This window comes from Haematobia irritans, chromosome 2 (assembly GCF_050003625.1).
Source record: "Haematobia irritans isolate KBUSLIRL chromosome 2, ASM5000362v1, whole genome shotgun sequence".
NCBI classification, from domain to species: domain Eukaryota; kingdom Metazoa; phylum Arthropoda; class Insecta; order Diptera; family Muscidae; genus Haematobia; species Haematobia irritans.
In genome coordinates this window covers 122,849,012-123,137,369 of record NC_134398.1, presented here as the reverse complement: position 1 = coordinate 123,137,369, position 288,358 = coordinate 122,849,012, and the positions used below count along the sequence as shown (strand labels likewise).

Below are 288,358 nucleotides of genomic sequence, written 5' to 3'. Positions count from 1 at the left end.
GTGTTGAAAAACATGTCCTATTTTTGAACGATTTTTTGCTTTGTAGTCAAGTTGCAAAAAGACAACAAATTTAAAGACAATTTCATTAATTTTAAAGAATCTTTCTAAATTATTAAAGTCAAGTTGACCTTACCCTAAACAAATTTTCTTTCATGTTATGATACCCATTTTTAAGTAAAATCACTTAATTATAAGGACAATACGACTTCATTGAAAAGTTTATCGACTTTTGGACAAGGAAAAAAACTTTATATTAGAGAAATGCGTCTTCTATGCTTAGCAAAGTTTGTATTCGTATTTTAAGGACATGAGATCTTTGGCCTCACGACAATATTTTTTCAGTGTACCTTTTTACTAATAACCATTTGTACTCCTACACTGTAATTATAACATTGAACTCTTGTTGTGTTGGATAATTATAAATAAATAAATATTTTTCGTTAAATGTAAAAAAAAATACAAAACAAAAATGGTTCTATGTGCTTTATTATCTTAAAACATATAAAACTGCAACGTATATTACGTAAAAATAAATTTATATTACTACCAACTCTGGCACCACGGTAGAATTCTATCACAACTAGTAAATTATTTTTCTGTTTGGTAGATTGGCAGAATTCTTGATGTTTTGGGAGATTCAATCTCTATAGAAATAAAATTTTTCAAAAAGTTTCTATAAAAAAATTTCAATTCACTTTCAAATATTTATAAATCCAATATTTCTACATATAATCGAGTTAAGAAATGTATACATCACAGTTTGAGTTTTATCAATTAGTAGTTTTGTATTACTACAGACTTTTGTGTTTTTCGATGTATGTGCATAATTCATTTTAAGACAAAAAGGATAACAAAACCCGTATTTGATAGCTCAAGCTTACGCTAAAGCTAAAACATATTTTCTGTATTACAATATTTTTTGTTTTATGAGAATACGGTTCTTCTTAAGGGCTATCTTTCATAAGGGCTATCTGTCAGTTTTTGAAAGTAATTTTCATTGAGCTTACTGATGAAGGGAAATTTTTGAGACATTTTTGGATTCCGAGCCGAGATGTGTGTGTGTGTGTGTTTTCTTTAAATAATGACATCTATAGACTTAAAATTTTAGTCGCTTACGCCCTCAAAAAAAATTGCCTCTCCCAAACATACTCCCAAACATATTCTTCTTCAAGCATATATATGTATTTTCATATTTTTGCATACAAAAAATTGTTTGTACTATGCAAACATATTATGTTTCGCCCTAAGCATTTCTTTTTTAAGACCCCAAATAGGTAATTCCTTTGGTTTTTTATACCCTTCACCACTACTGTGGTACAGGGTATAATAAGTTTGTGCATTTGTATGTAACGCCAACAAGGAAAAGTCTGATACCCATCGTTTAGTATACCGATCGTCTTAGAATTAAATTCTGAGTCGATTTAGCGATGTCCGTCTGTCTATCTGTCTGTCTGTCCGTCTGTCTGTCTGTTGATGTATTTTTGTGTGCAAAGTACAGCTCGCAGTTTTAGTCCGATTGTCCTAAAATTTGGTATAGGGTCCTGTTTCGGCTCAGAGACGATCCCTATTGATTCAATGTGTATTCCTCTTGTGGTTGACATTTTCCAACTAGGAAAATGGTAATAAAATATACGCTATTAGCATTTATGAAAAGATTTATTTAAAAACAAGTAAGGAAAGTCTAAAGTCGGGCGGGGCCGGTTCAGATTTAGATATAGCTGCCATATATATTTTTCACCGATCTGGTCATAATTGGCGTGTATATCAACCGATATTCCTCAAGTTCCGTACATTCGAATATTTTAAGAGTCTCGAAAAACCTTCAAAATATAAGCCAAATCGGTTCAGATTTAGATATAGCTCCCATATATAGCTTTCGCCCGATATGCACTCATTTGCCCACAGAGGCCAATTTTTTGCTCCGATTTAGTTGAAATTTTGCACAGGGAGTAGAATTAGCATTATAGCAATGCGTGTCAAATTTGGTTGAAATCGGTTCAGATTTAGATATAGCTCCCATATATAGCTTTCGCCCGATTTACACTCAAATGACCACAGAGGCCAACTTTTTGCTCCGAATTAGTTGAAATTTTGCACAGGAAGTAGAATTAGCATTGTAGCTATGTGTGCCAAATTTGGTTGAAAACGGTTCAGATTTAGATATATCTCCCATATATAGCTTTCGCCCGATTTACACTCATATGACCACAGAGGCAAATTTTTAACTCTGATTTAGTTGAAATTTTGCACAGGGAGTAGAAGTAGCATTGTAGCTATGCGTGCCAAATTTGGTTGACATCGGTTCAGATTTAGATATAGCTCCCATATATATGTTTTTCTGATTTCGACAAAAATGGTCAAAATACCAAAATTTTCCTTGTTAAATCGGTACTGCTTAGTCGAAAAACTGTAAAAAGGACTCTAATTTTCCTAAATTTCTAATACAAATATATCGAGCGATAAATCATAAATAAACTTTTGCGAAGTTTCCTTAAAATTGCTTCAGATTTAAATGTTTCCAATATTTTTTTTTTACTAAAATTGTGTTCCACCCTAGTGCATTAGCCAACTTAAATTTTGAGTCTATAGATTTTGTAAAAGTCTATCAAATTCTGTCCAAATCGAGTGATATTTAAATGTATGTATTTGGGACAAACCTTTATATATAGCCCCCAACACATTTGACGGATGTGATATTGTATCGAAAATTTAGATCTACAAAGTGGTGCAGGGTATAATATAGTCGGCACCGCCCGACTTTAGACTTTCCTTACTTGTTTTTAAATAAATCTTTTCATAAATGCTAATAGCGTATATTTTATTACCATTTTCCTAGTTGGAAAATGTCAACCACAAGAGGAATACACATTGAATTTGAAAATTCAATAACGTTTAGACTTAAACATTTCAAATGTTTGGGGTGCCTGCTTCATTCATGTGCCAGACACATACCAAAGTGAATGCTAGCACATTTATCAACAACTAATATGTCTCTCAAGTAGACCACAATTTGCTCATTTAATTCTCTCGTTATGCTATGTTGTAGTCATTCGTTATCTATCTCCATCTCCACGCATATATATTTTTTTTTCTATTATCTCTAGTTCTCTCTCTGACGTTTCTAAACATATATATGCTTACACGAAATTACTATATCTTTACATAGAGAAACATTATAATTAAGAAAATATAATGTCCCAAACATAATATCCCAGCAAAAAAAGAGCTTCCAAAAAAGTAGTTTGGATACCAAATTTGTGATCCGGATGTAGTGCAAACTTGTATCATCTCCAATGCACGTAAAATTCATTGTCATAGGATGGAAGTACTCCATTTTTGGATCCTTTGCATTGCTTTAGATGTTGTGCCTTGGAAGCTCATTTGGATGAAGAAATATAAAAAACAATTTTTTTTTCCAATTTCAGTATTTTTTGTTACACTTTTATTTTCTTATTATCTAATTTTTACAAATTGAAAAACTTCTTCGCTTGCGTCGGGGGTCGGCTAATAATAAAGCTACATAGCTCAGTCGATAGTGTGTTGGCTTACAAATTGCATGGTCCGCGGTTTAAAAAGTTATAAAATCGTATAATTTCTTCTACATTGTTTGTATTACAGAAAAAGGTGCTAAGAACTAAAAAACTTCGTGGAAGTGAGAAAGATGTGAGGGAAAATGCAATTAGCCAGAAAAAAAATTGTTGGAGTTAGTCTTTATGAAATTGTTTTTACATCCTGGAAAAGAATAAACGTTTATCACAAAAAGTATATACTTTTCTTCCAAATACACTTCCTTTCAACGAAAAGCAAATGAGAAACGAACTTTGTTTGTCTAAAATTTCGTTTGGGAGGAAAGAATTATTTTTTTGCGTGCACTGGGCAAATATGGGACAGAAATTAAAAAATAATTCGTTGTCACAGTCAAACCAGCAAAAAATTTTTAGCTCATATTGGATATATTACATCACGATAAGATAAGATTTACCAAAGACGTTATCCAAATATTCCCAAAGTGTTCCTACAAAAATATTTGACATTACCCTAAGATATATAATATAGCGTTTCATATAATTTAAAGCATACTAATTTACATCACTTCCTTTTTACAGCTACCAAAGCCTAGCCGAACTCTGGATATAGAAGCAAATGGAATGGGTCACGTTTTATTGCAAGTTTCATATCGATACCATAAAATTGATGAGGATAATATCTCTCCTAATTTTCATATACAACCGAAGGCGGAGATGAAAAACATTGACGTATTGCAATTGGAAGTATGCTTCAGCTATGAGTCTTTCAATACTGAAGAGAACTTGAAAGAAAATCTAATAAAGACATATCCAAGTATGATTATAATGGAAGTTAACTTTCCAAGTGGTTTTATGGCTAGCCATGGGAATAAATACAATATCTCCAAACATATATTGGTGAAAAAGATTGAGTCCAAAAACCATGAAGGGTCTTTGATCATCTATATTCAACGATATGAGAAGGGGGCTAGTGGCTGCTTTCATTTCGAAGCTCACCGAAGGCATCATGTAAAACAAATCAAGAGAGCTGCGATTGTTATTTATGACAGTTACAATCTCTCCAGGCATGATACTGTCTTTTATGATTGTCCTTTGGATAAAGTGGAAACCGTTTTTCGGTTTTCTTCACAAACAGAGGATAATCAGCACACTTCCAACAATCCGGGAATAGAGAAAACATCAGAGTATAGGCAGACTTATTTAGGCCGATCTGTCAATGATAACACCGATGGTGGTACGCTTATGGATAACCCGCATGAGAATAATGCTTCTCATACCACCTTGCTTCATCGAGCATCTGAAAACATGTTTCCTCTAAAATTTTCTAGAAGCCCAAAGTCTTTTAAAATTAATGGATCTAATTTTATGGGAACAACAAACGGAGAAGTAAGTACGAATAAATCATTGGCCCTCAACCATGGTAAATTTATATCGTTTTCCAACAACAGGTGTTACTTTGAATAACGCACAGTTACGTGCCATACAAGCAACGAACATTTTTCTGAACCGAATTATTTTTCGAATATAATCACAATTGGCCTCGGAGAATTTGTAATTCAACACCTTAGAAGTGCTTATTTTAGGGCCATATGAAAGATACGCACTACCCCAAAATTCGATTCATTATATCAAAAATAGAATTTGTAGCATACACAGAGATTAGTAAAAATATGTCCAGACAGGTCCTTTATGAAGGCAACAATCTCATGTAAAACAATGTTAGGAAAAGGACGATAGGAGCCATTGATTGGGCTAGCAAACAGTCGAGTGGGGAGGTTCGTGTCCTCTCCTTGACAAGTCCGACATACGTACGACATAATCGAAATTTTATAGACTCCTATATATTTGTGGTATCTGAAAACTACAAGTAAACTAAATGGACCGGATCATCAGGAATTACAAAAACAAATTAACAATCCCCAGATTCCTGTGATATTCAATCTAATTGAGCAAAAATATCCATCAATAGGTTTTTATTGATTCTCTGGATGTTGTGAGAATCCGTCGCCTCATTACCCACCCTACCTATGGTTCTACCAGCGAATACATTTTTATAGAACCCCAAAAATAAAGTTAAATAGAAAGCAATTTAATCCATCCTTATCCTACAATCCTTTTGAAAAGAAACACTCATAAAGATTTCTACTCCATAAACATATTCATTATTATTAAAGTCAATTCATGAACTATAAGGAAATCCTATTTTCAACAGACATATGTAAAATCTTAACTTATGGGAATTTTATATGTATCGATCGAAAAAAAAGTTACATTGATATTAATTAACAAAAACAACTTTTTGTTCGCGAAAATAATTCGTATTCGTATGAGATAAAAAGACCTCTTTCATAATATTTAATTCTCTTTTTTTAGATATATATATACGATTTAGATTTATGTTATAATTAAACCTAATCAAATAGACGAATACAAAAATTTATCATTCCAAAATTATATTGCAACAACTTTTCATATTGAACTGGTTATGATATACAATGCAAAAATATATCATGAGATACTTTTTTTTCCAAAATTGATATGTGTAAAAAGCAAATATTTAATGACAACTCTCATCACAAAATATACATTCAATCTCTACGCTCTTTCTCTCTTTGATCGTAGTAAAACATTTGTTGTTATTTTTTTTAGTTTTGTTTCATTATCATACTTTGATGAATGGATGGAATTTCATTGATTGTTACTTTTTACGCCTTACGAAAAGTTAGGGCAAAACTTTCATTGAAAAAGAATTTACAACAACAATAAAAAATATGATTTATGATTTACCACTCACCAAATTAATGTCCATCGACGGTAGAAGAGGGCCCTTTTCCGGTTCGATGCTGTGGAGGTATTTAGTGAAATATAAATTGTGTTTGCCTTAACCCCTGATTTCATACATGATGTAACTTATAATAATTTTTATAATTACCTAATTAGAGTAAAATTTAATTATTAGAAAAAATTCGAATAATTTAGAATATTTCAATTATAAGAAATCAATTCAATTATAAGTTTTTAATTCATTATTTTTGTTGGAAAAAGAAAATCTATTAATATTTTAAAGATTTGAATGATATTTTTGATACATTTACACAATTTACCACGTCATTTTCTCATACGGAATTTTCTATGCGGACCATAATCCAGAGTTTCATCTAAGGCTATTTATTTGGATGATTTGAACTTCTAGCCCAAATGTCACTGAATAATCTCGCCTGGGTAATTTAGAATTTCATGGACTGCTACGTCTTCGTTCACATGGGGATGACTATGATATATTCTTCGGCTTTTGATGAATATTTACCAAATTATCAGGCATCATTGGAAGATATTACGACTTGTCATTTATACCAAAGGGGAGTTGTAAAATTGCAAAATGTTGAAGAACACCAGGTTTTCGTTCTCTCAAGAAAAAAAAAATAGTGTTGGCAGGTGTGAAACTCGCACGAAGTATCTTCATTGGAGTTTCGACCAAACTTTCTCCATAATTATTAGCGACTGGTGGACATCAAAAGTTGCTCCATTTATTTTTGGGTATGCTTTCTTAGCGTGGAAGTGCCCCAAGACTGTTCTGAATGCTTTCGCTTACGGAGCCCATATAGGCTTAGCTCAAAATTTTGGAAATCATTCCAAAATATATACTTTTTCTTTCGAAAATAATTCTTGCACGTTGCGAAGTTATAGCAAACAAGTAAGGAAAGTCTAAAGTCGGGCGGAGCCGACTATATTATACCCTGCACCACTTTGTAGATCTAAATTTTCGATACCATATCACATCCGTCAAATGTGTTGGGGGCTATATATAAAGGTTTGTCCCAAATACATACATTTAAATATCACTCGATTTGGACAGAATTTGATAGACTTCTACAAAATCTATAGACTCAAAATTTAAGTCGTCTAATGCACTAGGGTGGAACACAATGTTAGTAAAGAAATATGGGAAACGTTTAAATCTGAAGCAATTTTAAGGAAACTTTGAAAAAGTTTATTTATGATTTATCGCCGATATATATGTATTAGAAGTTTAGGGAAATTAGAGTCATTGAGGAAGATCGGTTGATATACACGCCAATTATGACCAGATCGGTGAAAAATATATATGGGAGCTATATCTAAATCTGAACCGATTTTTTCCAAAATCAATAGGGATCGTCTTTGAGCCGAAACAGGACCCTATACCAAATTTTAGGACAATCGGACTAAAACTGCGAGCTGTACTTTGCACACAAAAATACATCAACAGACAGACAGACGGACATCGTTAAATCGACTCAGAATTTAATTCTAAGCCGATCCCTATACTAAAAGGTTGGTCTATGATTACTCCTTCTTGGCGTTACATACAAATGCACAAACTTATTATACCCTGTACCACAGTAGTGGTGAAGGGTATAAATATGGGAAACATTTAAATCTGAAGCAATTTTAAGGAAACTTCGCAAAAGTTTATTTATGATTTATCGCTCGATATATATGTATTAGAAGTTTAGGGAAATTAGAGTCATTTTTACAACTTTTCGACTAAGCAGTGGCAATTTTACAAGGAAAATGTTGGTATTTTGGCCATTTTTGTCGAAATCAGAAAAACTTATATATGGGAACTATATCTAAATCTGAACCGATGTCAACCAAATTTGGCACGCATAGCTACAATGCTAATTCTACTCCCTGTGCAAAATTTCAACTAAATCGGAGTTAAAAATTGGCCTCTGTGGTCATATGAGTGTAAATTCGGCGAAAGCTATATATGGGAGATATATCCAAATCTGAACCGATTTCAACCAAATTTGGCACGCATAGTTACAATGCTAATTCTACTCCCTATGCAAAATTTCAACCAAATCGGAGCAAAAAATTGGCCTCTGTGGGCAATTGAGTGTAAATCGGGCGAAAGCTATATATGAGAGCTATATCTAAATCTGAACGGATTTGGCTGATATTTTGCAAGTTCTTCGAGACTCATAAAATATTCGGATGTACGGAATTTGAGGAAGATGGGTTGATATACACGCCAATTATGACCAGATCGGTGAAAAATATATTTGGCAGCTATATCTAAATCTGAACCGATTTTTTCCAAAATCAATAGGGATCGTCTTTGAGCCGAAACAGGACTCTATACCAAATTTTAGGACAATCGGACTAAAACTGCGAGCTGTACTTTGCACACAAAAATACATCAACAGACAGACAGACAGACGGACAGACAGACGGACAGACAGACAGACGGACATCGTTAAATCGACTCAGAATTTAATTCTAAGCCGATCCGTATACTAACAAACGCTACATACAAATGCACAAACTTATTATACCCTGTACCACAGTAGTGGTGAAGGGTATAAAAAGTATGTATTGCAAGAAATTTCGCAAATTTAGTGCTCAGATGAAAAAGCAAATTTTTGATTTTGTTTCACACTTGAAACTTGATGTTGCTCATTTGACGATTAGCAGAAGAAGGAAGTTGGCAAATTCTCTATAGACAAAAGAAGTTCTCCTCTCTTACCCGATGTCAAAGTTGACACGTCGATATTCATATCGATCATTTCATCAATTACTTTAAATTTCGATATCAACTCATATCGAATGACGGGGTACTGTATACTAAATTTTTCTTTCTGGTAAAGGTAAATAAATTCATAATTAATTATGAATTTATAAAAATCATTTACTTCGAATTTTGCAAAATCTATTCAAATACATTTTGAATCTTATCTGATAAGAAGGCTATTGATGGGACTATTTAGGACTGAGAAAAAATATACAAAAAAAATCTAATAGACTTTGGTATGCAAAAAAAAATTAATATTAACGCCCCTGGGAAATTAATGAATCGACCATTACAAATTCGCGATCAATGACATAAGGCAAACACTTGATTTGATTACGCGAAATTTCATATGGACATGGTCATGATGTGGACAATATATCCCATATATACCATGTTGAAATGATGAAATCGATTCACTTTCATATTGCTTTACAACCTAATTTTATTTGAGTATTTAGATGTAAATTGTAGTTCATAAATTATGTTGAATACCCATTTCCATTTAACGATAGGGGTTTTTCTCGGTCTTTTCCATTTCCGGGAAAGTGGTAATTTTTTTCGCTTTCGGTCAAAGGGAAACCTACTTTGATATGGCACACATTTAGACATTTGAATAAATTAGAAATCACCTAAAGCTATGGTTATAAGCAGGGCGTAAGAGTCGGAGTCTGAAGATTTTGCTGGAGTCGGAGTCGTAAAAATTTTACTCGACTCCGGGTAAACCAAAATTTTTAAAAATACTTCATATTTACATCACTTTATATATTCATCACTTCATATTTTCAATAGGTAAACGGTATAACTGCAAATTCCATTTATGGAAATTATGCTATGCTTTCTAGAAGGTTAGACTAGACGATAGACTGAATAGATCCATGGGCATTAAGCCACAACCATAAAATTTTATTTGAACAATTTCGAAATATTGGTTTTTATTTAAATTATTTTTGTTTTTTCGATTTTATTTTAAGACTATACGTATATACTCGTACCTATGTCAGTAGATTTCTCTCCAAATTTGGCAAAGGGTCTTTCATCGGCTCAAACACAATCCCTATGGAACGGTTCAGACTTCGATATAACTGTCATATATTTATCACTGATTTGGTTAACATTTACGTGTTTATGAACAGATCTTCTGAAACTTTCTTACATCTGAATGTTTTGTGAATCTCGTAATACCTGTGAATTATCAGCTAAATCGGTTAAAATTTAGATATAGCTCCCACGTATATATCTATCGAATTTATAATACCTCCGAAGACCATAGTTTCGTATTGTTTTGTTTCGAATTGTGTACAAGGAGTACATTTGATAGCGTCGTATAGGGGGCCAAAGTTTTTTGAAATCGTTCAGATTTATTATACCCACCACCATAGAATGGTGACGGGGGTATAATAAGTTTGTCATTCCGTTTGTAACGCATCGAAATATCGATTTCCGACTATATAAAGTATATATATTCTTGATCAGGGAGAAATTCTAAGACGATATAACGATGTCCGTCTGTCCGTCTGTCTGTCTGTTGTAATCACGCTACAGTCTTCAATAATGAAGCAATCCTGCTGAAATTGTGTACAAACTCGTTTTTTGTTTGCAGGCAGGTCAAGTTCGAAGATGGACTATATCGGTCCAGGTTTTGATATAGTCCCCATATAAACCGACCTCCCGATTTGGGGTCTTGGGCTTATAGAAATCGTAGTTTTTATCCAATTTGCCTGAATTTTGCCTGATATAATACCTCCGAAGACCATAGTTTCGTATTGTTTTGTTTCGAATTATGTACAAGTACATTTGATAGCGTCGTATAGTGGGCCAAAGTTTTTTGAAATCGTTCAGATTTATTATACCCACCACCATAGAATGGTGACGGGGGTATAATAAGTTTGTCATTCCGTTTGTAACGCATCGAAATATCGATTTCCGACTATATAAAGTATATATATTCTTGATCAGGGAGAAATTCTAAGACGATATAACGATGTCCGTCTGTCCGTCTGTCTGTCTGTCTGTCTGTCTGTCTGTCTGTCTGTTGTAATCACGCTACAGTCTTCAATAATGAAGCAATTGTGCTGAAATTTTGCACAAACTCGTCTTTTGTCTGCAGGCAGGTCAAGTTCGAAGATGGGCTGTATCGGTCCAGGTTTTGATATAGTCCCCATATAAACCGACCTCCCGATTTGGGGTCTTGGGCTTATAGAAACCGTAGTTTTTATCCAATTTGCCTGAAATTTGAAATCTGGAGGTATTTTGTGACCGTAAAGAGGTGTGCCAAAAATGGTGAGTATCGGTCCACGTTTTGGCATAGCCCCCATATAGACCGATCTCCCGATTTTACTTCTTGGGCTTATAGAAGCCGCAGTTTTTATTCAATTTACCTGAAATTGGAAATCTATAGGTATTGTCGGACCACAAATACGTGTGCCGAAAATTGTGAGTATTGGTCCATATTTTGGTATAGCCCCCATATAGACCCATCTCCCGATTTTACTTCTTTGGCTTATAGAAATCGCAGTTTTTATTCAATTTACCGGAAATTGGAAATCTAGAGGTATTGTAGGACCACAAATACGTGTGCCAAAAATTGTGAGTATCGGTCCATATTTTGGTATAGCCCCCATAAAGACCCATCTCCCGATTTTACTTCTTTGGCTTATAGAAATCGCAGTTTTTATTCAATTTACCGGAAATTGGAAATCTAGAGGTATTGTAGGACCACAAATACATGTGCCAAAAATTGTGAGTATCGGTCCATGTTTTGGTATGTTCCCCATATAAAACGACCTCCCGATTTGGGGTCTTGGGCTTATAGAAACCTTATTTTTTATCCAATTTGTCTGAAATTGGAAATCTAGAGGTATTTTAATACCATAAAGAGGTGTGTCGAAAATGGTGAGTATCGGTCCATATTTTGGTATAGCCCCCATATAGACCAATTTCCCGATTTTACTTCTTGGGCTTCTAGAATCCGAAGTTTTTATCCTATTTGCCTGAAATTGGAAATCTAGAGGTATTTTCGGGTCATAAAGAGGTGTGCCGAAAACGGTGAGTATCGGTCCATATTTCAGTATAGCCCCCATAAGAACGATCTCCCGATTAAACTCCTTGGGTTTCTAGAAACCGTAGTTTTTATCTGATTTGCCTGAAATTGTAAATATTCTGGTATTTTAGGCTCACAAAAACGTGTATCGGATTAGGTTTTTATAGGTCCATTTGGTAATGCCTCCATATAGACCGACTTCACTTCTTGAGGGTGTAGAAGGCGCACTGATGATGAAAATTGCTTGAAACTCAATGTAAAATTTCCAGATTTTACTTCTACAGATTTAAGATTTCAAATCAAGACGTTATTTTATAATTTTTTTGCATGCTTACAAGAGATGTTAATGATTCCTCTAAAACTCAAACAAAAATGGTTCTTATAAATCCAGAATCTGATATAGTCCTCATGGATGAAATCTTTAAATTTATCTTCGGGAAGTGTCCTCAAGTCCTCAAGCCCTCCTGAAATTTCAAAGGAAACCCTAATATTTGGTTCATGGTGGTGGGTATTTAAGATTCGGCCCGGCCGAACTTACTGCTGTATATACTTGTTTTTATTTATATTTGGTTTTATATTTTAACTAGCGTAACCCGGCCCGCTTCGCTGCGCCTTCCGAAGCGTATTTGTAGGAACATTTTGCGTTAACTTAGTCAACCATATACTTCGTGCTGAAAACAACTCGGACTACTTGCTTTTTCGTTTATAGGTACAAATACGGCGGATAAAGGGTGATACGGTCAAAATTTGGTCAAGGGAAAACGCGTGTAAATCGGTGAAATCGTTTATTTAAAAAATCAAATTAAATTTCTTTTTCAAGTTCAATTAGTATAAAATTCAGGAAAAATATTCAGTTAGGCTTTCGAATTTTCCAAATCCGAATTGGCGGGCCTCACCCTTGACACCTGCCATCAGATTTTGTACAGCCACCTTATCCACCTTCTTCGCCGCAGAAAGTCAGTTTGCCTTGAACTGCTGCTCGTCCTTAGCAGTTTTTTGGTCTTCTTTAGGTTCCGCTTGACAATAGCCCAGTATTTCTCAATTGGGCGGAGCTCTGGCGTGTTGGGAGGGTTCTTGTCCTTGGGAACCACCTGCACGTTGTTGGCGGCGTACCACTCCATGGCCTTTTTACCGTAATGGCAAGATGCCAAATCCGGCCAAAACAGTACGGAACAACCGTCTTTCTTCAGGAAAGGCAGCAGACGTTTATTCAAACACTCTTTCACGTAAATTTCTTGGTTGACAGTCCCGGAAGCTATGAAAATGCTGCTTTTCAAGCCACAGGTACAGATGGCTTGCCACACCAGATATTTCTTTGCGAACTTTGACAGTTTTATGTGCTTGAAAATATCTGCTGCCTTTCCCCTTCCTTTTGCCGTATAAAACTCCTGTCCCGTCAGCATCGTCGTGTACAGCATCCGGGATCGCGCTTTGGCCGTCGTATTTTGTTTATCATCGCGATTTGGAGTCACTACCTTCTTGTATGTCGATAGTCCGGCTCGTTTTTTGGCTCGAAGCACGGTTGTAGACGATACACCCAGCCTATTTGCGGCATCTCGGAGAGAGAGGTTAGGGTTTCGATTGAAACTACCGGCAACTCTCTTTGTCGTCTCATCGGCTTCCGGTTTTCGATTTCCCCCCGATCCAGACTTCCTGGCTGTCGACAAACGTTCCCCAAACACTTTAATTACATTTGTAACGGTTGATTTGGCAACTTTTAGCGATTTTGCCAGCTTTGCGTGCGAGTAGCTCGGATTTTCGCGATGCGCGAGCAAAATTTTTATACGCTGCTCTTCTTGCTTGGACGGCATTTTGACAACTGAAGAGTGAATTCCAAAATCAAAATAGGAGCAACATTCTACACACACACCTTCAAAATGAGGGGTGTTCAGGTTTTTTAAATGCAAAATTGAAAGAAATACGTCGAGTTTATATTGATCAAATTTTGACCGTATCACCCTTTATGCAAATGTAAAACGGTTCGTCTTAAAAAATGTCGGGGAGAGGGTGTACCCTTTTCTCCAATTTTTTTAAATAATGTTTTGTATTCTAGTAGTTGGACAATATTCTATATTTCTTGTGAATTTTAAGTGTGGTTTGTCAAGGAAAGGTATCCTTCTCCTCAACATACCGGAAAATTAAGCACTATAATAACATACAAAGAATTACTGTTTCCCATCCGATAAAACGGAAAAAGCAAAAGTAGTAGAAAATTTTACCACATTAACATTTGTTAAAATGTTGGAAAATGATGCACCCTCTACGTTGGCTGCCAATTTCATGTACATTTAAGTTCTTTACTAAAAAAAAGTCTGGCAGAAACCTGTGCAAAAACCGTAAAAAAACGACAACCACCTTCGCCCCACTCCGACCTGATATCGGACTATCACGTACGCTATATTAATTTTACAACTACTCAATGGTCCCTATAAATTCTATCGAAGTAAATAGACAAAGTTTATTACAATTTTCCCCTTCCCCAACCAGATATCTAAAAATCTAATTTAAAATCATGTATAAATTTAATCACCTCCTCCCACGTTTCCTGTAAATTTCAAGTAAGTCGATACAATATCGAGAAACACCATTGTGAATAGCACCCCTAACCTTCCCTGAAAATTCTTGAAACTTTCCTTCAAGTGTAGGGCAAGGAAGGTTGCCTCTTCGTTCATAACCTTCCCCCACTGCCTTTGTAAAGTTCAAAAAAAAATTAAGAATTTTTGTTTTTGTTTTTTGCAGTTTTAGATGAGGACCTCCTCTCCGACCAAATATCGAAAAGTGATGTAGGGTATCTTTTGTAAACGTCTCAGAAAATGTCAAGCAAATTATAAGCCTAAAGGGGCGGCCTCTCTTCCGTCCAAATATCACAAAATCAGGTATCAACTATTAATATCGAAACCTCTCCCCAGTCCTCTGTAAATTTCAAGTAACTCGGTAAAGTTTAATTGTTTCTCTGTATGTACTTAACAGAAGCGGATGTCTCCCTATGTCCTTTTATTTTTATTAAAAAATCAGGAACCTGATATAAATTTCATAACCTCACCCATTTTTCCATAAAATTTCAGTCGGGGGAGTTTAGTTTTGTTTTCTCTGTACTTTAAAAAAAAAGTCGTGCAAAGGGGTGGTCCCCCTCCTTGACCAAATATCGAAAAATAATGTAGCGGATTTTTGTCTAGATGCCAACCCCAACATTCAATGAAAATTTCAAGCAAATCGATCAACTTTGGTCCAATTTTCCAAAAGTCCGACAAAGGGGAGGTCCCCCTCCGTGACCAGGTGTCCAAAAATGAGGTACCCTATTTTTACCACATGAACGCCCCCTACGATCTCCGAAAGTTTCAAGTAAATCGGTTCAGCCGTTTCGGAGCCAACTCGGAACATACAAACAAACAATGAAACAAACAAACATAGATTAAATTTTATATATAGATAGATTTGGTTTGTAACTGCATTAAGAATCTTGATCATTTTTTATTTTAGACAAAATTTTGTTCTTTCAATATTTAAATTACAAAAAATTAAAACAAGGCACATGAACTATTTTTTGTTTTATTTGTAGCTATATACCCCCACACTTCCATCAACACTGTACCAAATTTCATCAAAATCGGTTAATAATAGTAGTACTGCGAACAACAAATACATGGTCAGGCGGACGGACACCAAGGGCTATCTAACTCAGGAGGTGGTTCTGAGTCGATCAGTATATATTTTATGGAGCTTAAAATCAATATATCTGGTAGACACATTTTTTCGCAGATACCCTGGCCACTATGTGGTTTAGGGTTCTGTGCCAATACTTATGTGGGGCACTGTATATATTTAGCCCTATTTACACTTTTATGACCACAGCGGCCAAAGTTTTACTCTTATTTAAGTGAAATTTTGCAGAGATAGTAAAACTAGGATCCTATGTGAGCCAAATTTAGTCAAAATCAGTTCAGATTTAGATATAGCTCCGATACATGTATTTCGCCCGATGCTCTTAAATAGCCCCAGAGGTTGGGATTTCATCTTGATTTGCCTCTAATGCATATGTATCGCTCGATAAATCATAAATACACTTTTGCGCGTTTGCATAAAAATGGATCTAACTCAGAGATGATCTGTAACAAACTTTTTTAGGTTTGCGACTGTCGCAGACCCCAGCAAAAAATAATTCAGTATACAATTAAGTAGACAGTTTATCCACAGTGCAGTTTATGATCATTCGTTTACGTTATTGCAACCAATTCATGCGCTATGTAGAAGCTGCTCTTAAACGGGACATCGCCAATCAGCGCGATTCGGTTGTCTCTCTCCCTTACAATCCTGCTGAAATAGTGCTCCATTTTGTGCTGGGACGCGTCGTAAACAAACAAACGTCGCAAACTCAAAATACTACAGTTGTGTCAGCGAATTTTATGATATTCAAGATGATGCCGCTACAATATTATACACAAGATCTCAAATTGATGTTTATATAGAAACATAAGCGTAGGAAGGCCTCTGGGGAGGGGCTTAGACCCCCCAGAAAAATTTAAAAAAGAATACAAAAATATGAAAAAAAATGAAAAAAACTTCCTGTGTAGTTAAAATAATTAACTTCTTTGTGAGGACATTTGAACTTCTTTTAGTTGCTTTATTAAAAATTATTTGGCGAGTTATTTTAAATTCATTTTTATGAAATAAAACATTAATTAAACCTACAAGTTCAGTCTATAAATTTTTAGGTTGGGGGACTACAGCCCCCCTAGGAAAATTGTCTAGCTACGCTAATGTGTAGAAATGCTGCTACATTAGCGTTAGTGCACCCAGAGAAGGAATATGATCACCTCAAACATGTTTCAAGAGCAAAATGTTATTTTTGGATGGTGACCATGTAACGTGTTCGCCGCAACCATGTTATTGTCTCAGAAATTATGTATATGTTTTCGGAAAGCATGTTATGTTTGCCGAGAAAATAACATTTTTGCGACAAACATGTTACATGGTCACCATCCAAAAATAACATTTTGCTCTTGAAACATGTTTGAGGTGATCATATTCCTTCTCTGGGTGTGGACGCAGAAAAATGTCGGAAAGAATATATTGTGGCAAGTACGGATTCATTAAGCAAAAATAACGTTCCCTAACCAATGTATCGAATCATGAGGAAATATCTGGAGGTCCAACTTTCAATAAAACTTTCTACCAACTTCCTATAAAACAACCGTCATGGAAATGACACGACGTTTTTATTTGGACAATTTGCCAAAGGTAATCGACCAGGCCTCGGCTGGATGTCGTGAGATACAAGCAATTACGGAGACAGCAGTTCGAAAACATTTAATGCAAATGGGATCGTGGATAGTGATTGTGGCAATGTTGCCAAATAAAAAACGGGGAAAAGTATATGTGTTACAACCCTCCACCACTTTGTCATTCCGTTTGTAACACATCGAAATATTGCTCTAAGACCCCATAAAGTATATATGTATATTCTGGGTCGTGGTGAAATTCTGAGTCGATCTAAACATGTCCGTCCGTCTGTTGAAATCACGCTAACTTCCGAACGAAACAAGCTATCGACTTGAAACTTGGCACAAGTAGTTGTTATTGATGTAGGTCGGATGGTATTGCAAATGGACCATATCGGACCACTTTTACGTATAGCCCCTATATAAACCGACGCTCAGATTTGGCTTGCGGATCCTCTTGGAGGCGCAAAATTCATCCGATCCGGTTGAAATTTGGTACATGGTGTTAGTCTCTCATGCAAAAATTGGTCCACATCGGTCCATAATTATATATAGCCCCCATATAAACCGATCCCCAGATTTGGATTACGGAGCCTCTAAGAGAAGGAAATTTCATCCGATCCGGCTGAAATTTGGTACATGGTGTTAGTATATGGTCTCCAACAACCATGCAATCTTTGGTTCACATCGGTCCATAATTATACACAGCCCTCATATAAACCGATCCCCAGATTTGACCTCCGGAGCCTCTAAGAGAAGCAAATTTCATCCGATCCGGCTGAAATTTGGTACATGGTGTTGGTATATGGTCTCTAACAACTATTCAAACATTGGTCCACATCGGTCAATAATTATATATAGCCCCCATATAAACCGATCACCAGATTTGACTTCCGGATCCTCTTGGAAGACCAAAATTCATCTGATTCAGTTGAAATTTGGTACGTGGTGTTAATATATGGCCCCAAATACCAATGCAAAAATTGGTCGAAATCGGTCCATAATTATATATAGCCCCCATATAAACCGATCCCTAGATTTGACCTCCGGAGCCTCATGGATGAGCAAAATTCATCCGATTCGGTTGAAATTTGGTACGTGGTGTTAGTATATGGTCTCTGACAACCATGCAGGAATTGGTCCATATCGGTCCATAATTATATGTAGCCCCCATACATGATACGTGGTGAAATTTGGTACATTGCGCTAGTATATGGCCGCTAACAACCATGCCAAAATTGGTCCATATCGGTCTACAGTTATATAGTATAGCCGATCCCCAAAAAAGAATCTACCAAAATTTTATTTCTTTAGAAAATTTTGTCAACATTTTATTACTATAGAAAATTTTGTCAAAATGTTATTACTATAGAAAATTTTTTCAAAATTTTATTACTATAGAAAATTTTGTCAAAATTTTATTTCTATAAAAAAGTTGGTCAAAATTTTATTACTGTACAAAATTTTGTTAAGATTTTATTTCTATAGAAAATTTTGTCAAAATTTTATTTCTGTAGAAAATTTTGTCAAACTGAATTATTTACGTATTTAATCGGCCTTTTTATACCCTCCACCATAGGATGGGGGTATATTAACTTTGTCATTCCGTTTGTAACACATCGAAATATTGCTCTAAGACCCCATAAAGTATATATATTCTGGGTCGTGGTGAAATTCTGAGTCGATCTAAACATGTCCGTCCGTCTGTCCGTCTGTCCGTCCGTCTGTGGAAATCACGCTAACTTCCGAACGCAACAAGCTATCGACTTGAAACTTGGCACAAGTAGTTGTTATTGATGTAGGTCGGATGGTATTGAAAATCGGCCATATCGGACCACGTTTACGTATAGCCCCCATATAAACCGATCCCCAAATTTGGCTAGGGGAGCCTCCCGGAGCAGCAAAATTCATCCGATCCGGTTGAAATTTGGTACCTGATGTTAGTATACGGCCTCTAACAACCATGCAAAAATTGGTCCATATCGGTCCATAATTGTATATAGCCCCCATATAAACCGATCCCCAGATTTGACCTCCGGAGCCTCTTGGAGGGGAAAAATTTATCCGATCCGGTTGAAATGCGGTACCTGATGTTAGTATACGGTCTCTAACAACCATGCAAAAATTGGTCCATATCGGTCCATAATTATATATAGCCCCCATATAAACCGATCCCCAGATTTGACCTCCGGAGCCTCTTGGAGGGGCAAAATTCATCCGATCCTGTTGAAATTTGGTACCTGATGTTAGTATACGGTCTCTAACAACCATGCAAAAATTGGTCCATATCGGTCCATAATTATATATAGCCCCCATATAAACCGATCCCCAGATTTGACCTCCGGAGCCTCTTGGAGGGGCAAAATTCATCCGATCCTGTTGAAATTTGGTACCTGATGTTAGTATACGGCCTCTAACAACCATGCAAAAATTGGTCCATATCGGTTCATAATTATATATAGCTCCCATATAAACCGATCCCCAGATTTGACCTCAGGAGCCTCTTGGAGGAGCGAAATTCATCCGATCCAGTTGAAATTTGGTACATGGTGTTTGGTATATGGTATCTAACAACCATGCAAAAATTGGTCCATATCGGTCCATAATTATATATAGCAAAAGTCATCCGATGCGGTTGAAATTTGGTACATTTTGTCATTATATGGCCTCTAACAGCCATGTAAAAATTGGTCAATATCGGTCTTTAGTTATATATAGCCGATGACTTATTACACAAAAATTGGTCCATATCGCCAAAAATAATCTACCAAAACTTTATTTCCATAGAAAATTTTGTCAAATTTTATTACTATAGAAAGTTGTGTCAAAATTTCATTTCTATAGAAAGTTCTGTCAAACGTTTATTTCTATAGAAAATTTTGTCAAGTTTTTATTTCTATAGAAAATTTTGTCAAAAATTTTTTTTTGTCAAACTATATTATATACGTATTTAATCGGCCTTTTTTTGTTTAATATATACCCCGTATGGGCTAACTTACAATTTAGAAGACAGTGTTAAAAAGTTTTACGATAACTTGCCATCGGTAAGTGTTATCGCAACCCAAGTAATTCGATTGTGGATGACAGCCTTTAGTAGAAGTTCCTACGCAATCCATGGTGGAGGGTACATAAGATTCGGCCTGGCCGAACTTACGGCCGTATATACTTGTTTTGTTTAATATATACCCCGTATGGACTAACTTACAATTGAGAACACGGTTTTAAGATACCTTGCCATCGGCAAGTTTTACCGCAACCCTAGTAATTCGATTGTGGATGACAGTCTTTAGTACAAGTTTCTATGAAACCCATGGTGGATTCGGCCTGGCCGAACTTACGGCCGTATATACTTGTTATATTTTCGTTTCCTCAAGAGTCTTCCAATTTTCCACTAGTTCAGCAAGTTTCTTCTTGCTGATTTCAAAAGCAACCTTCTACATGAGGTTACGCAAATGCTCTCTACCTCGTAGAAATTATTTAACCCTGGAAAGTCATCCTTATTTTTTGTACACTAACGTCATCCTTCGTCATTTTGACTACGGCCTATTTCAAGACGCTATATTTTACATCATGAGCAAAAATGAGAACCAAAATTGATTTTATTTTCTTATTGAATTAGTTTTCAATTAGTATAAAACAAAAATGCATAAAATAGTTGAATTAATATAACTTAAATTTATAATTTTCCAATCGACTAAAATGCATTTCAAATGGAAAAATTAAATTAGCGTCGTCATTTTGACGAAGGATGACTGTCTGGGGTTAAGCTTGTGGAATGTATTACCCTGAATGCGAATAACTGTAATTCTGCTTTGAACAAAATCATAGCTGCGATTGTTGTCCTTTCTATACAAATTTCTTTGTAGGAGCTTCTGATGACTCCAATTGGATTTGTTCCAATTTGTCTTATTATTGATTATTGACCTTTTTGACTGTTTGTAGTGCTCACGTGTTGGATACCAGCTCCGCTCGCCCTTTTTGTTTCTATCTTTAGATCCTTATCGGCTATAACAACATTTATATCGACTGGACTTGGTTTCTTCATTAATTAACTGTCACATTTCTTCATCTTTTTCGGCTCCTATATCCTCTTACGAAGCCATGTTTCCTTTAAGAGCTCTATGATGTTCCAACATTTTTACAATGTCTTATATTTGCATCATTTATCCACTTGTCACACATACAATTTAAATTTTAGACTTTCATTACAACAACAAAATGTTAACAAACGTCAAAATATCAACAATATTTTTTGAAGTTTTGACGATCCGGCGAAAGTCACCTGATGAATTAAGGCTACCTTATAAATAATTCTACCATGTTCAAATGTACGTTTATCTCCTGTCAAATTATTTTGCTGGTTTTGCATACGTCTGCTAGTGCAAACTATAGATGTATCATAGCTTTTAGCCTCAATTTCTCTATCTTAGCTTCGTCTTTTAGATTTCTTTACTTTGTCCCCGCTATTCTGTTTTTAATTAATATACATACATATATAAAATATTCTTATTTAATATATTTTCAGCCATACAGTTTCGATAATCTGACGCTACAACTTGTTAATCTATATCCTTTAGTCTATAAAGGCGGATCTCAGTATTTCCAAATAAATGAGGGCTACAAACTACTGAATTCCAGTCAAATGCTTATGGATATCTGTTTTCAATATAAAAACAAATATTTCGAAAAAGATGAATTCAACAGTAGTTATATAATTATGCAGGTTTATCTTCCAAAAGAATTCAAGATCAAGAAAGTACAACCAAGAGATGACATTTGGCAAATGGGTAAAAAAAGCTATAGCCTACATAATTTCGAAAGTGAAGTTATAATTCATTTTGGAAATTTAGCGACAAATGAAAGTCGGTGCATTAATATAACATCAGATATATTGGCTTACGGACAATTTTCTCAATATGGAAAAATATTTATTTATGATATTCATAATTTGACACGATATGGTATTACAAATATAACAAATATTTCCGAAAAACTGTATGGACCTCATGAGAAAGTACCTACTTTGGTCCTATTGCATGATTTCAAAGACCAGATGGCCAATTTTGAAAGTATTGGTAAAAATGATACGAATGAAACAACGTTCTATAACTCCAATCGACTTCGGGTTATAGAGGAGAAGATATCACATCTCAACGATGAAATTAATAAACTTACAATGGAAATATCGTATTTGAAAGAATCTACAATAAAAGACTCTAAGCCAATCAATGGCAAATATAGAAACCCATCGATGTCGACCATCGAAGAAGCTGATTCCAAACTAGAATTCAAATTGAATTCAATATCAAATGATATAGTCGTGATAAAAAATGAAATCCAAAAGATCTTTAATCGAATAGATATTATTTTGGAAGAAAAGGTGAATATTGATTTGCCTTCTGCTGACCAGGAAATTTTTAGAACAAATGAAGATCCCATCTATTTGAAAAGAAGATCGGTGGAAGTAGAAGACCTAAATCATGCTATTACCAATATCTCACAGAAACTAAGGAAATCCATGGGCAATATGCCCATCGAAATCAATGAATTGAAAAACGTTAACCAACAAAATTCGGATGAAGTCACAAAACTCGTAGCAGTGATATCCAAAATTAAACAAGACCTTATTTCACTTAAAGATGATAATCAAAAAATGAGGAATGAAATTTCAGTTCTAAATCAAAAAATCCTGGAAGTAAGAGAACAAACAATAACTTTTTAGAAGAAGATCTCAACATCGTCACTGCGGAAACTTAATATAAAATTTTCTTCAATTTATACCATCCAAATACTCAAGCCAATAGAATTTGGATACTAAACTGAAACGTTATAACATGTACACTACTGTGGTACACGGTATAATAAGTTTGTGCATTTGTCTGTAACGCCAGGAAGGAGCAGTGCGAGACCCATCGTTTAGTATACAGTGCATACATTTGAAACCACATTCTCTATTGAAAATAAACCGTATTTATAATGAAAATAAAAATATTAAAAAAAAAAACTTTTAATTCAATGTTGTTGCTTATTATGCCAATTTTAAAGTTTTAAGGGAATAATGGAACTAACGACGAAGGCTATTTGATAATTTATAAAATTATTTACAAATAAGAGTATTCACCTGTTAAAAACATTTGCAACTGAAAATGTGCCTCATATATTTAAAAATAATTAAAGTTTTTGTAACTTTTAACGTGTTAAGTGTTAATAATTGATACTATAGACATGCCGTTTGATCACTTCTGCGTAACTTTTTGCCATTTGTTAGGATTAAATGGTCAATGATATCCTATGGTTCAGGTTGAAATAGATACCATAAGCCTTTTGCAAAAATTAATACCAATTTTTCGCTTTACAACTTTCTAAAAGTTATTTTATGACTTTTACAGTTGACGGCTGAGCAGGCCGCATTTTTTCATCCGAAATCCATTATTTTACCACCTTACACGTATATTATAAATCAGGTCAATAACTTGTCCAGAAAAACACCCCATACCATAATATTGTCCCCACCCTGTTTGACGGAAATTTTTGTTTTTCTTCGATTAACTCCTTTCAAATTTCTACCATCCGAGCCATGAAAGTTAAACTTTGATACGATTCAGTATAGATGCATGAAAGATAGTGCTGTTTTGTTTCACGCAAACAATGCTATACTCAAGATTATATATCACTTCTGAGCAATTATATCAGCGCTATATAGAAGCTGCTTTAAATCGGGACATCGTCCACAAAAATCTGCGCTGATTCGGTTGTTTTGTAAGCAGTTGGTAATGCCTATCTCCCTTATATATATATATATATATATATATATATATATATATATATATATATATATATATATATATATATATATATATATATATATATATATATATATATATATATATATATATATATATATATATATATATATATATATATATATATATATATATATATATATATATATATATATATATATATATATATATATATATATATATATATATATATATATATATATATATATATATATATATATATATATATATATATATATATATATATGATAAATTTTTTTACAACGTGTTTTCTTAGTAAAAGAACAAAAAGGACAATTTGGAAAAAATTGGATCAAAGTTAGATATACCTCCCATATATATGTATCGCCCGATTTTCCAAAATTTGACTATAAAAACCTTATTTATTAATCTTACTCAAATTTGGCAGAATGTAATCTTCTGTAGTACTAACTATACCTGCAAAAAATCATCGAATTCGGTTCAGATTTAGATATAACTTCCATATACACGTATTGCTCAATTTTCCCAATTTTGGCCACAGGACCCTTATTTTGGTTATCTTGTAGCTTTCACACTTCCTTTTGATGTACTTATATGTGTTTTAATTAATTTGTTTAATGCTTCGTCGATTTTATGTGGTATTTTACTTTTCCAGAAAGAAAAGATAGCATTTTCATCTTTTTTGTTTTTCAGACAAAATGAGAATAATTCGATATTTATACCCTTCACCACTACTGTGGTACAGGGTATAATAAGTTTGTGCATTTGTATGTAACGCCAAGAAGGAAAAGTCTGAGACCCATCGTTTAGTATACCGATCGTCTTATAATTAAATTCTGAGTCGATTTAGCGATGTCCGTCTGTCTGTCTGTCTGTCTGTCCGTCTGTCTGTCTGTTCATGTATTTTTGTGCGCAAAGTACAGGTCGCAGTTTAAGTCCGATCGTCCTCAAAATTGGCATAGGGTCGTTTTTTGCTACAAAGACAATCGCTATTGATTTTGGAAAAAATCGGTTCAGATTGAGATATAGCTGCCATATATATTTATCCCCGATCTGGTCATAATTGGCGTGTTTATCAACCGATGTTCTTCAAATTCAGCACATCCGAATATTTTATGAGTCTCAAAAAACTTGCATAATATCAGCTAAATCGGTTCAGATTTCGATATATCTCCCATATATATCTTTCGTCCGATATAGACTCATATGACCACACAGGCCAAAGTTTACTACCGATTTTCGTGAAATTTTGCATAAAGAGTAGAATTGACATTCTACCAATGTTTGGTAAATTTGATTGAAATCGGTTCAGATTTAGATATAGCTCCCATATATATCTTTCGTCCGATATGGACTAATACGGTCCCAGAAGCCAGAGTATTACCCCAATTTGGTTGAAATTTTGTGCTAGGAGTACAATTAGTAGTGTAGTCAAGTGTGCCAAATTTTATTGAAATCGGTTTAGATTTAGATATAGCTCCCATATATATAGTTCGCCCGATTTACACTCATATGACCACAGTGGCCAATCTTTTACTCCGATTTAATTGAAATTTTGCACAGGGAGTAGAATTAGCGTTGTAGCTATGCGTGCTAAATTTGGATGAAATCGGTTCAGACTTAGATATATCTCCCATATATAGCTTTCGCCCAATTTACACTCATATGACCACAGAGGCCAATTTTTAACTCCGATTTAGTTAAAATTTTGACAGAGAGTAGAAATAGCATTGTAGCTATGCGTGCTAAATTTGGTTGAAATCGGTTCAGATATAGCTTTTGTTAGAGTTTTTGAACTTCTTCGAAACATTTTTTTGTTACAAAATACTTATTTTTGCGATAAAAAATTATATTTTATCCAAAAGCTCGGTCCATATATCAAGTACTGTTCTTTTCTGACTGTAAATCTTTAATAACCCACATTTCGAAGTTTCATAGTAAAAAATAAATGTAAAAAAAAATTGGTGTTCGGTCGGAACAGGGATTGAACCCCCGACCCCTTGCATGTAAGGCGGACATGCTAACTAACATATTGCTCCACGTGGCCAACAAATGTATGGTTCTGTTCAATAATGTTTTTTTTTTACATCGGCTCGTGGGCGGCGCAAACTATGCTATATAATTTTAACTTATAATCATTAGCGTAGCTAGACAATTTTCCTAGGGGCTGAAAATGTATATACTGAACTTATAGGTTCAATTAATGTTTTATTTCATAAAAATGAATAACAATATAGGCATCAAAATAACTCGACAATTAATTTATAATAAAGCAACTGAAAGTAGTTCCACACTTTTCCCAGCAAAAAAATTGGGAGTTGTTCTAATGTCACAACTTTAAAAGCACTTCCAAAAATGTCCTCACAAAGAAGTTAATTATTTTAACTGCACAGGAAGTTTTTTACTTCATTTTTTCATATTTTAATGCGTAATTTTTCTTTTAAAAAAGGTAAGAATAAATAAAATGGTACAAATTATTCAAATTTTGCCACAAAAATGCTAAATTCATTATAGAAATTTTTATAGAATTTTTGAAAATATTCGAGGGAAAACGTTTCAAACAAGCGTTAGAATGCATTAAAAATCAAAAAATATATAAAAATTAATTATTTGGGAAAATAAAACAAAATTTTTTAATTCACATTCAAAACACTGAATTTGGATCACAACTTAAGAAGTGATGCAAATTCATTGCAACGGCTTTTGAAACGGTGGACATTCGTTCTATGACAATTTCATATTACATTCATCGCTTCTCCGCCAATTTTGCACCACTTCCGGACCCAAAAAGAAGATTTTCACTTCTTTTTGGCTATGCTTTTTTGCAGCATTATTAAGATATTAATTTATGAAAGAATAGTATCAATTACTATTTTTTAATTAAATTGACTAAACCAGACTAAACAAAATAATAAAGGAGCTTTAGTTATTCAACTAAATCAAAAGTTCAACCACAGATTTATTTTATAAATATCAGATTTCAAACATTGCCATCGGCAACTGCTACCGCAACCAAGCGGAAACTTTGTGCGGTTGTATATACTTGTTTAATTTTTAGAAAAATGTAAAATCGTAAATAGGTTTTCAAATTCTGGGGGGGGCTAAAATTTTTCTGGGGGGGTCTAAGCCCCCTCCCCAGAGGCCTTCCTACGCTTATGCTTATAATGATAATTGTCTTTTGATGACAATAACAGCTACGTAGCCCAGTGGATAGTGTGTTGGCTTACAAACTGTATAGTCATCGGTTCGATTCTCCATGCTGGCGAAAGGTAAAATTTTACAAATTTATAAAATTTGATAATTTCTTCAACATTGTTTGTATTACAGAAAAAGGCGTGAAGAACTAAAAAATCTCGTGGAAGTGAGAAAGGCAAAAATAAATTTTTTGAGCACAATCTTCTTTGGGAGAAAATTCTTCCAAGCATATAATATTTTTGGGCTCAAACTGCTTCCAAACATATAATACGTTCACATAAAACAAACATAATAATGTTTTTGGCAATATCCAATAATATATGTGCTTCCTGCAAAATATGTTTGGAACATATATATGTTAGAGAAGCGAGTTTTTTGAGAGTGCAGAGTCTAAGTCGAGAAAAATTGGCCGCAGCCCTGCTTGATAATGAGACACAAATTTGTATTGATTCATTCATGTGCTATCAGAGTCTTTTAGAAAGAGATGGTTCACAAAATATAATATAAAAATTCCGAAGGATTTGATTTCATCTAAATAGTATGGCCTCCTTTTTCACCCCATGGTTTGCCCACAGTTGTTCTTTATATTCCAAAAAAACGAACAACTTCCTTTTTCGTTTTTTAGGGATGCGGGATGTAAATGCTCCGTTTTAATAAATGTGAAACGCCGTTCAAAGGAGGTCCCTTCACCCTAAAAAAATCGCTTATGTAACCTATACTCCAAAAACACATTCTGCTTCAAGCATATATATTTTCAGGATTGGTTCAAATAAAATATTATTTGTATTGTTCAGACGTATTATGTTTCACCTTAGGCATACACTGGTAGAAAAAAATAATGAAATTTTCTTTGATTATATTTATTTTTAAGGCGCCAATTGGTCACTTTCATTCTTTTACTTACAGCATACTCTCTAGGTCTCTCTTTCTAAACACATATATGTTTATTGGCTATTTCTAAATTAATATATGCTTGCATCCAAGCATATTGTATTTACATACATTTTATGTCCCAAACATGTTACGCTAGATTATGAACATTGTATGCTTGCACTTAAAAATAATGTGTTAAAAAAATTGAGATCTAAACATATAAAAAGAGAATTTAAAAATGTATATTGTAATAAAACCAGGGATCCGGAGCGGTCCATTTTTTTCGCTCCGCTCCGCTCCCGCTCCGGAGAAAAAAAAAACCGCTCCGCTCCACGCTCCGCTCCGCTCCTCTTCGAGAAAATTATAGTACAAACATTGCATTATTTGTTCAATTTTATTTTATTTAGAAAAATCGGGCGGTACATATATGGGAGCTATAGCTAAATCTGAACCGATTTCGATGATTTTTTGCACATATAGTTAGTGCTATAGAAGATTACATTTCGCCAACTTTGAGTAAGATCGGTTGATAAATAAGGGTTTTATGACCTAATTTGGCAAAATCGGGCGATACATATATATGGGACCTATATCTAAATCTGAACCGATTTCGATGAAATTTTCAGACTTAAAGGGTGATACAGAAGATTATTTTGTGCTAAATTTGACGACGATCGGTTAGTAAAAAAGTGCAACGTGACCCCATTTGTCGAAATCGGGCAATACATATATATGGGAGCTATATCTAAATTTGATCCGATTTCTTCCAAATTCAATAACGTTCGTCCTTGTGCCCAAAAAAACTCCCTGTACCAAATTTCATCAAAATCGGTTAATAATTGCGACCGAAATCCTGTGAACAACAAATACATGGACAGACGGACGGATGGACGGACGGACACCAAGCGCTAGATCGACTCAGGAGGTGATTCTGAGTCGATCGGTATATATTTTATGGGGTCTAAAATCAATATTTCTTGTAGGCACATTTTTTTCAGATCAAACTTATTATACCCTAACCACTATGTGGTTTAGGGTATAATGACTTTAAAACAATGTGTTGAAACATTTTATTAATTTTGAAGATTTTTTCAGAAATATTAAATCCATTTTGACTTCATTAAAACGAAATTTGCATTCATGTTAGGATACACATTTTTATGTCGAATCACTTAGCTATAAGGATAAACAGACTTCATTGAAAAGTTTAGAGACTTTTGGACAAGGAAAAACTTTTTTCAGAGAAATACGTCTTCTATTCTAAGCAAAATTCGTATTTTAAGCAGGTGAAATATTTGGCCTCCCGACAATATTCTTTGCGGTGCACCATCTACTATTTAATATGTGATAGAAACCAAATTTATGAAAATGGACCAAAATGGACCAAATTCTGTTTGATCTGACCATCGGAACAAATTTAAAAATTAGAAATCTTTTGGACCAATTTTGGTCCGATCGGACCAAAACGGCAACGCTGATTGGAATTGAAAGTCTATACACAGAGTAGAAGTAACTACTCTCCGAAAGTTTTTATACCCTTCACCACTACTGTGGTACAGGGAATAATAAGTTTGTGCAATTGTATGTAACGCCAAGAAGGAAAAGTCTGAGACCCATCGCTTAGTATACCGATCGTCTTAGAATTAAATTCTGAGTCGATTTAGTGATGTCCGTCTGTGTGTCTGTCTGTCTGTCTGTCCGTCTGTCTGTCTGTTGATGCATTTTTGTGTGCAAAGTACAGCTCGCAGTTTTAGTCCGATTGTCCTAAAATTTGGTATAGGGTCCTGTTTCAGCTCAAAGACGATCCCTATTGATTTTGGAAAAAATCGGTTCAGATTTAGATATAGCTTCCATATATATTTTTCACCGATTTGGTCATAATTGGCGTGTATATCAACCGATCTTCCCCAAATTCCGTACATCCGAATATTTTATGAGTCTCGAATAACTTGCAAAATATCAGCCAAATCGGTTCAGATTTAGATATAGCTCCCATATATAGCTTTCGCCCGATTTACACTCATTTGCCCACAGAGGCCAACATTTTCCTTGCAAAATCGCCACTGCTTAGTCGAAAAGTTGTAAAAATGACTCTAATTTTCCTAAACTTCTAATACATGTATATCGAGCGATAAATCATAAATAAACTTTTGCGAAGTTTCCTTAAAATTGCTTCAGATTTAAATGTTTCCCATATTTTTATACCCTTCACCACTACTGTGGTACAGGGTATAATAAGTTTGTGCATTTGTATGTAACGCCAAGAAGGAAAAGTCTGAGACCCATCGTTTAGTATACCGATCGTCTTAGAATTAAATTCTGAGTCGATTTAGCGATGTCCGTCGGTCTGTCTGTCTGTCTGTCTGTCTGTCCGTCTGTCTGTCTGTTGATGTATTTTTGTGTGCAAAGTACAGCTCGCAGTTTTAGTCCGATTGTCCTAAAATTTGGTATAGGGTCCTGTTTCGGCTCAAAGACGATCCCTATTGATTTTGGAAAAAATCGGTTCAGATTTAGATATAGCTGCCATATATATTTTTCACCGATCTGGTCATAATTGGCGTGTATATAAACCGATCTTCCTCAAATTCCGTACATCCGAATATTTTATGAGTCTCGAAAAACTTGCAAAATATCAGCCAAATCGGTTCAGATTTAGATATAGCTCCCATATATAGCTTTCACCCGATTTACACTCATTTGCCCACAGAGGCCAATTTTTTGCTCCGATTTAGTTGAAATTTTGCACAGGGAGTAGAATTAGCATTGTAGCTATGCGTGTCAAATTTGGTTGAAATCGGTTCAGATTTAGATATAGCTCCCATATATAGCTTTCGCCCGATTTACACTCATATGACCACAGAGGCCAAGTTTTTGCTCCGATTTAGTTGAAATTTTGCACAGGGAGTAGAATTAGCATTGCAGCTATGCGTGCCAAATTTGGTTGAAATCGGTTCAGATTTAGATATAGCTCCCATATATAGCTTTCGCCCGATTTACACTCATATGACCACAGAGGCCAACTTTTTGCTCCGATTTAGTTGAAATTTTGCACAGGGAGTAGAATTAGCATTGTAGCTATGCGTGCTAAATTTGGTTGAAATCGGTTCAGATTTAGATATAGCACCCATATATAGCTTTCGCCCGATTTACACTCATATGACCATAGAGGCCAATTTTTAACTCCGGTTTAGTTGAAATTTTGCACAAGGGGTTGAATTAGCATTGTTGCTATGCGTGCCAAATTTGGTTGAAATCGGTTCAGATTTAGATATAGCTCCCATATATATGTTTTTCTGATTTCGACAAAAATGGTCAAAATACCAACATTTTCCATGTAAAATCGCCACTGTTTAGTCGAAAAGTTGTAAAAATTACTCTATTTTTCCTTAACTTCTAATGCATATATATCGAGCGATAAATCATAAATAAACTTTTGCGAAGTTTTCTTAAAATTGCTCCAGATTTAAATGTTTCCCATATTTATACCCTTCACCACTACTGTGGTACAGGGTATAATAAGTTTGTGCATTTGTATGTAACGCCAAGAAGGAAAAGTCTGAGACCCATCGTTTAGTATACCGATCGTCTTAGAATTAAATTCTGAGTCGATTTAGCGATGTCCGTCTGTCTGTCTGTCTGTCTGTCTGTCTGTCTTTCCGTCTGTCTGTCTGTCTGTTGATGTATTTTTGTGTGCAAAGTACAGCTCGCAGTTTTAGTCCGATTGTCCTAAAATTTGGTATAGGGTCCTGTTTCGGCTCAAAGACGATCCCTATTGATTTTGGAAAAAATCGGTTCAGATTTAGATATAGCTGCCATATATATTTTTCACCGATCTGGTCATAATTGGCGTGTATATACACCGATCTTCCTCAAATTCCGTACATCCGAATATTTTATGAGTCTCGAAAAACTTGCAAAATATCAGCCAAATCGGTTCAGATTTAGATATAGCTCCCATATATAGCTTTCACCCGATTTACACTCATTTGCCCACAGAGGCCAATTTTTTGCTCCGATTTAGTTGAAATTTTGCACAGGGAGTAGAATTAGCATTGTAGCTATGCGTGTCAAATTTGGTTGAAATCGGTTCAGATTTAGATATAGCTCCCATATATAGCTTTCGCCCGATTTACACTCATATGACCACAGAGGCCAAGTTTTTGCTCCGATTTAGTTGAAATTTTGCACAGGGAGTAGAATTAGCATTGCAGCTATGCGTGCCAAATTTGGTTGAAATCGGTTCAGATTTAGATATAGCTCCCATATATAGCTTTCGCCCGATTTACACTCATATGACCACAGAGGCCAATTTTTTGCTCCGATTTAGTTGAAATTTTGCACAGGGAGTAGAATTAGCATTGTAGCTATGCGTGCTAAATTTGGTTGAAATCGGTTCAGATTTAGATATAGCACCCATATATAGCTTTCGCCCGATTTACACTCATATGACCATAGAGGCCAATTTTTAACTCCGGTTTAGTTGAAATTTTGCACAAGGGGTTGAATTAGCATTGTTGCTATGCGTGCCAAATTTGGTTGAAATCGGTTCAGATTTAGATATAGCTCCCATATATATGTTTTTCTGATTTCGACAAAAATGGTCAAAATACCAACATTTTCCATGTAAAATCGCCACTGTTTAGTCGAAAAGTTGTAAAAATTACTCTATTTTTCCTTAACTTCTAATGCATATATATCGAGCGATAAATCATAAATAAACTTTTGCGAAGTTTTCTTAAAATTGCTCCAGATTTAAATGTTTCCCATATTTTTTTACTAACATTGTGTTCCACCCTAGTGCATTAGCCGACTTAAATTTTGAGTCTATAGATTTTGTAGAAGTCTATCAAATTCTGTCCAGATCGAGTGATATTTAAATGTATGTATTTGGGACAAACCTTTTTATATAGCCCCAACACATTTGACGGATGTGATATGGTATCGAAAATTTAGATCTACAAAGTGGTGCAGGGTATAATATAGTCGGCCCCGCCCGACTTTAGACTTTCCTTACTGGTTTTTTACTAACATTGTGTTCCACCCTAGTGCATTATTTTTACTAACATTGTGTTCCACCCTAGTGCATTAGACGACTTAAATTTTGAGTCTATAGATTTTGTAGAAGTCTATCAAATTCTGTCCAAATCGAGTGATATTTAAATGTATGTATTTGGGACAAACCTTTATATATAGCCCCCAACACATTTGACGGATGTGATATGGTATCGAAAATTTAGATCTACAAAGTGGTGCAGGGTATAATATAGTCGGTCCCGCCCGACTTTAGACTTTCCTTACTTGTTTTTGTTTTGCAACAGACGTAGAGAAGAGGTTTTGTTATATTTGTAATGTGTGTGTGTATGTTTATGTTTGTAACAACCTCCATCGACATCAGTCCGTGGTATACCTACGAATATTCTTACTCAGATCTAGTGTTACCTAATTTCGCTTTTTCCCCTTTATTGTATAATAAATGTATATGCGCACATTTTTCAACCAAAATTTAAACTATCCATAATTTTAATAAAATTTTCGAGAACTAATATCAGAAACAAGAGAATGCTAGGATATAGTACAATAGTAAAGCAATATGAATGTCCTTACACTGAAAAAAAGCATGCCCGGTTCCAAAGATTTTGTCTTTACTTTAACAGTAAGGATACTTTAAAGACGTAATTCTCTTTTAAATTTGGGGGTTATGTACTTGCTTCTAGGAAGCAAATGTTAATTTTTCATTTTTTTAGATTTTTTTCGTCAGTTGTTATCAAAATCCTTTAAAAACGAGTTAACGAGTTATTTTTTTCCATATTAAGACTCGACTTCCAGTAGAAATTATGCTATGTTTCAAGTAAAAAGCGTCTTTAAAATAAAGTGTTGAAAAACATGTCTTATTTTTAACGATTTTTTGCTTTGTAGGCAAGATGCAAAAAGGAAACAAATTTAAAGACAATTTTATTAATTTTAAAGAATTTTTCTTAATTATTAAAGTCACGTTGACCTTACTTCAAAAATTTTATCTTTCATGTTATGATACACATTTTTAAGTAAAATCACTTAATTATAAGGACATTACAACTTCATTCAAAAGTTTATTGCCTTTTGGACAAGAAAAAAACGTTATTTTAGAGAAATGCGTCTTCCATGTTAAACAAAATTTACATTCTTATTCTAAGGACATGGAATCTTTGACTTCACGACAATATTTTTTTTAGTGTAGAAAACTGAAAAAATAAATATAAATAAGATCGTTTAATTGCATTTATTTGACGTTCATTACAAACATCTTTGTAGTAATACGGGATGAAATTGGTCGAAAGTACTGTTGTTACTTTTACAACACATACTAGAGATATATTTTGACATTTGCCGTTTTTGAAAACAATTACTAAAAAAACACGTTGTGTTTTCCCCAATGTACGTACGTACAAAAATACATATCGTACATTTTAAACGTTTGCTCACACTACGCTAAGTACTAGCTAAATTTGAAATTACCTACACAGTGTAATTTCAAAGTTACACATTTCATTCAAGTACTATTTTATTCGGAGCGGAGCGGTTTTTCATTTGGAAACCGCTCCGCTCCCGCTCCGCTCCGGATTTTAGAAATGCCGCTCCCGCTCCGGCTAAAAAAGGGCTTGCTCCGCTCCGCTCCGGATCCCTGAATAAAACAAACATTTATTCATATAAAAACAAGTAAGGAAAGTCTAAAGTTAGGCGGGGCCGACTATATTATACCCTGCACCACTTTGTAGATCTAAATTTTCGATACCATATCACATCTGTCAAATGTGTTGCGGGCTATATATAAAGGTTTGTCCCAAATACATACATTTAAATATCACTCGATCTGGACAGAATTTGAGACTTCTACAAAATCTATAGACTCAAAATTTAAGTCGGCTAATGCACTAGGGTGGAACACAATGTTAGTAAAAAACAAGTAAGGAAAGTCTAAAGTCGGGCGGGGCCGACTATATTATACCCTGCACCACTTTGTAGATCTAAATTTTCGATGCCATACGTTTAAATATCACTCGATCTGGACAGAATTTGATAGACTTCTACAAAATCTATAGACTCAAAATTTAAGTCGGCTAATTCACTAGGGTGGAACACAATATTAGTAAAAAAATATGTGAAACATTTAAATCTGAAGCAATTTTGAGGAAACTTCGCAAAAGTTTATTTATGATTTATCGCTCGATATATATGTATTAGAAGTTTAGGAAAATTAGAGTAATTTTTACAACTGTTCGACTAAGCAGTGGCGATTTTACAGGGAAAATGTTGGTATTTTGACCATTTTTGGCGAAATCAGAAAAAATATATATGGGAGCTATATCTAAATCTGAACCGATTTCAACCAAATTTGGCACGCATAGCTACAATGCTAATTCTACTCCCTGTGCAAAATTTCAACTAAATCGGAGCAAAAAATTGGCCTCTGTGGTCATATGAGTGTAAATCGGGCGAAAGCTATATATGGGAGCTATATCTAAATCTGAACCGATTTCAACCAAATTTGGCACGCATAGCTACAATGCTAATTCTACTCCCTGTGTAAAATTTCAACTAAATCGGAGTTAAAAATTGGCCTCTACGGTCATATGAGTGTAAATCGGGCGAAAGCTATATATGGGAGCTATATCTAAATCTGAACCGATTTCAACCAAATTTGACACGCATAGCTACAATGCTAATTCTACTCCCTGTGCAAAATTTCAACTAAATCGGAGCAAAAAATTGGCCTCTGTGGGCAAATGAGTGTAAATCGGGCGAAAGCTATATATGGGAGCTATATCTAAATCTGAACCGATTGGGCTGATATTTTGCAAGTTTTTCGAGACTCATAAAATATTCGGATGTACCGAATTTGAGGAAGATCGGTTTATATACACGCCAATTATGACCAGATCGGTGAAAAATATATATGGCAGCTATATCTAAATCTGAACCGATTTTTTCCAAAATCAATAGGGATCGTCTTTGAGCCGAAACAGGACCCTATACCAAATTTTAGTACAATCGGACTAAAACTGCGAGCTGTACTTTGCACACAAAAATACATCAACAGACAGACAGACGGACAGACAGACAGACAGACGGACATCGCTAAATCGACTCAGAATTTAATTCTAAGACGATCGGTATACTAAACGATGGGTCTCAGACTTTTCTTTCTTGGCGTTACATACAAATGCACAAACTTATTATACCCTGTACCACAGTAGTGGTGAAGGGTATAAATATGGGAAACATTTAAATCTGGAGCAATTTTAAGAAAACTTCGCAAAAGTTTATTTATGATTTATCGCTCGATATATATGCATTAGAAGTTTAGGATTAGATTCATTATTAGAGTCATTTTTACAACTTTTCGACTAAGCAGTGGCGATTTTACAAGGAAAATGTTGGTATTTTGACAATTTTTGTCGAAATCAGAAAAACATATATATGGGAGCTATATCTAAATCTGAACCGATTTCAACCAAATTTGGCACGCATAGCTACAATGCTAATTCTACTCCCTGTGTAAAATTTCAACTAAATCGGAGTTAAAAATTGGCCTCTACGGTCATATGAGTGTAAATCGGGCGAAAGCTATATATGGGAGATATATCTAAATCTGAACCGATTTCAACCAAATTTGGCACGCATAGCTACAATGCTAATTCTACTCCCTGTGCAAAATTTCAACTAAATCGGAGCAAAAAATTGGCCTCTGTGGTCATATGAGTGTAAATCGGGCGAAAGCTATATATGGGAGCTATATCTAAATCTGAACCGATTTCAACCAAATTTGGCACGCATAGCTACAATGCTAATTCTACTCTCTGTGCAAAATTTCAACTAAATCGGAGCACAAAATTGGCCTCTGTGGACAAATGAGTGTAAATCGGGCGAAAGCTATATATGGGAGCTATATCTAAATCTGAACCGATTTGGCTGATATTTTGCAAGTTTTTCGAGACTCATAAAATATTCGGATGTACGGCATTTGAGGAAGATCGGTTGATATACACGCCAATTATGACCAGATCGGTGAAAAATATATATGGCAGCTATATCTAAATCTGAACCGATTTTTTCCAAAATCAATAGGGATCGTCTTTGAGCCGAAACAAGACCCTATACCAAATTTTAGGACAATCGGACTAAAACTGCGAGCTGTACTTTGCACACAAAAATACATCAACAGACAGACAGACAGACGGACAGACAGACGGACATCGCTAAATCGACTCAGAATTTAATTCTAAGACGATCGGTATACTAAACGATGGGTCTCAGACTTTTCCTTCTTGGCGTTACATACAAATGCACAAACTTATTATACCCTGTACCACAGTAGTGGTGAAGGGTATAAATATGGGAAACATTTAAATCTGGAGCAATTTTAAGAAAACTTCGCAAAAGTTTATTTATGATTTATCGCTCGATATATATGCATTAGAAGTTTAGGATTAGATTCATTATTAGAGTCATTTTTACAACTTTTCGACTAAGCAGTGGCGATTTTACAAGGAAAATGTTGGTATTTTGACCATTTTTGTCGAAATCAGAAAAACATATATATGGGAGCTATATCTAAATCTGAACCGATTTCAACCAAATTTGGCACGCATAGCTACAATGCTAATTCTACTCCCTGTGTAAAATTTCAACTAAATCTGAGTTAAAAATTGGCCTCTACGGTCATATGAGTGTAAATCGGGCGAAAGCTATATATGGGAGATATATCTAAATCTGAACCGATTTCAACCAAATTTGGCACGCATAGCTACAATGCTAACTGTACTCCCTGTGCAAAATTTCAACTAAATCGGAGCAAAAAATTGGCCTCTGTGGTCATATGAGTGTAAATCGGGCGAAGCTATATATGGGAGCTACATCTAAATCTGAACCGATTTCAACCACGCATAGCTATAATGCTAATTCTACTCCCTGGGCAAAATTTCAACTAAATCGGAGCAAAAACTTGGCCTCTGTAGGCAAATGAGTGTAAATCGGGCGAAAGCTATATATGGGAGCTATATCTAAATCTGAACCGATTTGGCTGATATTTTGCAAGTTTTTCGAGACTTATAAAATATTCGGATGTACGGAATTTGAGGAAGATCGGTTGATATACACGCCAATTATGACCAGATCGGTGAAAAATATATATGGCAGCTATATCTAAATCTGAACCAAAATCAATAGGGATCGTCTTTGAGCCGAAACAGGACCCTATACCAAATTTTAGGACAATCGGACTAAAACTGCGAGCTGTACTTTGCACACAAAAATACATCAACAGACAGACAGACAGACGGACATCGCTAAATCGACTCAGAATTTAATTCTAAGGCGATCGGTATACTAAACGATGGGTCTCCGACTTTTCCTTCTTGGCGTTACATACAAATGCACAAACTTATTATACCCTGTACCACAGTAGTGGTGAAGGGTATAAAAATATGGAAAACATTTAAATCTGAAACAATTTTAAGGAAACGTCGCAAAAGTATATTAGAAGTTTTGGAAAATTAGAGTCATTTTTACAACTTTTCGACTAAGCAGTGGCGATTTTACAAGGAAAATGTTGGTATTTTGACAATTTTTGTCGAAATCAGAAAAACATATATATGGGAGCTATATCTAAATCTGAACCGATTCAACCAAATTTGGCACGCATAGCTACAATGGTAATTCTACTCCCTGTTCAAAATTTCTACTAAATCGGAGCAAAAAATTGGCCTCTGTGGTCGTATGAGTGTAAATCGGGCGAAAGCTATATATGGGAGCTATATCTAAATCTGAACCGATTTCAACCAAATTTGGCATACTTAACTACACTACTAATTGTACTCCAAGTGCAAAATTTCAACCAAATTGGGATAAAACTCTAGCTTCTGGGACCGTATTAGTCCATATCGGGCCAAATATATATATATGGGAGCTATATCTAAATCTGAACCGATTTCTTCCAAAATCAATAGGGATCTATTCTGAGCCAAAACACATACTTGTGTCAAATTTGAAGTCGATTGGAGTAAAACTGCGACCTAGACTTTGATTACAAAAATGTGTTCACGGACAGACAGACTTCGCTATATCGACTCAAGAGCCCACCCTGAGCATTTTTGCCAAAGACACCATGTGTCTATCTCGTCTCCTTCTGGGTGTTGCAAACATATGCACTAACTTATAATACCCTGTTCCACAGTGTGGCGCAGGGTATAATTAATGAAATTTCCAACAACCACGCACAATAATTATACCCTAAACCACATAGTGGTCAGGGTATAATAAGTTTGATCGGCCAAAAAATGTGCCTACCAGAAATATTGATTTTAGACCCCATAAAATATATACCGATCGACTCAGAATCACCTCCTGAGTCGATCTAGCGCTTGGTGTCCGTCCGTCCGTCCGTCTGTCCATGTATTTGTTGTTCACAGGATTCCGGTCGCAATTATTAACCGATTTTGATGAAATTTGGTACAGGGAGTTTTTTGGGCACAAGGACGAACGCTGTTGAATTTGGAAGAAATCGGATCACATTTAGATATAGCTCCCATATATATGTATCGCCCGATTTCGACAAATGGGGTCACGTTGCGCGTTATTTCAAACGGATCGTCACCAAATTTGGCAAAAGGTAATATTTTCCATCGCCCTTCAAGTCTGCAAAATTTCATCCAAATCGGTTCAGATTTATATATAGCTCTCATATATATGTATCGCCCGATTTTGCCAAATTTGGCCACAAAACCTTTATTTATCAACCGATCTTACTCAAAGTTGGCTAAATATAATCTTCTATAGCACTAACTATATGTGCAAAAAATCATCGAAATCGGTTCAGATTTAGCTATAGCTCCCATATATATGTACCGCCCGATTTTTCTAAATTTGGCCATAAAACCCTTATTTATCAACCGATCTTACCCAAATTTGGCTAAATGTAGTCTTCTATAGCACTAACTATATGTGCAAAAAATCGGTTCAGATTTAGATATAGCTCCCATATATATATATATATATATATATATATATATATATATATATATATATATATATATATATATATATATATATATATATATATATATATATATATATATATATATATATATATATATATATATATATATATATATATATATATATATATATATATATATATATATATATATATATATATATATATATATATATATATATATATATATATATATATATATATATATATATATATATATATATATATATATATATATAGCCCAGGCCTCATTTCCTAACTGATCTTACTCAAATCTTGCACAAGGTAACCTTTTGTGGTATTAATCAAACCCGCAAAATATTATGCAAATTGGTTCAGATTTAGATATAGCTTCCATATATATGCATCGCTCGATTTTCCCAAACTTGGCCATAGTACTCTTATTTACTAACCAATGTTAGTCAAATTTCAAATTTTGATGTACTAGCCGATCGTACTTATACGTACTTGTAGCTCTTACATAAGAATATTGCTCGATTTTTACAAATTTGTATTTATTACCCACACTAATTTAACGATTTTCTCTATGGGCGATTTTAATAATGGGCTCAATATTAGTGGCATACTAGCTCCGTAGGCGCAATATCAACACAGCCAGTGTTGCTAGAAGTAGGGGAAATTCCCTATATGTATGGTTTTTCTAATATTTAGCGTCTTGTAGGGACGTAGGGCCACAATGTAGGACATTTTCACTCAACATAATTTGTAATAATTTTTACATTTTGGTGCTTGATCTTTAACAATGTGTGGTAAACTTTATTCCTGTAGAAAATTTTGTCAACATTTTATTTGTATAGAACATTTTGTCAAAATTGTATTTCTATAGACATTTTTTTCAAAATATTATTTCTATAAAAATTTTTCTCAAAATTTTATTTCTGTGGAATTTTTTCTCAAATTTTTTTTTTCTATAGAATTTATTGTCAAAATTTTATTTCTATAGAAAAATTTCTCACAAAAATTTGTTTATAGAAACTTTTTCCAAAATTTTATTTTTATAGAGATTTAACAAAAAAGATTACTAATTTGGGTAGAATTCTACCAACTGTGGCAACCGTGGTGGTAATACAAATTTATATTCTAAGTTATATACGTTGCATATTCATGTTTTAAGATAATAAAGTACTTAGAACCATTTTTGTTTTGTAAATTTTTTAAATTTAACGAAAAATATAGTAGAGAAAATTGTTTGGGAATGTATGGGAAAGTAGGGAACTTTTTTTGTCCTTGTAGGGTAAACCGAACATTTTCCCTGACAATATGGACTATGAGCTATAGTCAGATTGACACAAAGCACCCATAGACATGTATGCCTTAATCTTCTTAAATATGCAACTGCGGTTTATCTCTCAGACCTATATGCTACCCCACAAATGCTTATGATTACTAATTCTGTAATGGTGGTTTAGGGTATGATATAGTCGGCCCCGCCCGACTTTCTACTTTACTTACTTGTTTTAAATATATTTTTGTTATTAAAACACTTTATGCTTTTTAGTAATTCTTTATTTTAAGAAACAATTTTTCAACGAACGCGGTATTGTTTTTTTTTTCTAATGAGTTTACAAAAAAACGATGCTGTCTGCAATCGGAAGGCATCGGTTGCCGTTAGCCAAGTGTTGTATACACTTTTGTAGTGTTGTATACACTTTTTAATGTAATTTCTGCACAGTGCTGCCGCTAGTGAAAAATTGAGTGAAGTAGATTTTGGAAAAAAGTGGAGTAGATAGATACATTTTTGAAAACAATAGAATTCATTTTATTATACCCTCCACCATAAGATGGGGATATATTAACTTTGTCATTCCGTTTGTAACACATCGAAATATTGCTCTAAGGCCCCATAAAGTATATAAAGGGTGATTTGTTAAGAGCTTGATAACTTTTTTTAAAAAAAAAACGCATAAAATTTGCAAAATCTCATCGGTTCTTTATTTGAAACGTTAGATTGGTCCATGACATTTACTTTTTGAAGATAATTTCATTTAAATGTTGACCGCGGCTGCGTCTTAGGTGGTCCATTCGGAAAGTCCAATTTTGGGCAACTTTTTCGAGCATTTCGGCCGGAATAGCCCGAATTTCTTCGGAAATGTTGTCTTCCAAAGCTGGAATAGTTGCTGGCTTATTTCTGTAGACTTTAGACTTGACGTAGCCCCACAAAAAATAGTCTAAAGGCGTCAAATCGCATGATCTTGGTGGTCAACTTACCGGTCCATTTCTTGAGATGAATTGTTCTCAAAATGGCCATAGAATCGCGAGCTGTGTGGCATGTAGCGCCATCTTGTTGAAACCACATGTCAACCAAGTTCAGTTCTTCCATTTTTGGCAACAAAAAGTTTGTTAGCATCGAACGATAGCGATCGCCATTCACCGTAACGTTGCGTCCAACAGCATCTTTGAAAAAATACGGTCCAATGATTCCACCAGCGTACAAACCACACCAAACAGTGCATTTTTCGGGATGCATGGGCAGTTCTTGAACGGCTTCTGGTTGCTCTTCACTCCAAATGCGGCAATTTTGCTTATTTACGTAGCCATTCAACCAGAAATGAGCCTCATCGCTGAACAAAATTTGTCGATAAAAAAGCGGATTTTCTGCCAACTTTTCTAGGGCCCATTCACTGAAAATTCGACGTTGTGGCTCGTTAGTAAGTCTATTCATGATGAAATGTCAAAGCATACTGAGCATCTTTCTCTTTGACACCATGTCTGAAATCCCACGTGATCTGTCAAATACTAATGCATGAAAATCCTAACCTCAAAAGAATCACCCTTTATATTCTGGGTCGTGGTAAAATTCTGTGTCGATCTGGGCATGTCCGTCCGTCTGTTGAAATCACGCTAACTTCCGAACGAAAGAAGCTATCATCTTGAAACTTGGCACAAGTACTTGTTATTGATGTAGGTCGGATGGTATTGCAAATGGGCCATATCGGTCCACTTTTACGTATAGCCCCCATATAAACGAGAAACAAATTTCATCCGATCCAGCTGAAATTTGGTACATGGTGTAAGTATATGATCTCTAACAACTATGCAAAAATTGGTCCACATCGGTTAATAATTCAATGATTATAACCGCTATGTTCATCGTAATTAAAGGAATTGGAAAAACAATTATGTAATATGGGGAAAAATTTTAAAATATGAAGCAGAACAAAAAGTGAAGCAGATTTTTGGAAGAAGGAGTGACGAAGTAAATTTTGTGAAAATGAAGCAAAATACTTCGATTGAAGTAGTAGCGGCAGCACTGTTTCTGCATTGCATAATAGTTAGCTTATACTTAAAGTTAGTGTTTTTGGTAGTCAGCTACTCATTTGACGGCAGGGTAGCTTTGGCGTTAGTCTTCATTCAGCCTTCATTAAGATACACGTCGACAGCGTTGCCAGAATTGTTTCACCAAAAACCGCTAGATTTGTCCAAAAAACTAGCCAAAAAAAGCTAAAAAATTGTAAAAAATAGCTAGAAAAAAAGCTAAATTTTTTTGTATCAAAAGTCACATTTTTGATTGAAATTTAACAAACTTAAATGCTTTATTTTACTTAAAATGCATATTATTTTAATTGTATTAAATTTAATTCCATTTCTGTGAGACTGTAAGAAAATATAAGTCATATTAGCTCTGTTGGCGTACTCGATACATTTTGATTGCTATCACAAATTTTTACTGGAAGTCCTTCGTTTATATTTCCTTGTAAAAACATTTTTCCCAGTGAACTTGTAATTGTCAGCTGGTTAATCATGTCACATAGAACTGCATTAGAAAATATCTATATATTTCGTTTTAACTGAATTAATGATAAATTCGCAAACGTGTACACTTCTCCTAATTTTACCCAAGAGAATAAAACCCATTCTAACTGTCTTGCAAGTTTATAATGAATAACTTTTATTCGAAAATTTCCCAAACCTATTGTTGTCCAATTTTCGTAAATGTAAATCCATCCCATTAATAAATAGCAGATTTGAATTTTTTATTGCATTTTTTGGTGTTAGACTCGACTTTAAGTAGAAATTATTTTATGTATACGTTTTTAAAATAAAATGTTTAAAAACCTCTTCTATTTTTGAACGTTATTTTGGTTTGTGGTCAAGATACAAAATCTCCACAAATTTAAAGACTATTAATTTAAAGAATTTTTTAGAATTGACCCTAGCCTTCTTTCATGAAAAGATACCCATTTTTAAGTTGAATCACTTAACTATAAGGACAAAACGACTTTATGGGCTTTTGGACAAGGAAAACAGTTTATATAAGACAAATTCACAAATGCTATTATAACCAAAATTCGCGTTCGTATTTTAAGGACATGAAATCTTTGGCCTCACGACAATATTTTTTCAGTGTACAAAGCAATTCATATCTACTATTTTAATTTAGTAATATCATAATAACTTTAGAATATTAAAATAACATAAAAAGGATAAACGAGTCAAATGCTAATATTCCTAATAATTTACTGACAGTTTATATAAGGAATTTGCATGGTAATAGTAGATTTAAAGTTTACGATAACTTTTATGAATACGAGGCAAGAACTTTACAATAAGGTGTATTTGCTACAAAAATGCCCGAATAATGGCTGAAATAATTATTAATGTTTCAATTGAGATTTGAAACATGTGAAAAACCTTATTCTGGCAGCAAGGCTTAGATAAAAACGAAGTTTTATCCATATTTCAATAGGAACATGTCGAAAATAAAAAAAGCCAAAAATAGCTAAAAGGGTCATGAAAAAAGCCAGAAAAAAAGCTAAAAGCTAAATGCATTTTTTTTCCCGCTAAACGTCTTCAAAAAAGCCAAATCTAGCGGGAAAAAAGCTAAATTGGCAACGCTGCACGTCGATTAAGTATTTATTATATATGGGGATTTTTCGAGATAAAACTAATTCAAATTCGTTAAAATTGTGATTTTTTAGCATTATTTATTAATAAATTGGAGTCTTTATTTATGGTACACGTCGAGTACATTTCATCAAAAATCGAAATAAGAGATAAGGTCCTCAAGCAATGATAAAAGTGCGTCGACAATATGACAAGATCGAGTTTATCTGATAAAAATTTAAGGTGTGATGCGAACTCAGTGTTTTTGATGTGAATTAAAAAAATATGTGATATTTTGACAAATAAATTAATATTATATTACATGTTAGCCTGATACCGAAACAGGCAATTGACGTCCAAATGCATTATATCTAATTATACAATTATTATTCGAGCTTTATGGACAGATATAGATTAAGGAACATGGTTAATAGAGCCATTGAAAAGAAAACGCCAGATACAAATCCGAAACATGTACAGTCCAGGCGTGTATAGATTTGTATCTGGCGTTTTCTTTTCAATGGCTCTATTAACCATGTTCCTTAATCTATATCTGTCCATAAAGCTCGAATAATAATTGTATAATTACAAATAAATTAATTTTAATTTTTTTATGATTTTTAATGCATTCTAACGCTTGTCTGGAATGTTCGACATCAAATATTTTCAAAAACTCGCAATATTTCTGGAAAGGATCTTACATTTTTTCGGCAAAATTTAAACAATTTGTGTCATATTATTAATCTGTTTTTAACCTAAAACAAAAGAATTTCAAATTTTCCATTAAATGAAAAAAATTGACTGAAATGAACTTTCTGTGCAGTTAAAATAAAGAACATCTTTGGGACAACAGTTTTGGAAGTGCTTTTGAAGTTGTGCCTTTAGAACAAATTCCAATTTTTTTTTCTGCACTCATAGAAAAAAGTCTGTTGCTAATAGCAAACGCTATCTGCTGTTTTTCAGCAAACAAAGTGCTGCTGTTTTAGCAGTTTTTTGCTAAAACAGCAAACAATCTGTTATTTTGGAACAGCAGACATACTGCAGAAAAGTCAGTAGTTTGCTGAAATTTTCTGCTGATACGAATAAAATTATAAAGTCTCTCCAGTCAAATGGCCAATAGTAAAACGGTACACATTATAAAACTTCAAACGTTAAAAACAATTAGTATTTTTTTATTATGCAATAATATTTTTGAACAAGCAACCCTTTTAGTAATTTATATTTTAAGGTGGGTATTAAGTTCGAGTTTAGCCGCTAAAATCGCCATTTTTCACGATTACGTTTTTCTCTAGTTACTGGATTGCATTCGCGTACTTTTCAGCAATTTTAAGCAAAGAGAGTAAAATTCACTTTTACTCTCTTGCCAGTTTTTACTGGATAAGATAGAAAAGTACGCGAACAGACCTATTGTTGGTGAAGTCAGTTTTGGCAAATGTCAACGTCGATATGTCAAATGCCAACGCCATCAAAGCATCACTTTTAAATTTGTTGTTTTGGAATATATTTTCCAATATTTCTTTTATTGGTAAGTATTGTATTTGTCATTTAATAAATTTGGCATTCCTTTTATAGTCCTTTTGTTTTTAATCATTTTTAGATTGGAAAATTACTATTATACATTCATATGTGGGAGCAATGGTTCATGCCCGCTTTGCATACAAATGGTTATGGATTCAATCCCAGTTTCAACCAATCCCAGTTTCAACCATAAAGTTTTGCAACGGGGGATTGGTGAATTACTTCCTCTGTTATGCTGGTGGCATTTCTGAAATTTTCATCGCAATGGGAAATGATGTTCAATCTCGGCTATAAAAAGGAGATTCCGTGTCTTTGAGCTAAACATGGAATCAGGCAGCACTCTGTGACAAGAGAGAAGTTCAACACTGCGGTATCATAATGCACTAAAGTGAGCCTGAAATAACGGGCCGCCACTATAGCTAAGCTACACTGTACACAATTGGCAAAGTTCACCTGAAATGTGAGTATTAAAACCAGGATAACATTACAACCTTGTTCTTTTAGCGAAATAATGTCAACTTAATACGGCCTTAAGAGAATAATGTATGCTTTTAGAATAATGTATGCTTTTAGTTTGTATCAATTTGTTTTTTTGCTAAAAGTACCTATCAATACAATACCTATACATAAAAATAGTAAAATAAATAAAATAAAACAAATTAAATTGTTGTTATGTATATTTGATGAGAGGTGATTTCTTATGTATTTTCATCTCCTGAATTCGAAAATAGAGGTTAAATTTTTATGTGGAACACGTTTTAAGATATACTTATATGTTTAGTTTTTTTACTAGACTCGAGAATCATATCTCAAGTTAGAAGTGTCCGGTTATATCGTTAGATCTGTGATAAGTTAAGTGGTTCTAAATATATCGATGAAAATTGGGCACATTTTTAATATGTTTTACAGTGATTCTGTGCCGGTGGAAAAGTGCCAACCGTTGAAATAACGTCCGGTTCACTTTATTCTCGTAAAGGTGATACTTTAGCGTAAGAGTAATGCGCTTTACAGATTATCAGTTATTCCGGACGGAATGTCGGTGTTTGTAAAGAATCTTACAGTGTGTCGGATCGATACGACATGTCGGCGATGACTAAATAGTCGGTAAATGTGACCTTTTTTAATATAATTTGAACCACTTAACTTATCACAGATCCACATTTGTTCGTCATCTCAATACCTTGCGTTTAAGTACCAATATCGATATAATCATACATTTTTAGCTCGAGAAATGATTTTTCTAATGAAAAAATGTACGAAAAACTAAAAATATAAGGATATCTCAAAAACTGTTTCATTAAAAAATTTCTAACTTCTATTTTCGAATTCAGTGGATGAAAATACCTAAAAAGCAACCTCTAATGAAATGTAAATTTTAGTGTAAACTAGCGTAATTACTAATTGCTTTTTTCACTTCTTTCCATTACAGATTGTTATGTTTTATCCGCGTGTATAAGACCAAAGAAGAAAAATAAACGAAAATAAATTCTGTACAACACTTCAACTCAACTTCCAGTGCTTCAATGGAATTCAATTTATTTCACACATTTAATAAATGTAGAAGTTATTGTATTAAATGATTTACGGTTGTCATTTCGTTAAAAACGACAAGTTTTGTTGCTGGGACAACAAACATTTGTAGTTGTTATAGCAGTAAAAATGTTAGCTATTTCAACTAACGCAGTTTGCAGCGATGTTTGTCAAAAACTTTTAGCAAACACGTCCCTGCCAACATTTTTTGAATTTGGGGGCGCTTCTGAGAATCCCCACTACGTCGAAAACAGTCATATACGATATCCAAAACTCCTCGGAAAAGCGCCGTCACTATTGAGAAGTTGTACCACGCCAAGTTACTACAAAAAAGTATCGCATGAGTGCAATTATTAGGTGCCCTTCTGGATACATTTAGAAGGACGCCAATAAGAGCCCCTTCAAACAATCAGACAAAGTGCATTTTAAGATAGTTGTAAAAGAAACATTGTGGTCAAGTAAAACACGATTGTTTAGATGTTTATTGATTTTATTAAACATTTATAAATTCTCATAAATATAACATTTATACGACTATCACATCACATTTAACATATTTTTATGCATTAATAAAAGATTGGTGTTGAGTTACAAGTTGCAAGTTACATGTTGTAGCGTCTATCAGCCAGTGCTTTTATTTCCAATGGAGGCAGCGTGTCTGGAAAAATATTTGAAAAACTATCACTTTATTCCATTTGGAAAGTCAAAAATTGTTCACCAATATACCTTTCACAATTTTAAGCGAAATAACGATCTTTTCAGCACTTCATTATCATTTTTATTTAAATAAATTATAAGAAGCTAGATGTGCTTGTTGTTTCACAAAATATAAAATGGCTCTTGTAACAATAGTGATGACAAAGTACTTTCATGCGAATAGTGATGGCAAAATACTATCACAGTTGGCGATTGTTGCAGTGTCACTTACGAGTCTGTGGTAGCGATGAGGATGAAATAGAACTTTGAAATGCTGGCAGGGGTTTGCTAATTCAGCAGCATTTGGTTGCTTTTGTAGCTGTGAAAAATGTTTGCTATTTCAACTAACGAATGTTTGCTGAAACAACTACATGCTACTGCTCTCCCATTTTCAGCAAACAAAATCTGCTGTTTTAGCAAACATTTTTGCTATTATGAGTAACAACATTTTTTGGGTTTGGGTAATCAAAGTCCTTAAAATTTTTTACTGAATAAGATAGCGATATGAAATTGCTTTTTGTCATAATTTTTTGGTTTTCTTTTCTTGTTGTGTTGTGTTGGACTAGGAGTTCGTTAAGTATTATAGCAATTTGAAATTTCTTTTTAATTTAGTCTTAGGTTCTTTTATTAATAAAATTGGATTAAACTAAATTGATTTGATGTACAACAATTTTTGGCGCTGTAGATTGTTATTGCTTAAACTATTTAAAAAATCCCGAATCCCGGGATTTATAAAAATCGATCCCGAATGACAGCCCTTGTGTGAACGCCATATTATGGAACGTTCCAAAGCACGACCGGCCGCCTTATGTTGTTCAAATGTTGCTACCTTTATTGTTGGATTCATTTTTTTTCTCATCACTGATAGAACGAGTTTTCGGTGTTTGGCAACCCGGCGGTTAGTTTTCATTATTGGCAATTCAGTTTTTCAAGATTAGCGAACCAAAAGCAAGTTAACTTTACCACTTTTGTTAATATTTTTCCAAAACGTCGCGTTTAGTAAGAGGTTTTGTTGGTGATATTTATAAAATATCACAACGTCATATACATTCTACAGCAATAACACGCACGACAAGCGTTAAACTTCAATCGGACAAAACAATGGTCGTACAACACAACGTTAAAGGTTATGATGAATTCATTAATTTAGTGGGTGAATTGGAGAAGGAGAAAAATCAACCCATTCATGTCCTTTTTTCTGGCGGAAAAGACGAGAAAGGCGAAAGTTGGTGTCCTTATTGTGTCAAGGGTAAATACTTGATGGTACAAATTTTCTTTACCACAAATTGTTAAGAGATTCAAGAGACAACCTATAGTAGAGTTTTGTCGGAAACTTATTGTTTTCGAGATATCGGCTTTCTGGTATGGACAAAGCCCAAAAAGCGCTGACACGAACCCAATGAGTTACCTCCAAATAGTCTTTCAAAACTTTGCTTTTTAATTGTTATTAAAATAAGATGCTAATAATATTTGTGTTATTTTCAGCTGAACCGGTGATACACGATGCATTGGCAAAAGCCCCAGAAAAGTCTCATTTCATTCATGTGGACGTTGGCGAAAGAGCTTAGTAAGTATATCTGATATTCTTATTAATATATTCAATAACAAGGTTATTACCCGCTAACACATATATGTATGTTTAATAATCTCGTACGGCAGTATCTTTATGATTCCTATGAATAGTCGTCATCAGATAACATGCTAAATAAATCCAGCTATAAAAAGTAAGGATTGCTTTTTCTTCGAATGTTGTGGTTTTTGACCACAATTTAATAGTTATTCCAGGAATTAGTTCAATCTGCAACAATGTATTAAAAAATTTAGAACATAATACTTCTTGGATCCGTCATTTTGAGAGTTTTACCATATACTTGAGCCTTTAAAAAATAAAGCAAATATAGTTCTGAGGGTTTACCTTCATGTATAGCAACGTTACTGTTGATGTAAACTGAATAAACTACAAAGCGAAAAAATCCTATTCATTCGAACCTGTAATTTGTAATTGAAGAAATTCGGAGTGGTTTATTGCAATATTTTATTGAACAATGACAAAACACAACGAAGATAAAAGATAATTCAGTCGAAGACTTGCAGTATTCTTCTGTAAGAACTTACAGACCTTTCGGTATTCAAAATTCAGTAGTTTTATATTATAACAAAAAAGATTTTTTGTACATATTTTCCACCCAAACTCGATCTTCTTTCGGAATAAAGACGTCCCGCTACACTGAACAATTATTCGCTGGCCACGTTTTTCGGTGGAGCGCTTAAATATTTTTTATTGCCGGTGCTCTTAAATGTTGAAAAGAAGAATTCTTCCAATATTAAAATATGTAACCGTTGAGTGCCATAGCAGGCTTCGTAAAACGTATATGAATTGATTTCATGTTTTACTATTCTCAATTTTATTGATCATAGAGTAATGTTTTTGTACCCTCCACCATAGGATGGGGGTATATTAACTTTGTCATTCCGTTTGTAACACATCGAAATATTGCCCTAAGACCCCATAAAGTATATATATTCTGGATCGTGGTGAAATTCTGAGTCGATCTAAGCATGTCCGTCCGTCCGCCTGTTGAAATCACGCTAACTACCGAACGAAACAAGCTATCGACTGAAACTTGGCGCAAGTAGTTGTTATTGATATAGGTCGGATGGTATTGCAAATGGGCCATATCGGTCCATAATTATATATAGTCCCCATATAAACCGATCCCCAGATTTGGCTTGCGGAGTCTCTAAGAGAAGCAAATTTCATCCTATCCGAATGATGATGATGGTACATGGCCCTCAGCCCATAATTATATATAGCCCCATATAAACCGATCCCCAGATTTGATCTCCGGAGCCTCTTGGAAGACCAAAATTCATCTGATTCAGTTGAAATTTGGTACTTGGTGTTAATATATGGCCTCAAACACCCATGCAAAAATTTGTCGAAATCGGTTCATAATTATATATAACCCCACATAAAACGATCCCCAGATTTGACCTCCGGAGCCCCTTGGAAGAGCAAAATTCATCCGATTCTATTGAAATTTGGTACGTGATGTTAGTATATGATATCCAACAACCATGCCAAAAGTGATCCATATCACCGATCCCAAGATTTGATTTTGGAGCCTCTTGGAGGAGCAAATTTCATCCGAGTAAGTTGAAATTTGGTACATTGTGCTAGTATATGGCCGTTAACAACCATGCCTAACTAGGTCCATATCGGTCTATAGTTATATATAGCCCTCAGATAAATCGATCCCCAATCACACAAAAATTGCTCCATATCAAGTTCATAATTGTATATAGTCCCCATATAAGCGACCCACATATATCAATTCTGGCTCTCTACGTACCGTGCAAAAGTCCATATCGATTCGTAATTATTTGTAGTTTTACCTATACATACCTTTTTTGTCTAATATATACCACGTATGGACTAACTCACAATTTAGAAAACGATGTTAAGAAGTTTTAAGATACTTTGCCATCGGTAAGTATTACCACAACCCAAGTTAGGTTAGGTTATGTGGCAGCCCGATGTATCAGACTCACTTAGACTATTCAGTCCATTGTGATAAACCACAACCCAAGTAATTCGATTGTGGATGACAGTCTTTCGTAGAAGTTTCTACGCAATCCATGGTGGAGGGTACATAAGATTCGGCCTGGCCGAACTTATGACTGTATATACTTGTTTTCATATGGAGAACTTTGAGCAAAATTAAAAAATGCTTCGGCTTCGATTATCGATTTTTGTGCGACTGACGAAGTCGGGCTTCTCTATGCCTCAACATCGACGGCAAAGCCGAATATCCATGGAAGGAACCTAATGCTATGTATTTGGTGAGGCCAGCTTGTTGTTGTGTACTATGAGCTGCTGCAACAGATTTAAACAAATAAACGGCCACAATATTTTAAAGGGTAAGGTGATTTTGAAGCATGATGGTTAGGTTAGGTTATAGATGATGACACCAAATCCGTAGAAAGCAAAAATGGTGTCCATTTAGACCATGTTGGCCCATTGTGATGACAACTTTCGGCCACGTGTTGCAAAACCCGTGAATACTTATTTCGAAAGATTCAATTCAATCATTTGAAAAAATGTCGCAGTTCTAATATGCGTTCATAATAGTTTTCTCTGTTTATCTACAATATTGTAATATTGATTGTTCTTACGATAACAAGATGTTACAGACGTTACATGGGGTGCTTCAGAGATAAAGGGTGATTTGTTAAGAGCTTGATAACTTTTTTTTTTAAAAAAACGCATAAAATTTGCAAAATCTCATCGGTTCTTTATTTGAAACGTTAGATTGGTCCATGACATTTACTTTTTGAAGATAATTTCATTTAAATGTTGACCGCGGCTGCGTCTTAGGTGGTCCATTCGGAAAGTCCAATTTTGGGCAACTTTTTCGAGCATTTCGGCCGGAATAGTCCGAATTTCTTCGGAAATGTTGTCTTCCAAAGCTGGAATAGTTGCTGGCTTATTTCTGTAGACTTTAGACTTGACGTAGCCCCACAAAAAATAGTCTAAAGGCGTCAAATCGCATGATCTTGGTGGCCAACTTACCGGTCCATTTCTTGAGATGAATTGTTCTCCGAAGTTTTCCCTCAAAATGGCCATAGAATCGCGAGCTGTGTGGCATGTAGCGCCATCTTGTTGAAACCACATGTCAACCAAGTTCAGTTCTTCCATTTTTGGCAACAAAAAGTTTGTTAGCATCGAACGATAGCGATCGCCATTCACCGTAACGTTGCGTCCAACAGCATCTTTGAAAAAATACGGTCCAATGATTCCACCAGCGTACAAACCACACCAAACAGTGCATTTTTCGGGATGCATGGGCAGTTCTTGAACGGCTTCTGGTTGCTCTTCACTCCAAATGCGGCAATTTTGCTTATTTACGTAGCCATTCAACCAGAAATGAGCCTCATCGCTGAACAAAATTTGTCGATAAAAAAGCGGATTTTCTGCCAACTTTTCTAGGGCCCATTCACTGAAAATTCGACGTTGTGGCAGATCGTAAGTCTATTCATGATGAAATGTCAAAGCATACTGAGCATCTTTCTCTTTGACACCATGTCTGAAATCCCACGTGATCTGTCAAATACTAATGCATGAAAATCCTAACCTCAAAAGAATCACCCTTTACTATCGTATCTGTGATGGCAGCATTATGTTAATTCGATTGACTGTGGAGTCCGTACTATCGTTGTATATTTCACCACTGACCAGCCAATTGCCTATTAATTACTCAACAAGATTTCTTTGTCCGTACGTGTAAGTTTTCTTCGATTATACCAAATGCACTCCCTTTCCGTAACCACCGCGTGGGTTAGCGGAGTTGAAACAGAGGACTGAAACCAGACAAAGAGAAAAGAACTTAGCAACCTGCAAGTGATTTGAGGAACTTTTACCTACTTCACCAATAGCAGTAGCGTAACTAGAGATCTTGAAAAGGTTTTCGCATGTGATCCCGGGAATCTAACATGTAACCGTCCGCCTACTGTTTACTTCTGTCCCTGTAGTGAATTTTGTGCTTAACCCTTTCGACCCTAAAGTTGCCTGTGGGCAACTTTTTGTGTTTTGAGACTCACTGTCAGCGTTGTTTTTGTTTTTGTAACGGTATCGAAAGCTACAAGTGTTTTCTTCAAGTTGAATGAAAAATCAGCTAATTTGGTTGTCAATTAGCAAAAAAAATTTTCATTAATACGAACGTACCTCAAGAAAAAAATATTTGCGAATTTAAAAAGAGATTTTTATGCATGTGACTTTTTTCAAAAATTACAACTAAAATGTTGAAAGTTTTTATTAAATCTATTGTAGTACATGTCAAATAAAATATTTCTGGAAGTCAAATCTTAGAATTGCAAAAAAACAACAGATTGGAAATGTTTAAAATTGAAAAGTTGCCTGTGGGCAACTTTTTTTTTTTTTTACACCGCCAGTTAAATTGACATGGGCTAAAAAAAAAACAAAACATTTTCGTGAGTCACGCGAGATTCACGCGAAGCCGTGAATGAAATTTAAACGAAATCTCGTGAATGAAATTTAAACGAAACCTCGTGAATGTGCGTGAACGGGATTAAAGAAAAATGTGTGGCGCGTGAGCGTGAGTAAAAATCAAATTGTGTTCGTGATTGTGAGTGAGTAAACTTTCTCCGAAATCACGCTCCCGATAAAAATTTACTTTCACTATGCAACCCACGCTCACGATCCAACTCACGCTCAAGATAAAATTCACGTTAACAATAAAATTCATATTCACGATAAAATTCGCACTCACGGTAAAACAGACACAAAAAGTCACATCACGAACAAATTCACGTTCACGATTAAATTCAAGCTCACCGATTTTAATCACCATTACATATTTAATCACGCTTAAGATTTCAATAGCGTGAGTCACGAGAAATTTCGTTAATTACCAGAATTTTATTGAGCCACGAAAATTGTCGTGTTCCGAAAATATTCGTGACTTACGAGATTTGTCGTGAATTACGAAAATTGTCGTGAATCGTGCAAAAGCGTGAGACATAAACATTGTTCATGTGTGAGCGTGTGCGAGTATGACTTTTCATTTCGTGACCCTGAATTCCTACCCACATGGCATGCGTGAGTACAAATATTTCTTCGTGAATGTGTTTGAGCGTGATTGAAATTCCACTCACGCGCGCATCTAAGTATATATTTACTGTAAAATAACAAAAAACTTAACAAAAATCCAATAAAACGTAATACGTCTATCATTACAAAACAAAATAGTTTGTAGTCACAATTGCCCAAAGTTGCCCACAGGCAACATTCTCTACCGCCTAAACGAATGGGCGTGGCGACCCAAAATTAAATGCATTCAACATGATTAAAAGTAAAAAAAAATTTTAGCGATACCTATAAAAATTCGGGGTCGAAAGGGTTAAGGATTTAGTGGTAAAAAATTTCAAATTTCCCCCCCCCCCCCCCCCCCCCCAGGGTAATGAATAAAGACATCATTGCTAGATATTTTTTGGTACTCGTGCAGACATCATTGAAGGATAATACCTCAATTTAGTTAATCAATGGGTTGGATCTTCTCCACATAAGTTTTTAGAATAATTTTTTAAAATATATATGTTTTCTTCATTTGCATTAATGAACTTTTAAAATGAAAACCCCAATTGTAACCAGTTTTACCGCTGTTCCACATTTTTAAATCGTGATATTTCCGTGTCATCTTTTTCTTGTGCCACTAAATGTGAAACTTTTTACATTTTTTGCGTCACTTTTTTTTGTCATACTGCGCCACTATTTAATTACATTAATTTATACTGAAAAAATTTTACTCATTTCAATCGTAAATAGCGTTAAGATTACAGATATGATTGGATTCTTAACAAATAATTGAGTTCACCAATCGAATATTATATTTGTGAGCAAGTTTTCTTTGTTTTTACCATAATATTATCAGTGTATACTTTGCTAAATTTCAAAAATTTTCAAATAAATGGAGATAAAATTAATGTTAGATTAGTTAAGATCTAACATAGAAAAAGTTATTTCATTACGCTATATAATACGCTAATATAAAATCGTTTAGATGTTGAACTTTATGAAAAAATGTGCCACATCTTGTGGCTTGTGACACTTTCTAGAAATTCTCAACGGTAACGCTGATTTTAACCACCTCAAGACACTGGAATAATTTTTATATATAAACCCGCCGACTCTTTGGCAGTCTATTGAAATCTTTGGCCATACATTAACAATTTACTTTTTTTCTACTTTTAGTTGGAAAGATCTTAACTGTCCCTTCCGCAAGGATCCCAACACCCATTTGATTTTCCTACCCACTTTACTTCGTTGGAAATCACCTCAGCGTTTGGATGGCGAACGTTGTTCAAATAAAGAATTGGTTGAAATGATGTTCGAAGATGAAGACTAAACGAAACAATGGCAATATTCGTAATGACATAAATTATAAATATACGTCTTAATAAATTTATTGTTTTGTATAATTGTACATAATATTCGTAATCGATTTTCGGTTTTTCCATTTAAAAATAAATTAAGAAAATGGGGGGCTCATACACATAATTTAATCTAAAAACTAATGGAATGGATAAAGCAAAATAAAACAAACGTGTGTGCTTAATAATTACACTTATACTTCTTCATCTCTACCATCACCACATGGATATTGGTTAATTGAGCCCTAGCATTGGGGGTCAACAATTTATGGAATCTATGATAATATTGCACGAGACTGGCTAAAGCCAATTGTAAAAGTTGTGAACCAGTTAACAGAGATGGGAAAGACAACAACACTTCACGATTTAATTCCTCTAGAGATTTTTTCCAACTTGTCGAGAAACTAGCAACCAAGGAAAGACTTCTACGTTCCTGTTTGCGCACTTCATCGAGTTGTTCCTTTTCGTATAGAGGTTCACATTCCTTGACAAATTGTATAATACCACCAAAATGAGGAGCCAAGATCTCTTCAACATACTCAGCACTTCGGGCATTAAGTTGTTCACGGAATGCTTCAGCTTCTTTGGAATTATCACGCGTATGCTCCATGAGAACACCCAAAACCAAATCATAATTATTTATCAGATAAATCAATTGTTCTTTGCGATTGGGAAATATAGCAGCCATACGTAAAATGAAACATTCAACTTCGTTTTGTAATTCCAGCAATAAACGGCTAACCAATTCATTGGGGAAATGTTCAGAAATACCAACAATGGCAGCAGAAAATTCAGCATAGCGACGGGTGATCTACGAAGAAATAACATATTAAAAACAAAAACCAATACTTTCTATTAGTTCTGGAGCTTACATAATGCGGACCCATTTCTTTGCTAAATTTGGTAGGATCACAATCTCTTATACTTTGTATGTTCAAGCGGAAAACGTGTTCAAATCTAGGCCAAAATACACCTTGCAATGAGTCCCAATATCTATATCAAAATTGATGTTAATTATATCTAACGCTGTATATTTTAATGTACGACGGACTCTTTACTTACTTATCCAATGCTGGTACACATCTTTTGTGGCACATCAGTTGATATCTGAAGATTAATTGAATACACAAAAACATAGCAATTGTATCGAAGCAATCCTGGATACTGGTTTCAAGATTTTTCTACAATTCGAATGTATAAATTAGATCAAAATAAAAGGGTTATTTTATTTGGAACTTACAATCATTAGGCTCAATGTTTTTCCCATTATTTGATTGAAAAGATCTTGTGCTTGAGCTCCTCGCACCATAAAGAATTCTGTCACAAAAAGATATTCACGACAAGCATTATCCACCAGGGCATACTGTTCGGACCGGAACAAAGCCTCAAATGTATACTGAAAAGAAAAAGAAGTCACATGGATTTTAAAGAAACATTTCTTAGTTCTTGGTTGTTTGTCAACATTTTTGAATATGGTATTCCTTTACGAAAAAATAGAATTTATAGACTAGTTTAGAAACGTATAACCACGATTTTTTTTACATATACAGTGGCGTGCAGAAATGAGTACATAATTATTTTTTTTTTTTTTTTCAATTCTAAACGAATAAAAAAGCAGCAATAAAGAAACTCAAGATAATTTTATTTTTCCTTTATTCCTTCTTCAATTCTAAATAAAACAACAAAAACTCAAAACAAAAAGTAAAGAATTCAGAGAGAAAAATAAACATAACAAAAAACACGCATGTACCGTTAGTTTTGTATTTTTGTCCTTCTTTATGATCAGTAATACAACTTTGTGTTTAGAAACGTGATTGCTAGTAAGAGTTAAAGCTTTATTCGATGTGTACTGCAATAATATCAAGCAAAAATTACAATGAAAAAATTATCTCGCGATGTGGAGGACAATATAGTTTCCTTAACTAATAATGGGTCCTCTTTGCGGAAAATAGCCAAGGAACTAAATATAAGTCAGTCTGTGGTCATTTGCGTCCAAAAAAGACGAAATACAACTCCCAAAGAACAAACCAGAGGCCGCCGAAAACTGTTGACCGAAGCGGACGCTCGCCTTATGAGGCAGAACATGTCCGTAACGCCGAAAAATACTACTGTTGCCAGCAAGCAAGTTAGTGAATGGACAGCAAGATGAACACTCCACAGCATTGGTTATGTTTCAGCTGTAAAAAAAATTTGTCCGAAAAGAATCAAAAGGCGCGAATGAAGTTTGCAAGAGAGCATAAAAATTGGACGGCAGATTAGTGGAAACGTGTTATCTAGTCATATGAATCAAAATTTAGCCGTTTCCGATCGGATGATAAACAATATTTCTGGCGTCGTCCTGGTGATACCATTCAACGCCACCATGTTAAGCAAACTGTGAAGCATGGTGGTGGAAGCATCATGGTTTGGGGCTGCTTCACTTGGTGGTACATTGGGCCATTGCAGAAAATTGATGGTATAATGAAGAAGGAAGACTACCTCGCCATTTTGCAGACTCATCTTCCCGAGTTTGTTGACAAGAATGCCTATCCTGAAGATGAAGTCGTATTTCAACAGGGTGGTGATCCGAAGCATAGTGCAAAAATAGTAAAAAATGGCTTAGTGAGCAAAAATATAAAGTGATGAATTGGCCAGCGCAAAGCCCCGACCTCAACCCGATTGAGAATTTATGGTCAATCGTGGGAAGACGGCTGGGATTGTACAAATCAGCTCCATCAAAATTAGAAGACCTGTGGGAACGAGTACAGTTTGAGTGGCAGAATATACCATATAAAGGAATTGGTTGAAAGTATGCCAAAACGTACAAATATGGTATTAAAAAATAAGGGTTATGGATCAAGTACTAGAAATGATACCGGTATAGAAAAGTGAAAAATTGAGTACACGCGAGTTTTTTATGTTTATTTATCTCTCTAAATTCTTTACTTTTTGTTTTGAGTTTTTTGTTGTTTTATTTAGAATTGAAGAAGGAATAAAGGAAAAATAAAGTTATTTTGAGTTTCTTTCTTACGGCTTATTTTATTCGTTTTGAAATGAAAAAAAAAAATAATTATGTACTGATTTCTGCACGCCACTGTATAATTATTTATTTTGAAAATAAAATTGGTAAGCTACTAAATAGCAAGGCGAAGACCAATTTTCCAACATTGGACGAAGTCGTTTGTTCGTTGGAGATCTATTATATAGGCTTCCTGTGGAATCACAGTGAGCCTACATAGCATAAGGATCCGGGGTCCAACTATACCTAAGCGAAGACTACTAGAATTAAAAACATTCGATTTATAGTTAGTCTTAACTATCAAAAGATTATTAGTTAAAGTATTTAAGTATTTGAGTCTGACGAATAAATAGCAGGTGGTCACTAACTTGTGGCATTATAATTTTTTTTTTTGTGAAACAGTTTCTTAAAATCGTTTTTCAAGGAGTTTGCGCTTGAAAGGATCACTGATTTTTATGAGTGTAGCACGCCTACATTAATACTTCTTACTATTGCTCTAGATCAAGGCCGTAGCCAGGATTTTAATTCGGGGGGGGGGGGGGGGGGGGGGTTCAACTTAAAAAAAATATTCATATAATCTCATGTGTAGAAAATTTTATTTATGCATAGGTATGCATACAATATTTTTATACCCACCACCATAGAATGGTGACGGGGGTATAATAAGTTTGTCATGTGTTACAAACACATCGAAATATCGATTTCCGACTATATAAAGTATATATATTATTGATCAGGGAGAAATTCTAAGACGATATAACGATGTCCGTCTGTCTGTTGTAATCACGCTACAGTATTCACTAATGAAGCAATCGTGCTGAAATTTAGCACAAACTCGTCTTTTGTCTGCAGGCAGGTCAAGTTCGAAGATGGGCTATATCGGTCCAGGTTTTGATATAGTCCCCATATAAACCGACCTCCCGATTTGGGGTCTTGGGCTTATAGAAATCGTAGTTTTTATCCAATTTGCCTGAAATTTGAAATCTAGAGGTATTTTATGACCATAAAGAGGTGTGTATCGGTCCATGTTTTGGTATAGCCCCCATATAGACCGATCTTCCGATTTTACTTCTTGGGCTTATAGAAACCGCAGTTTTTATTGTAGGACCAAAAATACGTGTGCCAAAAATTGTGAATATCGGTCCATGTTTTGGTATGGTCCCCATATAAAACGACCTCCCGATTTGGGGTCTTGGGCTTATAGAAACCGTAGTTTTTATCCAATTTGTCTGAAATGGGAAATCTAGAGGTATTTTAGGACTATAAAGAGGTGCGCCAAAAATGGTGAGTATAGGTCCATGTTTTGGTATAGCCCCCATATAGACCGATCTCCCGATTTTACTTCTTGGGCTTATAGAAACCGCAGTTTTTATTAAATTTACCGGAAATTGGAAATCTAGAGGTATTGTAAGACCACAAATACGTGTGCCAAAAATTGTGAGTATCGGTCCATGTTTTGGTATGGTCCCCATATTAAACGACCTCCCGATTTGGGGGCTTATAGAAACCGTAGTTTTTATCTAATTTGTTTGAAATTGGAAATCTAGAGGTATTTTCGGGTCATAAAGAGGTGTGCCGAAAACGGTGAGTATCGGTCCATATTTTAGTATAGCCCCCATAAGAACGATCTCCCGATTTAACTCCTTGGGTTTCTAGAAACCGTAGTTTTTATCTGATTTGCCTGAAATTGTAAATATTATGGTATTTTAGGCTCACAAAAAGTGTATCGGATTAAGTTTTTATCGGTCCATTTGGTAATGCCTCCATATAAACAGACTTCACTTCTTCATGGTGTAGAAGGCGCACTGATCATGAAAATTGGTTGAATCTCAATGTAAAATTTCCAGATTTTACTTCTACAGATTTAAGATTTCAAATCAAGACGTTATTTTATAATTTTCTTGCACACTTACAAGAGATGTTAATGATTCCTCTAAAACTCAAACAAAAATGGTTCTTATAAATCCAGAATCTGATATAGTCCTCATAGGTGAAATCTTTAAATTTATCTTCGGGATGTGTCCTCAAGTCCTCAAGCCCTCCTGAAATTTCAAAGGAAACCCTAATATTTGGTTCATGGTGGTGGGTATTTAAGATTCGGCCCGGCCGAACTTACTGCTGTATATACTTGTTATAATATTAAATTGAGCCGACGGGCTTTTTGGGCAGCAAATAAATGAATGACTTCTTCAGTCGGCACATTTATTCGGCGATGAACCGACATTAATGCCAATCCTTTGAGTCTACTCTCGCTAGTCGAATTTCTAAGATACGTCTTTAATCTCTTCATTGTTGAAAATGAACGTTCGGATGAGCACGTAGTAACTGCAGGGATGGAAAATGCAGTTCTATAGTACTTTTTTCAAACCTTTTTCACCCCGGTCAGTACCATAGTACCCCCGCGAATGATTTAGTACCTTTTGTGTAGACATTTTTGAGTCGATATCAGATTTATGGTACAATAGCTTTGACAAAATATTTTAATATTTTGAGAAATTACAAATTACAAATATGGCAAAACAGACCATGTGGGAAAAAAATCTATTTCGTAAAAGACATAGCCAAAAACCGGATTTTATTGAACTTCAAAAATGTTTTAGTCGAAAAACGAATGCGATTCTACATTATCGATTTTTTATTTCGGTAGAAAATGTTGTCAAAATTTTATTTCTATATAGAATTTTTGCAAAATTTTATTTTTATAGAAAATTTTGTCAAAATTTAGTTCAATTGAAAATTTTGTAAAAGATTTATTTCTATAGGAAATTTTTGCAAAATGTTATTTCTATAGAAAAAATTTTGAAAATTTTTTTTTTCTATAGAATTTTTTTTTGCAAAATTTTATTTCTTTAGAAAATTTTTGCAAAATTTTATTTATATAAAAAATTTTGTCAAAATTTTATTTATATAAAAAATTTTGTCAAAATTTTATTTATATAAAAAATTGTCAAAATTTTATTTTCTTTAAAATTCAGTCTCGACAATAATATTCCAGTGAAATTTTTGTTGAAATTTAGTAAAAAGTACCTTTCCGATCAAAAACTACCTTTTTTGTACTTTCCTAAAAATTGTATTTTCCATCCCTGAGTAACTGGCAAAGTGACCAAAATTTTTAAAAGCATATGCACGTTTGGAAATATCTCTTTATTGCTTCCATCGCTAAATGAGGCAGGTTCTTTTCGCAGGTTTTGCGCCATTTCATTTACACATGTGTGTTTGGCTGTTTCGTTGTTGTTCTATGGTCAAACAAAGCGAGTCATGTTCACAAAAAGAACAACAAACACACATAAAAAGCAGATATACATTTTCCAAAAATGAAATTTGTGGTGCGAAAACAAAAACAATTTGTTATTTTCGACCGTCGTTTGACGGACTTTTCAACTAGTATTCTATGATTTGTGCAAGTTTTATAGGTAAGCGTTTTTCAAAATAAAACCTCCAGCTTTTCTTCAACATCTTCGAAAAGATTTTTCTATGCAGCTAAAAATATATATTTATTTATATAAAAATATTCATTCATTTCGGGTGGGGTTTGATCCCCCTCATCCCCCCCTGAATACGGCCTTGCTCTAGATAGTCGGGTATGTTCTGGGTTTCACGTGAAAGACTTGCGGGGAATTTTTCGCGTAGGGGTTATTCTGTGAGCTATTTTTCCCCTCACAGACGGGAAAACTTTTCACGGAGTTTTTTAATGGAATCTTTCTTATTTCAAAAAGAAGGATTTGAAACTGAAGTAAATTTTTTATTTTCAATTTTTCATATGTTTTCTGCATCCTTGATAAGTATTGAGTGATAAAATAGCATGAAAGCCCTTTAAAAACCAGATTTAAAAATATACCACAAATTGACCAAGATTCCCCTTTCACTTGTTGCAAAAAAATTGCGATTGCTTAAAAGCAGCTGATTTTATGTACGTTGGAAAGAGAGTGTTGCAAGATTTTGAGAAAACGCATTGAAACTTTTGTAATTGAAAATATGTGTGTTAATGCTTTTTAGATTACAGCGAAGTATGTATGAATATGATTATTATTAAATTTTAAATAAAAACAAACACATTTTCGACCCAGATAAGACAAATTAAAACAATATTTTTGATCACAAAATTGTTATAAACGATTGGTCAACTTAACTTCTGCAAAGCGTCTCACGCAAGTCAGTCAATTATAATAAACTGTGTTAAGAGTCATCGCCGTCGGGAGACAAAAAATGTATGCTTCACAAAATTATTTGTTTTTATTTATTCATAGAAGCATGAAATACAAAATAATCCGCAATTTTGGATTTAAAGACGATGAACATTCATAAATTACTTTTGCAATATATTTTAGTTTTTTTTAGTATTTTTTCTAAAGGCGTTAAATGTTTTGCGTGCAGTCCTAGTTCCTCAAATTTGTAGCTTGGCTCTGAACTCTTACAGTAGTAAACAAAAGATAATTGGCCAAAAAGAACGATTTCATGGTTATTACAAGTATATTACAATTCGGTAGTTTTCCTTTAGATTGCCACAAACTTAGAAATAAAAGAATTATGCCGCATAAGTGACTATATGTTTACATTTTCCTCTACAAATCACATGATTTGCAGATTTTCATTTTTCGGCAAGCGATTTCAAATTGAAAGGGGAAATCTATTTGAAGGGAAATCCAAAGCATACCCGAGTGTTTATCACACACTTCATTTCCCTCGCCTTTCCGCTTATACTAAAAATGAAGATTGCAAATATTTCGCTGAGAATTTTGGTCTAAATTTGTCACCACGGCTGGAAATCGAAAACTGCACTCTAGACCAGGTTCACTACCGTAGTACCCCCGCGAATGATTTAGTACCTTTTGTGTAGACATTTTTGAGTCGATATCAGATTTATGGTACAATAGCTTTGACAAAATATTTTAATATTTCGAGAAAGCCTTTATCAACCTTATTTGCTAATAGTCTTTTACAAATATGGCAAAACAGACATGTTCATGTGGGCAGAAAATCTCGATTTTGTAAAAGACATAGCCAAAAACAGGATTTTATTGAACTTCAAGAATGTTTTAGTCGAAAAAAGAATGCGATTCTATATTATCGATTTTTTATTTCGGTAGAAAATGTTGTCAAAATTTTATTTCTATATAGAATTTTTGCAAAATTTTATTTTTATAGAAAATTTTGTCAAAATTTTATTTCAATTGAAAATTTTGTACAAATTTTATTTCTATAGGAAATTTTTGCAAAATTTTATTTCTATAAAAAAAATTTTGCAACATTTTTTTTCTACGGATTTTTTTTTGCAAAATTTTATTTCTATAGAAAATTTTTGCAAAATTATATTTATTTTCTTTAAAATTTAGTCTCTTGACAATAATTTTCCAGTGAAATTGTTGTTGAAATTTAGTAAAAAGTACCTTTCCGCTCAAAAAATACCTTTTTTGTACTTTCTTAAAAATTGTATTTTCCATCCCTGCTCTAGACTAACATTGCTACGGAAGGGCATTTTTGTCTCTCTCTCTCTTCGATTTACTATTTTCTCTAGATCTATTTTCGTAGGAGTAAATCATTCACATATTTGAATACCATAACGGTCACTCTGAGGACATACCAGAGGCCATGAGTTAGATCTTCAAAATGGAGATCCTCTTATTGCACACTAATATTATGTTAATAGTAAACAGCTCAGCTATTTCTATGGATTTGTGTCCGCTGTCTATCTACACTACCATCGGGGACCATTTTTCGTTTGGGTTTCTATTGGATTCACAATCTTCTCTAAATTTATTATCTTTGGAGTACTACATTCACCATTTGAATATATCTGTTTCTAATTGCTCTTTTCAATGAGTCATTAAAAAATATGTTAATCAACTAACTTACATCTTAGCATGAGGAGGTTTCAAAAACAGGATGGATACGACAATATCGTTTACTGTCAAAATTTCAAATGAGAGCTACTTACCCTATTTTTCATTTGGGCATGGGGTACAATTATTGGAGCCTCCAATTGTTGGTTTAGAATTTCACCCCTTTTGCCAATAGTGAAGATGGTACTTTTATGCTTCAAACTTGTGGTCTTGGCAAAAAGACCCTTTGAAACATTATCCTCAATACCCATTAGATCATCTTTAGTGCATGACTCCTCAAAGCGCAAGCTAGCTAAACGAGAAGAGTAACTCTAGAAGGGAAACACAATAACTATAACATTTACCATTATAATCTGGAAATTACTCTACCTTAAAGTAACTGTAATAGATTTTACTCATTGTGTCAATGTATTCATTACATATTTCCTGGGCCACTTGACGCTCATTCGACAAAATAAATTCAAAGAAAAACTTATGTTTTAACATAGCATTTTGTGGTATTTGATAATTTGTCATTGGTCTTCGAAATTTGTAGATTTGCTCCAACATGTATTGGCGAATTTTTGACATGGCCTTCAAACGAAGTTTATGCAATACATCGGCCACATCGGTGGTTGCTTTAGATTCTTTAAAACTTAACTCCTTTACTAAGGACAATTTGTGATTAAGGATATTTAGTTGTTTTTCAAATTCTTTTTCTGTAACTGGTGTCTCCATAATGGACATTATCATTTCTTCTGAGACAGCCATATCTTCTATGAATTGGGAGAGTTGAGCCTTTACCGATTGACGATTGGTCAACTGAACTGACATGGCCACAGATTTCTTTTGGAGCTGAGTAATTTCTGTACTAATGTTGCTGAGAACACTTTGGAAACTCATTAGCATATTTTCCATTCGTTCCAATACATCATCACATTCGCCGATTTGATTGTGCAATGCAGCAATATTTTGTGATTCTTTAATATAATCCTCAATACTTTTATTCTCCACTTCTTTGAATTCCTTTTCAATTTGTCGTGAATATTGACGCAAGTCCGTGGTATTTTTCAATATCTCTCTGACTTCATCATTGTTTAGTTGTTCGGTAAGGCTCGATTCTGGTTGTGACATTTCGCTAATTCCAATGGCTTCTTTTGGTTTACAACTAAATCCTAAGGAAGGCTTTGGTTACCCTTTACAAGAAAAAAGAATTATTTGGCCAGCAGTAAATAGTATTTACTTGGAAAAATTGTTTACGCAAAATAAAATTGTATATATTTACGATGTGTCAATAACAGCTGATTGTATTGGATGACGTTGCCAACAAATTCAAATGCGTTCGAAAGCCTATCTTTCAGATGTTAATGGAGCCTTCACATTCTAAAACGGTATTCACGATACCCTTCCAAAATCAACTTTACGAGATTTTAACTGTCGCTTGCCTTGCAAAAACAGATTTCAATTCTCGTAGTGTGTAGAGCTTATGATGTTAATTTGAATTTGCGGTGAAAGGTTACTAATTCATTAAAACATTGAATTTCCAAATTTGACAACGTCGACATTTGTAAAAATTTTAAATTAACATTTCCAAAATATAAAAACAGAATTTTCAAACATTGAAAAAAAAACAGAGTATATTGATCCTGGCACTTTTGCGAATAGTTATGGATATCGTATACGACTGTTTTCGACGTGGTGGGGATTCTCTGAAGGGCCGTCAAATTCAAAAAATGTTGGCAGGGGTTTTCCATTTTGAACAATTATGTTTGCCCATAAGGTGGGTATTAAGTTCGTGTTTAAAGATTGATATTAAGTTTGAGTTTAGCCGCTAAAGTGAAAACTAAATCAGTAAAAAGCAAATTTTCACAAAGCTTGTATTCCTTAATGCGCTTTACAGACGATCCGGACGACAGTGCTCGTGTCGAACATATTCCATATATTGTGCATATTATAAGTTAAGTCCGAAGGCATAATCGATACTGCTGCATGTTTATGGGATCGATAACACATTTACCGATTATTTAGTCATCGCCGACAAGTCGTATCGATCCGACTCACTGTAAAAGGCACCTTATACGGTCGGATAAACCTGCGACACAACACACAAATCCGCCATGTTCGTGTGTTACGGGGACTTGTTGGCATAAAATCAAAACAACTTTGATTTTTTCCGGTTGTGAGGCACAAATCTTCACGTGTAAGGGGTTGTTCGCCAACCATTAGCAAAAACAAATTTATTTTCATAATTAAAACAAGCATTTCTGCAATGAAATTAATGAGGGATCGCTTGGAGTTTGTATTGTTTCTTCAATTTTTTTTTATTAAAAAATGGTTTTACATCGTCCATCTTCATTGTTTGTATTTATGCTTCTTCTTATTTCTCCATGTTGTTATCTTAATTGTTCGTGCAGTGTGAGGGTAAAACTTGAACGAACACACAACAAATGGCGAACCTCTGTCGTAGTGTTTATCCGACCGTCTAAGGTCCGCTTTAGTGGCGACAGAGTAAAAGCCGCTAAAATCTTCATTTTTTCACGATTACTTTTCTTAACATAAATAATCCAAAAAAATCGTTTACTTCTATTTTTGATGAAATTGTTCTTTTTACAGTATACTTTTAATAAATTCTTACTCAAGGTGTACCATAAATGTTTATTAACTCAATTTGTCGGGTATAAAATCTAAGGGACGTTTGCACTGAACAAAGACACCAATTTATAATAAATAATGCTAAAAAGCCACAAATTAACAAAATGGAATAATTTTTTGGGATCCCGAAAAATCCCGGGATTCAAAATAAAAAAAAATTCCCGGGTGGTCACCCTGGATAAATCCCATCCAGAAATATAATAGATGGAGTTCATATAATAGGTGAGTACATCAACGTTTATTTTTTTTATTTGCCTACGCTTTCATCTTTTATTGTTGGGTTCTAAATCAGTAAAAGCAGAATAGAATTATATTTATACCCTGCGCCACACTGTGGAACAGGGTATTATAAGTTAGTGCATATGTTTGTAACATCCAGAAGGAGACGAGATAGATACATGGTATCTTTGGCAATAATGCTCAGGGTGGGTCCCTGAGTCGATATAACCATGTCAGTATGTCCGTCCGTCCGTCCCTCCGTCTGTGAACACATTTTTGTGATCAAATTTAAGTCCAATCGCCTTCAAATTTGGCGCATGTTCCTAATTTGGGTCAGAATAGAACCCTATTACCCTATGGACCCAGCAGCCAGAGTTTTATACCGATTTGCTTGCAATTTTGTACAAACATAACACTTAGTCGTATAGTCAGGTGTGCACAATTTGATTGAAATCCGTTCAGATTTAGATATAGCTCCCATATATATCTTTCGCCCGATATGGATTAATATGGTCCTAAAAGCCAGAGTTTTGGCCCAATTTGGTTGAAACTTTGCACAGGGAGTAGATTTAGCATTGTAGCTATGCGTGTCAAATTTGGTTGAAATCGATTCAGATTTAGATATAGCTCGCATATATATCTTTCGCCCGATATGCACTTATATGGACCCAGAAGCCAGCGTTTTATCCCGATTAGCAAGGAGTACAATTGGTAGTATAGTCATGTGTGCCAAATTTGATTGAAATCGGTTCAGATTTAGATATAGCTTCCATATATATTTTTCGCCCGATATGGATTTATATGGCCTCAGAAGCCAGAGTTTTGGCCCAATTAGGTTGAAATTTTGCACTACGAGTACAATTAGTAATATAGTCATGTGTGCCAAATTTGATTGAAATCGGTTCAGATTTAGAAATAGCTCCCATATATATGTTTTTCTGATTTCGACAAAAATGGTCAAAATACCAACATTTTCCTTGTTAAATCGCCACTGCTTAATCGAAAAGTTGTAAATGACTCTAATTTTCCTAAACTTCTAATACATATATATCGAGCGATAAATCATAAATAAACTTTTGCGAAGTTTCCTTAAAATTGCTTCAGATTTAAATGTTTCCCATATTTCTTTTACTAAAATTGTGTTCCACCCTAGTGCATTAGCCAACTTAAATTTTGAGTCTATAGATTTTGTAAAAGTCTATCAAATTCTGTCCAATTCGAGTGATATTTAAATGTATGTGTTTGGGACAAACCTTTATATTGTTACGTTTTTATTTTTAGGCGTTTTTAATTACCCGACAATTAAAACACAGTTCTTTTAAATAACGACAATCTACAATTTATTTACTATGACTTCACACTTTACAATTCGTTCACACTGAAGTTATTCGTTTGACGCTTTAATTAAGACTGACTCGTAAGCAGCATGCGAGCGCTTTTATATATGACGGTGTGGCAATACGAGAACATTCTGGTAGCACTACAATATTCTGGCAACGCCAGAACATTCTTAGACAATGCTAGAAGGATCTACGACCATTAAGTAATTCGTCTGGTGGCTGCCAAACACATACACACTCACATAGATATATGCTCGCATTACTACAACAACAATGACAATAGACAATGATATGAAATGAGAAAGCAAAATAACAAAGCAAAGGGGTTATTATTCTATGAGAGAGTAAGAACTAACATTTCGGTAAGCAAACAAAAGAACATAAAAGAAATTCAGGAAAATACTAGAAAATGAATAGATGATTCCAACAAGTGATAGCGAAATTTTATCGTTACAATTTTAAATTTTAAATTAACGGAAACTAATTTAAATAAACTTATATCTATAATTATCAAATTCGTAACACTGCCTCCCGCTTAAGCCTGTTCGTCCCGAACAGGCACAGAACCTGTTCCGTAAGGAGCCAATCGTTCCAGATGTACAACTTTCATCTTTGATCTAGGGCTGTCGTCCTTCTGAATCCGGTATACAACATCATTGATCTTCTTGATGACTTTGTATGGGCCTTCCCACTGTGTTTGCAGTTTAGGACACAATCCTTTCTTTCGTTGCGGGTTAAATAGCAGAACCAATTCTTCTTCTTGGAAGCCCTCAGTATTTACAGCACGATCGTATCTCGCCTTCATTCTGTTGCTGACCATTTTTATTTTGTTGCGCACTGATTCGTGAACTTCACCGAAAGTGTTTGGGATGTCGTTTCTGTTTTCTTCCATGGCGAGCTCATTAGGTTTAGCACTGAATATCAGATCTCCAGGCAACTTCAACTCAGTTCCGAATAGAACATTGGCCGGTGTTCGAGAGGTGGAATCATGAATGGCAGATCTATACGACAGCAAAAACTTTGGTATATGCTCGTCCCAGTCCCTCTGGCCGTTGTCCACTACTTTTCGAAGATGTTCCTCCAGAGTGCGATTAAACCTTTCTACCATGCCGTCGGATTGTGGATGTAATGGCGTAGTCCTCGTTTTCTTGATACCAAGGGATTCACACATCTCTTTGAATATGGCCGATTCAAAATTTCTTCCCTGGTCTGAGTGAATCTCGGACGGCACACCGTAGCGACATATCCAGTTTTTGTTGACCACATCCACAATCGTTTTTGCCTCTTGGTTTGGAATTGCATACACCTCCGGCCATTTGCTGAAGTAGTCCATGACCACAAGGACATAACGGTTTCCAGAATCACTTACTGGGAAAGGGCCTGCCACGTCCATTGCTATTCTTTCAAACGGGGCTCCTGGTCTATACTCTTGCATAGGACCTCGACTTTTCCTTGTTGGACCTTTCGCCTTCATGCACTTCTCGCAATTGGCTACTCATTCAGCAATTGATTTCTGGCATCCAACCCAGTAGAATCGTTGCTTCACTTTCTCGGCGGTTTTGGTTATTCCCAGATGACCTCCACTGGGACCATTATGGAACTCCGCCAAAACGTCTCTTATTTTGGAATCTGGAACGATGATCAAATTTCGGCTGCTCTAGCCATCTTCGCTTTCCCATTTACGTTGCAGGGATCCATTGACTAGAACTAAACTATCCCATTGAGCCCAGTATGATTTCATAAGTGGACTTTCGGCTGCTATGTCTTTCTTACTGGGCTTCTTGTTCTCTTCCTTTGCCGAAATAATTTTGTTCAAAATGGGATCTTTACGCTGTTCTGTTGGCCAGTCCACTCCAGATTCGATGTGTAACAGCCGAATATCAACAATCTCCTCCTTATGTTCAGCTTTCGAGCAGTGCTTGCATTCTATACTGCAAGGTCGACGTGACAAGGCGTCAGCGTTACCGTGTTTTCCACCTTTTCTATGCTCGATACTGAAATCATAGCTTTGGAGCCTCTCGATCCAACGTGCCAGTTGAGCTTCCGGATTCTTGAATTGGAGCAACCATCGTAGAGCTGAGTGATCAGTCCTGAGCAAGAAGTGTTGTCCATACAAATATTTATGATAATGTTTTACACTCTCTATGACGGCTAGCAGCTCTCGTCGCGTTACACAGTAGTTCTTTTCGGGCTTGGACAACGTTCGGCTGAAATATCCGATGACCTTCTCCTTGCCGTCTATCTGTTGGGATAGCACACCTCCAATACCATGCGCGCTAGCATCTGTATCCAAAACAAATTTTTCGCCCGGAATAGGATGCGCTAGAACAGGAGCTGAACATAAAAGTTCTTTTAAATGTTGGAATGAATCCTCCTGTTCGTCGCTCCACTGGAACTTCTGACCTTTTTGCGTCAATTTATGGAGACTAGCGGCGATGCTGGCGAAGTTTGGGACGAATCGTCGGTAATATGTACATAACCCAAGGAAACTTCTTAATTCGTGGAGATTTCGGGGTCGTGGCCAATCTCTGACAGCTTGGATTTTGTCTTCATCGGTGGATATGCCCTCTGCAGTCACATGATGACCCAGGTATTTAACTTCCCGCTGGAAAAGGGAGCATTTCTTTGCGTTAAGGCGTAGACCAGCGACTGACAATTGCTGGATAACGTCTTTCAAGTTCTTAAGGTGCTCGTCAAATGTTTTGCCTATCACTATGATGTCGTCCAAGTATATCAAGCACGACTTCCAGTGCAACCCCTTCAGTACCCGCTCCATCAATCTTTCGAAGGTAGCCGGAGCGTTGCAGAGCCCGAAAGGCATTACATTGAATTGCCAGAGACCGCCATTAACGCCAAAAGCCGTCTTTTCCTTGTCTTTCTCGGCGATCTCTACTTGCCAATATCCACTCTGCAAATCAAGCGTAGAAAACCATGTTGTTCCGGCTAGTGTGTCCAACGTGTCATCAATGCGTGGAAGCGGATAACTGTCCTTTTTGGTGACATCATTCAGTTTTCTGTAGTCCACGCAGAATCGGGTACTTCCATCTTTCTTTTTGACCAGCACAACTGGGGAACACCAAGGACTTGATGATGGCTCGATCACTCCACTCTCCGCCATTTCCTTTATGAGCTCTTGAACTTCGTCTCTTTTTGCCAGGGGAACACTTCGTGGAGCCTGTTTTATGGGCCTTTCTTCTGCGGTTTTAATTTCATGTTTCACTACAGATGTTCTTCCTTGATTTCCCTTTTCAGAAGCAAAAGCACAGGCGTTTTTCCACAATAATTGCTTGGCTTTATTTCTCTCTGACGGCGATAGATGACGTGTCCAATCCTCGACATACGCTTCTAGATGTTTTCTCACTGCTCCATGTGTCTTTGATGAGTTGCCTTCCAAATTGACTATTGCCTCGGCTGGTGTACATTTGCCAATGTCAGAAAATTTTACAATTTGCTCGTGATTGTCAGACAAGTTCAAGACACGAACTGGTATTAGTCTCTCTTCGTTCGTTGTTACCAGGGCATTTGCTATCAAGATGTTGTTGCTTTTGTTTTCTGCTGGTTCAACAACCCACAATTGGCCGACTTCACAATCTCCATTCATAGGAACCCATATAATTGCTTCGGCATTCGGTGGTATAGACTCTGACTGGCTCGTTGTCAAACGTCTGACGGGTGTATTCTCACTATAGCCCACGTTTACCGTTATTTCGGCATCGCACCATGTCATTACACGACGCTTCATATCCAGATTGATACCAAAAGCAATCATGAAATCCGCTCCAATTATAACTTCGTCTATTATATCGGCCACAATGAAATCATAAGTAACGGATTTGTTAGCAATAGTTAATTTTACGGCGACCTTTCCATATACGGTTGCGGGTTCCCCTGTAGCCGTGCGTAGCTTGACTCCAATCAGTGGTGTAACTTTTCCTTTTACTAAATCAGATCTAATGATAGACTTTGATGCACCAGTATCCAACGTCAAAGTACGCTTGTCGCCATTAATAACACCCGCAATAGTTAAATTGTTATTTTTCTGTTGAACTATTGCTATGGAGATGGTGGGGCCATCGTCTGTGGGAGCCAGCTCTTGCCCCGCTGAACTAGCTCGATTTAGTTTAAAGGTGACTCACTTGACTGTGGGGTCACCTTCTTATGGTTATTGTTTAATGGAGATGGTGATGTGGATCTTGGCCGTTTGCGTCGTGCTTTGCATTCTCGAGCTAGATGTCCCGTCTTATCACAGTTATAGCATTTGATTCGGGATTTAGTTGCATCCTGTTTCAATTCTTGCATTACCTGCTTCATTGCCTCTTTCATCGAGTCAATGATAGATTTCGATTCTTCACACTCGGTCTCTACTCTGCGTACTTTGTGAATTTGAGGCCGTGCCAGCAATCTCGCAGTTTCTTGCGCAAGTGCAAATGTTACTGTTTCTGCGAATGTAGCCTTTTGTGACGCATATGTTGCACATTTTATGTCTGGGTCTCGAATGCCATTCACAAAGGTCTCAATTTTGATGCGGTCCACAAGTGGGTGACTCTCTCCTGGGTATGTCAGTAGCACCAACCGCTCAACTTCTGTTGCAAAGTCTTGTAGAGTCTCGTTTGATTTCTGGACTCTACCTCTTAATTCCATTCTAAAGATGTCTTGCTTGTGCTCTCCACCATACTTGCGTTGAAGCGCCGCTATTACTTCATTATAGTTATTTCTAGAAGCAGCGGGAATGCTTTGTATCACATCAGCAGCATTGCCCTTTAATTAATGCCAATAGAAGTTCAATTGCTTTATCATCGTCGTTCCACAAATTTCTAGAAGCAACCATTTCGAATTGGAATTTGAAGACATCAAATGACGTTGAGCCATCGAAAACAGGAGTTTTGATTTTTGAGCCCTCAATGACGCGCACTGGACCACCTTTAATTTCCAGCTCTGACATTTTTTTCTCGATGTGCAGAAACTTCTCATCATGAACCATAATTTTCTCATCCACAGAAAGAACTTTCTTATCCAATTCCACAATTTGATTTTCTATATGGTCCACACGTTTTTCCATGCCTTCAGAAGTTTGTTGTAGTTTTTCATTGAGAATTCTAGAATTTTCGTCGAATTTTTCTTCCAATTTTCTTGAACTTGCTTCCATTTGTAGGGCATTTTCTTTCTGCAATTTTCTAGAATTTTCTTCCATTTTTCTAGAATTTTCGTCGAATTTTTCTTCCATTTTTCTAGAATTTGCTTCCATCATTTTGCTCAAAACATTGAGCATTGATGTGTAATCCACAACACTCGAAGCCACAGATGGAGTTTCTACACTGCTTGTATTGACGAGTATTGATTCATCAATGTCTTCCTTATAATCAAACTCATGCGTCGCAATGTCCATATTACGCCGTTCAAACTCTTCCAGTAGACCCTTTTGAAGCTGGGCCTTATTGCCTGTTGTGGGCAGCTCCAGTTTGCTCAATTCCTTTTTTAAGTCTTCCACACGAAGCTCATTAAACTTCATTGTAGATTTTTTTTTCGTTACTTCACTTCCGACACCAATTGTTACGTTTTTATTTTTAGGCGTTTTTAATTACCCGACAATTAAAACACAGTTCTTTTAAATAACGACAATCTACAATTTATTTACTATGACTTCACACTTTACAATTCGTTCACACTGAAGTTATTCGTTTGACGCTTTAATTAAGACTGACTCGTAAGCAGCATGCGAGCGCTTTTATATATGACGGTGTGGCAATACGAGAACATTCTGGTAGCACTACAATATTCTGGCAACGCCAGAACATTCTTAGACAATGCTATAAGGATCTACGACCATTAAGTAATTCGTCTGGTGGCTGCCAAACACATACACACTCACATAGATATATGCTCGCATTACTACAACAACAATGACAATAGACAATGAGATGAAATGAGAAAGCAAAATAACAAAGCAAAGGGGTTATTATTCTATGAGAGAGTAAGAACTAACATTTCGGTAAGCAAACAAAAGAACATAAAAGAAATTCAGGAAAATACTAGAAAATGAATAGATGATTCCAACAAGTGATAGCGAAATTTTATCGTTACAATTTTAAATTTTAAATTAACGGAAACTAATTTAAATAAACTTATATCTATAATTATCAAATTCGTAACAATATATAGCACCCAACACATTTGACGGATGTGATATGGTATCGAAAATTTAGATCTACAAAGTGGTGCAGGGTATAATATAGTCGACCCCGCCCGACTTTAGACTTCCCTTACTTGTTTTTTATACCCTAAACCACATAGTGGTCAGGGTATAATAAGTTTGATCGGCCAAAAAATGTGCCTACCAGAAATATTGATTTTAGACCCCATAAAATATATACCGATCGACACAGAATCACCTCCTGAGTCGATCTAGCGCTTGGTGTCCGTCCGTCCGTCTGTCCATGTATTTGTTGTTGACAGGATTCCGGTCGCAATTATTAGCCGATTTTGATGAAATTTGGTACAGGGAGTTTTTTTTGGCACAAGGACGAACGCTATTGAATTTGGAAGAAATCGGATCAAATTTAGATATAGCTTCCATATATATGTATCGCCTGATTTCGACAAATGGGGTCACGTTGCGCTTTTTTTCAAACGGATCGTCACCAAATTTGGCAAGAGGTAATCTTTTCCATCGCCCTTCAAGTCTGCAAAATTTCATCCAAATCGCTTCAGATTTAGATATAGCTCTCATATATATGTATCGCCCGATTTTCCCAAATTTGGCCACAAAACCTTTATTTATCAACCGATCTTACTCAAAGTTGGCTAAATATAATCTTCTATAGCACTAACTATATGTTCAAAAAATCATCGAAATCGGTTCAGATTTAGCTATAGCTCCCATATATATGTTCCGCCCGATTTTTGTAAATTTGGCCATAAAACCCTTATTTATCAACCCATCTTACTCAAATTTGGCTAAATGTAGTCTTCTATAGCACTATCTATATGTGCAAAAAACCATCAAAATCCGTTCAGATTTAGATAAAGCTCCCATATATATGTATAGCCCGATTTTCCCAAATTTGGCCATAGAACCCTTATTTATTAACCGATCTTACTAAAAGTTGGCTGGATACAGTCCTCTATAGTACTAACTATATGTGCAAAATGTCATCGAAATCGGTTCAGATGTAGATATAGCTCTCATATATATGTATCGCCCGATTTTCCCAAATTTGGTCACAAAATCTTTATTTATAAACCGATCTAACTCAAAGTTGGCTACATGTAATCTTCTATAGCACTAACTATATGTGCAAAAAAATCATCAAAATCGGTTTAGATTTAGATATAGCTCCCATATATACATAGCCCGATTTTCCCAAATTTATCCATAGAACCCTTATTTATTAACCGATCTTACTCAAAGTTGGATAGATCCAGTCCTCTATAGTACTAACTATATGTACAAAATTTCATCGAAATCGGTTCAGATGTAGATATAGCTCCCATATATGTATCGCCCGATTTTGAAAAATTCGCCCCTAATAACCTTTGACCATACAGGCCTCATTTCTTAACTGATCTTACTCAAATCTTGCACAAGATAACCTTTTGTGGTATTAATCAAACCCGCAAAATATTATGCAAATTGGTTCAGATTTAGATATAGCTTCTATATATATGCATCGCTCGATTCTCCCAAATTTGCGCCCATAGTACTCTTATTTATTAACCAATGTTACTCAAATTTCAAATTTTGATGTACTAGCCGATCGTACTTATACGTACTTGTAGCTCTTACATAAGAATATTGCTCGATTTTTACAAATATGTATTTATTACCCACACTAATTGGGCGATTTTCTCTTTTTTAATAATGGACTCAATATTAGTGGCATACTAACCTCGTAGTTACAATATCAACACAGCCAGTGTTGCTAGAAGTAGGGGAAATTCCCTATATGCAGGGTTTTTCTAATATTTAGCTTCTTGTAGGGACCTAAGGCCACAATGTAGGACATTTTCACTCGACACAATTTGTAATAATTTTTACATTTTGGTGGCTCTAGAGGAGGAAATTAGAAGCCGGCAAGGCTTGATCTTTAACAATGTGTGGTAAACTTTATTCCTGTAGAAAATTTTGTCAACATTTTATTTCTATAGAACATTTTGTCAAAATTGTATTTCTATAGAATTTTTTTTCAAAATATTATTTCTATAAAAAATTTTCTCAAAATTTTGTTTCTGTGGAATTTTTTCTCAAAATTTTATTTCTATAGAATTTATTGTCAAAATTTTATTTCTATAGAAAAATTTCTCACAAAAATTTGTTTATAGAAACTTTTTCCAAAATTTTATTTTTATAGAGATTTAACAAAAAAGATTACTAATTTGGGTAGAATTCTACCAACTGTGGCAACCGTGGTGGTAATACAAATTTATATTCTAAGTTATATACGTTGCATATTCATGTTTTAAGGTAATAAAGTACTTAGAACCATTTTTGTTTTGTAAAATTTTTTAAATTTAACGAAAAATATAGTAGGGAAAATTGTTTGGGAAAGTAGGGAACTTTTTTTGTCCTTGTAGGGTAAACCGAACATTTTCCGTGGCAACATTGACTATGAGCTATAGTCAGGTTGACGCAAAGCACCCATAGACATTTACCCCTTAATTTTCTTAAATATGCAACTGCGGTTTATCTCCCAGACCTATATGTTACCCCACAAATGCTTATGATTACTAATTCTGTAATGGTGGTTTAGGGTATGATATAGTCGGTCTCGCCCGACTTTCTACTTTACTTACTTGTTTTCTTTTTTTAATTTCATTAAAACTTGAAAGGGCATGATTCAAAGCAACAATTGAAAGTTAATTTTTTTTATTGTAAATTATAACTTAATATCGGGAGCCACCGTGGTGCTATGGTCAGCATGCCTGCCCTGTATACAAAGGGCCGTGGGCTCAATCCCAGTTTCGACCGAACAATAATTCTATTTATATCACCAATTCTCAGTAAAGCTAGTGACATTTCTGAATGTTTCAAAGATTTCACTGCAATGTGGAATGCCGCTCGTATTCGGCCATATAATGTAGGCCCCTTGTCATAGAACAAAACATACATAGAATCGGATAGCACTCATTACTAGGAAGAAGTTCTCCACTTATGGTACTTCAAATGACTGACTAATACCCTGTTTCTGTATATCAATATAAAAGCAGACACTCAATTTTGAATCAATATGGGTTTCTGTATTTTTTAAAGTTCGTATCGTTTGTAGACCAGTATTTTATATGTTCGTTTGTATATTTCGACAAATCAATATTTTTCCGATTGAAATACGAAAGAAAGGGGAGTAGTGTCCGTAAAGGGAGCAATATCGATCGGTGATTGGATCCTGGTTTTGGAAGGTGAATTGCACACCTAAATAAATCAGCGATTGAATGTTGTTTACGGTGACTATTATTCTTCGACTCGAATGCCGAAGCCCTATTATAAGGTATCACAATGAACTGCACATTCTAAGTGAAACAAAACCAAAAGGGCTGCTAATATACTTAACCTGACCCTAATATAACTATTCGCTCCGGACAAGCGTAGTTTCGAGACAGTTGGTGAAGCTTGGATCCATTGCGACCCAATGTCTGTTCTATTTATCGGATTTCCCTGATTTTCTCATGCGCGGCTTATTTTTGTTTTAAAATTGGAAAAATTCACATATAGGATACAAACACCTGTCAAGTGAAAAGGTTGTCGCTGCTATGAAGGCTTTTTGCAGACTTCCAGAAAATCGATTGTTCATAAGGATCAGAAAAGTTGATGCATCGCTGGAGCAAGTGCATTGATTTCAATATAGACTATGTTATAAATCGCCACACCCTCAAAAAATCGCTTCTGTAACATATACCCCAAACACATTTTGCTTCAAGCATATATATTTTCAGGATTGGTCCAAACAAAATATTGTTTGTATTGTTCAAACATATTATGTTTCACCTTAGGGCATACACTGGTAGAAAAAAATTTTCTTTGTGTGGACATATTTTTAAGGCGCCAATTGGTTACTTCCATTATTTTACTTGCAGCATACTCTCTAGGTCTCTCTTTCTAAACACATTATGTTTATATGCTATTTCTAAATTAGTATATGTTTGCATCCAAGCATATTATATTTGCAAATATTTTATTTCCTAAACATAATATGTTGTAACATATTAACATATATGTCCCAAACATGTTATGCTAGTTTATGAACATTATATGCTAGCACTTAAAAATATTGTGTTAAAAAAATTGAGTTCCAAATATATAAATTTTACACCCAAACATATGTGTTATAACCGTGTCCAATGAATAATACAACTGTTGTCTTCGGTTGGTTCATAACAATTGACTTTTATTATCCCACATAAGAATATATATATATATATATATATATATATATATATATATATATATATATATATATATATATATATATATATATATATATATATATATATATATATATATATATATATATATATATATATATATATATATATATATATATATATATATATATATATATATAATAACATTCCAGCAAAAAAATTGGAAGTTGTTCCACAAACATTTCTTTTAAAGCCCATCCCAGAATCCCCCATCGAGTTTTTTCACCTTCCGATGCAGTCCTTTTGGACAAGTCCACAAACATTTCTTCTAAAGCGCATCGTGGGATCCCCCAATGAGTTTTTCCACTTCCGATGCAGTCCTTTTGGACAAGTGCACAAACATTTCTTCTAAAGCGCATCTTGGGATCCTCCTCATTGGAGGACAAGTCCTTGTCCTTGTGGACAAGTATTACAAAGAACGCAATCAGGCTATTTTAAGTGCAAATTTTGGACAATTAAATTTTACAAAAAAAAAATAGAAAACTAATAAAAAACTAAATAAAATATAAAATTAATAAAAAAGCAAAAAAAAATAAATTTCATCCCCGCTGGGATTTGAACCTTTGCCGTTTGACTTTCTCGCTTCCATGGAAGTTCTTTTGAGAAGGTTTTGCAAATTACGAGAATTTTTATTTTTTTTTATTTTTAATGGAAAAAATATATTTATACGAAAATATATGCCGAAAATAAAAAATAAAAACGATGCATGACATAAAAAATAATTTTTTAGAAAAATATTTTATAACAAAAATTGCCGCTGGTGAGATTTGAACCTGTGTTTCTTATTTTTTTTTTGTTCATACTAATAAAGAACATCTCGAGAAGCAATTAGAAAGTTATTCCTTGGTGCGTATTACGATCATATCACAAACATTTGAATTGGCCTTTCGACGCTTTATGTTCAATGGCGTTTGTGGCTGAGTGTGCTAAGGCGTTCTGTTATGGTGCCAGCAAACCCAGGTTCAACCCCTAGTCGGAGCGAAAAAGTTTTTCAAATTGTAAAAATTAGATAACAGGAAAATAATTGTGTAATAAAAAATATGGTTGAAAAAAAGTGAAATTGGTTGAAAAAAAAAAATTTTTTTTTCGGTTTTTAAATTTCTTCATTCAAATTAACTTCCAGGGCACAACTTCTAAAGCAATGCAAAGTATCCAAAAAGGGAGTATTTCCGTCCTATGACAAGCCCATGTAAAATTCATTGGAGATGATCCAAGTTTGAACTATTTCCGGATCACAGATTGGGGATCCAAACTACTTTTTTTGGAAGCTCTTTTTTTGCTGGGATAGTAGCCTGACCGTTACTCAATACGTATCGTATACAACAATAGCCGTGCAGTTTTCTTCTTCTAACATAACATGCAGAAGGTTCACAGAGAACTGAAGCGCTTGCAATTCTAAAGCACCGCAGGGCATGCTAATCTTGAAGTAACTAAGTCACACTCCCTTGATTGGAGACTTTTCTAAATTTTTATCGTTTCAATCGCATTTTATTTCGAATAAATTATTTAACTTAACACTAACGAAATAAATAAATTGGCAAAGTATGAAATTCTAAGGAAAGTAGAGTAACAATAAGTTCAGAAGAATCTCTTAACTTTAGGAACATTTCGATGGCAAGGTACACATAGTAGATTTGGGACAGAATAGCAACCCCTTGGAACAGGTCATCTTGTGACCCTTCATTTGTCCTTGGGCATTTTTGTAGCAGACAAAATAACTGCTTATGGATGTCTGATCGGCTATCTTATCGCCCTCTTTGCAGTAATACTTTCTCTTCTTGGAAGACTGGTGGGACACATGGGGTCGAGATGTTGTGCTGGTGCCCATGGATGCCAAGGAGGCAGCCTGTTGCATATATGGTTGCAGCATATTAGTTTCGCCACTGTCTCCCAAAGATGATGAGGACATCGAGGGCTGGGATGAATATTGTTGTAGAATGTTGGCCACTTGCTGGGCCTGTTGTTGTTGCAGAGCTTGCTTTCTTTTGGCCTCTTGCAAAGCTTTTAGCGTTTCCATTTGTAAGCGTTTATTATCTGCCACGGAATATGAGGGGACCATATTACTAGTGGCCTCAGGACCGCATAGGGCATAAGTGCGGGCATCACATATACGAGTGTCACTATTGAAGGCTGTGTACGGAGGACATGAGTAGGAGAGAACTTTGCCGTCTTTTTTACTGCAGACATAATAGCGGGTACAGTCTGTGGTATTGGGTTGTCTTACTCCGGCGGCACAAGTTATAACCTCGACACTAGGATCCTGAACACCATTTCCCCCTAACAATGGAAGTATGGAATTTCGAAAGACATCAATGCTTATAAAATTTCCACCGAAATTTACCAACTGTGATCCCTCACTATAGCCCGATGAAGAATGGGTGAATTTAGTTTTACTGGAAGAGGAGGTTGAGGAGCCATACGATGACGAGGGCATAGTGTTAAAGGAATTGGAAGATGTAGGATTATATGAGGTAACCGAGATAGAAGGTCTTTTCATATAGGGATTTTTACCCGTACTAAAAACAGAGCTCTCTGCCTGATCGGATGAGTACTGCAGATGTAGATTTCCATCCACCTGCACTGGTTTCTTGTGGCCATAAGTGTATGTGATAACATCGGAATCATCGTCATCTATGCTATCTGGATATTGGGGTTGATGTTGTTGGATATGATCTTCGGAGTATATGGCTTGAGGATTCGAATGTTGATAGACTTTGTTCGGGCCACTGTGGATTGATGGTGATCCATAATCATCCGTATCTGTAGAATCACCATGATAAGAGCTAGAGATTTGTGAAGACGAAGGCCTTCGATTGTTCATAGCATTTCCATAATTATCCGTGGTCTGGAAGATATTGTTGGCATTTTGATTATTCAAGTGTTCACTGGGTGTGAAATATTTGTTGAAGTTAGCCGAGGTGGGACGGAAATCATAAGGTCGCACTGTATTGCCATAACTGGGCATATGTGTGGTAGAAGGTCGACGAGTAGTGTGAGTGGAATATTTATTAGCCTCATAAGAAGTTGGAGTATTATCTAAGTGGTAGGTATCTGGTCTCTCACCCTGGTCATCAACCGGAGGGTATAGACCTAGATTCTGACCATAGCTATCCAAAACATGCTTATCCCCAGATCCCGACCCCGATGTCAGATGGAGCGGTATAACATTATTGTGGATAATAGTTGCGCCTTTATCGTACGAACTCTTTGGGGGCTTCTTCTTGTAGTGATGGTAATCACTACTGAAGACACTGGGATATCCTCCAGAGTGATCTTCATGGTCATGATCATAATGGCCGCCATAATAATCACTCGAAAATGGACTCTGGGTCAACAGAATAGGTTGCATAATAGAAGGAGGATAGTAAGCTGGGTTTTGTATAACATTCGGCATATTTTGTGATGCAATCATTTGCTTGGATAGTTCCAGAACTGTCTTCAATGTATCTTGGGATATTTTGGGCGAATTGTCCGAGTAGTGTTCAGGATGTTCAGCGAAATGATGATCCCCTCCTGGTAGAGCAAATAGCACTGCTCCCTCTGGTCTATTTACAACTATCTGTGAATTGGAATACCCTCCAGCATTGGCAGAACCATGTTGGCTCCCATATCGTTTTGGTATAATGTTGGTCAATACCACTTTGGTTTCGGGATTCAATTTCTTAGTTATTTCATTTCTAACCAACTTGGTAGTCTTATTTGTGGTAGCTTCAGTGGACGCCGTTGATGTTTCATACTCTCCATTGGGATCAAGACTGTCGAATTTATTCTTTATATTGAAATGAGCCAGGAAGGCATTCAATTGATCTGGTCTCATTTCCTGTGTGGGCTCCTTCTCATTTTGGGCCTGATAGGTTTGCTTTAGACCATCCACCAATTGTGAGAGTCTTTGTAAATGGGCCGTTAAATTTGGATCTATGTTGGAAGATGGTTGGCCAATTTCCGATTTTGTTTTAATGGTTTGCAACACCTCCACCAGTTCCTCCTTTTTCTCCATATCGAGATCTGTGTTTTTCTGTGGAGATTCTCCTCCTTCTTTGATCATTACCACATCATCGGTTTCGCGGTTTTCAGCAGTCATAAGATCATCCAACTCCACCAATTCATTACCATTACCACTGCCATCGTAGCGATCATTTTCATTTTGTTCTTCATTCGCCTCCTCATCTTCCTCTCGGCTTACACCAGTGCTGATTATTATTTCTACTTTGCCATCGTCATATTTATCGTTGATGATGTTATCTTCTATGTCGTCGTTTCCATTTGCCACTACATAATAATCGGCTTCTCTACTGGAATTCTGATTCCGATTTGTTGCTGATTTAGTGTTTTTTTCGCTACGATCTTTATGGCCACATTCCCAATCATCTGCTGGCAATACACAAACTTCTAGGCTATGTTCGTATATGAGGCCTTCTTCACAAAGAGTAGGAACCCAGACATGTTTATCTGCATTTATTTCCGTACACTTGTAATAGGCATTGCATCGCGTTTTATGGGGTCGTGTTCGTTCGGGACAGGCTTTACCTGAAACGAAAGAATGGATGATGGTAGTATAAGAGTTTGAATTTTATCGTTTTTTTTTTCATTCAATTGGTTCAATCTGTGTTGGTACGGGATTTGGAGACGAATTTCTTCTGGAAGTTTCGGTAACGCAATCTACTTGTCTACATCTATCCGAAATTACATACTTGTGATTTTTTCATATTCTCAGGGCCTGCTTATCACAGCACAGTATACCACACTCAAACCAACAGTTTACTTGAATCCAAAGACTTTGACCTTCCCTTAAGAATTTTGGTATTGATTATGAGCCAAAGATGGGGTTTTCTTAAAATAAATACATATTTTTACGACCTATCTAGCTTAGAAAAAAGGATCAATAAAATGAACATTAGGATACAGATCGAATTTTTATTCTCTTTTTGAATATTCACGTACTGAAAAAAATATTGACCCAATATGGAAGATTATGCAACCTAAATTTTAGGAAATTTACACAATATTACAACAAATTTCTTTAAAATAATGAAATTTTATTTAAGAGAAGGTTTATAATCGTTGCTTCAACATATTTCTCATTACATTTACGATGGACATCTTGGAAATTTGCGTACGTTCTTTAAAGTCGTAGATCTTTAAAGTAAGTCAATTTGCGTTAAAATAAAGGAAAACATTTTAATTTAAAGAAATCGTTTTTGAATTAACTGATATATTGAACCTTTATATGTAAGATAAAACACTTCAAATATATCCTGAGATTTATTTTGAGGATTTTGCATCTTTGTTTTATTATTATTATTATTTTTTGTTTTTTTGAAAAAGAATACATTTTTTACTTTGAAGCATTGGTTATAATTGGGATTTCTAAACTGGCCTTTGTTTGTACGGGAATAGTTTTATTAAAAAGAGATTGAAAATTCGATAAACGAGATCTATATCCTACATATTTATACCTTCCACCATAGGATGGGGGTATGTTAAATTTGTCATTCCGTTTATAACTCATCGAAATGTTGGTCTCAGACCCCATAAAGTGTATATCCATATCGGTATAGCCCCATATAAACCGACCCCCAAAAATGGCTTGGGGAGCCCTTGGAGGAGCAAATTTCATCGGATTCGGTTGAAAATTGCTATGTGGTGTTATTATATGCTCTCTAATAACCATTCAAAAAATTTACCATATTGGTCATAATTACATATAGCCTCCATATAAACCAATCCCTAGATTACATTGTCCACATTTCATTCGATATATTGGCTGTCAATACGAGGGCAGTTCGGAAACTTCTTAGCCTAGCACAAAAAGCGCGGTATAAATAGAAAAAAGTTAAGTGTTTTGGAAACTTCCATCTCTGTTATGAACACATGTTAAATTTTGTTTAAATGTTAAATTTTGGCAACTTCTTCATATAGAAACAGGTGTTCAAAAAAGACGCTCCGCAATTTTTTTACAATGGAAAAATTAGAAATGCGTGCTGTCATTAAATATTTACATAAAAAAGGTTGATCGGGACAAGAAATTCATAATGATATGGTGAATGTGTTAGGTGAAAGTGCTCCTCCATATGCAACTGTAAAAAATTGGGTTGCTGAATAATAAAAATGAATTAAATAAAATTGATTTTAAGCGTCGTTTCATAACTGTTGATGAGACATGGACCCACCACTATACTCCAGAGACAAAAGAACAATCCAAACAATAGACTGAAGCTGGAAGAAGTGCCCCAAAGAAGGCAAAAACAATTCAATCGGCTGGTAAGGTTATGGCAACGGTTTTTTGGGACTTCAAAGGTATTTTATTGATTGACTATCTGCAAAAGGGTAAAACAATAAATTCAGAGTACTATTGCAACCCTTTGAATCAATTAAATTCGAGAAAAATGTCCTGGCTTACAACACAAAAAAATAATTTTTCATCAAGACAATGCACCAGCGCACAAGAGTGTTTTAACAATGGCTAAAATCAACGAATTAAAGTACGAGTTGCTTGACCACCCACCTTATTCTCCTGATTTAGCTCCCAGTGACTCTTACTTGTTCCCAAATCTAAAAAAATTCCTTGCTGGCAAGCGTTTTACCTCAAATTAAGATGGAATTACAGTTGTAAACCACTATTTTGAAGACCTTGAGGAAAACTATTTTAACCCTGGACAGTCATCCTTCGTCAAAATGACGACGCGTAATTTCATTTCGATTTAAAATACATTTTGGCCGATTAGGAAATGGTAAATTTAAGTTATACTAATTCAACCGTTTTATGAATTATTGTCTTATACTAATTAAAAACAAATTGAATAAGGAAATAAACTCAATTTTGGTTCTTATTTTTGCTCACGATGCAAATTATAGCGTCGTGAAATAAGCCGTAGTCAAAATGACGAAGGATGACGTTAGTGTACAAAAAATAAGGATGACTTTCCAGGGTTAATCAACGGATAGAATTGCTAGAAAAGCGTGGACTACACTTATTTGAGGTTTCAGGAGATTATATTGAAAAATAAAAATATTTTTGAAAAACTAACTATTCTCTTTCATTGATAGGCTAAGAAGTTTCCGAACCGCCCTCGTATATGTCTTCTAACTAAAAAATTGGTCTATATCGGTCCATAATTATATAAAGGGTGATACGGTCAAAATTTGGTCAATATAAACTTGACGTATTTCTTTCAATTTTGCATTTAAAAAACCTGAACACCCCTCATTTTGAAGGTGTGTGTGTAGAATGTTGCTCCTATTTTGATTTTGGAATTCACTCTTCAGTTGTCAAAATGCCGTCCAAGCAAGAAGAGCAGCGTATCAAAATTTTGCTCGCGCATCGCGAAAATCCGACCTACTCGCACGCAAAGCTGGCAAAATCGCTAAAAGTTGCCAAATCAACCGTTACAAATGTAATTAAAGTGTTTGGGGAACGTTTGTCGACAGCCAGGAAGTCTGAACGGGGGGAAATCGAAAACCGGAAGCCGCTAAGACGACAAAGAGAGTTGCCGGTAGTTTCAAGCGAAACCCTAAACTCTCTCTCCGAGATGCCGCAAATAAGCTGGGTGTATCGTCTACAACCGTGCATCGAGCCAAAAAACGAGCCGGACTAACGACTTACAAGAAGGTAGTGACTCCAAATCACGATGATAAACAAAATACGACGACCAAAGCGCGATACCGGAGGCTGTGCACGACGATGCTGACGAAGTTTGACTGCGTGGTAATGGACGACGAAACCTACGTCAAAGCCGACTACAAGCAGCTTCCGGGACAGGAGTTTTATACGGCAAAAGGAAGGGGAAAGGTAGCAGATATTTTCAAGCACATAAAACTGTGAAAGTTCGCAAAGAAATATCTGGTTTGGGAAGCCATCTGTACATGTGGCTTGAAAAGCAGCATTTTCATAGCTTCCGGGACTGTCAACCAAGAAATTTACGTGAAAGAGTGTTTGAATAAACGTCTGCTGCCTTTCCTGAAGAAACACGGTTGTTCCGTACTGTTTTGGCCGGATTTGGCATCTTGCCATTACGGTAAAAAGGCCATGTAGTGGTACGCCGCCAACAACGTGCAGGTGGTTCCCAAGGACAAGAACCCTGCCAACACGCCAGAGCTCCGCCCAATTGAGAAATACTGGGCTATTGTCAAGCGGAACCTAAAGAAGACCAAAAAAACTGCTAAGGACGAGCAGCAGTTCAAGGCAAACTGTCTTTCTGCGGCGAAGAAGGTGGACAAGGTGGCTGTACAAAATCTGATGGCAGGTGTCAAGCGTGAGGGCCGGCAATTCGGATTTGGAAAAGCGAAAGCCTAACTGAATATTTTTCCTGAATTTTATACTAATTGAACTTGAAAAAGAAATTTAATTTGATTTTTTAAATAAACGATTTCACCGATTTACACGCGTTTTCCCTTGACCAAATATTGACCGTATCACCCTTTATAGCCTGCATATAAACCAAAACCCATATTCTACTTCTTGAGCTTCCAGGAAAAGCTAATTTCATCCGATCAGGTTGAAATTTAGAACGTTATGCCCGTATATGTTTTCTGCTAATCATGCAAAAATTGGTCCATATCGATTCATAATTATATAGCCCCCATATAAACTGGCCCCAAATTTGCCTAAAATATGTCTTTATTTTAAAGGATCCGCTGGAATTAATACCAAACAATTGTTAGTCTAAAAATCCGAATTATGACACATACTTCAAAGTGAAAACTGTATTTCCTAATTCCAAAAAAAAAAATTAAATCAAAAATATTTGTTTTAAATCTTAAGATTCCATATCAATTATTTTTTCTTTACTTTAACGTTGGTATTAAGTTCGTGTTTAGCCGCTAAAATCAAACCTATATCAGCGAAAACTGTATAAAATTTTACCTTTTTTGTTTTAAATTTTATTACACCTTGATGTCGAATACCTCTAAGCAACTTTTCACAAAGTTTATATTCTTTAAAATTTATTATCAGAGAGATTTTAGCGACTAAAATTAATACTAATCTTTTAAATTTAAAATTTTCCTTAGGTCGAAGACATGCGACTTTAACGGAAGGACGTAAATTTCCAAAATCACCATTTCATTATATATATATATATATATATATATATATATATATATAGCCTACTCAACATAAAATTTGACTTAGCACGTGCACAGGTGCTGACTTAGCACTTTTACACATCATTACTAAACGGAGATGAAAACAGATATTTAATATATATTTTTTTGTAAACTATGTATTTTTGATTTATCTGCCGATCTGCATCTTAATCCATTTTTTTGTAAAAGGTTGACTTAGCACCTTTACACATTAAGCTAACGACATATGCATATTATAACAATCATACCAAATCATATTATTTCATATTATTGTCATTGCTTGCATTCATTCCTTTATATTCGTTAACATTGCTTTATGCATTGAATTACCTTTAATTTGCACTATATCGATATTATTATTTTATGAGACATTGACACTACTGAGTATGAACGAATCATCGATTATTTCGTTAAAGGTGGGTATTAAGTTCGAGTTTAGCCGCTAAAATCGTCATTTTTTCACGATTACTTTTCTTTAATAATCCAATTTAACATAAGTAATACAAACATGGTGAACATTTGCTTTGGGCTATTCCCCATCAAGTTATAATGAAATCTGCAACAGATATGTATAATTTTATGCATTTTTTACTGATTTAGTTTTCACTTTAGTGAAAAAATAACGATTTTAGCGGCTAAAGTGGGTATTAAACCCACCTTAAGTTGTATTTTATGTTGTCTTGGTTTGCCTATAAAACTAGCACCAGGGCTGTCAATAAAATTTGAAGAAAAATTTTAACTTTTTCCCGAAAAAATCGTCATAATCGGCACTTGCATTATAAAAATCGGGAATTTAAATAATATTAAAATAAATGCATACAAATTTTATATCCTAACCCACATAGTGTTTAGGGAATAATAACTTTTATTGACTTTAGACTCCATAAAACATACTGATCGACTCAGAATCACCTCCTGAGTCGATCTATTCGTATTCGTCCGTTCATCGGTCGGTCTGTCTATGTATTGTCTATGATATGGACCAATTTTTGCATGGTTGTTAGAGACCATATACTAACACCATGTACCAAATTTCAACCGGATCGGATGAATTTTGCTCCTTCAAGAGATTCCGCAAGCCAAATCTGAACGTCGGTTTATATGGGGGCTATACGTAAAAGTGGACCGATATGGCCCATTTGCAATACCATCCGACCTACATCAATAACAACTACTTGTGCCAAGTTTAAAATCGGAAGTTAGCGTGATTTCAATAGACGGACGGACGGACGGTGCCCAACTAAATATATGTTTCTGTTAAATAAAGTTTGTTTAATCGGCTCGTGGGCGCCGAAAACTATGCTAAATAAATATAACTGTTTGACTGTTGATGACAATAACAGCTACGTAGCCCTGTGGATAGTGTGTTGGCTTACAAATTGTATGGTTCGCGGTTTGACTCATCGTCCAGGCGAAAGGTAAAATTAAAACATGTATATACGGCCGTAAGTTCGGCCGTACCCTCCACCATGGATTGCGTAGAAACTTCTACGAAAGACTGTCATCCACAACTTCAACTCACTCGGATGAAATTTGCTCCTCCAAGAGGCTCCAAAACCAAATCTCGGGATCGGTTTATATGGGGGCTATAAATGATTATGGACTGATATGGACCACTTTTGGCATGGTTGTTAAATATAAAATACTACAACCACGTACCAAATTTCAACCAGATAGAATGAATTTTGCTTCTCCAAAAGGCACCGGAGTTCAAATCTGCACCGAAAGAATTCTCTTCGTAAATTTTACGAAGAATTCTTCATTAACTATTCTTCCTGAATTCTTCATTAAAATAACGAAATTTTCATTCATTTTCGTAAATTTTATGAAGAACATTTTACGAATATACGAAACTTCTACGAAACATTCTGCATTAACTTTTCTTTGTAAACAGTTCGTACTTTTAACGAAACTTTCTTCATATTTCATGAATTTTGTGAAGAAGTTTTTACGAATATTTTACGAAACATTCTGCGTAAAAATTTCTTCATAAAAAGTACGAAACATTTTCTTTGAAATAACGAAGAAGTTTCATTGAAGTTGTAAAATTTCCGTTCGCGGCATTAAATTGTCTTTTATAATGTGCTTGAGTGTATTCATTTATTCTATTTTTTATGCAAGTCTATGCTACTTCCCATTTGGGTGATAGCGCGCTATGAATAAAAGGGAAGCAATAAAACTAAAAATTATTCAAAACCTTAAGATGTAAAGTAGTGATGCCATTTTTCACACTTGCAACTACAACCAAATGCACTTTCGACTATAAATTTTTTTTCTAAAAGTTCGAACATTTTTCAGAAAAAAGTACGAATATTTTTCATAAAAACTACGAAAATTTTTCATAAAAAGTACGAAACATTTTCATAAAAAGAACGAAATTGTTTCATAAAAAGTACGAATATTTTTCATAAAAGGACGAATTTTTTTCTTACAAACTACGAAAATTTAGGAAGAACTTTTCTTCGTAAAAAGTACGAAATATTTCGTACTTTTAATGAAAAGTTTCTTTGGTTGTAAAACAATGACAAATTTCGTACTTTTAACGAAATTTTTCGTTCTTTTTATGAAGAAAATTCTTTCGGTGTGGTGATCGGTTTATATGGGATATATAATTATGGACTGATAGGAACCAATTCCCGCATGGTTGTTGCATACGATATACTAACATCACGTACCAAATTTCAACCGAATGGGAAGAATTTTGCTCTTCCAAGGTGCTCCGGAGGTCAAATCTGGAGATCGGTTTATATGGGGCCTATATAATTATGGACCGATATCGACCAATTTTTGCATGGGTGTTTGAGGCCATATATTAACATCACGTACCAAATTTCAACTGAATCAGATGAATTTTGGTCTTCCAAGAGGCTCCGGAGGTCAAATCTGGTGATCGATTTATATGGGGTCTATATATAATTATTGACCAATATCGACCAATTTTTGCATGGTCATTCGAGACCATATACTAACATCATGTACCAAATTTCAGCCGGATCGGATGAAATTTGTTTCTCTTAGAGGCTCTGAAAGCCAAATCGGGGGATCGGTTTATATGGGAGCTATATATAATTATGGACCGATATGGACCAATTTTTGCATGGTTGTTAGAGACCATATACTAACACCATGTACCAAATTTCAGCCGGATCAGATGAACTTTGCTTCTCTTAGAGGCATCGCAAGCCAAATTTGGGGGTCCGTTTATATGGGGGCTATACGTAAAAGTGGACCGATATGGCCCATTTGCAACCCGACCTACATCAATATCAACTACTTGTGCCAAGTTTCAATTCGATAGCGTGTTTCGTTTGGAAGTTAGCGTGATGTCAACATACGGATGGACGGACGGACATGCTCAGGTCGACTCAGAATTTCACCACGACCCAGAATGTATACACTTTATGTTGTCTTAGATCAATATTTCGATGTGTTACAAACGGAATGACAAAGTTAATATACCCCCATCCTATGGTGGAGGGTAAAAAAGATATACATGCCTGTTCTGAGTCACACCACATTGTGCACCACACTATACACTTTCTACACACCACACACAAAGTTAGTTGTTCTGAGTCACACGTGTGAACTCTTTTTTCGGACTTTTAATCGAAAAATGTGACAGCTGATTTTTTCTGCAAGCCATATTATTTGCAGACAGAAATGATAAACAAAACATATTTTGCCGGTATAAACATAAAAAATTAAAAGTAAGTGCGTAATTCAAAGCCATAAAATGCCTGCCGGATTTTTGTTAGCAATTTACCAAGAACAAGGCGACAATTGCGTGATTCTTCAAATCTGTTTTTTTTTCTATCCCTCCTCAATGTTACCCATGAACAAACGATCGCCGTGTCGTTCTCGTTTTTGTTTTTGACGGCGGAGAAGTTTTTATTTTGGTTTTGGTCAAACAGTTTTTAACATCCATACATTAAAGGAAATTTAATTATAGTGGGCATAATTAACTATTCTGTTAAGGTTTTTCTCATTTGTATTACTTAAATATTTACAATAATATTGCAAACAAATTTTCTATCGTGGCGGCCTCCATGTGCAGAAGATATTGGCGGCGTTAGTTTTTTTTTAATTTGCTCAGTGATTTGTGCACCAAGAACACTTTGCAGAATTGAAGATGCCATATTTTTCATGCAATAAATTTGGTAAAATTCACTTTTCTTAGCCCATTGATTTTGTAAAAGTTATAACTTAATTACCTTATATTTTCACAAAAACCTTTGAATTGTTTAGAAAAGCGGATAGTATTCACAAAAATCAAAGATAATTTTGCTTAAAACTTTTTTGTGTTAACTTTTAAAAATTGTGGCAACATTATACTTTCGAACACACTGAAAATCAGCTGATTAAAACAAACCCAAAATTTATACACCAATCAGAGGAAATTTCGGTTCAAATTTTAGATGGATTTTAAAAATCGTGGTTTCTGCCATATATAAGTGACTTTCCCAATAAAATTTGCAAATATTTATAAAAAAAACATATTAAAGTTTCAGAATCTGTTATTTATTTGTTATAAAAACTTCTAACTTTGCATACGATGGCTGTAAACTAGGCCTACACAAAAGAAATGTTCGTGTACATTTTTCAGGTCTATGACGGTGTATAGTGTTGGCCAGAACATCTTTTAAGTGTGACACCACACGAAAATTGTACATGTGTGTACCAGAACAGACACCATAAAATCGAATAATTTCTTCTACAGAAAATGGAACTAAGAACTAAAAAAACTTCGTGGAAGTGAGAAAGTGAAAATGTGAGGGAAAATGTAATTAGTCAGAAAAGAGAGTTAGTCTTTATGAAATGGGTTTTACATCCTAGAAAAGAATAAACGTTTATCACAAAAAGTATATACTTTTCTTCCAAATAAACTTCCTTACAGCGAAAAACAAATGAGAAACGATTTTTGTTTGTCTATCTTTGTTTGTTTTTTTTTCGTGTATTAATTTTATTAAAATTTCTTTATTTTAAAGAAATTTTCTTTTTAAAACTTGAGCACTCAAAAAACAGTGATCTCACAGGGAAGAAATATTTTGTTAATTTTAAAAAATTTTAAGTAAACTGTATTACACGCAGATGCCACGCCGAATAAGTACGTATTTTTCGTCAAATTCAAGAAAATTTATTAAACATAATTATTTTTTTCACTTGTTAAAGCAAATTTCGTAGTTTCAAGAAAGAAAAAATTGCAGTTCAAAATTGCAAAAATGTAGTGCCACACGAATTTTAAGATGGTCGCATAATTGGTAAAATTTACATATTTTAAGAAATTCTGAACTATTTTGTGGATAACACGAATTTAGTAGATCTGTACACACAAAAATTTTTTTTCTGATTCAATCACGAAATTAATTGATCCAATTAATTTTTAATTGAAATGTCTTCAATCACAAAAATGATAGTATCAATTAAAAAATTAATTGAAGGTCAATTAAAAAGTTAATTAATCCAATTAAAAAATTAATTGATACTATTATTTTTGTGATTGATTTTTGTTTCAATTAAAAAATTTGTTGAATCAATTAAATTTTTAATTGAATATTTTTTAAAACTCAATTAAAATTTTAATTGGAAAAATTTTCGTGAAATTTTTTTGTGTGTATGCTTCACTTGTGTATAATTTTTTCTTAAATTGGCGTAAGTGCCGTATAGGGTTCACTTTCTTTGAGTGAATGGTGCCGACTACATAAAATTCACAAAACACTCAATTTTATAAATATACTTATTTTGTTAAACATTTTCATATAATTGGTATCCAAATCTCTTAGTTATAATTCATTTTTTTTTTAATTTTTAGATGTTAAACATTATATTAAAATGCTTAAAGGATTTTGTTTTTTTTTTTTCAGTTTTATTATTATATATTACTTTTTTAATTAATTAATTTTATTTTGTTTACTTTTTTCTCTTTGACAGATTTTATAGCACTATCATATCATATTTATATCCTCGTACCTTCCGATGAAGAAATCACACCAAACAGCAGAAGTGCAAATAACCCGTAATAATATTTTCTCATATTTTCTTCTTATTGTTTTGTTTTTTATGTCGATTTGATATCCTTTCGTAATTTCTTCCGATTGCACCACGATCAACGTGTGATTCGAGAGCGAAGGTTCGTTATGTTTGCCGAAGATACACTTCCGTTGCAGTACGTAAGCGCGCAGCGATTCGAATGACTGGATTCTTTGAATTGAAGCTGATGTTAAAAGAAATTTCTTTTCGACCGGGATGGGGAAAACAAACATAAATCGCAGTCAGGAAAAAAGTGTTACACATAGCCCAACGACATCAGTCAATTGGCCATCTAGCCATATACCATGCGCCACCGTTGCTGATGCAGCACTGGAAACGTTAATTGTCTGCTTCATGTTGTTGGGTCTGCTATGAAAAGTGTTAAATGGACAAAATTAAATCATGCTCTGGAAATTTAAATGCAAACAGTGAATATGTAAGAACATACCGACATACGTACGTACGTATATCCATGTCCACTTTACTTGGACAAAAGTAAGTTAAAATCGTGTTTTAACATTTCGAGCAAAGTGCTAAAAAATAATAACTAAAGCTTCTCACTTCTTCGGTGGAAAACAAAAACAAACGCTAATACGAATAATTTCCATTTCTTTTATGACATACAAAAGTAATATCTAAAACGGGCTGTCTGACAATTGTGTTGCGCTCGATGTTGTAGTTTCGTAGGTCGGAAATTCGATTGGATACCATGTGAGTAATAAACTCCCCATGCGTTTTCATTCGCCCATAAAACTAAACATAAAATAATGAATTTTTAATGTTGATTTTAAATGTTTACTTACATTGGCATTGAATAAATATTCGACAATTTTGTAATATTTAGGAAATTGATCTTAAGCACATCAGTATCATAGTAAATTATAATGTCTTCTATAAATTAAGTGGAATCATAACATACAAGCCGAGAAGGAATATGATAGCTTCAAATATGTTTCAAGAACACAATGTTATTTTTTAGATGTGACCATGTAACATGTTTGTCTCAAAAATGTTGTTTTCTCGTGTCTTCTATAAATTAAGTGGAATCATAACCAGCGTTGCCAGAATTGTTTCACCAAAAACCGCTAGATTTGCCCAAAAAAATAGATAAAAAAAGCTAAAAAATGTTAAAAAATAGCTAGAAAAAAAGCTAATTTTTTTTTTTGTATCAAAAGTCACATTTTTGATTGAAATTTAACAAACTTAAAGGCTTTATTTCACTTACAATGCATATTATTTTCATTTTAATTCCACTTCTGTGAGACTGTAACAATATCTAAGGCATATTAGCTCTGTTTGAGTATTCGATACATTTTGATTACTATCACAAATTTTTTACTGGAAGTCCTTCGTTTTGTGGGAGCTACCTTCCCAACACCTCTATTTTATTTACTTGTTATTTTAAAATATTAAATGATCTAAGCATGCTTTGGATTTGGTAAAAAAATGATTTGTCATTTTTTTAAATAAAATTTTAGTTTGGATTTGAAATTGTGAAAAATTCGAAATACATTACTTTTATTTAAATTGTAGAAAATACCTATAATTTACATTTCCCAGTAAAAACATTTTCCTTTTCTTCATGAGCTATCAAAGTGCTTTAAAAACGTGCTAACGCCAACTTAAATTTCCAAATTCAGACTCGACTTCAAGTAGAAATTATTGTATATATACGTTTTTAAAATAAAGTGTTGAAAAACATCTTCTATTTTTGAACGCTATTTTGGTTTGTGGTTAAGATGCAAAAACTCCTCACATTTAAAGACTATTTCATTAATTCTTCCTTCTTTCATGAAAACATACCCATTTTTAAGTTGAATCACTTAATTATAAGGACAAAACGACTTTATCGTCTTTTGGACAAGGAAAACAGTTTATATAAAAGCAATTCACAAATGCTATTATAACCAAAATTCGCGTTCGTATTTTAAGGAGACGACAATATTTTTTCAGTGCACAAAGCTATTCACATCTACTATTTTAATTTAGTAATATCGTAATAACTTTAGAATATTATAATAACATAAAAAGGATAAACGACTCAAATGATAATATTCCCAATAATTTACTGACAGAGTATCTAACAAATTTGTATGGTAATAGTAGATTTAAAGTTTACGATAACTTTTATGTATATAATGAAAAAACTTTACAACAAGGTGTATTTGCTACAAAAATGCCCGCATAATGGCTGGACTCATTATTAATGTTTCAACTGAGCTTTGAAATATGTGGAAACCCTTATACTTGCAGCAAGGCTTAGATAAAAACGCCGATTTATCCATATTTCAATAGAAACATGTCGAAAATAAAAAAAGCCAAAAATAGCTAAAAGGGTCATGAAAAAAAGCCAGAAAAAAAGCTAAAAGCTAAATGCATTTTTTTCCCGCTAAACGTCTTCAAAAAAAGCCAAATCTAGCGGGAAAAAAGCTAAATTGGCAACGCTGATCATAACATACACGCCGAGAAGTTATATGATACCTTCAAGAACACAATGTTATTTTTTGGATGTGACCCTGTAACATGTTTGTCTCAAAAATGTTGTTTTCTCGTCAGTCATAACATGCGTGCCGAAATCAGATACATAATTTCCACCACCCAAAAATAACATTTTGCTTTTGAAACATGTTTGAGGTGGTCATATTCCTTCTCTGGGCGTACAAAATGAATTATATTAAGTTAATATTATATATTAAATTAAATTTCCAACCGATAGCTTTAACTGATAATGCATATTGTTTTCTTTAAATTAATTATTATTATAAAGATATTAATAAAAAATATGTGTTAAATTTAATTTAAAACAAGTGAGTAGAGTAGAAAGTCGGGCGGGCCGACTATATCATACCCTAAACCACCCCTACTGAATTAGTAAACATAAGCATTTGTGGGGTATCATTGGTATAGGTTTTGGAGAACATAAAGGGGGGGTACATGTTTATGGGTGTCTTGTCACAATCTGAGCAGAAATGTCTAATATTAGGAGCTATAGTTTATTTTGCACCAAAAGAGTTAGTATGCCACTAATATTGAGTCCATTATTAAACAAGTAAGTAAAGTTGAAAGTCGGGCGGGGCCGACTATATCATACCCTAAACCACCCTTACTGAATTAGTAATCATAAGCATTTGTGGGGTAACATTGATATAGGTATGGGAGATAAACCGCAGTTGCATATTTCAGAAAATTAAGGGGTACATGTTTATGGGTGCTTTGTGTCAATCTGACTATAGCTCATAGTCAATGTTGCCAGGGAAAATGTTCGATTTACCCTACAAGGACAAACAAATTTCACTACTTTCCCATACATTCCCAAAAAATTTTCCCTACTATATTTTTCGTTAAATTTAAAAAATTTTACAAAACAAAAATGGTTCTAAGTACTTTATTATCTTAAAACGTGAATATGCAACGTATATAACTTAGAATATAATTTGTATTACCACCACGGTTGCCACAGTTGGTAGAATTAGTAATCTTTTTTGTTAAATTTCCAAAAAAAATAAAATTTTGGAAAAAGTTTCAAAGTTTTGTGAGAAATTTTTCTATAGAAATAAAATTTTGACAATAAATTCTATAGAAATAAAATTTTGAGAAAAAATTCCACAGAAATAAAATTTTGAGAAAATTTTTTATAGAAATAATATTTTGAAAAAAAATTCTATAGAAATACAATTTTGACAAAATGTTCTATAGAAATAAAATGTTGACAAAATTTTCTACAGGAATAAAGTTTACCACACATTGTTAAAGATCAAGCCTTGCCGGCTTCTAATTTCCTCCTCTAGAGCCACCAAAATGTAAAAATTATTACAAATTGTGTCGAGTGAAAATGTCCTACATTGTGGTCCTACGTCCCTACAAGACGCTAAATATTAGAAAAACCATACCTATAGGGAATTTCCCCTACTTCTAGCAACACTGGCTGTGTTGATATTCCACCTACGGAGTTAGTATGCCACTAATATTGAGCCCATTATTAAAAAAGAGAAAATCGTTAAATTAGTGTGGGTAATAAATACAAATTTGTAAAAATCGAGCAATATTCTTATGTAAGAGCTACAAGTACGTATAAGTACGATCGGCTAGTACATCAAATTTGAATTGAATTTGAAATTTGAGTAACATTGGTTAATAAATAAGAGTACTATGGCCAAATTTGGTAAAATCGAGCGATGCATATATATGGAAGCTATATCTAAATCTGAACCAATTTGCATAATATTTTGCGGGTTTGATTAATACCACAAAAGGTTACCTTGTGCAAGATTTGAGTAAGATCAGTTAAGAAATGAGGCCTGTACGGTCAAACATAAGGTTATTAGGGGCGAATTTTTCAAAATCGGGTGATACATATATGGGAGCTATATCTACATCTGAACCGATTTCGATGAAATTTTGCACATATAGTTAGTACTATAGAGGACTGGATCTAGCCAACTTTTAGTAAGATCGGTTAATAAATAAGGGTTCTATGGCCAAATTTGGGATAATCGGGCTATACATATATATGGGAGCTATATCTAAATCTGAACCGATTTCGATGATTTTTTTTTCACATATAGTTAATGCTATAGAAGACTACATTTAGCCAAATTTGAGTAAGATCGGTTGATAAATAAGGGTTTTATGGCCAAATTTAGAAAAATAGGGCGGTACATATATATGGGAGCTATAGCTAAATCTCAACCGATTTCGATGATTTTTTGCACATATAGTTAGTGCTATAGAAGATTATATTTAGCCAACTTTGAGTAAGATCTGTTGATAAATAAAGGTTTTGTGGCCAAATTTGGGAAAATCGGGCGATACATATATATGAGAGCTATATCTAAATCTGAACCGATTTGGATAAAATTTTGCAGACTTGAAGGGCGATGGAAAAGATTACCTTTTGCCAAATTTGGTGACGATCCGTTTGAAAAAAAGCGCAACGTGACCCCATTTGTCGAAATCGGGCGATACATATATATGGGAGCTATATCTAAATTTGATCCGATTTCTTCCAAATTCAATAGCGTTCGTCCTTGTGCCCAAAGAACTCCCTGTACCAAATTTCATCAAAATCGGTTAATAATTGCGAACGGAATCCTGTGAACAACAAATACATGGACAGACGGACGGACGGACGGACACCAAGCGCTAGATCGACTCAGGAGGTGATTCTGAGTCGATCGGTATATATCTTATGGGGTCTAAAATCAATATTTCTGGTAGGCACATTTTTTGGCCGATCAAACTTATTATACCCTGACCACTATGTGGTTTAGGGTATAAAAAGAGGAAATCGGTCAATTAGTTGTGGGTAATAAATCCAAATTTCTGCAAATAGGGCAGTAGACTTATGTAAGAGCTACATGTAACATAAGTCTAAATACGATCAGCTAGTACATCAAAATTTGAAATTTGAATAACATAGGTTAATAAATAAAAGTATTATGGCCAAATATGACAAAATCGAGTGATGCATATATATGGGACCTATATCTAAATCTCAACCAATTTGTATAATAAAGGGTAATTCTTTTGAGGTTAGGATTTTCATGCATTAGTATTTGACAGATCACGTGGGATTTCAGACATGGTGTCAAAGAGAAAGATGCTCAGTATGCTTTGACATTTCATCATGAATAGACTTACGATCTGCCACAACGTCGAATTTTCAGTGAATGGGCCCTAGAAAAGTTGGCAGAAAATCCGCTTTTTTATCGACAAATTTTGTTCAGCGATGAGGCTCATTTCTGGTTGAATGGCTACGTAAATAAGCAAAATTGCCGCATTTGGAGTGAAGAGCAACCAGAAGCCGTTCAAGAACTGCCCATGCATCCCGAAAAATGCACTGTTTGGTGTGGTTTGTACGCTGGTGGAATCATTGGACCGTATTTTTTCAAAGATGCTGTTGGACGCAACGTTACGGTGAATGGCGATCGCTATCGTTCGATGCTAACAAACTTTTTGTTGCCAAAAATGGAAGAACTGAACTTGGTTGACATGTGGTTTCAACAAGATGGCGCTACATGCCACACAGCTCGCGATTCTATGGCCATTTTGAGGGAAAACTTCGGAGAACAATTCATCTCAAGAAATGGACCGGTAAGTTGGCCACCAAGATCATGCGATTTGACGCCTTTAGACTATTTTTTGTGGGGCTACGTCAAGTCTAAAGTCTACAGAAATAAGCCAGCAACTATTCCAGCTTTGGAAGACAACATTTCCGAAGAAATTCGGGCTATTCCGGCCGAAATGCTCGAAAAAGTTGCCCAAAATTGGACTTTCCGAATGGACCACCTAAGACGCAGCCGCGGTCAACATTTAAATGAAATTATCTTCAAAAAGTAAATGTCATGGACCAATCTAACGTTTCAAATAAAGAACCGATGAGATTTTGCAAATTTTATGCGTTTTTCTTAAAAAAAAAGTTATCAAGCTCTTAACAAATCACCCTTTATTTTGCAGGTATGATTGATACCACAGAAGGTCACTTTGTGTAAAATTTGGGTACGATCAGTTAATAAATGAGGCCCCTATGGTCAAAAATAAGGTTATTAGGGGCACATTTTTCAAAATTGGGCGATACATATATATGGGAGCTATATCTAAATCTGAACCGATTTCGATGAAATTTCGCACATTGAGTTAGAGCTATAGAAGATTACATTTAGCCAACTTTGAGTAAGATATGTTGATAAATAAGGGTTTTACGGCCAAATTTGACCAACTCGGCGATACATATATATGGGAGCTATATCTAAATCTGAACCGATTTCGATGAAATTGCGCGCATACAGTTAGAGGTATAGAAGATTACATATAGCCAACTTTGAGTACTATCGGTTGATGAATAAGGGTTTTACGGCCAAATTTGGCAAAATCGGGCGATACATATGTTATATATTGGAGCTATATCTAAATCTGAACCGATTTCGATTATTTTTAGCACATATTGTCAGTACCATAAAAGATTAGAGTAAGCCAAGTTTGAGTAAGATAGCTTAATAAATAACGCTTTTATGGCCAAATTTGGGAAAATCGGGCGATACATATATATGGGAGCTATATCTAAATCTGAACCGATTTCGATGAAAGTTTGCAGACTTAAAGGGTGATGAAAAAGTTTACTATGTGCAAAATTTGATGATGATCGGTTTGTAAAAAAGCGCAACGTGGCACCATTTGTCGAAATCGGGCGATACATATATATGGGAGCTATATCTAAATTTGATTCGATTTCCAAATTCATCCAAATAGCGTTCGTCCTTGTGCTCAAAAAACACCCTGTACCAAATTTCATCCAAATCGGTTAATAATTGCAACCGGAATCCTGTGAACAACAAATACATGGACAGGCGGACGGACAGACACCAAGCGCTAGATCGACTCGGGAGGTGATTCTGAGTCGATCGGTATATATTTTATGGGGTCTAAAATCAATATTTCTGCTATGCAAATTTTTTGGCCGATAAAACTTATTATACCCTGACCACTATGTGGTTTAGGGTATAATGACGTTGTATTAAACTAGATTTATCTACTTTAAAATAAATTAAGTCAACGTAAATTAATTACTCGTAATTTAATATATGTTTAAATTAAAATGAAACAAAAATTAAATTCACAATTAAATTAAAGTAAATCTAATTAATTTTGTTTTGTTTTAAACTTTCTTAAATTGAATTAAACTAATTAAATCAACTCGCGGTAAAACTGAAAATCTGAGTCGTTGGCTCGTAGTCGTTTACACCAAAGTAATATCCGTAGTCAAATTTTGCTATTTTTTCGAAATTTTCCACAGCCCAATGAAATTTTCCTTTTTTTTAAGAATGTCTCAAATATTTTATGAACTAAACGTGTGTATAAAGTTCATTGACCACCGTACACATTAGTTCAATATGAGCTAAAGCAAAAGACAAATTTCGTACGATTTCTAAAAATGGTAAGAATGAACTACTATATGATTAAAATGGTCATGATTTGGCGCTAATTATTTCCCTCTATTTTTAGTTAATTTTTTTTTCCAATGAGAGGGAGTAATTTCATGGGTTGTGGTTAAAAGGAAAAGAGCATTAAATTTTCCTTTCTGCACTAAAAAAAGTTTAATTCGATCCAAAGATGTTAACCTTCTCTTAAGGTTATTGGTATTAATTCCGAGCCAAAGATGCGACGTTTTTAAAATAAAACGACAACATTGAAAAGTTTATCGTCTTATGGACAAAGAAATAAACTTTATTTCAAAGAAATGCGTCTTCTATGCTTAGAAAAACTCCTGAACTCAAAAAATCTTTGAGTTCACGACAATATTTTTTCTAGTGTATACACTGCATCATGGAACAGGGTATTATAAGTTAGTGCAAATGTTTGTAACACCCAGAAGGAGACGAGATAGACACATGGTGTCTTTGGCAATAATGCTCAGGGTGGGTCCCTGAGTCGATATAACCATGTACGTCTGTCCGTCTGTCCGTCTGTCCGTCCGTCCGTCCGTCCGTCCGTCCGTCTGTCTGTGAACACATTTTTGTGATCAAAGTCTAGGTCGGAGTTTAAGTCCAATCGACATCAAATTTGGCACATGTTCCTAATTTGGGTCAGAATAGAATCCTATTGATTTTGGAAGAAATCGGTTCAGATTTAGACATATATATTTCGCCCGATATGCATTAATATGGACCCAGCAGCCAGAGTTTTATACCGATTTGCTTGAAATTTTGTACAAACATAACACTTAGTCGTATAGTCACGTGTGCAAAATTTGATTGAAATCGGTTCAGATTTAGATATAGCTCCCATATATATCTTTCGCCCGATATGGACTAATATGGTCCTAAAAGCCAGAGTTTTGTCCCAATTTGGTTGAAATTTCGCACAGGGAGTAGATTTAGCATTGTAGCTATGCGTGCCAAATTTGGTTGAAATCGATTCAGATTTAGATATAGCTCCCATATATATCTTTCGCCCGATATGCACTTATATGGACCCAGAAGCCAGAGTTTTATCCCGATTAGTTTGAAATTTTGCAAAAGGAGTACAATGGGTAGTATAGCTGGGTAGTATAGATATAGCTTCCATATATATTTTCTGCCCGATATGGACTTATATGGCCCCTGAAGCCAGAGTTTTACCCAAATTTGCTTAAAATTTTGCACAAGAAGAACAATTAGTACTATAGTCAAGTGTGCCAAATTTTATTGAAATCGGTTCAGATTTAGATATAGCTCCCATATATATCGTTCGCCCGATTTACACTCATATGACCACAGTGACCAATCTTTTACTCCGATTTAATTAAAACTTTGCACAGAGAGTAGAATTAGCATTGTAGCTATGCGTGTCCAATTTGGTTGAAATCGGTTCAGATTTATATATATCTCCCATATATAGCTTTCGCCCGATTTACACCCATATGACCACAGAGGCCGATTTAGTTGAAATTTTGCACAGGGAGTAGAATTAGCATTGTAGCTATGCATGCCCAATTTGGTTGAAATCGATTCAGATTTAGATATAGCTCCCATATATATGTTTTTCTGATTTCGACAAAAATGGTCAAAATACCAACATTTTTCTTGTAAAATCGCCACTGCTTAGTCGAAAAGTTGTAAAAATGACTCTAATTTTCCTAAACTTCTAATACATATTTATCGAGCGATAAATCATAAAAAAGCTTTTGCGAAGTTTCCTTAAAATTGCTTCAGATTTAAATGTTTCCCATATTTATACCCTGCGCCACACTGTGGAACAGGGTATTATAAGTGAGTGCATATTTTTTTTACTAATATTGTGTTCCACCCTAGTGCATTAGCCGACTTGAGTCTATAGATTTTGTAGAAGTCTATCAAATTCTGTCCAGATCGAGTGATATTTAAATGTACATAGAAAAAAAGTGTCTCGTAAATTTAAGAAGATTTTTACAATAATTTATTACAAGAATTTTCCAGAATTTTAGTTCATTTTTCGTATCTTCAACGAAAATTAATTACTCGAAAGGAAATTTTACAAATTCTAAGTAGCAATCGTTTAGTTCATGGCCTAAAAAATACGATGGAAATTTCCTTAAAAAATTTCTTAACTGGTAGTAAAAAATTCGTTTGTCATACTATAAAACTACTTGTGAAATGTAAAGTATTTTCTAAATAATAAGTGCCAAAATTTTTTGAATGTTTTAAAATATCGTCTTTCGAAAAGTCAACTTTTTGGTAAACTTTCATCGTAACAATAACTGCATAGAATTCCCCTTTCAACTCGCTTATTGTTTTTTTTTTTATAAATTACGCATGTATTTTTGCCGCAGTTTAAAAAAGTCTAATAAAAATCTAAATTTATCATAAACTTGATTATGTGGTAAACTATAAAACGTTTACAAAATATTATGGTCTTTCATCCGATAATAAAGTTTATTAAAAAAAGTGAAATTCTTTATCATCATGTCTACACATATGCTTGTACGTCGCATTTAGTGAAACGGAACGGTCATGTGGTAAATGGAAGTGTCAATAGAATCTGACTACCGAAAAAAGTAGGAATACATAACATACATACATATTCAACAGTTGAAAAAACATGCGTATATTATTCTGCTATTGACATGGGTAACTCACATTCTCGTTTAACTCGATCGGAACATCCACAGATATAATTTTTTTAATTTGAGATTTTTTTAATTTGAGCTTTTTTAATTAAGGCAAACAAGCAAATATTTTTCTAATCGCATACCTTAGTCTTGACGGATTTGTGGCATCTGGAATATCGGTTTGGTAAACCGAAAAAAATATTTCTTAAATTGTTTTTAAAAAAATTATTTTCTTGAAGTTGAACAAATACGTACATATTTTAATTACTTCAATATTAACAATCCCTAAAGGCCGGTATGCACCTCTAGCGAAAAATTTCATTCCCATAAGAAATGCATTGCTATTTATGCTAACGAAATTTTCGGTAGCGTTCAATTTCGTAAGCTGGTACGCACCTCTAATGAAAATAACAGGGTTTTTTGACAACATATTTTGGCAGCAAACATTTAATTTATTACAATCATTGTGTGCGTAAAAGTTTTAAAAGGTCTGTAAATAATAAACAATTTATTTGAGAAATATTTGGAACATTTATTAAAATTTTTTAAAAGCTATTAGCAGGTTTAAAATTTGTGTACACAGCCCTGTTTTTTTGTTGTTGACTTAAAAAATTTTTGCTACCGAAAATTTCGCTAGAGGTGCATACACCCAGAAAAAAGTGACCCCTTCTTTAAGTTAAAATGAACTCATTGTGAAGAAAGTTGAACTTCGTATAGCGCCAAAGACATTTTTATTTGTTTGAACGATGTGATTTTCGTAGAAATTAGGTATAATGCATTCCATATATTAGTTAACGTTTTCCTATATTTATGTACCACTATACTACAGAATGAAAAAATTTAACTGATTTGAATTCATATATGGAATAATTTTATTGAAAATTTTTCATTCATTTGGACAAATCTTACACATTTGTGGTAAAACGTTTACTTCATAATTAGAACTGCTTACCTTCGTTTTTAAATACAATTTTATTTATTTATATAGGCAATTTTTTCTTCAATAAAATACACGTTTTATTAAGATATTAAATATATATATTAAGAATCAACAGCATCGACTGGCCTTGAAATACTAGTTTATTATTCCACTATTTCCAATTTCCATGTAATGTCATCAACTGTAAAACGCATTTTTCTTCTTGTACCTTTCACTTTTAATAAGTTGCTGCATAACGATTTTGTCCTCCTTTTATAATTTCAATACCTACAAATATAAAAAATCATAAACCATTTTTGTTACAAAAGGTTAGCGTCACTGAATATTACCTGTTAATTGAAGATTCCAAAATGAAGACAAATGAAAGGGTTGTTATTCTGCTGGTGTTTTCTTTCTTTATACGCCATCACGAACATTGATAGATTTATTTTCAAAAAACGAAAATTGTTCTCACTAATTTAAAATAATAAATATTTTATATATGTTATTTATTATATTATTTTACCATATTATTTTTTTCACAATCTCTCCGTATACCACAACAACGCGATTCCAACTAAAAAAACAACCCACGCGCAAACATATCGATTACACCCACGCGCAAACACATCGATTACGATGACAGGTATCGATTACAGGTAGACAATAGAAATATAGGAAAATTCTAACAAGTATTCTAACAAATGTGTTTCCTTAAGTTTTGAAAGGATTGCATACTTCTTAGTACGAATGAACTAAAATATTTTTTTATGTCAAGTGTTGTTCGTATGTATGAAAAACTTTCTATTATAAAGGAAGTCGCAATTATCATTTTATAAGAAATTTTACTAATTTTGAGGAAACTTGGTTTTAGTTCGGTTTTTGTTTATTTTTACGAATGCTTTGTTATCGGTGAATAAAATTTTCTTGTTCAGTAGTAAATTCTTATACCCAGCGAAGAAAATAGTATGAGTAAAATTCCATGCCTTATTCTAGTTAATGAACTATTCCTAACTGCTTACAGTTTAGGTTTTTTTTACTGAAACGAGTAAATTTTATTATTTCTCACAAAAATTTACCTTAATGGAAATAAAATGGATAAACTATATTGATGAAAATTTTTTCCTTTAGTTTCGAAGGCACTTTTTTCTGGGTGTACCGGCCTTAAAACGTTAGTATAAAAACAAACTCTCCCTCTAAAATTTTCAAAGATAATTGAGAAGAAGATGCAGTCTTGTCATAGCAAAACTGAAGCACCAGAGGACTCTGCCAACAAAATAAAGGGTGATTTGTTAAGAGCTTGATAACTTTTTTTTTAAGAAAAACGCATAAAATTTGCAAAATCTCATCGGTTCTTTATTTGAAACGTTAGATTGGTCCATGACATTTACTTTTTGAAGATAATTTCATTTAAATGTTGACCGCGGCTGCGTCTTAGGTGGTCCATTCGGAAAGTCCAATTTTGGGCAACTTTTTCGAGCATTTCGGCCGGAATAGCCCGAATTTCTTCGGAAATGTTGTCTTCCAAAGCTGGAATAGTTGCTGGCTTATTTCTGTAGACTTTAGACTTGACGTAGCCCCACAAAAAATAGTCTAAAGGCGTCAAATCGCATGATCTTGGTGGCCAACTTACCGGTCCATTTCTTGAGATGAATTGTTCTCCGAAGTTTTCCCTCAAAATGGCCATAGAATCGCGAGCTGTGTGGCATGTAGCGCCATCTTGTTGAAACCACATGTCAACCAAGTTCAGTTCTTCCATTTTTGGCAACAAAAAGTTTGTTAGCATCGAACGATAGCGATCGCCATTCACCGTAACGTTGCGTCCAACAGCATCTTTGAAAAAATACGGTCCAATGATTCCACCAGCGTACAAACCACACCAAACAGTGCATTTTTCGGGATGCATGGGCAGTTCTTGAACGGCTTCTGGTTGCTCTTCACTCCAAATGCGGCAATTTTGCTTATTTACGTAGCCATTCAACCAGAAATGAGCCTCATCGCTGAACAAAATTTGTCGATAAAAAAGCGGATTTTCTGCCAACTTTTCTAGGGCCCATTCACTGAAAATTCGACGTTGTGGCAGATCGTAAGTCTATTCATGATGAAATGTCAAAGCATACTGAGCATCTTTCTCTTTGACACCATGTCTGAAATCCCACGTGATCTGTCAAATACTAATGCATGAAAATCCTAACCTCAAAAGAATTACCCTTTATCATAAAGTTTGCGTCGACGTGTCTCTCAAATGTACTGCCGTTTGCGTCGGAAAATATCATAACATTTGTGTTTTTCATAAATTTCTGAATAAAAACGCACAAAAGCAATACCAAAACGATTGTAGAAAATTAGAATAAAACGTATGTGTATTTTAAAGCGAATATTTATTATGGTTTTATGTGAATATTGCCGTTTTGAATTTATTCCTGGGCAGAGTTGCTTTGGAAAAAATTGACAAATAAAACAATTTTTTTCTCATAGCCCTCTAAACCTTGACATTTGTTTTCTCTTTATAAGAGCACAATGCTTAATCTTGTTATACTCAATTATCTTTGAAATTTTGATGACCAGTGTTGCCAGTATTTTTCTGACCCTTTTCCCCAAATTAGAACACTTTTGTCCCTAAAAACCTAATATTTAAACTGAAATTCCTCACAAAAATCCCCAATAAATTTTGGACATGCTTTTATTTTTGCACGGAAATAGGCTTTGTGGTAGAATATCAGTAATAATTTAAAAATTGGACAAATATATAATTTTTATCATATCAGCTTGCGGGCTGCAATAAAATCAATATTTCGGAACACAAAACCAAGAGAGCAGTGATCGTCGCCAAAATGCTCGTGAAATGAAAATGGGAGTTCGATCACCAATCTATGAACGAAAACTTACTTCTAAATACTAAAGTAACAAAATTGGGTGGTAGATCAATATGTAGGGCGATCATATCTATATTTCTGGGAAATATTATCCAAATCAGTGAGGAACACTGATGAACACTAGTGTACCATTTGTACCCTATTACATGCCGTGGAATAAAGATGAGCAAAGTTTTCTTTTTTAAATTTTGACGATTCGCTGTGCTTCTTTTCTAATTATGTAGAAATAAAAGAATTTCGTGTAAACTTGATTTATTATATCGAAACGATTTAAAAAAGAAGTAGTAAATTCGGCCGGGCCGAATCTTAAATACCCACCACCATGAATCAAATATTATTATCAAAAAGTAAAATCGGGCTATACTAAAACATTGCCCGATACTCACCATTTTCGGCGCGCTTCTTATAGTCCTATAATACCTCTAGAATTCCAATTTCAGGAAAATTGGATAAAAACTACGATTTCTATAAGCCCAAGAAGTAAAATCTGAAGATCGGTCTATATGGGGGCTATACCAAAACATGGACCGATACACACTACTTTTGACACACCTTTTAATGGTTCTAAAGAACCTATAGATTTCCAATTTCAAGCTAATTGGATAACAACTACACCATATTTATACCCTTCACCACTACTGTGGTACAGGGTATAATAAGTTTGTGCATTTGTATGTAACGCCAAGAAGGAAAAGTCTGAGACCCATCGTTTAGTATACCGATCGTCTTAGAATTAAATTCTGAGTCGATTTAGCGATGTCCGTCTGTCTGTCTGTCTGTCTGTCCGTCTGTCTGTCTGTCTGTTGATGTATTTTTGTGTGCAAAGTACAGCTCGCAGTTTTAGTCCGATTGTCCTAAAATTTGGTATAGGGTCCTGTTTCGGCCCAAAGACGATCCCTATTGATTTTGGAAAAAATCGGTTCAGATTTAGATATAGCTGCCATATATATTTTTCACCGATCTGGTCATAATTGGCGTGTGTATCAACCGATCTTCCTCAAATTCCGTACATCCGAATATTTTATGAGTCTCGAAAAACTTGCAAAATATCAGCCAAATCGGTTCAGATTTAGATATAGCTCCCATATATAGCTTTCGCCCGATTTACACTCATTTGCCCACAGAGGCCAATTTTTTGCTCCGATTTAGTTGAAATTTTGCACAGGGAGTAGAATTAGCATTGTAGCTATGCGTGTCAAATTTGGTTGAAATCGGTTCAGATTTAGATATAGCTCCCATATATAGCTTTCGCCCGATTTACACTCAAATGACCACAGAGGCCAATTTTTTGCTCCGATTTAGTTGAAATTTTGCACAGGGAGTAGAATTAGCATTGTAGCTATGCGTGCCCAATTTGGTTGAAATCGGTTCAGATTTAGATATAGCTCCCATATATAGCTTTCGCCCGATTTACACTCATATGACCACAGAGGCCAATTTTTTGCTCCGATTTAGTTGAAATTTTGCACAGAGAGTAGAATTAGCATTGTAGCTATGTGTGCCAAATTTGGTTGAAATCGGTTCAGATTTAGATATAGCTCCCATATATATGTTTTTCTGATTTCGACAAAAATGGTCAAAATACCAACATTTTCCTTGTAAAAGCGCCACTGCTTAGTCGAAAAGTTGTAAAAATGACTCTAATTTTCCTAAACTTCTAATGCATATATATCCTGCGATAAATCATAAATAAACTTTTGCGAAGTTTTCTTAAAATTGCTCCAGATTTAAATGTTTCCCATATTTATACCCTTCACCACTACTGTGGTACAGGGTATAATAAGTTTGTGCATTTGTATGTAACGCCAAGAAGGAAAAGTCTGAGACCCATCGTTTAGTATACCGATCGTCTTAGAATTAAATTCTGAGTCGATTTAGCGATGTCCGTCTGTCTGTCTGTCTGTCTGTCTGTCCGTCTGTCTGTCTGTCTGTTGATGTATTTTTGTGTGCAAAGTACAGCTCGCAGTTTTAGTCCGATTGTCCTAAAATTTGGTATAGGGTCCTGTTTCGGCCCAAAGACGATCCCTATTGATTTTGGAAAAAATCGGTTCAGATTTAGATATAGCTGCCATATATATTTTTCACCGATCTGGTCATAATTGGCGTGTGTATCAACCGATCTTCCTCAAATTCCGTACATCCGAATATTTTATGAGTCTCGAAAAACTTGCAAAATATCAGCCAAATCGGTTCAGATTTAGATATAGCTCCCATATATAGCTTTCGCCCGATTTACACTCATTTGCCCACAGAGGCCAATTTTTTGCTCCGATTTAGTTGAAATTTTGCACAGGGAGTAGAATTAGCATTGTAGCTATGCGTGTCAAATTTGGTTGAAATCGGTTCAGATTTAGATATAGCTCCCATATATAGCTTTCGCCCGATTTACACTCAAATGACCACAGAGGCCAATTTTTTGCTCCGATTTAGTTGAAATTTTGCACAGGGAGTAGAATTAGCATTGTAGCTATGCGTGCCCAATTTGGTTGAAATCGGTTCAGATTTAGATATAGCTCCCATATATAGCTTTCGCCCGATTTACACTCATATGACCACAGAGGCCAATTTTTTGCTCCGATTTAGTTGAAATTTTGCACAGAGAGTAGAATTAGCATTGTAGCTATGTGTGCCAAATTTGGTTGAAATCGGTTCAGATTTAGATATAGCTCCCATATATATGTTTTTCTGATTTCGACAAAAATGGTCAAAATACCAACATTTTCCTTGTAAAAGCGCCACTGCTTAGTCGAAAAGTTGTAAAAATGACTCTAATTTTCCTAAACTTCTAATGCATATATATCGTGCGATAAATCATAAATAAACTTTTGCGAAGTTTTCTTAAAATTGCTCCAGATTTAAATGTTTCCCATATTTATACCCTTCACCACTACTGTGGTACAGGGTATAATAAGTTTGTGCATTTGTATGTAACGCCAAGAAGGAAAAGTCTGAGACCCATCGTTTAGTATACCGATCGTCTTAGAACTAAATTCTGAGTCGATTTAGCGATGTCCGTCTGTCTGTCTGTCTGTCTGTCTGTCCGTCTGTCTGTCTGTCTGTTGATGTATTTTTGTGTGCAAAGTACAGCTCGCAGTTTTAGTCCTAAAATTTGGTATAGGGTCCTGTTTCGGCCCAAAGACGATCCCTATTGATTTTGGAAAAAATCGGTTCAGATTTAGATATAGCTGCCATATATATTTTTCACCGATCTGGTCATAATTGGCGTGTGTATCAACCGATCTTCCTCAAATTCCGTACATCCGAATATTTTATGAGTCTCGAAAAACTTGCAAAATATCAGCCAAATCGGTTCAGATTTAGATATAGCTCCCATATATAGCTTTCGCCCGATTTACACTCAATTGCCCACAGAGGCCAATTTTTTGCTCCGATTTAGTTGAAATTTTGCACAGGGAGTAGAATTAGCATTGTAGCTATGCGTGTCAAATTTGGTTGAAATCGGTTCAGATTTAGATATAGCTCCCATATATAGCTTTCGCCCGATTTACACTCAAATGACCACAGAGGCCAATTTTTTGCTCCGATTTAGTTGAAATTTTGCACAGGGAGTAGAATTAGCATTGTAGCTATGCGTGCCCAATTTGGTTGAAATCGGTTCAGATTTAGATATAGCTCCCATATATAGCTTTCGCCCGATTTACACTCATATGACCACAGAGGCCAATTTTTTGCTCCGATTTAGTTGAAATTTTGCACAGAGAGTAGAATTAGCATTGTAGCTATGTGTGCCAAATTTGGTTGAAATCGGTTCAGATTTAGATATAGCTCCCATATATATGTTTTTCTGATTTCGACAAAAATGGTCAAAATACCAACATTTTCCTTGTAAAAGCGCCACTGCTTAGTCGAAAAGTTGTAAAAATGACTCTAATTTTCCTAAACTTCTAATGCATATATATCGTGCGATAAATCATAAATAAACTTTTGCGAAGTTTTCTTAAAATTGCTCCAGATTTAAATGTTTCCCATATTTTTTTACTAACATTGTGTTCCACCCTAGTGCATTATCCGACTTAAATTTTGAGCCTATAGATTTTGTAGAAGTCTATCAAATTCTGTCCAGATCGAGTGATATTTAAATGTATGTATTTGGGACAAACCTTTATATATAGCCCCCAACACATTTGACGCATGTGATATGGTATCGAAAATTTAGATCTACAAAGTGGTGGAGGGTATAATATAGTCGGCCCCGCCCGACTTTAGACTTTCCTTACTGGTTTTATCTATATTGGTTCAATTTCAACAATACGTAATCATTCTATATTTATGTTATGTCATGCCCATCAAATGTTTAAACGTCATCAAATAAAAAAAAAAACATTTATCAAATACACTTCCTACTTTTATGTTCACATAAAATCACGTGGCACTTCTGAATAAATAAATTAACACAAAACACAGTAATTGCGTATTCTACATCCATTCTAAGCAACAATCAACACTCGACTGACGCGCAATATGAAAAAATATACATGGTCTTTATAACCATGTAATGGTTCTAGATATGTCTATACACAGAAAAAAAAGTGTCTTGTAAATTTAAGGACCATTTTAACTTCCACATAGTTCAACAAATTTACTCTAATATAGTTCATTTTTCGTAACCACAACGAAAATTAACTTAGCTAAAGGAAAACTTATAAAAATTCAGTAAATGTTTTTTAGTTCACTTACTACGAAATGGGAAGGATTTTTCCTTAAATAAATTTCCAACACAGTAGTTAATGCATCTTTGATTCTATTATAAATATACATGGGCAATATAAAAATCTTACTACGAAATGTGGACAATTTACTAAGAAAAAATTTTGTATGGAAAAAAATTTTTGTAGTAAAAATTAACTTAACGACATTACCCATTCGTACGATGGCTACCTACAGATTATTTCCCTTTTTACTATATGTTGGAGTGTTTTTACTCACATTGAAAATTTTAGATAAAGTAAAATAAAAAGTAGTTAATATAATCCTTGACGGGTGTATATAATTTTATATAGATTCCTCATAGATTTGGTATATATTTAACCTTAACTTATAGATTAGAATTCCAACTAATCAATAAACGTGCTACTGGAAGATGTGAGTGCATCATGTGAGGGAGTTTTTAGAGACATTTTGTGTATATCTCGTATAATTGTTTGTGTTTGTTATTGCGTCATTTATGCTGTTGTTGGCTGTTTTGATTCTAGAGACACTGGAATGTTCCTTGTGTGTTGTTGGTATCTTTTGTGGTGAGAGTTGTTTTCTTGCAATAGCGAGATCAGAAAGGGATCGTGTGTGTGTGTGGAGTTGTTTTTCTTTACGGCAGCTATGTATCCGTTATGACTATTTGTGTCTTTGAGTTTTATTGTTGCATTCAGTTATGTTGATGCATTTATGAAGTGCACACGTGGATTTAATTTTGCAAAATTGTACGTGCGGTATTGGTGTTTATTAATGAAAATACATTTATCGAAACATTTTAGAAACTGAGAAGTGAATGTGATGTTACAGAAATCAAAAACGTTTTTTATTGATTAAAAAAAAAAAAAAACAAATAATAGATTAAGGAACTGTATATTTCTGTTAATAGTTTAAAATTAGTGCGGATTTTTAATTGATTTACATAAAAAATATACAACATGAGTGGTAAAAGCATGATCTATATTTATTCCACATCTGGATCACAGGTTGGAGTCTATTTTTCGGAATATATTTTTTTATGTTACAGCAATTCCTACAGGTGAGTACTAAGTTCGAGTTTAGCCGCTAAAATTAAAAATAAATCACTAAGAAAATTATAAAATTGTACGTCTTCGATACAAATTTAAATATAACTTGATGGAGAATAGCCCAAACCAAGTTTTTTATAAAGATTATTTTTTTTAATGGATTATTAAAGAAAACTTGTCATGAAAATTGCGATTTTAGCCTCTAAACTCGAACTTAATGTCCAACTTAAATACTAAATGCTATACTGACAAGTGGAAATTATGTCTAATTTTATAATATTTTTTATTTCAAATATATTCTGAGAATAATTTCAAAAACGTCCCATTAGTCCATGGATATGATTCCAATACCTACAGGATGGATTTTTCAATGTGGTAAGTTTTTCTATAAACGGTATTTTGTCCGTTTTTAATAAAACCAAAATTTCAATTTATTAAAAATAATTTTTTTCACTTGCAGTTAGACAGGTCTTGTAATGGTAATTTTTTGAATATTCTTACTGTTTAATGCTAATTAAGCTGATATCCGTATTGGCTCTAAGAAATACTCTTGAAAACCGTAAGTTAAAAATCAATATGAACGATAGAATTAATTAATTAATAATATTTTTCTTATATTTTGTATAACTTTGGAATTTCAGATGTTTAAAAGACAAATCCGCCCAACAAAAGTTAGCCAAAATCGATTAAATTGGACAATTCAATTTAATATAGCAACTAATGCCATATATATCTTTCATATGGATAGAAAACATGGAAATTTAAATTAATTACTTTAGTCCTATTAACATATAATATTAATCTTTTGAAGAAGCAATTACTAACTACAGACAAGTAACTGCATCCAACGTACGAATAAAAATATTTCCTTTGTTGTATATCATAAGCCATAGTTTTGTGTAATATTATAAATTTTTTTTGAAATAAAATACTGGTGGTTATAGAAAATTGACTTGCTTTGTACGAAAAATTTCTTTGTTGTATAGAGGCTTGTTGTACCTTTCATTCCTCAATTTCTCTACTTTTTTGAAAATTATACTGACAAACAGTTTATTTCAAACCAATTTCTTAATACAGGTTTCCCAAAAAATTGTTCATTTTTCTGGATAGCAGGAATATTTTGAATGAGTTTAAGTATATTCTTCCCACAGCATAGTAATAATGAACTAAAATACGATGCAATACATGAACTAATTTATAAGAAAATCATGAACTTATCTAGATGAAAAAAATCTTTGGCGCCAAATCATGGTCATTCTTCCTATGGGTTAGTTCATTTTTCATAAAAAATAGTAAACTTTTTTTTCGGTGTACGCAACCTATAAAAATACTTTTTTCCCTGCAAAAAAAAAATTGAATGGTCATGTACATGATTTTCCAGACCGTTATGGTCTCAAATTCTATTATTTAAATAATAGAACATGTTTGCCGCATTTAAAAACCATTTAAATGCGTATTGCCAGCATACATTTTTTCGGCTAGAAAATTCTTTTCACAAAGGCAAAATACATGGTTTTTGCGACAATTAAATGCTCTAGATAAACATTAAATGGATGCGACAACCATCTCCAAACATGTTTTTCCGTGTGTGCGGTGTCGGGTTTGGACTCCCTTGGCATTAGTTCGTGATCGTACCAAATTTCAAATTGAACGGATGACATTTTCTTCTTCAAGAGGCCCCGGAAGTCAAATCTGGGTATCCGTTTATAAGGCGGCTATATATATAGAATTATGGTTAGGTTAGGTTAGGTGGCAGCCCGATGTATCAGGCTCACTTAGACTATTCAGTCCATTGTGATACCACATTGGTGAACTTCTCTCTTATCACCGAGTGCTGCCCGATTCCATGTTAAGCTCAATGACAAGGGACCTCCTTTTTATAGCCGAGTCCGAACAGCGTTCCACATTGCAGTGAAACCACTTAGAGAAGCTTTGAAACCCTCAGAAATGTCACCAGCATTAGTAAGGTGGGATAATCCACCGCTGAAAAACTTTTTGGTGTTCGGTCGAAGCAGGAATCGAACCCACGACCTTGTGTATGCAAGGCAGGCATGCTAACCATTGGTTAGAGGTGGTTACCGACGAAAACATCAAAAAAATCCACAAAATTATTTTGAATGACCGTAAAATGAAGTTGATCGAGATAACAGAGGCCTTAAAGATATCAAAGGAACATGTTGGTCATATCATTCATCAATATTTGGATATGCGGAAGCTCTGTGCAAAATGGGTGCCGCGCGAGCTCACATTTGACCAAAAACAACAACGTGTTGATGATTCTGAGCGGTGTTTGCAGCTGTTAACTCGTAATACACCCGAGTTTTTCCGTCGATATGTGACAATGGATGAAACATGGCTCCATCACTACACTCCTGAGTCCAATCGATAGTCGGCTGAGTGGACAGCGACCGGTGAACCGTCTCCGAAGCGTGGAAAGACTCAAAAGTCCGCTGGCAAAGTAATGGCCTCGGTTTTTTGGGATGCTCATGGAATAATTTTTATCGATTATCTTGAGAAGGGAAAAACCATCAACAGTGACTATTATATGGCGTTATTGGGGCGTTTGACGGTCGAAATCGCGGTAAAACGGTCCCTATGAAGAAGAAAAAAGTGTTGTTCCACCAAGACAACGCACCGTGCCACAAGTCATGGAGAACGATGGCAAAAATTCATGAATTGGGCTTCGAATTGCTTCCCCACCCACTGTATTCTCCCGAGCTGGCCCCCAGTGACTTTTTCTTGTTCTCAGATCTTAAAAGGATGCTCGCAGGGAAAAAATTTGGGTGCAATGAAGAGGTGATCGCCGAAACTGAGGCCTATTTTGAGGCAAAACCGAAGGAGTACTACCAAAATGGTATCAAAAAAATGGAAGGTCGTTAAAATCGTTGTATCGCTCTTGAAGGGAACTATGTTGAATAATAAAAACGAATTTTGACAAAAAATTTGTTTTTCTTTCTTAGACCGGGGACTTATCAGCCAACCTGCTATACTTTTTTACTGTTACACTTCTCGAATTCCAAATCACTCCGGGTGTACTTGTCTTCTTCGTTGAGAATGAATAATTTCGTACATAATAGTTACATAGCATGCAAATTTCATTTTCATTGTTTTAACACACGCATTGTAGCCATCTCTAAATTGGAATACAATTTAGGTACTTTTACGCATTCACTTGATTTCTTTCGCTATAAAAAAGAGCATTCATGCCTTTTTTGCATTTCTTATCAAATGACCCATAAACAGTTTTTATACGCTCCACCATAGGATGGGTGTATATTAACTTTGTCATTCCGTTTGTAACACATCGAAATATTGCTCTAAGACCCCATAAAGTATATATATATATATATTCTGGGTCGTGGTGAAATTCTCAGTCGATCTGAGCATGTCCGTCCGTCCGTCTGTTGAAATCACGCTAACTTCCGAACGAAACAAGCAATCGGCTTGAAACTTGGCACAAGTAGTTGTTATTGATGTAGGTCGGATGGTATTACATTGGTCCATAATTATATATAGCCCCCATATAAACCGATCCCCAAATTTGGCTTGCGGAGCCTCTAAGAGAAGAAAATTTCATTCGACCCGGCTGAAATTTGTTACATGGTGTTAGTATATGAACTCTAACAACTATGCAAAAATTGGTCCACATCGGTCAATAATTATATATAGCCCCCATATAAACCGATCCCTCGATTTGGTTTGCGGAGCCTCTAAGAGAACCAAATTTCACCCGATCCGGCTGAAATTGGGTACATGGTGGTAGTATATGGTCTCTAATGATCATGCAAAAATTGGTTCACATCGGTGCATAATTATATATAGCCCCCATATAAACCGATCCCGAGATTTGACCTCCGGTGCCTTTTGGAGAAGCAAAATTCATCCGATCTGGTTGAAATTTGGTACGTGGTGGTAGTATATGATATTTAACAACCATGCCAAAAGTGGTCCATATCAGTCCATAATCATATATAGCCCCCATATAAACCGATCCCGAGATTTGGTTTTGGAGCCTCTTGGAGGAGCAAATTTCATCCGAGTCAGTACATTGTGCTAGTATATGGCCGTTAACAACCATGCCTAACTAGGTTCATATCGGTCTATAGTTATATATAGCCGTCAGACAAATCGATCCCCAATCACACAAAAATTGGTCCATATCAAATTCATAATTTTATATATCCCCCATATAAGCGACCCCCATATTTACATTCTGGCTCCCTATGTACCGTGCAAAAGCCCATATCGATTCGTAATTATTTGGAGACTTACCTACACATACCTTTTTGGTCTAATATATACCACGTATGGACTAACTCACATTTTAGAAAACGATTTATGATACCACAACCCAAGTAATTCGATTGTGGATGACAGTCTTTCGTAGAAGTTTCTACGCTATCCATGGTGGAGGGTACATAAGATTCGGCCTGGCCGAACTTACGGCCATATATACTTGTTGTATTCTATACATATTTTCTCCTAATTTCCATAAAACTTTACAATTTGAGAGGAAAAATATTCAATTGCTAAAAATTGTTTTGGCAGAAGAAGATCGTGTAGCATATTGAATATGAACATGAGGATGTTAGATATGAAAATTTATGATGCTAATCATCAGCTCTTCGATAATGAAAAAGACTTTGAGTGAGAGTTTTAGCTATGCGTGATTAACAAATTATAACACTGTAATTGTTGGAAGCCTATACAAAAAGAAAACTAATTGTTAGTGCGTTTTGTGTTTAAAAATGCGCATGCGCACATTCAAGTGTTAGATCAAGTATTCAAGCAAAAACATTTTTTTAGTAATAATAACATTGGATTTGTTTACCGAAACCAGATTATTAGCCGGAACATAATCTCAGGATGATCGTAGCAACGTTGACAAATGACCATATGAAGTTGTCAAATTTCAAATGAAATAGAAAGTGTTCGTCTGCTTCAATGAATATCATCATAAAGAGATGGGTCAACATAATCTTGTTTAAGGGTCTACAATGTAGTGTATCCGTCCGTCCGTTCATATGTTAATAAGCTGAGCATGCGTTATTACCAGTGACCATAGAAAATGCAGAATGGTTAGTTTTTCTCCTCGGTGTAGCTACATTAATTGTGTCTTTTTAACCTTCTTAAACCAGAAAAAAAATGAAAACTAATCCAAACTGGATTAACGCCATTTATAAAGAGATGTACTTTGTATTACGTTTACATGTGGAAGTGCAAAAGTTTTTAGTGGTTTCTTTTGTATAGATTTTTATGACACTTTTACTTGAGGAATACAAGTCGTGATAATGTCAAAAAACTTCAACTTCAATGGATTGCGACACGAGGGATACTTTCTTCTTCCTCAGTTAGATGACACTTATCGCGAAGGTTTCGTTTGGATTGGTCCATTAGCATAATGTGAACGATCTGTGATCTTGAGTTATGCTCGACTGTGATTATGAATTATCTCTGAAAATATAATTTTCACTTTAGTTATATAACTTATAAGGATTGCATAATATTTTATTTAAGTAAGTAAAGGAAAGTAAATTTTTAGCAATATAAAATAATACATTTATAATGTTATTAATTTTTCCCCCGAATCATTGCAGCTTTTGTTTTTCCCTCCATGAGCTGCTGAGCTTTTCACTCTTTTTTAGTGCTATATGGTCCCGTCGTTTCTAATGGTGCATATGAATATAAATAAAAAACACAATATGTATAAATTTTTCGCATCTATATTTTAATTTTATTTCGTGTATTTTTTTTCGTTCTATTTCAGATTTGTTTAAATTTCTTTGGTAATAATGATTTAACAACATTTCGGTTTCAGGTTATTTTCTTTTGGGTTTCTTGGTCTGTTAACACATTTGATTTCTTTTGATACGATACGAAAGCATTTTATTTCACAAAATTTCTACTACGTTCACCTACATCGATGTGATTCGTCACATTTTTCGTATCATTTTATAACTCCGTTACTACATCAAAATCGTTTCAAAATATTGAATTTGAATTACAAGTGTGTACATACATTTGTCTTCGAGTGTAATCTTATTTCTTTTGTTATTTTTTTATATGCTTATTATTCTAAAATGCTAAATTTAAGCTGATTTGATTTTTATAATTTATTTATGTAAATTTATTTCTTCTTTTTATTTTTCTCCATTGTTTCTGCAGGGAAATCTTTCAACATTATAATTCTTTCCTTTTAGAATTATTTTCTTGATATTAAAACCTGAATACTAAACCATTTCTTTTCATACAAATTTCTTTAAAAATGTATCCTTTAACTCATTTCTTATTACATTGTTTACTTAGAGAATTCTTGTGGGGTTTCTTTATACAATTTATCACAATATTTGCTGCTGATACGCTTTTTTGGGATTTCAAAATATTTTTCTTTAGTTTTCTTTTAGTTTTTTTTTTGCAATTTATTGATTTTTAGAATTTTGTTTCCTTAGATCTTCTTAAAAATCTATTATTGATACTGTACATTCATTATTGTTTAATTCATATTTTTGTTTGTTTACCAATTCTAAAACAACAACAAAGTTATCGCTATTATTAATTTGTTTTGTGATACCATAGCCATTTTACGTATTGCTTTAAAAAGTTTACATTATTTATTTCGGTTTAATGTGTTTGTATCAATTATTCATTGCTTTTTCTTTTTCTAAAAATAATTATTTTGTTTGATCATTAGTTATGAATAATTTAGATTACAGCGAAAAAGCCTTATATCCTTATAGGGATTTCTTACCTCTTCATTTATTGATTTTAAATATTCATTCTAGATTTATTAGCACATTTTATGGTAACTCAAATCACCAGAGAATTTGTAACCTTGTTTTATGTAAAAAAATACTAAATTAAATTCAAAAATTTTAGTTTCATTTCACGAAACACAAATGAAGACTACATAGCATTGTCTCTTAAAGAAAATAAACATCTTTTGGGGACAATCAATGCTATACATGCCATAAATTTGGGTCGATCTCATTGTAAACTAAACTAAACTAAACTAAAACATTCAAACTAAATTAAAGAAATTTACCTATTAAAATAATTCCTGTTTTTGTTTTTCCTCTATTTTTGTTTGATGCACCTAAGGCAATGTGTTGTACAATATATATTGGAGTCACATTTCTTGAGACAAAAAAAAATAAATCACATAAAAATACAAAAATAATATAATTTATTAATATCTATATATATTTAATTCAATCTATGTTTGTTTATTTGTTTGATTGTTTGTTTGTTTGAATGGTTCGAGTTGGCTCCTAAACGGCTGAACCTATTTACTTGAAACTTTCAGAGATCGTAGGGGGCGTTCATGTGGTGAAAATAGAGTACCTCATTTTTTGACACCTGGTCGCGGAGGGGGACCTCCACTTAAGGAAATCTGAATTTTCCTCAAATTAAGGCAAACAAGTTGTTTTTGATCGCATTTAGTAGCTTTTAAGAATATTAAAGGCTGGGATAAACAAAATTCTAATTTTGGTTCTTGGAAATCCTTTGAAAAAATTTACTTCCTGTTGTTTGCTAGACTATGAAATACAAAAGTCTAAGCAAACACTAATGTTTCCAGCAAACTTTCTACTATGAGACTTTTTCTATGAAATCAGCGTCATCTCTGGAAGTTCACAATAGGGATATTCGACTGTAATTTTAATTATAAGTCAATATTTAATTTTAATTAATTTAATTTCAAATTTTTGAATGGTACAAAGTTTTTGAAAAATATTTCGCTTTAGGAAATTTTCGATCAAGGATTTTCTTACAAATTCTCAGATTGGATCTTTCGCCACTGTGCTCTACATAACTATATAGTCTAACTTATTTTAAGGAACACACTTCATTTACAAATACAAAATACTCGGCACACTATAAATCCTTAGAATTTAAGATTGGATTGGACACAACTTAATCTAGACCATGCCGAATCCTTCGGTTCCCTCACTTATGGCCAAAAGCAAAGCCTTTTCAAATTGTTCATAGCTTTCATAGTCCGGTAAACAGAGTTGATTGAAACTGCAATTTAAAATTAACACAAAAAATATGATTCATAAATAAATAAGGAGACACATAAATCGATAGTATTGCATACCAGGTATGGGCTGTTGGCAAATTTCCAAATGTAGGGGCAGCCGTTATTTGAAATTGTGGATTAAGTTCTTGGAAACCTCCGGGTGGCAATTGCGAACAACCCGTTGTGAATTGTAGTAGACGAGCCATTTCCGTTTGACTAAAATTACTAATACCGGCCCAGAACCAAGCCAGCACACGTCGGAATTCGGATGAATTGCCATTGGCTATGTGATGAGCTTTAAAGTCTGCTATGGAATACTCGCCGGTTCCACACATGAGTAGCTAAAGAGGAAAAGAAGCAGAATTAGTATCTCCTTATATTTGCTTATATTTCTCTTCAATACATACCTCCAATTCATTTTCATCAAAAATACTTAGCAAATTATCAGGAATTATGCCATTGAGACCCTTTAGAAAGCTATCCACCTCATCCTTAACACTGTTACACAGCCTTTGTTGAGCTAAAGCATCCAAATATTGATTTTTGGTAGCATTGGTGACTCGCACCTTTGACCCATTTGGCACGAGCTCTATGGTTTTGGTCAGTTGACCACTGGCATCGTAGATGTCTTCAACAAAATATAACTCCAAAGAATCGGTAGCATCCAAATCGGTGTCCAATATATATTTAATTTTTGATAAATATAAATCGGGATCATCTTGTTCGAAATACTGAAACCACGAACCAATTTTAAATTTTCATCCATTTACTCCTATTTAAGGTGTCACCACTTACCTTATAGTGTACCCTTAAACCTATCAATTGGGCCAAAAATGATCTGGTGAATCTTGCTCTCACCAGCTGTCGATATGTTCCACCCAAAGCACTTTCGTATAAGCACTTGCCCACAATTTTTCCAGCAAATTCGAAATGCTTTAATTTCAAGTGTGACGCTCTATGCGGATTTGGATGTACCAAGGCCTGACGTTTGTCATGGAAACTACAGAATAAACCACCTCGAGGATCAAATAAAGCACTACAGATCAACTCAAACCATTCGCGGCGTAGACCACCCCAATCAATGCCTACAAAAATAATAATATGTATATTTATTAGCAAATCGGTTACTCACACTATGGCTAAAAAAGAAACAAAAACTCTATATCAGAGGAGAGTAGAATGTGAATTTAGTAGAATGGTAGGTTAACCCGTTTCGTTGACGTGAGGACCCAGTTGACGTTTTTCTACTGAAAAATAGTAAAAACTATTGTTAAGTCTTTTTTATATTAATCCATCGATATAGCCATTTCATTCGTCGACACCCAGAGAAGGAATATGATCACCTCAAACATGTTTTTAAAGCAAAATGTTATTTTTGGGTGGTGACCATTTAGAATGGTTTTCGCAACCATGTTATTTTCTCGGAAATCATGGATCTGATTTCGGCAAGCAGGTTATATTTGACGAGAAAATAACATTTTAGTAATAAACATGCTACATGATCACCATACAAAAATAACCTTTTGCTCTTGAAACATGTTTGAGGTGATCATATTCCTTCTCTGCGTGGAGCTGAATAAACATGGTTAATTAACAGGAATGTTTCTAATAAAAGTGTCGCCGTAATAGGTAGTTATCACGAATTTTGAGCATGGCGTTAGGACAATCCGCAATGCAAAGAAATTCGATACACTGGCCTGCCAAATTCAGATCCCTGTTGACGGGTTTCTACTGAAGTTACCAATTCATTGGGACACCACATTAAATAAAAATACTTATTACATATCGATATTTTAATTTAAAATAGTCTTCTCTCAATTTTATTAAAGTATTTTGTCTTCTCTGGAAGACATATGTATTTCAGAAGAAAAAAAATATTGTCGCGGAATTTTGAGTATGGTGCTACAACAAACCACCATGAAAAGAAAATCAATGTAATCACACAATTTCAGGGCCTACTTGACAAGTTTCTACTGAAGTTATCGGAATGGCAGAAATTGATAACGCAATATCTGGCTAATCGGTGGAGTTTGGGTACGAGATACATTGGTATGACATTTCGGGCCTTGAAAGTTTGGAAAATGAATCAAACACATATCAACTTCAAATGTACATATATAAAGATGACTCGATGGTTGAGATTTCGACAGCCTGGGAATTAAGTAAAGGTGAGCCGTAGAATGTTGTGGGATTAAACGAGATATGTGAGGATGAAATTCTTGATGCCGTTGAAACAGTGAAATACACCCGGAGAACGTGCTGCGCGAAAGGCGATAACTATTTCATTGGCCTGACAAGATAATGGTCCCCGTTTTTTGGAATTCTCATGGTGTGCTCGACAGTCTGTAGATGGGAAAAAGAACACAGGTTTCACTATTGCGAAATAACAATTGGAGAAAAAATGGCTCAGTTAACAAAGAAAAATTATATACTAAAAATTAAATTTCTTGAGGTTTTAGAAATTACACAATAAATAAATAAAAATTAAATTAAAAATGATGATGTTACACGCAGAGAAGAAACATGATTGTCACAATCATATTCCAAGAGCAAAATAATAAAAAATTAAATGGTCACGAAAACAATATACATGGTCTTTATGGCCATGTAATGGTTCTAGACATGTCTATACGTAACCTATAAAAATAATTTTTTTCCTTGCAAAAAAGCAAAAAAAATGAATGGTCAGGTACATGATTTTCCCGACCATGTAATGGTCTCAAATTCTATCATTTAATAATAGAACATGTTTGCGGCATCTGAGAACCATTTAACCCTCCGATGAGTGACAGTTCTGAACTTCACGGCCGTGTGAAAAGGTCCTTACGGACCTTTTTTTTGTAAATCATGTTTCATATAAATTTGTTTGTTTTGTTTTTATTGTTTATAACTAAATTCTACATGCAAAAATCATTTTTTCAATTTTTTTAATTTTTTTTGCTTGAATTTTCTTAAGACTATAATAAAAAAATTTAAAAATTATTGTTGTTGAGCGTGTACTTCTTGTCCCCTGCCCTGTTCGTAAGTGTTGCAGCGATGTAAAAGTGTGCTATGTTCTCCGTAAACAGCGTTGCCGCAGCCGAAGCAGTATGCCCGCGTTTTCCGCTGCCGCCCGTACTCAGAACGGCAAAGCCTACATGACGGTCTACTTGACCTAGCCGCAAACGACGGTACATTGCCTTCCATCGGTCTTGGTAATACCTGAAATGAAAAGAAAAATAAAAAAGAAATAAATATATATTCTATTCTTGAATTTGAAGATGTTTTTCTTACCCTGACATCGAATGCGTCCATCGCATTGCAAATCCTTGGATATGGTTGTTCAGGGCACGTTCTTCGATATTTGGTGTGGCCAATTGTTTCGTTAGCAGTAACAAGAACGACCGCCGTCTGTTACTCCTTTTTATAGGCTTCATTTCGTTGTAAATCGTAAAAGCAGCCAATGCAGCGACGTTGAACATATTATAAAATATGGCTCGTCAACGAGGCAGGTGTAGTGCATTGTGGAGAGCACGTTCACCACTTTATTTTTCTTCGGCACGTATGAGCATAACGATATATCCCCCTCGTTGAACCCAAATAATGTACTATTGATGGTGCGCTTCGGGTTCTTCTTGAACTCTTGTGGAATGAATGTTTTGTTGTAGCGCACTGTACCAACATATGTGGTCTTCCTCCTCAAAAAAATACGCGCAAAGTCAAGAGTGGTAAAGAAAGTATCCGCGTATATAGTACGGCCAGCATCTAAATATTTTTCCACAAGATCCAGCACTACGTTCTGCGCTTGGTTTATCTCCCCTCACAGGATAATAACTTTGTGAGTCGCATAACCACCATACTTTCAAACCATACTTAGCTGGCTTTGACGGAATATATTGTGTGAAGCGGGTGCGGCCTCTGTAAGGGAACAACTGTTCATCAACTGTTAGTGCTTCATGAGGAGTGTAAGCTGCTGCCAAGTTATGTTGCAACATTTCCCAAATGTCGTCAATAGCCGCAGTTTTGCTGTTGTCGAGTGTTTCCATTGTCGAATCGAATAAATTGCTTTATACACATGAAGCGATCGTACGACAACGCAGCTTTGTATATTGGGCAACGCGTCGCGTCCCATAATTCCATAGCTGGTTCATGGTTTGATCTTGTGAGTCCAGCATACAAAAGAATAGCTACAAAGGCGTCAAACTCTTTCACTGTCACTGGCTTCCACTCCTTTTTCTTCGTGGGATTCGCCAAATTCCATGCAGATGTAACCTCCCTGCCTTTACGATTTGTTTCACGTAGCACTAAGTGTTTTATTTCCTCTGTCATGATTGAACGCATTATTGTATAGGGGTCGTGTATATTTCCTGTTGGTCCTGGTTTCTTTCTTCTGAAGTCGACCACGTTATGATAACGATTGCGTGATGTAGGTGGTGCTTTTTTACTCCATTGGGTGCCATCTTTACCAATATAGTAACTTTCATTCATTTCCTGCCCATCATTTTCTTCCTCTTCGTCGCCATCAGTATCTTCATTTAGCTCGACGTATCCTTCAGTTTCGGCATCTGACTCTTCAGCATATTGGTATGTGCGATCTTCATCATCCTCAACTTCATAATTATCAATTGCAGCAATATTAATTTCTTCAACCATATCTTCGTCCATAAAATCAGCAAATCTACTGTCAGCTGCACGCCTTTCATCCGCAGTCATTTGCTGGTAACGTGTACTACGGCGTACAACAATTTCAGCAACGTCCAAATTACTTGCATCTGCCATATTTATATTTTTGTTTCTATCACACACGATTTTACTCTTCGCTGTCTAAACTTTGACTGATTTGGTTTTAGTTTAGTTTAGTTTTATTAACCCAAATTCATTCATATACAATATAATTTTTGATTTATCATTTAAATTCTAATTCCTATTTGCCTCTAAATTTCTATTGCGATATCACATCTCTAAATTGTCTCTTGTCCGGAAAAAGGGTAAAAACCGACAATTACTATTATGGCGATTAATACTAACTTACAACTACTTAATTAAAAATAAAAACTATTTACAATAATAAATGAACAAAATGGAAAATTCAATTATAGTTATCTACATATTTACAATATTTCTATGTCCTGAAATAGGCCTACTGTGTCGGGTCATAAACAATGTCGTCCGTCCTGTGTCGTCTATGGTAGTACATAAGTCTGCCTCTTTTGTCATATAGTCGTCCGTTATCAGACATTAGTCCAAGGCAAGTCGGGGGTAATCTCTTGCCACCGGTTAAAAGTTCATCAAACGCCTCCTGGGTCTTTACAATACCTCTAACCAAGCTGTTAGGATGATCATGATAGCGATCCAAATTTGGAATCCCATTATCCACTAAATAACGGTCAATCCGGGAGATACCACTATTTCCATAGATGGCTATGAGAGAGGGTCTTATATAGTGCCCCAACTGTTCATCCCATCGCGTCATCAGGCCCAAACAATGCCTAAGCATCCTCCTTTCATAAATGCAGATCCTCTCCATCTGGCGAGAGGAGATGTCACACCACATTGGGTACCCATACGCCAGGGTAGGGCGGACTACCTGTCGGTATATGGCCAATTTGACCCTTTCACACTGCCCTCTCCTCGACTTCAATATTCGAGAAAAGGCGTGGAAAACCGCCCTAGCCCTCTCCAGCGCACCGTCCACATGTCTGACGAAGCTCCAGCCTTCGTCAAATGTGACCCTAAGGTACCTCAGAGTGGTCCCATTCGCCACAGTCCCGCCTGGGACAGAAATCGACGGCACAAACCCCCTAGTATTCCTATACAATCGGCGCCTTCTTCCTTTGAATATAATGGACTGGCACTTACCAACATTCAGCACAAGCCTCCATTGCCGAAAATAGTCCACGAACGTCACCAAATATACCCTTATCAAAGCCTGGGCCGTCCTCGCCCTCGGGTGCGACGACGTGACCAAAATGTCGTCCGCATATACTAAAAGCTGAACCCCCTTAGGCGGTCCAGGTATATCTGCCAAATACAAATTATATAGGACAGGCCCCAAAGAAATTACCAACCGCTGACCAGACAAAGCATCTCCAACACTCACAGTGAAAGATCTACCTTTCAGGTAATCCTCCACCAAGCCGTATGTCTGTTCATCAAATCATATGCACGCATCTTATTGACAATTCCATCTTGCCACACGGTATCAAAGGCCTTTTCAAAGTGCAGACTCACGGCTATGGTGGCACTGCGAGCGTTAAATCCGCCTATAACCCTCTCGGTCAAGAGCATCAGTGCGTGGGTGGTCGACGTCGCCCTCCTAAAGCCAAACTGCTCATCCCTGAGTACATTCATATCCTCAATACCCATCTCAATTCTCTCCAGCATGAAACTCTCCAACAGTTTCCCAATGCTGGACAGCAAAGATATGGGTCTATAGCTCCTGGGGTCCCTACCGGGTTTCAGCATGGGCACCACCTTCGACCTTTTCCACACTCTAGGATAATAGCCCAAATTGAAGCAGTGGTTAAAAACAACCGCCAGGAACCTCCACGTCCTCATGTCCGTCCGTTTAAGTATACAATTTGGTACCCCGTCCTCACCACAACTCTTCTTGCCATTCAAACGTCTCAGAACAGCCCCAACATCACTAGGTCTGATTACCTGTGTCCGTCCGTCTCCTTTCACCAAGCCGTCCGCTGTCATCCCCGGAGAAAAAATAACAAATGTCCTGTATCGGTCCACAGTCCTATGGGGAACGTCACCATGGCCCCCACCCTGTATACCTGCCAGTTCGTCCGCAATCAACTCCACCTTGCTATCGTCCGTGGTCATCACCAGTCCCTGCCTGTCCGTTAGGTCCCCAATTTTATTCTGTCCAAGTACCCCAGCAAGACCCTTCACCTGTCTGAACATATTTGACCCAGTCCTGATGTTGCCTAGTCTCCTCAGATAAGATTCCTTCTCGAAATTGGATATGCGTTGTTGAATTATCCTGTCAATATTTCGGATCTCAGCCCCCAAAATGCGGGCTTCACTCTGGTTCAATAGCCTATATCTCATCCGGCGTAAATTCTTCTTTTGTCACATTAGATCCAAAATATCAGCAGGTAATTCTTCAAGCAATCCTCTATATGGTCTTAACCTCCTAATCGAGTGCCCCATCGCATCCGTAAAAGTGTCAGTCATATTCTGTATAGCCCAGTCAATTTCGTCCACTGTCACATTTCTTTCAGTTGGCAACCTACAATTGTCCAGTCCATCCGCCATAAGGTTATTAAATAACCCAAGACGAATTGACTTAAAGTCATATACCAGCCTCGGGGTGTAAGTCTCGAGTGTTCCCAACTCACAGACTAGCACAACCGCTCTGTGATCTGACTCATAGTCAAGTGTCTGAAGTCCTGTCAAGTCTCGTCCCATATCAACAGTAACCCCAGAAGTTGTCATAAAAATGTCAATATATGACGCACATGTTATAGTCTGTCTCGTAGGGCCGCACGTCGGTCTAATCCCCAGGTTAGAGCTCACCCTCAACCACTCCCTAAGAGTCCTGCCACTAACATTGGTGACGTTCCCACCCCAGACAGGATGCTTGGCATTCAAATCCCCCCCTATTACAGCCTAATTAGCATCAACTATACCTGGCAGAATGTCCAAATCCGTCTCCAGTACGTTCATGCCTGGCGGCTGGTATAGTGAAACAAAATACACTATACCATCCCCAGCACACTTAGCCCTAAAAATCGTGCCCTCCAATACCGTGGCATCAAATGGCACCCGCTCACCCTTAATAGTCTCCCTCACAAAAATAGCTGTACCCCTCCTCTTCTACCAATCCTGTCCTGACTATACGATCTATAACCCCTCAACTCTACAGCATGCCTATTACTCAACATGTGTTCTGCCAAAAGCAGAACGTCTGGCCTATTATCCTCAACAAATCTCGCAAGATAGTGTCTCTTGCTTCGAGATACTATAGAACTGACATTAATAAAAATACATTTATATCTATCCATCAAGACCACTAGTGAAAAATAGTCCAAATACGCCGCGAATCTTCTCATCATCCGTCCTCATCTGTCTAGAATTCACTGCATAGTTCGATACCTTCCTCATACAGGTCACAAAATCACCACCCAACAATCTATTATATTCATTATCAAACATACGCATATTCTCATCCACACTGACTGCCAAATCAGCCCGAGGTGGCAGAGCATTCGTATACGTCCCTGCCCACGAGCAACACTCGCATACGTCCCAGCCGTCCCACCCGCGACTATAGGTGGCGATGGCGGTGCCTGTGGCCGCACCATGCCCCTCGGACCGGGGCCCTACGAATCCTCTCCATCTCCTTTTTCTCCCTCATTCTCTCCAACAATTCAATTCTCTTCGGGCAGTCCCTAGCACTAGCCACATGCCCCTCAACCTTGCAATTCACACAAAAAGTAGGCCTGACCACTTTCCGCACAACCTGCCCAGTAACCGGATCCACCGAAATATTCTCTTGGTCCCCACTATCAGGTTCCGGCAACTCACAGTTTCCCGCACCATGAGGCCCGCCACACAGAAAAAAATATCACCAAAATATTTCCAATTAAAAAGTTAATTGAAGTTGAAAATTTTTTCAATTAATAAATTAATTGATACAATTAACTTTTTAATCATGATAGAAGCATTAAGTTAATTAAGTCAATGATTGAAAATTTTTAAATTTTTAATTAAAAAATTAATTGATACAATTAACTTTTTAATCGAATTCGGAAGACTAATTCAGTTAAAAAAGTGCTGATTTTTTTTAATTTTTAATTAAAATTGTATTTCAAACAACCATTTGTTAATCCAAATAAAAACTCTAAGCCAATTCAGAAAGTAATTAAAAATAGTTACCTTTTTTTTTTCATTAATAAATTAATTGAGTTTTGCAATCAACATCAATTAAATTTTTAATTGAATCAATTAAAAAATTAATTGAAATTAATTTGAAAATCAATTAATTTTTTAATCAAGAATTTTTTCTATGCCCAATTAAAACTATAATTGATACTATCATTTTCGTGATTGAAGACATTTCAATCCAAAAATTAATTGTATCAATTAATTTGGTGATTGAATCAGAAAAAATTTTTTTTATGTGCTTGACACATCTATATCTCATCGAACAGTTCACAGAGACGTGCCCATAACGCTGACAGTTATAGCACTGTATAAGTCCCTCCCTCGAATTTTTCTCAATGGTCACTCTGCACCTATCTATGAATTCTATCTTGTGGAATCCCCTTATATCAGAGTCATTCGAAAGTCAAACGGCCCACCTGTCACCCAACAACTTGGTGATACCCACAATTTCGATACTTAAACCAGTGGCAAGCACAAATCCCTTCACTTCGTCCTCGTCATATGTACTAGACAGTCCATTAATCATTAAGCTATGAGATCTCATCGCCCTTGGCGTGTTTGTATAAGAGTCCCAACCTTTGTCTTTCAGAAACATAATAGCCTTAGCATGATCATCTACTTTAGTCAATTTAAGATTCACTAAGTTTCTATTCATTATTTTTAAAGAAAATAAAGGGTGATTCTTTTGAGGTTAGGATTTTCATGCATTAGTATTTGACAGATCACGTGGGATTTCAGACATGGTGTCAAAGAGAAAGATGCTCAGTATGCTTTGACATTTCATCATGAATAGACTTACTAACGAGCCACAACGTCGAATTTTCAGTGAATGGGCCCTAGAAAAGTTGGCAGAAAAACCGCTTTTTTATCGACAAATTTTGTTCAGCGATGAGGCTCATTTCTGGTTGAATGGCTACGTAAATAAGCAAAATTGCCGCATTTGGAGTGAAGAGCAACCAGAAGCCGTTCAAGAACTGCCCATGCATCCCGAAAAATGCACTGTTTGGTGTGGTTTGTACGCTGGTGGAATCATTGGACCGTATTTTTTCAAAGATGCTGTTGGACGCAACGTTACGGTGAATGGCGATCGCTATCGTTCGATGCTAACAAACTTTTTGTTGCCAAAAATGGAAGAACTGAACTTGGTTGACATGTGGTTTCAACAAGATGGCGCTACATGCCACACAGCTCGCGATTCTATGGCCATTTTGAGGGAAAACTTCGGAGAACAATTCATCTCAAGAAATGGACCGGTAAGTTGGCCACCAAGATCATACGATTTGACGCCTTTAGACTATTTTTTGTGGGGCTACGTCAAGTCTAAAGTCTACAGAAATAAGCCAGCAACTATTCCAGCTTTGGAAGACAACATTTCCGAAGAAATTCGGGCTATTCCGGCCGAAATGCTCGAAAAAGTTGCCCAAAATTGGACTTTCCGAATGGACCACCTAAGACGCAGCCGCGGTCAACATTTAAATGAAATTATCTTCAAAAAGTAAATGTCATGGACCAATCTAACGTTTCAAGTAAAGAACCGATGAGATTTTGCAAATTTTATGCGTTTTTTTTAAAAAAAAAGTTATCAAGCTCTTAACAAATCACCCTTTAGTTTATGTCCCAAATGCTTGTCTAAACCTCTAGTAAGATCCCTAACATTTTATCCATATATCTTAATAATAGGTGGGCCGACCTTACCTTTCCTATTATTGTTGTCAATCTGGTTTCTTTTGGTGTTTTCTTCTGCTGCCATATGTCCTCGCTGCTGTTTCTCATTTCCCGCTGTTTGCACTTGATCCGTTTTTCCAATCACTTTTCCTTGATTTTCAGCTGGCTTCTCTCTTTCTTCTCCTCCATTCCCTTATTAACATTTTTCGGAATAGCACCCTTGCTTCTATCTATTGTTGCCGGCTTTGCAATATATTCACTTGTCTCCATCGCAGTACTGAGAGATTCGGCGGTCTCAGCCGCCCAGTCATCTAATTGTTGCTGTTGTTGTTGTTGTACAACAGAACCATATTCAGTCAAAGGGGGCAATTGTAAATTAATACTAAAATTGCCCTCAGTTAATTTACGAGTAAGCTCTTCATTTATTTTAACAAGCTCTTCAATTCTCGCAAGAGCTACTTGATAGTCTTTTCGCATGGGATCGAGCTGTTTACTTAATGCTTCGATAGCCGCTGCTGCTTTCATCGATTCATAATCGTCTGCAGATGATTCAGGCGATTTGCCTTTTCTTCTTTCATTTTTAGAATTTCTTTTCTTGTGCCCAGAAACACTTTCAACAACATTACAGTCACTTTGGCACACACTAGAAGCACCACTCATTCGTCTTTCAATATTTGGTTTATTAATTATTGAATCGCTTACTATGCGATTCTCAACTTTGGGTGCACCAAAAGCACCATCGCTTTGGTCTCCCATCTCTCCACTTCACTTGCTTAATCAAAAGTTCTTTTTATCACTTCAAGGGTTGATTTATTGTCTTTGTGTCAGAAATAAACTTTGTTTATTGTCTTTTTTCACTAACACTGAGATTTAAAGTGAGCTGGCACCTTTACCACGACCAGTCATTTTTCACTTTAAAATTTCACTTCACGAATGATGCACAAGAACTAATATTTTTTTTGTAATAATTTTTCTGATTTCAATCAATATTTTTAATTAATTGGCGTATAATTTTGAGTCGAGATGAGTCGCCATATTCGGCGGCGGTTTTGACTGGCACCAACGGGTTGGCGGGGGATAAAATCGGCGGCGCGACTCGGTGGCTTCATTCCCTGTTTGGTACTATCCTCCGCCGACTCGACACAATTGCAAAAATGGGTCGGGTTCAATCGCTGGAATAACGCCATTAATTTTGTTTAATCCTCTGTTTCCGAACATACAAACTCGCTCGCTATTCACAAATATTAATACATGAGGTCATCACCACTTCGGAAGCCAATATTGAAGGGCTCATCGAACAGTTTGTTTTTCAAACAAGAGAGGGAGTTAGAGATACAATGTTAAAATTTACATTTGTCCAAGAAAGACGACTTTTTATATTTTTTCTATTTTTCAATTTTTCTATATTTTTTATATTTTTTCGATTTTTCAATTTTTCATTTTTTTAGTAATCAAAATTGGAGTAGTTCAATCCTAGAAAGTTTTTGTTTGGTGAGTCCATCACATTTTAGATAGTTTTTTTTTCTATTATGCGCTCAATGGCCATTTCGTTATAACAAGTTGGCTGATAAGTCCCCGGTCTAACAAAGAAACACATTTTTTTGTCAAAATTCAGTTTCATTATTCAACATAGTTCCCTTCAAGAGCGATACAACGATTATAACGACCTTCCAATTTTTTGATACCATTTTAGTAGTACTCCTTCGGTCTTGCCTCAAAATAGTCCTCAGTTTCGGCGATCACCTCTTCATTGCACCCAAATTTTTTCCCTGCGAGCATCCTTTTGAGGTCTGAGAGCAAGAAAAAGTCGCTGCGGGGCAGATCTGGAGAATACAGTGGGTGGGGAAGCAATTCGAAGCCCAATTCATGAATTTTTGCCATCGTTCTCAATGACTTGTAGCACGGTGCGTTGTCTTGGTGGAACGACACTTTTTTCTTCTTCATATGGGGCCGATTTGCCGCGATTTCGACCTTCAAACGCTCCAATAACGCCATATAATAGTCACTGTTGATGGTTATTCCGTTCTCAAGATAATCGATAAAAATTATTCCATGCGCATCCCAAAAAACAGAGGCCATTACTTTGCCAGCGGACTTTTGAGTCTTTCCACGCTTCGGAGACGGTTCACCGGTCGCTGTCCACTCAGCCGACTGTCGATTGGACTCAGGAGTGTAGTGATGGAGCCATGTTTCATCCATTGTCACATATCGACGGAAAAACTCGGGTGTATTACGAGTTAACAGCTGCAAACACCGCTCGCGCGGCACCCATTTTGCACAGAGCTTCCGCATATCCAAATATTGATGAATGATATGACCAACACGTTCCTTTGATATCTTTAAGGCCTCTGCTATCTCGATCAACTTCATTTTACGATCATTCAAAATCATTTTGTGGATTTTTTTATGTTTTCGTCGGTAACCACCTCTTTCGGGCGTCCACTGCGTTTGCATACCACTCAATTATTGTTGATTTCCCTGGGGCAGAGTCCGGAAACTCATTATCAAGCCAAGTTTTTGCTTCCACCGTATTTTTTCCCTTCAGAAAACAGTATTTTATCAAAACACGAAATTCCTTTTTTTCCATTTTTTCACAATAACAAAAGTTGATTCACAAAAGACGCTCTATCTCACAAACTAATTGACTTACAGACGTCAAATTTTGACACGAATCATTTGAAGGTTGGTACTATATAAAAATAATATGCATTTAAAACTAGCGACGCCATCTATGTGTCAGACCGGGGTCTTATCAGCCAACCTGTTATAAAACGGATAGTTTGTTCGATAAAGACAATTGTCGAGAATATGGAAACCCGAAACAACTGTTTGGAATTTATGTTTATATTTTTAATAACACCATAAAACCAATAATGGTAGGCTTATAAATAAGCCTATTAATAACGTCCCAGCAAAAACTCTCATTACCCGGTAATCTTGTAGGTAAGCCTATTAAAAAACCACTTATTAATTGGCATCCCTACATTTACATACGCATGTAGGAGGATAGTGCTCCTCCCCAGGCATGTCTTAGTAGTGCTTTTAAAGCATATAATCACCTAATATGTAATCACTTATTCGTAGATATACCAAAGTTCGCAAGATATTGATATCTCTAACCGATTACAATGGATCAAAATATGGCGTGTAATGTTGGGGTTTACGTTTCTCGTATCAAAAGTAAAATAAACGAATGAGATATTACCTCGAAAAAAAAAAACAATGTTTCAACAAACTTCCAATTCCTTTAATATTCGATATTATCACTTACCTTGTTCTCCCTGGAATGTTACTTCGAAATTGCCACACCAATCGGAAACTGAAAAATGTTTCGTTGCCTTCATACTGCTCTCCAGAATCTTGTCACGCTGAACTTTTAGTGCCAATTTTTCGTGATAGTAATTAGCATGGAATTTACGAACTTCGTGATAGAAGAAATCCTGTTTATCCTTAAACGTTTCCGATCCTCCGATATTTTTCAATAGGAAATGGGTAAATGTGGCCGCAATAATATTTCGATCCCTCGAAGCCAACTCGATTTTGGGCTGTGCCCCATCATCAATAATAAAAATAGGCCCATGCACATGGGTCGGTAGATGGGGTAGAAAATGAAATTTGGTCGATGGACAAAGTCGGAATGTAGCAATACGTTTGGGTATGAATTTCAGAATCATTTCTTTTATTGTTACCTGGAAAATTAAAGAGTTCTTAGTAGGATTTCGCATATACACAATAATCAAACACGCGGGGAAAACTTCTTTCCCCAACAACTCACTTGTTTGGGTCCTACCGAGCAAAGGACTTTGCGAGGCTTGGATTTGGTTGCCCCAAAAATACTCAATAGACGAGCCTCATAGCAAATGTTGTGCTTACGTGAAGCAATATTCTTATGCACCAATGTGGTGTCGCTACCTATAGCAAAGAAAGAGAGAGCGAGCAAAGGACGTTTGTTTTATTCACTTTGTTATGGAAGTAGGTGGTTTCTTTAAGTCTCAAGGTCATACTTACTGCTTAAAACTATTATGTCAAAGTCACCATTGGGTAACTTTTGTTCAAGGTAACTTATAACTGCCCGTAGACATATGGGCTCCGGAAAAAGTGCTGTTACGGCAACGCGTGCATTAACACGGTCATATGAGAAGGCAATAGCATTACGCAATTTTTCCAATGGTTGACCATTTAGATCATAGGTTTCCACATGATAACCCTGAAAAACAAGAGGTAAATTGAATTGGAGACAATGGTGTACTCAAATCATTTGTCTGCAAACAAATGAAGTAAATGGGCATATGAATGTTTCAGGTGCTCTTACACGCAAAAAAATAATTCTTTCCTCCCAAACGAAATTTTAGACAAACAAAGTTCGTTTCTCATTTGCTTTTCGATGTAAGGAAGTGTATTTGGGAGAAAAGTATATACTTTTTGTGATAAGCGTTTATTCTTTTCCAGGATGTAGAAACAATTTCATAAGGACAAACTCAAAAAAAAAAAAAAAAAAAAAAAACATTGTTTTCTTGCTAATTGCATTTTCCCTCATATCTTTCTCACACCCACGATGTTTTTTAGTTCTTAACACCTTTTCCTGTAATACCAACAATGTAGAAGAAATTATACGATTTTATAAATTTTTAAAATTTTGTTTACCTTTCGCCTGGACGGAGAATCGAACCGCGGACCATGCACTTTGTAAGCCAACACACTAACCACTGGGCTATGTACCTGTTATGGTCATCAATAGATAAATATCCATATAAGTTACATTTATATAGCATAGCTTGCGGCGCCCACGAACCGAATAAACAAAGTTTATTTAACAGAAACAAACATTTAGTTTGGCACCGTGGTGCAGTGGTTGCTACGTCCGACTTGCATGCCAAGGGTCATGGGTTCGATCCCTGCTTCGACCAAAGTTTTTTTTTTGTTGTTTTTTTTTTACATATATTCCAGATATGTTCGGAAGATTCCGAAAAAATGTTCAACATTTCATTGTAGTATATTAAATTTTGAACTGTAAAAATGTGTCTTATTAAAGACCTAAAGTCAGAAAAGAACAGTGTTTGATATAAACGAAATGGACTGTGTTGTTGTTTCAAAAATAACTTTTTTTATTGAAAAAATAAAAATTTTGTAACAAACGAATTTTTTTGGTGATAAAAGTTTAAAATTTTGGAAGCAATTCAAAAAACTCTAACAAAAGAAAAACGTTTTCGGTACACGCTTTCCAAACGTTTTTTTTCTTTGCGTGTACACAGGCTATATACAATGGATATCTTTCCCTAACAATGAATAGAGTAATTAATACCATCGTGGTTCCTCTTGGAAGCTATAGGTCTGAGTATAATACCAAATTCTAACAAATAATAATAATATTAATTAATGTTTGGGTGTTGCAAAACTTTTTCGTTAAGTGGTGTCTAATATTATGCTCCCATAGAATTCGGCAAAAATCCCAAATACGATTAGAGATGTCATGCAGGTAGCCCTCCGAATGGCTGCGAAATTGGCGAAGGAATGTGGTCCGAAATCATGCAGAGCTTTGGAGACATAATGTAAAGTGTAGCCACTCTTCGGCGGATATTCCAATTACAGTACATAGCTTTATTCCTCAACTCGAGAACGGTCATGACCTGCCACATATTCCTAAACGAGATGGCAGAGCAATTCAATCTTAAGTGCATGGGAGCATGTATGTTCTTAGGGAAATATCAGTGACCTGAAAACCGGACTAGGACTATCACTACGATGACGAATAACCTTTGGAAGTACCACAATAGTTTGATAGACACAAAGCAATATCATAGTAACTTAAGTCAGCTGATTAGGTTTAATTAGGTTGGTCCAAAAGAAGAATAAAATTGCGAGGTTTTACCTGCAAAACCTGAAAACGCCAATAATGACCCACAATATTTCAAATGAAAATAATTATAGTTTATTTTAGTTTAGTCTGTTAGCATCTGTGATAGCAACATAAGTTTTACTGTGATATTAGTTTAAGTTAATTATTTTTGAAATTACCAAATATGTGTTTTATGTCGAATTGTACACCCAGAGAAGGAATATGATCACCTCAAAAATGTTTTAAGAGCAAAATGTTATTTTTGGGTGGTGACCATGTAACATGGTTTTCGCAACCATGTTATTTTCTCGGAAATCATGTATCTGATTTCGGCAAGCAGTTTATATTTGACAAGAAAATAACAATTTAGTGACAAACATGTTACATGGTCACCATACAAAAATAACATTTTGCTCTTGAAACATGTTTGAGGTGATTATATTCCTTCTCTGCGTGTAGTAATATCGTAATAATGGACGTATTTGTTAGCAAATGTAATTGACGATAAATTGAATGTAAGTGAAACTTGTACGGAAAACAATAGAAGATATTTATGATAAGATCTAATGTATTTCCATATTATATTGTTGCCAGATCAAATAAAAAATCATCCCTGATGAAGCTGGAAATAATCCCAGCGAAACGTTGGATGAAAATAATGGAATAATTCAATATTTGTTTTAGTCGCATTCAAAAATGGTCTTCAAACCCCCAGAGAAAATATATACAGAGAAGTTGAACATAAAATCAAATTTCCTTTTTAGGAATGTGCATCGTTTCCATGTGGGACCTATTTTCGCTTATTGGGATTTGACAATGGTGAGTGTACTGTACATCCTTTGGATCTTCCGGAACGCTTTGTATTTCTTTAGTGCTTCGGCCGGAGTTTCAGACTTACTCCTATACACAGAAAAAAATATCACCAAAATATTTCCAATTAAAAAGTTAATTGAAGTTGAATATTTTTTCAATTAATAAATTAATTGATACAATTAACTTTTTAATCAAGATAGAACATAAAGTTAATTAAGTCAATGATTGAAAATTTTAAAATTTTTAATTAAAAAATTAATTTATACAATTAACTTTTTAATCAAATTCGGAAGACTAAGTCAGTTAAAAAAAGTGATGAACATTTCTTAATCCAAATAAAAACTCTAAACCAATTCAGAAAGTAATTGAAAATAGTTACCTTTTTAAATAAAAAATTAATTGGGGTTTGGATTCAAAATCAATTAAATTCTTAATTGAATCAATTAAAAAATTAATTGAAAATTGCTAATGACATCAATTAATATTTTAATCAAGAATTTTTTCTATGCCCAATTAAAACTGTGATTGATACTATCATTTTCGTGATTGAAGACATTTCAATTAAAAAATTAATTGGATCAATTAATTTCGTGATTGAATCAGAAAAAAATTTTTTTGTGTGTAGAAGAACTCCATAGTCAGCTATAGCGAAAGCAAATTGATGTGGATGACTAGTTTTGGGACTTTCTCCTATAGATAGATCCAAGGTAAGCTAAAGCGAACTTAAAATGATAAGACGGCCCTTGGTCGGGGTTCACAATTTAGTCCTATGGCCAGAGTCCAAAGTGGGGTAATACGATTACAAATTGATATCAGTGATATGCCTTCGGTCGGGGTTGAAGACTCTCACACAAAAAAGTATCAATTAATTTGATTGTCAATACAATTAAAATTATGTTTGAATTTGAGCTAACAATGTATTTTGTAAATACAATTACGATTTTAGTCACTTTAGCAACTAATTTTGTTATATCAACAAACATTTTGTTATATCAACAAAAATTTTGTTGAACTTAAAAAATTTCGGTAACACCAATTTATTGTTAGCTCAAAAATTATAATAATATTATAATATAACGCGAGCTTAAAACGATGATGGTGGGCGGCCCTTGATCGGGGTTCAGAGTCCAAAGTGGGCTAATGCGATTACCAATTGAATCCAGTGACAGGTCTTGGGTCGGGGTTAAAGACTCTCTCCTATGGACAGAATCCAAAGGGGCTAACACCATTCTAAAGTGAAAGCCTTTCAACCGAGTTTTAAGATGTTCCTTTGTGAACAGAGTCCAAAGTGGGCTAACGCCATTCTAAAGTGGCATAAGAGAATGGCCTTCGGCCGGTCTTAATATTTTCTAAATAGTGGGCTTACGCGATTCCACCGCGGAGCCACCGTGGTGCAATGGTTAGCATGCCCGCCTTGCATACACAAGGTCGTGGGTTCGATTCCTGCTTCGACCGAACACCAAAAAGTTTTTCAGCGGTGGATTATCCCACCTCAGTAATGCTGGTGACATTTCTGAGGGTTTCAAAGCTTCTCTAAGTGGTTTTACTGCAATATGGAACGCCGTTCGGACTCGGCTATAAAAAGGAGGTCCCTTGTCATTGAGCTTAACATGGAATCGGGCAGCACTCAGTGATTAGAGAGAAGTTCACCAATGTGGTATCACAATGGGCTGAATAGTCTAAGTGAGCCTGATACATCGGGCTGCCACCGAACCTAAACTAACCTAACCTAACCTACGCGATTCCAAAGCGCTTGCGGCTGGGGATTAAGACTTTCCATAATGGGTTAACACGATGTCAAAGCGCCTTAAGTGGCGCTTTGCCCCATTTTTGAGATACTCTGAATTTGGGTTTGGGAATTATATTTATATTGGGCCTGCCTATTTGCATATCGCAGAGAAATCCACCTCGGTTGGATTTCTCAACGAAATGGCTATGCTGTTTAATATTCGCCAAAAAAGTGTTCGCTTTTTTGCTACAAAAAAATTAACTCAGACTTTGTTGGGTCCTTTCATTCAGCACTCCAATTAGACATCACAGATCTATTACTTACCTTAATCGGATCTTCACCCTGCTCAAATTGACAGGCATTACCAAATTCATCTCTAGGCTCAATGTGCAATAGCGTTGGTGAGCCAGCACAGCAAACAACTGTACTTGCCGGTCGTATAAACCGTGAACGCCTGGCATCTATGGGACCAGGAACAAATGACTTGGTAAACGGTGAACCAGCTATGTGACTTGAGCCGATCATCACAGAGATCTTATATTGTCCTGCGGTGCGTACGGTAAACTTAACTTTGGCTATATTGGCATTATTGGGATCTGTGGGTGAGCCCAATTCACTGATGGTAACCATTTTGCGGGTGCCTTCGGTAACTTCAACAAAAAATTGATCTGTATCACAGATGGGATAAGGCTGGCCATTGCGCTGGTAGAAGCGAACAACAAAACACATGGTACCACCTACAACGGCAGGATCTTTCCAGTCCCATTGGACTTTACAATTGGCTGGCAGTAGATATTTGCCTGTTACATATTGCAGCAATGAGTGACGAGCCTCGGGAGCCAATGAGGGTTGGGTCATGGCAGCCAATGTGACGAGACCGGCCACAGAGACTGACACGACCAGCATACCACCCCAAGTCCAGGCATCTTGATGTTGACTTGACTTCACCACCGTGGACCATAGTTGGGCCTTCAAGGCATCCAATTGAGCTTTTGATGTGGGCAAATTTTGTCGAGCCTGTGACCAGATTTGCCAATCTTTACCAAGAATTTTACTGGCCCTTGAATCCTCTAGCCAATAGACATCTTCCAGGGAGGCAACTTCAACATTTAGTAGACGTTGATAGTGATGTTGTAGACGATGATCCTTTAGCCATTCTCGTAGTATGAGTTTCTGTTGCAAATGCATTGCGGCTCTTTGTAAACGTTGTTCATCTCCTGGCGGTAGTTCTGGTAATCGATCAGGATCGCCACAACTTGATAGTGATGATATACCTGTAAGAGGAAAAGAAGAGAAATGACGAGATTTTATTAGGATTGGGATTCTTGATTAATGTGAAAAAACTCTTTAACGGTGGCTAGAGAAAAACATTTGATAACTGTTTCGAGAAAATATACAAACTTGATGTTCTGCTTTTGTCAAAACACTGCCAGCTCTACCGGAAGCACCCAAGCATACTGAGCTGCGTATTGATGCTGCAAAACCATCAAATTCGAAGTTGCGGGCAATATATTAAAGTCGTTTTTATAGCTTTTGGATTCAGGATCCCTTCCAACCTTAGAATGATACTACCGTTTAAACGCACGTATTAAAAATAGTGTAAATGCGATGTTATTATCTTTCAGTTGTCCATTTCAACGGGTGTTAGGTTAGGCTATAGAGGATGACACCAATCCCTAGAAAGGGAATTGGTTTCCACTTGGACCATATTGGTTCAATGTGATTCCTCATAATTGCTTTTCTCGACTTTATCAATCTATCTTCCTCCGTCAGGATTGACCCACAAGGAGACCGTTGATCGCCTTCAAATACTCGAGAAATGAAAATGGGAATTTGGTCACCATGTATTTATTAACGAAAATGTATTTCAGCCATCTTCATCATTTTTATATTTATGCGATATATTGTCCAAATCAGTGATGATGAGGGTGCAACGTTTAGGTCCAAACTGAATAAAATTATAAATTAGCGCTTGAGCCTCCAAAATAAAAGCATGTGTCGGCTTCTTGTCCATATGTCCAACTTGCGCCCTTTTGTGTGCGGTGGAAAAAAGAGGATCAAAGTTTTCTCCTTTAAATATCAACGATTCGCTTCTTTTTGTAAAATGTAGCAATAAAGAAAATATCATGTGACCCTGATTTATTACACTGAACCGATAGCGAAAAATTTCCCACAAAAATTTCCAAATTTATGGAAATTTCTCACCAAATCCCCATCTAAAAAAATTCGTCCCCATCCACGAAAAATATCCCCAATTTGGGGGAAATTCCCAATACTAGCAACACTGACTATGAGTAACCAAAGTAAAGGCCTTGAGACAATCCCCTTGTATTAGTCGCATTTTTTGTAGAGTTCGCGAGTTCCTCTTCTATATTTCTATGAAATAACATTCCCTCACTCACACCATTCCATCATAGTGCAAGTAATACCTTCTTGATTCACGTATTATCAATGGCACCTTCAATTCCCAGAAATGTCGCCAATGTATGTTACCTGCCACGAGTGTAGTAATATGGGAATCTGTAACAGCTGCCTTACCACTATTTTGGACAAAATTTGTATTTTTTCCATAACACAAAAAATATCGGTAATAACACACAAATAATTTTTTTCTGATTCAATCACGAAATTAATTTATCCAATTAATTTTTTAATTGAAATGTCTTCAATCACGAAAATGATAGTATCAATCACAGTTTTAATTGGGCACAGAAAAAATTCTTGATTAAAAAATTAATTGATTTCATTGCCAAATTTCAATTAATTTTTTAATTGATTCAATTAAAAATTTAATTGATGCTGATTGCAAAACTCAATTAATTTATTAATTAAAAAAAGGTAACTATTTTCAATTACATTCTGAATTGGCTTAGAATTTTTATTTGGATTAACAATTGATTGTTTGAAAAAAAATTTTAACTAAAAATTTAAAAAAAATGTTCATTATCATCATAAACTGACTTAGTCTTCCGAATTTGATTAAAAGTTAATTGTATCAATTAACTTTTTAATTAAAAATTTTAAAATGTTCAATCATTGACTTAATTAACTTAATGTTTCTATCTTGATTAAAAAGTTAATTGTACCAATTAATTTATTAATTGAAAAGAATTTCAACTTCAATTAACTTTTTAATTGGAAATATTTTGGTGATATTTTTTTCTGTGAATGGCTTAACAAATAACTCTTTATTTCTCTTCCTCACTTACATAGGACATGTCAAAAAATTAATCAAGATTTCCATTTAATAGCATACGAGAAATGAATGACCGTTAGAGGACTAGTCGCTGTTTTGTATTGTTTCCATAGCACAAAAAAAAAAATATCGGTAAATATCGGCTTAACAAATAACTGCTTATTTATCTTCCTCGCTTACATAGGACGTGTCAAAAAATTTATCAAGGTTTCCATTTAATACCATAACAGGTTGGCTGATAAGTCAACAAAGAAAAACACATTTTTTTTGTCAAAATTCGTTTTTATTATTCAACATAGTTCCCTTCAATAGCGATACAACGATTATAATGACCTTCCAATTTTTTGATACCATTTTGGTAGTACTCCTCCGGTTTTGCCTCAAAATAGACCTCAGGTTCGGCGATCACCTCTTCATTGCAGCCCTGCGAGCGTCCTTTTGAGGTCTGAGAACAAGAAAAAATCGCTGGGGGCCAGATCTGGAGAATACGGTGGGTGGGGAAGCAATTCGAAGGCCAATTCATGAATTTTTGCCATCGTTGTCAATCACTTGTGGCACGGTGCGTTGTCTTGGTGGAACAACACTTTTTATACCCTCCACCATAGGATGGGGGGTATATTAACTTTGTCATTCCGTTTGTAACACACCGAAATATTGATCTAAGACCCCATAAAGTATATATATTCTGGGTCGTGGTGAAATTATGAATCGATCTGAGCATGTCCGTCCGTCCGTCTGTTGAAATCACGATAACTTCCGAACGAAACATGCTATCGACTTGAAACTTGGCACAAGTAGTTGTTATTGATGTAGGTCGGATGGTATGGCAAATGGGCCATATCGGTCCACTTTTACGTATAGCCCCCATATAAACGGACCCCAAAATTTGGCTTGTGAGGCCTCTAAGACAAGCAAATTTCATCCGATCCGGCTGAAATTTGGTACATGGTGTTAGTATATGGTCTCTAACAACCATGCAAAAATTGGTCCACATAGGTCCATAATTATATATAGCCCCCATATAAACCGATCCCCCGATTTGGCTTGCGAGGCCTATAAGAGAAGCAAATTTCATCCGATCCTGCTGAAATTTGGTACATGGTGTTAGTATATGGTCTCTAACAACCATGCAAAAATTGGTTCACACCGATCCATAATTATATATAGCCCCCACATAAACCGATCCCCCGATTTGGCTTTCGAGGCCTCTAAGAGAAGCAAATTTCATCCGATCCGGCTGAAATTTGGTACATGGTGTTAGTATATGGTCTCTAACAACCACGCAAAAATTGGTCCACATCGGTCCATAATTATATATAGCCCCCATATAAACCGATCCCCCGATTTGGCTTGCGAGGCCTCTAAGAGAAGCAAATTTCATCCGATCCGGCTGAAATTTGGTACATGGTGTTAGTATATGGTCTCTAACAACCATGCAAAAATTGGTCCACATAGGTCCATAATTATATATAGCCCCCATATAAACCGATCACCAGAGTTGACCTCCGGAGCCTCTTGGAAGACCAAAATTCATCTGATTCAGTTGAAATTTGGTACGTGGTGTTAATATATGGCCTCAAACTCCCATGCAAAAATTGGTCGAAATAGGTCCATAATTATATTTAGGCCCCATATAAACCGATCCCCAGATTTGACCTCCTGTGCCTTTTGGAGAAGAAAATTCATCCGATCTGCTTGAAATTTGGTACGTGGTGATCGTATATGATATTTAACAACCATGCCAAAAGTGGTCAGTATCAGTCCGTAATCATATATAGCCCCATATAAACCGATCCCGAGATTTGGTTTTGGAGCCTCTTGGAGGAGCAAATTTCATCCGAGTGAGTTGAAATTTGGTACATTGTGCTAGTATATGGTCGTTAACAACCATGCCTAACTAGGTCCATATCGGTCTATAGTTATATATATCCCTCAGATAAATCGATTTCCAATCACACATAAATTGGTCCATATCAAGTTCATAATTGTATATAGCCCCCATATAAGTGACCCCCACATTTCAATTCTACGTACCGTGCAAAAAGTCCATATCGATTCGTAATTATTTGTAGACTTAACCATACATAACTTTTTTGTCTAATATATACCACGTATGGACTAACTCACAATTTATAAAACGATTTAAGAAGTTTTAAGATACCTTGTCATCGGTAAGTATTACCACAACCCAAGTAATTTGATTGTGGATGACAGTCTTTCGTAGAAGTTTCTACGCAATCCATGGTGGAGGGTACATAAGATTCGGCCTGGCCGAACTTACGGCCGTATATACTTGTTTCTTCTTCATATGGGGCCGTTTTGCCGCGATTTCGACCTTCAAACGCTCCAATAATACCATATAATAGTAACTATTGATGGGTTTTCCCTCCTCAAGATAATCGATAAAAATTATTCCATGCGCATCCCAAAAAACAGAGGCCATTACTTTGCCAGCGGACTTTTGAGTCTTTCCACGCTTCGGAGACGGTTCACCGGTCGCTGTCCACTCAGCCGACTGTCGATTGGACTCAGGAGTGTAGTGATGGAGCCATGTTTCATCCATTGTCACATATCGACGGAAAACTCGTGTGTATTACGAGTTAACTGCTGCAAATACCGCTCAGAATCATCAACACGTTGTTGTTTTTGATCAAATGTGAGCTCGCGTGGCACCCATTTAGCACAGAGCTTCCGCATATCCAAATATGTTATTGATGAATGATATGACCAACACGTTCCTTTGATATCTTTAAGGCCTATGCTATCTCGATCAACTTCATTTTACGGTCATTCAAAATCATTTTGTGGATTTTTTTGATGTTTTCGTCGGTAACCACCTCATTCGGGCATCCACTGCGTTCACCGTCCTTCGTGCTCATTTCACTACGCTTGAATTTTGCATACCAATCAATTATTGTTGATTTCCCTGGGGCAGAGTCCGGAAATTCATTATGAAGCCAAGTTTTTGCTTCCACCGTATTTTTCCCCTTCAGAAAACAGTATTTTATCAAAACACGAAATTCATTTTTTTTCTCAAATTTTTTCACAATAACAAAAGACGCTCTATCTCATAAACGACTTGACTTACAGACGTCAAATTTTGACACGAATCATTTGAAGGTTGGTACTAGAGGTCTGCATCGAATAACTTTTCACTACATGTATGCAATTCGCTGTCGAATATAGTACATACAATGTCTTTCTCTCAGAGCGCAAGTAGTGAAGTGAAGAGAACACTTGCTTGTCAAATACCACCAAGTACTTATCCGAAACAATATGTGTTCCGAAAAAAAGGAACAATAAAAATGCAAGTACTTGAGAAAAAGTACAACATAGATTCTCTTCACTTCACGTTGTACCACAAGTATTTCTCAGTTATGTACGAAGCAAAACTATCCATTGTTCTTAATCATAGATATGTATGTATGTCACATATATCATATATTTATGTATGTCACACACTTACCTTAACGTTTGCCGTTCTTTATAACAAACCGAAAACATATATTATGGAGAGTAACTGTTTTTTTGTATTTCTGCAACTGCACGTGGTACATGGAGTACTCTATGAAGTTTTGTTCTCGCAACATACTCGACGTGATCACTCTGAGTACACTTCAATAAGAGAGAAAGAGGAATATGTGTTTGTTGGTAGTGAAGACATCAGAGTAGCAACAAGAAGTTACTCGTGGCTTTTGGTGTTCATCAAAATGTGTACCAATTGTTTTGCGACTCTCTCAAATAGATGTACTCATGTAGCAAGTACACGTGTACTCTTCATTTACAAATGAAATTGTGCAGACCTCTAGTTGGTACTATATAAAAATAATATGCATTCAATACTAACGACGCCATCTATGTGTCAGACCGGGGACTTATCAGACAACCTGTTACGAGAAATGAATGACCGGTAGAGGACTAGTCGTACGGAATAAATTTAAACTTTATGGCACGGCTTTGATTCATTCCAAAGAGCACGTCCTGGAATAGTTTAGTAAGACCACCTCATAGACAGGATGGCATGGAACGATCGGGGACAATCTCTTAAAAATCTGATTTATTTTGAACATCCGAGAATAAACATGGAAGAATAAACTTTATCCCAGCATAATCTTAACAGACTTTAAATTTCTTTCTTTCTTTCTTTTTTATATCCATTCACATTTCTCTAAATTTACGATTTTATTACAATACAAGTTTCAACGATAAGATTGTTCATTTGCCACTAGGTAGCCATTAAGATTATCTTTCTTATAATCAGTACTTAATACCCCCTCATTATGCCTACCCTCAAGCCTCTTTTGTATGCCATCTCTCGAAATCTAAGATTGTGTAGGGCCCTGTGTAATTATCACCAATGAAATATTTTCAATTTGCGACACAAGAACCAAAGTTAATCAACTTTCCCTCCTCCCATTCCATACCCGATGTGAATATAAACTTGCCAGGACGTTACCATTGTGTAGTTCGTTTGGTGACGTTCGTGAGTGCCTCGGTGGGGTATGTATGTGCCAATGGCTGGGTGGTTCATTCACTTAATAATTTTAATATGTCTTCTTTCCAAGAAACAGCGAAATATTCCCTAATTACCTACCCACCTCCCAATCGCATTGAGCTCCTTAGTGTTTACATTATTTTCGATTGAGTTCCTGCCAGACCTCCCCGCCCCATACTGTGTCCCTCTAAAACCTAAATAATTTCTTTTTACAAGGACTTAAGTAAGCAATTTTGTAATCGTAAAAGTCGACATCATCCAAATGCCTACTGAACAGCGAACAATAGGAAAGAAAGATTGAGGGGCCCGCCGTATTCCTTTGGAAAAGGAAGAGGTTCGTCCTGGGCTTATGGTTGGGCTATAGGGATACCATTTGAAATTAACTAAAAGCCCAATGGTGTTTTCTGTGTTTTTTTTTCATAGCTTTGACCATTTCTCCGCCATATTCCTCGAATATTCGTAGGTCTGCCTAATGACTAACTGGTAGAAGGTCTTTCTGTCAACTGCCAATCAATTACATGTAATTTCTGTAAGCATTTGAAAGGCGAAAATTGCTGGTGTTGTTGAATTGCAAACGAAAATGGCTACACTAACTGCAAATCTCCATTCATATCGCCATACAACTACAAAAGGAGGATATTTTTCCAGCTAAATGGCAATAGTTTCGCCATAGTATAATTAACCGACGTGGCCCTTAGGTAATAAAATAGCCATCAACAATGAGATGGCCAATTTTTTGAGAAAACTAAGTCCAATTTTTTTAGAAAACTAAGTCCAGGACATTGAATTTAAGTTTTGACGGTGATTTAAATGAATGACTAACTGACGTCCGAAGGTCACATTTATGTTTTTTTTCTTTAAAGCAATAACAACTACATACGCATTTAGAGGATAATAAACTTGACTAATTAATTAACTAAACTAAATACATTTTTGTTGAATATAATAAATTGTGAGAATGGGTTTCGTCATTCTTGTTTGCATACGATTTAATCTTATACTGAAAAATGTTTCAATGTTCAAAATGAAATTGTGCAAAAATTTACAAAATTTCCATTTCACCATTCAATTTCCACCATTTAAACAGCCGTTGCCCTGATTTTGCATGACTTCTTGATGTGTGATCCGAATACAGTGTTTTGGATGTGAATTATAAAATTCTGGGATATTTTACCAAATAAATATTTTTTTTTCTTAATAATTTGTATACATTTAAACGCTTGTATGAAACGTTTGAGCTCAAAAACTTGCAAAAATTTGAAATTTTTCTAGAAGGGATTTAGCATTTTCTTCGACAAAATTAAATCAAAAGAACTTCCTTGGCAGTAAAAATAAAAATTTCTTTGAAAGTGCTTTTAAAGTTGTACCTTTAGAAGAACTTCCAAATTTATTTGCTGATTTTTTACTTGCATTATAACTAATATCTTATAAATGCTAATTTAATTTAGAGATTGGAATCGATTTTCAGTTCAAACAACCAACTGCCATCAATTTGGATTCGGGATGGAATAAGTTTGAATCAAAAATTATATATGACATGATGACAAAAATTCCAGTGTTTAATTAGTAATGATTTTTTGAAAAATCAAAAATAAGATTTGCAATTAATTTGGGCGAAAAATTATTTCTAAATAAAAGGTGACACGGCCAAAATTTGGTCAAGGGAAAGCGCGTGTAAATCGGTAAAATCGTTTATTTAAAAAATCAAATTAAATTTCTTTTTCAAGTTCAATTAGTATTAAATTCAGGAAAAATATTCAGTTAGGCTTTCGCTTTTCCAATTCCGAATTGCCGGGCCTCACGCTTGACACCTGCCATCAGATTTTGTACAGCCACCTTGTCCACTTTCTTCGCCGCAGAAAGCCAGTTTGGCTTGAACTGTCGCTCGTCCTTAGCAGTTTTTTGGTCTTCTTTAGGTTCCGCTTGACAATAGCCCAGTATTTCTCTATTGGGCGGAGCTCTGGCGTGTTGGGAGGGTTCTTGTCCTTGGGAACCACCTGCACGTTGTTGGCGGCGTACCACTCCATGGCCTTTTTACCGTAATGGCAAGATGCCAAATCCGGCCAAAACAGTACGGAACAACCGTGTTTCTTCAGGAAAGGCAGCAGACGTTTATTCAAACACTCTTTCACGTAAATTTCTTGGTTGACAGTCCCGGAAGCTATGAAAATGCTGCTTTTCAAGCCACAGGTACAGATGGCTTGCCAAACCAGATATTTCTTTGCGAACTTTGACAGTTTTATGTGCTTGAAAATATCTGCTACCTTTCCCCTTCCTTTTGCCGTATAAAACTCCTGTCCCGGAAGCTGCTTGTAGTTGGCTTTGACGTAGGTTTCGTCGTCCATTACCACGCAGTCAAACTTCGTCAGCATAGTCGTGTACAGCCTCCGGGATCGCGCTTTGGCCGTCGTATTTTTTTTTATCATCGCGATTTGGAGTCACTACCTTCTTGTAAGTCGATAGTCCGGCTCGTTTTGTGGCTCGATGCACGGTTGTAGACGATACACCCAGCTTATTTGCGGCATCTCGGAGAGAGAGGTTAGGGTTTCGCTTGAAACTACCGGCAACTCTCTTTGTCGTCTCAGCGGCTTCCGGTTTTCGATTTCCCCCCGATCCAGACTTCCTGCACCCTCACAAAAAATCGCTTCTGTAACATATACTCCCAAACATATTTTGCTTCAAGCATATACATTTTTGGGTATTGCCCAAACATTTATATGTTTGATCTCTACCAATATATAATATGTTTGAAAGCATATTGGTCTAAACAATATATGTTTGGGTAGTCTAAGTTCCAAACATTTTGTATTTTTGCATCCAAATTCAATAATGTTGTCTTCCAAAAAACAATATGTTATTATGTGACTATATAATATGTTTGGAAGCATTTTGCACCCAAAAATATTGTATGCTTAAAAAAAATTCTCCCAAACAATATTGTGCTCAAAATTTTATTTATTTATTTATATATTTACAATCATAATGAATTATGAAAATGAACAGGTAATATAGGTGCTAACAACATAGGTTTTCGACCTGAATGCTCAAACTTTTGTTTCTGCCCAATTGTATATTCCCCGACATCTTTCTCACTTCCACGAGATTTTTTAGTTCTTAGCACCTTTTTCTGTAATACAAACATTGTAGAAGAAATTATTCAATTTTATGATTTTTTTATTTTAATTTTACCTTTTGCCGGACGGGGATTCGAACAGCGGACCACACAGTTTGTAAGGATCAAAGAAGTAGCTGATCAATTGCCCAAGGAAAAATAAAATGTTAATTTTGTAATAAGAAGCAACAACCACCAACTTAATTCAATATCGCTCCCTGTTAAATAGCGCTCCAAGCTACTAAACACATATATGTTTATAGGCTATTTCTAAATTAATATATGTTTGCATCCAAGCATATTATATTTACAAACATTTTATGTCCCAAACATAATATGTTCTAACATATTAACATATATGTCCCAAACATGTTATGCTAGTTTATGAACATTATATGCTTGCACTCAAAAATATTGTGTTTAAAAATTTGTGTTCCAAACATATAATGTTTATAGCCAAACATATGAAAAACAGTCTTTTTCATCCGTGTGGCTGTCGACAAACGTTCCCCAAACACTTTAATTACATTTGTAACGGTTGATTTGGCAACTTTTAGCGATTTTGCCAGATTTGCTGCTCTTCTTGCTTGGACGGCATTTTGACAACTGAAGAGTGAATTCCAAAATCAAAACAGGAGCAACATTCTACACACACACACCTTCAAAATGAGGGGTGTTCAGGTTTTTTAAATGCAAAATTGAAAGAAATACGTCAAGTTTATATTGACCAAATTTTAACCGTATCACCCTTTATAAATAAAAAAACTCTGTTTCTTGTGTAAAAGTGCCTTTTATTTCAACAACATTTTGAATATTGACAAACTGACGTCGATTTTTTAATCAAATGACGGATATCTTCATTACTTGTACAGAAAAAAGTAAATTGTTTTATAACGAGAATGTTCTACATCGTGCGAAAATTGAACTAAATTTGTGATTTCCACAAAGCGCTGTTAAAACCAGGAAAAATTAATGGGGGTGTACTTTTTAACTACAACTCATGAATATGCACACTCTCATAGAAGAAAAAATGAACTAAAAGTAAAGAAAAAATCATTGGCGCCAAATCCTCAGCATTTTAACCATAACCGCACAGAAAAAATATCACCAAAATATTCCAAATTAAAAAATTGATTGAAGTTGAAAACTTTTTCAATTAAAAAATTAATTGATACCATTAACCTTTTCATCAAACTAGAAATATTAAGTCAATTAAGTCAATGATTGACATTTTTTTAATTTTCAATTAAAAAAATAATTGATACGATAAACTTTTTAATCAAACTCGGAAGAGTAAGACAGTTAAAAATTATGGAATTTTTGAATCAAATTAAAAAGAATTAAAAATAGTTATATGTTAGGTTAGGTTCGTTTTTAATTAAAAAATTAATTGAAATTTGCTAATGAAATCAGTTAATTTTTTAATCAAGTATTTTTTGACGTTCAATTAAAACCGTAATTGCTACTATCATTTTCGTGATTGAAGACATTTCAATTAAAAAATTAATTGGATAAATTAATTTTGAATCAAAAAAAAATTTTTTTCTTGTGTGTGTAGTTCATTCTTATTATTTTTGGGAATGGTACGAAACTATTCTTTTGCTGGAGTTCATATTAAATATACCTAAAAAGGAAAATTTCATTGGGATGTGGAAAATTAAAAGAAAATAATAATAAAATTAGACTTCAAGCAAATAATTTTTTGGCAATAAAAATAAATTAAACTTAAAAATAAATAAAATTTGTTAGCTATGGATTCCATCAACGCATACAGTTATATTTATAAACAACGATCCGATGTAGAGAAACTTTACTTGACAGAAACATATCTTTAGTTGGCAACATTGGAGCATGAGTGCCTTGCATACAAAGGGTCATGGGTTGAATCCCTGCTTCGACCGAACACCAAAAACTCTGTTTACACATATTCCAAAAATATTGGGAAGATTTCGAAAATTTTTCAACATTTTTTTTTTTTTATTAAAGTCAGAAAACAACAGTGCTTGATATAAACGAAATGGATTAAAATTTTTTTATTACAAAACTAAAATTTTTGTAATAAAATTTTTTTTGATCATAAAAGTTTGAAATTTTCGAACATATTCAAAAAACTCTGACAAAAGAAAAACGTTTTCGGTACACCCGGAAAAAAGTGTCTTCGAAACTAAAGGAAAAAATTTCCATCAATTTAGTTTAGCCATTTTAATTCCATTCAGTTAAATTTTTGTGTGAAATAATAAAATTTACTTGTTTCAGTAAAAAAATCCTAAACTGAAAGAAGTTAGGAATAGTTCATTAACTAGAATAAGGCATGGCATTTTACTAATACTGTTTTTTTCGCTGGGTATAAGAATTTACTACTGAAAAAGAAAATTATATTCACTGATAACAAAGCATTCGTAAAAATAAACAAAAACCGAACAAAAACCAAGTTTCCTCAAATTTAGTAAGATTTCTTATAAAATGATAATTCTGACTTCCTTTATTATAGAAAGCTTATCATACATACGAATAACACTTGGCATAGAAAAATATTTTAGTTCATTCGTACTAAGAAGTATTCAATCCCTTCAAAACTTAAGGAAACTCACTTGTTAGAATATAGGAAAATTTCCTACAATTCTTTTATCTACCTGTAATCGATACCTGTCGTCGATGTAATCGATGTGTTTGCGCGTGGGTTGTTTTTTATACCCTCCACCATAGGATGGGGGGTATATTAACTTTGTCATTCCGTTTGTAACACATCGAAATATTGCTCTAAGACCCCATAAAGTATATATATTCTGGGTCGTGGTGACATTCTGAGTCGATCTGAGCATGTCCGTCCGTCCGTCCGTCTGTTGAAATCACGCTAACTTCCAAACGAAACAAGCTATCGACTTGAAACTTGGCACAAGTAGTTGTTATTGATGTAGGTCGGATGGTATTGCAAATCGGCCATATCGGTCCACTTTTACGTATAGCCCCCGTATAAACGGAACCCCAAATTTGGCTTGCGAGGCCTCTAAGAGAAGCAAATTTCATCCGATCCGGCTGAAATTTGGTACAGGGTGTTAGTATATGGTCTCTAACAACCATGCAAAAATTGGTCCATATCGGTCCACAATTATATATAGCCCCCACATAAACCGATCCCCCGATTTGGATTGCGAGGCCTCTAAGAGAAGCAAATTTCATCCGATCCGGCCGAAATTTGGTACATGGTGTTAGCATATGGTCTCAAACAACCATGCAAAAATTGGTCCATATCGGTCCATAATTATATATAGCCCCCATATAAACCGATCCCCAGATTTGGCTTGCGGAGCCTCTAAGAGAAGAAAATTTCACATGATCCGGCTGAACTTTGGTACATGGTGTTAGTATATGGTATCTAACCACTATGCAAAAATTGGTCGAAATCGGTCCATAATTATATATAGCCCCCATATAAACCGATCCCCAGATTTGACCTCCGGAGCCCATTGGAAGAGCAAAACTCATCGGATTCCGTTGAAATTTGGTACGTGATGTTAGTATATGGTATCCAACAACCATGCATGAATTGGTTCATATCAGTCCATAATTATATATAGCCCCCATATAAACCGATCCCCAGATTTGACCTCCGGAGCCCCTTGGAAGAGCAAAATTCACCCAATCCGGTTGAAATTTCGTACGTGGTGTTAGTATATGGTCTCTAACAACCATGCAAAAATTGGTCCATGCCGGTCTTAATTATATAACCCCCATGTAAACCAATCCCCAGATTTGACCTCCGGAGCTCTTAGAGGGCCAAAATTCATCAGATCCGGTGAAGATTTGGTAGGTGGTGAAATTTTCTACAATGTGCAGTATATGGCCGCTAACAACCATGCCAAATTGGTCCATAGCCGTCTATAGTTATATATAGCCGATCCCCAAAAGTAATCTAGCAAAATTTTATTTCTATAGAAAATTTTGTCAATATTTTATTTCGATAGAAAATTTTGTTAAAAATTTATTTCTATAGAAAATTTTATTACTATAGAAATTTTTGTCAAAATTTTATTTCTATAGAAAATTATGTAAAAATTTTATTTCTATAGAAAATTTTGTCAAAATTTTATTTCTATAGAAAATTTTGTCAACATTTTATTTCTATAGAAAATTTTGTCAACTGAATTATATAGTATTCAATCGACCTTTCTTTGTTTAATATATTCTCCGTATGGACTAACTTACAATTGAGTAGACGGTGTTAAGAAGTTTTAAGAAACCTTGACATCGGCAAGTGTTACCGCAACCCAAGTAATTCGATTGTGGATGGCAGTCATTAGTACAAGTTTCGATGCAATCCATGGTGGAGGGTACATAAGATTCGGTAATATTCAGGTAATATTCAGTGACGCTAACCTTTTTTAAAAAAATTGATTTAGGATTTTTTGTTTATATTTGTAGGTATTGAAATTGTAAAAGGTGGGCAAAATTGCTAGGCAGCAACTTTTACAAAGTGAAAGGTACTAGAAGAAGAAAAAAATGCGTGTTTAATATTTCAAGGCCAGTCGATGCTGTTGATTCTAAATAAATATATTTAATATATTAATAAAACATTGCTTATATAAATACATAAAATTGTATTTAAAAACGAAGGTAAGCAGTTCTAAATTTGAAGTAAAAGGTTTACCACAGATATATAAGATTTGTCCAAATGAATGAAAAAAGTTAAATAAAATCATTCCATATATGAATTCAATTCAGTTAAATATTTTCATTCTGTAGTTTAGTGGTACATAAATATAGGAAAATGTTAAATAATATATGGAATGCATTCTACCTAATTTCTACGAAAATAACATAGTTCAAACAAATAAAAATGTCTTTGGCGCTATACGAAGTTCAACTTTCTTCACAATGAGTTCATTATACCCTTCACCACTACTGTGGTACAGGGTATAATAAGTTTGTGCATTTGTATGTAACGCCAAGAAGGAAAAGTCTGAGACCCATCGTTTAGTATACCGATCGTCTTAGAATTAAATTCTGAGTCGATTTAGCGATGTCCGTCTGTCTGTCTGTTGATGTATTTTTGTGTGCAAAGTACAGCTCGCAGTTTTAGTCCGATTGTCTTAAAATTTGGTATAGGGTCCTGTTTCGGCTCAAAGACGATCTCTATCGATTTTGGAAAAAATCGGTTCAGATTTAGATATATCTCCCATAATAGCTTTCGCCCGATTTACACTCATATGACCACAGAGGCCAATTTTTAACTCCGATTTAGTTGAAATTTTGCACAGGGAGTAGAATTAGCATTGTAGCTATGCGTGCCAAATTTGGTTGACATCGGTTCAGATTTAGATATAGCTCCCATATATATGTTTTTCTGATTTCGGCAAAAATGGTCAAAATACCAACATTTTGTTTGTTAAATCGCCACTGCTTAGTCGAAAAGTTGTAAAAATGACTCTAATTTTCCTACACTTCTAATACATATATATCGAGCGATAAATCATAAATAACCTTTTGCGCAGTTTCCTTAAAATTGCTTCACATTTAAATGTTTCCCATATTTTTTGTGCTAACATTGTGTTCCACCCTAGTGCATTAGCCGACACAAATTTTGAGTCTATAGATTTTGTAGAAGTCTATCAAATTCTGTCCAGATCGAGTGGTATTTAAATGTATGTATTTGGTACAAACCTTTATATATAGCCCCCAACACGTTTGACGAATGTGATACGGTATCGAAAATTTAGATCTACTAAGTGGTGCAGGGTATAATATAGTCGGCCCCGCCCGACTTTAGACTTTCCTTACTTGTTTTAACTTAAAGAAGGGGTCACTTTTTTATGTGTGTATAAACGTTTTTTTTGCGTGTATACCATTAAAATCGTCTTGTTAGACTAAAATTGTCTGCTTTCTGTTGTAGCTACTATAGCTAACCTAAAGAGAGAAAACCATTCCAATAGCTCCGTTTTTTTCTGTGTATTTACATCAACATTTCAGTTATAGTTCACCTACAAACATTTCCATTTTTTCTTACGTTCTCATCAAAGCACTGCTATTAATATCCCAAAATTGTGGTCGTTTCATAACATTTCCGTTTCCATTTCATTTTCTCATTTAGCCGATTTTGTTGATGATGATGATTTCATGGTGGTGTCGAGAATGTCATACAAATGAAAGGGAAAAGTTTAGGCGGGGAAAATCACTATTATAAATGAAATGGCATTTTCCTTTTGCCATTGTTGCTGCTACTGCAGTTTGTAGTTGGAGTCAGCATTGCACGAAAACGGGGTCTGCAGCAAACTATAAAGGTTGCACAAATAAACCTAAACCAATGGTGGACGACAAACCCTTGGTTTTGTCAAGGTTAATGGGCATATCTCTTGTGGACATTCATAGAGAAAAGCCAACATCCATGAAATGGCATCCAACTGAGGCGAATGACAAAATTCCCATTTGAAGGAGAGACATTAACTCAAGTATGCTGTATCGCTGTATGCCATACAAATTAGCCATAATTGATTATGGTAAATGTTACTAGAAATCCTATAAAAGATTCTTGACATAATCACAGAGAAAATTAGATAAAAAAGGTATTCTAAAAGAATTCAGTCATTAAGTAATTTGATCCATTGATGTGAGATGAAAATCTGGCTATAGTTCAACTTAGTTAAATAATATTTAATTCAATTTAATTTACAATACATATACCCTCAAAAAAAATCGCTTCTCTAACATATGTTCCAAACATATTTTGCAGGAAGCACATATATTATTGGATACTGCCGAAACATTAATATGTTCGTTTTATGTGAGCATATTATATGTTTGGAAGCATTTTGAGTCCAAAAATAGTTTATGCTTGGAAGAATTCCCCAAAGAAGATTGTGCTCATTCCCTCACGTAATTTTCACTTCCACGAAATTTTTGAGTTCTTCGCATCTTTTTCTGTAATACAAATATGCTGTTTTTTTTCAAATGTCTATTCTCTTGGTTCCGAATATTCATTCTAATATTCAAATTAAATAATATTTAGACTTAAGCATATTAAATTTTTGGCCTTATCATGAAACAGTTTTCCGAAACAACAAACAAGCGGTTTCCCAGAAATTGCTCTCATTTCATTCTCTCGCTGTGTTATGTTGATATCTTTTTATTCAACCCTCCCGGTTTCCATCTCTATTTCTTTCTCTATACTAACTCTCTCTCTCTGTCGCTCTCTGAATAAAGTATCCCAACATATATATGTTTACTCGAAATTTGTAAATTTATATATGTTTACATTCACACATATTATTTTTATGAAATATTCATGCCCCAAACATAATATATTCTAACATATTAACATATGTGTCCCAAACATTTTGTGTTAGTTTAGGAACATTACATGTTTGTACTTAAATGTATTGTGTTTAAAAATTGTGCCCGAAACACATTTTGTTTATATCGGAACATATGAAAAACATATTTTTCTAACAGTGTAGTTTCTTTTGGCTAATTTATTTTAATATATTTCGTTTGATTAATTTGTTTAATTTAATTTTATTTAATTACATGAAATTTAAATCAAAATTTCCAATTTAGTTCTTTACACATGTGATTCCCTTTTTGCGTATCAAAAACTATTCCCATTTAAAATTCAAAAGTACTATAAAATAGAGATACAAAAGTCGAAAATATACCTTTCGACTAATCGACTTTTTGTAAAAAAAAAGACGAAGTCGACTTTTTGTAATCTTCAAATTCGATAAATCGACTTTTGACATTTTTGAAAGTCGACTAATTGACAGTTGATGTTGAACAAATTCGACTAATCGAATTTTAACGCAGAACTCAACATTGCATTAAAAGGAGAATATGATACAACTAAAGGACGGTTAAATTGTAAGGGCCGATGTTGAATGTGAACCACACCTAAACGCCAAGTTTTTTTTTCCGAATTTTATTTGACATTTCTCTATTTCAGACTTACTCAATTTGAACCATGGACGTCGTGAATGGGCAGAATGATTCCAAGAAATGGCAACAGTGGATGATCAATTTTCGAAGAAAATCATCTTCAATGATGAGGCACATTTTCACCTCATTGGATTCGTCAATAAACAGAATTGCCGCATTTGGGCGAATGAGAATCCAAAAGTGATTGTCGAAAAACCAATGCACCCACAAAGAGTAACTGTTTGGTGCGGTTTATGCGCTAACGGCATCATCGGGTCGAATTTTTTCCAAAATGAGGCCGGTCAGGCAGTTACTGTGAATGGTGTTCGCTATCGTGAGATGATAACGAACATTTTATGGCCCAAATTGGAAGATATGGATGTGGACGATGCCACTTGCCACACAGCTAACGAAACAATGGCTCTTTTGCTCAACAAATTCAATGGCCGTGTTATCTCACGTAATGGCGATGTCAATTGGTCGCCAAGATCATGTGATTTGACACCGTTGGATTTTTTTCTTTGGGGTTATTTGAAATAAAAGGTGTACGTCGATAAGCCAGCAACAATTCAAGAGCTAAAGGATGAGATAATTCGGCACATTAACGGCATATAACCTCCATTATGCCTCAGCGCCAGCGAAAATTTGGACTATCGGATGAAGGTGTGCCACCGAGGTCGCGGCGCCCATTTGGCCGATATTTTGTTCCATACATAATTGAGTAATACCAATATATCATAATAAAATAAAATTACAATAATTTCCTAAATAGTTTGTGTTTTATAAAAAATCAACATCGGCCCTTGAAATTTTAACCACACTTTAGTTCTATGTGTGGTTCTCTAGATGATATTATTTATTGTAAAAATTATTTTAAAAGGCATACATCGAACATAATAAATAATAACAATAATAACACTAGTTTACACCGAAAATGTACACTTGATGAGAGTCGGCTTTTCGTATGTATTTTGATCTGCTGAATTCGAAAAAAAATGTTTAAAATTTTTTTATGGAACAGTTTTTGAGATATCCCGTTTTTTTAGTTTTTCGTTCTGTTTTCACTAAACAAATTATATCTCGAGTTAGAGATGTCCGACTATGGGCCAGTTTCTCAATGTTGTTTTATTATTTATCGTGTCGATAAAACAGCTGATCCCATACAAAAATTTTACTAACCGGAGGTCTACCCTCCGGTTAAACTTAATCGGAGGATGAGAAACTGGCCATTAATCTTGTTGGTACTTAAATGGAAGGTATTAAGATGACGAATAATCGTGTGTAATTAGATATGTGATAAGTTAAGTGGTTCAAATATTGATAAAATGGGAAAAATTGGAAGTTGTTCTAAAGACATAACTTTAAAAGCACTTTCCAAAATATTCTCCCAAAGATGTTCTTTATTTTAACTACACAGGAAGTTCTTTTAAATCAATTTTTTATCGCTTTTTTCATATTTTTAATGGGTAAGAATTAATAAAATGGTACAAATTATTAAAATTTTGTAGACAAACATGCTAGATCCATTCTAGAAAACTTGCTTTTTTTTAGATATTTGAGGTCAAACGTTTCAAACAAGCATTAGAATGCACACTGAAAAAAATATTGTCGTGAGGTCAAAGATTTCATGTCTTTAAAATACGAGTGCAAATTTTGCTTAGCATAGAAGACACATTTCTCTAATAGAAAGTTTTTTTCCTTCTTAAAAAGTCGACAAACTTTTCAATGAAGTCGTATTGTCCTTATAATTGAGTGATTTCACTTAAAAATGGGTAACATAACATGAAAGAAAAAGTGTTTGGGCTAAGGTTAATTTGACTTTAATAATTCAGAAAAATTCTTTAAATTTAATGAAATTGTCATTAAATTTGTTGCCTTTTTGCATCTTGACCACAAAGAAAAAAATCGTTCTAATATAGGACATGTTTTTCAACACTTTATTTTAAAGACGTTTTTTACTTGAAACATAGCATAATTTTTATTGGAAGTCGATTCTCAATTTGGAAAATAAAGCTGTCGTTAACTCGTTTTTAAAGGACTTTTGTAGCATATGAAGAAAAAAAGCGAAAAATTAAAAATTGCTTCCTAGGAGCAAGTACGCAAAACCCAAACTTAAAAGAGAATAGTGTCTTAAAAGTAGCCTAACTTGTATTCTCCGCTTCCTTGGCTCGGAATCAATACCAAAATTTTTAAAGTAAAGACAAAATATTTGGAACCGGGCATGCTTTTTTTCAGTGCATGAAAATCATAAAAAAACTAAATTTTTTTATTTGTTGTTGTTTTTTTTTTTTTTTATTTCAGCTTAAAGCCATGCATTGACTAAACTACAAGTGTAGCTTAACCAACAGAGGACCAACTGCACTCAAATCGATGATTTGACGGTGGCAAAGGAAAAGAGATATATTTGTACGAATTTATTTCGGCATAAGCCGGCTATCATGTAAAACCTTTTTTTTGGAAAGTTCAAGTGTGGTTTACTTTTGGGTTTAGTGAACTGCCTGAATTTATTCTGATAATTGGTTGATAGTTTTGCTGCAAGTAGAGGATGCTGACGAGGAATGTGGTAATTCCGAATCGTGCGTCCATCCAACCATCTTGCAGTCTATAGGGCTTTGCCCAAATAAATTTGACAAACATTCTTTTCCTCTGTTGGTTAAGCTACACTTGTAGTTTAGTCAACGTTTTTCTTTTGTTAGAGTTTTTTGAATTGCTTCGAAAATTTTAAACCTTTATCACCAAAAAAATTCGTTTGTTACAAAATTTTTATTTTTTCAATAAAAAAAGTTATTTTTGAAATAACAACACAGTCCATTTCGTTTATATCAAACACTGTTCTTTTCTGACTTTAGGTCTTTAATAAGACACATTTTACAGTTCAAAATTTAATATAGTACAATGAAATGTTGAACATTTTTTCGGAATCTTCCGAATATATCTGGAATATATGTAAAAAAAACAAAAGCAAAAAAAAAACTTTGGCCGAAGCAGGGATCGAACCCACGACCCTTGGCACGCAAGTCGACGTAGCAACCACTGCTCCACGGTGCCAAACTAAATGTTTGTTTCTGTTAAATAAACTTTGTTTATTCGGTTCGTGGGCGCCGCAAGCTATGCTATATAAATATAACTTATATGGATATTTATCTATTGATGACCATAACAGGTACATAGCTCAGTGGTTAGTGTGTTGGCTTACAATGTGCATGGTCCGCGGTTCGATTCTCCGTCCAGGCGAAAGGTAAAAAAAAATTTTAAAAATTTATAAAATTGTATAATTTCTTCTACATTGTTGGTATTACGGGAAAAGGTGTTAAGAACTAAAAATCCTCGTGGATGTGAGAAAGATGTGAGGGACAATGCAATTAGCAAGAAAATAATGTTTTTTTTGAGCTAGTCTTTATGAAATTGTTTTTACGTCCTGGAAAAGAATAAACGTTTATCACAAAAAGTATATACTTTTCTTCCAAATACACTTCCTTACAACGAAAAGCAAATGAGAAACGAACTTTGTTTGTCTAAAATTTCGTTTGGGAGGAAAGAATTATTTTTTTGCGTGTGTATGGTTTTAAGCTGCAATAAAAAAACAACAACAAAAATTTTATTTCTATAGAAAATTTTGTCAAAATTTTATTTCTATAGAAAATTTAGTTAAAATTTTATTTCTATAGAAAATTTTGTCAAAAATTTATTGCTATAGAAAATTTTATTAAAATTTTATTTCTATAGAAAATTTTATCAAAAATTTATTTCTATAGATTATTTTGTCAAAATAAAATTGCTCATTAAAGGAAATGGAAAACGGTATTCACATTTCATAATTGCTTACATTCAATAAACGTAGATTTTTTTTCAATTTACGCGAAAAACAAAAGCCCAACCGTTCGTTACGAGTTACTTTCACAGACTGATCTCTCTATCATACGTTGTTGAATAAATACTAGAGGTGTGCGCGTGACACGAAGTTTTCGTGACACGCGTGATTCACGCGTGAGTCACGTGATTCGTGAATGAAATTTTGACCAAATCACGTGAATGTGCGTGAATGGGACTGAACAAAAATGTGTCGTGCGTGAACATCAAATTCTGTTCGTGAATGTGCGTGAGTAAATTTTTTTCAAAATCACGCTCACGACAAAATTCACGTTCACGAAAAAATTCACATTCACGAAAAATTCACGCTCACGACAAAATTCACGCTCACGAAGAAATTCACGTTCATGAAGAAATTCACATTCACGAAAACTTCACACTCACGATGACATTCACGTTCACGAAAAAATTCACGTTCACGAAAAATTCACTCTCACGAGAAAATTCACCTTCACGAAGAAACTCACATTCACGAAAAATTCACGCTCACGATGAAATTCACGTTCACGAAAAAATTCACATTCACGAATTAATTCAGCCTCACGAGAAATGACACGTTCACGAACCTATTCACGCTCACGACAAATTTTATATCTACAAAAATGTCTTGCTCTCGATAAAAAGTATGTATGAAATATCTGAAATACTAAAAATTAGAAATTGTATTGGACTTCATACTAGATTTTATTAAAAACAACATTTTCATTATTCATGTTTCGCAGCTAAAATTTATTTTTTTAATAATTAGCTTTAAAAAGTAAGATTTACTCAAGTATATGTTACTAAAATTTTTAACATGTACACAGTCTTACACAAGTTTACATACCCCTGAGTTTTTAACCTACTAACCAAACATCTTTCTTGTTGTTTTTTATAAACCACACTAAAATAATATTGTTAAAAATTAACAAATACTATCCCCCATATGCAAAAAAGCTAAAGAAAACTTCAAGCCTACTTTTACCATATAAATTCATTCGATAAACTGTCAATAAATTGTTTTGCATATAAGCATATGTTTTCAAATTATTTTACAAAAATTAAAGCATGTATATGCATAGTTTATAATATTTTATTATTTCAATAAAATACAAATTCTATAATCGTATGTAAAGTTGTGTGAGACTGTGTAGTTTCATGGGGTTAAATTTTAAATCCTATGAACATAGTGTACTCAATGAACTATTTGAAATATATGACGCATATTAAGCAAAATGTCCAGTATCGTTACTGCTTTCATTTTTGTATCGAAAAATTCTGAATAATGTGTTGGGGTATAACTGACGTCGTCATTCCGGTTGTAACACATTGAAATACTGCTCTCTTACAGAATAATATTCTGGGTCGTGGTGAAACTCGATCTAGCGATGCCGGTCCGCATGTTGAAACCTAATTTCCGAACGAAACAAGCTATCGATATAAAACTTGGTATAAGTAGTTGTTATTTATGTAGGTGGATGGTATTACAAATGGGACCCCATATTTGGCTTCCGGAAGAGCAAATTTCCATATGGGTCCTTAGTTATATATAGCTCCCATTTAAACCGCACTAGTAATATGATCTGTTTTGAATGGTATGATTTAGGGAGAATGCAACAACACACACAATTTAACGTAATTTTGGGCCTGGTTTACTTGCTATATATATCGAGGACAACCATTCGGACGAAAGATAGTTTTCTATGCATTCAAGACATTTTCTGCAGCAAAAAAACCGTATCTATCGCTATTCTTTATAACGAAGTCAATTGTTTCATGTAGTATTATAATTTCATTTATTATATGATCTTTGACTACATTTTTAAACATAAGCAGCATTTTATTTTTAGATATTGCCACAGATTAGATATCAATCACAGAATTAATAAGAAACAAGAAGCCTTATTTGATTAAACAATAATTGATTTCTTCCGGCACTTTCAATGAATTACTTAATTGGTTGGGGTCGAAACTTAATTTTTTAATTGAAGCAATAATTATTTATTGTATTGTTTATTTATTTATAATTATTGGTCTCTTCGATGAAATAATTTATGGTAACTTTACAAGAGTTTACACTTTCTTATGTGCTTTCTGATTATATTATAGTTGGATTTTTTCTTTACACGAAAAAATGTCAGTAAAATATTTCCAATTGAAAAGTTGATTGGAATTGAAAACGTAATCAATTAATTAATTAACTTATAAAATTAACTTATTAATCAAAATAAATAATAAAGCCAACTTAGATAATGATTGAACATTTTTAAATTGAAAACATACTTCCAAATATAAAATTAACAATTTTCGGAAATAATTGGTTTCATTGGTTCATTAAATTTTGGCTTAGATCTGAAAAAATAATTCTATATAGTATAATTATAATATATGCAATTATAATATAATAAAAAATAAAATAAGTAAACAATAACACTAAATCATTAATTGCCTCAATTAAAAATTAATGAAGTTTTTCGGACAAAATCAATTCAAATTTTAATTGAGTTTATATTTTGATTTGATTAAAATGTTAATTGTATCTGTTAATTTTTTAATTGAGTACGTTTTCAACTTCAGATTTTTAATTAGAAATATTTTGGCGAATTTGTGTGGGTAGCTCATTTGTATCACAAGCGAGAGTGAGTAAGTTTTTAAGTTCGTACTCATTCGTGAATTACATTTTTTCGATTGTTTTGTAAGTATAATAGTCGTGAACGAGCGTGAGTTGATTTTACATCGTGAGCGTGCGTGAATAGTTTTTATGAATCGTGAATGTGCGTGAGTTGCATTTTACATCGTGAGCGTGCGTGAATAGTTTTTACGAATCGTGAGTGTGCGTGAGTAAGTTTCGTATGTCGTGAACGTGCGTGAGTTGCATTTTACATCGTGAGCGTGGGTGAATAGTTTTTTATGAATCGTGGGTGTGTGGAAGTACGTTTCATTGTTCGTGAACGTGCGTGAGTAGTTTTTTTCGAATCGTGAGTGTGCGTGAATAAGTTTGTTGTTCGTGAGTTGATATTTCCCGTCGTGAGCGTGCGGTAGGATTTTGGTTCGTGAACGTGCGTGAGCGTGAATCAATAAAAACCTTCGTGCGTGAATGTTACGAATTCATTCGTGAGCGTGCGTTAGTGTGAGCAATTCAAAAACGGGCGTGCGTGATCGTGCGTGAATATTACGAATTCATTCGTGAGCGTGCGTGAGTGTGAGCAATTCAAAAACGGGCGTGCGTGATCGTGCGTGAATGTTACGAATTCATTCGTGAGCGTGCGTGAGCGTGAGTAATTCTAACAAAGGCGTGCGTGATCGTGCGTGAATGACATTTTGAATTTGTGAGCGTGCGTGAGCGTGCGTGAAAAATCCCTCACGCGCACACCTCTAATAAATACCCATTATCTTGTTCTCTTTTCGCTCTTTCCATCGCTCAAAATTATGCAAATTCAATCACAAAGGTGATTGGATCAATCACATGTGTAATTGGAAACGGAAACATTTTCAATCACGTTTGTAAATGAAAATTTTTTCCGAATTGATTAATAAATTGATTGAAACAATTAATATTTTAATTGGAAACGTAACAAATATCAATAATTTTTAATTGGTTTTTATTCGGATTTGATTAAATAATTAATTGAATCACTTAACATATTAATTGAATCCGTTTCCGAATTCAATTAAGTGTTTAATTGAAAAACTTCGGTGATAATTTTTTCTGTGTATAGAAATGAAATTTTCACAACATTTTCTATAACTATAAAATTTTGACAAAATTTCCTATAGAAATGAAATAGTGACAAAATTTCCTATAGAAATGAAATGTTAACAAAATTTCCAATAGAAAAGAAATTTTGAGAAAATTTCAGACAGAAATGAAATTTTGTCAAAATTTCCTATAGAAATAAAAATTAGATCATAAATCTCAAAATAAGATTTTTTAAATTTGATATATTTGTGGTAAAACTTTCTTTAAATTGATCCTCAATCAGAATCAATTCTTCATTGTAGATTTCCTCGGTTATTTGGATGTCAGGATTATTCGTTTGAATGCGCAAGCGATGCAAAATATCTTCACATATGTTGTCTTTGTATTTGTTCCATAACTGAATTGATTTTGAAGGCAAACATGTGAGTGATGAAAATTGGGAACAGCGTTCCTGTTTGGTACGCAAACAACTGAAGCCACAAGTGTTAAATCCCAATGAGAATCGTTCTCCAGCAAATCCAATAGTTGACATGCTTCTCAATATGTTTGGCCTTGGTGGCCATTCACAGTTTTCAAATGCGCGAAAGATTTTGGTCCACGCATATTTACCAACAGCAGTCGCAAATAAAAACATGGTAGATTATTTTTGGCAATAGTGGCAACCGTGTTCTCACCCCATAAATGTTTCTTGCATTTTCTTCGAATTAGTATCCAAATTTAAGTATTATATTTCATTTTGAATAAAAGTTTACAAAAAAGTGTGTAAAGAAATTACTTTTTGCACTGAATATTTTTGTGAAATTCAATTCATTATTATTTTGCCTTGGCAAAACTAAATACTATATTGAAAAATATTTATAAGATGTAGATTTGTTAGGTATGCTACATGGGAACGAACGAAGTAAACGCAAATGTCACAAAAAAGTTTTGTTTTGCATGCAATGCCAAAATAGTCTTGTATAGGATGAAGGTATTTTTCAGCTCACTACTACATTGAATAAACAACTTCCGGTAATTTTTTCCTTCTTACTTTAGTTGCTATAACAAAAGAAATGGCTAAAGGAGGAAATACAAAAGTTAAGGTAATAAATGAAATACGGGTGGCCTTCCATTTTCAGGGCTTATACAGAGAAATCACTGTGGTATATTAACCATAGCAATATCCGTTTCTAAAACGTTTATTTTACTTCTATAGAAAATATTATATCAAAAAAACGAATATTTGCCTAATCCAATAAAATTATGAAAATAATGTTTAGATTAATCGAGGACGAAGTTAATTGATGGAATTAGTTTTGATTAAAATTGGTTTAGGTCAATTTCTCATATCCCAATAGAATGCTTTCCTTCGATCAGAGGTCCAAAAGATCTGAATTTATACAGATAAATCAGGTGTTGGTTTTTGGTTTCAGTCGAACGAAGGCATTGTGGATATGAGAAGTTTACTGCTAATCATGGTTAGTTTAGGTTAGGTGGCAGTCCGATGTATCAGGCTCACTTAGACTATTCAGTCCATTGTGATACCACATTGGTGAACTTCTCTCTTATCACTGAGTGCTGCCCGATTCCATGTTAAGCTCAATGACAAGGGACATCCGTTTTATAGCCGAGTCCGAACGGCATTCCAGATTGCAGTGAAACCACTTAGAGAAGCTTTGAAACCCTCAGAAATGTCACCACCATTACTGAGGTGGGATAATCCACCGATGAAAAACTTTTTGTTCGGTCGAAGCAGGAATCGAACCCACGACCTTGTGTATGCAAGGCGGGCATGCTAACCATTGCACCACGGTGGCTCCTGCTAATCATGTTATTGATCACAGATTTAATCTATATATATATATATATATATATATATATATATATATATATATATATATATATATATATATATATATATATATATATATATATATATATATATATATATATATATATATATATATATATATATATATATATATATATATATAATTCAATCTATGTTTGTTTATTTGTTTGTTTGTATGTTCCGAGTTGGCTCCGAGACGGCTGAACCGATTTACGTGAAACTTTCAGAGATCGTAGGGGGCGTTCATGTGGTGAAAATAGGGTACCTCATTTTTTGACACCTGGTCGCGAAGGGGGACCTCCCCTTCGTCGGACTTTTCGAAAATTGGACCAAAGTTGACCGATTTGCTTGACATTTCCATTGAAGATTGGGGTTGGTATCTAGACAAAGATCCGCTACTTTTTATTTCGATATTTGGTTGCGTAGGGGGCCTCCCCTTTGTTCGACTTTTTTAAAGTACATAGAAAAAAACTAAAATTCTCTAAATTATCTGAGATTTACAGAGAACATGTGGTGAGGTTATGGAATTAATATGGGGTACCCGATGATTTCATATGTTGATGGGGAGGGGAACCTCCCCCTTGCCTCCTTTTTGAAACTTGGAACAAAATTATGCGATTTGCTAGAAATTTTCATTGAATGTTGGGGTTGGCATCTAGACAAAAATCCGCTACATTATTTTTCGATATTTGGCCGAGGAGGGGGACCACCCCTTTGCCCGATTTTTTTTAAGTACAAACAAAACTAAACTCCCCCGAATGAAATTTTACGGAAAAAATGGGTTATGAAATTTATATCAGCTTCCTGATTTTTTAATAAAAATAAAAGGGCATAGGGAGACATCCGCTTCTCTTAAGTACATACAGTGAAACAATTAAACTTTACCGAGTTAATTGAAATTTACAGAGGACTGGGGAGAGGTTACGATATTAATAGTTGATACCTGATTTTGTGATATTTGGACGGAAGAGAGGCCGCCCCTTTAGGCTTATAATTTGCTTGACATTTTCTGGGACGTTTTCAAAAGATACGCTACATCACTTTTCGATATTTAGTCGGGGAGGAGGTCCTCCTCTAAAACTGCAAAAAAAACAACAATTCTTAAGTTTTCTTGAAATTTACAAAAGCAGTGGGGGAAGGCAACCTTCCTTGCCCCACACTTGAAGGAACGTTTCAAGATTTGTCAGGGATGGTTAGGGGTGCTATTCACTACGGTGTTTGTCGATATTGTATCGGGGAAAGTGACTTCCCTTTAAAACAATAGAGCAAAATTTAAACATCACCGATCTACTTGAAATTTACAGGGAACGTGGGAGGTGGTGATTAAATTTATACATGCTTTTTAAATTAGTATATGATTTTTCGATATCTGGTTGGGGAAGGGGAAAATTGAAATAAACTTTGTCGATTTACTTCGATAGAATTTATAGGGTAGTTGCGAAATTAATATAGGGTATGTGATAGTTCGATATCAGCTCAGAGTGGAGCGAAGGTGGGGAGAGGGTTCCCTTTTGTCAATTTTTTTTTCACAGGCTTCTGCCAGACTTCTCTTTAGTAAAGAACTTAAATTTACATGAAATTGGCAGCCAACGTAGAGGGTGCATCATTTTCCAACATTTTAGCAAATGTTAATGTGGTAACATGTTTTACTACTTTTGCTTTTTCCGATTTATTGGATGGGAAACAGTTATTCTTTGTATGTTATTATAATATAGTGCTTAATTTTCAGATATGTTGAGGAGAAGGATACCTTTCCTTGACAAACCACACTTAAAATTCACAAGAAATATAGAAGATTGTCCAACTACTTGAATACAGAACAGTATTTAAAAAATTTGGAGGAAAGGGTACACCCTCTCCCCGACATTTTTTAAGACGAACCGTTTTACATATGCATTCCCGCCGTATTTGTACCTATAAACGAAAAATCAAGTAGTCCGATTTGTTTAAAAGAATTCAAATCTTTTCGAATTTGTTTTCAGCACGAAGGATATTATAGTTGACTAAGTTAACGCAAAATATTCCTCCAAATACGCTTCGGAAGGCGCAGCGAAGCGGACCGGGTTACGCTAGTTTAAAATAAAAACAAGTAAGTAAAGTAGAAATTCGGGTGGGGCCGACTATATCTAGGGTATAATATAGTCGGATCCGCCTGAGTTTCGACCGACCCTAATAAAATAGCGAAAATACCGAACAATACCGACTGTTTTTCGTATGTTTCGGTGTAAAAATTATATGTTTGTGACTTAGCACATTATTTTTAATTGGAGGAATACAGTGTTCATAAACTAGCATAACATGCATGTTATGCTATTACGTTATGCTATGTACGTCATGAGAACGAATTTTTACGTCCCGGTGACGAATTTTTCGTCAAAAATGAGCTAACGTAACATTTTATCCCGGTGAGGAATTTTTCGTCATGACAATGAATTGTAATTCATCGCTGTGATGAACATATTGACATCCCATAGATCACTATATTACGTCCAGGTGATGAAAGTATTTCATCTATGCGATTATATTTTTATACCCTGCGCCACACTGTGGAACAGGGTATTATAAGTTAGTGCATATGTTTGCAACACCCAGAAGGAGACGAGATAGACACATGGTGTCTTTGGCAAAAATGCTCAGGGTGGGCTCCTGAGTCGATATAGTCATGTCCGTCTGTCCGTGAACACATTTTTGTAATCAAAGTCTAGGTCGCAGTTTTAGTCCAATTTGGTACAAGTATGTGTTTTGACACAGAATAGAACCCTATTGATTTTGGAAGAAATCGGTTCAGATTTAGATATAGCTCCCATATATAGCTTTCGCCCGATTTACACTCATATGACCACAGAGGCCAATTTTTTGATCCGATTTAGTTGAAATTTTGCACAGGGAGTAGAATTAGCATTGTAGCTATGCATGCCAAATTTGGTTGAAATCGGTTGAGATTTAGATATAACTCCCATATATATGTTTTTCTGATTTCGACAAAAATGGTCAAAATACCAACATTTTCCTTGTAAAATCGGCACCGCTTAATCGAAAAGTTGTAAAAATGACTCTAATTTTCCTAATTCCTTCTAATACATACATATCGAGCGATAAATCATAAATGAACTTTTGCGAAGTTTCCATAAAATTGCTTCATATTTAAATGTTTCCCATATTTTTTTACTAACATTGTTTTCCACACTAGTGCATTAGCCGACTTAAATTTTGAGTCTATAGATTTTGTCGAAGTCTATCAAATTCTGTCCAGATCGAGTGATATTTAAATGTATATATTTGGGGCAAACCTTTATATATAGCCCCAACACATTTGACGGATGTGATATGGTATCGAAAATTTAGATCTACAAAGTGGTGCAGGGTATAATATAGTCGGCCCCGCCCGACTTTAGACTTTCCTTACGTGTTCGTATCTGCGATTATTCCATTTCATCCATGCGATGATGAAATTCTTCAAAACCATGATTCTCCTTCGTCGTCGCTACAAGCGCGATCGTCACAGCAATGCATGCTTTTCCTAAATTTGACGTAATCCATTCATCAATATGATGTAATCGATTCATCAATTTGATAAAATCGATTCATCAATTTGATGTAAACCGTTCATAAATTTGATGTAATATATTCATCAATATAAGTAAATTTTGTGCTAAGGGATATGTTCGCTGCATAGACAAATTTATATTAATGAATGGACGGGTATTATTATATTCGTCCACTCGATAATATCAATTCATTTACATTGCGAACATTTCCGTCCTTATCACAAATTTGACTTATATTGGTGAATAAATTAGATCAAATTGATAAATGGATTATCAGAAATATTTTCTACGACACTTTTAATAAACAACCATATTGTTTTGTGTTTTAATGAAATTTAAATAACTTTGCTCTCATTAATAAAAGCTGTGTACACACAAAAAAAATATCACCAAAATATTTCCATCTAAAAAGTTAATTGAAGTTGAAAATTTTTTCAATTAATAAATTAATTGATACAATTAACTTTTTAATCAAGATAGAAACATTAAGCTAATTATACCAATGATTGATCATTTTAAAATTTTTAATTAAAAAATTAATTGATACAATTAACGTTTTAATCAAACTCGGAAGACTAAGTCACTTAAGAAAGTGATCGACGTTTTTTTAATTCTTAACTAAAAATTTATATCAAACTAAAAACACTAACCACCACTTTCATGAAGCTAACGAACTTTTATACCGTGATATCTACATATATGTTATCTTGCGTATAGTTACGTTTTAATGGAAAAAATTAATTAAGTTTTGCATTAAACATCAATTAAATTTTTAATTGAATCAATTAAAAAATTAATTGAAAATTGCTAATAAAATCAATTAATTTTTTAATCAAGCATGTTTTTCATTTCCAATTAAAACTGTGATTGATACTATCATTTTCGTGATTGAAGACACATCAATTAAAAAATTAATTGGATCAATTAATTTTGTGATTGAATCAGAACAAAAATTTTTTGTGTGCAGTTATTTGAAAACAGAAACGTAGCAAGCGCATCTACAGAACGTATGAATTTTATAATCGCATTGAACACTGTTTCGTCACATTGATGATTGATTCGACTTTTAGGTTTTTCCATTTAAAAATGTAAGTTAAAATCATCCATATACTATATACCGTATACCGTATATCGTTTTATGTTTTATTTAGTATTGAGATTTTTTCGACACATATTTCAGAGAAAAGTGCGTTTCATGAATTTGCAGATTCTTTCATCGCATTGACGAATACCAGCGTCATTGATACATCATGGAAATAAAAAACTTAAAACTGTTGTCCAACTAATATTAAAATGTGGAATTCAGATAATGGGACTTCATATACACGAAATAAATTTAGATCAAATGTTAATTTTGGTTAACTTTCCATGAATCGGAAAGAAAATAATTTCGTCACGTAAACGAAACTAGATCTTCAATGTGACGAACTATGAAAATAACAAAAATTGACTTTGATGATTGATATCTTCACGTGGACTACCGAAATACTCACATGGACCGAAATACTTTATCGCATAGACGAAAACGCATTGATGAAACTAAATCGTCAATGTGACGAATGCTTTTTCTTTCGGTGCACGGCAAAAAGGTGGCACAAACCGTAAAAAATATAGTCTTCAGTGGCACATACGTATCAACGTTTAAATAAGTGGAGAATATGTCACTGTGTGTGATGCTGCGATTTTTCTGCATGTATTCTATGCAATAGGGCCCTTAAAACATCGCTACCCAACTCAAACTTCTCTTAAAAATGGCAAAAAGAAGCACCACAAGAAAAGGAAAAAGAAGTTACCTAAATGAAAAGTAATCACAAATGGCAGAAAAATGAATGGAAAACTTGTTGTGATTGCTACAAAATGATTGGCTTTTAAGTGACGAGGGAAATGTTTTTTTAATTAAAAGTTACCAAAAGAAGAAGAAGAAGAATTGCTAATGCATATTAGCTCTACATTCGTGTATAGCTTGCAAATTGATTTATAGCCTACGTGTGTTAAACTCTTTAAAGAGTCATAGTACGTAGTGACGAGGTCAATAGGTGTGTATTTGAAATTCACAGGTATTTCTTAACTTATGACCTTTAGGCCAAAGGTCAGTTTCTTGGTTTCCTTCGAAATGTTTTCATTGAAATGAAATTATGGCTTAAACTTTTGTAGGATGATTTCTATTTCAAACGGGTTTCCATTTATTTTTAGATCACCAATACATTTTTAGGTAAATGCGGTTGGAATTTCGCTCGAGCTGAATTTCACACAAGATATTATCTTAAAAGCAACTTCGGTTAGGGTCTCAGGACGAAACGTTACTTCCAAGTGCTCAATGTAGTTTACTAAGTTAGTAAATGGGTCCACTAATATAAAAATTAGAAATTTAATATTGATGTAATTTTTATTTGTGATTTTAAGATGACCTCGAGATTTCATTGCGACCTGTTGTGATACCCTATACCAAATCAGCCCATAATTGCATTAATATCAGATGCTAAGTAAATGAAATACCAAATTATAAATATCGCACATTTTTATTTAGTTTAGACCAGGGCTGTGGAGTCGGAGCCGGAGTCTTGGAGTCGGAGTCTGAAGATTTTGCTGGAGTCGGAGCCGGAGTCGTAGAAAATTTGCTCGACTCCGACTCCGGCGAAACAAAATTTGAAAAACACATCATATCTTTGTAACTAAAGAAATATTTCGACAAAAAAAAATGAATCGAACAACGAAAAACGATGTACTGGATTCCAGGCCATTCAAAGTATATTTATATGGGTAAAATTTCACGGTGATATAAAAACTAGGTTTTACTAGAATATGAGATTTTTGACCCTGTATATACTCTTGATAAAGGTACAATTTGAAGGCAATATAGCAGTAGAAACTAAAGTTCTGAATTTTTGGCAGGCATGTCGAGTGCGAAGATGGGTCATACCGGACAATTTTGTGATATAGCACCTACATATAAACCCATCTTCCGATTTGTTTTAAAAAGTTTTTCCCAGTCTAAAATTTTCATAAGATTTGTCAGAAATTTCGAATTTAGAGTTTTTGAGATCCATAAATAAATGCGGAAATTTCCCAGATTTTGAGATAGTCCTACATAATTACTTGAGAAATCTCCTTACACACCCGATGTCCTTGGAAGCTGTAATTTTAAATTAAACCTCTGCCAACGGGTATGTTTATGGTAAAGATATTATTTTTGGAGAGCTGGTATGCTTGCGAAGAAGTACTTATTTTTTGACTGCTGGTATGCTTGCACGGAAGTACTTTCCTCCAATGTCATGCCCGTGTAAAAGTATTACTACTGATATAACATATGTAGGAGGAAGTTGTTACCAATTTGGCGCAGGCATACTTGTACTCATACCTGGTAATAGGAGTTTTTGCTGGGTAATGTCCATAACTGATAGAACATTTATAAATCAATGATTCACCATTTTACTTCTATACACTCAAAAAAAGTGAACTCACTATTTCACTAAAGCCAATTTAACTATATTTTAGTTCATGAAATTATTATATTTGGAGAAAGTTTCATTTACTCTAATAATTTTTTGCGTACGTTAGTTAAATGAACTAAAAGACAAGAAAAAATTATACGCAAATGAAGTAAAAAGTTTTACTAAATTCGTACTTCTCACAAAATAGTTCATTATTTCTTAAAATTTGTAAATTTTACTACAACAGCGTCCATCATGAACTTCGTATTTCACTAAAGACATTCTTGCAATTTTGAACTCCAATTTTTTACTTCAAACTACAAAATTTTCTTTAAAAAGTGAAAAAAATTATTTATGTCTAATAAATTTTCTTGAATTTGTCGAAAAATATTTACTTATTTTTGTGATATCGGCGTGATGCCAGCGCTTGTAATACTGTTTAGTTAAAAATTTCTAAAACTATTCAAAATTTTCTAAAATTAATCAAAAGTTTTCTTCCTGGTGGGTTCACTGTTTTTTCAGTGTAGAAACAATACTCGAAGTGTACAGCTATTGCTGTCATCTGTTGTATGGTAGTGGTTATTTAAAATTCCGCCCGTCCTAATTTTTGGCAGTTTAAATCTGTTCTATATATCCGACACATTAAATTTGTTAACATCTAAACTTTCTATTAGAGGTGTGCACGTGACAAGAAATTGTCGTGACTCACGAAAATTTTCGTGACTCAAGCGTGAATCGTAAGTCACGCTGATGGCAACGGCGTGAGTGTGCGTGAGCGTGTTTAACAAACCAAATGTCGTGTGTGAGCGTGAGTCACGAAAATAATTTCTACGTGAGTGTGCGTGAGTAACGAATTTCGGAAAAATACGCTCACGAAAATAATCCCGCCCACGGACATAAAACGCGTTGAATTCATTTACAACTTTAGTGGCACCTGGCATGTTAAGAGTTTAATAATGCTCTCGATTTTAATCATGCTCATGTTTTCAGACACGTCTCTAAGGTAAATTACTCATAAAAATATTCGTGAGTCACGAAAATTTTCGTGAGTCACGGTATTTTCGTGCGTGAGTACAAATTTTCTTTTCGCGAGTGTGTGTGAGCGTGAGTCCTACCAAAAAATATCGTGCGAGAATGTCCGTGAGTAAGATTTTTCCGTCGTGAGTGTGCGTGAATGCGAGTAAAACATTACTCACATGCACATCTCTACTTTCTATCTGATTAGACCGACATTTTGATTTTTGTGTATCTTTTTGTTTGTATTTCTATTTTATATAGATTTAATTTTTATAAAATGCGTATATAGACCAATACCAGGATTTTACTTCTTAAACTTCTGGAAGCCTAATTATTTTTTGAAATTTTGTGGTTTTATAAATATATATCCTGGAGATTGTTTTTATACCCATATTTTGATGTGGTCTCTATATAGTCTTGTGTCGTATTTTAATTTATTGGCCTAAAATTAAAATGTAGAGTTCTTTACATCCCTAAAATGCTGAGGTTTGTCGTCGAGTCGTATTATTATACCCTCCATCATAGGATGGGGGTATATTAACTTTGTCATTCCGTTTGTAACACATCGAAATATTGCTCTAAGACCCCATAAAGTATATATATTCTGGGTCGTGGTGAAATTCTGAGTCGATCTAAGCATGTCCGTCTGTTGAAATCACGCTAACTTCCGAACAAAACAAGCTATCGACTTGAAACTTGGCACAAGTAGTTGTTATCGATGTAGGTCGGATCGGTATTGAAAATGGGCCATAACGGTCCACTTTTACGTATAGCCCCCATATAAAGGGACCTCAGATTTGGCTTGTGGAGCCTCTAACAGAAGCATATTTCATCCGATCCGGCTGAAATTTGGTACATGGTGTTGGTATATGGTCTCTAACAATCATGCAAAAATTGGTCCACATCGGTCCATAATTATATATAGCGCCCATATAAACCGATCCCCAGATTTGGGTTGCGGAGCCTCAAAGAGAAGCAAATTTCATCCGATCCGCCTGAAATTTGGTACATGATATTGGTATATGGTCTCTAACAACCATGCAAAAATTGGTCCACATCGGTTCATAATTATATATAGCCCCCAAACTCACAAAATGTTTATTTTTGTCCAATGATTTTGCCCTTCCCTTAAGGTTTTGGCATTAGTTTCGAGCCGAAGAATATCTATACTACTTTATATATGCCCTTCAACTCAAAGATTTTGATCTCCACTTTTAGAGTTTTGGCATTCTGTAAAATAAATGTTTAAAAAATAAATAAATTTAAAATAATTTGTTTGGCAAGCATTGCAAGCATATCTATGTTCCATAAAATTTTAAATTTTGAAATATCAAAACTATTCACGAGCAAATAATTTTATCTTTCTTTACAGACAAAATGAAGGCAAAGCACTTTTTTCAGAAAAGAAAACACCATTAGTTAAAAAAAAAGTTAGAACAGATACTTCAAACTACAAAATGTTTTTCAAATCATTATTACAATTTAATACGAGCTCATTGGACACGGAAGATTGTCGAATTGATTGGTGCAGTAACAAACCGAAAACAAAAATAAGATTAAGGAATGTGATGATGCACAGTGGTGGTGAAAAATGGTTCTATTAGGAAGGAATAATTCTCGTATGTAATTTCCTAAGGAACACATAAAAAAATATTTCCAAAATATTTCCAATTAAAAAGTTAATTGAGGTTGAAAATTTTTCATTTAATAAATTAATTGATACAATTAACTCATGATAGAAACATTAAGTTAATTAAGTCAATGATTGAAAATTTTAAAATTTTTAATTAAAAAATTAATTGATACAATTAACTTTTTAATCAAATTCGGAATTCTGTAAAAAAAAAAGTGCTGATTTTTTTTTAATTTTTAATTAAAAACATATTTCAAACAATCATTTGTTAATCCAAATAAAAACTCTAAGCCAATTCAGAAAGTAATTAAAAATAGTTACCTTTTTTAATAAAAATTTGAGTTTTGCAGTCAACATCAATTAAATTTTTAATTGAATCAATTAAAAAATTAATTGAAATATGCTAACAAAAATCAATTAATTTTTTAATCAAGATTTTTTTCTATGCCCAATTAAAACTGTGATTGATACTATCATTTTCGTGATTGAAGACATTTCAATTACAAAATTAATTGGATCAATTAATTTGGTGATTGAATCAGAACAAATTTTTTTGTGTGAAATTAGCATATAAGACCAAATTAAATCATATCTCACCTCTCCAGATTTACACTAAATACTATAGAAACTTGCATTAGCCAGCAAAGAAACATATGTCTAGTCAGGATTGTGGTTTGGTGTCTGGCGTTTTCTTTTCAATAGCTTTGTAGTCAATCAATTCCTCAATCTTTCATGTCCAATAAGCTCGTATTAAATTGTATTAATGTTGCAAAATCCTCAAAGTCCTAGCCTATAATAATGAAAGATAATTCATTTCCCTTTAATTAAAATTTCTTTTTTTAAGAAAAAATTCTTTAATATTGTGTAAATTGGACGTCCTGAAATTTAAGTTGCATCATCTTTAAATCAATATTTTTTTCAGTGCAAGCAATATTACTAAGAGTTGTATCCTCGAGAAATAACAAATGGTAATGTTTCACCGAGTACTCAACTATGCAAGTGTAATGGAATTGCGCAGAGAAATTTGCAATTCAATGAATGCAAATTGAAATGCTGAAAGTATCACATGATGATGATGACAACGACGACGATGACTTTGCCTCCCACCATACGTTCATCCTTCCAAGTCAACATTTCAAGTTAGTATTTCATTAGATCTTCAACATGCCCATCCAACACTTCGCTAGTCATGAAACTCATCATTGTTGGCACCTACCAGTTGTAGTGAGATACATTTGAGAGGGACCTATATTAAATATTATCAATTATGTTTCAAGTGCAACATAAACCCAAAACCAACATCTTGAGAGTGAAAGGAAAGGACGTTTTACACATACACATACCCATACATTAAGCACTCAAACCACACACTATTGTGAAGTTACCGTCATCTTTATATCAGTATAATGGTTCATATGAGAGAATCTAAAGAATACTTAAACGTTAAAGTGAAGTTGAGAGAGAGAGAGAGAGAGTATAAACGAAGAATTATTATAGAGCATAGATTATGGAACACACAAAAGCAAATGTATGAAGGTTAGGTTAAAGTGTCAGCCCGATTTATTTTCAGGATCACTTAGACTATTCAGTCCATTGTAATACCACATTAACTAAAATAACCTATTACATACGTGTTCACTTCTACTTTTAACCGCTGAACCTTCTCGATTATTTTCTTCTGTTGCAAAAGCATTGGCAGACTGCCAGGTCCACCAGTAATCTAAGGGTGTGTGCTCCTTATATTCGCTTGCGCCTTAAGGTGGATACTATGTTCGGTTTTCGAGTTGAAAATCACTTTATATTCCTTAGTACTTTTCCTGAAATATTCAAAAATATAAATGAAAACGAACACACTGCTGTAAATCTAAACTACGCATTGAGAAAATTTTTCTCCTTTATATTGGACTGTTTTAATAAAGTAACGAAAAAAATTTACACGCAAAAAGCGAACATAATACTGACCTTTATACAGAATGGAAATGCAGGACATTCACACAAGATGTTTCTACATAGAAAAAAAATTCCGTAGTTAAACTAACGCTAAATTTAACTTATTTTTATTGCAATTATTTGTTTGTAATTACATTTTATTATTTTTTGCGAAATTTTCCACAGCCCAATGAAATGTTCGTTTTTATAACCTCCACCATCGGAAATGGGAAACAAGCTATCGACTTGAAAATTGGCACAAGTAGTTGTTTTTGATGTCGTTCGGACGGTATTGCCAATGGGTCATATCGAACCACTTTTACGTATAGCTCCCATATAAACCGACCTCCAGATTTGGCTTACGGAGCATCTTGGAGGAGCAAAATTCATCCGACCCGGTGAAAATTTGATACGAAGTGTTAGTATATGGTCTCTACACGTACAGAAAACCCATGTTTGGACATGGTTGCCGCATCCGTTTAATGCTTATCTAGAGCATATAATTGCAGCGAAAACCATGTATTTTGTCTTTGTAAAAATAGTTTTCGAGCGGAGAAAAATGGATGGTGGCAATAAGCATTAAATGGTTCTCAAATACCGCAAACACGTTCTATCATTTGAATGATAGAATTTGAGACCATTAAATGGTCGGGAAATTCATGTTCCACCATTCAATTTTTTTACTTTTTTACAGGGAAAAAAGAGTTTTTATAGGTTAAGTATAGACATGTCTAGAACCATTACATGGCCATAAAGACCATTTACATTTTTTTCGTGACCATTTATTTTTTAACTTTTTTGCAGCGAAAATAATTCTATAAAAACATTGAGCAGGTACACACGGTTTTCATTTTGCGCGTCAGTCGTGTGTTGATTGTTTCTTGGAATGGACGGAGAATACGGATTTACTGTGTTTTGTGCTAATTTATTTATACAGAAGTGGCACGTGGTTTGATGTGAACACAAAAAAGGAAAGTGTAATTGAAACAAGTATAAACGGCCGTAAGTTCGGCCAGGCCGAATCTTATGTACCCTCCACCATGGATTGCGTAGAAACTTCTACGAAAGACTGTCATCCACAATCGAATTACATGGGTTGTGGTATCTTAAATCGTTTTCTGAATTGTGAGTTAGACTTTTTCACGGTACGTAGGGAGCCAGAATTGAAATATGGGGGTCGCTTATATGGGGGCTATATACAATTATTGATATGGATCTGAGGTCTATATATAATTATAGACCGATAAGGACCTAGTTAGGCATGGTTGTTAACGGCCATATACCAGCACAATGTACCAAATTTCAACAGACTCGGATGAAATTTGCTCCTCCAAATCTCGGGATCGGTTTATATGGGGGCTATATGTGATTATGGACTGATATGGACCACTTTTGGCATGGTTGTTAAATATCATATAGTAAAACCGCGTACCAAATTTCAATCAGATCGGATGAATTTTGCTTCTCCAAAAGGCACCGGTGGCCAAATCTGGGGATCGGTTTCTATGGGTGCTATATATAATTATGAACTGATATGAACCAATTCCTGCATGGTTGTTGGATACCATATACTAACATCATGTACCAAATTTCAACCGAATCGGATGAATTTTTCTCTTCCAAGTGGCTCCGGAGGTCAAATCTGGGGATCGGTTTATATGGGGGCTATATATAATTATGGACCGATTTCGACCAATTTTCGCATGGGAGTTTGATGCTATATATTAACAACACTTACCAAATTTCAACTGAATCAGATGAATTTTGGTCTTCCAAGAGGCTCCAGAGGTCAAATCTGGTGATCGGTTTATATGGGGGCTATATATAATTATGGACCGATGTGGACCAATTTTTGCATGGTTGTTAGAGACCATATACTAACACCATGTACCAAATTTCAGCCGGATTGGATGAAATTTGCTTCACTTAGAGGCCTCGCAAACCAAATCGGGGGATCGGTTTATATGGGGGCTATATATAATTATTGACCGATGTGGACCAATTTTTGCATGGTTGTTAGAGACCATATACTAACACGATGTACCAAATTTCAGCCGGATCGGATGAAACTTGCTTCTCTTAGAGGCCTCGCAAGCCAATTTTGGGGGTCCGTTTATATGGGGGCTACACGTAAAAGTGGACCGATATGGCCCATTTGCAATACCATCCGACCTACATCAATAACAACTACTTGTGCCAAGTTGATAGCTTGTTTCGTTCGGAAGTTAGCGTGATTTCAACAGACGGACGGACGGACATGCTCAGATCGACTCAGAATTTCACCACGACCCAGAATATATATACTTTATGGGCTCTTAGAGCAATATTTCGATGTGTTACAAACGGAATGACAAAGTTAATATACCCCCCATCCTATGGTGGAGGGTATAAAAATGTACCTGTACCTGTACGGACCCCCAAATTTGGATTGCGAGGCCTCTAAGAGAAGCAAATTTCATCCGATCCGGCTGAAATTTGGTACATGGTGTTAGTATATGGTCTCTAACAACCATGCAAAAATTGGTCCACATCGGTCAATAATTATATATAGCCCCCATATAAACCGATCCCCCGATTTGGTTTGCGAGGCCTCTAAGTGAAGCAAATTTCATCCAATCCGGCTGAAATTTGGTACATGGTGTTAGTATATGGTCTCTAACAACCATGCAAAAATTGGTCCACATCGGTCCATAATTATATATAGCCCCCATATAAACCGATCCCCCGATTTGGCTTGCGAGGCCTCTAAGAGAAGCAAGTTTCATCCGATCCCGCTGAAATTTGGTACATCGTGTTAGTATATGGTCTCTAACAACCATGCAAAAATTGGTCCACATCGGTCCATAATTATATATAGCCCCCATATAAACCGATCACCAGATTTGACCTCTGGAGCCTCTTGGAAGACCAAAATTCATCTGATTCAGTTGAAATTTGGTAAGTGTTGTTAATATATAGCATCAAACTCCCATGCGAAAATTGGTCGAAATCGGTCCATAATTATATATAGCCCCCATATAAACCGATCCCCAGATTTGACCTCCGGAGCCACTTGGAAGAGCAAAATTCATCCGATTCGGTTGAAATTTGGTACATGATGTTAGTATATGGTATCCAACAACCATGCAGGAATTGGTTCATATCAGTTCATAATTATATATAGCACCCATAGAAACCGATCCCCAGATTTGGCCTCCGGTGCCTTTTGGAGAAGCAAAATTCATCCGATCTGATTGAAATTTGGTACGCGGTTTTACTATATGATATTTAACAACCATGCCAAAAGTGGTCCATATCAGTCCATAATCACATATAGCCCCCATATAAACCGATCCCGAGATTTGGAGGAGCAAATTTCATCCGAGTCTGTTGAAATTTGGTACGTTGTGCTAGTATATGGCCGTTAACAACCATGCCTAACTAGGTCCATATCGGTCTATAATTATATATAGACCTCAGATCCATATCAATAATTGTATATAGCCCCCATATAAGCGACCCCCATATTTCAATTCTGGCTCCCTACGTACCGTGAAAAAGTCTAACTCACAATTCAGAAAACGATTTAAGATACCACAACCCATGTAATTCGATTGTGGATGACAGTCTTTCGTAGAAGTTTCTACGCAATCCATGGTGGAGGGTACATAAGATTCGGCCTGGCCGAACTTACGGCCGTTTATACTTGTTTGTTCTGCATTTTGCTATATGGATCATTTATTTTTATTTGCAGTTACATGATGTCTGCGTTTGTACATTTGATGGACACGATGTAAATATGGAATAATTACTTATTATTGAAATATGAAATAGAGTGTGTAAAAATATATGATGTTTGCTTGAACGGCATTATAAATACAAATAAACAATGAATTAGTTTATAAATAAATAAAAACAAACAAATAAAGTTAATTTTGTGTTTTCTTTTCTCAAGTGGCGTCCCTTTTTCGACGATGAAAAAAGTTTTTTCATTAAGATCAAAACATTTTAGGTTGTGACCATGATCTTTTAACTAGGAGAAAAACATTTTTAATGAATACCATAACATTTTAAATCGTGATCATTGTCTTTTCATTCAAACAAAATTCTTTTTATCAATACAATAACATTTTAGACGAGGACAATTATATTTTTCTTAGAACCATGTTCACTGAGCCAACATGGTTGCAGGTGAAAATGTTACATGGTCGCCGCAAAAATGGCTCCTATCATATTATTTTGCTCTTCAAATATGATTGTGACAATCATGTTTCTTCTCTGCGTGTAACAACCATGCAAAAATTGTTCCATATCGGTCCATAATTATATATAGCCCCCATATAAACCGTGTGAAAATAGCATTCAAATGTGACCTCCGAAGCCTCTTTGAGGAGCAAAATGTATGTCTTTAGTAGAAGATTCTACGCAATGGCGGAGGGTACATAAGATTCGGCCTGGCCGAACTTACGGCCGTATAAACTTGTTTTAAGTATGTCTCAAACATTTTATGAACTAACCGTGACCGCAGCAACCCGTTATAGTAGATATCAGGAGTGATAAGGTTTAAGTTTAGATGGGACGATATTTACTTAGTATCGCTGCAACCCTTGCAATTCTTCCATTGGAGATTCGCCATAGCCTTCTCACGCAGTACAAGCTTCCAGGTAGCCAGAGGCATACCAACAGATTCAAGTTCCCCTGGAATATGTAAGGTTGTTCCTAGCCTTGCTAACTCATCCGCTTCGCTGTTCTCTGGTATGTTCCTGTGGCCAGGTACCCATGTTTGGTGGATATTGTACTACTCGATGGTCGTTTCGTTTTCGTTAAGGGACACAGCGTCCAAGGATTTTATTGCAGGTTGACTGTGTGAATATATATTAATGACAACATTACTTCTCAGTCCATTCGCCACCTCTTTTATTTGCGAATATTTCAGCTTAAAAACAGTGATTAGGTAAGTTCCAGGTCTTTAGAATATACTCCCAGTTCCAGGTCTTTAGAATATACTCCCACTTGTCCATTCAATTTGAAGCCATCGGCGTAGAAATCTATATAACGTTTATCCCAGGAGTCTGTGTGCTCCACGCCTCACTGTTGGGAATTAGAGTTTCAAACTTTTTGTTCAAAAACGTTTTCGCCAGAGAAAAATCCACTACGTTTGGCATTATTTTGAGGACCAAACTGTGACCGTGCGTTTTTTCGACCACAACGATAACTGACGTAACCGTACAGCCGTTGTTGCTGCTGAATATTTGGCTAATATGTCTAAAGGTAATAGATGCAGTATGACATTAAGAGAACCTGATCCTGTCTTAATGCTTGCGCCTGAGATACACAAGCAAGCCATTCCCTGAACATTATCCAAACTTGTCGGCTGCTGAAGTGCCGGCCACCGGACCACAACATCATATAGCATTATAGGCCTAGCCACTGCAGTGTACACACTGGAAAAATATTGTTGTGAGGCCAAAGATGTATCCTTACTTCAATTCTCCGAATCTTCGGAACAGGACATGCTTGGATGAAAAAATAAAAACAAATGTATTTACTCTAAAATCTCGTTATTACTCATGGTGTTCTATTTATAGAATAGTGGTCTCTTTACTTTTGTAATTATCTCATGTCATCTCTTGAATAGGTGGTTTAAATTGTGATTCTAAAGACAATTCGGAACCAGGAGCAATCGAAATAAAGTCATACTTGTTTCGATAGACAATCATAAAATTGTCTTGATTGAACTTTGGGAGCCTACCACTATAGGTTAGGTTAGGTTAGGTGGCAGCCCGATGTATCAGGCTCACTTAGACTATTCAGTCCATTGTGATACCACATGGGTGAACTTCTCTCTTATCACTGAGTGCTGCCCGATTCCATGTTAAGCTCAATGACAAGGGACCTCCTTTTTATAGCCGAGTCCGAACGGCGTTCCACATTGCAGTGAAACCACTTAAAGAAGCTTCGAAACCCTCAGAAACGTCACCAGCATTACTGAGGTGGGATAATCCACCGCTGAAAAACTTTTTGGTGTTCGGTCGAAGCAGGAATCGAACCCACGACCTTGTGTATGCAAGGCGGGCATGCTAACCATTGCACCACGGTGGCTCCCAGCCTACCACTATAGGTTTCTGTCGCTAGTCTCTCATATTTATTCTCTGGATATTACAAGACTCTAGTAAGACCCAAGTGAAAATAATCTAGTACATATTGTCCGAATGAACGGTCTTGAAAAAGAATCAATTATGTTTGAATTCCACAAAGATCTCAACGAAATGATAACAGTTTATATTCAAACACAACAACGGAAATGGAGCAAGAAAGCGAAGTTGTCCCCTGTTAACGGATACAGGAAACGGAAACACACAGCTAAAACACAATCATACCCAGGCAAATTTAAACATCAACCAGCTACAAAGTTAAGTGCAAGTAAGGAAACATTTTCACTTTACCATGCCAACATTTTAGTGGCAATATACTAAAATTTCTTACTAATTTGGTAAGAAAATTGCCATTCTATAGTTCCTATCGTATTGTCTTGTTGTAATTGCATATTAACTAAGGTAATTTGATTTTATATGAATTTCATGACCTTGTTCAAATATATTTACAATAAGTACGAATATAATGGAATTTTTATGACCTTCAATAGAATTGCCATCTAATCGATGTGGATATGTCCTCTTAAGCAAGTGACTCAGCCACAATTAAATTCTATACTCGTATTTATTTTTATTGTTCTACCAATATTGAAATAAATTTTACGCAGACACATTTGAATGCTATTTTCACACCTTCTCTGCATTAACTGCATTACATATTTCAACTGAGACAAATTTGTTATGGCCAGAAAAAATATTGTCTCTATATGGTATATGAAATTAAATGTATTTTTAATTTATTTTCTACATACACAACACTCCATGGCACACGCAAAACATATTTTCTTTTCGCAGGTTAAAAACGTGCTGACCACAATGTTTTGCCTTTATAGCCAAGTTAAAAACAATCATCGAATTTAAAGATGATTACAACAACATTTAAGATTTGCCTCATCGTTCTTTAGGCCAAGTTGTGCTCAGTTCAACAGAAGATACCCATTTTGAATTGGACTCGCCTAATTATAAAGACAAAACGACTTCATTGAACATTTATCGACTTTTGGGCAACGGCAAAATTTTATATAAAAAACAAATAAGGAAAGTGTAAAGTCGGGCGGGGCCGACTATATATACCCTTCACCAATATATATACCAGCATTTTTGATACCATTTTAACACCTTCAAGTTTGTTAGGAGCCTTATAAATATATTCTCATATAAAAATATTTAAATATGAATCGATTTGGACAAAACTTTTTAAACTTTCACAAAATGTCTATGCTCAAAATTTAAATTGGTTAATGACCGGGACGGACCACAATGTTACTAAAAAAATATTTGAAATATTTAAATTGCATAAAATTTCGCAAATCTGCATTTATGATTTATTGGTTAATATATACGAATTGGAGTATGGATAAATTTGAATAATTTTTGCGAGTTTTTGACTTAACAGTGACGATTTTACAAGGAACATGTGGATATTTTGGCCATATTTGCTAAAATCGGAAGAACATATATATGGGGACTTTGTCTAATTCTGAGCCAACTTTGATAAAATTTAACACACACTGCTAAAATTTTAATTGAATTATCAGTGCAAAACTTCAAAATTTTCGAAATTAAACTTTGGCTTCGTGGTCATATGAATTTGAATCGGTCGAAATATTTATATATGGGAGTTATATATAAACCTGAACCGATTTTGACCAAATTTGGCATGTGTATGTTAGTCTTACTCTCTGTGCAACACTTTACGTAAATCGGGGTGAAAGTTTGACCTCTGGGGCCATATAGTGCGTATCGGACGAAAAATATATATGGCAGCTACATTTAAATCTGGACCAATTTCAACTAAATTTGGCATGCATAGTAAAAATGTTATTTCCATTCCCTGTGCACAATTTTAGGTAAATCGGAGGGAAATTTTGATCTACAGTGGTCATATGACTGTAAATTGGACGAAAGATATATATCTAAATCTGAACCGATTTCAACCAAATTCGGTGTGCATATTTATAATGTTAATTCTACTCCCTGTACAAAATTTCACCTAAATTGGAACAAAATATTTGACTCTGGGGCCCTAGGAGTGTAAATCGGGCGATAGGCATATCTAAATCTGAACTGATTTCAACCAAATTCAGTGTGCATATTTATAGTGCTAATTTTACTCCCTTTGCACATAAATCGGCACAAAATATTGGCCTCAGGGGCCATAGGAGTGTAAATCGGGCGAAAGCTATATATGGGAGCTATATCTAAATCTGAACCGATTTCAACCAAATTTGGTGTGCATCTTTATAATGTTAATTCTACTCCCTGTGCAAAATTTCACGTAAATCGGAACAAAATATTGACCTCAGGGGCCATAGGAGTGTAAATCGGGCCAAAGTTATATGTGGGAGCTATATCTAAATCTGAACCGATTTCAACCAAATTCGGTGTGCATATTTATAATGTTAATTATACTCCCTTTTGCAAAGTTGCACGTAAATCGGAACAAATTTTTGGCCTATGGGGCCATAGGAGTGTAAATCGGGCGATAGCTATATCGAGCAATAAAGGGTGATACGGTCAAAATTTGGTCAAGGGAAAACGCGTGTAAATCGGTGAAATCGTTTATTTAAAAAATCAAATTAAATTTCTTTTTCAAGTTCAATTAGAATAAAATTCAGGAAAAATATTCAGTTAGGTTTCCAAATCCGAATTGCCGGGCCTCACGCTTGACACCTGCCATCAGATTTTGTACAGCCACCTTGTCCACCTTCTTCGCCGCAGAAAGCCAGTTTGCCTTGAACTGCTGCTCGTCCTTAGCAGTTTGTTAGGTCTTCTTTAGGTTCCGCTTGACAATAGCCCAGTATTTCTCAATTGGGCGGAGCTCTGGCGTGTTGGGAGGGTTCTTGTCCTTGGGAACCACCTGCACGTTGTTGGCGGCGTACCACTCCATGGCCTTTTTACCGTAATGGCAAGATGCCAAATCCGGCCAAAACAGTACGGAACAACCGTGTTTCTTCAGGAAAGGCAGCAGACGTTTATTCAAACACTCTTTCACGTAAATTTCTTGGTTGACAGTCCCGGAAGCTATGAAAATGCTGCTTTTAAAGCATTTCTTTGCGAAATTTTGCCGTATAAAACTCCTGTCCCGGAAGCTGCTTGTAGTCGGCTTTGACGTAGGATTCATCGTCCATTACCACGCAGTCAAACTTCGTCAGCATTGTCGTGTATAGCCTCCGGAATCGCGCTTTGGCCGTCGTATTTTGTTTATCATCGCGATTTGGAGTCACTACCTTCTTGTAAGTCAATAGTCCGGCTCGTTTTTTGGCTCGATGCACGGTTGTAGACGATACACCCAGCTTATTTGCGGCATCTCGGAGAGAGAGGTTAGGGTTTCGCTTGAAACTACCGGCAACTATCTTTGTCGTCTCAGCGGCTTCCGGTTTTCGATTTTCCCCCGATCCAGACTTTCTGGCTGTCGACAAACGTTCCCCAAACACTTTAATTACATTTGTAACGGTTGATTTAGCAACTTTTAGCGATTTTGCGAGCGAGTAGCTCGGATTTTCACGATGCGCGAGCAAAATTTTGATACGCTGCTCTTCTTGCTTGGACGGCATTTTGACAACTAAAGAGTGAATTCCAAAATCAAAATAGGAGCAACATTCTACACACACACCTTCAAAATGAGGGGTGTTCAGGTTTTTTAAATGCAAAATTGAAAGAAATACGTCAAGTTTATATGGACCAAATTTTGACCGTATCACCCTTTATCTGAATCTGAACCGATTTGACTGATATTCTGCAAAATTTACGAGACTCACAAAGTATTCGATTATACGAAATTTGAAGAAGATCGGTTGATAAATACGTCATTTATGACCAGATCGGTTGTAAATATATATGACAGCTATATCCAAATCTGAACCTACTTTTTCCAAAATCAATAGGGATTGTCTTTGAGTCGAAAAAGAGCCCTATGCCAAATTTAAAGACGATCGGACTTAAATTTCGAGCTGCACACAAAAATACATCAACAGACAGACAGACGGAAGGACAGACATACGGACATCGCTAAATCGACTCAGAATTTAATTCTAAGCCGATCGGTATACTAAAAGATGGGTCTACGGCTGCTCCTCTCGGCGTTACATACAAATGCACAAACTTATTATACCCTGTAGCACTGTAGTGGTGAAGGGTATAGAAATAGCGTCTTCTACACCGAAAGAATTTTTTCATAAAATGAATGAAAAATTGTGTGAAAAGAACAACATTTTTTATAGTTTTATAACCAAAGAAACTTTTCATTAAAACACGTAATTTTACATTCTGTTAACGAATTTTTTCATATTTTTATGAAAACTTTCGTATTTCAAATTAGTACTTTGCTTACTTTTTACGAAACTGTTTTGTACAAAAAAAAAATTTGAAAAAATTGCATTTCTTTTATGAAAACTGTTCGCACATTTCCGGAAGTTTAAAAAATATATTTGCCTATATGCAAGTTGCTAACCTAATATTAAAAACCTATTGCATTATATATTTTATATTTTAGAAATATTTTAATGAAACAAAATGTTCAAATTTTAATCCATTCAGTTCTTCAATCGATCAATGGTTGTAATTGCGCTGCGATGTTTTCTAGAAAGGTAAAAGAAAGATGGATTGAAACGATCCATTTTAATATCCACCATAATTCTATTTGTAACATTTCGAAATCTATTTTAATTTATTTTTTTTTCACTTTTATCTGAATACTAAATAACTATGTCCGTCTGTCTGTAGGTTAGGTTAGGTTAGGTTATGTGGCAGCCCGATATTTCAGGCTCACTTAGACTATTCAATCCATTGTGATACCACATTGGTGAACTTCTCTCTTATCACTGAGTGCTGCCCGATTCCATGTTAAGCTCAATGACAAGGGACCTCCTTTTTATAGCCGAGTCCGAACGGCGTTCCACATTGCAGTGAAACCACTTAGAGAAGCTTTGAAACCCTCAGAAATGTCACCAGCATTACTGAGGTGGGATAATCCACCGCTGAAAAACTTTTTGGTGTTCGGTCGAAGCAGGAATCGAACCCACGACCTTGTGTATGCAAGGCGGGCATGCTAACCATTGCACCACGGTGGCTCCCTCTGTCTGTAGACTTCATGCTCCCGCATAGCCCTTAGGTTAGGTTAGGCTAGTCTGCAGTTTCCAAAAGGTCTATCATTTCTTTACTACCATTTTTGCCAGCCTGAAATTTGCGTACTGTTTTCCAGATCTTGTGATCCCTAAAAAATTAAGCAAAATTTTAAGAAAATTTGACAAAAAAATCTGCCAATTTAAAAAATCTTATTTTGAAGTTTTTGGTCAAATTTATTATAGATTTTATTTCTTTAGAAATTTTTGTCAAAATTTAATTTCTATAGCAAAATTTTTCAAAATTTTATTTCGATAGAAAATTTAGTCAAAATTTTATTTCGATAGAAAATTTAGTCAAAATTTTATTTCTATAAATTTTGTCAAAATTTCATTTCTTACAAAATTTCATTTCTATAAAAAATTTTTGTCAAAATTTTACTTCTATAAAAAATTTTGTCAAAATTTCATTCCTATTGAAGATTTTGTCATAATTTTATTTCTAATTTCTATAGTTTTTTTTTTAATTTTGCAAAAATGTATTTCTATAAAAAGCTGAAGCACCTTAGCAATGTAATTAGAGAGGAATATTTTGAAAAATCTACCAATATACCAATACCAACCAGTAAATATTCTACCATATTTGGTAGAATTCTACCAACTGTGCTACGTCCAGATTCTGGAGCGGATAAAAGCCCTCACATTCATTAGATTTGAATACAATTTGTATTGTAGGTTTTTTTTTGGTGCCAGAAGCAAATAAATGTGTTTTTGTTAATGTCGCCTAATTTTTTATACAACGCTCATAGTGACCGATACCAGGATTTTATTTCTTAAACTTTTTAAAGGCGAATTATTTGTTTAAAATTTTGTGTTTTTGTGAACACATACACTGAAGATTGATGGGAGTTGCTCATATTACGATGGAACCTCTATATTGACTTATATCATATTTAAATTTATTGAACAAATTTAAAATATAGAGTTCTTTTAGACTCCTAAATTGGTCACATAAACAAAAAAACATAATTTATATCGGTCCATTTCTGGTACCCTACACAAAATTACAAATGAGTGTTATTGAAATGGGATTTAATTATATTACTCGGAATCGGAGCCGATGCTGATAGAAATTGCTGGAGTTGGAGCCGAGAAAAGTTGGCTCGACTCCACAGGTCTGGTAAATATCATATTAAAACGTGAATAAATGTACATTTCAGTCTCCCGGATAATCTATCCATCGTCTTACAATCCGCAGAACTCTGTTTCAAGGAGCAACTTATTCAAGTAGTTCTTGGTCTCGGATGTGTATCACTTTGTCACATGATACAATATAGTGAATATAGCTCAATATCAGTGCTGCCAACTCCCCAAGGCCAAAAGGCACCAAAAATATATTATAAATTCTAACACAGCACTTCGAACCAAAATCGAAAATGAAATGCTCTACTTAAAAAAAAAAAAACTTCCGAAGATGTATTAGAACGTTTGTGTTTCGAATTTGTAATTTTATGAAGTTATGAACCGCTATTCAAGTATACACCTTGATCAGTTTTAATGTTTTCATCCAATTCAGTTTGATCAGTAATGTCTTTCAACTTTCAAAATATTAATATATGGAAGGAGTCTATTGCTTATTTCAGTTGTGCGTGCTTTTGTGAATTTAATACAAACGTTTTTAATGAAATCTTTATCAAGTTCCAAAATTCAGCACTCATCGCTAGACTTTTCTACAGCCTCAATAAACATAATTAATTCAAAATAATCAATACCACCTTCATAACAACCAAATTCTATATTTGGCAATGAAGTTGCGTTTCTTAAGCTCCTGAAAGTCTAATACTAATTTTTGTATCAATTAAACTTAATGCTGTTCAAAATTAAAAAAGCACCAAAAGCACTAAATGAAAATGCCAGAAAGCACCAAGTTGGTGCTTTTTTTGAAAAGGCACCAAAATGGCAATCTGGTGCTTTTTAGAAATTAAAAAGCACTAAATTTGGTGCTAAAAGCACCAAATTGGCATCACTTTTCAATATGGTGAACAAAGTTTGGATAATATAGTGAATATTTTTCTCGGTGTGGCCCATATTCCAATTTTTTATTTGGTCTAAGGCATGAAATAGAACTCCGCTCCGCTAACGGCAGCTGGACGAAATTTGAAGGATTATATAAAGTCCGTTTAGAGCACATAACAAGATGAATACTAACTTAAATGTATGTCAGTTGAAATTTTCTTTTTTCAATCTAAACTAACCTTGAATTCAAATTTAATTTAATTTAATTTAATCAGTATTATTTCCTACCTTTGTGTTTTCAAAACTTATGTTAATGAAAATTCTTTATGGAATTAATTTTCTTTACTTGGGGGCTCGCGTAAGCTCCAGGAGGTGGAGTGTTGTATCGACTCAACCATAAATTCCTTTTTAATAAATACCCCATAAGAAACAATCTTTCATGGTTTTATCACTAACATTTGTGATGAGATGAGATTTCATTGCAAAATACAAAACGGATGCAAGAAAAGAACTTGAGAAATTTCTTTATGGTTTCACACTCTTTGTCTTGATTCCTGTGTCAGTCGATCAAAAACATCTGTCTACCATGAATTATATAAATACTAGGGTTCTTTTGTCACGGGAACGGGATTCCATGAAATCCTGGGAGTTTGTGATATTTTCGCTTCCACTAAGCCACGGATCCTCTTATGTTATTGTCATTAACATAAAATTATCGATATGGCCATCAACGCATACAGGCATACAGCTGTTCTAATTATAGACCAGATTGTTGGGCATACACAAACCGATTTAAAGAACATTTATTTAAAGAAACAAACCACATCAGCAAATACAACTTTTGGAAATAAATCCATGTTAATAAGGTGCTCATTTGAACTCAAATATCTAAAACCTAAATCACATCAAAGAAAGTTTTCATTTGAGTGGTATCTCCCGTGAAATTTAGAAAATTCCCTGCTTTCCGGGGAATGAAAAAGTTCGAGAGAAGAAAAGCCCTAATAAATACAGATATATAAATACAAACCCACATTTTAGTATACGCCAACATATACATATATATTCATATATATAAAAGCTTAATCACAGGTATTCACTTCCCAGCGGAAAATGACCTTGAACCATATATTTATGTGCAGCCACAATATCGAGAATACTTTACATACACATTCATATCCTAGCAGAGAAATATGAACATTGTACAGTGGTATACGATTTCGAAAATGTTTTAATTTTTAATAACCAGCAATTACAATTCCATATCATTCAGTATGCACCGAAAAGAATGAGATATAAGCTTATAATTTTAAATGAAATTGACGTAAAATGGAGTATCGAATGGAAAGGATTAAGTATGTGAAATTTCGCAAGAGGATTTTTGGCTTGAAAATGGTGTTTTTTTTTTCTAAATTATTTGCCGTCATTTTGTTTGTACAGAGTGTACACAAAATGATACCAGCGACTTAAAAAAATGCTACCACTTTAACGGGCAGAAAAGAATTCTGAAAAGGCGGGAAATAAAATAACATAATTTATCAAATGAGCAAATAAAAACGCAATTAACTTTTGGTTAATAAATTAAAAATCAATTTATCGGCGGGGGTATTCGTACCTTCGGGTATTTGAGAGAGAGTAAGTCTAAGTGAACTTTTCGTTAAGTTAAATGTCATTTTTTCAAATATCGTTATAATTCAGGGGTGTATTTTGCAATTCATTAAACCTTAAAACTAACAGGGTGTCAACCTGAACATCCCGCCCCCTTGCAGGAATGCAACATAGGGGAAAGCAGGAGCTAGGGGACAATACAAAACGAGAATTCTTTGGACATACAAAAACAAATAAAAAACATTGATTTAATGTGACCCAGAGTGAACATGGATCACAATTGTAGCAGGTCCCTGGCTGGTATTGGGCCTGATAATCGAGGCGTTGGTCGTAGTTTGGCTACAAGTACATTGTCCACTGGTGCTTCTCGGTTCCTGAGGTTTTGGGTTTCGCGACACTCTCCCAGTGGCACTATTTCGACGCCGAGCATTAATGGAGCGCCTTTGATGGGAGTCACGTTTTGGAGGCTGTTTACTAGCATTGAGGGAATCTTCGCGCCGGTGTTGATTCTGGTTCACACCGGGCTTCGGGTGAAGCATCGTGAGATGTTCGCCACAGCATTCCATGCTTCTTTCTCGGCTCCTGCAATCAATGCGTTTGTGGGACTCCGCTAAGTCCCACAAACGCATTGAAGCAAAAGCCGAGCTTCATCACCGTCCTCCAACGTTTTGCCGAATCCATCGCACGAAAACGGGGACAGAGACGTATCACGTGAGGCTGCAAACAAAGTTTACATCTCACCTCACTACCCTTCTTCGTCCGTTGGGTGACGTCAAGTTCTGCCTCAGGGCGTTCGTTGGTTAAACGACGAGATGGGCCAGACATGTCTGGAAATAGGAAAATAAAATGGGGACAGCACACACGCAAAGAAAACAAGATGTTATTAATTTCGTTCATCAACAGGTAGTAGTACGAGTTTGACAATGGGCCTAGTAATGATACAACTTCCTACCCTGAGGTCAACAACTCGCACCTTGTAGTCGGGGCCTAAGTAGATCTTTTCGATTCTACCTATTTTCCACTATGGTGGAGGCAAATTATCCTTCCCGATTACTATCAGGTCACCAACTGCAAAATCTCTTTGTGTGAACTTTCACTTATTTCGCTTATGGAGTTCACTTATGGAGTTCCTCTTTCCATCGTTTGGCGAAAGAGTGATAAAGGACCTTAAGTTTCTGCCATCGATTCACATAACTTAACGGCTCGGGCTCCGGTGGGGAGAGAAGGGCAAAACCTATAAGGAAGTGTCCTGGGGTTAAAGGGGCCAAATCGGTAGGATTGTCGCTCATAGGACTAACAGGTTGGCTGATAAGTCCCCGGTCTGACACATAGATGGCGTCGCTAGTATTAAATGCATATTATTTTTATATAGTACCAACCTTCAAATGATTCGTGTCAAAATTTGACGTCTGTAAGTCAATTAGTTTGTGAGATAGAGCGTCTTTTGTGAAGCAACTTTTGTTATTGTGAAAAAAATTGAAAAAAAGGAATTTCGTGTTTTGATAAAATACTGTTTTCTGAAGGGAAAAAATACGGTGGAAGCAAAAACTTGGCTTGATAAAGAGTTTCCGGACTCTGCTCCAGGGAAATCAACAATAATTGATTGGTATGCAAAATTCAAGCGTGGTGAAATGAGCACGGAGGACGGTGAACGCAGTGGACGCCCGAAAGAAGTGGTTACCGACTAGAGGTGTGCGCGTTAGGGATTTTTCACGCACGCTCACAAATTAAAAATGTCATTCACGCACGATCACGCACGCCTTTTTTAGAATTGCTCACGCTCACGCACGCTCACTAATGAATTCGTAACATTCACGCACGATCACGCACGCCCGTTTTTGAATTGCTCACACTCACGCACGCTCACGAATGAATTCGTAATATTCACGCACGATCACGCACGCCCGTTTTTGAATTGCTCACACTCACGCACGCTCACGAATGAATTCGTAACATTCACGCACGAAGGTTTTTATTGACTCACGCTCACGCACGTTCACGAACCAAAATCCTGCAAAGATAAACACTCACGATTGCAGAATAGTGACTACCGCACGCTCACGACGGGAAATATCAACTCACGAACAACAAACTTATTCACGCACACTCACGATTCGAAAAAAACTACTCACGCACGTTCACGAACAATGAAACGTACTTCCACACACCCACGATTCATAAAAAACTATTCACTCACGCCCACGATGTAAAATGCAACTCACGCACGTTCACGACATACGAAACTTACTCACGCACACTCACGATTCATAAAAACTATTCACGCACGCTCACGATGTAAAATGCAACTCACGCACATTCACGATTCATAAAAACTATTCACGCACGCTCACGATGTAAAATCAACTCACGCTCGTTCACGACTATTATACTTACAAAACAAACGAAAAAATGTAATTCACGAATTACTCATTCGTAAATTACATTTTTTCTTAAAAACTTACTCTCGCTTGTGATACAAATGAGCTACCCACACAAATTCGCCAAAATATTTCTAATTAAAAATCTGAAGTTGAAAACGTACTTAATTAAAAAATTAACAGATACAATTAACATTTTAATCAAATCAAAATATAAACTCAATTAAAATTTGAATTGATTTTGTCCGAAAAACTTAATTAATTTTTAATTGAGGCAATCAATGATTTATAGTGTTATTGTTTACTTATTTTATTTTTTATTATATTATAATTACATATATTATAATTATACTATATAGAATTATTTTTTCAGATCTAAGCCAAAATTTAATGAACCAATGAAACCAATTATTTCCGAAAATTGTTAATTTTATATTTGGAAGTAGGTTTTCAATTTAAAAATGTAAAAATGTTCAATCATTATCTTAGTTGGCTTTATTATTTATTTTGATTAACAAGCTATATATAACTAAGGACCCATATGGAAATTTGCTCTTCCGGAAGCCAAATATGGGGGCCCATTTGTAATACCATCCACCTACATAAATAACAACTACTTATACCAAGTTTTATATCGATAGCTTGTTTCGTTCGGACATTCAAGTTTCACCACGACCCAGAATATTATTCTGTATGAGAGCAGTATTTCAATGTGTTACAACCGGAATGACGACGTCAGTTATACCCCAACACATTATTCAGAATTTTTTGATATAAAAATGAAAGCAGTATCGATACTGGACATTTTGCTTAATATGCGTCATATATTTCAAATAGTTCATTGAGTACACTATGTTCATAGGATTTAAAATTTAACCCCATGAAACTATGTACATGTTTAGTAAAATATACTTGAGTAAATGTTACTTTTTAAAGCTAATTATTAAAAAATAAATTTTAAAATATACTTGAGTAAATGTTACTTTTTAAAGCTAATTATTAAAAAATAAATTTTAGCTGCGAAACATGAATAATGAAAATGTTGTTTTTAATAAAATCTAGTATGAAGTCCAATACAATTTCTAATTTTTAGTATTTCAGATATTTCATACATACTTTTTATCGTGAGCAAAACATTTTTGTAGATATAAAATTTGTCGTGAGCGTGAATAGGTTCGTGAACGTGTCATTTCTCGTGAGGCTGAATTAATTCGTGAATGTGAATTTTTTCGTGAACGTGAATTTCATCGTGAGCGTGAATTTTTCGTGAATGTGAGTTTTTTCGTGAACGTGAATTTTCTCGGGAGAGTGAATTTTTCGTGAACGTGAATTTTCTCGTGAGAGTGAATTTTTCGTGAACGTGAATTTTTTCGTGAACGTGAATGTCATCGTGAGTGTGAAGTTTTCGTGAATGTGACTTTTTTCGTGAACGTGAATTTCTTCGTGAGCGTGAATTTTGTCGTGAGCGTGAATTTTTCGTAAATGTGAATTTTTTCGTGAACGTGACTTTTGTCGTGAGCGTGATTTTGAAAAAAATTCACTCACGCACATTCACGAACAGAATTTGATGTTCACGCACGATCACGCACGACACATTGTTGTTCAGTCCCATTCACGCACATTCACGTGATATGGTCAAAATTTCATTCACGAATCACGTGACTCACGCGTGAATCACGCGTGTCACGAAAACTCCGTGTCACGCGCACACCTCTATTACCGACGAAAACATCAAAAAATCCACAAAATGATTTTGAATGACCGTAAAATGAAGTTGATCGAGATAGCACAGGCCTTAAAGATATCAAAGGAACGTGTTAGTCATATCATTCATCAATATTTGGATATGCGGAAGCTCTGGGTGCCGCGCGAGATCACATTTGACCAAAATCAACAACGTGTTGATGATTCTGAGCGGTGTTTGCAGATGTGTATTACGAGTATACACCCGAGTTTTTCCGTCGATATGTGACAATAGATGAAACATGGCTCCATCACTACGCTCCTGAGTCCAATCGACAGTCGGCTGAGTGGACAGCGACCGGTGAACCGTCTCCGAAGCGTGGAAAGACTCAAAAGTCCGCTGGCAAAGTAATGGCCTCTGATTTTTGGGATGCGCATGGAATAATTTTTATCGATTATCTTGAGAAGGGAAAAACCATCAACAGTGACTATTATATGGCGTTATTGGAGCGTTTGAAGGTCGAAATCGCGGCAAAACGGCCCCATATGAAGAAGAAAAAAGTGGTGTTCCACCAAGACAACGCACCGTACCACAAGTCATCGAGAACGATGGCAAAAATTCATGAATTGGGCTTCGAATTGCTTCCCCATTCACCGTATTCTCCAGATCTGGCCCCCAGCGACTTTTTCTTGTTCTCAGACCTCAAAAGGATGCTCGCAGGGAAAAAATTTGGTTGCAATGAAGAGGTGATCGCCGAAACTGAGGCCTATTTTGAGGCAAAACCGAAGGAGTACTACCAAAATGGTATCAAAAAATTGGAAGGTCGTTATAATTGTTATATGGCTCTTGAAGGGAACTATGTTGAATAATATAAACGAATTTTGACCAAAAAAATTGTTTTTCTTTGTTAGACCGGGGCTTATCAGCCAATCTGTTAAAGGGCCTTGAATTAAGACATGGCTCGATTCGGGCTAACATCGTGCTGAACTCTTCAAAAGTGAACTTCTGAGAGTGAGACACCTTCTTAAGATGAGTCTTGAAACTCTTAACTTCTGCCTTCCAAAGACAACCCATATGTGGTAAAACCAGGGGGAATAAATTTCCATTCCAATAATTGGAAGGCATTAAGCGAAATAAGATTTTGCTTCACTTCAAAAAGAAATCGGGCTTGGTCTCTGCAAAGAACATTAGAAGATTGAGCTAACAGGGTGTCAACCTGAACAAATTCAAAACAGGCAAAAATAGGGCGAATGCAAAATGACCCAAAAAAAAAAAGAAAAATTGTTATAAAATATAAACAGCATTCTCATGTTATCCTTTATTCTATGCAACATATATTTTTGGTAAAAAATTGAACTTATTCGATTTTTTTGTTAGGTTAGGTGAACACCCCTCATTTTGAAGGTGTGTATGTGTAGAATGGTGCTCCTATTTTGATTTTGGAATTCACTCTTCAGTTGTCAAAATGCCGTCCAAGCAAGAAGAGCAGCGTATCAAAATTTTGCTCGCGCATCGCGAAAATCCGAGCTACTCGCACGCAAAGCTGGAAAAATCGCTAAAAGTTGCCAAATCAACCGTTACAACTGTAATTAAAGTGTTTGGGGAACGTTTGTCGACAGCCAGGATGTCTGGGGAAATCGAAAACCGGAAGCCGCTGAGACGACAAACAGAGTTGCCGGTAGTTTCAAGCGAAACCCTAACCTCTCTCTACGAGATGCCGCAAATAAGCTGGGTGTATCGTCTACAACCGTGCATCGAGCCAAAAAACGAGCCGGACTATCGACTTACAAGAAGGTAGTGACTCCAAATCGCGATGATAAACAAAATACGACGGCCAAAGCGCGATCCCGGAGGCTGTACACGACGATGCTGACGAAGTTTGACTGCGTGGTAATGGCCGACTACAAGCAGCTTCCGGGACAGGAGTTTTATACGGCAAAAGGAAGGGGAAACGTAGCAGATATTTTCAAGCACATAAAACTGTCAAAGTTCGCAAAGAAATATCTGGTTCGGCAAGCCATCTGTACCTGTGGCTTGAAAAGCATCATTTTCATAGCTTCCGGGACTGTCAACCAAGAAATATACGTGAACGAGTGTTTGAATAAACGTCTGCTGCCTTTCCTGAAGAAACACGGTTGTTCCGTACTGTTTTGGCCGGATTTGGCATCTTGCCATTACGGTAAAAAGGCCATGGAGTGGTACGCCGCCAACAACGTGCAGGTGGTTCCCAAGGACAAGAACCCTCCCAACACGCCAGAGCTCCGCCCAATTGAGAAATACTGGGCTATTGTCAAGCGGAACCTAAAGAAGACCAAAAAAAAAACTGCTAAGGACGAGCAGCAGTTCAAGGCAAACTGGCTTTCTGCGGCGAAGAAGGTGGACAAGGTGGGTGTACAAAATCTGATGGCAGGTGTCAAGCGTGAGGCCCGGCAATTCGGATTTGGAAAAGCGAAAGCCTAACTGAATATTTTTCCTGAATTTTTACTAATTGAACTTGAAAAAGAAATTTAATTTGATTTTTTAAATAAACGATTTCACCGCTTTACAAGCGTTTTTCCTTGACCAAATTTTGACCGTATTTTATTATTCAATTTTCGTTAATTGAGGTCACCCTAAAAACAAACTTTGGTTTTTAAGCCAATCCATTGTTACCGTTGTGCCACTTTAGTGGCAAATTTTCGAAATTTTTTCAAGCGGTGATACTTTTATACCTCTTTCTTCTTGTGCCACTAAATGTGATACATTTTTGTGCCACCTTTTCATCATCCTGTGCCACTTTTTAATAGTTTTTTTTGTACCGTGGGCCTTTCTTTATACATTTTGATCCCCAATAACGCTAATATTACAGATATAGTCGATGTCTTAACAAGTAATCGAGTTTACCAATGGAATAATATATTTGTGAACAATTCCCCCTTTTTGTTATAATGTTCTCAGTGGACAAGTGTTCCGCCTAAAAGTATGCAAGGTTAGGTTAGGTTATGTGGCCGCCCGATGTATCAGGCTCACTTAGACTATTCAGTCCATTGTGATACCACAGTGGTGAACTTCTCTCTTATCACTGAGTGCTGCCCGATTCCATGGTAAGCTCAATGACAAGGGACCTCCTTTTTATAGCCGAGTCCGAACGGCGTTCCACATTCCAGTGAAACCACTTAGAGAAGCTTTGAAACCCTCAGAAATGTCACCAGCATTACTGAGGTGGGATAATCCACCGCTGAAAAACTTTTTTGGTGTTCGGTCGTAGCAGGAATCGAACCCACGACCTTGTGTATGCAAGGCGGGCATGCTAACCATTGCACCACGGTGGCTCCCAAAAGTATGCAAGGGAAATTGGCTGGGTTAATATTAAATCTCAAGGAAAGATTTTAAATAAAATAAAGATAAAATGATTATTGAGTTATTTTACAATTATATATCAAACACTGATGCGTTTATTGTTACTTTTTCGTTATGAAAAAATGTGCCACTCTTTTTATGAAAAAGTGTGTGACTCTGAGTTTGCCACCTTTTTTGTGAGTGCCACTAACATATTTAGAAATTCTCAATCGTAACGCTGGGGTAATCGTTGGTTGGTTGACTTTCAATGTTGGCTGTAGGGAGCCACCGTGATGCAATGGTTAGCATGCCCGCCTTGCGTACACAGGGACGTGGGTTCAATCCCAGTTTCGACCAAACACCAAAAAGATTTTCAGCGGTGGATTATCCCACATTTGACCGGTGACATTTCTGAGTGTTTTTGAAAGCTTCTCTAAGTGGTTTTACCGCTATGTGAATGGGACAGCACTCAGTGAAAAGAGAGAAGTTCACCACTGTGGTATTACAATGGACTGAATAGTCTAACAGAGCCTGATATATCGGGCCGCCACTATACCTAACCTAACCTAATGTTGGTTGTAGGCAGTGCTGGAAATGGCCTTAAATTTCCACTGTGAATGGCATAATTTTCAGAACAGAAATCGAAACCTTTACGAACTGCTGCCTTTTTTAAATCGGGCATAATGCAAAAACGTACACCAAAGATTAAACGCTGCTGTATAAGCGCCGTAGATGGTAATGTTGTAGACCACCATAACGGTCCATGGTTGCTTTGATACTCCAGAACAGCTTTCGTTCAACGTATGATGGCTTTGTCGGCCAATTGATTTAATTGAAGTTCTCCAAAGCTAGTAGGAGTAGTTCGACTAACAAAAATTTATTTATTAGCGGCCGGTTTATGTCAGTGTGTCTTACTTATTTTATTCTAAATTGTGGACATCACTGTCACTGATATCATTTACTACCCTTACGCTAATTTTAGAGCCGAATATTACCTCCTCATTGTATTGATTGATTGATTGTTTGATGGATTGATTGAATAGATTGTCGAGTTTTCCAAAGTACGACATTATTATGCGGTAAACTGTAGATGACATGCTACCAAAAATCATTATGACACTGATGATGAATAGTTTTCACTTTCATAGAAAATAAACTGAAGATGATTAATTATCGTTTCGACTAGGACACAAATCGAATGGATTTCATAAAGGATTCATTTTGTGTTAATGTATGGAACACTTTAGACCCATTTTTTTGTGTTCTCTGGCTACCATCGAAACCCACAAAACTTTTTTTTTTTGACTTAAAACAATGGTCATTGTGTAGACAATGTCCTTTGAAACAAGAAATATTTTCGGTCTTCTACTAACCAAACTAGTGCGGCAACATATGCCATTGTTGGCTAAAACATTAATAAATTTTACCTAACAAGCTATAAATTTTCAAGTGAAGCCCAACCATTTGTCCCTACTCAAAAAGGACACCAACAAACAATGCCACTTAAGAAAAACTTTCAATAGAAAGTCAACAAAGTTTTGTCCACATTCTTTGATATTTGAGGCTTTGTTTATTTGTTATTTTGAGATCTAACATCGATTATTTGTTTTGTCTTTTTTTCTTTGCGATGTAAACTAAAATCTAAACTTTTCGATTAAAAATTTTGAACCTTTCTCTGTTTTCCAATGTAAACAGAATTATCCTTTCTTTGGAGACATCATAATAAGCAAACATACCATGTGCGTAAAAGGGGATGTTCGTAGATTACATATTAGCATTTATTTTCTTTAAGTTGTAGTCTCCTAGATAATTACTTAAAACTGACGAAAACCAACAATAAAAAAAGTGGACCCTACACTGAAAAAAATATTGTCGTGAGGCCAAAAATTTAATTTCCTTAAAATCCCAGCAAAAAAAGCGTCGCAAAAGAAGTCATGAAAATGTTCTTTTTGGATCCGGAAGTGGTGCATAATTGACGCAGAAGCGATGAATTTAACATGGGCTTGTCATAGGACGGAAGTCCTCCATTTCAACAATCGTTGCACTGAATTTGTGCAACGAATTCAGTGTTTTGGATGTAAATTAAAAAATTCTGTTATATTTTGTCAAATAAATAATTTTTATAATTTTTAATGGATTCTAACGCTTGTTGGAAACGTTTGACCTCAAATATTTTCAAAAATTCACAATTTTTTCAGATTGAATTTAGCATTTTTTTCAACAAAATTTAAATGATTTGTACCATTTTATGAATTCTTACTCTGTTTTTAGCCTATTTGAAACAAAAAAAGTTAAAATTACCCATTAAAAGTATGAACAAATCAAGTTATAAAAAATTGAATTAAAAGAACTTCCTGGGTAGTTAAAATAAAGAACATCAATGGGAGTACATATTCTGGAAGTTCTTTTAAAGTTGTGCTTTTGGAAGAACTTCCAATTTTTTTTTTTTTGCTGGGATACGAATGCAAATTTTGCTTAGCATAAAAGGCGCATTTCTCTAATATAAAATTTATTTCCGTGTCCAAAAGTCGATAAACTTTTCAATGAAGTCGTATTGTCCTTATAATTAGGTGATTTGCCTTAAAAATTGGTATAATAACATGAAAGAAAAATTTTTTGAAATGAATGAAAAATGAAATTGTCTTTAAATTTGTTGTCTTTTTTGCATCTTGAATACAAAGCAAAAAAATCGTTGAAATATAGGACACGTTTTTCAACACTTTAGTTTAAAGACGTCTTTTACTTGAAACATAGCATAATTTTTACTGGAAGTCGAATTTGGAAAATAAAATTGTCGCTTTTAAAGGACTTTGATATCTTATGAAGAAAACAAGTTGAAAAAAAAACAAAAATTAAAATTTGCTTCCTAGAAGCAAGTACACAAAACCCAAATTTAAAAGATAATTGTGTCTTAAAACTATCCTTACTTGTATTCTCCACTTCTTTGGCTCGGAATCAATACCTAAATTTTTCTATTAAAGACAAAATCTTTGGAACCGGGCATGTTTTTTTTCAGTGTATATGGCACTATAGTCAATTTAATTCTATTTTAGTTCATGGAATTTTCATTCTTCTTGTGGCATCAATACAAATCAAGTCGGGATGGTTTTGGTTTGGTTAGGTTAGGTATAGTGGCAGCCCGATATTTTAGGCTCACTTAGACTATTCAGTCCATTGTTATACCACATTGGTGAACTTCCCTTTTCATTGATGCCCGATTCAAATAACAGTAAAACCACTTAGAGAAGCTTTGAAACACTCAGAAATGTCACCAGTATTAGCGAGAGGGGATAATCAACCGCTAAAAAAAACTTTAAGGCGTTCGGTCGAAACCAGGGACAGAGTAGAGCAGAGCGAGGCCTATTTTTGCCGGAGCGGTACCGGAGCGTTTCGTTTTCCAAAAGAAAACCAGCTCCGAAAAAATATAAATTTTAATCAAAAACTTTTTTGCTACCAATTGTTCAAACATCAAGTCATTCTTGAAATTCCAAAACCGAGACAAGGTATAAAATGATTACAAACATGACGATGACATTTTCTTTTTATTTCGTTTGTTCTATAAATTTGTGCCTTTTCATGTAACGCCAAGATGGTAAGTCTGAGACCTATCGTTTAGTATACCGATCGTCTGTCCGCCTGTCTGTTTATGTATTTTAGTGTGCAAAGTACAGCTCGAAGTTTCAGCATGGGTTCTTACTTCGGCTCATTGTCTTTGTCGCTTTTGTTTTGGCAAAAATCGGGTCAGATTTAGATATACACGGACGAAAAAGGCTGTTTTTCATATGTTTGGGTATAAAAATTATGTGTTTGGAACTCAAATTTTAAGCACATTATTTTTATGTGCAAGCATATAATATTCCTAAGCTAATATAATATGTTTGGGACATATATATTTTAATATGTTAGAACATATTAGGTTGGGGGCATTACATTTTCTTAAATATAATATCTCTGGATGCAAACATATATACTCGTAAGTTTGAAATTTCGTATAAACATATACATATATGTTTGGCGAGAGAGAAAGAGCGAGTAGAAGAAATGATAAAGATGGTGACGGAGATAGATAAAGAAATAGATACATAGATATGCAAATTTAATTACAGCATAAGTGTAGGTTGCTGAGTACTCGTTCATGATTGCTTATCGACTTACATTTTTTTAATAAATTACAACCATGCGTGCTTGTTTGTATTCTAACACAATTATACGAGGGCATTTCGGAAACTTCTTAGCCTAGCAAAAAAAAGCGCGGTATAAATAGAAAAAAGTTAAGTGTTTTGGAAACGTCCATCTCTGTTATGAACACATGTTAAATTCCGTTTCGATCTGGCAACACCTTCATATAGAAACAGGTGTTGAAAAACGACGCATCCGCAATTTTTTTACAATGGAAAAATTAGAAATGCGTGCTGTCATTAAATATTTACATAAAAAAGGTTTATCGGGACAAGAAATTCATAATGATATGGTGAATGTGTTAGGTGAAGTTGCTCCTTTATATGCAACAGTAAAAAATTGAGTTGCTGAATTTAAACGTGGTCGTACAAGCATTGAAGATGAACCACGTAGTGGTATTAAATGATAGACGAATAAAAGTGCGTGAAATTGCTAACATCATGGGCTTCTCAAATGATCCAGTCCATTTAAGTTTGCATGAAGAATTACAGATGAAAAAGCTTTCTGCAAGATAGGTGCCGCATTTGTTAACAGTCGATCAAAAACGCATAAGAATGAACATTTCACAAGCTTGTTTGAATCGTTTTAAGCGAAATAAAATGGTTTTTAAGCGTCGTTACATGGATCCACCACTCTACTCCAGAGACAAAAGAACAATACAAACAATGGACTGAAGCTGGAGGAAGTGCCCCAAAGAAGGCAAAAACAATTCAATCGGCTGGTAAGGTTATGGTAACGGTTTTTTGGGACTTCAAAGGTATTTTATTGATTGACTATCTGCACTGTTAGAAAAATATGTTTTTCATATGTTCCGATATAAACAAAATGTGTTTCGGGCACAATTTTTAAACACAATATATTTAAGTGCCAACATGTAATGTTCCTAAACTAACACTAAATGTTTGGGACACATATGTTAATATGTTAAAATATATTATGTTTGGGGTATGAATGTTTCATAAAAATAATATGTGTGAATGTAAACATATATAAATTTACAAATTTCGAGCAAACATATATATGTTTACAATTTCTGTGAAATGATTGTATGTTGTTTCGGAAAACTGCTTTATGACAAGGCCAAAAATTTTATATGCTTAAGTCTAAATATTATTTAATTTGAATATTAGAATGATTATTCGGAGTAAAGAGAATAGACATTCGGAACCAAGAGCATAGAGATGTGAAAAAAACAGCATGTGTTTTCGCCTTGAGAGGAGAATTTTATGTATGTGGGGACTGTAAATTTTTAATAACCCACATTTCGAAGTTTCATTATAAAAATTTAATATAGTATAAATGTCTAAATTGCAAAAAAAAAATTGGTTCGGTCGGAGCAGGAATTGAACCCACGACCCTTTGCATGCAAGGCAGACATGTTAACCACTGCTCCACGTGGCCAACAAATGTATGTTTCTTTTAAATAATGTTATGTTTGCATGGGATCGTGGGCGCTGCAAAGTATGCTATATAAATGTAACTTGTAACGATAATTGTCTACTGGTGACTATAACTACTACGTAGCCCAGTGGATAGTGTGTTGGCTTACAAACTGTATGGGCCTCGGTTCGATTCTCCGCCCAGGCGAAAGGTAAAATTAAAAAAAAAAAATATAAAATTGAATAATTTCTTCAACATTATTTGTATTACAGAAAAAGGTGCCAAGAACTAAAAATTTCGTGGAAGTGAAAATTATGTGAGGGAATGATCACAATCTTCTTTGATGAAAATTCTTCCAAGCATATAATATTTTTGGGCTCAAAATGCTTCCAAACATATAATATGTTCACATAAAACAAACATATTAATATCTTTATTCAACCGTCGAACGGAACGGACGTGTTTTTCAATAGCGGATAAACTCATCGTAATAGGTACCTACTACGAATTTCAAGTGTGGTGGGATATTAAGCCACCATGCAGCGAAATTCCAAGTCATCCACTGGGTTGCTAACTTCAGGGCCCAGTGGACGGGTATCGACTGTAGTTATAAATCTGGGCAATGACCAAGAGTTAGGCCCAATTAGTCGACCTGTAGACGGGTCGACAGGTGGCGACACTCTGACAAGTCGAACTTTTTCTAAGGTAACGACATCAAAAGGAGGTAATCCCTCACGAAAGAGATTCAAGGAACGCAGAAATGCTTTGTTTATCCTAAAGAAGTTAGGATCAGTCGACCCAAGCACGCTGTCGGCTAAACAAAGCGATTCCTTAAAATGGGCTCAAGGAATTCTTGAGACTGGAAAAAGGGAACGATCGCCGGATGAGCTTCCATCCTCCAAAAGGGATCAAATATCGTTTGCCTCAGTTGCTAAAGATAGCCTTGTGATGGCTATCATTAATAAAGGAGCATTGGACGGTATGGTTCCAAAGCAAAAATGGGGGGAAATTGAGAATGCTTTGTCTGGCGTCTACTCACAGGTGCTGGAAAAGTTTCCCGGCCCAGATCCTCGACACCAAGAGGCTGGTTGGTATCAAGGACGATTTAAGCTAGTCGCATTTGAGGACCAGAGGTCTATAGAATGTTTTAAAGCTGCTCTGATACTAATTGGTGAAGTTTGGGAAGGAGCTGCTCTAGAGTTAGTCGAGAAGAAAGACATACCAGCTAGACCTAGAGCACATGCGTGGATACCTGCAAACCCTTCTGACCCTGAATCTATTTTAAATAGACTGAAACGATGCAATCCAGATCTTCCAACAGCTGATTGGAAGGTTGGCCGTTTGGATGAAGTGGATGGACCAAGACGGCATGCAGTGTTTATATTGAACACTCAGTCTTTGCCACATCTAGCAAAGTCCCAGGGCCGTGTATGTTATGGCTTTCATTATATCCAAATGAAGGTGTATAAAAACGATCAGCTAAAGGATTCAGAAATGGACAAGCCTCTGTCTGAATCAGAAGTAAGCGGATCCTCTTGCGAAGTCGAGAGAGATACCAAAGTTGAAGACATGGATAGATACCGTATGCGTGAGGAGGCTTCTATTGCCTCAGAACTCACCAAAGTCGAACCTATGGTTATTGCGAGAGTCACCGATATCTCTGAAGAGGACATTCTTGATGACTCGATTGAAACGGCTGATGTGACGGTTGTTGAAAATCTCGATGGTCCTACGGATCCTCCAGATAAATCTTCATCATTGTAAGGCTGCATGTGCTGCCTTAAAAGTTCTCCTGATGAAAGGGGACATAAACATAGTTCTTATTCAAGAACCATATGTTTATAGAAACAAAATATGTGAATTAAGTACTCCGGGGTTCAAACTATTGCAGTATACTGGTAATGATGTAATTCGAGCCTGTATAATTGCTAAAAACGAGCTTAACTTGTTTCTGCTTCCTTCAATGTGCAATGCAGACACTGTCGTTGCCAATTTAGAAATAGCCAAATGCAAATATTGGGTATCTTCGGTCTATATGGGACATGACAGGGAGATGCCTCCATGTGCCGTTAAGACCTTAGTTGAGGAGTCACTGAAAACAAAGACGAAACTCATTATGGGATGCGATGCGAATGCGCATCATAGTATATGGGGAAGTAGTGATACTAATGCAAGGGGAGAGTCGCTAATAGAGTTTATTTTGCGTACTAATCTGGTAGTTTGCAACAAGGGAGATGCCCCAACCTTTGTCACTAAAAACAGGCAAGAGGTTTTGGACATCACCTTGGCCTCGCAAGAACTGAATGAAATGATATCTGAGTGGCATGTTTTAAGTGAACACAGCTTCTCAGATCATCGCTACATCAGTTTCAAATTTGATGTTCACATCACCAAGACCATATTTTCGCCAAATGTTAGGAAAGCTGACTGGAATAGGTATAGGGAATCGTTCAATATGATGATACCGGAAATAACAGAGACAAATATGAGAAATGTGCAAGATATCGAACACGCAGTGGAGCGGATTACTAAGGCCTTCAACATCTCACTGAAAGCTGCATGCCCTAGAGGAAAGCCAAGGGGGAAACATCGACCACCATGGTGGTCTACGGAATTAAGTAATATGAGGAAATCCTGCAGGAAGCTCTTTAACAAGGCAAAGTCCACCAGAGCCCCTGAGGACTGGGACGCTTACAAGAGGAATCTGAGAGGATACAAGCGAGAACTGAGAAAGGCTCAGCATAACTCTTGGAATGACTACTGCAGCTGTATTGAGAATACGTCCGAGGCTTCCAGACTACGGAAGGTTCTAGCATCCACCAACTCCGCTCCAGGTTTCATTGAAACATCGGAGGGAAATTGGACAACGTCCAGTGAGGAGACGCTGGAGGTACTATTGGACACACATTTTCCTGGAAATCAGTCGGTTGAACCATGTACTGGCGGTGCCACAGTTGCTCAGCGGTCGTTTCCTGTCGAGGAAATTGTATCGGAAACTAGAATAAGATGGGCGCTAAATAGCTTTGGACCATTCAAATCCCCCGGACCTGATGGAATTACTCCGGCGGAGTTACAAGCTGTAACTGACAAAATTATCCCCTGGTTGTCAGTGATATACAAAGGATGTATCAACTTATCATATATCCCAGGAAAGTGGAGGGAAACAAAAGTCGTTTTCATACCTAAAGCGGGAAAAGCCTCTCACTCGAGGGCGAAGGATTTCCGACCAATCAGCTTATCCTCATTCCTACTTAAGACTCTGGAGAGGATGATAGATATTTATCTTAGAACTAGCATCGATTCAAGGTTGTTCTCGAAAGGACAGCATGCATACTCGAAGGGCAGGTCTACTGAGACCGCACTACATGAACTAGTCAGCTTTATTGAAAGCTCACTATCTGTCAAAGAATACACAATCGTAGCGTTTCTAGACATCGAAGGGGCGTTCAATAATGTCCATCCGAGCTCGATATTAAATGGACTGACAACTCTGAATGTTGATCCATGTATACTCAGGCTGTTAGACGAACTGCTAATGAAGAGACGTATTTCAGCCACACTAGGACAAGCAAACATACAAAGGTATGTGAACAGAGGCACTCCCCAAGGAGGAGTTCTATCACCTCTTCTTTGGAATGTTGCTATAAATAGCCTTCTGGTTACTCTAGAAAAAGAAAGGATAAAAGTGGTGGCATACGCAGATGATGTGGCTCTGGCAGTCAGGGGAAAATTCCCATCCACAATCAGAGATATTATTCAGAGGGCCCTCCGGATGACTGAGAAATGGGCGAAAGACAATGGTCTTGGGGTAAATCCTGCAAAGACAGAATTAGTCACGTACTGCAACGATCGCAAAACTCCCACGGTTAGGCCTATTTCCTTAGGGGGTATTGAAATTCCCTTTGGTGAATGTGCAAAATACCTTGGCGTTATTTTGGACAGGAAGCTGAACTTTAAGCTTAATATTGAAGAAAGGGCGAGGAAGGCAACTGTAGCTTTGTACTCGTGCAAAAAGGCAATAGGAAAAAAGTGGGGACTAAAACCAAAAATTGTGCATTGGCTATACACGGCAGTGGTTAGACCTATAATGCTATATGGTGTTGTAGTCTGGTGGCCGGCACTTCAGAAACCGACTTGTTTAGATAAAGTTCAGCGTATGGCGTGTTTGTGTATTTCAGGCGCATTCAGCAAGACAGGAACAAATTCCCTTAATGTCGTGCTGCATCTATTGCCTTTAGACATTTTGGCCAAACAGTCAGCTGCAACAACGGCTGTGCGGTTGCGCGAACTATCGCTGTGGTCCGAAAAAAGTTACGGTCACAGTTCTGTCCTCCAAATAATGCCAGATGTGCCTAACGTAGTGGATTACACTTTGGCGAGTCCACTTTTCGACAAAAAGTTTAAGACTCTAATCCCCAACAGTGAGGCGTGGTGCACACAGACCCCGGGGAATAAAGAATATGTAGATTTCTACACTGATGGCTCCAAATTGGATGGACAAGTGGGTTTCGGAGTATATTCTAATGATCTGGAACTTCGAATAGCGAAAAGATTACCTAATCACTGTAGTGTTTTTCAGGCTGAAATATTAGCAATAAGAGAGGTGGCGAATTGGCTGAGAAGTAATGTTCCAAAAAATGTGGGCATTAATATATACTCAGACAGTCAACCTGCAATAAAATCCTTGGACTCTGTGTTCCTCAACTCGAAAACGGTCATCGACTGCCGCAAATTTCTCAATGAGATGGCTGAGCAGTACAATATTCACCTAATATGGGTGCCTGGCCATAGGAACATACCGGGGAACTGCGAAGCGGATGAGTTGGCAAGGCTAGGGACTACCTTACATATTCCAGGGGAACTAGAATTTGTTGGTATGCCCCTAGCTACCTGCAAGCTCATGCTGCGTGAGAAGGCTGTTATGATGGCAAATGTTCGATGGGAGAATTGCAAGGGTTGTAACGACACCAAGCAAATATGGCCCCATTTCAACTTAAACCGCACACTAGATATGCTAATGTTCTCGAGACGTCAGATATCACTCCTGATATCTGCTATAACAGGTCGCTGCCTGATAGGCGATTTTGCAAAAACTATTGGCGCGAAGTATAATGACTATTGTATGAGCTGTCATGATGCGGAGGAAAAAGAATCAATTAAACACCTCTTGTGTGAGTGTCCTGCATTTTGTGTAAAGCGCAAGCAACTTTTAGGAGCATATAGCTTCAGATTACTGGCGGATCTGGAAAACGTTAACTTAAGCAGTCTGCTACTGTTTTTGGAACAATCTGGTTGGTTCAACAAAGAAAAATAATCAAGAAGGTTCAGCGGTTAAAACTAGAAGTGCCCATATGTAATAGGTACTTTTAGTTAATGTGGTATCACAATGGACTGAATAGTCTAAGTGAGCCTGAATCTTAATCGGGCTGCCACTTTAACCTAACCTAACATATTAATATTTCGGCAGTATCCAATAATATATGTGCTTCCTGCAAAATATGTTTGGAATATATGTTAAAGAAGCGATTTTTTTTGAGGGTGTAGAAAAGCGTTGGACTAAGTGTATTGAAGTTTCAGGAGATTATATTGAAAAAAAAAAATATTTTTGAAAAACTAACTACACGCTCACAAAAAATCGCTTCTGTAACATATACTCCCAAACATATTTTGCTTCAAGCATATATATTTTTGGGTATTGCCCAAACATTTATATGTTTGATCTCTTCCAATATATAATATGTTTGAAAGCATATTGGTTTAAACAATACATGTTTGGGTAGTCTAAGTTCCAAACATTTTGTATTTTTGCATCCAAATTCAATAATGTTGTCTTCCAAAAAACAATATGTTATTATGTGAACATATAATATGTTTGGAAGCATTATGCACCCAAAAATATTATATGCTTAAAAAAAATTCTCCCAAACAATATTGTGCTCAAAATTTTATTTATTTATTTATATATTTACAATCATAATGAATTATGAAAATAAACAGGTAATATAGGTGCTAACAACAAAGTTTTTTGACCTGAATGCTCAAAATTTTGTTTCTGCCTAATTGTATATTCCCCCACATCTTTCTCACTTCCACGAGATTTTTTAGTTCTTAGCACCTTTTTCTGTAATACAAACATTGTAGAAGAAATTATTCAATTGTATGATTTTTTTTATTTTAATTTTACCTTTTGCCGGACGGGGATTCGAACAGCGGACCACACAGTTTGTAAGGATCAAAGAAGTAGCTGATCAATTGCCCAAGGAAAAATAAAATGTTAATTTTGTAATAACTAGCAACAACCACCAACTTAATTCAATATCGCTCCCTGTTAAATAGCGCTCCAAGCTACTAAACACATATATTTTTATAGGCTATTTCTAAATTAATATATGTTTGCATCCAAGCATATTATATTTACAAACATTTTATGTCCCAAACATAATATGTTCTAACATATTAACATATATGTCCCAAACATGTTATGCTAGTTTATGAACATTATATGCTTGCACTCAAAAATATTGTGTTTAAAAATTTGTGTTCCAAACATATAATGTTTATAGCCAAACATATGAAAAACAGTCTTTTTCATCCGTGTATGTTATTCTCTTTCATTGATAGGTTAAGAAGTTTCCGAACCGCCCTCGTATTTAAGAAATTTTGCTGCAAGCAAACAAATGTTTAGAAACTTGAATTAACTATTTGGAGCCTTAAACAAAGATATGCTTAGGGTGAAACATAGCATGTTTGCACAGTACAAACATTTTTTTGTTTGAAAAAAAAAATCTGAAAATATATATATACTTGAAGCAGAAAGTGTTTGGGAGTATATGTTACAGAGGCTAACACAATTTTGGGAAAATCCGACTGTTTGGTTTTTACATTTGAACCTATCTAATCAATCTCGGCATTTTATCTAATTTTAGGTCATACCATCGTGAAATGTTAGTTAAAATTTCTTTAAAAAATTTTTGAAGCCATGAATAGGGTTTGGCATGTAAATGTCAAATCACTACAAATTTTACGAAAGGGAAAAACAATAAAAACTGGCTACTTACCGGATGATGACGATTGCGAATGACGCATGGTTGTCGCCATGGCAATTGAGTTGATTTCCGATTCAGGTGACCACATATTTTCGTTGTATCGTTGGTAGTCGTAGACGTTTCGTTTACACAAAACAATTCACTAACACATATGTTTAATTTTATATTTAAACACTAATATAACGGAACATAACATTGGAACATGTAGCAATAGTGTAGGTAGTTGTAGGTCTTCTACACAAAACACCTCAAACACAGGTGTTTAAGCATTTTTTAGCTTATATTTCTTATTTTTTTGACAAATAAACTTTAAAAACATTATTTTTTTCCTTGGGGGAGGAGGAGAAATTAGTTCGTTGCAATGGTTGCTGGGGTTACTCCAATAGTTAAGGCGAGGTTAAATTGCTTATCTTATTCTCGTTCATATTGGGCTATAGATTTTGAAATGGAGCATCAGTAACGATTAAATTATTTATAAATTTAATTGAAATGCAAATGACACAGCATACAAAAACACTTTACTGTTGTGCTAATCCTAGCACTTATTGTTGTTGTCATTGTATGTAGTTGAAGTTTTTATCCTTAGACACTCATTGCCCTCACTAACCTCAACCACCATGTACAAAATCGAAAGCAGGACATTTCTTCGAATAGGCATTGCAGTAAGGTAGAAGTGAAATTTTTTTCTACTGTTTGTGATTTTTATGTAGGCAATTTAAGCTAGAATACGAAAGAGATAAAAACCACAAACGAAGGTAGTTGTTATTTTTCCCATCTAGGAAAGGTAACAACATTTATAACAGAAAAAATCTTTAATCAAAGCTACAATAAATATAACTTTTTTATTGGAAAAATTTCTAATTTTTTTTATTATTTTCGAAAATTTCCACAACTTAATGAAATCTTAATTTTTTTAAGTATCTCTCAAACATTTTATGAACTAAAAGTGGGTATAAAGTTCATATATAAACATAAGTTCAATATAAACTAAAGCAAAATAAACTTTTCGTACGTATCCCACAAATAGAATTAATGAACTACTGTATGGTTAAAATGGCCATGATTACACACAAAAAAATTTTTTTCTGGTTCAATCACGAAATTAATTGATCCAATTAATTTTTTAATTGAAATGCCTTCAATCACAGAAATGATAGTATCAATTAAAAAATTAATTGAAGGTCAATTAAAAAATTAATTGATACTATTAATTTTTGTGATTGACTTTTGTTTCAATTAAAAAATTTGTTGAATCAATTAAATTTTTAATTGAATATTTTTTAAAACTCAATTAAAATTTTAATTGAAAAATTTTTCGTGAGTATCGCTCCATATTTTAGTATAGCCTCCATAAGAACGATTTCCCGATTTAACTCCTTGGGTTTCTAGAAACCGTAGTTTTTATCTGATTTGCCTGAAATTGTAAATATTCTGGTATTTTAGGCTCACAAAAACGTGTATCGGATTAAGTTTTTATCGGTCCATTTGGTAATGCCTCCATATAGACCGGCTTCACTTCTTGAGGGTGAACAACGAGAACAACATGGGATTAAGTTTTCCTGGTCTTGACAATGGTTTGGGAAAATACCAATATGTGGAGTACCATTAAGTTCAATTTTTGCACGGGTTAGTTTATAAAACAGTTCACTTTTTTCGGTGTAAGATCTGGCTATGTTAAAGTTCATGTCTGTACAGACAATGCCGCCTCAATTGGCGCATTGGAGGACAACATTGAAGCATTTATTCGTGAGAAATGCGGAAATGTTGATAAGAATATGGCAAAATTGAAAACGACGATGGACCACTTGTGGTACATGGTCGTACTATCGGACCGTACTATCGATTCAAATAAAGATTTAATGAATTTTTCTGAATTTTATGTGTTTCGTTTATGATAAAATTTCCTATACCTCTTAAAAAATCACCCTTTACCGTACTTTAATATATTCAATGATAAAAAAAGAATTCACCTTATGCGAGTCTTAGATATGATTTCCCACTATCTTCCTTACAACTTACATTTGTTGCATATGAATACAAATAAGTACCACAATGTTGTATAGGACGTGCCAAAATCAAGCAAATAAATTTCAATAGCTAATGAGGAGCAATCACGGATAGTTTCGTTTTCGTTCTTCTAGGTATGTCTAGCTATTTAAGAACACATTCGTATAAGCCATATCTGCAAACCAATTTGCCTATGCAGGGTTATCGAGTAAAATATGAGTGTCATATGTTTATGTGGTTCTTATGTGTGCCAGTATGCAATTATCTGCAGTATAGTATTCATACCGTAATAAGGTTGCCTTCAAATAAGGTGAGCCAACGTAAAATCCAAAGTAGAGGTGTGCACGTGAGTAATAGTTTACTCACGCTCACTCACGACTGAAAAATCATACTCACGCACACTCACGCACGATATTTTTTAGTAGGACTCACGCACGAAAACGTCGTGACTCACGAAAAATACCGTGACTCACGAAAAATATCGTGACTCACGAATAAATTTATTATTAATTTACCTTACCGAAGTGTCTGAAAACATGAGCATTATTAAAATCGAGAGTGTTATTAAACTCTTAACATCCTAGGTGTTACTAAAATTGTAATTGAATTTAACTCTTAAGCGTTTTATTTTCGTGAGTGTAATTCGTTACTCACGCACACTCACGAAGATACTATTTTCGTGACTCACGCTCACGCACGACATTTTGGTATTTTAATCACGCTCACGCACACCCACGCTGTTGTCATGAGCGTGACTCACGACTCACGCACGAATCACGAAAATGTTCGTCACGATAATTTCGTCACGACAATTTCGTGTCCCGTGCACACCTCTAATCCAAAGCTTGTATGAAATTCTATACTTCGTCCTTCTCACGTAGTGTACTACTACAAGAAAAAATTCATTACAATTGAGCCAACGATATTTTTTCATTAATATAGCGTAAAATTTTTATTAAGACAATGAAAATATTTATTAATATACCAGATGGTTCGTTTGTTCTCTTTTGTAACAAGTTCACCTTTTCCATAATTTTTATAGATTCTATCGGCTTTTTCCACGATTGGGGGATAATATACTTATATCTGGGGTTCCCTGTTTAATATTCGCTGTTATGTTCACACTAAGCGATCCACAGTTTATTTTTCTATTCCTTAGCATATGGACATTCCAGTCAGGGTACATACGTAGGTTAGGTTAGGTTAGGATAGGTGGCAGCCCGATGTATCAGGCTCACTTAGACTATTCAGTCCATTGTGATACCACTTTGGTGAACTTCTCTCTTAAATATCACTGAGTGCTGCCCGATTCCATGTTAAGCTCAATGACAAGGGACCTCCTTTTTATAGCAGAGTCCGAACGGCGTTCCACCATGCAGTGAAACCACTTAGAGAAGCTTTGAAACCCTCAGAAACGTCACCAGCATTACTGAGGTGGGATAATCCACCGCATTTTTGGTGTTCGGTCGAAGCAGGAATCGAACCCACGACCTTGTGTATGCAAGGCGGGCATGCTAACCATTGCACCACCGTGGCTCCCATGGTACATACGTAAGTACAATTGTACTGCAATGACCTATTTTGTCCAATAGAAATTATCTTGTTCACATCTTTTTGCTGGGTAGTTATAGTGGCAGCGCGTTAGTTTAGGGCAACTTAGACTATACAGTCGTAAACTTCTCTATGGTAGAATCTGGGATAAGACCCATGACCCTTTGTAGACATGGCGTTGGCTCCCAACATAAATGAACTAAAGGGGAAAATTGTACACAAAAGGAGCATAAAGATTTACTAAATTCGTATGTCCCACAAAATAGTACAGAATTTGTTAAAATTTATATGTGTACGACAAATGCATCTTCAAAAAAAAAAACAAGTATATACGGCCGTAAGTTCGGCCAGGCCGAAGCTTATGTACCCTCCATCATGGATTGCGTAGAAACTTCTTCTAAACACTGTCATCCACAATCGAATTACTTAAGTTGCCGTAACGCTTGCCGATGGCAAGGTATCTTAAAACCTCCTAACACCATCTTCTAAATTGTATGTAAGTCCATACGTTGTATATATTAAATCAAAAAAGATCGATCCAATACGTATATAATTCAGTTTGGCAAAGTAGACATAAAATTTTGACAAAATTTTCTACAGAAATAAAATTTTAACAAAATTTTCTATAGAAATAAAATTTTCACAAAATTTTCTATAGAAATAAAAATTTTGACAAAATATTCTATAGAAAGAAAATTTTGACAAAAATTTCTACAGAAATAAAATTTTAACAAAATTTGACAAAATTTTCTATAGAAATAAAATCTTGGTAGATTATTTGTGGCTCGAGTGGCAACCATGATTATGAAAATTTGAACAAAATTTTCTATAGAAATAAAATTTTGACAAAATTTTCTATAGAAATAAAATTTTGACAATGATGAAAATTTTATTATGAACCGAATAAAATTTTAACAAAATATTCTCTAGAAATAAAATTTTGACAAAATTTTCTATAGAAATAAAATTTTGGTAGATTATTTTTTGTTCTAGTGGCAACCATGATTATGAACCGATATGGACCAATTTTTGTGTGATTGGACCAATTTTGGTATGGTTGTTAGCAGGGCTGTGGAGCCGGAGTCGGAGTCTTGGAGTCGGAGTCTGAAGATTTTGCTGGAGTCGGAGTCGGAGTCGTAAAAATTTTGCTCGACTCCGACTCCGGCTAAACCAAATTTTTTAAAACACTTCACATTTTTGTAACTATGCAAGTTTTTACGCACATTAGTTTCCATTGCGTTATTCATTCGATCAATGTACAGCATGATTGTAAATGAAAATTAACTTCCAATTACGGCTATCTTTTTATGTTTCCTTGAATGTTAGACTAGCAGATGGGCTGGATCGATCCATTTTAATGCCCATATCAATTTATTTCAAATATTTCGAACAATCGAAATTATTTTTTTTTTAAATTTTATTTTAAGGCCATATACATATGTGGAATATTGACAGAAAATGTTTTCAAAGTTGTTTTTTATAGAAAATTTTGTCAAAATGTTTTTTCTATAAAAAATTTTGTCAACATTTTATTTCTATAGCAAATTTTGTCAAAATTTTATTTCTATAAAAAATTTATTCAAAATGTTATTACTATAGAAATATTTTTTTTCTATAGAAAATTTAGTCAAAATTTTATTTCTATAGGAAATTTTGTCAAAATTTTATGACTGTAGAAAGTTGTGTCAAAATTTTGTTTCTATAGAATATTTTGCAAAATTTTATTTCTATAGAAAATTTGGCCAAAATTTTATTTCTATAGAAAATTTTGCCAAAATTTTATAGTAATAGATTTTTTTATTAGAAAATTTGGCCAAAATTTTATTTCTATAGAAAATTTAGTCAAAATATTGTTTCTGTTGAATATTTTGCAGAATTTTATTTACTACACAAAAATTTTTCTAAAATTGTTTTTTTATTGATAATTTTTTCAAAATTTTATTTCTATAAGAAAAAATTGTCAAATTTTATTTCTATAACAAATTTTCTTAAATTTGTTTTACTGATACTCATTGATACTCACTGCTATAAAGTGTATTCAAAATTTTATTACTATAGAAATATTTTTTTCTATACAAAATGTAGTCTATAGAAAATTGAGTCAAAATTTTATTTCTATAGAATATTTTGCAAAATTTTATTTCTATAGAAAATTTTGCAAAATTGTGTTTGTTACGCAATTTTTGTTTTAAATTGTATTTCTGCTGATAACTTTTTCAAACTTTTATTTCTATAAAAAAATTTCCCAAATTTTATTTCTATAAAAATTTTATTCAAAATTTTATTTCTATATATTTGGTCAAAATTTGATTTCTATAGAAAATTTTGTCAAAATTGTATTTCTATAGAAAATTTAGTCAAAATTTTGTTTCTGTAGAAAATTTTGCAAAATTTTATTTACTAGACAACATTTTTTCCAAAATTGTATGCTCACTGATACTCACTGCTAAGTCGAAAACTTGTAGAAATGACTCAAATTTTAAAATTTTTCAATGAATGAATCATAAATGCATTTTTGCGAAATTGTCTAAACAATTATAAATATTTCCCAAATATTGCCCGAGATTTTGTAGAAGTCTGATTTAAGATTTTATCAAAATGTAGATCTAAATACAAAATTGTGCAGAGTATATTATAATCGGCCCGCCCGACTTTAGACTTTCCATGCAATTTTATTTTTTGTTAAAATTGTGTTACGTCCCAAAACTTTAGATTTAAATTTTAAGTACATAGATTTTGTAGAAGTATATACAATTGTGTCTAAATCGATTCAGATTCAAATTCATGCATATGGGAATATAAACCTTTATATAGCTCGCAACAAATTTAAAGGATTTGAGATAGTATCAATAATTGTGGTCCACCAATACATATACTGTTGGTATCTACTCATATTATGATGGGTACTTATATCATTATTTTATTTATTACACATTGCCCTAAATTTGAAATATACAGTTCAATTGGCATCTAATGTGAAATTAAGACCTTTTTTGCACACATAAATAAATACGATACTTTATATCGATTCACTTAGGGTACCCCCACAATAGAACTACAAATTAGTGGTATTATAATGAGATTTAGTTATATTACACGGAGTCGACTCCGGAGTCGGAGTCGGAGTCGAGCAAAATTGGCTCGACTCCACAGCCCTGGTTGTTAGCGACCATATACTAACACCACGTTCCTAATTTGAACCGGATTGGATGAATTTTTCTCCTCCAAGAGGCTCCGGAGGTCAAATCTGGAGAACGTTTTGTATGGGGGCTATATATAATTATGGACCGATATGGACCAATTCGGGCACGGTTGTTAAAGATCATATACTAACACCATGTTCCAAATTACAACCGGCTTGGATGAAATTTGCTTCTCTTTGAGGCTCCGCAAGCCAAATCTGGGGATCGGTTTATATGGGGGTTATATATAATTATGGACCGATATGGACCAATTTTTGCATGGTTGTTAGAGACCATATACCAAAATCATGTACCAAATTTCAGCCGGATCGGATGAAATATGCTTCTCTTAGAGGCTCCACAAGCCAAATCTGAGGATCGGTTTATATGGGGGCTATATATAATTAAGGACCGATATGGACCAATTTTTGCATGGTTGTTAGAGACCATATACCAAAATCATGTACCAAATTTCAGCCGGATCGGATGAAATTTTCTTCTCTTTGAGGCTCCTCAAGCCAAATCTGGGGATCGGTTTATATGGTGGCTATATATAATAATGGACCGATGTGGACCAATTTTTGCGTGGTTGTTAGAGACCATATACCAACACCATGTACCAAATTTCAGCAGGATCGGATGAAATTTTCTTTGCAAATCTGGGGATCGGTTTATATGGGGGCTATATATAATTATGGACCGATGTGGACCAATTTTTGCATGGTTGTTAGAGACCATATACCAACACCATGTACCAAATTTCAGCCGGATCGGATGAAATATGCTTCTGCTAGAGGCTCCACAAGCCAAATCTGAGGGTCCCTTTATATGGGGGCTATACGTAAACGTGGACCGATATGGCCCATTTTCAATACCATCCGACCTACATCGATAACAACTACTTGTGCCAAGTTTCAAGTCGATAGCTTGTTTCGTTCGGAAGTTAGCGTGATTTCAACAGACGGACGGACGGACGGACGGACATGCTTAGATCGACTCAGAATTTCACCACGACCCAGAACATATATACTTTATGGGGTCATAGAGCAATATTTCGATGTGTTACAAACGGAATGACAAAGTTAATATACCCCCATCCTATGATGGAGGGTATAAAAATCGCCTCTGCAACATATACTACCAAACACATTCTGCTTTAAGCATATATATTTTCAGGATTAGTCCAATTAAAATATTGTTTGTATTGTTCAAACATATTATGTTTCACCTTAGGTATACACTGGTAGAAAAAACTTTTAATCAAATTTTCTTTGCGTGCATATATTTTTTTACGCCAACTGATTACATTCATTTTTATACCCTCCACCATAGGATGGGGGTATATTAACTTTGTCATTCCGTTTGTAACACATCGAAATATTACTCTAAGACCCCATAAAGTATATATATTCTGGGTCGTGGCGAAATTCTGAGTCGATCTGAGCATGTCCGTCCGTCCGTCCGTCTGTTGAAATCACGCTAACTTCCGAACGAAACAAGCTATCGACTTGAAACTTGGCACAAGTAGTTGTTATTGATGTAGGTCGGATGGTATTGCAAATGGGCCATATCGGTCCACTTTTACGCATAGCCCCCATATAAACGGACCCCCAAATTTGGCTTACGATTGCTCTAAGAGAAGCAAATTTCATCCGATCCGGCTGAAATTTGGTACATAGTGTTAGTATATGGTTTTAACAACCATACAAAAATTGGTCCATATCGGTCCACTTTTACATATAGCCCCCATATAAACGGACCCCCAAATTTGGCTTGCGATTGATCTAAGAGAAGCAAATTTCATCCGATCAGGCTAAAATTTGGTATATGGTCTCTAACAACCATGCAAAAATTGGTCCATATCGGTCCATAATTACATATAGCCCCCATATAAACCGATCCCCCGATTTGGCTTGCGGAGCCTCTAAGAGAACCAACTTTCATCCGATCCGGCTGAAATTTGGTACATGGTGTTAGTATATGGTCTGTAACATCCATGCAAAAATTGCTATACATCGGTCCATAATTATATATAGCCCCCATATAAACCGATCCCCGATTTGGCTTGCGGAGCCTCTAAGAGAAGCAAATTTCATCCGATCCGGCTGAAATTTGGTACATGGTGTTGGTATGTGTTCTCTAATGACCATGCAGAAATTGGTCCATATCGGCCCATAATTATATATAGCCCCCATATAATTCGATCCCCAGTTTTGTCCTCCGGAGCCTCTTGGAGGAGCAAAAGTCATCCGATCCGGTTGAAATTTGGAACATGGTGTTAGAATGTGGTCTCTAACAAACACGCACGAATTTGTCTATGTCGGTCCATAATTATCTATAGCCCCCATATAAACCGTTCCCCAGATTTGATCTCCGGAGCCTCTTGGAGGAGCAAAATTCATCCGATCCGGTTGAAATGTTAGTATAAGGCCGCTAATAACCATGCCAAAATTGGTCCATATCGGTCTATAGTTATATATAGCTTATCCCCAATCACACAAAAATTGGTTCATATCGGTTCATAATCATGGTTGCCACTCGAGCCAAAAATAATCTACCAAAATTTTATTTTTATAGAAAACATTTTCAAAATGTTATTTCTATAGAAAATTTTGTCAAAATTTTATTTCTATAGAAAATTTTGTCAAGATTTTATTTCTATAGGAATTTTTTTCCAAATTTTATTTCTATAGAAATTTTTTTCCAAATTTTACTTCTATAGAAAATGTTGTCAAAATTTTATTTCTATAGAAACTTTAATCTTAATTATATACGTATTTAATCGGCCTTTTTTAGGTTAATATATACCACGTATGGACTGTGTGGTATATATTACGGTGTTAGGAAGTTTTAAGATACTTTGCCATCGGCAAGTGTTACCGTCTTCAGTAGAAGTTTCTACGCAATCCATGGTGGAGGGTACATAAGCTTCGGCCTGGCCGAACTTACGGCCGTATATACTTGTTTAACAATCCCTCCGTATACCATAACAACGCGATTCCAACTAAAAAACAACCCACGCGCAAATATATCGATTACATCGATGACAAGTATCGATTACAGATAGATAAAAGAAATATAGGAAAATTTCCTATATTTTTACAAGAGTGTCTCCTTAAGTTTTAAAAGGATTCAATACTTCTTAGTACGAATGAACTAAAATATTTTTCTATGCCAAATGTTATTCGTATGTATGATAAGGTTTCTATAATAAAGGAAGTCAGAATTATCATTTTATAAGAAATTTTACTAAATTTGAGGAAACTTGGTTTTAGTTCATATTTTGTTTATTTTTACGAATGCTTTGTTATCGGTGAATAAAGTTTTCTTGTTCAGTAGTAAATTCTTATACTCAGCGAAGAAAACAGTATTAGTAAAATTCCATGCCTTATTCTAGTTTATGAACTATTCCTAACTGCTTTCATTTTAGGATTTTTTTTCTGAAGCATGTACATTTTATTATTTTAAACAAAAATTGAACTTAATGGAAATAAATTGGCTAAACTAAATTGATGAACATTTTTTTCCTTTAGTTCCGAAGGCACTTTTTTCTAGGTGTAATGACGATTTCCATCCTAGTTAGAATTGGTCGCCAAGTAAACCACAAATAGTTAATTTATGTCTCTTCTAAGGTTACTCCGAATAGCGTTGTTTTTTTGTTGTTTTTTTTTTTAATTTCCAAATCCCATTCCCTACTTTGTTTAAGAAGCAATATTCCTTTGTGGCCCAATTTAAATTTTCAAATTATCATAGTTTCAAAATTTATTTACATCTGGCGAGACAAAAACACTTGATAATATTTTTTATTACTTTCAAAATAAATGTCTGAGCCAAAGACCAAATTCACACATTCGTTTAAATGGCCCACAAATTCATAAAGTTCTTCATCCCACGCCCCCTTGCACCTAATCAAAGCGAATGACAGTTAGAGAAACTCATAATACCAGAGACTAACATATACGAGTATATGGCGTGTTTGTTAACGTTTAAATAGATCCAAGATATGCAGATAATATCATCTCATAATTAAAATTCATGCCATGAAATGACGTGCGAAAAATATTCACAATCATAATGGAATTTTATTAAATATCCTCCACCTCCCACTATCTCTCTCCCTAGTCTCTATTCAAAGCCTACTCCAATTAGAGCATAATTCAAAAGTCAAACCGGTATTGACTCCTTGATGCCAGATCCTCAGGAGCCTATCACCTGACAATGACATTTAAATGGAATTGTTTTATTGCCTCTATGTGTATGAGTATGTATTTGTCTGTCTGTCTGTCTGTCTGTCCTTTTTCTTGTCCGTCCATCCACTTGGGTGAGATATATGGTTGGAATTCGTTTCTGGTGTCCGTGTTAATGTGAATTATTTAAGTGCAGATGTGTTTATAGTTTACACGTGTAGGCACTTTATTATAACTCCGTACATAGCACCTATCCACATTCACATGCACACACACACCTACAAAGCATGCTTGTTCCAACAATCATTAAAGAACATCTATTCACATGGTGGGATCCTGTGAAACATGTCCCACAGCCAAACATTATGTCAATTTCATATTTTCTACTTGTCATATGTGAATGGGAAGCCAGTAGTTTATCACAGAGCAACGAATGGCCGGACATGTTAACTTTTGTACAGATGTCCCATGATAACTTACGAGTAGTAGAAACATTGTAAAACAAAACCATGTTGTCAACTTACATTACTCCTGAATGCTTACATGATTGTAACTTTTGAACAGTGAATTGGGGATGACAAAAAAAGCAATTTCACACCAAATAAAAAGCAAGGAAAGTCTTAAATCGGGCGGGGCCGATCTACACTTTCGATACCATCCAAAATCCTTCAAATTTGTTGGGCGCTAATATAAAGGTTTATGATCCCATATACATATATTTAAATCTGACCCGATCTAGACAAAATTTGTTAGACTTCTATAAAATCTCTAGACTTAAAATTTAAGTCGGCTAATGCATTGCGCTGAAAAAAACATCTACGTGATATTAAAGATTGCGCAACCTACATTTTAGGATATGCAATTATTAAGCACACTTTTTTTAAATAAAGAAATATTTATTTAAATAAACTTTTTGTGAGTGTGCGTGCAACATAATGTTAGAAAAAATATGGGAAATATTTAAATCTAAAGAAATTTTTAAGCAACTTCGCATAAGTGCATTTATATCTTTTATCAGTCGATACACGTTCACAAAAAATCGCTTCTGTAACATATACTCCCAAACATAGTTTGCTTCAAGCATATACATTTTTGGCTATTGCCCAAACATTTATATGTTTGATCTCTTCCAATATATAATATGTTTGAAAGCATATTGGTCTAAACAATATATGTTTGGGTAGTCTAAGTTCCAAACATTTTGTATTTTTCCATCCAAATTCAATAATGTTGTCTTCCAAAAGACAATATGTTATTATGTGAACATATAATATGTTTGGAAGCATTTTGCACCCAAAAATATTATATGCTTAAAAAAAATTCTCCCAAACAATATTGTGCTCAAAATTTTATTTATTTATTTATATATTTACAATCATAATGAATTATGAAAATAAACAGGTAATATAGGTGCTAACAACATAGGTTTTCGACCTGAATGCTCAAAATTTTGTTTCTGCCCAATTGTATATTCCCCCACATCTTTCTCACTTCCACGAGATTTTTTAGTTCAATTGTATGATTTTTTTTATTTTAATTTTACCTTTTGCCGGACGGGGATTCGAACAGCGGACCACACAGTTTGTAAGGATCAAAGAAGTAGCTGATCAATTGCCCAAGGAAAAATAAAATGTTAATGTTATTAACAAGCAACAACCACCAACTTAATTCAATATCGCTCCCTGTTAAATAGCGCTCCAAGCTACTAAACACATATATGTTTATAGGCTATTTCTAAATTAATATATGTTTGCATCCAAGCATATTATATTTACAAACATTTTATGTCCCAAACATAATATGTTCTAACATATAAACATATATGTCCCAAACATGTTATGCTAGTTTATGAACATTATATGCTTGCACTCAAAAATATTGTGTTTAAAAATTTGTTTTCCAAACATATAATGTTTATAGCCAAACATATGAAAAACAGTCTTTTTCATCCGTGTAGACATGTATTAGAGGTATAGAAAACTTTAAGTAATTTTTACTGTGGAACAGGAATACAAGTGCTTTAGGATTTGTAATCAGAATCCAAAAGTCGACCATTTCAAAATTTTAAAAATTATATTTTCGTCTATTGGACTTTTGCCAAAATAAACTTTGTTATTTTTTCCAAATACGTAAGACCAATTTTTCACTAGGGACTTTTTCAAAATTTGGAAAAATAAATTTTTTGACTTTTTTTTTTATACCCTCCACCGTAGGATGGGGGTATATTAACTTTGTCATTCCGTTTATAACACATTGCTCTAAGACCCCATAAAGTATATATACGGGGTCGTGGTGAAATTCTGAGTCGATCTGAGCATGTCCGTCCGTCCGTCTGTTGAAATAACGCTAACTTCCGAACGAAACAAGCTATCGACTTGAAACTTGGCACAAGTAGTTGTTATTGATGTAGGTCGGATGGTATTGCAAATGGGCCATATCGGTCCACTTTTACGTATAGCCCCCATATAAACAGACCCCCAAATTTGGCTTGCGAATCCTCTAAGAGAAGCAAATTTCATCCGATCCGACTGAAATTTGGTACATGGTGTTAGTATATGGTCTCTAACAACCATGCAGAAATTGGTCCATATCGGTCCATAATTACATATAGCCCCCATATAAACCAACCCCCGATTTAGCGTGCGGAGCCTCTAAGAGAAGCAAATTTCATCCGACCCGGTTGAAATTTGGTATATGGTGTTAGTACATGGTCTCTAATGACCATGCAAAAATTGGTCTAAATCGGTCAATAATTATATATTGGCCCCATAAAAACCGATCCCCAGATTTGACCTCTGAATCTGGACCCTTGGAAGCACAAAATGCATCCGATACGGTTGAAATTTGGTACGTGATGTCAGTATATGGTATCCAGTAACCATGCAGCCCATAATTATATATAGCCCCCATATAAACCGATCCCCAGATTTGACCTACTGTGCCTTTTGGAGAAACAAAATTCATCCGATCTGGTTGAAATTTGGTACGTGGTGGTAGTATATGATATTTAATAGCCATGCCGAAAGTGGTCCATATCAGTCCATAATCATATATGGCCCCATATAAACCGATCCCGAGATTTGGTTTTGGAGCATCTTGGAGGAACAAATTTCATCCGAGTTGAAATTTGGTACATTGTGCTAGTGTATGGCCGTTAACAACCATGCCTTACTAGGTCCATATTGGTCTATAGTTATATATAGCCCTCAGATAAATCGATCCCCAATCACACAAAAATTGGTCCATATCAAGTTCATAATTCTATATAGCCCCCATATAAGCGACCCCCATATTTCAATTTCTATGTCGATTCGTAATTATTTGTAGACTTACCTATACATAACTTTTTTGTCTAATATATACCACGTATGGACTAACTCACATTTTAGAAAACGATGTTAAGAAGTTTTAAGATACCACAACCCAAGTAATTCGATTTTGGATGACAGTCTTTCGTAGAAGTTTCTACGCAATCCATGGTGGAGGGTAGATAAGATTCGGCCTGGCCGAACTTACGGCCGTATATACTTTTTTTTCAAAATTTAAAAAAAAAATTACATTCGCCTTTAGTGATTATTGAAAAATAAACTTTTGACGTCGCGAATTCGATTTGCTTACTTTCCAGCTACCATCATATTCTCCTTTCAATACAAGGTTAGGTTAGGTTAGGTTAAAGTGGCAGCCCGATTAAGATTCAGGCTCACTTAGACTATTCAGTCCATTGTGATACCACATTAACTAAAAGTACCTATTACATATGGGCACTTCTAGTTTTAACCGCTGAACCTTCTTGATTATTTTTCTTTGTTGAACCAACCAGATTGTTCCAAAAATATTAGCAGACTGCTTAAGTTAACGTTTTCCAGATCCGCCAGTAATCTGAAGCTATATGCTCCTAAAAGTTGCTTGCGCTTTACACAAAATGCAGGACACTCACACAAGAGGTGTTTAATTGATTCTTTTTCCTCCGCATCATGACAGCTCATACAATAGTCATTATACTTCGCGCCAATAGTTTTTGCAAAATCTCCTATCAGGCAGCGACCCGTTATAGCAGATATCAGGAGTGATATCTGACGTCTCGAGAACATTAGCATATCTAGTGTGCGGTTTAAGTTGAAATGGGGCCATATTTGCTTGGTGTCGTTACAACCCTTGCAATTCGCCCATCGAACATTTGCCATCATAACAGCCTTCTCACGCAGCATGAGCTTGCAGGTAGCTAGGGGCATACCAACAAATTCTAGTTCCCCTGGAATATGTAAGGTAGTCCCTAGCCTTGCCAACTCATCCGCTTCGCAGTTCCCCGGTATGTTCCTATGGCCAGGCACCCATATTAGGTGAATATTGTACTGCTCAGCCATCTCATTGAGAGATTTGCGGCAATCGATGGCCGTTTTCGAGTTGAGGAACACAGAGTCCAAGGATTTTATTGCAGGTTGACTGTCTGAGTATATATTAATGCCCACATTTTTTGGAACATTACTTCTCAGCCAATTCGCCACCTCTCTTATTGCTAATATTTCAGCCTGAAAAACACTACAGTGATCAGGTAATCTTTTCGCTATTCGAAGTTCCAGATCTTTAGAATATACTCCGAAACCCACTTGGCCATCCAATTTGGAGCCATCAGTGTAGAAATCTATATATCTTTTATTCCCCGGGGTCCGTGTACACCACGCCTCACTGTTGGGAATTAGAGTCTCAAACTTTTTGTCGAAAAGTGGGCTCGCCAAAGTGTAATCCACTACGTTAGGCACATCTGGCATTATTTTGAGGACCGAACTGTGACCGTAACTTTTTTCCGACCACAGCGATAGCTCGCGCAACCGCACAGCCGTTGTTGCAGCTGACTGTTTGGCCAAAATGTCTAAAGGCAATAGATTCAGTATGACATTAAGGGAGTTTGTTCCTGTCTTGCTGAATGCACCTGAGATACACAAGCACGCCATACGCTGAACTTTGTCTAAACTTGTCGGCTGGTGAAGTGCCGGCCACCAGACTACAACACCATATAGCATTATAGGTCTAACCACTGCCGTGTATAGCCAATGTACAATTTTTGGTTTTAGTCCCCACTTTTTCCCTATTGCCTTTTTGCACGAGTATAAAGCTACCGTTGCTTTCCTCGCCCTTTCTTCAATATTAAGCTTAAAGTTCAGCTTCCTGTCCAAAATAACGCCAAGGTATTTTGCACACTCCCTAAAGGGAATTTCAATACCCCCTAAGGAAATGGGCCTAACCGTGGGAGTTTTGCGATCTTTGCAGTACATGACTATTTCTGTCTTTGCAGGATTTACCCCAAGACCATTATCTTTCGCCCATTTCTCAGTCATCCGGAGGGCTCTCTGTATAATATCTCTAATTGTTGATGGGAATTTTCCCCTGACTGCTATCGCCACATCATCTGCGTATGCCACCACTTGTATCCTTTCTTTTTCTAGGGAAACCAGAAGGTCGTTTATAGCAACATTCCAAAGAAGAGGTGATAGAACTCCTCCTTGAGGAGTGCCTCTGTTCACATACTTTTGTATGTTTGCTTGTCCTAGTGTGGCTGAAATACGTCTCTTCATTAGCAGTTCGTCTAACAGCCTGAGTATACATGGATCAACATTCAGAGTTGTCAGTCCATTTAATATCGAGCTCGGATGGACATTATTGAACGCCCCTTCGATGTCTAGAAACGCCACGATTGTGTATTCTTTGACAGATAGTGAGCTTTCAATAAAGCTGACTAGTTCATGTAGTGCGGTCTCAGTAGACCTGCCCTTCGAGTATGCATGCTGTCGTTTCGAAAACAAACTTGAGTCGATGCTAGTTCTAAGATAAATATCTATCATCCTCTCCAGAGTCTTAAGTAGGAATGAGGATAAGCTGATTGGTCGGAAATCCTTCGCCCTCGAGTGAGAGGCTTTTCCCGCTTTAGGTATGAAAACGACTTTTGTTTCCCTCCACTTTCCTGGGATATATGATAAGTTGATACATCCTTTATATATCACCGACAACCAGGGGATAATTTTGTCAGTTACAGCTTGTAACTCCGCCGGAGTAATTCCATCAGGTCCAGGGGATTTGAATGGTCCAAAGCTATTTAGCGCCCATCTTATTCTAGTTTCCGATACAATTTCCTCGACAGGAAACGACCGCTGAGCAACTGTGGCACCGCCAGTACATGGTTCAACCGTCTGATTTCCAGGAAAATGTGTGTCCAATAGTACCTCCAGCGTCTCCTCACTGGACGTTGTCCAATTGCCCTCCGATGTTTTAATGAAACCTGGAGCGGAGTTGGTGGATGCTAGAACCTTCCGTAGTCTGGAAGCCTCGGACGTATTCTCAATACTGCTGCAGTAAGCATTCCAAGAGTTATGCTGAGCATTTCTCAGTTCTCGCTTGTATCCTCTCAGATTCTTCTTGTAAGCGTTCCAGTCCTCAGGGGATCTGGTGGACTTTGCCTTGTTAAAGAGCTTCCTGCAGGATTTCCTCATATTACTTAATTCCGTAGACCACCATGGTGGTCGATGTTTCCCCCTTGGCTTTCCTCTAGGGCATGCAGCTTTCAGTGAGATGTTGAAGGCCTTAGTAATCCGCTCCACTGCGTGTTCGATATCTTGCACATTTCTCATATTTGTCTCTGTTATTTCCGGTATCATCATATTGAACGATTCCCTATACCTATTCCAGTCAGCTTTCCTAACATTTGGCGGAAATATGATCTTGGTGATATGAACATCAAATTTGAAACTGATGTAGCGATGATCTGAGAAGCTGTGTTCACTTAAAACCTGCCACTCAGATATCATTTCATTCAGTTCTTGCGAGGCCAAGGTGATGTCCAAAACCTCTTGCCTGTTTTTAGTGACAAAGGTTGGGACATCTCCCTTGTTGCAAACTACCAGATTAGTACGCAAAATAAACTCTATTAGCGACTCTCCCCTTGCATTAGTATCACTACTTCCCCATACACTATGATGTGCATTCGCATCGCATCCCATAATGAGTTTCGTCTTTGTTTTCAGTGACTCCTCCACTAAGGTCTTAACGGCATATGGAGGCATCTCCCTGTCATGTCCCATGTAGACCGAAGATACCCAATATTTGCATTTGGCTATTTCTAAACTTGCAACGACAGTGTCTGTATTGCACATTGAAGGAAGCAGAAACAAATTGAGCTCGTTTTTAGCAATTATACAGGCTCGATTTACATCATTACCAGTATACTGCAATAGTTTGAACCCCGGAGTACTTAATTCACATATTTTGTTTTTATAAACATATGGTTCTTGAATAAGAACTATATCTATGTCCCCTTTCATCAGGAGAACTTTTAAGGCAGCACATGCAGCCTTACAATGATGAAGATTTATCTGGAGGATCCGTAGGACCATCGAGATTTTCAACAACCGTCACATCAGCCGCTTCAATCGAGTCATCAAGAATGTCCTCTTCAGAGATATCGGTGACTCTCGCAATAACCATAGGTTCAACTTTGGTGAGTTCTGAGGCAGTAGAAGCCTCCTCACGCATACGGTATCTATCCATGTCTTCAAATGTCTTGGTATCCCCCTCGACTTCGCAAGAGGATCCGCTTACTTCTGATTCAGACAGAGGCTTGTCCATTTCTGAATCCTTTAGCTGATCGTTTTTATACACCTTCATTTGGATATAATGAAAGCCATAACATACACGGCCCTGGGACTTTGCTAGATGTGGCAAAGACTGAGTGTTCAATATAAACACTGCATGCCGTCTTGGCCCATCCACTTCATCCAAACGGCCAACCTTCCAATCAGCTGTTGGAAGATCTGGATTGCATTGTTTCAGTCTATTTAAAATAGATTCAGGGTCAGGAGGGTTTGCAGGTATCCACGCATGTGCTCTTGGTCTAGCCGGTATGTCCTTTCAATACAAACTCAACGTTTCTTTTTTTTAAGTTCGATGAATCGATTTTGACCATCATCAAAAATTGATTTGTCTCGATTTTCAAAAGCCAAATACAACTGCTATAAATATGGTAACGAGAATTTTTCGAAATTTTGAAAATTTGAAAGTCAGTTCTCGACTGTTTGACTTTTGTCAATTTTCGACTAATCGACTTTTACAATAGTCAACTTTCCAAATACGATTTTCACTCTTGGGAATTTCAAAATTTCTAATTTTAAAATTTGAAGAAGTCATTTTTTGACTTTTGCAAAAATCGATTTTTTACTTTTTTTCACATTTCCACATCAACTTTTAGAAACTTTGAAATATTTGACTTTAAACTATTTGAATTTTTTTGTCAATTTACAGCATAAAAAGAGCTACATCACATTCCACTTTTAATTCAAATTCGATTTGTTTACTTTTTGGTTAAAGTTTGATGAGTAGATTCTGGTCATTATAAGAAGACAATTAGTCGATTTTGACCAATATCAAAAGTCGATTAGAGGATTTAACTCGATTATCAAAAAATTCAAAAGTAAATTTTAAAGATTTGGGAGCAACCGTTATACATGATTAGTATGACCACATGGTATCAGGGGTTCAATTCCTATTTAGACCAAAAACCACGGTTCCAAGGTTCTCTAAGTGGTTTCATCGCAATGAAAAACACTGTTTGAACTCCACTGAAAAAAATATTGTCGTGAGGTCATAGATTCCATGTCTTTAAAATACAAGCAAATTTTGCTTAGCGTAGAGGATGCATTTCCCAAATATAAAGTTTTTTCCTTGTCCAAAAGTCGATAAACTTTCAATGAAGTCGTATTGTCTTTATAATTAAGTGATTTCACTTAAAAATGGGTATCATAACATGAAAGAAAAAAAATTTTGGGCTAAGGTCAACTTGACTTTAATAATTCAGAAAAATTCTTTAAATTTAATGAAATTGTTTAGCTGATAGCCTAAGTAGCTAATGCTAGATTTTCTCTCTATTATTCTTATATTTACTATAAGTTTAATAAATAAATAAATAAATAAATAATGAAATTGTTTTTAAATGTGTTGTCTTTTTGCATCATGACTACAAAGCAAAAAATCTTTCAAATATAGGACATGTTTTTCAACTCCTTATTTAAAAGACGTTGTTTACCTGAAATATAGCATAATTTCTACTTGAAGTCGAGTCTTAATTTGGAAAATAAAGTTTGTCGTTAACTCGTTTTTAAATGACTTTGATAGCATATGAAGAGAAAAAGCTGAAAAAGCGAAAAATTAAAATTTGCATCCTAAAACCAAGTACACAAAACCCAAATTTAAAACAGAATTGTGTCTTAAAAGTATCCTTACTTGTATTCTCCGCTTCTTTGGCTCGGAATCAATACAAAAATTTTTAAAGTAAAGACAAAATCTTTGGAACCGGGCATGCTTTTTTTTCAGTGTCGGCTATAAAAAGCAAGTCCCTTGCCTAATCTTGATCTAAATATAGAATCGGACAGCACTTATTGATAAGAGAGAAGTTCATCACTTGTGGTTTCACAATGGCCTAAGTCTAAGTAGGTGTAAAAAAATAACGGGCTGCTACTAAATCTAATCTAAACATATGAGACACATTTCTTTGATATAAAGATTTTGTACTTGAGCAAAAGTCGACAAACTTTCTATCAAAGGCAATGTTCCCCTAGAGTTAGGTGATTCCATTTAGAAATCGTTATCTGTATGTAAAAGAAAATCCAGTTGTACTGAGGTCGATATGGCTTTAATAAATCTGACGCATTTCTTTAATACTATAGAAATTGTCCTTAAATCAGATGATTTTTTCTAACCTGGCTATAAAGATGAACATCATTTAAAAGTAGGAGATGTTTTTCAAAATTTTATCCTAAAGAAGAAGCTTACTTGAAACATACCATTCATTTACAAGTGGAAGACGAGTTTGCATTTGAAATTTTAAGTTGCGGTTAGCATAATTGTTAGTTTTAAAATCCTATATTTGGCCTAAATGGAATGAAATAAAATTTAAAGACTAACCCCCACATACATAAAAGGTAACGTAAACCTACTATTTTCATACAAATTCCTTCGATAAACTATCAATAAATTATTATGAATATAGACCGAAGATTATGAACTTTCATTTAATTAAAATTTCTTTATTTTAAAGAAAATTGCCGCATATGCAATATTGCATTCAGAGCGCCTCTTGTTCGTTTATTGTGCACAGCAAACACACTGTGTATAAGAGAGTTCAACATCAGCTACCATTCAACTAAAAGTTGCAATAATCTCTCTCTCCCTCTCACAGTATCTATGGCTTGTCTTATGGCATCCATCTATTCTTCATCTAATAAAACTTATGGTACATCCATTTGTCCTAAGGACATGTGTCTGCATGTCTCTCTGTTTTGTCTTGCTCTTACCCCTTTATTCATTGTGGCCAAAGGGAAATAACAAATGTCTCGAGTGAGTGAGTGAATGTGGAATGTGGCATTGTTGTATTTTCGGTGGCTTAAATCTGACCAAAATCGAATCGATATCCATTTATATGACACGAACTGTGTTAATGTTGTCGAATTGTTTCATGGTAGTTTCAATTGCAGTATGGTCTGGTATTGCATGTCTTCTGGTTGATTTTTTCTCCTCTTTACCATAGTTGATAATATTGGTGTTGGTATTGGATTTTATGGCCAATCATCATTTTGGCACATGATTTAATGTAATTGAAAACAACGGAAATGGAAGATATGTGGTGAAGTAGGAAACAGAAGGACACCGATGATGATGATGATGATGGATGGATGGTCATAAAACAAGTAAGGGAAATGAAAATAGGTTTGTGGCATTTTAAAATAATCTGATGCATACATAAGTGAGCAGATGAATATCATTTAGATAAAGTTCGCTTTTTACTGCTTAACATAATTAATCAAATAACGAAGAAGGTCCTCTAGAGGCTTAGTCAAATATTCCCGTTAATGTTGGGATATAAAAGTCGATAATCGACTTTTTTGTTCAAAAGCCGCTTTTTATAATCTTCTGAAAAGGACTATTCGCAATGAAAAACTGGTTAGTACTCCAACAATTCCTCCTTCAATTTTTTTGCACTTCCGATACAGTTAGGTTAAAGTGGCAGCCCGATTAAATTTCAGGCTCACTTAGACTATTCAGTCCATTGTGATATCCGATACAGTTCTTTTGGACCAGTCTTATGCGCACACTCAAAAAAAGTTTACTTGGATCCAAAGATTTTGACCTTCCCTTGACCTTGGTATTAATTCAGAGCCAAAGAGGCGGGTTCTTTAAAATAATGAAATTTTTCAACGACCTATCTGGCTGTAAATCTAGGCAAAATAAAATTAAAATTAGGATACAGATCTCATTTATCAAATCTTCATTCTCTTTTCGCGGTTTATTAATAAAGGCACTCACGTACAAACAAATGCCAGTTTATAAATTCAAATTATAACGGATACGTCAAATTAAAAAATGTTTTCTTAATTCCAAAAAAGCTTTGAACCAAAGACGCTAAATCCTCAAAATATTTGAAGTGTTTTTATCTTAAATCTAAAGTTTCAATGTTTCAGTTAATTTAAGGACAATTTCTTTAAATCAAAAATGTGTTTCTTTACTTCAAGGAAAATTAGCCTTAGTTCAAAGACATGCGACTTTAACGGAGGGACGAAAATTTACAAAATTTGTGTCCTAAATTTAATCATTTTTTTTTTTTTGAAGCAGAGATTGTAAACTTTATTTTAATTAAAATTTCATTATTTTAAAGAAATTTGTCCTTAATATTTTGTCAATTTCGCATCCTAAAATTTTGGATGCGTAATCTTTAATATCACGTAAATATTTTTTTCAGTGCATATGCAAAACAATTTATTGACAGTTTATCGAATGAATTTGTATGGCAAAAGTAGGCTTGAAGTTTTCTTTAGAAAATACGCCAGAGATTTCAGATTTAAATATGTGTACACTGAAAAACATATATTTACGTGGTATTAAAAATTACGCAACCTAAATTTTAAGATGCGCAGCTTACACAATATAAAGGACACATTTCTTTAAAATTATGAAATTTTAATTAAAATAAAATAATAAAAACAATATATACGGTCGTAAGTTCGGCCAGGCCGAAGCTTATGTACCCTCCATCATGGATTGCGTAGAAACTTCTTCTAAACACTGCCATCCAGAATCGAATTACTTAAGTTGCGGTAACGCTTGCAGATGGCAAGGTATCTTAAAACCTCCTAACACCATCTTCTAAATTGTATGTAAGTCCATACAATTGGATCGATCCAATACGTATATAATTCAGTTTGACAAAGTAGACATAAATTTTTGACAAAATTTTCTACAGAAATAAAATTTTCACAAGATTTTCTATAGAAATAAAAATTTTGACAAAATTTTCTATAGAAAGAACATTTTGACAAAAATTTCTACAGAAATAACATTTTAACAAAATTTTCTATAGAAATAAACTTTTGACAAAATTTCCTATAGAAATAAAATCTTGGTAGATTATTTTTGGCTCGAGTGGCAACCATGATTATGAAACGAATAAAATTTGAACAAAATCTTCTATAGAAATAAAATTTTGACAAAATTTTCTATAGAAATAAAATTTTGACAATGATGAAAATTTTATTATGAACCGAATAAAATTTTAACAAAATTTTCTCTAGAAATAAAATTTTGACAAAATTTTCTATAGAAATAAAATTTTGGTAGATTATTTTTGGCTCTAGTGGAAACCATGATTATGAACCGATATGGACCAATTTTTGTGTGATTGGACCAATTTTGGTATGGTTGTTAGCGACCATATACTAACACCACGTTCCTAATTTGAACCGGATCGGATGAATTTTGCTCCTCCAAGTGGCTCCGGAGGTCAAATGTGGAGAACGTTTTATATGGGGGCTATATATAATTATGGACCGATATGGACCAATTCTGCCACGGTTGTTAAAGATCATACACTAACACCATGTTCCAAATTACAACCGGATTGGATGAAATTTGCTTCTCTTGGAGACTTCGCAAGCCAAATCTGGGGATCGGTTTATATGGGCTATATATAATTATGAACCGATGTGGACCAATTTTTGCATGGTTGTTGGAGACCATGTACCAAATTTCAGCCGGATCGGATGAAATATGCTTCTCTTAGAGGCTCCACAAGCCAAATCTGGGGATCGGTTTATATGGGGGCTATATATAATTAAGGACCGATATGGACCAATTTTTGCATGGTTGTTAGAGACCATATACCAACATCATGTACCAAATTTCAGCCGGATCGGATGAAATTTTCTTCTCTTTGAGGCTCTGAGGGTCCCTTTATAATGGGGCTATACGTAAAAGTGGACCGATATGGCCCATTTTCAATACCATCTGACCTACATCGATAACAACTACTTGTGCCAAGTTTCAAGTCGATAGCTTGTTTCGTTCGGAAGTTAGCGTGATTTCAACAGACGGACGGACGGACATGCTTAGATCGACTCAGAATTTCACCACGACCCAGAATATATATACTTTATGGGGTCTTAGAGCAATATTTCGATGTGTTACAAACGGAATGACAAAGTTAATATACCCCCATCCTATGATGGAGGGTATAAAAATAATGTTTGCTTAAAAAAAATTTATTGAATTTAGGACACGAATTTTGGACATTTTTGTCCCTGACCAACAAAAACTCTCATTACCCGGTAATCTTGTAGGTAAGCCTATTTAAAAATTAACAACCACTTATTAATTGGTATCGCTCCGGATTACATTTACATACGCATGTCCTAGGAGGAAAGTACTTCTCCCGGGCATACTTTCGGCCATGAAATAAGTAGTGCTTTTAAAGCATATAATCACGTAATATGTAATCACTTATTGGTACATATACACCAAAGCTTGCAAATTAGCCACTTATTGTCTCAGGCAACCAAATCTTGAAAATATTGATTTCTCCCGCCGATTACAATGGATCAAAATATGGCGAATAATGCTTGAAGCACTACTTGAATAGAAACGAATATTGTATAAATAAACAAGAAATCTAATAAATCATCTAAATAAGATTGCACGCAAATAAATTTCACACTTAAAATAGAAATAAATATAGGTTGTTTAAGGGAGTTGGATTCGTGAATTACGTTATAATATATCCAATAGCTAATACACATTAGGTTTTAAAACTACTAAAAGTGGAGTTTAAGTCCCTTTTTTATAAGGTAAATGGCAATTGAAATCTAGTTTAAGTGCATTTTGGAAGTGTAATGTGAATGAAGTATAAGAAAGCATTAAACATAATGTCGATGTCCTCATTCCAGAGTACGCTAAGCGTCTTAGCATTTTTTGACGGAGTTCGCTTTTTTATTCGGATTGATGTGAATTGCATCCTGTCATCCAGTTCGACAATTCAATCAAAAATTATGGTTAATATTGTACGTAGCCTGTGACTAAAGTTTTAAAAATTTCCAATCCAAAAAGGGCAAAAAGCTTTGTTCGGTCTAAAGTGGTCTAAGCCATTTTAGCCATGTTTTATTATCACTATTTTGAAATCGTACCTACTAAAAAAATCTACAATAAATATGATTTTAAGACCGAAAAAAGTGAATTTATATCTTATACGGTTTTTGAGAAATTCCAAAAACAAAACTTTGAACTTGTTTCTTGTAAAATTTACTTTTTAGACTTAGCGTACTTTGGAACGGAGACATCGATATGATAATGTCATTAATTTAAAAAACAATTATTATGAAATATTTGTGATAAAAATTTCTTAACGGAAAAATCTTCAGAATTACGGTTACATTACATATTATTTTTGATTTTTAAGTGAATGCTCAATTATGTAAATAATTATACCTAATGGTACCATCATATATTTATTATATCTTATTAAGTCATTTAACATACAGCACACTGCCTAAAAATTTGAGAATAACAATTCGAAAATTACCGAGAAGTATTTATTTTTATCATTACAAGTTCGTCATTATAACTCAACACAATGTAATGCAACATATAATGACAGCTTTACTCCTGGTAATGCCAATTATAATGAGATGTGGTTACCTAGTTTTTGCTGGGTGCGTTAAACTCTTTTTGATTTTGACCAACATCAAACGTCGATTTTTCTCGATTATCACAAACCAAATATCAGTGCTCTAAGTTTTGTAATGAGAATCAAAACGTCGAGTTTTCAAATTTTTAAAATTAGACTCAAGGCATATTTAGGAAGGTAGTTTCAGGTGGTTACAATTTTTTCATTTGAGCAGATCTTTGATTGTCGGTATTTGCTTAATTGCATAGGCGTAGCTAAAGGGGTTTTATGGGTTTGTCATTTCCCCTTACCAAATATCATGCAGTATTTCATCAAACTATGATTATATACTATTGAATTAAATATTCTGATTTCTTCCCATCTACAAGAATTTATTGAGGTATCTTCACAATGAGCACACATTGTACACACAAAAAATTACCACCGAAAAATTTTAAATTAAAAACTTAATTTAATCCGAATTAAATCAAATTAAAAAAATGATTGATATTTATTACGTTTTCAATTAAAATATTAATTGACTCAATCAATTTGTTAATTAATTCGGAAATAATTTTCAATCACAAACGTGATTGAAAATGTTTCCGTTCCCAATTAAACATGTGATTGATTCAATCACCTTTGTGATTGAAATTGAATAGTTTTGAGCGATGGAGAGCAGTGCTGCCGCTAGTGAAAAATTGAGTGAAGTAGATTTTGGAAAGAAGTGGAGTAGATTGAATAAAATTGAAGTAGCATACATTTTTGAAAACAAAACAATAGAATTCATTTTGTTATACCCTCCACCATAGGATGGGGGTATATCAACTTTGTCATTCCGTTTGTAACACATCGAAATATTGTTCTAAGACCCCAAAAAGTATATATATTCTGGGTCGTGGTGAAATTCTGAGTCGATCTGAGCATGTCCGTCCGTCCGTCTGTTGAAATCACGCTAACTTCCGAACGAAAGAAGCTATCGACTTGAAACTTGGCACAAGTAGTTGTTATTGATGTAGGTCGGATGGTATTGCAAATGGGCCATATCGGTCCACTTTTACGTATAGCCCACATATAAACGGACTGCCAAATTTGGCTTGTGGGGACTCTAAGAGAAGCAAATTTCATCCGATCCAGCTGAAATTTGGTACATGGTGTAAGTATATGGTCTCTAACAACTATGCAAAAATTTGTCCACATCGATTAATAATTCAATGATTAAAAAAAAAGGAATAGGAAAAACAATTAGGTAATATGGGGAAAAATTTTAAAATTTGAAGCAGGACAAAAAGTGAAGCAGATTTTTGGAAGAAGGAGTGACGAAGTAAATTTTGTGAAAATGAAGCAAAATACTTCGATTGAAGTAGTAGCGGCAGCACTGATGGAGAGAAATAGCAAAAAGAGAATGTGTATTTTTCAACAACACGTGATGCAGGGATCAGTCTGTGGAAGTAATTCGTAACGAACGGCTGGTTTTTGTTTTTCGCGTAAACTGAAAAACATGATTGGCGACATTCTGTCTGCTGCGTTCGAAATGTCTGCATAAATACAATAACAAGTCAAACAAAAGGGTAAAAAAAAAATAAAGCGTGCAACAATAAATGGCCATGCGGTAAAGGAATGCATTTGGAATTGCCTGCGTTTGTGTTTTGCGGTACTGTAAACAAGGAACACAATCTGCATTTATTGAATGTGAGTAATTGTGAAATGTGAACAGTTTTCCATTGAAGCCTGTTTATAGTAAACGGACAAAAATATTATATTTTTTTATTCCTTTCCCTTGGCGATCAATTTTATTTCGTCAAATTGGGCAATTCATCATTTTATTAAAAAATCATCTAGTATAAGAATATTTTTGGAATCAAAAGGTGGGTTATAGTATTAATATTTTATAATTGTAATTTTTTTACTCCTAGTGTTTTTAAAACCAAGAGCTGTAGGGTTCGTTGGAAGATTCACCTTCAAGTTGCGAAGTAGCGTTGACAATAAATTGCACTTTGTTTTACCTGTCTTTTTCAATTTGAATCTAAGTAGAGAGCAGCATATCTGATACATAACCTAATGAGCAGCAATAAAATCTCTATGCAATGGTAAAACATTTCTTTCTTTTGGATTTAAAAATATCCGAAAATAATAAAAATATGTATTTTCCATTTATATTTGTTTATTTCCAACATTTACAAAGTATCATCAATATGGTATAATGCCAAATAGTACATTGCTTCCCTATTATTTTCGTATCTGATTGGTTCAGATTTTAATAGATGATTTCAATGTGTGGAAATTTTGGAAAGGAATTGCTACTAAAATTAAATTAAACCGAACCCCTTTTATGCCAAAAGACTATAAAGGCAAATGAAGATTATAACTAAGGAACTAAGAATTCAGGTAATGCTTAACAAAATTAACTTTCAATTAAACAAACATAAGTTCTAATTATTCTGTTTACTTTCAGAAAATCGCTTACAGGTTGCTGACTTATCGGAAATCTAGGCGCATCTACATATTAGAAGGAGCATGCTGACATGGTTATTATGATAAGGAAGATAATGATTTATACAGTTTATTTTTTCACCCTTTCGATTGAAATTTATTGCCAACTTCAATTAATTATTTAATTGAATCAATCAAATAAATGATTGATTTTTGTCGCAAAATTAATTAAAATGTTAATTGATTCAATTAAAACATTGATTGAATTTTATGTCAAAAACCAATGACTGTTTTAATTGATTCAATCACACAATTAATTGATTCCGTGACAAAAGTCAATTAAATTTTTAATTGGTTTCCAATCAAAATGGGTGATTAACTCTATCATTTTCGTGATTGATGACATTTCAATTAAAAAAATAATTGAATCCGCGAATTTCGTGATTGAAATCAATTTGGTTTTGTGTGTAGCCTTTACCTCTTACGAGAATGTTGCTAGCTTCGCCAATGTTTAATTGACAATTGTAACAAATAAGAATAAAAATTCGAAATAAAATTATTTTATACCAAAATTTTTGAAATATTCAATTTGTTTTAAATTTATGACAGAAAAATATCGAAATAAAAGGTCCTCATAATTGATGGTAAGAATTACTTAAGAATTACACATTTCCTCATATGTTATTTCGAAGCATACATCGATACATTACCAGATTTTCTCTATTTTAAATTTAAATCAATTTGACTCGACAATCAAAGTTTCAATATGGCGATTGACATTTTTTTTGTAATTATAAAACTACCTTAATAAATCTGCCTTGGTTTTTTAAAAATTGAGAATGTTATTTTTCGACTTCTGCAAAGTTCGACTGTTTGACATTTTCTAAATATGAAATCGATTGTATACCGGAAAAATGCATGCCACGTTCCAAAAATTTTTTTCTTTCCTGATTTTGGTAATAATTCCGAGCAAAAGAAGCGGAGAATTGAAGTAAGGATGCCTTTAAGACACAATTCCCTTTTAAATTTGTGTCTTTAATTCTGAAGAATTTTTCAGAATTATTAAAGTCAAGTTGACCTTAGTCAAACAAAATTGTCTTTCATGTAAAGATACTCATTTTTAAGTCAAATCACTTAACTAACAAAACGACTTAATTGAAAAGTGTATCGGCTTTGGGACAAGGAAAGTACTTCATATCAAAGAAATACGTCTTCTATGCTAAGAAACAATCGTATTTGTATTTTAAGGACATGAAATCTTTGGTCTCAAGACAAGACTTTTTTAGTGTAATAAGACAAATTTTACAACCTTTTCAAATTTGTAAAGTAGAATTTACGACTTTTCTTTTTTTTCATAATTTGAAAATGTGATTTTTTTTCTACTATCGTGTAGTTTTAGTGCAAACAGAAAGAAATATAACCGAATTATTTTTAATTAAAAAGTTGACTGCAGTCGAAAATTTTTTCAATTAATAAATTAATTGATACAATTAACGTTTTAATCGGATAGAAACATTAAGTTAATTAAGTCAATGATTGAACATTTTTAAATTGTTAATTCAAAAATTAATTGATGCAATTAACTTTTTAATCAAACTAAATTTTGATTAAAAATTTATTTCAAATAAATAAATAATAAAAATTATTTAAGTTTTGTACTCAACATCTATCAAACTTTTAATTGAATCAATTAAATAAAAAATAATTGAAATTTGCCAATGAAAGCAATTTATTTTGTAATCAAATAATTTTTTATGCCGAATTAAAACTGTGATTAGTACTATCTTTTTTTGTGATTAAAGACATTTCAGTTAAAAAGATAATTCTACCAATCAATTTCATGATTGAATCAGAATTTTCTTTTGTGCAAAATCTGAAGGAGTTTAGATTAGAGATGGAGAACAGAAAACCAAAAAGGTTGAATTTCTATTCTAGACTAAACTAAGGAAGATTTTTCCATGTCCAAAATTTAACTAAAATCATGAACTAAAATACAGTAAAATTGGCTATATAAGGGCATATTTTTGCTATACTTTAATTTCTTCCAAATTGGCTTAATTTTCGAAAAATCTTAATTTTAATTTCAGTACACGGACGAAAAAGTCTGTTTTTCATATGTTTGGGTGTAAAAAATATATGTTTGGAACTTAAACATAATATTATTAAGTGCAATCACATAATGTTCATAAACTAGCATAACATGTTTGGCACATAAAATGTTTGTAAATATATAATATCCTTAGGTGCAAATATATATTAATTTGGAAATAGCCTATAAACATATATGTGTTTAGAAAGAGAGATCTAGAGAGTATGCTGCAAGTAAAATAATGGAAGTAACCAATTGGCGCCTTGAAAATATATCCACACAAAGAAAATTTCATTAAATTTTTTTTACAACCCTAAGGTGAATGTCCTAAGGTGAAACATAATATGTTCGAACAATACAAACAATATTTTGTTTGGCCCAATCTTGAAAATATATATGCTTGAAGCAAAATGTGTTTGGGGTATATGTTACAGAAACGATTTTTTTAGGGCGTACTTACAATAATGCAACTCCATATATAATTTCTATTAAAGACCAGGGTGAAAACAATTAAATAAGAATTCCTTCGATTTGTAACCTCTATGAAATAGTAACAATAATAAAAGTAAATTTCCTTCAACTACCTTTGACTAATAAAGTTGTCCATTAAAAGCTTAACCTTCAAACCACATTTAACTTTTCCCAAAAAAAAAACAACAAATTCATATTACCATGTCATTGTAAAATTTTACAAATTTGAACTTTGGAAAACTAAACGTCTCGTTTGTTTCGTATAAAGCCAATTTGCCATCAGACCACTGGCAAAATGGAAGGTTCTATAAAAAAATCTAAAAATAAATGACACTCTCTTTGGCTTTCCCCAACATTTTAATCCATCCTAAGAAGCTTTGTAACCTATGGCAATCAAGTTTTATGGACATTTATTAGCCATCATTATACCATACCTCCAAAAACCAAGAATAGGAAATCCTTCGCGCACTCGCACACACACACACCCACACATAGGGCAAGCAGGATAGCTAATCAGTTACAGGTTAATGGCTAAAACAAAAACAGCTGATGGGAAAATGGATCCTAACGAAATGATTGGATTAAAAATTAATTAACAATTTAATTTTGTATGAGAGAAGGCATTCAACAAAAGCCATAATGACAACAACAACAAAAATATAACCAAAAGGACATCAATAAAAAATAATAACAACAACGAGAAAGACAAAACGGTAGGCAGGATCTCAAGTCATGAAGTTCACCATAGCAGGAAGGCAAAACATCACGCACACACAAACTCATCCATATTGCACATATGCTTCATGCATGACTACATTCACACTTTTGCTGGCACATCAATTACCTTTCTACGAAAAAAGGACATCGTCATCAACAGAGCCGACAACGCCATCACGACCATTGTCTACTATCGTCACCGTATACAACGAAACAAAAAAACAAGTATATACGGCCGTAAGTTTGGCCAGGCCGAAGCTTATGTACCCTCCACCATGGATTGCGTAGAAACTTCTACTGAAGACTGTCATCCACAATCGAATTACTTGGGTTACGGTAACACTTGCCGATGGCAAGGTATCTTAAAACTTCCTAACACCGTAATATATACCACATAGTCCATACGTGGTATATATTAAACTAAAAAGGCCGATTAAATACGTATATAATTTATAAATACGTATAATGTATAAAAGTTTAAAGTTTCTATAGAAATAAAAATTTTACAATATTTTCTATATGAGTAAAATTTGGAAAAAATTTTCTATAGAAATAAAATTTGGAAAAAAATTTCTATAGAAATAAAATTTTGACAAAATTTTCTACAGAAATAAAAATTTTGACAAAATTTTCTATAGAAATAACATTTTGACAATGTTTTCTATAAAAATAAAATGTTCGTAGATTATTTTTGGCTCGAGTGTCAACCATGATTATGAACCGATATGGACCAATTTTTGTGTGATTGGGGATCGGCTATATATAACTATAGACCGATACGGAACAATTTTGGCATGGTTATTAGCGGCCTTATACTAACACCACGTTGCAAATTTCAACCGGATCGGATGAATTTTGCTCCTCCAAGAGGCTGCGGAGATCAACTCTGGGGAACGGTTTATATGGGGGCTATATAATTATGGACCGATATGGACCAATTCTTGCGTGTTTCTTAGAGACCACATTCTAACACCATGCTCCAAATTTCAACCGGATCGGATGAATTTTGCTCCTCCAAGAGGCTCCGTAGGACAAATCTGGGGATCGATTTATATGGGGGCTATATATAATTATGGACCGATATGGACCAATTCCTGCATGGTTGTTAGAGACCTTATACTAACACCACGTACCAAATTTCAACCGGATCGGATGAATTTTGCTCCTCTAAGAGACTCTGGAGGTCAAATCTGGGGATCGGCTTATATGCATACACAAGGTCGTGGGTTCGATTCCTACTACGACCGAACACCAAATAGTTTTTCAGCGGTGGATTATCCCACCTCGGTAATGCTGGTGACAATTCTGAGGGTTTCAAAGCTTCTCTAAGTGGTTTCACTGGAATGTGGAACGCCGTTCGGACTCGGCTCGGACGTACCAAATTTCAATCGGATCGCATGACTTTTGCTCCTCTAAGAGGCTCCGGTGGTCAAATCTGGGGATCGGTTTATATGGGGGCTATATATAATTATGAGACGATGTGAACCAATTTTTGCATGGTCATTAGAGAACATATACCAACACCATGTACCAAATTTCAGCCGGATCGGATGAAATTTGCTTCTCTTAGAGGCTCCGCAAGCCAAATCGGGGGATCGGTTTATATGGGGGCTATATATAATTATGGGCCGATGTGGACCAATTTTTGCATGGTTGTTAGAGACCATATACTAACACCATGTACCAAATTTCAGCCGGATCGGATGAAATTTGGTTCTCTTAGAGCAATCGCAAGCCAAATCTGGGGTCCGTTTATATGGGGGCTATACGTAAAAGTGAACCGATATGGCCAATTTGCAATACCATCCGACCTACATCAATAACAACTACTTTTGCCAAGTTTCAAGTCGATAGCTTGTTTCGTTTGGAAGTTAGCGTGATTTCAACAGACGGATGGACGGACATGCTTAGATCGACTCAGAATTTAACCACGCCCCAGAATATATATACTTTATGGGGTCTTAGAGCAATATTTCGATGTGTTACAAACGGAATGACAAAGTTAATATACCGCCATCCTATGGTGGAGGTGGAGGGTATAAAAACGTTCATTTTTAACGCAACTTTAGGCTAACACCACACAAAATACTCCGGGTACGAACGTCCGTGTATGTGTGTAAATGTGTTTTTACCATGGTCCTGTGCCAGTTGGCCTAACCAACACTTTACGTATGACTGTGGGTTGGTATTTGAAGCTGTTTAAGCTTGGGGTTAGTGTTAGCTAAGTTGATTCACAAAACCCAACACTTTTCCATTTATTGCGTATTGCGAAAGGACATAACCTTCTCGTCCTTTCAGTGTCTACCCCCCCCCCCCATAAAAAAAAAGGGTTGAATTTTGTTTGCGTGTAATCTACATGACTCAATGTTTTAGTATTTTTGCGATCGGGTTTTAGACAAATTTTGGAACTATAAACATTGAACGAGGGTTCGAACTAATTCTACATTTGAATATGTTGAAAAATAGGCACAATGAACTATGAAACTGCAAGAATCCAACTTTCAATAAAAACCGCCTTTCGATGTACACACTCAAAAAGCAGTAAACCCACAAGAAAGGAAAATGCTGACTAATTTTAGGTTCATTTTAGAAAATCTTAACAAATCTGAATAACAAATTTAAGAAACTTGATTAGACATAATTATTTTTTTTTTTTGTTTAGTTGTAAAAGAAAATTTCGTTGTTCGAAAATTGCAAGAATATCTTTAGTGCCATACGAAGTTCAAGATGGGTGCATTATTGGTAAAATTAACCAATTTTAAGAAATTCTGACCTATAGTTTGGGAAATACGAATTTATTAAATCTTTATGCTTCATTAGTGTATAATATTTCCCCTTTTTAGTTCCCCAGCCAAAAAAATGGAAGTTGTTCCACAAACATTCCGGGATCCGCCATCAATTTTTTCCACTTTCGATGAAGTTCTCTTCGACCAGTCCTAGAAAGTACGCTATTTGGCTGTTATTGTCGAGTCTAAGTGGATAAAATTAACATATATACCGAAAATAACAAAACAAAAACCACCTATACGTATGTAGAAAAATAATATTTTAGAAAACTATGATAAAAAATTCAAAAAAGTAGTGAAAATGTTCCTTTTGGATCCGGATGTGGTGCAAAATTGGCACAGAAGCGATGAATTTAACATGGGCTTGTCATATGACGGATGTCCACCATTTTAACAGCCGTTGCACTGAATTTGCAAAATTATACCTCTTGATGGGGAATAACCAAAAACAACATTTCATTAATGTAATATTCTATAAAATGGATAATTAAAGAAAACTAATCGATCAAAAATGGCGATTTTGGCGGCTAATCTCGAACTTAATACCCACCTTTCGACTAGAAATTACAATTTTAAAACATAAAAAAGAAGAAAAGAGAGAGTTTTCGTCCGTTCCTAAAAAAAGTTAATTGACAATTAACTATTAGAAAAGGACCTCAAGACGAAATAAGAAATAAATTAATACAAAAGGTCAACTAGGTTAGGTTAAAGTGGCAGTTCTTTTGTTGAACCAACCAGATTGTTCCAAAAACATTAGCAGACTGCTTAAGTTAACGTTTTCCAGATCCGCCAGAAATCTGAAGCTATATGCTCCTAAAAGTTACTTGCGATTTACACAAAATGCAGGACACTCACACAAGAGGTGTTTAATAGATTCCTTTTCCTCCGCATCATGACAGCTCATACAATAGTCATTATACTTCGCACCAATAGTTTTTGCAAATTCGCCTATCAGAAGTGATATCTGACATCTTGAGAACACTAGCATATCTAGTGTGCGGTTCAAGTTTAAATGGGGCCATATTTGCTTGGTGTCGTTACAACCCTTGCAATTCTCCCATCGAACATTTGCCATCATGACGGTCTTCTCAGGCAGTAAGAGCTTGCAGGTTGCCAGAGACATACCAACAGATTCTAGTTCCCCCGGAATATGTAAGGTAGTTCCTAGCCTTGCTAACTCATCTGCTTGACAGTTCCCCGTTATGTTCCTATGACCAGGCACCCATATTAGGTGAATATTGTACTGCTCAGCCATCTCGTTGAGAGATTTGCGGCAGTCGATGGCCGTTTTCCAGTAAAGGAACAAAGAGTCCAAGGATTTTATTGCACATTGACTGTCTGAGTATATATTAATGTCAACAATATTTGGAACATTACTTCTCAGCCAATTCGCCACCTCTTTTATTGGTAATATTTCAGCATGAAAAACACCACAGTGATTAGGTAATCTTTTCGCTATTCGAAGTTCCAGATCTTTAGAATATACTCCGAAACCCACTTGTCCATCCAATTTGGAGCCATCAGTGTAGAAATCTATATATCTTTTGTTCCCCGGGGTCTGTGTACACCACACCTCACTGTTGGGAATTAGAGTTTCAAACTTTTTGCCGAAAAGTGGTTTCGCCAGAGTGTAATCCACTACGTTAGGCACATCTGGCATTATTTAGAGGACCGAACTGTGGCCGTACACTTTTTCCGCCCATAGCGATAGCTCGCGCAACCGCACAGCCGTTGTTGCAGCTGACTGTTTGGCCAAAATGTCTAAAGGCAATAGATGCAGTATGACATTAAGGGAATTTGTTCCTGTCTTGCTGAATGCACCTGAGATACACAAGCACGCCATACGCTGAACTTTATCTAAACCTGTCGGTTGCTGAAGTACCGGCCACCAGACCACAACACCATATAGCATTATAGGTCTAACTACTGCCGTGTATAGCTAATGCAAAATTTTTGGTTTTAGTCCCCACTTATTACCTATTGCCTTCTTGCACGAGTACAAAGCTACCGTGGCTTTTCTCGCCCTCTCTTCAATATTAAGCCAAAAATTCAGCTTCCTGTCCAAAATAACGCCAAGGTATTTTGCACACTCACCAAAGGGAATTTCAGTACCCCCTAAGCAAATGGGCCTAACCGTGGGAGTTTTGGGATCTTTGCAGCACATGACTGGTTCTGTCTTTGCTGGATTTACACCAAGACCATTATCTTTCGCCCATTTCTCAGTCATCCGGAGAACTCTCTGTATAACATCTCTGATTGTGGATGGGAATTTTTCCCTGACTACTAGCGCCACATCATCTGCGTATGCCACCACCTTTATCCTTTCTTTTTCTAGGGAAACCAGAAGGTTGTTTATAACAACATTCCAACGAAGAGGTGATAGAACTCCTCCTTGGGGAGTGCCTCTGTTCACATACCTTTCCATGTTTGCTTGTCCTAGTGTGGCTGAAATACGTCTCCTCATTAGCAGTTCGTCTAGCAGCCTAAGTATACCTGGATCAACATTCAGAGTTGCCAGTCCATTTAATATCGAGCTCGGATGGACGTTATTGAATGAATTGTTGTTATTGAATTGTTAACACATCTTTAGCGCTGAATGAAACTTATGACAGACAGATATTTGAACAGAGTTTATTTATAATAATAAATTTATTTGTGTTGTTTCATATTCTGAAGAAAAAAGAATGGAGTTAAAAAATTGTTAACACATCTTTAGCGCTGTATGAAATTTATGACAGACAGATATTTTCTCATTTTAGATATATAAGAACTATATTGTTTGTCATTGGAGTAATAAAAATAAAATAATGAAAATTTCTTACATTTGGCTGAATTTAATTAAAAGCAAAATCGAAATTTTCGTAAACTAATAGCCTCTACACATTACGCTCAAAATCTACATTTTCGAGATTTGAAATCTACTTTTTATAAGGCAAATGACAGTTGAAATTCAGTAAAAGTGGATTTTGGAAGTGTAATTTGAATGAGGTATAAAGTAAATTTGAATAAGTACACTGAAAAAAATGTGAACCCTGCAGGACAGTAAAGCCAATTTAACTCTATTTTACAATTTCTCCAACATGAGAAAGTGGAAAATATACACAGATACAGCATAAAGATTTACTAAATTTATGTTTCCCACAAAATAGTAAAGAATTTCTCAATATTTGCAAATTTTACCTAAAATTCGCCATTCGTGAACTTGAATATGGCGCTAAAGAAATTTTTCCATTTCTGAACAACAAGTTTTCTTTCAAAAGAAATTTTCCTTAGCAAAAGAAAAAATATTAATTATGAAATTCTTGAATTAGTCGAAAAGAGTGAACTTAATCGGTTAAAATGAGCCTACACATTTCCTTTCTGGTGGGTTCACTACACCCAGTTGGCTCTAATGCCAACTAAACTTTATTTTAGTTCATGAAGATTAGTTGATTATAGTTAAATTTAGCACAATATGAGTAAATGTTCCTCATTTGAATAATTTTTTGCTAACTTTAATGACGTGAACTAAAAATAAAAAAAAACAAGTATATACAGCAGTAAGTTCGGCCGGGCCGAATCTTAAATACCCACCACCATGAACCAAATATTAGGGTTTTACTTTGAAATTTCAGGAGGGCTTGCGGAATTGAGGACACTTCCCGAAGATAAATTTAAAGATTTCACCTACGAGGACTATATCAGATTCTGGATTTATGAGAACCATTTTTGTTTGAGTTTTAGAGGTATCATTAACATCTCTTGTAAGTGTGCAAGAAAATTATAAAATAACGTCTTAATTTAAAATCTTAAATCTGTGGAAGTAAAATCTGGAAATTTTACATTGAGTTTCAAGCAATTTTCATGATCAGTGCGCCTTCTACACCAAGAAGTGAAGTCGGTCTATATGGAGGCATTATCAAATGGACCGATAAAAACTTAATCCGATACACGTTTTTGTGAGCCTAAAATATCAGAATATTTACAAATTCAGGCAAATCAGATAAAAACTACGGTTTCTAGAAACGCAAGGAGTTAAATTGGGAGATCGTTCTTATGGGGGCTATACTAAAATATGGACCGATACTCACCGTTTTCGGCACACCACTTCATGGCCCGAAAATACCTCTAGATTTCCAATTTCAAGTAAATTGGATAAAAACTGCGGTTTCTATAAGCCCAAGAAGTAAAATCGGGAGATCGGTCTATATGGGGGCTATACCAAAACATGGACCGATACTCACCATTTTTGGCACACCTCTTTATGGTCATAAAATACCTCTAGATTTAAAATTTCAGGCGAATTGGATAAAAACTACGATTTCTATAAGCCCAAGACCCCAAATCGGGAGATCGATTTATATGGGGACCATACCAAAACATGGACCGATGCTCACCATTTTTGGCACACCTCTTTACGGTTCTAAAGTACCTCTCGATTTCCAATTTCAGGTAAATTGGATAAAAACTGCGGTTTCTATAAGCCCAAGAAGTAAAATCGGCAGATCGGTCTATATGGGGACCATACCAAAACATGGACCGATACTCACAATTTTTGACACACGTATTTGTGGTCCTACAATACCTCTAGATTTCCAATTTCAGGTAAATTGAATGAAAACTGCGGTTTCTATAAGCCCAAGAAATAAAATCGGGAGATCGGTCTATATGGGGGCTATACCAAAACATGTACCGATACTCACCATTTTTGGTACACCTCTTTATGGTCATGAAATACCTCTAGATTTAAAATTTCAGGCAAATTGGATAAAAACTACGATTTCTATAAGGCCAAGACCCCAAATCGGGAGGTCGATTTATATGGGGACTATATCAAAACCTGGACCGATATAGCCCATCTTCGAACTTGACCTGCCTGCAGACAAAAGACGAGTTTGTGCAAAATTTCAGCACGATTGATTCATTATTGAAGACTGTAGCGTGATTACAACAGACAGACAAACAGACGGACATCGTTATATCGTCTTAGAATTTCTCACTGATCAAGAATATATAGTCGGAAATCGATATTTCGATGTGTTACAAACGGAATGACAAACTTATTATACCCCCGTCACCATTCTATAGTGGTGGGTATAAAAAGTTGTATACAAATATAGTGCACAATTTTACTAAAAAATTAAATAGTTCACATTTTCCTAAAATGGCAGAAGTTTGCTAAAATTGAGTTCATAAATCTCTCAAATGAATAAATTTTACTAAAATTGTAACGGTCTTGAAGTTCGTACAGCTCTAAAGACATTTTAACAAGTTTTAAATCCAATTTTTTCTTTCAACATATGAAATTTTCTTAAATTACAGAAAAAATTAATTATTTATAATAACTTATCTTCAATTTGACAAAAAGTATTAACTTATTTGTAACATGTTGCAATTAGAAAACTATTTTAGTTAAAACTTTCTAAAATAAACCTACATTTTCTTCCACGGTGGATTCGCTTTTTTTTTGGGTGTATTTTTGAGTGTAGGCTATAGACATTTTCGTCCACTTTTTCTAAGAGTGTAGTACATGAGGAAAAAGTGTTACGAACTACATGACCAATTAAAGATAAAGTTTTCGATAACATGAGGTTTGCATGGCTAAAATACATGCCATTATAGGTTGAAATAAAAAAAAATACTACTGAACAAAAACTACTTTGTTGTGGCGTGGGTAGAAATAAAACACTTAAAAACAAACTCCATTAGTATTCGATTTCACAAAGTCACGCATGTTTTCAAATCCTTTTTGTTTGTTTAGCTTTTTTTTTGTTGTTTTCTCTTATTCTGGTAGGAAATTTTTGCGCGATTTTGCAAGGATTCAATGAAAATCACGCACACATTGTGTTTTTCTTTCGAATCCTTTTGTTAACGATTTTTTTATGTTTATAGACTTTTGTTTTGGTCTTATGTGATTGTATTTCTATGGGGTTTAGGTTTTCTTTTTTTTTTTTCTTTGTGTTAACAGAAATGGGTTAAGTACACCATACAATTTTTTTTATATGTAAATGTGAACATATTTGACATAGAATGTGTGGCTATATGAACGCATTCTTATTTTTGGGGTTTTCTTTTTGACAAAAAAAAAACCTTCAAGAATTCAAACAAACAAGAAAACAATGTCTCATAACTTCATTTATACGCTTATACGGCAAGATATTGTTTGGTTGTATGTGTGTGTGTGTGTGTTTTTATATCTTTGGCATAAGGACTAAAGCCCACACATAAACACACATTCAGCCATACACATTCGCTCATATATGCTATAGTATTGGAATGAAGCCTACCATAGTTGAGTAGGACTGTGAATAGAAACAAAAACAAAACGCAGATGTTTCAACCAATGAAACCAAACAATTTGGAACCACAACCGTTTCCGGTGGTATTCGCATTCACACACACATCTCTCTCCACTCAATGTCCTTATCCAAAACAAACGCTACACTCTCATATGACACCATACACAATAACATTAAAAAAAAAATAACACTCATTCCATCATTTTTATTTGTTCTTAGCTTTTTGAATTCTTATTCAGCTTCTTCTTGTTTTTTTTTTTTTTGGTTCAACGAAGTCCTTTCATGGCTGTTTTATGAGTTTGTATGCATGTGCAAGTGTGTGTGTGTGTGTGATTTTGATGTGTATGACTCTTTAAAGGGTCCTATGATTTTGATTTTTTGATTCACATTTTCCAAATTTTCACTTTTTCCAAATAAATATGTATTCATATAGGACAGGATAATTGTCTACAACTACAAGGACTTTAACTTCATCTTCATAGACTGACAACAACAATAAGTCAATATCAATAATCTTCAAAAAAAAAACATTGCCACTAAATATATGTATATGTGTATGCACCGATTAATCCACGTTTTCATTTGGGTATCCGTTTTCAGTATAGTTTTCTTCTTTTTATTCCGCTATTCGCACATTTCACCTCGACGAAGGAAAAACCACAACTGAAACTTTAAGGACACCTCAACATAGATTTATATGACCATCGAAAGCCCCATGTACATAAAATGAGAGAAAAGCTCCAGATAAGCTTTTTATCCTTGAGAGATGCCACATTTTTAGGCATTTTTATGGAATTCCAAATGTGGACCCTAGCAAATAATTCCTTCATTAATACTACACTGAGAAAAATTATTAAACTAATATGAAAGATTATATAACCTAAATTAAAGTACACGCAATTTATACAATATTAAGTAAAATTTTTTTACTATAAAGAAATTTTAATTGAAAGAAAGTTCAAAACTTTTGCTTTAAAAATTTGTTTTCTATAAAATTAGGATACAAATCTATTAAATTTGCCTTTATAGGAAGGTCAAAATTCAAAACTTTTCTTAAAGCCAACAGTTTTAACTTCCTGTTAGACCGGAATGGAGTGATCAAAACTGGTAAATAAAAACTTCTGAACCGGCTTATCTTCTTACACCGATTTTCGATTTTATTTCACTGGTAAAAAAATCATTATAACAACGTAATGTGTCATTAAAAATGAGAAATTTTCATTATCTTTATGAAAAATTTTCCTTTGTCAATGAAAATCTATCGTTGGCTCAATTTCAAAAGAAAGTGTTTAAAAATTTCACTTTTGGCGGACCGGTAGAACCTGTGGATCGGTTTATCTTTTTGAACCCATTGTCTATTGCACTGAGAAATGCAATTTCTTGCACTATTAACGAACATTTTCATTATCTTTATGAAAGATTTTCGTTCTTTCAATGAAAATCTATCGTTGGCTCAATTTCAAAAGGAATTGTGTAAAAATTTCACTTTTGGCGGACCGGTTTATCTTTTTAAACCGATTATCAATTGCACTGAGGCCAAAGATTTCATGCCCTTAAAATACGAATGCGAATTTTGCTTAGCATAGACGACTCATTTCTCTTTTTTCCTTGTCCAAAATGTCGATAGACTTTTCAATGAAGTCGCTCTGCCTTTGCAATTAAGAGATTCGACTTAAAAATGGGTATCATAACATGAAAGAAAATTCTTTTAAACTAAGGTCAACTTGATTTGACTTGACTAGTAATTCAGAAAAATTCCTTAAATTTAAATTTGTCGTCTTTTTGCATCTTGACTAGAAAGCAAAAAAGTACCAAATAGGACATGCTTTTCGGAACTTTATTTTAAAGATGTTTTTACGGGAAGTCGAAGCTGAATTTGAAAATTAAAGTTACACCAAAAGAATTTTCTTCGTAAAAAGAACAAGCAATTTCGTTAAAAGTACGAAATTTGTCATTTTTTAACAACCAAAGAAAGTTTTCATTTAAAGTACGAAATATTTCGTTCCTTTTGCGAAGAAAAGTTCTTCCAAAATGCTTTTCGGAACTTTATTTTAAAGATGTTTTTACGGGAAGTCGAAGCTGAATTTGAAAATTAAAGTTACACCAAAAGAATTTTCTTCGTAAAAAGAACAAACAATTTCGTTAAAAGTACGAAATTTGTCATTTTTTAACAACCAAAGAAACTTTTCATTTAAAGTACGAAATATTTCGTTCCTTTTGCGAAGAAAAGTTCTTCCAAAATGCTTTTCGGAACTTTATTTTAAAGATGTTTTTACGGGAAGTCGAAGCTGAATTTGAAAATTAAAGTTACACCAAAAGAATTTTCTTCGTAAAAAGAACAAACAATTTCGTTAAAAGTACGAAATTTGTCATTTTTTAACAACCAAAGAAACTTTTCATTTAAAGTACGAAATATTTCGTTCCTTTTGCGAAGAAAAGTTCTTCCAAAATTTTCGTAGTTTGTAAGAAACAACTTCGTACTTTTTATGAAAACGTTTCATACTTTATACATTCCTTTTATGAAATTGTTTTGTACTTGGGAGCCACCGAGGTGCAATGGTTAGCATGCCCACCTTGCATACACAAGGTCGTCGGTTCGATTCCTGCTTCGACCGAACACCAAAAAGTTTTTCAGCGGTGGATTATCCCACCTCAGTAATGCTGGTGACATTTCTGACGGTTTCCAAGCTTCTCTAAGTGGTTTCACTGCAATGTGGAACGCCGTTCGGACTCGGCTATAAAAAGCATGTCCCTTGTCATTGAGCTTAACATGGAATCGGGCAGCACTCAGTGATAAGAAGTTCACCAATGTGGTATCACAATGGACTGAATAATTTAAGTGAGACTGATACATCGGGCAGCCACCTAACCTAACCTTCGTACTTTTTACAAAAAATTTTCATAGTTTTTATGAAATTGTTACGTACTTTTAATGAAACAAGTTCGTACTTTTTATTAAACTCAATCGTACTTCTTGTGAAAAAAAATTGTTTGGTCCAAAGTGCATTTGGTTGTGGCAAAAAGTTTGAAAAATATCATTACTACTTCGCATCTTAAGTTTTTGAATTACTTTTAGTTTGGTTTTGGTTGCTTCACTTATATTCATAGCATGCTGTCACTCAAATGAGAAGAAATGTTTTTAAAGTGTACATTACATACCAGGACTAATTGACAATAAACACTTTAATAATGTCATAAATACTACAAACATATGTTTTACCTACAAACCATATCGTACACTAAACAAAACATTCCCCAAACTGAAAACACCACACTGAAAAAATATTGTCGTGAGGTCAAAGATTTCATGTCTTTAAAATACGAATGTAAATTTTGCTTAGCATAGAATACGCATTTCTCTAATATAAAGTTTTTTTCCTTGTCCAAAAGTCGATAAACTTTTCAATGAAGTCGTATTGTCCTTATAATTAAGTGATTTGACTTAAAAATGGGTATCATAACATGAAAGAAAAAATGTTTGGGTAAGGTCAATTTGACTTTAATAATTTAGAAAAATTCTTTAAATTTAATGAAATTGTCTTTAAATTTGTTGTCTTTTTGCATCTTGACTACAAAGCATAAAATCGTTCAAATATTGGACATGTTTTTCAACACTTTATTTTAAAGACGTTTTTTACTTGAAACATAGCATAATTTCTACTGAAAGTCGAGTCTTAATTAAAAAAATAAAGTTGTCGTTAACTCGTTTTTAAAGGACTTTGATAGCATACGACGAAAATAAGCTGAAAAAGCGAAAAATTAAAATTTGCTTCCTAGAAGCAAATACACAAAACCCAAATTTAAAAGAGAATTTTGTCTTAAAATTATCCTTACTTGTATTCTCCGCGTCTTTGGCTCGGAATCAATACCAAAATTTTTAAAGTAAAGACAAAATCTTTGGAACCGGGCATGCTTTTTTTTCAGTGCAATAGAAAAAAGAACAACAATGCAATGTTGTTTACGATTTGCTTCTCTTAGAGGCTCCGCAAGCTAAATCTGGAGAAAAACACATTTTTTTTTTGTCAAAATTCGTTTTTATTATTCAACATAGTTCTCTTCAAGAGCGATACAACGATTATAAAGACCTTCCAATTTTTTGATACCATTTTGGTATAACTCCTTCGGTTTTGCCTCAAAATAGGCCTCAGTTTCGGCGATCACCTCTTCATTGCAGCCAATTTTTTTCCCTGCGAGCATCCTTTTGAGGTTTGAGAACAAGAAAAAGTCGCTGGGGGCCAGATCTGGAGAATACGGTGGGTGGGGAAGTAATTCGAAGGCCAATTCATGAACGGCGCGTTGTCTTGTGGAACAACACCTTTTTCTTCTTCATATGGGGCCGTTATGCCGCGATTTCGACCTTCAAACGCTCCAATAACGCCATATAATAGTCACTGTTGATTTTTCCCTTCTCAAGATAATCGATAAAAATTATTCCATGCGCATCCCAAAAAACAGAGGCCATTACTTTGCCGGCGGAGTTTTGAGTCTTTCCACGCTTCGGAGACGGTTCACCGGTCGCTGTCCACTCAGCCGACTGTCGATTGGACTCAGGAGTGTAGTGATGGAGCCACGTTTCATCCATTGTCACATATCGACGGGAAAACTCGGGTGTATTACGAGTTAACAGCTGCAAACACCGCTCAGAATCATCAACACGTTGTTGTTTTTGGGCAAATGTGCACTCGCGCGGCACCCATTTTGCACAGAGCTTCCGCATATCCAAATATTGATGAATGATATGCCCAACACGTTCCATTGATATCTTTAAGGCCTCTGCTATCTCGATCAACTCCATTTTACGGTCATTCAAAATCATTTTGTGGATTGTTTTTTTATGTTTTCGTCGGTAACCACCTCTTTCGGGCGTCCACTGTACCGTGCCGTCCTCCGTGCTCATTTCACCACGCTTGAATTTTGCATACCAATCAATTATGGTTGATTTCCCTGGGACAGAGTTCGGAAACTCATTATCAAGCCAAGTTTTTGCTTCCACCGTATTTTTTCCCTTCAGAAAACAGTATTTTATCAAAAAACGAAATTCCTTTTTTTCCATTTTTTTCACAATAACAAAAGTTGCTTCACAAAGGACGCTCTATCTCACAAACTAATTGACTTACAGACGTCAAATTTTGACACGAATCATTTGAAGGTTGGTACTAAATAAAAATTATATGCATTTAATACTAGCGGCGCCATCTATGTGTCAGACGGGGGACTTATCCGCCAACCTGTTATTTGTTTTTTTTTTTTTTTTTTTTTGCATTTTGCTGCAAGTAAAAAGTGGAGATAACCAGTTGAGTTTTAAAAATCAAATCTTGAAAATATATAAGCAGAATGTGTTTGGGACTATATGTTACAGAAGCGATTTTTTTGGGGTGTGGCGGCGTGCCGCCAAATAAGTGTGTAAATATAACCATAGCGATAGGAGGTAGGCGAACACTTGTTTGCGTGTATTTCTTACACTGAAAAAACTATTGTCGTAAGGCCAAAGATTTCATGTCCTTAAAATACGAATGCGTTTTTTGTTTAGTATAGAAGACGCAATTCTCTGATATAAAGTTTTTTTCCTTGTCCGAAAGACGATGAACTTTTCTATAAAGTCGTTTTTTCCTTATAATTAAGTGATTCAAATTTGACTAAGGTCAACTTGTCTTTAATAATTGTGAAAAATTATTCAAAATTAACGAAATTGTCTTTAAATTTGTTGTATTTTTGCATCTTGATAACAAAGCAAAAAAAGCGTTTAAAAATAGTAGACGTTTTTCAATACTTTATTTTAAAGACGATTTTTACTTGAGACATAGCATAATTTCTACATGAAGTCGAGTCTGAATTTGAAAATTTAAGTTGTCGTTAACACGTTTTTAAAAGACTTTAATTGCACATGAAGAAAAGAACAGAAAAAGCGAATAAATTAAAATTTTTTGTCTAGAATAAAGTACGCAAAGCTTAAATTTAAAAGCCAATTCTATCTTAAAAGTATCCTTACTTGAATTCTCCGGTTCTTTCGCTCGGAATCAATGCCAAAATCATTAGTGTAAAGACAAAATCTTTGGAACCGGGCACACTTTTTTTTCAGTGTATGGAAAGCTCAATATCCGCGACAGAATGCCGTGACGGCTAGCGACGTGTCGCCAAATTAAAATCTTTTCTAATTCCTTGGCGGAAAATGGTATAGTGTTGCCATCGCTTATCAATTTTTTTAATTCACCACCAGGCATTGTTGTTGCCTGGCCTCGTGGACATTCTTTTATCTTCAAATAACTCAACCACAAACTTGCCGGAATCAGATACATGATTTCCGAGAAAATAACATGATTGCGAAAACCATGTTGCATGGTCACCATCCAAAAATAACATTTTGCTCTTAAAACATGTTTGAGGTGATCATATTCATTCTCTGGGCTAAAAATCAAGCTATATTGACCATCAAAAACATTAGGAAACAAGAAAAGAGGTAAATGTTGCCGACAAGCTTATTGTATTTGTCATCGCGGCAAAACTGTTTCGCCTATCGCTATGGTTATATTTACACACTAAGGCACAATTGTCTTTTAAATTTGAGTTATGCATACTTGATTCTAGGAAACAAATTTTAAATAAAGTATTTCAAATAAAGTATTGACATACCTCTCTTCTTTTTTGCTATGTTATCAAGATGCCAACAGGCAAGAAATTTTTCAGAATTATTAAGGCCAAATTGACCTTAGTCAAACAAAATTTTCTTTCATGTTAGGATACCCAATTTTAAGTCTTATTTTCAAACAATAAGAACAAAACAACTTTATTGTAAAGTTTAACGACTTTTGGACAAGGAAAAAACTTCATATCACCGAAATGCGTCTTCTACGCTATGCTAAAATAAACCTACGTATTTTAAGGACATGAAATATTATTTTCAACTTTTGTAAATTCCTACCATAAACTTTCAATGAATTATTTTGAATTCATGTAAGAAAAAAATATCTGGCAACTCTCCTTCTATTTAAAAGCTCCATGTTCACTCTCCGAAGGACAGTAGCCATGAGTAGAAGTATTTTAAAATTAGCTTTTGTGGCAAACCGAGACAATAACCCCAAAAGTAAAAGAGGAATTCTGTTGTCCTACTAAGATGCAATTTTTCACGCACTTTCACTAGCTCTTACTCTCATTTTCTATCCCCCTCTCTATCTTCCCGTACCGCATTGTGTGTTCTTTGTCCTAGGATGTTTACAACCTATCTTAATATCATTTTATTTTGATTTGTCCCCCATCTTTCTCTTGCTCTCTTCTCGATTTTGTTTTTCCTGATTGTCCTTTGGCCTTCCATATCAGCTGGTATTAATTTCATTCTCATGATTATGTTGAAACTTTCGGTTATTGGCTGGCTGTTGTGTCTCTTTATGGCCAAATTATTCATTATTAAAATTTCATAATGTTCCAAAGGATGGCTAAAAGGGACACCATATCACAACAAACCTTAACAAACTAGACAGACAGGCAAATGAAGGAATGGACGGAGAACAGTGTCCTTGGAGGATGAGAATGATGATGGTAAGCGTTGGTCGTGGTGATGTTAAGGCTTTTGACAGAAAGTTAATTAAGCGTTTGAAATTTTTAACCTACATAAGCATGTAACAGCCTATATAGTTTTGTACGTGGAAGGATATACATATGTACGTAAATACGAACAGGTGGGATGTGTGTTACTTGACAACAATAAAAATCGAAGGATAAACGGTAACAAATTACTCATCAGTCTGCATGAATAAAAGAATGGAATAACCTAATTATGAGAATTTATAAATTTTTTAGACTTTATTCCACGGAAATGATTTGTCGAAGATGTAACTGTTGCAGATTGCCGAGATGAAATCTCGTCAATTATTCCACAAAATTTGTCCTTCCGTTAATTAAACGAATATTATATATGCGTCACTTACTGTATTACAATTTTGAATACCATAAATAAGAGTGTGAAAATATTAACGGTGTATATTGAAATTTTATTAAACGGTTAGAAATAACTTTGTACTAAAAAGGGTTGAGCCAATTGAACAATTTTTGTATATATGATGAACATTTTCGTCATTGCAATGATTTTTTTCAATAACAAAAAATAAAGGGTGATACGGTCAAAATTTGGTCAAGGGAAAACGCGTGTAAATCGGTGAAATCGTTTATTTAAAAAATCAAATTAAATTTCTTTTTCAAGTTCAATTAGTATAAAATTCAGGAAAAATATTCAGTTAGGCTTTCGCTTTTCCAAATCCGAATTGCCGGGCCTCACGCTTGACACCTGCCATCAGATTTTGTACAGCCACCTTGTCCACCTTCTTCGCCGCAGAAAGCCAGTTTGCCTTGAACTGCTGCTCGTCCTTAGCAGTTTTTTTGGTCTTCTTTAGGTTCCGCTTGACAATAGCCCAGTATTTCTCAATTGGGCGGAACTCTGGCGTGTTGGGAGGGTTCTTGTCCTTGGGAACCACCTGCACGTTGTTGGCGGCGTACCACTCCATGGCCTTTTTACCGTAATGGCAAGATGCCAAATCCGGCCTAAACAGTACGGAACAACCGTGTTTCTTCAGGAAAGGCAGCAGACGTTTATTCAAACACTCTTTCACGTAAATTTCTTGGTTGACAGTCCCGGAAGCTATGAAAATGCTGCTTTTCAAGCCACTGGTACAGATGGCTTGCCAAACCAGATATTTCTTTGCGAACTTTAACAGTTTTATGTGCTTGAAAATATCTGCTACATTCCCCTTCCTTTTGCCGTTTAAAACTCCTGTCCCGGAAGCTGCTTGTAGTCGGCTTTGACGTAGGTTTCGTCGTCCATTACCACGCAGTCAAACTTCGTCAGCATCGTCGTGTACAGCCTCCGGGATCGCGCTTTGGCCGTCGTATTTTGTTTATCATCGCGATTTGGAGTCACTACCTTCTTGTAAGTCGATAGTCCGGCTCGTTTTTTGGCTCGATGCACGGTTGTAGACGATACACCCAGCTTATTTGCGGCATCTCGGAGAGAGGTTAGGGTTTCGCTTGAAACTACCGGCAACTCTCTTTGTCGTCTCAGCGGCTTCCGGTTTTCGATTTCCCCCCGATCCAGACTCCTGGCTATCGACAAACGTTCCCCAAACACTTTAATTACATTTGTAACGGTTGATTTGGCAACTTTTAGCGATTTTGCCAGCTTTGCGTGCGAGTAGCTCGGATTTTCGCGATGCACGAGCAAAATTTTGATACGTTGCTCTTCTTGCTTGGACGGCATTTTGACAACTGAAGAGTGAATTCCAAAATCAAAATAGGAGCAACATTCTACACACACACATCTTCAAAATGAGGGGTGTTCAGGTTTTTTAAATGCAAAATTGAAAGAAATACGTCAAGTTTATATTGACCAAATTTTGACCGTATCACCCTTTACGTAAATGTCACACTACGAGATTTTCCTACCCCGTTATTTTCTAATTAAATAGTGTTTTACTTTATATATCAGAGTCGAAGAAGAGCACGCCGATGTTTCTTCTTCACTTTGTAATCTGTTCTAAATGTAAACAAACTTCCTTCAATAAATTTTTTTTAACAAAAACGAAAAAAAAAACAAGTAAATACGGCCGTAAGTTCGGCCAGGCCAAATCTTATGTACCCTCCACCATGGATTGCGTGGAAACTTCTACGAAAGACTGTCATCCACAATCGAATTACTTGGGTTGTGGTATCTTAAAACTTCTTAACATCGTTTTCTAAATTGTGAGTTAGTCCATACGTGGTATATATTAGACACAAAAGTTATATATAGGTAAGTCTACAAATAATTTCGAATCGACATGGACGTAGAGAGCCAGAATTGAAATATGAGGGTCGCTTATATGGGGGCTATATATAATTATGAACTTGATATGGACAAATTTTTGTGTGATTGGAAATCGATTTATCTGAGGGATATATATAACTATAGACCGTTATGGACCTAGTTAGGCATGGTTGTTAACGACCATATACTAGCACAATGTACCAAAATTAAACTCACTCGGATGAAATTTGCTCCTCCAAGAGGCTCCAAAACCAAATCTCGGGATCGGTTTATATGGGGCTATATATGATTATGGACTGATATGGACCACTTTTGGCATGGTTGTTATATATCATATACTATTACCACGTACAAAATTTCAAGTAGATCGGATGAATTTTGCTTCTCCAAAAGGCACCGGAGGTCAAATCTGGGGATCGGTTTATATGGGAGCTATATATAATTATGGGCTGATTGGAACCAATTCCTGCATGGTTGTTGGATACCATATACTAACATCACGTACCAAATTTCAACCGAATGGGAAGAATTTTGCTCTTCCAAGGGGCTCTGGGGGTCAAATCTGGGGATCGGTTTATATGGGGCCTATATATAATTATGGACCGATACCGACCAATTTTTGCATGGGAGTTTGAGGCCATATATTAACACCACGTACTAAATTTTAACTGAATCAAATGAATTTTGGTCTTCCAAGAGGCTCCGGAGGTCAAATCTGGTGATCGGTTATATGGGGGCTATATATAATTATGGACCGATGTGGACCAATTTTTGCATGTTTGTTAGAGACCATATACTAACACCATGTACCAAATTTCAGCCGGATCGGATGAAATTTGCTTCTCTTAGAGGCCTCGCAAACCAAATCGGGGGATCGGTTTATATGGGGGCTATATATATGTAATTATGGACCGATGTGGACCAATTTTTGCATGGTTGTTAGAGACCATATACTAACACCATGTACCAAATTTCAGCCGGATCGGTTGAAATTTACTTATCTTAGAGGCCTCGCAAGCCAAATCGGGGGATCGGTTTATATGGGGGCTATATATAATTATGGACCGATGTGGACCAATTTTTGCACGGTTGTTAGAGACCATATACTAATACCATGTACCAAATTTCAGCCCGATCGGATGAAATTTGCTTCTCTTAGAGGCCTCGCAAGCCAAATTTGGGGGTCCGTTTGTATGGGGGCTATACGTAAAAGTGGACCGATATGGTCCATTTGCAATACCATCCGACCTACATCAATAACAACTACTTGTGCCAAGTTTCAAGTCGATAGCGTGTTTCGTTCGGAAGTTAGCGTGATTTCAACAGACGGATGGACGGACGGACGGACATGCTCAGATCGACTCAGAATTTCACCACCACCCAGAATATATATACTTTATGGGGTCTTAGAGCAATATTTCGATGTATTACAAACGGAATGACAAAGTTAATATACCCCCCATCCTATGGTGGAGGGTATAAAAATTAAATTAAACATAATAGTATGAGTGTTTTTATTTGTCAAGTTTTATTTTTCAAAATCAAGTTTAACATACACACAAAAAAATAACTGCAAATAAATATTAACAACTTTATTTGTATGTAAAATCTGCTGATGCTCAACAAATTTGTCTATTGAATATGAGGCATTTGTTGTTGAAATGTGTTTGTAGATGCTTGACAGAGGAAATAATAGGAATTTTCTGAATTTTCAACAAATTGTTTTGTTGCGAAAATAGTTGACTGCTATCGATATGAAAACAAAAACAAAAATACAAGACTGGTTACGCGCAAAGATAATAAAAGAGGAAGATGGGAGATTGGGTTGCGTCATACCAAATGTTGCATTTACCAGATTAGTTTAATACATGTTGGTAACCTTTTAGTTGTTTTTAGTTTTCATTTTTTAAATGAAAAATTTAATTTTCTTAATGAAACAATGATAAATTTTAGGCAACAACAAAAAAAAAATTAAATTTTCCCCTTTATGGAAATTTATTTCGTGCTCTTAATTTCTTTTTATGTGCATTTTAATGCTATGTCAATACTTGTCGTATACGCGTTTGGTTCGAGTATTAAACTAATGTTGTAAATGGTTTAATGTGCTCAGTAGCCAATCTCCCATCTTCCTCTTTTATAATCTTTGGTTACCCCCACATCGCTGAAAACATCTACGAAAGCTAAAAGAAGTATGCGAAGAATACCGTTAGAACAAAATGAGTATGAGCACATGCACGTGTATGATAGCAAGCTAAGAGCTCATTCATCAGAGAATACAGAAAGGCATTTATAAATGTCTGTGAAAAATTTATATTATATTAAATGTGTTTGTTGTATGAGATAATTAATAAAACCATATTAATATCGGGATTAGAGTTATTACAGTTCTAATTAACTAGAATATATATCACTAGGCAAAAAGTTGTCAAAATGCTTGCTAGACCTGGACTACTCAAATTTATAATCGTCATACATTTACAAAACTGAGTATAGGATTTTCGACACAAAAATGTTACATGTTCCCCGTCCAAAAATAGGATTTTGGTCATATTCCTTCTCTGTGTGTACTTAACAAAATATCTCCAAAATTGTTCCGGCAATTTTGGTACAATAATACTGTCAATTTCAATTTAATTTTTTGTCAATACACCAATAAATTTGTTACAGGTCATTGATAGACTCCAACAAACCACATACAAATTTTTTCGTTCAAATTCAAAAATATTTGTTGAGGATTAAACGTAACGATCAACAAAAAATATTTTGTATTGTTGGAAGCTCAACAAATTACTTACAAATTATGTTATTGAGAACACAAATTATTTGTTGCCTTCTGATGGTAACGATTGCTAACAACTTTTTTGTAATAATGGTTATTAAAAGTACAAATTAGTTTGTTGCGGGAAAATTAACAAATTTTGTTATTGGTTTTCCAACAAAAGTTATTGGTTCTCAAACTTATTTTTATCTGTGTAGTTTTGGACAATGTCAAGCTGTGTGACAAATTGGTCCTGGAAAGCCTAATTATATCCCATAAATGCTTATGTTCACTAATTCAGTAGGGATGGTTTAGGGTATGTACAGTCGGCCCACCCGACTTTCTACTTTACTCATTTTTTCTTTCTGATATTTTCAAATTGTTTAGCACACTGAAAAAAACAGTGAACCCACCAGGAAGAAAACTTTCGGTTAATTTTAGAAAATTTTGAATATTTTTAGAAAATTTTAACTAAACAGTATTACAACCGTTGGCATCACGTCGTTGTCATAAAAATAAGTAAATATTTTTCGACAAATTCAAGAAAATTTATTAGACATAACTAAATTTTTTCACTTGTTAAAGAAAATACGAAGTTCATGGTGAACGCTTTTATGGTAAAATTTAAAGAAATTCTGATCTATTTTGTGGAAGACACGAATTTAGTTCATCTTTATGCTTCATTTGAGTATATTTTTTCCTCGGTTCTAGTCAATTTAACTTACTTGCACAAAAAATTATTAGAGTAAAGGACACTTTCTCCAAACATAATAATTTCATGAACTAATATAAAGTTAAATTGGCTTTAGTGAAATAGAGAGTTCACTTTTTTTTGAGTGCAAGATCCAAAAAATTTTTTTTTTTGGCTTTGCGATTTTGACGATTTAAATTTTAAAAGGACCGTATGAATTCATTGAGAAAAATTATCTGCTTTCTAATTAATTATTTTAATAAAGTAACTGCGAAATTTCATTCAATGCAAAATCGAACTTTTTACCAAAAATTAATCGAAGTGCTGTATAGCGTTGCCATTGAAAATGAACACTACATCGTTGCCATAGCACAACCAAATGTTCTTATAGGTTTTTTTTTAATTGAAGTTGTCTGGGATGAATCTGTACCTTTATCTGACATTTTCCTATGCGAAACCTTTTCGCTGCCAGAACATACCAAAATAGAATGGTGTTATGCTAAATTTTCTTATACTTCCATAAAAAAAGATATTTTCATTTTATTTATACCAAAGACAATATTACTTTATTAGATGGGAAATTGGCCTCCGTTACACCAAATGTTGCTAGTTCCATACATGTTTGTATTTGTTAGTTGTTTTTTTTTATTTTTTAAATAAAAAACTTAATTTTCTTAATTAAACAATGTTAAATTTTAGGCAACAACAAAAAAAAATTACATATTCCCGTTTATGGAAATTTTTTTCCTGCACATAATTTCTTTTTATTTGCATTTCAATGCTATGTCATAAAGGGGAAAATGTAATTTTTTTGTTGTTGCCTAAAATTTAACATTGTTTAATTAAGAAAATTAAGTTTTTCATTTAAAAAATAAAAACGAAAAGCATATAAAAAAAAATACAAATATGTATGAAACTATCATTGTAAATGCAACATTTGGTATAATGCAAGCCAATTTCCTATCTTCCTAAAGTTTATTATCTTTGCCGTAAATGGTTTGACGTGCTCAGCAGCCAATCTCCCATCTTCTTCTCTCTATTATCTTTGATTTATATCATAGTGTGTATTTAATACAAAACAAACGACCAATTTAATGCTATTGGCAACACTGACATAACTATTCCCATCCCTATTATTCATTCGGCACCACACAACAATGTACTGTTCCCATGCAAACACTAAACGATTTGTTCTGCTTGTTGTTGGTTTGCCACACATTGTCTTTGGCTGATTTATACAGCTGCTGTTCACTTGAAGGGGGTTGAATCAAAGTTATTTTTAGACACACAATTCTCTTGTATTTCGATCACCAAGTATGTAGTATAGGCTTAAGTTTTTATGTTGTTATTGCCAGCCACCATACCAACGGTTCCATGGTGTAATGGTTAGCACTCAGGACTCTGAATCCTGCGATCCGAGTTCAAATCTCGGTGGAACCTAAGAGTTTCGTTTTTGTATTTTTAATTAGATATTTATTATTCAGAAAATGAGATTATTTGTGGAAATTACGAAACCTTATAATTTCTAGCAAATATTAGTATGGAACAATTGTATTGGAATGAATGTAATTACATGTATGTATATTTGTATTGTCTGCTTATATTGGGAGATGAAATGAAGCAGAAAATTTAAAAGAAGTGTAACTGTTAGTTTGGATCAAATTGAGAAAAGCTTTTTTTGTGTGACGCTTCTATCAGAATAAGCTTTTCAGAGTAGAGTTGCCAGGAATGCGATAAAATGTGAACGTTTTTCCCATTATCAAGAAAATTCTTAAAATCGTATAGGGTCCAAACATACATTATGAAACGGATCTATACGTCCACATCTCATATAAAAAAGCAAGTAAAAAATGCATATAAGAAAAACGTTTATAAGAAATAAAAAACTGTCAACTGGAAGAGGACTCGGAAGAAGAGGAAGTGAATATATCACACACTACAAGTACAAGCAGAAAACAAGCACAGTTTTTAAAACAGTATATATTCTAATAGCGATAAAATATGCAATATTTATATACATATTATAGAATATTTTTATATAATAGGAGATAAAAATCATTCGTTCAAAAATTTAAATCCTGCTAATCAATTACCGAACTAATTGCACGAACAACAGACTAGCAAACGAAACTGAGTACCTTTTGAAGTACAAGTCGATTTTATAAATTAATTTTATTTTTATTTAATGGGAGAATGAAGTTCTTACATTTTCTTTGTTTTTATTTTTAATTTCTTTTGTGTATGCTTAAAAAAACCTTTTCCTATAAACAATAATTCCCTATAAAAAAACGCATATAAGAATAAAAATGTGTTGCTTTGTTTACTTTCGTATATCCGTTATATACTTCTGTAACCCTCTTATCTTTTACTTCTGCATAGACATGCCGGGACGGCCGCAAATGAAAAATAAAGAAAAGCTATCCGAAAAAAGTGAATCCACTTCATCAACTATTTGAATAAAATATGTTAGTACTACGCGTCACTTGTACACATCGCCATCTAGTACATATAATTTTTAATAATTATCGTTCGTTTACTCCAAAGGACCAGAGAGATAAAATTTCACATTTGAGAAATAGAGACGTTGCTAGATTTTGCAGATAGTTTTACAGCGCTGTAGTTTGTTGGCACACCGTAGATGGCACTTTTCCATCTGCAAATGAGAGATTTTTTAATTTGCCTTTAATTTGTTGTCTTTCCTTTTTTCTTTTGATGAAACACCAAATATTGTAAAAGCCTATAAAATTCTGTACACGTATATGTTTTTTCAATGAAAATTTACTGATTTGTATGGTAATTGTTTCCAAAAAGAAATTGAGTGACTTGACCGCGCAATTAAGTGCGATGACATAGTCCAAGGATGTCTTATGTCAATTATAGACATCGAAGGTGCATTTAACAACGTCCATCCGAGCTCGATATTAAATGGATTGACAACTCTGAATGTTGACCAAGGAATTAGAGCTGCAAAACTATCGATAGTTTTATTTTTAGGGTACTATCGATATTTATTTTCCGATAGCGATACTATCGAAGAACCCCATATCACGAAAAATGTAGGTAAAAATAAACCACAAATGAACAATTCTGATTTATTTTAATGTCTAAAAATGTATTACTTTAAAAAGAAATTATTTTTTCCTATAATCGACGACTTTGCCTTAAACGAATTGCCTCTCATCTTATTTTGTAGAAAATAGATATTTTCCACACAATAAACCTCGGGAAGCTCAAGTTAACACCTATTAAAAAAACCCAAATTTAAAATTTGATTATTATTTTGGCCCTTTTATTAGTTTCTAAATTTTCCCATATGATTAAACTATCAGACCTTTTATTTGCGGAAAACAACCTTAGGTCTGATAGCCTAATCAAATTTAGAATGTTAGATTAAAGTGGCAGAAAGCATGTTCTCAATGAACCTCAGTAATTACCATCATTCGATTTTAATAATCTAAACTCAATAAATTGTGGTTTTCAGTAGCACAAGAAACATAATCATACTTTTGTTTAATGAAAAAGATGTCAATTAGTTATTGCACAAAATCCGATAGTATCGATTGTTTTTATTGAAACTATCGAAAATATCGAATGGTGCGACTATCGATAGTTTTGCAGCTCTACAAAGAATACTTAGGTTGTTAGACCAACTTCTAACGAAGTGACGTATTTCAGCCACACTAGGACAAGCAACCATTCAAAGGAATGTGAACAGAGGCACTCCCCAAGGTGGAGTTCTATCACCTCTTCTTTGGAATGTTGCTATAAACATCCTTCTGGTTTCCCTAGAAAAAGGAAGAATAAAAGTGGTGGCATATGCAGATGATATGGCTCTAGCAGTCCCCTGAAAAATCCCATCCACAATTAGAAATATTATACAAAGAGCACTCCGGATGTCTGATAAATGGGCGAAAGAGAATTGTCTTGTGGTAAATTCTGCAAAGACGGAATTAGTCAAGTACTGCAAAGATCGCAAAATGCCCACGGTTAAGCCCATATCCTTAGGGGGTATTGAAATTCCCCTTGGCGAGTGTGCAAAATACCTTGTTTTGGACAGGAAGCTAAACTTTAAGCTTAATATTGAAAAAAAGAGCGAGAAAAGCCACGGTAGCTTTGTACTCGTGCAAAAAGGCAATAGGAAAAAAGTGGGGACTAAAACCAAAAATTGTGCATTGGCTATACACGACAGTGGTTAGACCTATAATGCTATATGGTGTTGTAGTCTGGTGGTCGGCACTTCAGAAACCGACTTGTTTAGATAAAGTTCAGCGTATGGCGTGTTTGTGTATTTCAGGCGCATTCAGCAAGACAGGAACAAACTCCCTTAATGTCATACCGCATCTATTGCCTTTAGACATTTTGGCAAACAGTCAGCTGCAACAACGGCTGTGCGGTTGCGCGAGCTACCGCTGTGGTCGGGAAAAAGGTAGGGTCCCAGGATTACACCCTGGCGAAACCACGAAATTTGAAACTCTAATTCCCAACGGTGAGACGTGGTGCACACAAACACCAGGGAATAAACGCTATATAGATTTCTACACTGATTGCTCCAAAGTGGATGGACAAGTGGGTTTCGGAGTATATTCTAAAAACTTGGAACTTCGAATAGCGAAAAAATTACCTAATAACTGTAGTGTTTTTCAGGCTGAAATACTAGCAATACGAAAGGTGGCGAATTGGCTTAGAGGTAATTCTGGTATTAATGTACATAATCAGACAGTCAACCTGCAATAAAATCCTTAGACTCTGTGTTCCTTAACTCGAAAACGGCCATCAACTACCGCAAGTCTTTCAACCAGATGTCTGATTAGTACCATATTCACCTAATATTTGTGCCTGTCCATAGGAACATACCGGAAACCTGCAAAGCGGATGAGTTAGCAAGGCTAGGAATTACCTTACATATTCCAGGGGAACTAGAATCTGTTGGTATGCCTCTGTTATGATGGAAAATGTTCGATGGGAGAATTGTAAGGGTTGTAACGATATCAAATATGGCCCCATTTAAACTTAAACCGGACACTAGATATTCTAGTGTTCTCAAGACGTCAGATATCACTCCTGATAACTATTGGCGCGAAGTATAATGACTTTTTTATGAGCTGTCATGATGGGGAGGAAAAGGGATCTATTAAGCGAATTTTAGGGGCATATAGCTTTAGATTACTGGCTGACCTGGAAAACTTTAACTTAAGCAGTCTGCTAATGTTTTTGGAAAAATCTGAACAAAATAATCGAGAAGGTTCAGCGGTTAAAACTAGAAGTGTCCATATGTAATAGGTACTTTTAGTTAATGTGGTATCATAACGGACTGAATAGTCTAATTGAGCCTGAAACTAAATCTGGCTGCCACTTTAACAAAACTTAACCTTCTCCTCTGCAAAAAAAAAATCATTTTTAGTTTGTTTTCTTTCCTAAAAAAAAATTTATATAATATTGTGTATATCTTTTTTTAATGCAAATTGGATGATTTGTATGGCGGTTCTGGTTATCCAAAAAAGAAATTAGAGTGAATCGTGTGCACAGCAAACAAGCAAAATCATTGGATTATGGATTACCTTGAGATGACTTCGTCTATGTTAGAATTGCAGTAAAAAATATTAGTATGCCTATTGCCTTATGGCGTTTTCTTCTCTTCTAAAATATGCGCATTTTTTTCATTTTGCCTGGAATATGACCTTTTCAGGCTCTTTTATAAAAAACAGCAGTACGAAAAGGTTTCGAATTCTGTTATAGAAATAGGGCCTCGAACACTCTCGTTTGTCAACTCTTAAAAACAGAATTGCATACACAAAAAGAAAGTGTTTTGTGGGAAGAATGAACTCCCCAATGCGAAAATTTAACTAAATTGAAATCCACATTTTATAAGTGGAATCGATTTCCACAATTTGTTGTTAAAACAAGAAATATTTAATGTCCGGGTGTGCTTTTAACTACACCCCACGAAATTACTCCCTCACATAGAAGAAAAAAATAACTAAAAATAGAGAAACAAAAATAATTGGCGCCATATCATGACCATTTTATCTATACTGTAGTTCATTCTTACTATTTTTGGGAACCCATTAATGAGTTTAAAAGCTGTAAATTAGTTCATGGTACTGGGAGGCGTTCGCTTATATTTCTGTTAATTTAGTTAAGAGATTAAAATCCATTGTTACTCTCCTGCAAGTTTTTATTGAAAAAAAAAGAAATACGCAAATAGACCTATTGTCATGTCAATATTGCTTAAACCAATAAATTCTGGTAATTCGGCAGATATATTTAGACAATTTGAATCGGCAGCTTCGGCGACTACCGAAAAATAGTTGGCCGCGCTTACATGTGTCATTAAATCCCCAATTATTTACCAGCTCTTTCAAATAACAGTTGGCAACACTATTCAATAGTTTCAATAAAGCTCCAACAAAAAATGGAGCACTATTCCATTTGCTGTAAGAGAGAAGCAGTTAAACAAAACAAAAAACTGAATAATAATTGGAAACCAAAGTAGTCAAACAAAACAAAGAATAAACAAAAATTAGGCTATAGAGAAATGGAAATTCCCATGTAACAGGTATAAAAACAAAATGTTTTCCACTTACATATAGCAATTAATCTTACCTTGTTCTCGAAATAATTCCCTATAGTCGGTCAAGTTGTTTTCAGCCAACCACTCATCCACAGTGGGTAGGTCAGTGCCGAAACCATATTCCACAAAGGTGGGGTATTCATTCCAAAATATGATTGTAAGTTTCAACAATGAAATGGTAAACATTAAACTGAGGCCAAGAGCAACCAACACTTTCATTGTACTTATAAGCATAGTCGTGCTTTAATTCTTCTCTTTGTCGTCACACCACCTCTATAGATAACACTTTGAAAATACCTATGGTCGACCGACAGACAGTTGGGCGGCGAATTGAAACTTTTTGTGCGTCCAAAGTTCGACGATGGAAGCAACAGTCTATTGTTTTGAGACAATTTATTTTAAATGCATTTTCCCCGACTACACCTCGCTCGTTTAGTATTATGCAGCACACGATTTAGGGATATTAATTCACGCAATGTTTAATATGCACATACCGTTACTACTTATGAATGCAAGCCGAATACGAAAGACTCACGAAGAGAGTAAAAAGAGTTCATAAGTCAAACTGTTTCATTTCATACTACACTTTTCCTTAGTCCTACAGGAGTAAGGAGGAAAGAAAGAGAGCAATAACATAATTCAAACGACGGTTCTCCTTTTGTTTGTATTCACCTGCGATTTCACTTATAAAGAAAATAAGCATTTCTTATTACTTGAGCCTAAATTCACTTGTGAAAATTGATTTTTATAATTTCATCATAGCTTATCTATCGCACACTTATACATTTCTTCATTTTTTCTTATCAATGTCATCATTTGTAAAATCATCATCTCCTCTCCTTCGGTTGCTGATATGTTAGCCCGCTATCACATCTATGTCTCCACATTCGCGTTTTTCATTTCCTTCCGTCCGTGTGTGTTACCGTTAGGCTCGCAATCGTATTTGTTTGTTTATTCTCGTCTCGTGGCGCTCTGCTGCTGCTACTTTGACTGTGTGAGATTTAATGTTGTTGGGGTTTTTGTTCATTTTGCACACCATTGAAATTGATGACTCTCTGAACAAATATAAAATGACATATCGAGGTTGCCAGATGGCCGATTGAGCAATTGATAAGGCGGGGACTATTGTGCGGCGAATCACGAACCATTAGTGGAAATTGGTTCTGTTGTAGGTTATAAATCTATGTTTGGCAACGTTCCACTCCACCAAAAATTTTCAGCAAAATTATCTGAAAATATTGATCCGAGAGATCTGGATCGAAAGTTTCTTCACCTATAAACATATCTGTATAAAATTGTAAAATCTATTACATCTACTACAGTTTTTGAAAGTGTTTGCTTACCAATTGGGTATATATTTCCGTATTACTTGGATGGGCTTCAAATTCCTTAACTTGGCCCATTGTAGTTAAAAGTTCTTTAGGAGAAAGGAATACAAAATATAACCGTTGCTATCAAACTTGCAAAGTTTTTCTCGTTAACTATATTAAAAATTGTATATAATTCTTAGGTCCTCTCAGGGTAATTTTAAGGACTTTGTTCCTCCATTCTGTTATACATTGGAGTCAAAACGACTCCTACATTTTGCGTTAGCCTAAATAATTTCCATAGTGAAATGCATTATGGTTTCTAGTGAAATAAATTTTAAGTACTGTCTGCTTAAGTGGGTTAAGCTATTGTACGTAAAAGTAGTCAAATTATAAAATGAAGACATAGAAGAGATGACAGAGAAGTTATTTCATCAATTCCATGAAAAAAACTTCACTATCTCAGGACCAGTTCGTCGAAACCATTATATATTTCTGGCAATGTAGATTATATCCGGACATTGGATGCGAATGTTTTAATCAATTCTTTAGCTGCTGACAATTGAAATCTGTATTCCGGTGGCATTTCAGAAGACATATGGTATGTAATTGGCGTAGGTGTCCAGCATATACGTCCTAGGTTAGGTAAAAGTGACAGCCCGATTTGATTCAGGCTCAATTAGACTATTCAGTCCATTGTGATACCACATTAACTAAAAGTACCTATTACAAATGGACGCTTCTAATTTTTTCCCTTGGACCCACCTAATTATTTTCTTCTGTTGAACAACCCGATTGTTCCAAAACATTAGCAGAGTGCTTAAGATAACGTTTTCCAGGTCCGCCAGTAATCTAAAGCTATATGTGCACCTAAACTTCATAACAGCCTTCTCACGCAGTAAGAGCTTGCAGGTAGCCAGAGGCATATAAGGAACACAGATCCCAAGGATTTTATACCGAACTGTATTCCAAAAGAGCATCTACTAAGGACGTTGAGAAATCGGTCCTCAGATGTTTTATTTTGTTAACAATGGTACAAATTATTAAAATTTTGTCGAAAAAAATGCTGAATCCAATCTGAAAAAATTTTCAAACGTTTCAGAATCCATCAAAAATTATAAAAATTATTTATTTGACAAAATATCACAGAATTTATTAATTTAGATCCAAAACATTGAATTCGGATCACACCTAAAGAAATGATGCAAATTCAGTGCAACGGCTGTTGAAATGGAGGACTTCCGTCCTATGCCAAGCCCATGTTAAATTCATCGCTTCTGCTTCAATTTTGCACCACTTCCGGATCCAAAACGAAAATTTTCATTACTTTTTTGGTGACGCCTTTTTTGCTGGGTAGTTTATATAATATTGATAGCATTACACCCTAACAAACCACAAACTTGTAGGCAAATAGAAGTTGCTCCATTTTATGAAATTGTAATTTTTCCGAACTAGTTCATTAGATGTGTACTGATGTTGTGGATGCTATCGTTTTCTGAACGTGTCCGCAGAAAAAGAGAAAATAATCCTTCTTTGAAAACTTTGGCCTTATGTACACATTTATGACAACTGTAGAAACAGGAATAGTACTTTATGTCCAATAGAAACGAGCGAGCCGAAGCATCGCAAGCAAACGCTCTAATTTCAATTTCATAAAAATTATTCAGAAAAACTATTCCGTTCTCCACCTACATTGTCATTTCATGGAGAAAATTTTCAGTATATTTATTGGTTCCTTCGGCTTCGACGTGGCGACTTATATATCGACTTATAAACGGAATACCTTTATTAACATTTATTAATATAGTTTAAGCATGTTGGGACGAAGTTTTAAAAAGCGGAAACCCCTCCATGTTCATATTAATTAGTAGTTGCGAGTTTTTATATGAATGGGATAGGTTGGGACTTCACAATTTGTTTCACGATTTCACGAGGGACTACACTTTCTTACATCTGCTGGTAGCCCCGTAATTTTTTCACGCTGCAATTTCAATAAATCATTTGATGCGGATCTACAACTATTACTTACAGAAAATTACAAACATTAAAGCTGCGTGCATTTACAATATCATTGACCTCATGTATCTCTTCGTAATTGCCTTCTACGACTTCGTAGTTGTTTTTGTAACAATGTTAAAAATACAATTGAGTTTGTTCCCTACCTTTTTATTGCAAACATTCAAAGATCTGTTTCTTTCTTATTTGCCCGGTAATTTTTCTACTCAGCAATTTCAATAAATCATTTGGTGCTGATCTACACTAATATTATTTACATAAATCAACTGCACTAAGTGAACATTGTGACTGCAATCATTTGTATTATCATGTACCTCATGTATCTTTTCGTAATTGTCCTCCATCTAATATCGTTTATTAATTACCTTTTTTATTGCAAACATCCACTACGTCTATTTAATTTTTTTTCACGCTTTGTTTCACAGACTCTTAAATTGCAACCTATTTTTCAAGTTCTTAAATTGCAATATCCTCTAAATTAACAAAAAACAGAAAATAACGGAAATTCTTCAGAAGCAAGAACAAAAGCTCGAACAACATTTATTACTCTTTTGATGCAATGAATTTTCTCGAACAATGTGCAATGAATTTTATCTCGAAAATTGTTCGCCCTTAACTTCTTCTTCGCACTTTGCTCAGGCGGGGAAGAATTACGGCCACGCACACATACACGCAAAAGAAAATTTTGTTTAGAAATTATTACAATATTTATTCGAGCTTATTGGACAGGAAGATTAAGGTAATTGACATTGTTAAGTTACAGAAAAGAAAATGCCAGATACCCATCTCGTAAGCCTTACTATACATATATGTTTCAGTGTTGGCCACTACACATTTCCATAGTCTTTAGCGAGATCTGGCCGGGTGAGATGATTCAATTTGGTTCTTTTATGTTAATTTCTTATGAAATTTACATACGAGAATTATTCTTCCCAAATTTAACCATTTTTTGTTTTGTTTTACTGATTATATCCTGCATTTATTGTATAGTGCTTGATCTATGTGGCAACCTTATTCAAACAAGCATGAGATTTCCGTTACGTGCAAAATGTTCTCTTACAACAAAATTGCCACTTTTACTGCTCAATGCGCCTATGTTCGGTAAGTGAGAGGGAGGTAAATTGTTGGTGAGAGTAAAAGAATTGAGTAGATAAATGTAATGTACTTCCGAAGTTTTTCAGTTGTATACAGTACCAGTTTTACTACGCACAGCACACTTGTTTACAAATACACAATCACATGGTGATTGGGAAGATGTTTGAACATGATGCGTTTGTTGGTCATAAAAATGAGGAGCGTCTAATGCTTATTATGAGCTCTCCCTTTCTCTTTTTCGCTCTTTTGTATGAAATATGTTTATGTTCGTTGTGATAACAGAGGAAATAAACTGAGGACATATATTGTTGGTGTTGTTGTTTTTTATTTCATTTTCATTCTCATGTAGTACAACGGCAATTGTTGCAGTTAGTCATAATGACCACCACCATAACCACCCCCAAAAAGGATGGTTATACATGTTGACTATAATACATTTTATATGAGTCCAGTTACGAGGATTTCATGGGTTTTAATGCGAACATGATTAAATATTAATTTTGAATTAACTGTTATAACCATAATTAGGAATAAGTAAGTGTGAGTTTGACCCAAGTTTTTTGATTTCATGTGTTTTACACCTGAATTTGTATCAAAAGTTTCAACGTAACATAAAATTAGAAATGTCAGGTTGGGAACAATTCTTAAGGATATTTCTTATTTAGGAAACTCAATTTCCATTAAACGCATCCAACATCGTATCAAGTTCGAACCAAGCACACTGGTAGTTTGATACGAGTTATACGTTATAATAAATATACCACATTAGGTTCGAATCTACTAAAGGTAGATTTTAAAGCTCTTTTTATAAGGCAAATGGCAGTTGAAATCTACTAGTGAAGTCGATTTTGAAAGTGTAATGAGAATGAGGTATAATAAAGCATTTATTTATGGTAATGTACTTAATTTAAAACACAATTATTATGAAATATTCACGAAGAATATTCCTTAACGGAAATATCTTCAGAATTACCATTACATAACACATTCTTTTGAGTTTTGTTTAAGTAAATGCTCAATTATTTTAATAATTATAAATACCTAATGACACCATCATTTATTATATTTTATTAAGTCATTAACAGTCTAATGCATTACATTTTGAGAATATCAGTTCGAAAATTAACGAGAAGTATTTATTATTGTCATTACAAGTTAGTCGTTATAAATCACCGCAATGTAATGCAATGTGTAATGACAGCTTTACTCCTGGTAATGTAATTTGTCATGAGATGTGGTTACCTAGGTTTTGCTGGGTTAAATTTCAGTCTTGCGTATGATTCTAAGAACAAAATTATGATTTATCCGTTTTTTCAATTTTTTCTTTCGTGTGCTATTAAAGTTCTTTACAAACGTATTAACGACCACTTAAATTTCCAAACTCGGACTCGACTGCAATTAGAAGATGCCATCTACGTTGTGCAGACAAACTACAGTGCTGTTAACCCTCTAATGGACGAATTTTTTTGCCAGCGGATTAAATATTCAATTTTAACGATACAAAAAGAAGAAAACTAAACAAGAAAAAAATATACGATAAAATTCAGTAGGGTAAGTGCAGCAAATGTGGTACAGGCTGGTAATTTGGTGTGGTATGGCATACGAATAACGGAATCAGCAAAATAGATTGCGGCTGTCAGAGAATGAAGAAATCAAAGATCAGTTTTATGTTTGCAACTCTTTCTTTGTGCCAGTTGAAAAAATTCACATTTACGTGAGGTCGACTTTTTTTGGTGGTTCTTAATCATTTTGTTTTGTCTGAAAGGTATATATTAATTTTCCAATTTTCGGATGTAAATAACTGGTGAGTACTAAATAAGTATTAAATATGTGCAATTGATGTATATACGATGTATTTTTTTATTTTTTTACAAAAACATTTACATTAAGCTCAAGTGCAGCAATTGTGGTATAGTTTTCCGCAGATAATTTGGTATAGTATACCGTATTACATTAAAAAAAAAAGAATGCCGAAAAAAGGAGAAATAAGGAATTGGAAAGCAGATTATATAGAGCTGCTATACAGGCTGTTAGAGGGAATACAATGGGTTTTCTAGTGGCATCAAAAACTTTTGGTGTACCCCACACAACTTTACAACGTTATACAAAAAGCGAAGAAACCATAGAAGATATTTTAGTAATTAAGTTTTAGCAATTAAGCCGATTGGAAAATGAACTTGTTAGGTATATATTAGAAATGGAGTCACTATACACGAGCTGATATACGATCCTTATATTTTCAAATTGCCTCAATAAATAACATACCGAACAAATTTTCTGTAATGGAAGAATGTGCAGGAAAATATTGGTTAAACGGGTTTATTAGACGCCATCGAAACATAATAAGTTTAAGAAAGCCTACTGAGACCAGTATGGATAGTGTTCGTGGATTCTCTAGTGAAAATGTCGATCTATATTTTAATTTACTTGAAGGCGAGTACAATAAGCACAATGCCCCACCTTCTCGTATCTGGAACGTTGATGAAACCGGAATATCAGTGGTGCCATCGCAGCAACCACAAGTAATTGCAAGAAAAGGCAAAAGACAGATTGGTATGATTACATCAGCCGAGCGCGGGTTACTGGTTACCATCATTACTTGCATGAGTGCTGGAGAAGCGTTTGTGCCATCGTTTTTATATTCCCTCGTAAAAATCACAATCCGCTTCTTGTGACCCGCCTGGCTCAAAGTCGGCATGCCATTTATCTGGATCGGTCCAAATTCCAATGTTTACAGAATGGTTCAAACACTTTTTAAAGAAAACAAAGTCATCTTCAACCGACCCAATGTTACTAATTCTACACAGAAAATAATATTATAATTTTTGAGCTAAAAATAAATTGTTGTTACAGAAAATTTTTAAGTTCAACAAAATTTTTGTTGATATAACAAAATGTTTGTTGATATAACAAAATTGGTTGCTAAAGTGACAAAAATCGTAATTGTATTTACAAATTACGTTGTTAGCTCAAATTTAAACATAATTTTAATTGTATTGACAATCAAATTAATTGATATTTTTTTTGTGTGTAGATGGTCATTACAGCCACACTCGCAATATCGAAGTGCTGGACCTAGCTCGAGCACATCATGTTACCATTATTTCACTGCCTCCTCACTCATCACATAAACTTCAACCATTAGACAAAACATTTATGGGTCCTTTAAAAAAATATTACAATGAAGAAATACGAAGATTTATGAGAGAGGAGGGAAGAAAACTGACACCTTATGTTATTACTGGCCTATTTAATAAAGCCTACTTAAAAGTTTAGACTGGAAAAATTGCTGTAAATGGTTTTAGAGTGACAGGTATTTATCCTTTCAATAAAAACATTTTCACCGATGACGATTTCTAGCAGAACAGTTTCAATATGAGTAGAAACTATAAACTGGTAATGTGGTATACTATACCACAATACAATCATATGGTGTACCACATTACTTTCGCAAATATATCTGAAACTATGGCTTTCTTATTTTTCGCTCATAGTAGCGTGGATGGCTTAGACTAGTAACATGAATGTCGTAAAATCTTAGCCTCGCCAGACAAAAACTAAAAATGTTGCTATCGAAAAACAAATGGGTATACCACATTTTCTGCACTTACCCTATATGCTGTAAGGCTTCTTAAATAGTTTTAACAAAGTTTTCTCTTTATTTTATTCGTTTTTGTTGTCTTATGCGCTTTACAGACTATCAGTTATTCCGGACGACAGTGCTCGTGTCGAACATATCTCATATATTGTGCACATTATAAGTTAAGTCCGAAGGCATAATCGAGGCTGCTGCATGTTTATGGGATCGATAACACATTTACCGATTATTTAGTCATCGCCGACAAGTCGTATCGATCCGACACACTGTAAGATTCTTTACAAACACCGACATTCCGTCCGGAATAACTGATAGTCTGTAAAGCGCATTAAGGTGCGTTTTACTAAAAGCTTGCTGATTTAATAAAGCCCGCCTAAAGGCGGAATTGGGCATTAGAGGGTTAATTGTCAAAAGACGTCTATACATTTTCCTGGTCTTTGATTAAAATGCGAGTTTTTCGTTTAGCATAGAAGACGCATTTCTCTGCTATACAGTTTTTGTTTCCCTTGTCCAAGAGAGTCTAAACATTCCAATGAAGTCGTCTTGGTAGGTCAATTTGACTTTAACAATTGTGACAAAATGTGTAAATATAACCACAGCGATAGGCGGTAGGCGAAACATATTTTCCGCGACGACAATAAGCTTAACGGCAAAAAATTTCCTTTTTTCTTGTTTCCGAGTGTTTTGAAGTCAATATAGCATACTTTTCCATTGTTTAATATTGGAGATAAAAATATCCGTATTATTTTTTTATTTGTTGAGTTATTTCAAAGCGCTGCTTTGATAACTTAGTTATAGAAATATCGGCAGTTATAATTTCAAATTGTCTGTTTAAAAAATTATAGAATGCACACATTTATAACAAATAACATATTTAGTAGGTTTACACTCAAAAAAAAAGTGAACTCACTATTAAATTAATCAAAAGTTTTCTTCCTGGTGGGTTCACTGTTTTTTCAGTGTAAATTCTATTTTCGTTAAATCCGGCAGAGAACCGAACGAAAAATTGTATGATATTTGAGAGAAAAGCCGACAAAAACTACATGGTATCAGGGATGGAAAATACAATTTTTAAGAAAGTACAAAGAAGGTATTTTTTGATCGAAAAGGTACTTTTTACTAAATTTCAACAAAAATTCCACTGGAAGATTATTGTCAAAAATTGTAAAGAAAATAAAATTTTGACAAAATTTTCTATAGAAATAAAGTTTTGACTAAAATTTCTATAAAAATAAAATTTTGAGAAAATTTTCTATATAAATAAAATTTTGACAAAATATTCTATAGAAATAAAATTTTGCAAAAAATTTTTATAGAAATAAAATTTTGCAAAAAAAATTCTAAAAAAATAAAATTTTGACAAAATTTCCTAAAGAAATAAAATTTTTACAAATCTTTCTATAGAAATAAAATTTTTACAAAATTTTCTATAGAAGTAAAATTTGGACAAAATTTCCTATAGAAATAACATTTCGCAAAAATTGTATAAAGAAAGAAATTTTTGAGAAAATTTTCTACCGAAATAAAAAATCGATAATATAGAATCGCATGCTTTTGTTGACTAAAACATTCTTGAAACTCAATAAAATCGTGTTTTTTACAATGGCTTTTACAAAATCGAGATTTTCTTCCCGCATGAACTTGTCTGTTTTGCCAAATTTGTAAAAGACTATTAGCAAATAAGGTTGATAAAGACTTTCTCAAAATATTTTAATATCAAAAAAATGTCTACACAAAAGGTACTAAATCATTCGCGGGGGTACTACGGTACTGACCGGGGTGAAAAAGTATTGAAAAAAGTACTATAGTACTGCATTTTCCATCCCTGCATGGTATTAGAAAAATTTTCCTCATGACTGCCACCTACTGACGCAGTTTCGCTTCGCAGTTTCGTTCTCTTGTCTTTCCTGCTCTATGGAAAAGCTTACCGTTTTATATAAGCTTTTGTATTCTATTTATAGACTGAGCTTTACTATTTTAGTTTCGCCAAACACCATTGTGACCTGTGGTAAAGCTTAAAGTTAGAAAGATGGCGCTGTCATCGCACACAGCTTTCTGATGAGTTGAGAAGAATACAACAACACAACACTTCAATAATGGTTGTTTCATTCTCCACTTTGGGGTTAACATTAAGAAACACAAAACAAAAATGAATCTTAGGTTCCACCGAGATTTGAACTCGGATCGCAGGATTCAGAGTCCTGAGTGCTAACCATTACACCATGGAACCGTTGAAACCACCGGCCGAAATAATAAAATAAAAATCCCATGCTTATGCCACATGCCGTTGGGTTGCCGTTCATTTAAGATGTGCGTCTAAAAATAACTCAGAATCCTTCTGTTGTCATGAAGTGGATAAATGATGTGCATTTGTTTATTTGTGGATGTTTTAACCCAAAATATTTGGCTAGATTGATTGATGAAATCAGTGTACGAAAACAAACGAAACGATTGAGGTACGTATCATTTAAAGTCACAAACTTTTCAATTTTCGTCAATCGTTTTGTACGTAGTCACAAACAAAACAACAAACATTTCAAAAGCAAAAGAGACGAAACGGAACGATTGCTTTAGTGCTCTTTGGATTTGTGTCGTTTTGTTGTTTCGTTCGGTAACGAAACGGCAATAAAACGTTTGCAAACGTTTGCTGAGCGAAACGATGACAACAACGGGACATAACCAATACGTGAAATCAGTGTACTCCGTGTCTTCGTACGATCATGCCGCGTCCAAAAAATGATATATTACGACAACTATTTGAGTATGACAATCAAAATAAAACATTTATATGTAACAATGAAGACTGCCATAAAACTTTATGTGGGCATGCCGGTAATTTGGAGCGTCATCTTAAAAATACGCACCCTGATAAGAATGTGAACAGAAGAAGAATGAGAACAGAAATTCTTTAAAAGTTACATGTACAGGAGCTATATCAAAATCATGTATGGGAGCTACATCAAAATCTGAACCGATTTCAACCAAAATAAGCATGCATATCCAGAACCTTAATTTTACTCCCTATGCAAAGTTTCAAGTAAATAGGGGTAAAACGTCTA

General features: G+C 34.9%; 5 protein-coding genes, 1 long non-coding RNA gene and 2 other non-coding genes across 10 annotated transcripts in view; 3 read left to right on the top strand and 5 right to left on the bottom strand.

Moving 5' to 3' along the window:
* LOC142225045 (thioester-containing protein 1 allele S3-like) overlaps positions 1–23,354 on the top strand; it is a 108,239-nt gene extending 84,885 nt beyond the window's left edge. Inside the window, exons 12-13 of the mRNA XM_075294821.1 lie at positions 4,107–4,913; positions 21,869–23,354. Of these exons, the coding sequence (XP_075150936.1) occupies positions 4,107–4,913; positions 21,869–23,065 (2,004 nt within the window). The 3' untranslated portion in view covers positions 23,066–23,354. The remainder of the gene's footprint in view (positions 1–4,106; positions 4,914–21,868) is intronic.
* A 26,376-nt stretch (positions 23,355–49,730) lies between these two features.
* Positions 49,731–56,833, top strand: cl (thioredoxin domain-containing protein 17 clot). The gene is made up of 3 exons (XM_075296078.1): positions 49,731–50,065; positions 50,302–50,383; positions 56,588–56,833. Exons 1-3 carry the CDS (start codon positions 49,918–49,920, stop codon positions 56,739–56,741), a joined length of 384 nt encoding a protein of 127 aa, XP_075152193.1. The 5' UTR covers positions 49,731–49,917; the 3' UTR covers positions 56,742–56,833.
* Vps52 (vacuolar protein sorting 52) lies at positions 56,759–66,894 on the bottom strand. Its single transcript, XM_075296077.1, has 6 exons — positions 65,974–66,894; positions 65,700–65,915; positions 58,007–58,162; positions 57,829–57,947; positions 57,639–57,759; positions 56,759–57,577 (listed from the first exon to the last, which is right to left on the bottom strand). Exons 1-6 carry the CDS (start codon positions 66,715–66,717, stop codon positions 56,948–56,950), a joined length of 1,986 nt encoding a protein of 661 aa, XP_075152192.1. The 5' UTR covers positions 66,718–66,894; the 3' UTR covers positions 56,759–56,947.
* A 14,793-nt stretch (positions 66,895–81,687) lies between these two features.
* LOC142226187 (uncharacterized) lies at positions 81,688–95,527 on the bottom strand. The gene is made up of 2 exons (XM_075296076.1): positions 95,262–95,527; positions 81,688–84,737 (listed from the first exon to the last, which is right to left on the bottom strand). The coding sequence occupies exons 1-2, from the start codon at positions 95,323–95,325 to the stop codon at positions 81,808–81,810; spliced, it is 2,994 nt and encodes a 997-aa protein (XP_075152191.1). The 5' UTR covers positions 95,326–95,527; the 3' UTR covers positions 81,688–81,807.
* An 11,311-nt stretch (positions 95,528–106,838) lies between these two features.
* Positions 106,839–107,359, bottom strand: LOC142223943 (uncharacterized). Its single transcript, XR_012718977.1, has 2 exons — positions 107,155–107,359; positions 106,839–107,092 (listed from the first exon to the last, which is right to left on the bottom strand). It is a non-coding gene; the product is annotated as an uncharacterized LOC142223943 (long non-coding RNA).
* Positions 107,360–121,122: 13,763 nt separating this feature from the next.
* LOC142226186 (apoptosis-resistant E3 ubiquitin protein ligase 1) lies at positions 121,123–278,299 on the bottom strand. 3 transcript variants are annotated; one of them, XM_075296075.1, is made up of 10 exons: positions 258,036–258,126; positions 216,814–217,232; positions 142,677–143,626; positions 137,983–138,181; positions 137,750–137,886; positions 137,246–137,681; positions 124,228–124,517; positions 123,840–124,163; positions 123,511–123,773; positions 121,123–123,434 (listed from the first exon to the last, which is right to left on the bottom strand). In XM_075296075.1, exons 2-10 carry the CDS (start codon positions 216,887–216,889, stop codon positions 123,332–123,334), a joined length of 2,778 nt encoding a protein of 925 aa, XP_075152190.1. In that variant the 5' UTR covers positions 216,890–217,232; positions 258,036–258,126; the 3' UTR covers positions 121,123–123,331. The 3 variants fall into 3 exon arrangements, with proteins under 3 accessions (XP_075152190.1, XP_075152187.1, XP_075152188.1); XM_075296072.1 differs by lacking the exons at positions 216,814–217,232; positions 258,036–258,126 and adding an exon at positions 277,316–278,299; XM_075296073.1 differs by lacking the exons at positions 216,814–217,232; positions 258,036–258,126 and adding an exon at positions 277,316–278,299 and having other exon boundaries at positions 137,246–137,663.
* Positions 272,081–272,152, top strand: TRNAQ-CUG (transfer RNA glutamine (anticodon CUG)). Its single transcript has one exon. It is a non-coding gene; the product is annotated as a tRNA-Gln (tRNA).
* A 9,158-nt stretch (positions 278,300–287,457) lies between the features above and the next one.
* TRNAQ-CUG (transfer RNA glutamine (anticodon CUG)) lies at positions 287,458–287,529 on the bottom strand. Its single transcript has one exon. It is a non-coding gene; the product is annotated as a tRNA-Gln (tRNA).
* Between the last annotated feature and the right edge of the window lie 829 nt (positions 287,530–288,358).

What these genes read in the sequence shown, in the direction of transcription:
- Vps52 (XM_075296077.1), bottom strand. Translation starts at nt 66,717, where the DNA reads ATGTCACAACCAGAATCGAGCCTTACCGAACAACTAAACAATGATGAA. An exon ending in ATGCCCAAATGAAAAATAGG is followed by an intron (nt 58,163 to 65,699) that starts GTAAGTAGCTCT and finishes TTTTCTTTTCAG; the next exon opens with TATACATTTGAGGCTTTGTT. An exon ending in AAACATTGAGCCTAATGATT is followed by an intron (nt 57,948 to 58,006) that starts GTAAGTTCCAAA and finishes TTCGAATTGTAG; the next exon opens with AAAAATCTTGAAACCAGTAT.
- LOC142226186 (XM_075296072.1), bottom strand. Translation starts at nt 277,517, where the DNA reads ATGCTTATAAGTACAATGAAAGTGTTGGTTGCTCTTGGCCTCAGTTTA. An exon ending in AACATTCCAGGGAGAACAAG is followed by an intron (nt 124,518 to 137,245) that starts GTAAGTGATAAT and finishes TTATTTTTGTAG; the next exon opens with GCATTGATTGGGGTGGTCTA. An exon ending in TTGATGAAAATGAATTGGAG is followed by an intron (nt 123,774 to 123,839) that starts GTATGTATTGAA and finishes TTTCCTCTTTAG; the next exon opens with CTACTCATGTGTGGAACCGG.
- cl (XM_075296078.1), top strand. Translation starts at nt 49,918, where the DNA reads ATGGTCGTACAACACAACGTTAAAGGTTATGATGAATTCATTAATTTA. An exon ending in GTGTCCTTATTGTGTCAAGG is followed by an intron (nt 50,066 to 50,301) that starts GTAAATACTTGA and finishes TGTTATTTTCAG; the next exon opens with CTGAACCGGTGATACACGAT. An exon ending in GACGTTGGCGAAAGAGCTTA is followed by an intron (nt 50,384 to 56,587) that starts GTAAGTATATCT and finishes TTCTACTTTTAG; the next exon opens with TTGGAAAGATCTTAACTGTC.
- LOC142226187 (XM_075296076.1), bottom strand. Translation starts at nt 95,325, where the DNA reads ATGAGAAAATATTATTACGGGTTATTTGCACTTCTGCTGTTTGGTGTG. An exon ending in TGTGATTTCTTCATCGGAAG is followed by an intron (nt 84,738 to 95,261) that starts GTACGAGGATAT and finishes CTTTCGTTTCAG; the next exon opens with GTAAAGCCTGTCCCGAACGA.